The 288358-nt window shown below is 43.5% G+C and overlaps 6 protein-coding genes and 1 long non-coding RNA gene across 8 annotated transcripts; 6 read left to right on the forward strand and 1 right to left on the reverse strand.

Moving 5' to 3' along the window:
• Positions 1-48414: 48414 nt before the first annotated feature.
• dph6 (diphthamine biosynthesis 6) lies at positions 48415-133366 on the forward strand. 2 transcript variants are annotated; one of them, XM_071365696.1, is made up of 15 exons: positions 48415-48582; positions 48931-49022; positions 49176-49360; positions 72584-72657; positions 73530-73648; positions 81291-81352; positions 81611-81705; positions 81797-81890; positions 83982-84123; positions 84372-84494; positions 85718-85847; positions 86170-86356; positions 105160-105405; positions 111106-111502; positions 131965-133366. In XM_071365696.1, the coding sequence occupies exons 1-15, from the start codon at positions 48560-48562 to the stop codon at positions 132081-132083; spliced, it is 2088 nt and encodes a 695-aa protein (XP_071221797.1). In that variant the 5' UTR covers positions 48415-48559; the 3' UTR covers positions 132084-133366. The 2 variants fall into 2 exon arrangements, with proteins under 2 accessions (XP_071221797.1, XP_071221798.1); XM_071365697.1 differs by having other exon boundaries at positions 81797-81884; positions 131965-132221.
• Positions 133367-135188: 1822 nt separating this feature from the next.
• Positions 135189-138888, reverse strand: LOC139553406 (uncharacterized). The gene is made up of 10 exons (XM_071365698.1): positions 138150-138888; positions 137886-138062; positions 137734-137795; positions 137565-137651; positions 137436-137477; positions 137194-137367; positions 137079-137114; positions 136426-136980; positions 136033-136144; positions 135189-135938 (listed from the first exon to the last, which is right to left on the reverse strand). The coding sequence occupies exons 1-7, from the start codon at positions 138250-138252 to the stop codon at positions 137079-137081; spliced, it is 681 nt and encodes a 226-aa protein (XP_071221799.1). The 5' UTR covers positions 138253-138888; the 3' UTR covers positions 135189-135938; positions 136033-136144; positions 136426-136980.
• Positions 138889-139407: 519 nt separating this feature from the next.
• Positions 139408-144726, forward strand: LOC139553407 (zinc finger protein 770-like). Its single transcript, XM_071365699.1, has 2 exons — positions 139408-139596; positions 139980-144726. The coding sequence occupies exon 2, from the start codon at positions 140043-140045 to the stop codon at positions 143517-143519; it is 3477 nt and encodes a 1158-aa protein (XP_071221800.1). The 5' UTR covers positions 139408-139596; positions 139980-140042; the 3' UTR covers positions 143520-144726.
• Positions 144727-144996: 270 nt separating this feature from the next.
• On the forward strand, positions 144997-203172 carry aqr (aquarius intron-binding spliceosomal factor). The gene is made up of 35 exons (XM_071365700.1): positions 144997-145113; positions 145395-145498; positions 145905-145961; positions 146051-146091; positions 146192-146227; positions 146322-146442; positions 146693-146833; positions 147407-147475; positions 147709-147809; positions 148841-148917; positions 150059-150123; positions 151350-151580; positions 152163-152266; positions 155002-155104; positions 156589-156709; positions 157184-157325; positions 157499-157677; positions 160714-160881; positions 166430-166599; positions 167152-167393; positions 167511-167657; positions 168493-168562; positions 170011-170121; positions 171435-171544; positions 175150-175285; positions 176703-176912; positions 179287-179424; positions 179514-179585; positions 180822-181009; positions 182210-182381; positions 188114-188284; positions 195720-195805; positions 199403-199577; positions 200866-200979; positions 202601-203172. Exons 2-35 carry the CDS (start codon positions 145424-145426, stop codon positions 202937-202939), a joined length of 4482 nt encoding a protein of 1493 aa, XP_071221801.1. The 5' UTR covers positions 144997-145113; positions 145395-145423; the 3' UTR covers positions 202940-203172.
• Positions 203173-214156: 10984 nt separating this feature from the next.
• On the forward strand, positions 214157-218439 carry LOC139553409 (actin, alpha cardiac muscle 1). Its single transcript, XM_071365702.1, has 7 exons — positions 214157-214287; positions 215066-215208; positions 215411-215735; positions 215821-215982; positions 216569-216760; positions 217648-217829; positions 218092-218439. Exons 2-7 carry the CDS (start codon positions 215080-215082, stop codon positions 218233-218235), a joined length of 1134 nt encoding a protein of 377 aa, XP_071221803.1. The 5' UTR covers positions 214157-214287; positions 215066-215079; the 3' UTR covers positions 218236-218439.
• A 6574-nt stretch (positions 218440-225013) lies between these two features.
• LOC139553410 (gap junction delta-2 protein-like) lies at positions 225014-228688 on the forward strand. Its single transcript, XM_071365703.1, has 2 exons — positions 225014-225581; positions 226044-228688. The coding sequence occupies exons 1-2, from the start codon at positions 225511-225513 to the stop codon at positions 226888-226890; spliced, it is 918 nt and encodes a 305-aa protein (XP_071221804.1). The 5' UTR covers positions 225014-225510; the 3' UTR covers positions 226891-228688.
• Positions 228689-274400: 45712 nt separating this feature from the next.
• On the forward strand, positions 274401-275510 carry LOC139553077 (uncharacterized). Its single transcript, XR_011670596.1, has 3 exons — positions 274401-274514; positions 274854-274908; positions 274988-275510. It is a non-coding gene; the product is annotated as an uncharacterized lncRNA (long non-coding RNA).
• The last annotated feature ends 12848 nt before the right edge of the window (positions 275511-288358 follow it).

Here is a 288358-nt window from a genome sequence, read left to right on the forward strand (position 1 = left end):
ATGTACGTATAGGACTGCGTTCAGCGAGACGATAGGTATCCCATCCATTGCCCTTGGATCTTCCATCCCTCCACCCCCACACCCTTCCCGACACACCCCAGCCAGGTAGGTGACAGCAGGTGAGCAAAAACCCCTGGATTCCCTGGATCCTCCCCACAGTGGACCCCCATGTCCCCCTCCACGGGCTAGCGATGCTATCTTCTAACTGAGACAAGGGTCAGCACCTGTGATGAAACACCACACTACTGCAAAGGGATGTCAAAATGTGCAAAACCCTCACCTGGGCTCAGCTCTTTTCAGGAATGCATAGAATCCAAATGTAGGTTGAAGAGGAGCGGGTAAAGGACTTACATTAGGGGAACGATGTATCAAGGCCTTTTTAATGTTGAGGCTTCTTAGCCCATTACTAGTGACAGGGGATGTCCTGGACAGTGGTATGAAGGGAAGGTGACAAGTGGATCCTGCGGAGAGAGTAGATGAGACACCTGTGACTGCATGATTCCTTTTGGCTTAATTAGAAGGTTGGAACAGATCGTATCTCTTCACCTATACCGGCTTACTTCTGCACTGGGATTATATATTGACAAATAATTTGATTTGGGACTTTATGTCATCATGTTTGAAAACCTGTGTTTTTTGGATATCGTCACATTGCTCCTTCTTATCAAAACAAACGCAACCACACATATTTTAAGCTCCCTCTCTATCATTTTCTGGGCCTCATTGATTTTTGTCTTTGCCCTGTCCTGTCATGCCCCCCGCAAACAATAACAACTCAGGCCTGCTCTCTTGCTCTAACTTCAACACAGGAAGTGTCCGTCTGTGTGTGCTGCGCCGGGTGTTGGGTGCTGCTGCCCAGCCTTAAATGCCCCCAAACCCCTCTGTCGATAATATCGATGTAATCCACAGGAATTTTTGAGTGATCCTGCTGTCAGAGGAGCCTAATGACAGGCAGCGGAGGGGTGATTGAGCCTGCTCTACACAGGGCCGGCCGGCAGCCAGCCAACCAAGTCAGGCATTGATAAAGTGTCACAGACTTCAGCGCTTTGATTAGCCCTTCGACTAATGCCATGCTAAGCAGAAACATTACTCTGCCCCCGCTAGCTACGGCTAGAGAGAGAGGAGGGCCGGACTGAGCAGGGGAAAAAATATACTCTACAGGGAAATTAACCAATGTGGATGAAATGGTGTACCAAGGAAATTCTTGGATAAATTAACAACGCAATTACATTACATGACACGCAGCAAGATGGATGAGGAAAACTTGGCCGGCATTATGTTCTGTTTTCCAAATTGCAATTTATTTGAGGGCTTTAATGGATGCCGTATTAAAACATCTTGGGCCCCGGTCAGGTTTCATTGTGTGTCACCCAGCCATGATTGATGACCTCCTCTTCCCCGCCCCTCCTCCCCTTCTCAGCTCCATCACCCCCTACTTCCCACACCCGTTACTCCCTCCACATTTGCTGGGAATGTTAAACATTAGCTACATTTATATGGATGCAGGAGTAAGCAATTGATTTTCTTATCACTTAATTTCCCTGCTCGGTGCTGCAATGAGACAATAAATTCTGGCCTACTTGGATCCTGATACCCCCTCTCTCTCACCTCGTGGTACATTTCTATCAATAATGCCATTTGTCTCGAATCTCGGGCCTCTTTCCTCTCTCTTCATCTCCCTCTGATCTTGCACGGCTTTCCATGTGCTTTTGTTCCAGTTTCAATGATAGCTTGGGCCATTTTGGAAATGAAAATATAATCAAAAGTATTTTTATTGCTGTAGCAAATGCATTAGTGTGTAAAGGACATCTGGAAATCATCCCAGCAGAGCTTACACAGTTATGGCAATATCATAGCAACTATTTTACCATTCATAATTACTCACAGGACAGTGAAAAACCACATGCGTTCTGCTTTGAACTGGGAGAAACTGGTTTTAGGACAGCGAGTGAAACCCATGCAGACAAATGAAAGCAAACCCCCATTCATTTTTCTCCCTTTTTCCTCTCCTCCTATCCCACCTTCATTTTCGTTTTCACTGTTGCTGTTGGTTAAGTGCAGTGGAACCTTTTGGGGAGGAAAAGGTTAATAACATTGTGAATAAATCAGCTCTGCAGCACATCCCCTGCATGACATCAGCCCTCCTCCAACCCATGCCATAAACAACGTTGTTTTTTCATGTTTGTTTCAGATATGTGCAAACGGATAAATAATGAATGAGCAGCCCTGACGGGACACATATTTCACTTAGCGGAAACGGCTTTAATGCAGTCGAGCTGGATTAGGCTCGCAATCACCCCATTTTAAGATGCAGCAAGGGGAAAAACATTCAAAGCATGTTGGTTGAACTTTAGGTGTGCTTCCTTCCAATGATACTGACCTAGTTTTGAGATATGCCGTTATCTCTTTACCTGCTTCACTAACTGGAAGGGAATTACTGTAAGGAAGAGGCAGACTTCATCTCATTATTGTCAACATCTATGGAAATCTAGGAAATGTTGTGTCAAGATCATTTGTTTTAATGATACAAAATATTTTCAGAGAATTTAAGGAAATGCTTAACAAATAGAGGGGAATTATCTAAATTAAGGAATTGATTTTGATAATGAATAATTGCTTCCTCAATTTCTTTTTGTTTTATCGTAGCAGCATATCCCTAAGACATTACATTTTGGCCAGACTTTTTTCCTCAGACTACAAAACTGCTTTGCTTATACATTCCTCAACATTTGAATGAATGTAATTATTTGGACTTTTTGGAAAGGATATAGGCAGAAACTACTTCATATGCAGCTCCATGCAGTTCCGTTCCATGCTCTTTGATTTTAGGTATGCCAAAAGTCTGAGACGCAAGTGCAAAATCTTACCCTCATTCCATATTTATTTACATATTCCGAACAGAAGTGTTCTCATGGTGGTTTGAGGGAAGATTCGGCACGACTTTCCGTTTTTCCCAGGTCTCGATGGTTAAATACAAAAAAAAAAATCAGACGTTTTTTTTGGCGGGCGGATGGCTTTTAGAGGGTTTATCTAAACAAAGTTTGGGGTTTGTAAATAGCCGAGGTTATCTGGCCATCGAGCTGGGCCTCCAGATGCCTGCTGAGACAGACCACCTGCTATGGGAATGCCTTCACTGTGAAAGCAACACACTGAACACAGGCAGGCAGGGTGGAAATGGTCAGGCTGCACTCACTGACTGAATTTCCATCTCTCATCTTCCTTCTCTTTCTCCCTCGTTCTCTCTCTAGCGCTCTTTATGTTTAACATGGCCTGACTGAGGATGAGAGGGAGACTTCTCTTTTCCCTCTCCGGAAGACAGATTCCCCTGTTAGGAGAGTTCCACCCCCCATAGTCTTCCCCTACCCCTCACCCCTGGCCCCTGGACAAAACAGCTGGACAGGAATTGACTCTGCTGCTGATCCAGACGATCCGATCATGTTAAAAAATGACAACTCTTTTGAAGTGCCGGGGAGATGGGCTGGAGGTTTGGGCGGGTGTGAGAAAACTTAAACAAAGGTTGTTTAATATGGTGGTTGCCAGTGGTAGATACTGTAGTTTGAGGGGGATTGCCACAAAAATGTTTTGCTTACAATACAAACCCCTTGAAAAACAGCCTGCAGCCCGAAGCATGAAACATAACTCTGTTTTTTAAAGTCTGAACTGAGTGTTTTTGTTTTTTTACATCTCTGCTAGGGTTGACATGAAAGTCATAACAGTGCTAGTCCGTGTGGGTGAGGTTGATTCAAAGGTCTGTTTCTTTCTTAATTGCTATGTACTGTAATATATACTGAACAAAAAACAAAACAATGCAACAATTTCAAAGATTTTACTGAGTTACAGTTCATAGAAGGTAATCAGTCAATTGACAAATGTATTAGGCCCTAATCTATGGATTTGTCATGAAATGTGAATACAGATATGCATCTGTTGGTCACAGACACCTTTAAAAAAAAATGGTCCTCAGGATCTCGTCACGGTATCTCTGTGCATTCAAATTGCCAACGATAAAATGCAATTGTGTTCATTGTCTGTAGCTTATGTCTGCCCATACCATAACCCCACTGCCACCACGGGGCACTCTGTTCACAATGTTGTCATCAGCAAACCGCTCGCCCACACAACGCCATACATGTGGTCTGTGGTTGTGAGGCCGGTTGGACATACCATATTCTCTAAAACAACGTTGAAGACGTCTTATGGTAGAGAAATTAGCATTCAATTATCTGGCAACAGCTCTGGTGGACATTCCTGCAGTCAGCATGCCAATTCCACATTCCTTCAAAACTTGAGACATTTTGTTGTGTGACAACACTGCACATTTTAGAGTGGCATTGTGTTGTGTGACAACACTGCACATTTTAGAGTGACATTGTGTAGTGTTACAACACTGCACATTTTAAAGTGGACTTTAATGGTCCCCAGCACATGGTGCACCAGTGTAAATAAGGTTTTTGAGCAGATGGAACATTTCTGGGATCTTTTATTTCAGCTCATGAAACATGGGACCAACACTTTACATGTTGCGTTTATATTTTTGTTCAGTGTAATATATGTTGTAAATAACAACAAATGAGTTTAAGTAAGTGAGGTTAAGTTATTGATTTAGTTTAACTGGAGTGCTGATAGTGTGTGTGTGTAATGTATATATAGCCTACATATATAACCTCTCTGAATCCTCTCCAGCCCTGCCTGATTGGTTTAAACGGCACTCTTATGATCCTAGGTCACCGTATAGGACTGCTTTGACACTCCTCTTTGATCAATAGGGCCTGGTGCATTGTGGTCGGACAGAACAGACGCCCGTTCCCAGCACTGTTTGAGAGGTCACAATGAGAAGTAGCACAGTGCATCAAACAACCCCAACACCCCCCAACACATCATCTGACATGACACATGTGAGACAACACGGACCACAACAATGGCTGCCTCCCTTTGATGGATTGAATTCCTGAGTGTTTATTTATTATCGGAGAAGCTGCCCAGCCTGTCTATCATTCAGCGTGGCGTGGTTGGGGCTTTGAAGTCGTGGCAGCGTGGTGGTGATGCATCATCTCTCCCAGTGAGATGCAGGGAGGCGGCCATCTTGGCAGCACTTCTTGGGGACAGGCCTCAGACACGACGTTTGATCAGGGAAACTTTCCCCTTGTGTCACGGCTCTGAGCAGCTGCAGTGTGGCCTTCGTTGTGGTACAGTATAGAATCTTGGTATATTGATGATTTACGATGGTATGGAACAGCAATTGACTTGCAATTGGCATCAAAGTAATTGGGGTTGGATCCTTTCAAGCTTGTTGTAGGGGTGCAGGTTATTCAAGGATATTTTTGCTCTGATAACATTGAATGGGAATTATTGTGGACATCATTGAAGCCAAAGGAAGTCGGTTAAGACTGCGTCTCATGGAGACATAACATACCCAGTGTGAGCTACTCCAGGAAGTGAGGTCCTTGATATTCAGGGTCCTTGGGACATCCATACCGCATTGAAGTTGAAATTCAAAATGGTTACGGTAAGGGTTAGGTTAGGATTAAGGTTATGGTTAAGGTTAGGGTTAATGTTAGTGTAGAGACTTCCCAAGGATCCCAGATAACACCGACCCAGGAAGTGACGTTGCATGCTAGCTCAGCGCTGCCCCCTCTGATTAAAAAGTCAAGTTGAAGGCCGACCAGGGTACTGCAGGCTGCCAGTAGCAACTAAATTACACTATACTCTTCTGCGTGCGATTTTAAAATAATTGGTTCTAGGACATAAATCTGGTGTATTAGAAGTAATTATTGGTACCATGATTGTCTTCTAAATTGTATGTATTCAACAATGCCTTTAGTACTGTGGTCGGTAATACAATTCACTGAAATGTTGGTTATTTTTCGTTTTTTAAACAACTAATTGCCACATGTCAGTTCAATTATTTTATTTCCAATTAGTTTTTTGTTTTTGTTTTTGTTTTTTTGTGAGCTCAATGCGCACATTGTGCAGTTTCTCTTGTAGTAGTAGTAGTTTCCAACAGGCCAATATTGTACATAGTTTAGCGCAGAAAACGTGGTAATTAACTGAAATCGACCATAATCCATTGCGCGTCCACTTGACCGGGGGGCAGTCCCTACTACCATCATGGGACTTGTATTCATTGTTTTATTCTGTGTTATTACAGCATTCAACCCACATAATGCATAGTGCATTTAAAATTATCAAAACCAAAAACTGTGATTCATTTTAATAATCAAACAGAACCTGAACCGACCTCAAAAAGCACTAAATCGCTCAGCACTAGGCTTCTAGGCTTTCTGAAGCTTCAATAAGAAGGGGCAGTCATTCTCCCCTGCACAGACCACACATACACACCACCACAGACACACACACACACAGCCAGGCACCAGCCATAGGCCTCATCCCAGCACATTAATTAAAGCTGAAAGGTTACAAAAAGCGGGAGCCAATAACAAGGACACATATTACATTTAAGTTGCCTCTTCTCCTTACACCCTCTCAATAATTCATGTTATCAGAGAGTCTACAAGGAAGTGGGGACTACTCCCAGCCCACCCCAGCCCAGCCCAGCCACAGACAGGGATCGTCTGTCCCCTGTACCCAATCTAAGAAAGAAAGTGTGTGCACCAATACATAGGCTGGCAGCCCAGCCTCATAAATAAATATGATGATTGTTAATGGGGTTTAAGATTACCCGGTCAGTGCTGCGTTCCCCAGACTCCTCCTAGCCCTGACATACGAGTGCATAGGGGCTTCTGTTCCCCGAGGTCCCCGAAAATATGACACCAACAGTAGTCTCTGGGACAACGACAAATCTGCAATATCACAATCTTTCCTTTTCATAATCTTAATCACCATCCTCATCACTATCATCTCTGTCTTCAAAATCATGACCTCCGTCGTCTTCATTTGCAGTACCTGTTAACTTGTTTCAGGAAAGCTTTTACTTTCCAGAGAAGAGTTTGCTGCAGTTCGGAACTATAGTCTTTTTTTCACTCTCTGTATTCCTCAGACGTTCACTAGTATCCAGCTTGCTGTACAGATATTCCTATTTGAAAGGAAGTGTTTACCGATTTCCATCAGTGTTTGCATGTCATTACATAGCAACTGAAGGCTTTCTCTCTAGCACTAGATTGTGTTTATCTTCGGCCTGGAATAGATTTCACTCTGTTTAAGCACTGATAGCCTGTTTCATCTTCTCTGTGAATACACCGCCTTGACTTGGAGTGATATAGGGAAACCGCACATTTACATGCATATTTACATCAAGTCAAGCCAAAATATTGTTTTTGTTACATCATACTTTTTGTTATCATTTTGTGTCAATATGAAACATATTGCTCTTCTCATCCTCTTGTATCAGTTTTGAAATAGTACAACTATTTGGCTGGTAACACAGAGAGCGCCCAGACCATGTTAGGCCATGCAAATGTAAACTGTTCATAGTTCAAGTTTATATGAGTAATAATAAACATCATAAATTCACAGCATCTGGTCTAGAGGAAGAAACTGTTTATTTTTCTAATAGGGAGATTGTATCTAATAGAGAGATTGTATTGCACCCAAAACCTTAGCGATGCTGTAAATACTTGTACTAATTAACTGTAGTGTTGCAGAGTTGATAGTCATCCAAACCTGCTCTTTTTCAATAAGCCACCCTTTAGAACATATGGAAACAATACCAATAGTATTGTCTTTCATATACACTAGATTTCAAGTGGAGCATAAGTTTTTCAAAATGATGTACTGCAAGTTATTATTTATTGAAGTATTCTTTATTCACAAAGTGATTCTTACCATCCTGCAGCTTTTTGGGATCTGGGTCGTTCCACGAAATGGGTGCCTTTTGGATATGCAAACTTTAAGAAATGAACTTTATACTTTCTATACTGTCAACATTCAATTGCATGGAGGATATTTTTAGCCTTAGGACATTAAAATCCTATGAACTAAGAGTAAAACACTGTCTGACAACCCTGCCACAGACACTTATGTAACTGCCTCACTATTTAAAAAGCATAAATCCAAAATGTTCTCATTGATGAAGTATCCCTTGTACAAATAAACTCACATATAGTATCAAACTGATAAAGTTACATTTGGGCATCTAACAAGATTGACGATAACACGGTTGAGGTTTTAGGTGAAGATCAGCCATTACTCATGTGGTGAAGAGCATGGGACCACACGTTGTTGATGAAAGGAGGAATTATACATATGTTCCACACATAATGAAAGTTAAATGAAATTCAAGTTTCCCAAACATTAATTGAGAGAACAGGGTTGACGTGTTGAGGTCGACCACCTCAGTCGAAGATAAATTGACCAAAAAGAGAGAAAATACTTACTACCTTTTCCACCATGCTGTTCTGAAGACACAAACCATGTCACCTGCTGTGAATCATTTAACTTGGTGGAATGGTCCATTATTTTAAAGGGGTAAATAGTTTGCATAACAGGGGTGGCCTTAAAATGAGGGACAGAGTAAATGCATCACTAATCACATGAAATAAATAATCATCTTCAGACATGACTTTGTCAAAGCAGCAAAGTGACTAGGGCTTTACAATGATGGTGAGAACTTGGAGAAATTGGTGGATTAAAAATTGGGGAAAATCTTCCTGCAAGTCACACAGGGTTGACGGAGGTACGTGTCAAAATTCTGCATTTTTTGCGCTTTAGCAAGCCTTTACTCACATAAAAAATCAGATGTATTGAATTCTCCATGTGGTCTATATTAAAGTGCACAGGCTTTTCAAATTCAATATTGGTGCATCATTTCTACTTAAAATATCAAAGGCACCCAATTCGTGGAATGACCCATCTACAGTATATATTTTCTTGGCTAATTGTATGACCACACCTGTGCCTATATGTATGACTGTATGACTGTATGAATATATGACTGTATAAGCATGCTCCTTGACACCATGGCGTGGTGTTGTTTCTCTGGGTGAGCTGGTTGGATTGCATGCCTGTAACTCCCCCTCCAGGACAACTTGCACATGGTCTCCCTGCTCCCTGTTCATTGTTCCCTGCATCACCGGGGCTGGAGCTGGAGCCTGCCTCAGCCTCTCCCCCACTCCCTACTCCCCAGCCTCCAGTCCCCACACAGCCCAGAGCTGAGCTGATAACAAGTGAGCGTGCTCCCGGAATGATGGATGAGCCCTAGCCATAGGCTTGTCAGTAGAGGGTGGTGGGCCATATGGAACTGGCATATGGACCTCATAGTCTAAGATGGGCCGAGAGGAGGGGAGTGACAGCGATATACATTAAAGACACTCCTCTGCTCTTACAAAATGCAAGGTTCATCAGTTTGGTGGGGGAATATTAGTTAGTGAGGCTTCCGAGAGACGCCAGCCAGACAAACACAGCCAGATGGACCTTCTGTTGTGACTTGGGGAGATACTCTGGATTTATTCAATTTGATCTTCTATCTCTAAGCTTTTTGGGTTGCGATAATTGCAAAGAATGGGATAGGCCTGATTTCAAGGCATTGAAATAATGTACTTTTTTTTATTCAAGGTACAACTGAGTGTAACATAGACAAAATTCATTGAAATTTGTGGTTTAACATTTTTGGTGTTAAAAATAGCCTGAAATGATTCTATAGAGAGAAATATGCATGCATTAATTATGCCTTTTGACCTAATCGTGATCATTCTATTTTTACTCCTCTCATTTACGATGTGTGTGTGTATTCAAGTGTTTTAGTGTGTCTGCCTGTGTGTGTGTGTGTGTGTGTGTGTGTGTGTGTGTGTGTGTGTGTGTGTGTGTGTGTGTGTGTGTGTGTGTGTGTGTGTGTGTGTGTGTGTGTGTGTGTGTGTGTGTGTGTGTGTGTGTGTGTGTGTGTGTGTGTGTCTGAGTGCCCTGTGGAGTGTCTGTGGGCCCTGAGGAACTCTGTTTGATTGTTTAAAGCCCCTCTTAATTGGCGCTTTGTCTGTGGGCTCCTAAATGAGCTGGGACACCCACCGAGGAGGTTCCCGTGGAGAGCGCAAGCCCGTTTGACAACCCCCATGGTGGGGCCTGTCCCGTCACCCCTCAAACTGCCAGCCGTGTGACAGCGGCCTGCACGCACTACAAACACCACCCTGCCCAATTAAAACTCAGCTGTCAGAGAGCAGATATTACACTGTCTCGACTTCGGTGTGTGTGTGTGTGTGTGTGTGTGTGTGTGTGTGTGTGTGTGTGTGTGTGTGTGTGTGTGTGTGTGTGTGTGTGTGTGTGTGTGTGTGTGTGTGTGTGTGTGTGTGTGGCTATGCATGCATGTCTGTGTGTATGCAATCGTTAAGGAATGAATGTGCTCCCTTTATCCAGGGCTCACTCTGTGCTTGTTTGTGTATATGTCAATTTCTATGTCACCAGGTGTGCTCGGCCCTCATGTCAATGCATGCTGCAGCATATCCACCCCTAGACAGAGTGTCCCAGCCCTGTATTTTTAAAGCGTGTGTGTGTGTATTCTCTGTGAGTTGGGGTGCCGGCAGACTGGCTGGATTGGGTTACATGCAGAGTGATTTGTAATTCTGAGTAATCACTTAGGACAAGGTCTTACACCATTTTATCTGTTCACGACTGTAGGCCAAAGTCAATACTCATAGGATAGTAATGAGTGGAGGCTAACTGAACCCTTTTATTAAAGCTCAGAGGAGTGAATCTGATGCCGGTCTGCTTCCCTTTGAAAGTATTTTCTCTTTCCTTCTCTCTCTCTTCCCCCCAAACAGACCTGCAGCTCCAGCAGCACTTCCACCTCTCCAACATCCTCCGTTGCTTTGGTTTCCAAGTGGGAGGAGAGAGGAAACAGAGAAGGCTGATTTGCTATAATATCATACAAGACTTTATGGACAAGGTAACATGGTGTATGGTGAATTTCACAGTTTATGTGGGGGGAAAAGTAAGAAGACCCAACTAGCAGTGACGTCACATGCCCCGACATGTTCTTCCCTAAGAATCTGTTGTTGACCTATATTCTTCTGGCAATTTTTGGGGGTATATTCCTGGTATTATATATTGCCATTACTGCTATGCGTCAAACATCGGGTCCAGTACTAATTGAATCTACATGATGATTTAGGTAAAAGTCGTGATTTACAGACATAAACAAGCAGACGTTATTCAATGGGATTATAGTGAAATACCAGAGATGAGACAAAATCCCCAACAGCCAGGTCCAGATGTGTAATCTGAGATTCAGACATGGGGTGTATACTGTTTTTAGTTTCATCCCTGCCACTGGCAAAATACACTTCTTGGAAACTTCTCACCTCCCCATAACCATGTTTCAGCACTGCATAAAAGCTCACCTCCACAATATCAATTCTACTGACTTTTCTTCAACAAAGGGGATCATCTTATGGTATGGTCTAAGTATTGAAGCTTGCATTTCTCTGAGGTGGATATGGTATATGTGGCGAACAACATAACATTGTTGAAAAGGTGAATTAGTCCTGTACCCTTGGGCAAGTGTGTGAAAGAACATGATTTGATTGACATAGATATTCTATGGTGGAAATAAAGTCAAGTATATTCATTATTCAGCTGCTATAATTATTTTATTTGATTAAATCTCTTTTTTATTATTAATTGTGTTCCATTTGATGCCAGATAGTTACCTATTGTGTTGAATTATTGGAAGTGAATACCAGTAAGTACCTACTAGTACTACACAATCTCTCAGTAAATACCATGTGAATACCTATACCTGTACCAGTTCTGGAAATCAAAGCACTGTTCTAACTAACTAATCACTTTGAATACAATGGAACACCAGGATCTCTCTGTGGCAGAAGTCATCTTCCACAGCATGGACTGTACTGTCATAGCAAAATGTCTGCTTTACACTTGAAAGCAGAGAAAGGGACAGTAAGGTCTGCCCTAATAGGCTACAGATGAGGACAGGGACAGTAAGGTCTGCCCTAATAGGCTACAGATGAGGAGAGGGACAGTAATGCCTGCTCTAATAGGCTGCAGATGAGGACAGGGACAGTAAGGTCTGCCCTAATAGGCTACAGATGAGGAGAGGGACAGTAATGCCTGCTCTAATAGGCTGCAGATGAGGACAGGGACAGTAAGGTCTGCCCTAATAGGCTACAGATGAGGAGAGGGACAGTAATGCCTGCTCTAATAGGCTACTGAGCTCAGTGGAAAGGAATAGAGCTGTCCTTTTCCAACTTAAACGAATCAGAGCCCATGAAGATGTGCCCAGAGAGAGATAGAAGGGTTGAATTCAAGTGCACCAGGGGGACCAGTCCAATCAGTTCGGCCCACTTTTAAGACCAGTCCAATCAGTACGGCCCACTTTTAAGACCAGTCCAATCAGTACGGCCCACTTTTAAGACCAGTCCAATCAGCAGATCCTGTCTTCAGAAACAGTCCAATCAGTATGGCCCACCTTTAAGACCAGTCCAATCAGCAGAGCCCACCTTCAGAATCAGTCCAATCAGCAGGGCCCACCTTTAGAAGATTTACCTCCTCTCTGCCCTCATCAGAGCAGAACTGGGAGTCACTCACTCACACAGGTCATGCTGATGTACGGTATACCTCACATGCACTGTACATTCACACACACACACACACACACACACACACACACACACACACACACACACACACACACACACACACACACACACACACACACACACACACACACACACACACACACACACACACACACACACACACACACACACACACACACACACAACACACACACTAATTATGAGAAACCCAGTTACACACCTCCAGACACTCTCCCATATCATCTCATCCTCTACAGAACCCACTAGCCTGCATCTGGAAGCGGGTCCATGAAAAGTGGCTTCTTCCTGATAGCTGGAACCATTTTCCAACCAGTGGAAAAGCTTCTTCTGCCTGCTTCTGCCTGGGACTTGGCCGACCTCCAGGAACACTTTGGCTCTACAGCTGTCTTACAGCATTTAAAGCAGCATATGGTACCCAAGTACCATTGTTTCACCACTAAAGACCCGTCTTTTTCATCAAGGGAGAAAGGCTTTTTAACGTACAATTCACTGGGGAAAAAAGAAAAGTTCTGAAAATGAGGGCTGGATGAAAAGAGTGATATTTTCTTCCACAGGCCATCACTAATGTTAGCAGTGATGCCATTTTGATTCTCAGCCTGTGAGTTTGTGAAACAGCACCATCTGTGTGCTTCCCCCTAATTAGTGTAATAGCCACAAATATTAAGGCAACAGTTTCACATGACAAGCTGTTAGACATGTATGTGTGAAGACTGCTCTGCTCTCTCTCCACTCACTAGAAGTTAACAGGCTGAGAAATACAACTGAGACAATTGCACGTCCATCTATTGTATAGTCAGCATATTTCAAAATAGATCTTGCCGTATTGCTAAAAATGTGCATGATTGACAGATTTGCACAGAATTGTCGACATTTAATGGTATGCTATTCAACATGATAACATTGACATTTTTACATGTGTATATCTGTATCATTTCTATCTTATCACTAAAGAAAGAAATCGGAACAAAATAAAAGCTTTTTGTTGAAAATTATGAGAGCAACAAGCACAATTAAACCTCTCACCTGCTGTGAAACACTACATAATCTCTAGAACAATATCATAACGATTCATCAAAGCCAAGATAAAATATTTCATTTATATGACACAATCATCCTCCTGACCGCCTTACCCCCATTTAAAAAAATTATCTGAACCAAAAACTGACATTAACAAATGGAAGTTAATTTCTTTCCCTCGGAACACATTATAATCAGTCTAAAGGTTAATGTTTCTGCTAATTTATAAATGCTAGATGGCTGTCAGCGCAAGGGGGAAATGGTTTTGAAGGGGCTGACATAGTAAATTAAGCCTGTCAGATAGTGTCTCTGAGCTGGCGGATCAGAGTCTGCCGTACCCTATGATGTCAGACAGCCAGGCAAACAGCCCCAGGGGCCCGAAGCGCTCAGCTCCCTCGCTCTGCTCAATCCCAGACTTGGGGCACCAGGAATTTAGTGGCTCTTGAATGAGAGGAAAGGTAACGGGATGTCTCATCTTTGGAGCTGGAGCTGGATGGTCATTGGTCAAATAGATCTACAGCAGTGATGAGACGTTGGCCAATGGGCTACAGTCAGAGTAAAGGATCATGGTACCGGAGCTGTCTGGTGTGGCGCTGTAGCACGGTGCATTATGCGGGCAGTATGGTTGTTCTCTCTGACATGGTTTTGGCTAGATAGTGTAGCTACAGATGTAAGTGATGCAGCAGGTTATGAGAATTAGGTTAAGGTTAGGAAAAGGGTAAGGTTAGGGTTAGGGTTAGCTACAATGCTACAGTTATCCCAGACGTGACTCGAACATCCAACTTTTGATCTGTAGCTGTACTCCATCTAGCCACAACCCTCAGACATGACTGTCTGTAATTGTGTATGCCTGGGAATGGCTGTCTTGCATTGTCCCTTTCATCAAGCTATATCATAGGGAAAATATGCTCCATTTATTGGCACGCTGGATCCACAGATTAACTGGGTAGTTTAAGGTAATAATTGATGGCATGTGTAGGACAATTTAGGTATGAGAAAGTGGGTTGTGAAATTGGCTGTTTTAGTTACGGTCATACACTCAGTAACTGGTCATAGCTTCTATCTAATGCCAGACGCAACTGTCTGCTTTTTTCCTGGCTACCTTTTGGATTGGATGTCAAAGAATAGCCCAGTATAATTGTGAGGAATAGCCCGGGCAGCACTTGCCAAGTTTGCATCAACTGTTTTTTCCTGAAAATGTCTCCATTCATGGTAAGTGTTACAAAGCCTTGTGGGATGGAAAGAATTACAAACATACAGTAAAGCCTGTAAGCCAATCAGAGACATGGAGGAATTGTTAATGGGGGTAGGGAGGCATAGCGAAGCTCTGACAACCACCGATCTAGTCACGCTGGTGAGATGATGAGGCCAAGAAGCAAGATAAACGCTATTCCAATTCTTGCGCTAGAAAATCCCAAAAATGTGATCCGGGCCAATTTCTCTATCAATGGGAGGAAATGGTAACCGCAAGATTAGAGATCTTCTACTGTAATCTATACAGACCTTTGAAATGTATACGGGCTGCGAGCCAAATACACACACACACACTCACACACAGACACACCGACACACACTCACTTGCGCACACGTGCGCACGCGCACACACACAGAATGACAGGAGGTCTGCCTTGAGAAACACAAGGTAAAAGGGAAGGCCAGTGTTGGCGCCATTTCCATCCATCAGGCATGTGAGGCGGTTGGTTGTAACAAGTGGTTTGTGTTTCTGTTTGTGGTGTGAAATAGTGACATTCAGGGAAGCACTGCTGGGCCCTATCACTCACTCAGACTGGACCACAGAGAGCTAGAGAAGACTGGATGGGAGGATCTCTCTCCTTCGCCTAGAAAGGTCAGAGAAAGAGTGAAAGAGAGAAAGAAGGGGGAGATAGTGAGAGAGCGAGTGTAGCCCCTGTGCAAAACGTTAGAGCTCTTCTCTCCATCAGTGGTCATTATTGGAGCCTGTCAGGAGTCAGTCTAATGGTGCCTCACCTGACAGCCTCCCAGCCAGCTGCCGCCCTGCCCTGCACCAAGCAGCCAGCAGAGGAAGAGGGATGAGGAAGGATGGAGGAAGTGAGGTGGAGGGAGGAGGGAGGAGGGGAGCAGAGGGAGGAGGGGGAGCGCAGCGAGGAAAATGAGGAGCCAGTAAAAAATGCAATCGATAGCAAACTCATCTTACTGTTTTTCAATGAAGTGACAAAGCACCCAATTTATTGGCAAATCGCTGGTTTAAGGGAGAAATATATTCAATAAAATGAAAGCTCTTCTCCCTCCCACCCAATCTCTCTCTGCTTGCGGTGCAAATGTAGCTCTTTTAGGACAAGCCTCGGCTTCTTGTGTCTGACAACAAGCAGGATTATGCAGCTAGCGCCTCATAAAAAAAATTGCAATTATGGTGAAGAGGGCATTGGCGTCTGACTTGTTGGAGGAGGAGTGATTTGTTCGTCCTGTCCAACGCTACTGTTAACATCAATCTCTGCAAAACCCTCCGATAGGTGAAAACCACGCAAGAGGAGAGGAGAGGTTCCGTTGGGATGAGGGTAGATTGGATTACCGCTGTGCTGCTGCTGCTGTAGCTGTGTGAATAATGTCCAAGGTCCCCGGAAGACACCATCAGGAGGGAAAGGTATTCAATTGTCCCATATACGTACATACTGGAACCACTGGTGTTGTTCTCTCTCGTTGAACTATGACAGATGGAGAGGGTTTATTCAGGTGTGCTGAATTGTGCTTCATCATCCCGTGCTTTAGTTTTAAGTTGCGAATGACCAGCTTTTCCCACGTACAAAACATAGCAATTAAATACATGTTGAGCATTACAAGTTAGATTGACAAGCGATGAGACCTAAAACTATGAATTGGGCATTGGTAACCTTTTGCTACCATTAGCAACTGTTTCTGTCATAAGAGACCATCCATTTTAGCCCTGGTACAGCTCAGCTCAGCGCTGGCAGAAAAGGAGGGCTGAGTCTGTTCTACTTAACTGACTTCTTTATTATTAGAGAGAGAGTGAGAGAGCGAGAGGGAGAGAGGTTGTTAGCTCTGTTCCTGGAGCGTGTGTCTGTGTCTTTGAGTTGACATTCCCCTCTCTGTCTCTGTGTCCCTGGGCCGTGATGACCCCATGCTGGGGCTCCGGGGCCCTGCCAGAAGGGCCCGAGGTGCTTTACCAGTGTGACTTATGGCTGCTGTGAGGACACTGGCTCGCACACACACACACATATGCGCACAGGTACACACACACAGGCATAATTAAACACAGACAGACACAATGGCATACACACACAGGCAGAGGCACAAACAGAGTGGTGGGGACAAGAGGAGAAGGGAGGAGGGTGGGTGTATTGCACACCTTCACGCTCTCTGGTAACAACCATAGCTCACTCAGGTTCTGGAGGCAGGTGAAGGACAACCAGAATTGGCTCAGGATGTAACGCTTGTCACAGCAACACCATATACCACAAACAAAGAATGTTGTACCACCTCAAGAAATACACCACAAATAGTGAAAATATTCAAGAAAACCTGCACTCTACAGATATCCAAGTAATGCTCCCAATGCTCGCAATCCTCCCCATACACCCTACACCCTACACACTCACACCAATGCCCCCTGGCCCCATGCTGTGTTGCACTACTGAGACATGGGGAGCGTGACGGTGCTGGGTGCGTGACGGTGCTCTCCCTCCCGGACCTGAGAATTTACTAGGTGACCCTGGGCTTGGTGCTGTTGCTCCCGCTGCCTGCCTGGGTCCTGGGTTCAGCCAGCTGTAAAATGAGGTGCAGGCAGCAGCCTCTCCGCTGGTAATGAGAAGTGGCATCTCGTTCAGGACAACCTCGGGAAAATGGCCTCTATAAATACCTTCTATAAATAAGAGTGTACCTTGGCCCAAGCCCGAGCCTGGGTCTGTGACTGGGTCGTCTCTGGAAAGGTCATCTCTTGCGCCATCACCAGCGTGCTCCGCTCTCTCTCTTTTTCCACTCTTTCAATTTTCTCATTTTTCCTTTCCCTCTCTCTCTCTCTCCCTCTCTCTCTCTCTCCCTCTCTCTCTCTCAGTGCAGGTTCATTTTATAAGGTCTTTCTCCTTTGATGGCGTGGCCGAAACCTTCTCTGTTGACGTCTCTGCCCCTCTGCCTTTCTATCCATCACATGACTCCATCCTTGATCTACGTTATGGTTCACGCCGCTGAGGGCGTATACCTCAGAGAGAGAGAGAAAGGGAGATAGAGAGAGAGGGAGAAGGAGAACTATAAAAGGGGGGGATGAAGGGGGGCAGGTGTTGGGGGCGAGGAAGGTCTGCCCTCTGTTAATGACTTCCCTAAAGGGTTTATGTGTGTCCACTCCATCGTCATGTCTCATTATGTCAACACCCATGTAGCGTGTCACAGTCAGCTCCCACCACAGAGCATAGTGTTAATGTCATACTCCATTGGAGGTCAGGTTCACCTTCGAAATCTTGTACAATAACATTTTTGAAACATTTTAATGTGTACCTATCCTATTATAACGTGAGTGTTTGCATCTGTTGTTGAGGTAGAGCATGGTATTACCAAAAAAAAAAAAAATCGAAAGATTTTGGTCATGTTTCAAACACATTCTAAATCCATCTTACTCATTGGTCCTTGGCTTCCAGCTGAAGTCATCCAACAGTGACATTGTCCAGGCGTGGTACACAGAGCACCAGATCAGAGTCAGGAGACTGAGAGGAGGCCCCCTGTCTGTCTCCAAGACACTTCCCCTGGGCTAGGCTGTCCAGTCCTCCCCCTTTGGTTCCTCAGGTTTTCCAGGCCTCCACGACCCAACCAGAGCCCATCCAGAACAGAGCCCCCTCCCACTCCCTGTAGGTCAGACATTTTAACACAGCTTAATCCCCATCTTAAACTGCCTGTGGCCAACTTAAACTGATTAGCCTTAACCTACCAGCTCTGTCTGACCTGACTCTTGGCCCTGCATCCAAAACCACTTATCAATCAATACCTATATTGATCAAGGCCTCCCATGTCGGACCAAGGGAAAGCATTGGTATTGATTTGACCATGTTAGCCGGGAAGAAATGGTGCCAAATCAGTTTAGACACACCGCATCAGAGGAATATGACAGCACATTTCACAGCATGGTTCCAGTGAGGATTCAATTTGATAAGCGTTAACTGCGGATTTGATATACCAATACAATGAGGTAATCGGCCGGTAATCAAGTCACAAGGTATGCTAATTTAGTCATGCCTGCCCTTTAAATGCAGACAGTACTATGAATCGATCTCTTTGTGAACCTAGCATCAGATCAAATACAGTTAATGGGCATAGCTAGGTTTCTTATGGGTACAGTTGCTGTGTTGAGGGCCCAGCAGGCCATAGCATTTTGGCATGTCCCTCCGTCAACCCACTTAATCAAAAAATGTCTCCAAGTCTCACCATGATTGTAAAGCCCTAGTTCTTTTGTTTCTTTGACAAAGTCATTTCTGAAGATAATTTATGTCATGTGATTTTTTGTGAAGCTTGCATTCAATTGTCACTCCATGTTGAACACAACAAGCTCCATTCCCCCTGATGGCTGATTTAATAACCTGAACCAGATTACAGGCACTGGTTACAGTGAGCAGCTTCCTCTTGAGTGGACAGCTTGATGAAACCAGTCTATATTCAGGTCACCCAGAAAATAGGCCTCTCTGTTAACTTCACATACTAAGCATTGCACACATATTATCCTGATAATTCATGTTAAGACGAATTTGTCAACCCTGTTACGGTCAACTGTGTTATGTTCAACCCTGTTACTTTATTTTTGCACTTAATAAGCAGTTACTATCGTCATTTTTTATTCAACCTCTTGAGATGGGGAAATGTGTTTTTTAAACATATGACAGAATGTTACATTTACATTTTTTTTTTACCAAGCTACACTTCTCAAAAGGCACCAAATTGGTAGAACGACCCAGTAACCGTTGAAGGAGTCTGGAATCAGAGGGTCGGTGTTCCTTTGACAGTGACCCGGAGTTCCTTTGACATTGACCCTGACTGACTGACCCATAGACACCACAGACACGATTGAGGGAGTCTAGGTCTTCAGAGTACCATGGTGGTGGTGGTGCTGCTGCTGTGGTTTGTGTTTCTTCACCCTAGAGAGATGTCTGTTGTTACATCACCACACACACACACACAGACACACACATGCACACACACACACGCTTCATTAGATAGGGCATGGGAAAGGCGTTCTTTCTCTCCTCCCCATAAAATATTGATGCCTTGCGCGAGACCAAACCAAATGAGTGAATAAGTCATGTAGCACTGAGACAACACACAAGAAAGAGCGTGTAGACTGTGGAGAGGAGAGCAGTCTTTTGCACTGTTGAATGTTTCTCGCCTACCACAGAGCTTCAAATGGGTGGAGAGAGAAAGGAGGAATATCATACCAGCTGGAGTGGTGGGCTTCATAAAAGGAAAGGGTTTCAAATGAGAGCACTAGAAATAGAAGTGGTTATTGAATTTAAAGGACATAGGGGTTTGATGACCATTTACAATACATTCAGAATACCACACATTCAGCCTTTGAAAAGGTACGAAATACATTATTTAATGCTTAAGATATGGTTATTCTAAAATAGATGGCCTATGGATATCCCCCTTTCCTGACTAGTGTTATGTATAAATTGGCAAAAGGTGTTGAACAAATTACTCCTAGTGGAGCCCTGCCTTTAAAAACTGGACGACGGCCATTGAAAAGATTGAGCTCCATTCTATGATATGCGCTCTAGCAGACGAGGAAATAGCCACTTCCCCTTGAAGCTCCCTGAGGGTCTCATTTTGCGGACATCGCTTTTTTGGGTCAGCGAGTTAATGCAAAAAAGATGTCCTGCCAAAGTCTCCACATTTATCTGGGTGGGTTTTTTGTGTCAGCCTCAGCGTGTCTAATTCTCCCAGGAACTCCCCTCTGTTGAGGAAGACAAGGCTGACTGGCAAACTCACACATTATCTCTGCAGTGAACCCATTCTAGCCTCCTCTTACAGGGCCCGTCGCCAAGCACAGCGCCATGCAGCACAACGGCAGCCTAGGCACACAGACACGCTGCACAAGCACACACACGCTTGTATGAACACACACACACAATGATCTGCTCATCAAAATCTTGTATTTACTAGTCATAAATCACACTTTTTTGTCATTGGTCAAGCAGCCATGTACATCAAATAAATGTTTATTGACATTTAAGCCACTCAGGTAGTGTTTTTAATAATAACACTAATAATAATTTGGTGGATGCTTGTATTTGTCCTATTTCACACAAGTAGAAGTGTGTATTAATACACGAGTGAATTGGAAATGTGCTTTTGCATAACCCACTCTCCCTGAGGCACCCTCAGAGAGTGGGGTCACGGCCAGGGTCTGCCATTCAACGGCGACCCCGGAGAAATTAGGGTTAAGTGCCTTGCTCAAGGGCACATCGACAGATTTTTCACCTTGTCGGCTTTCAGCTACTGGCCCAACGTTCTAACCGTTAGACTACTTGCCTACCATACTTTTTGAAGTACTTTATATGGTAGATAACTTAAAAAGAACAATTCTGACACAACCACGGTGCCCCAGGCAATGGCTAAGTGTACTTACTAACCGTCCTCCATCCAAGTGGTATATTTTTTTTACCCATTAAGCCTTTTCACCCTGAAGAATTCATAAGGCCGTCAAGTGAAAGAAAGGGTCAAATGTTCCCGTTTACGGGGAACGACTGTAGCACAAAGGGGAGTGTGAGGAGCCATTTTGGGGCTGTCAGAGGGGTTTTGTGCTGCTAAAAGGCTGCTGTGATATGCTCTGACATGGGAGACCTTCCACAGAGCTTTTAAGAGCCGTACGTCGTGGGCACTCTCCCCATCACACTGGACGAGATGGACAAAAACACACCTGTCACCGACTGCTGAGCGCTGCTGCACTTAAGAGGTTTCTGGGGTGTTTTCAGACTGATGCCGGACGTGAGGTGTGAGGTGAGCTGGTGATAGTGTGTTCAGCTCCTTTGTATCTCAACATAAAACGTATCTTTGTGATGATGAAAGGGCATTTCTGAGCTTCGATTATGTTCCATAGCAAGGTTGAGCTCACACTTCAGGTTAGATTCCTGAGTTCAAGGTAAAATGATGAAGAGATGAAAACTTGCTTGAAAAGGTGGGTTAACTTCATGTAACTTCAGTGTCTCACAATGGCACATAACTATTTGAGGATATGTCTGAGGTAAGATCTAAATGTAGGAACAACACAGTTCTTTCCTGTAGCCCTTCTTCACTTTACTTGCCTAGTGATTCAAACAGATTGTCCTTCCTACCATCCAATCCATTCAAAACCTCTCTAAATGTTCCCAATGCCTTTCGGGAAGGTTATGGCACTGAGAAAAAAACTGTCATTAGAGAATAGAGACAGACAATCCTCCATCAGCACACCCTCTCCTTCCCTTCCAGTCCCTTCTCTCCCTGCTACCTTTATTCACTTCCCTATTAACAACTGTTACTGGGCTTCTAATTATGCCCCTCTTGAAAAGTGGCGGGCACGTGTCATCTCCCTCCCAGGGGAGTATGGGTAATTACCAGCATCTATCCAAGGCCGCCCGCCTCCCCTGTTCCTCTATCACCGTGGCGATAATCATGTGGTGCGTCGCCACCAACATCTGTTCCTTCCCTGAGCGATGAGCCAGAAAGGCCTGAGTCTGTCACACTAGCTACTTCCTGTCTGTGTCCTAACCTTTGACCTTTGACAATGCTTCGCTTTGCTAATTTGTTTACTCTTAGAGGTAGGGGGTCTTACAGACATCCCAACAGAATGTAATTAAGTCAGGGTTTAAAAATAAAGGACCTCTACTTGTGTCTGTTAAACACTGTAAGTTTATTTTCCTTTCTTTTCCATCCAACTCTTTCACACATGCAAACCTCTATTTCCTTAGATTTCTTTGCATTTATCATGCAGTGATATTATGCGCTAACATTATATACAGTGGGGAGAACAAGTATTTGATACACTGCCGATTTTGCAGGTTTTCCTACTTACAAAGCATGTAGATGTCTGTCATTTTTATCATAGGTACACTTCAACTGTGAGAGACGGAATCTAAAACAAAAATCCAGAAAATCACATTGTATGATTTTTAAGTAATTAATTAGCATTTTATTGCATGACATAAGTATTTGATACATCAGAAAAGCAGAACTTAATATTTAGTACAGAAACCTTTGTTTGCAATTACAGAGATCATACGTTTCCTGTAGTTCTTGACCAGGTTTGCACACACTGCAGCAGGGATTTTGGCCCACTCCTCCATACAGACCTTCTCCAGATCCTTCAGGTTTCGGGGCTGTCGCTGGGCAATACGGACTTTCAGCTCCCTCCAAAGATTTTCTATTGGGTTCAGGTCTGGAGACTGGCTAGGCCATTCCGGGACCTTGAGATGCTTCTTACGGAGCCACTCCTTAGTTGCCCTGGCTGTGTGTTGCGGGTCGTTGTCATGCTGGAAGACCCAGCCACGACCCATCTTCAATGCTCTTACTGAGGGAAGGAGGTTGTTGGCCAAGATCTCGCGATACATGGCCCCATCCATCCTCCCCTCAATACGGTGCAGTCGTCCTGTCCCCTTTGCAGAAAAGCATCCCCAAAGAATGATGTTTCCACCTCCATGCTTCACGATTGGGATGGTGTTCTTGGGGCTGTACTCATCCTTCTTCTTCCTCCAAACACGGCGAGTGGAGTTTAGACCAAAAAGCTCTATTTTTGTCTCATCAGACCACATGACCTTCTCCCATTCCTCCTCTGGATCATCCAGATGGTCATTGGCAAACTTCAGACGGGCCTGGACATTCGCTGGCTTGAGCAGGGGGACCTTGCGTGCGCTGCAGTATTTTAATCCATGACGGCGTAATGTGTTACTAATGGTTTTCTTTGAGACTGTGGTCCCAGCTCTCTTCAGGTCATTGACCAGGTCCTGCCGTGTAGTTCTGGGCTGATCCCTCACCTTCCTCATGATCATTGATGCCCCACGAGGTGAGATCTTGCATGGAGCCCCAGACCGAGGATGATTGACCGTCATCTTGAACTTCTTCCATTTTCTAATAATTGCGCCAACAGTTGTTGCCTTCTCACCAAGCTGCTTGCCTATTGTCCTGTAGCCCATCCCAGCCTTGTGCAGGTCTACAATTTTATCCCTGATGTCCTTACACAGCTTTCTGGTCTTGGCCATTGTGGAGAGGTTGGAGTCTGTTTGATTGAGTGTGTGGACAGGTGTCTTTTATACAGGTAATGAGTTCAAACAGGTGCAGTTAATACAGGTAATGAGTGGAGAACAGGAGGGCTTCTTAAAGTAAAACTAACAGGTCTGTGAGAGCCGGAATTCTTACTGGTTGGTAGGTGATCAAATACTTATGTCATACAATAAAATGCAAATTAATTACTTAAAAATCATACAATGTGATTTTCTGGATTTTTAGGTTTTAGATTCCGCCTCTCACAGTTGAAGTGTACCTATGATAAAAATGACAGACCTCTACATGCTTTGTAAGTAGGAAAACCTGCAAAATCGGCAGTGTATCAAATACTTGTTCTCCCCACTGTATTTGTTGAATATGAAGTCATCTTCATAGGACTTCAAATACAACCATCTGCTCCCCAAAATCCAAAATGTCTACCCCAACCATGTCCGTTTTGGCACCTATTCTGATGGATAAGTTCAAATGCTTTGATAGAGTTCACATGGAATGAAATGTTTAAAGAGCAGCCTATATCTAAGATCACTGATTTATTTATTCATTTCATATCACTTCCATAAAAACCCCTTTAGAGTTGATGATGCCTTGACTGACAGCTGGCTCAATGCAGAGCTATCGACTTCTGCAAAGTGGTGAAGGGGGAAAGAGCATCCCAATGTTTTCAAAGATAAATAAAAAATGAATAAAAGGAGACGGTAGACAAAAATAACAATATGGGGTTCTGATAAAGAATGCATGAGGCATGCGAGAGAGTTTAATGTCCAAAATCAAGGAATGACATGGGGAGAGAAGATGACCGCTTTACATAGATATGAGCTGAAGCTATTCATATTTGGTCACTGCTATATCCACAGCAGAGTTTATCTGAGTCCACCTTTAGGGCCTCTTCGTCACTCATGGCCTTCTCACTAGCCTATGCGTGGACAAAGGCATTCAGTAAACATCTCTATAATGGAGCATTAATGCACTATTGTCTGTTGAAGCAGTGTGCTGGGAGATTTGGACATAAATCCCCAGTTTGATTGAGACCCTAACTTGCCCTCAACTGATTACGTAGCTAATGTATAGTCTTTGATTCAGCATGATTCTGTACATACAGTGACTTAATACCAGATCTGCCTCCAATAGGAGACTCTAGATCTAACAGTGGCCTTTAGCCTCCTCAACCATTACAACAGAAAATAAAGAACTTGTCGAATTTCATCCATGTATCGTTTCAACCTCCCCTCCCTTCTTTTTACAGTGTGGATCGCAGCTCCGGTCCTCGGGCCAAGTTTTCATGGGAATAGAATAGAATGCAGCGACGGAGTGAGACTCAGAATTAGGGAGTAATCAGGGAACAAATCCTAGGAGACCAGAGGGTCATTTCCCCCCATTTCCACTGATGAGACCCAGCAGCAACTTTTACTTCAACTCTCAAAGTTTTCCCACATAATAAGAAGGACACTTAGCCACTTCTGACCGCACTCACTATGAGAAACAAAGTAGGGATACATACAGTATGGGTATGAAATAGATGGAGGGATACACGTAGGTAAATAAAGATGTATTCCACATGTAAGCTCAGACAAGACGGTAGGAAAAATCAGCAAAGCAGCTTATAATAATGAAGTGCTTTTTGATCAAAGAGGATGGGGGAAAGTGATGTATTTAAGCAGGTCAGAATCTCTCTTTAAAATATGTTTTATTTATGCGCTACTTCTGAAAAGAAAGTCATAGTCAATATTTGGCAGCTGTGACATTAACGAGCAACTTATTAGAAGGGAAAGAGTCATAAATATTCATAAAGATATTAGGGAGGGGTGTTAACGGTAAGCACCTGTCTACTTAACAGTGACAGGGAAGCACTGAGTGACTTTATGAAGACCCCCCCTCCCCTCCTCCTCTTCCCCTAGCCACATGTGTCCTTCCTTACTTAACGTCGCCTCTCCTCGCCACTGACAGCCCCGCTGACAACCCACACTTGAAGAAAAAAAGAACATGTTTTTAGAGATGTCAACTTATGATGGTGAAAGCTCAAGGTTAGGGTTGCTCTCTCGCTTGCTGACTCGCCCGCCTGCTGCCTCCCTCCCTGCCTGCCTGCCTGCTCTCTCCTGGCATGCTGTATGGATTTTGGCCATCAATGCATCCGCATATTGTGAAAATTAATAATGCATTTTCGTATTTTCTGGGCAGAGGAGATGTGGAATGCGGCGATACATCTGTCATGTCGTCTCCTAAATCCAAAAAGTCAAAGGGTTATGCATTTATTTTATTTTGTCAGAGAGAGTTGAGGAGCTGTCGAGGGTATTACTTTGACAGAAAATGTTTTCTTGCAGTATGGCGTATGCATAATTTCATCAGAAGTTTGAAGATGGGGGGTTAATCATAGTTCTGTGTCCTCTGATGTGGAGTAGTCGCTCTTTCAGTCACGTACTACTGTGTGTTTGGGGTGTGTGAAAACAGTGATATGTTTTTTGATCCACAATGTATCATCAACTGTGTGGGCTGTTACTTATTTGGTAGGCTTTTGGACATGGGGGCTACTTTCACGATCAATGTTATTAAACACTATTAAACATCTGTGTCATGGAATATGTACATTATCTTTATAAAATAATGTGCCAAACATTTATCACACAGTCACACTCTATTGATTCACTTAATTGACATGCTGATATCACAATATATCATTAAACCATTGTATTTAAACAGCTTACGGAGGATCTGCCTATTTTACCAATGACCACATTGATATGTATGTTCTCCTGTGTTAAAGGCTGTTTGTTCCCATGCCTCAAAGTCACGCTGGAGTGAGTCCGTCCTTCCCTTCTGCTAGAAGGAGGAGGAAGGGGGCATCTGGGACTTCTCAACCTCACCTCAGCGTTTAGGAATGCTGGGAACTCTACAAGAGCGTCTACCTGTCACACCACAGGACTCCAGGCCCAGACAGACGCCGGACCAAAGGTGCTGCTGTTTACCGACGTGTTCCCTCTCCCTCTCCCTCCCTTTTCTCCTCATCCTTCTCTCGTGTTTCCCTCAACGTGAGCCAGACCCCCTTCTGTTCCTCAACAGTCAGAATTGTAGTGTCATGCCGATCTGGATGGGGTGATGGGAGGAGGAGGGGGAGGGAAAGAGGGTGATGGGGTGATGGAACGGAGGAGGGGGAGGGAAAGAGGGTGATGGGGTGATGGGATAAAGGTGGAGGAGGAGGGAGGGAGGGAGGGAGGGAGGGAGGGAAAGGTGGGGTGAGGCAGCGGAGAGGGTTGTGGTGGGTCAGAGCCCAACAAGCTGTGCTGGGAGGTTGTCCCACCATGGTCCCTTGGCAGGAGGCTCTCTCTCAGCACCAGGTGGTGATGCCCACCCGCCTGCACTGCCAACCTGCCCACCTGCCGCCCCCTCGGCCCTTGCCACGTCTCATGCAGATTTGTTACAAAAACAAGGGAAGGAGGAGAAGAGGAGAGAAGGAGGGGAGGAAGGACAGACAGGGAGATAAACAGCATCCTAACAAGCACCCCCTCCCACACCCCACTCTCACCACACCATCCTTCCCCCCATGTCTTTAAAATGCCTTTCAGAAGTTGGGATGCAGGATTGTGACATTGGGGATGTTTACTAATCGACACCTGGCAGTGGGTTCTCTCCTCTTGAATATGTTGCCTAGAAGCTTGTTTCTTACTGTACTCTACACTGAGTGTACAGAACATTAGGAACACCTGCTCTTTTCATGACATAGACTGATCAGGTGAATCTTGGTGAACTGTCCCTTAAATCCCTTATATGATCCCTTATTGATGTCACTTGTTAAATCCACTTCAATCGGTGTAGATGAAGGGGAGGAGACAGGTTAAAGAAGGATTTTTAAGCTTTGAGACATTTGAGACATGGATTGTGTAAGTCTGCCATTCAGAGGGTGAATGGGCAAGACAAAATATTTAAGTGCCGTTGAACAGGGTATGGTAGTACGTGCCAGGCGCACCGGTTTGAGCGTGTCAAGAACAGCTACATTGCTGGGTTTTTCATGTTCAACAGTTTCCTGTGTGTATCAAGAATGGTCCACCACCCAAAGGACATCCAGCCAACTTGACACAACTGTGAGAAGTATTGGAGTCAACTTGGAACACTTTCGACACCTTGCAGAGTCCATGCCCAACGAATTGAGTCTGTTCTGAGGGCAACATGAGGTGCAACTCAATATTAGGAAGGTGTTCCTAATGTTTCGTACACTCATTGTATATAGAGATGACATAGAGATGTTACAGAAACAGTGCTGGTTGACCATTACCTTAATTCAGGGCTTTCTATGCCAGGCTGCTTTGGTTCATCTAAACTTATCACATCCTCTGTGTTAAGTTCCTTGGCGTCCACATCACCAACAAACTAACATGGTCCAAGCACACCAAGACAGTCGTGAAGAGGGAACGACAAAACCCATTCCCCCTCAGGAGACTGAAAAGATTTGGCATGGGTCCTCAGATCCTCAAAAGGTTCTACAGCTGCACCATCGAGAGCATCCTGACTGGTTGCATCGCTGCCTGGTATGCCAACTGCTCGGCCTCCGACCGCAATGCACTACGAAGGGTAGTGCGTACACCCCAGTACATCACCGGGGCCAAGCTTCCTGCCATCAAGGACCTCTATACCAGGCGGTGTCAGAGGAAGGCCCTAAAAATGGTCAAATACTCCAGCCAACCTAGTTATAGACTGTTCTCTCTACTACCGCATGGCAAGCGGTACCAGAGCGCCAAGTCTAGGTCCAAGAGGCTTCTTAACAGCTTCTACCCCCAAGCCATAAGACTCATAAGACTACCCAGACTAATTGCATTGCTCCCCCCTTTTACGCTGCTGCTACAGTCTGTTATTATTTATGCATAGTCACTTTAATAACTCAACCTACATGTACATATTACCTCAACTAACCGGTGCCCCCGCACATTGACTCTGTACCGGTACCCCCTGTATATAGCCTCGCTATTGTTATTTTACTACTACTCTTTAATTATTTGTTACTTCTATTTCTTTTTTTTGTGGTATTTTCTTAAAACTGCATTGTTGGTTAAGGGCGTATAAGTAAGCATTTCACGGTAAGGTCTACACTTGCTGTATTCGGCGCATGTGACAAATACAATTTGATTTGATTTGATTTATTGGCGTATGTTGTTGTTGTTTCTTCCCCTCTTCCTCTCCTGTCCGCTCTGTTTGTTCTTTTCTATGTTTTCTCCACTTGAAGAGATGCGAGAGAGGCCTCTGCGAGCCACGTGCACTGTCCTGAAAGCCAACCTTCATGTTGGATCAATACGTCTCTACAGAGGGCCAATTGTTAGTTTGCCTTCTTCTGCTCGCAGAACTACTCACTTGCTTAGATGATGAAATGTATCAAGCTAAATGTACTTTAACCCACTGATGTCTTTTAATACACTGCAGAGGTTTTAAGGAAATTCGAAGCAGAACTTCCAACGCAGCAGGGTGTTTATGTAGGGAAGCGCGATACCTACAGTAGTCAGTTGCACAACTGAATGCATTCAAATGAAATGTGTCTTCCGCATTTAACCCAACCCCTCTGAATCAGAGAGGTGTGGGGAGGTTCATTAATCGACATCCACGTCATCGGTGCCCGGGGAGCAGTTGTTGTTGGGGGTTAACTGCCTTGCTCAAGGGAAGAACGGAAGATATTTCCACCTTGCTGGCTCGGGGATTCAAACCAGCAACCTTTTGGTTACTGGCCCAATGTTCTTAACCGCTAGGCTAGTTGCCCACCCGTAGTGTGTATGTGTGAGTCCGCATATTCAGACCATTAACAAATGACAAATGGAAAGGGGACATTGACTGTGCTTGATGACCACTTATTACATCAAGGTTCTCATGAACAGAGAGATTCCATGTTATGCTCTTCTGATCATTATTAAACTCAGAGTTCTCAGTCATTATGCTGTTCCATAAATAAATACACAGGCAAACGTTCCCAATTATCCATGTATACACACAGGGAGGTTTCCTCTTCACTAACAGCTACTTGATACTCCCTGGAAAATGAGTCTGGCTCAAAAGATGGATGGAGCCTCCTTTGGACCGTCGGAGGTCAATGATTTCCCTTCCCATGTCAGAGGAGAAACAAACAGCAGGACACAGGAGGCTATTTCTGCTCTGCGACGCAGCAACGTGTCTGGACTCATGAACTCTGTTGTGAGCTCAAGATCCCTGCCTTCAAGAAAATAAATCCTCCCCTCCTCTCCTCTCCTCTTGCTTGCCTTCACTCCCTCCTCTCTTTCCCTCCCCCTCTCCCCCCTCTCCCCTTACCTTCATTATGCATTTTTTTGTTTATGCTTTGGCGCAACTGTGGCTGCTCCTGATAGTTTGAGGTCAGGCGTGACTGGCTGCGGGTTACTCTAAATAAATACACAGGGACTAGCCAGGAAGGAGCGGGTAGGCTGCGCTTGCCGCCGAATCACCCTTGATTAATCAGATGGCAGATTCGGGGTGACTTTTTGTGTACACTCTCCCCCAACAACGTCCCATCAATCCCCCACCACCCCCTCCATCCCCTTGCTCCCTTGGAAGGAGATGGAATCGGGCCGGGCAGACAGGCAGGCAGAAGGGGCATCATTTCCACACAATACTAGCCCACTACACACACACACACACACACACACACACACACACACACACACACACACACACACACACACACACACACACACACACACACACACACACACATACAGTACATACACTATAGACTTTGACTGGCATTGCACAGGCTGTGCTTTACTATAAGTGATGCTAGATACTAGAACACATGGCCTGTGGTTACACAGAGAAAACTCAGAACACACAAATGCACAGTGCTTGTGGCTGTGTGTTTTTGTGTTTGTGTTGGGAGAGAGTGGTGTGGGGAGGGAGGATGAGAAAGACAGCCTTCCCCTTTATTTGTTATGTAGCCATTACATAATGGTGGGAAGATTTGGTTATTTTACCAAGAAGATTTTGAACCTGAGAGAAAAACGGTGGTCTGATCAAACTGACCAAAGTCTCTTGAATCTTATCCCATAAACCTCACCTAAGAAAATATGTCAGACAGCCTATAGTCTGAATAACAGATGTATTGCATGCCATCACATGTTCAATCATGCAGTCATTTGATTATCTTTGATCATCCTCTCGTCAGCTCAGTGCACTACCCATCTCATCTGTTCTCCCTTCCCTCCCTCCTTCATCCTCCCTCCATCCGTCTATCCCTCCATCCCCCGCCTTGCCCTCTGGCTGCCATCTTTAGGCTGTGTTGGCCTTTCACCTGTCAGCTCCAATCTGGCAGGGGCCACAAAAGCCTCATCTGTACCATGCTGGCCCCTGCCCCTGCCTTCAGCCTCTGGCCCCTTGCCCCTGGCCCCTACGTCTCTGTAGCCCCCAGCATGACTGGACATACCTGTCCTCAGGCAAGATACGACCCCATGTGGCAAGTCTGTCCATTCCAGAGGTTATCAGCTCTGATCGCCGCTATAGACTTCAACCTCAAGACTTCACCTGCTGCCCTGAGGGGCTGGATAGATGGAGGACAAAAGCAAAAGAGAGAAAGAGTGAAGGAGGATAAAAGGAAGGGGCTGATGAGTGAGACAAAGCAAGAGAGGGAATGAGTTGGAAGGGGATGGATAGAGGTATGCCTGGAGGCAGGGATGAGGTGATGAGTAGCCCTCAAAACCAGGCAGGCATGTGGAGACCACCACAGGCACTGTTGAGGGAGAACACAAGGGCTTTCAGGTATGTGTCAAACATGGATCAGCATGCTCACAGTTCTCCAATACCTCTCCACGCTACACAGTGACATGCTTTAGCTGCCCCACATCCTCTGGAAAAGTTCCGGAAGGTAGTGGGGTGTTTTCTGACTGCTGGTTTGACACATTGATTGTTGTTTAATGTGTAAGCTGCGCTTTTTCTTTCTGTCTGTTCGTCTGTCTTTCTTTTTCCGTTCTTTTTCTATCTAAAACATCTTTCTTCCCCTTTCTTTCTGTCATTACTCGCTTCACTTATTGCTTATTAACATACCTGTTAATTAGTGCTGAGTGATTAGTGCTTTTTGAGGTTGGTTCGGTTTCAGTTTAAAAAATGTTTTTTAAATTAAATGCATTATGAAATAATGACATTAGAATGACATTAAAATGATTAGAGCCTTATAATGGAATCTCGAAAGCCAAAAATAGTGAACATTCAATTGCCAAAACACTGAAAATACTCCACTGTCTCTGTCAGGTCCATATAGAACAATAGAAAATGACTATGAAATAATACAATATTTCAGTTATATATAATTTCTTATTCCATCATCTCATCTCTACTCAGGCAGTAGCAGCCAGCCAGCCTGACAACCACCTAACATTATATCTGTTCTCCCCATACTGTCTTTAGTCCTCATATTTAACTAGGCTAGCCTGCCTTAGTATGCTGAAGAGCTGTGACAATAATTGTACTCGTTTTTCAAAGCAGATATATTATTTATTTAACCTTTATTTAACTAGGCAAGTCAATTAAGAACAAATTCTTATTCACAATGGCGGCCTACCCCGACCCCGACGATGCTGGGCATATTGTGCGCCGCCCTATGGGACTCCCAATCACAGCCAGTTGTGATACAGCCTGGAATCAAACCAGGGTCTGTAGTGACACCTCTAGCACTGAAATGCAGTGCCTTAGACCACTGCGCCACTAGGGAGCCCAAGGTATATGTATAAGGTATATGTGCTGTCTCTATCCCTTTCTCTGGTATTTCTGTTGTGTAAACTCCTCTCTCCTGCAGCAACGTATGCTGTCTGTGTGTATCTAACCTAACATAGCAGGCGTAAAAGTGTATCCATCTCTGTCCGAGCCGGAAAAGAACAGCCTCAATGGTTTATGGTCATTGTAATTAATTACTTTGTTTTTGCCGTGAACTAGGTTAAATATTTAATGAAAACTACAACACCCTTCAGCCCAGCGTCCCATATATACTGAACAAAAATATAAATGCAACATGCAACAATTTAAAAGATTTTACTGAGTTACAGTTCATGTAAGGAAATCAGTCAATTCAAATTAATTCATCAAATTAATTCAAATCTATGGATGTTACATGACTGGGAATACAGATATGCATCTGTTGGTCACATATAGCTTCTTTTTTTTAAGTAGGTGCGTGGATCAGAAACCAGTCAGTATCTGGTGTGACTACCATCTGCCTCATACAGCGCAATACATCTCATTTGAATACAGTTGATCAGTCTGTTGATTGTGGATTGTGGAATGTTGTCCTACTCCTCTTTAATGCAAAGTTGATGGATATTGGTGGGAACTGGAACACGCTGTTGTACACGTTGATCCAGAGCATCCCAAACATGCTCAATGGGTGACATGTCTCTTGAGTATGCAGGCCACGGAAGTACTGGGACATTTTCAGCTTCCAGGAATTGTGTACAGATCCTTGCGGCAAGAGGCTGTGCATTATCAAGCTGAAACATGAGGTGATGGTGGCAGATGAATGGCACAACAATGGCCTCAGGATCTCAAATCAAATCAGATCTCGTCACTGTAATCTGTGCATTAAAAATGCCATTGATAAAATGCAAATGTGTTCGTTGTTTGTTGCTTATACCTGTCCATACCATAACCCCACCACCACAATGGGACAATCTGTTCACAACATTGACATCAGCAAACCGCTCGCCCACACGACGCCACACATGCTGTCTGCCATCTGGCCGGTACAGCTGAAACCAGGATTCATCCGTTAAGAGCATACTTCTCCAACGTGCCAGTGGCCATTGAAGGTGAGCATTTGCCCACTGAAGTTGGTTAAGACACCGAACTGAATTCAGGTCAAGACCCTGGTGATGATGATGAGCACGCAGATGAGCTTCCCTGAGACGGTATCTGACAGTCTGTGCAGAAATTCTTCGGTTGTGCAAACCCACAGTTTCACCAGTTGTCCAGATGGATGTTCTCAGACAACACCGGAGAAGAAGCACGATGTTGAGGTCCTGGGCTGGTGTGGTTACACGTGGTCTGCGGTTGTGAGGCCAGTTGGACGTACTGCCAAATTCTCTAAAACTATTTTGGAGGTGGCTTATGGTAGAGAAATGAACATTACATTCTCTGGCAACAGCTCTGGTGGACATTCTTGCAGTCAGCATGCCAATTGCACGCTCCCTCAAAACTTGACATTGTGTGGCATTGTGTTGTGTGACAAAACTGCACATTTTAGTGGCCTTTCATTGTCACCAGCACAAGGTGCACCTGTGAAATTATCATGCTGTTTAATCAGCTTCTTGATATGCCACACCTGTCATGTGGATGGATGGATTGTCTTGGCAAAGGAGAAATGCTCACTAATAGCGATGTAAACAAATTTGTGCACAACATTTGACAGAAATAAGCTTTTTGTGTGTATGGAACATCTTTTATTTCAGCTCATGAAACATTTATATTTTTGTTCAGTGTAGTTCTTGACTTCATTTTTCTGGTGAATGATTTGATTTCTCTCTAGAGAAATTGTGTGTTGGGCTCACAAAAAAACCCTGAACTAAATAGAATTCAAGTAATTGAACCGACGTCAGTCAATTAGTTGTTTAATAACCAAAAAAATACAAAATTTCACTTAATCGCTCCGCACTACTGTTAATTCGCTTTCTGTTTGTTTGTTTAATCACATTCGATTAAACTAAATGTATTTCTATGTGTGTGATATCATTCCTACTCTGACAGATTCCATTTCTGTTACTGGACCCAGGGTGTATAACACAAGTCCATATGCCACCAATTGCTGCAAATTGCCCTGGACGCAGATTATCGGCGTTAAAAAACCTGGCAGAATTTGAAGCGTCATTAATTTTCCTGCCGTTTTGTTTTTGCAATGAGATTGGCTTGGCACGCGGCTGGGCCGGCCTCTCATCGTGGTCTCAGACATCATAATCAGGCCCCCATAATCACACTTCCAGAGGAGGGATGTAATGTGCCTGGGGCCGTGGCCAACAGCTCTCTAATGTGGGCCGCCGCGGGCCGCTAGCCTGCAGACACACGGGCCCCGAGACAGATGGAGACCGCCATTAAACACGGGCAATCACAACACAACACAGCACAACGTGCACACACAGAGCATCGCACTGTACAGGGAGAGAGAGACGGCGAGGGAGAGAGAGAAGGAGTGACACGGGGGAAAAGGGAAAAAGAAAGAAAGAAGAACTAACTTCACTCTGGCTTACACTAGAGTGGTAATAGAATGTTGATGCTGCCAGTTTATGATCCAATTACAAAAGCAATAGACCTGCTTGGGATTGAGGGTTCATGTCTATTTTAGCTCATCCCACCCATTCACACACCCTTCCCTTCTTCTGTAGGCCTATCTCAAATCTGTATTTCCCCTGCCCTGTTGTCAGTGGTGTGGTTCCTCTTCCTCTCTGTGGTCTTGGTAAGGGATTGGGTACATGGGACATAGAGAGGGGCAGTTTATCCTGTGTGGTGTATGTTTAATATAGCTCGGGTCAGTAGGATGGGAGAGTCCCTCAGCAGCACACACCACAGATAAGCTTCAGTCAGAGGGCTCCCACCCTTTCCTTCTGTTTATATCGCAATTGTCCTCTTCCAAGGACCACATTGGCCAGGGATGCTATACATACATTTTGACCTTTCCATTTCCCCTCTCTATCTCTTTTCTTTCCGCTCTGTCTGGGTTTCTGTTTGTAACTCAATCTAAACGGCTTTGTTCGTTTTCTATCCAGCAGTCTGTGGACTGGACAAACTAAGAAGATTATTATATGCTATCTAATAGCAACTCCACTGTAAGCTACAGTATACAGTCGTCGTCCCCCCGTCCCCCTGTCCCCCCCCCTCTCTCTTTCTCTCTCAAACTGTCGTATATCCTCTCTCAGCGTTACAGGTTCCTTCCTGGATTCTGGGAACATGACTACAAGTGTTTCCAGCTTTACTTCCTGAGTGGAGAGACACCAGAAGTGCTCCGGATGGGGAGTAAAACAGACCCCTTCTCTGTCAACAGAGTCTGCAGCACTCTGCTGGCTGTATCACTATAGGGTTAGACAGGGGCTTTATCTCAGCATGATTCATTTATTACATCTGCCTGCCTGCGTCAGAGCAGGAAAGCGACAGGTCGCATGGCAGTAAACAAACAAAGCAGGACAGACACATCACCCTTTGGACAGGACGCTGCGACCGACCAAACTAGACTAAATGAGGCCAGCGATGAGGTGATATAAGAATTCAGCTGAGAGTGTGAGAGTGTCCCTCTTCTAAACCATCAGCACTTTCTAATCAGACTTTCATTTACAAAAATAAAACCTTCAATGTGGTCATAAATCTCTCCTCCGAGCACTCCTGGCTTTTGTGTTGTCCTTTCTCTAATTGTTCGGTGTCCCCTCATCGTAAATCTCTCAAGGAAGAGCCATTAGCTAAAATGGCTGGCTGGGATTCTGGCTGTCAAGGCACTGTTATACAGTGGAGGATGTCCACAAATTCACTCCAGGCACTGCTGTATACAATACAACTGCCAGGTCAAATGATACAATGTCTGGCTTGTCATTACAAAGTTGAAAGTTCAAATTCAGCATTTGGGAAGGATAGCTTCCATTTCCCTTTATTTTAACCACAGAGTTGGATTGAATTGTCACACACTAAGCACATACAGGATACTGAACCACCAAAGTCAACAGAGAGACCAAGCTGCGCTTCAAGTTTCTCAGGAAAGAAGATACTTTTATCATAGGCATCAATTATCCTAACACAGAGGAAAATATTGTCTATGGTAACATCCAGTAGGTAAGTCCGACTCTATAACAGGCCTCCTGAGCCTAGCCCTGACTGTGTGTAGTCTGCTAGCCCAACTCCCTAATGACGAGCAGGCCTTGGCTTACTCACTGTGTTAGTAGAGCCCTGAGTTGTACTGTGTTGTGAGTTTCAACTCGTAGTGCTATAACTGAGTATGACGGCTAGCTCCGGGAAACCTGCGTGCAAAATACTTCTCACAATTGAATATCCTGTCTTAAGTGTTTTAGGGGCTTTTGTGTAAATAGGAATCAGTCAGTACAGCAGTAAACTGATTTCCTGTTACAAGTGCAACGGTTAACTGATGGACATGAAAAGGGACTTTGGCAAAGGAATTCACTATGTCATACACTGGCAGACAAACACGAAAGGCTTGGTTCAAATGCTATTGGATTTCTCCTCCTTCTCGTTGACTAAAATTAGATCATGTTTTCAAACACACCAATTATGGGATGACAGAAGCAAGAGACACGGTCAGGAAGTGAAATATGGTGGATGTTCTCTTAGCAATGTTTCAAACTTTTTCAGAAATTCTAGATGTCCAATAGAATAAAGACTATCCCTTTCATATCTGTTCCATGAAAACATGCTTTTATTGGGGGAGATTTCAAGGAAAAGGTGGTGTTCAAATGGTGTGTTATCGAATGTGTTTGCTCAGTGTTTATGGCTTTAGGGTGAATTATGGCCTAACAAATTCATAGAGCTGACCAGGACCAGACACTTTCTTGTGTCATTATCAGCCATTAACCTGACGAACTGAGGTGAAAATAAATGAAAATAAATATGACAACTGAGTTCATCATTTATTGTCCCTGTATTTGAAGGATGGATCTGAAATGGTGCCTTAAATACTATTTTGTTTTTTCTCTAATCGCCTAGAACAGAGGAAAGACTATGCTTCATCCCTGATCCAAATCTTATCCTGCTGTATCTAGATTTCCCACTCCTCTTATGGGTAGAAGTAATTTCCTATCAACCCTAACCCAGAACCAAACCGGAGAGTAATATCATCATTAATATGACAATTACCAGGATAAAAACCTTCTTTGTGCACTTGGTTTAAGATGGTAATATAAGTGTGGTGAATTTATGATTAATCTACAAACGCTGCCGTAATGTACCTTATTATTACTATGAATCACCTAAGAGCCAGAACCAGAGGTACAAATGACCTTAACCGTTTAATTACGTCTAATTGAATTTCATTTGCTTTAAAGTCATCCTTTCGGTGTCGTCTTTATGACTATGGAAGAGATGTCTGCCAAGGCATGGTGGATCCCCCCAGAGTTAAATACATACAGTGTACAGTGTTCCAGAGTTAATGGGACAGCTAATTGACAGTGAACCATAGGAGGTTAATAATAGACACTTAATTGACTCCTATCAATTTGTTACACTAGGACCATCACTGCCATCACTGCTGGGCCTCGTTCTAACATGGAGAGGAGCCAGTCCCCTTCCCAGCCAATCCAGGACTCTGCTAGAAGAAATATAGTTCATATACAGAAATATTAAATGAAATCACATGACTTCGCTTTTTTACATCCTAAACCATGATTGCTTCAAGATCAGAATTCTATCCACTGGTTGTTCATCTCTGATGCAGCTCACTGTATCCTAGAGCTGTTCCACTCAGGGCACAGCACCATTTGGCCGGCGGCAAGTGCGTGACACATTTCCATACAGCTATCTGCATTTCTCCATCAGCATCCAGGAAGTGAACGTTTATTTTCTCTGAAGCCACGTAAAGGAATAATACACCCCCCTATTAATTTAGAATGGTGATTATGACACGTCAGTTACTGCCCCAGGCCCTCTAGGATCAGTCCAAGCCCCCTTCTAGCCTCTCAGCCCTCCAGACCCCTCCCTGTGTATATATCCATTTCAACTGATCCTGAACAATCACACAGCAGGAACAGACATGTTCCCCTGTGAGGGCCTTCTATATGCAGACGCTTACAGTACAACCAACTGTTGAGGCTGTGGGCTGAGACACTGAAACCAATTACAAACTTTAGAAGCCTGTTTAAAACTCAAATACACTACAAAATGTGCAGCAGCAAAAGAATGATCAAATTAAGATCCTACTTCTGTACATACATACATTTGTCTGAGGAGAGGCCAGACCGACTGGACAAACTGTGTGGTCATCAGACCAACCATAAAGAAAATAAATGCACTTCTCTGAGCGCACAGCCCAAATGCACCAATTAAACACTCAACACTCTGACGCTGCTCACACTCTCTTTCCCCCTTTAATTCATGGTAATTTTATGTTTATGCACATGAGGCTGGTAGCCTCTTAATTTGATCGAATGTAAATAGTGCTCATTGGAATACAGGGATGGCAGAGGGCAATACATCACTTGGATGGCTTCAACAGTTGAGAGTGAGCTGAGAGATGAACTTTACAGGGAGAGATGCAGGCTGGCTGGGAAACGCAAGGTTTTGGAAGGTTGAGGATATTCATCAAAGCAATTATTGAAAGTGTTTTTCGCTGACATCATAGTCCCAGCTCATATATCAGGCAGTGGCGGCGTGTGTATGACTTAGTGACATAGGTTGAGTGGAGGACATTGAGCAGTAAAAATTAGCAGGTTATCCCGGGTGAAAAATGGGGGGCCCTAAGGAGAAAGCATTTGTTATTCTAAAGAACCCCAGTTTCTGAAGTACATTTTCGGATGTTATTGTTTACATTTCAGCATTCTTGATTGTGGATGTGTCCATGTGCACTTTGTAATAGATTTATTTCCATTATGGTACTTAGTGTTTGTTATCATTGTTGCCATTATTGTTGCTTAGCAAATAATATGCTTTCGGGCAACAGGCTGACACAATAGTGGAATAGTATTTACGGTATTTCATATCCTCTTGAAAGATTTTTCCAATGTTAGAGAGAGAGAAAAAGAGAGAGAGATAGGGAGAGTGAGAGTGAGAGAGAGAGAGAGAGAGAGAGAGAGAGAGAGAGAGAGAGAGAGAGAGAGAGAGAGAGAGAGAGAGAGAGAGAGAGAGAGAGAGAGAGAGAGGGAGAGAGAGAGAGAGAGAGAGAGAGAGAGAGAGAGAGAGAGAGAGAGAGAGAGAGAGAGAGAGAGAGAGAGAGAGAGAGAGAGAGAGAGAGAGAGAGTATTGTGCATGTATTGTGAACACGTGAGGTGAGCTGGCATGAGGAGTGTGTGTGCTGCCTGGTCCCCTGTGTGTGCTCTCTTTGTCCTACAGCAGGAAGCAGCGATCAGGAAGCAGCGATCAGGAAGCAGTGAGCAGGAAGCAGCGGATACCAGCCTCTTGCATCAGCCATCTCCGAGAGAGCAGGCTCTTCCTCAAGAGGAGAGGAGAGCGAGAAAGGGGACATGGTATCTGGCATGGCAACACTCTTCTCTCACACACATAAATGCACACACATCCAAATGCATGCACACAAGCATACACACACACACTGTAGGCCGTCATTGTAAATAAGAATTTGTTCTTAACAAACTTTCCTAGTTAAATAAAGGTTAAATTAAATACTGCACAATCCCTATGCTTCCCAATTTTGGTGAGAGATAGAGTGGAGTTTGGACCCCGTATGTACTGAGGTCACGAACCCCTCCACCCCCGTCTCTCTACTCCTCCAGTCCAGCTGGCCCATCTCACAGCTTGCCCTTTGACAGTAATGTTAGGGAATAACAGTGTTCTTTTACATGGGACATCTGTATGCACTGTACTGTACTCTCCAGTACTGTACTGATAATATACACCCCATCTCACCATCTGAATCGAAGATGTCGTAAACAAGCAGAAGGCCCCTCCCTCTTGGGAAGCTCCAGAGAACATCAGAGGACTCCCAGGGTCTCCTACATTTGTCCTGCATGGATCGAATCCTCTGAGGCACACGCCCACTGGGCTGGCTGGGAGTCTGCTGACCCTAGCCTGAACCCGGGATATCAGGGGTTAGCCAAGGGCTAGCAGGCAAGGAGCTGGGATGGGTGTGGTGCTGGAGGTTAGCAGAGAGGAGGGAGATGGAGGAGGTAGAGAGAGGAGGGGAAGGAGGGCTAATAAACACAACAGAGGAAGCTACATCAGGATGTTTCTTTTATAGCCGGCTGGTACTTGAAGGTATCAGACCACTCCTTTTAGCCGGCCAGATGAATCCTGCATAGGGGGAATAGGTGGAAAAGATGAGATCAAGGTTTTTACAAGGTCACGGGGAGGTCAATGATGGGTCATGGCTTTTTGCGATGCTGTGTCTTTGTCGATCCTATCCAGTGTGAGTGGGGCATTGAAGGACTTTACACGAACACACACACACAAACACACACCCCTCCAGACAACCCTTTCCTGCCCCCCCCCCCCCCCCCCCTTCCCCCCTCCAGCACTGTCCGCTCCTGTCTGATTCCTTGTTTAATTTTTATTACAAGCCTCCTACTGGGGCCTGAACTTGTTGCCCCGTCTGAACTGGGGTGACAGCTCTCTAAATCACTGCGTTTTAGTGGAGCTGCCTCCTTTTGTATACACTTTAATCACAGGACTCCAGCAGCCAGGAATATTGGGCGCAGTGTATGGAATTCACCCCATAAAAGCCAGGCAGAGGCCACTGGTGTGCTTCTCATGGCAGAATCGCTGACATAATTACTTTTGTTTCTCCCTGAGACAGACAAGACAGTGGTTGGCGGGGTATCGGCGGGGGCTCTCTCTTTTAACCGGGTTGACAATCAATCGCCTGGGATCAACAGGTTTTAGGCCGTAAACTTGAGGTCATGTCCCGCCAGGCGGACCGTTTCTCATCTGGCGGCGAGGACGGTAATGCGGCAGCAGTGGTCGCAGGAGGCCTTGGCTTTTGTTTGTTATTTATGGTTAGTCACAGGTTTAGAAATGGTTCTGAATGATCAGAGGCCATCTCTCACACAATGCTCACCGGAGCTTTAGAGCGATTGGTTGGTCGGTTAACCCTCTTGGTGCACAGCGTATCTGTGTGAACGTCTTTCTATGAATCTCAAACTCAAGTCACATTTGTATGGTAGCTCCTTCTGAGTCTTCAATAAATATGTACACTGTTAGACCCTATTTAATGCTTTTGGCACATGCAAAGTCAACCAAAAGTCAATGATTCATACTGTAAATCATCAGATGAGCAGTCTAGCTGAACTCGTTCTAAGGCCCTCAACATTCATGGTCCAGACTGAAGCAGCTCTCAGAATACAGTAACACTGATTGCGGATTATAATTTTTTCCATGTGGCTCCTGCGGTTTTCCAGCGCTTACAGTACAGCTAGTCCTGGTTCCCCCTTCTTCATGCCGTCACCCCAGTCCAGGATGTGATTAAATATTAGATCACTAAACTGCGTCCACAGATCAAGCGCTTTCTCCTTGTCTTCCTCCCTCTCCGCAATCTCCTTCTACTCCTCCCTCTCTTCCTATTCCTCCTTCATAGGAGGCGTACTTCTGCCCGGCTGGATATTTATAGTGCCTGTGTTGACATTGGACTCCGTGTTAGAGATATAGCCACGGCTCAAAACCACAAGACAAATGGCAGACCCAGACGGGTTGTGTTCTGGTGGAAAGCTAGTTAGCTTAGCCGAGACTAGGCTAGGGCAGGTGACCTAAGAGAGGGAGAGGATGTATGACCAGGCCACAGTATATTAGGATAAAACAGGTTTTTATTGAATTTGTCAGAATGACTGAGGCACTAAAGAGATATTGGATGTTGACAGCTACTTTGTTTCATCAGTTGGCAGGGAGAGAAACAAAAAATGTGTCTGTTTCACCAATAGAGAATGGGTTCGGTCCTCGGAGTCAGGGAAAATGTTAGAAACTGAACTCCAATATATAACTGCATTATTCACCAGTGAGTCAAACTACATGGCTGATTGAAGTAAAGTGGTCCTCCTAAAGCTTCTAATTCCCTCCAAATCTCATGGAGGAGAGAGTAGGGACAGTCAAATGAGAATGAGTGGGGCTTTAGACAGGCAGCATCCATGGACTGGCCCCCGATGCAGAGCAGGTGCTGGCCCCCGATGCAGAGCAGGTGGTGGCTTTGATTAGGAAGCAGATCGTATAATCTCAGTGTGGGCTCCAAAACAGCTCATACACACACACACACACACACACACACACACACACACACACACACACACACACACACACACACACACACACACACACACACACACACACACACACACACACACACACACACACACACACACACACACACACACACACACCACATCCGAGGCAGTGCCCTGTGACAAGATATCCACACTCAAAGCCCACAGGGCATATACTGGTTGAATCAACATTGTTTCCACTTAATTTCAATGAAATTACAATGAACCAACGTGGAATAGACGTTGAATTGAACACGCACGCACACTGTACACCTCACACACACTCTTCATAGATATGGGGCCCATTCTGACAAGAGTCAAGTTGACTTGGCATTGGGCGGGCTGGGGCAATCCAAGAAAAGCAAAGTGGACCCACGAGAGGGCTGAGGCTTTTGTGTTTGCAGAGTGTCACACTTCATCATGCGGGAAACCCATAACAGGGCCGGGAAGACATTTGAAGCTCGGGAGGGTGTGTGGGGATCACATTTGTGGCTACCTCTGATGTCAGCTCCAATATTCTGATTGCAAGCTATTTCCTGGATTAAGATTGTGTTTGTCGGGCGCAAGTGAAGCCGTTCGCGGTATTGTATATCAGAGAGCAGACATCTTAATTTCGCTATCCCGCTAAGAGATCTGGGGATGATTCATTGGCAGCAAGTAAAGTCCCAAGTGTTATAGTTGTTTAATGTTACATTTCTACAAAAAGAGTGATAGAATTCCTACTATTATTGTGATGCCACAACTTTAGGTTAGTTTGTACTGTGCAATTCATCTTCATTTTTTTTTCTCTTCTGAAGTGGAATGATGAGTTTCTGTATTCTAGGCTGTCTATACTTATGACAGTTACTTATGACAGTGTACACAGAGTAGTAAAGAATAAGAAAAAAGAAAACAAATCAGGAAGTATCATTAGTGTTCCTACCCTGGCTGATAATCAGGACAAGGCCTTTGAGGGTGTCTCTGTAAAACATTAAGGGTCTTGTGTACAAAATTGTGTTTGGCAGCAGTCAGGTGACGGTAGGCACGTAGTAGTGCATGTCGTTTTCCCTGGCTGCCTTATAATTAGCAGAATGGTGTACTTTAATCGACCACATCCACTTGGCTGGCGCTTCACAAGGGGAACAGAACTGCACCCTTAATTTGATTCTGGGATTTTGGAAGGAAAATCAAAGACAATTTAAAATCAGGAAAATATTCATAGAAAATCACATTTGTACTTAGGGATGCTTGGTCGAAACGTTTCTGTGTCTCTTGTGTTGAGAATGTCCACAGCTCATGATTAATGCTTTATAAGATGAAAATTAATGAATTCAACGTATGTGATTGGCTCCCAGAATCCCTATACAATCCCTGTATGGGATAGGGTTCCCTTTGGATATGAATTAACATCAACGTTTGTGCGGCATGGAGGATATTTGAGATTTATGAATGCAAGCCCCACCTAATCATATTCACAACAGCATCATCCCCTTCAAAATGAGTCTGAGGTTTTCCACACCAAAAACAGAGCTGGAGGAGACAAACACTGATAAACACTTCACTCAAACCAATGATTTGAGAGCTTTCAGTGGAGGCAGAAAAAAGGGAGCCTTCAAGAAGGAAGACAATTTTCATCAACCTCACCCGCTCGCATTTACAAAAGCATCGGCTTTTCCGCCAAATAAAATAAAGGTATAAAAGCAGGACATTTTCTGGGGAGGATTTCCAGCAATCTCAATCATTGTTATCCAGCTGAGGGGCCTTTTTAAGCATCGCACTGAGATCAAACACAATTTGGATCACGTTTCCTCACATTTCTAATCAAGGGCGCATTAGCCTAAGACATTAATGAGTCTACTAATCCATTTGGGCCCCTCGTGGTAACAGTTAATTGTCTGTAAAAATGTGTACAAATCCCCATTTTGGTTGTTTACTAACTGATTTGGATGTGGTTTGGCCCTAAAGAGGCATCATTATGTTGATAGTGCATTGGAAAATGAGCCTCTTGATGGAGGAAACATCACAGTGGGGCTGAGTTAAAGATACACAGAGCTGCTTTCAAAATGTCTGTCTATCTCACATTAAACTGTCAAATAAACATCAACAATGTTTTGGAACACTGCCACAATATTCAACCAATGACCCCTTGGTGAATATTAACTAATTTCTATCAAAGTATTCTATAAGAGCTCACAAGCTGTAGAGACACTATGTGAGGGGTATGAGTAGGGCGCGCTGCTGAACTCAATAGGAACTCAAATTGATCCCTGCCAGGTAGGCTAAATGCTGTGATGTTGTTTGGATGGTTTCAACCACTGATATGCCTTAGTGAGGCCTGAGTCTGAGAGAGCAGGGAGTTTAACACGAACAGACCGCCAGGTGTTCTGGTTTTGGACCCTCAGCTTCTCATTGGCCAGGGGGATACACCAGGCTTGATCTGGCAGCTAATCACAAGCCGCTTCTGCTTTGTGTTTGTGGCCTTATGAAGAATTGGAACCCAAATTGAGTTCTGCACAAAGTCAGAATCTAGACTCTGGAATGGCTTGAGTTTAAGCAGAGCACACTTTAGGAAGGTTACTGATACACACTAATGTAAGGGGAAATTGTTATTCAAATATGTGCACCGGGAGAAGAACAGAACCTGACTCTATTCTCTCACTGTGAATGTTTGGAAATAAAGTCTGCCCCCTGAGAAAATATAATCATTTCAAACGCTTTAAGGAGTTCAGTTTCATTGCACAGCTGACCCTCAACATTGTTTGTCATTCCCTTGTATATCCTTTGATATTTCTAATAAGTGTGTTATTTCTGTTTTCTAGTTACGCACATTTTTTTGTCATTAGTCTAGTGATGATATATTATTAAAACAAAATGCTAATTGATTTGGCATCAAAGTATAAATTGAATCCTTGCACTAAGGTACACATATTGTCAACATATTTCACTATTTCTAGCATCTGTGTAGTATAGGGACTGTCTATTGAAAAGAATACAAAGAGAAAGGTGCATTTATGTTCTTGCCCCTCCATGTCCGACCTTGAGTGGCCTGTCCTGGCACTTCATTTATCGGCCCGGGATTTCAGCCTTACTTTCTCATTACACCGAAAGATTTTTGTGTCCTTGTGCAAAAAAAAAAAAGGTTGTGTAATATGTGTAAATCACTTGTCATAATTCACATGCTCTTTTAAGGAAAGGCCAATGGTGCCATTTCCTCCGCCTTGCTTCCATATTTATGCGTCTCATATTCACGTCATTGCCTATGTCTTGGTTGCACGACCCATCAACACTTTTTATCCCCCTCGCACCAACAAAAATGACATAAAACACTCTTTTATGCCTAAAAAACAGAACACACTTCTTTATTAATTTGTCTGGATAATAAACTACTTAATAAACTACAGCTGATAAGTGAGGTAATTTGCATTGGTCAGAGCCAATGGGCATTATTGGGAAATGACCAGAAGGAATGAAGCTGTGTGGTGAAGAAATACCAACACAATTGGAAAATTGGTGCTGATATATTTATGAGTTTACAAAACTGAAGGACAAACAGAGCTATTGGGCAGTGTCCTTTCGGAGAAAGGGCAGCTTTTCAACTGAGAAGGCTAAGAAAATACAGGCGGCAAGTATCATTTTCACATTGTTTATAGTGTATATTGATTACATTTGATCAAAATCTTATTCATTTATCCATTTACTCCTATCTTATTCACAATCAGAAAAAAAGTTGAAAATAAATATTAAATCATTTCCACCATGCATTTGCAGACTGTATTTGCATGCTAAAATCAATTGGAATGATTTTAGTAATGCAATCATTCGCCTTACCACAAGGATGATACTACCAGTGGCCTCTAGCCTACTACTATGTATGTATTTCAGTGTCTGCACCACCAGGCTATACCTACACACTCACAGGGTATGGAAGGATTTCTTTAAGGGTGAAAGGAGCTCATCCTCAGGTCTGAGGCTTTGCTCCGCTTTTAAAAAGCAAAAACAGAACACGAGAAAGGAACATAGCAAAAAGCAGTGAGTTGAGAAGATGTCTTCTTCAATTTTGTACATTCAGACAAAACCAGTTGCATTTGGCCTGCTTAGGGGCAGAAGGTGAGGGAAACACACCCCAGCAGTGCAATTATTCTACTCTGGCACAACAACAGATAGCAAAAAGAGCATCAAAAGGTTTCCTTAAGCCACAGCCTTCCCCCAGGGAAAAAAGCACAACCTGTGTGAATACCATAGCATGGATGTTTGGTTTGGGCTGTCTGTCTCTATGGCTACACGTTTATGGGGCGAGCGGGTGAGGGGTTTTATTTTCTGGACTTGTCTTGGGCTATACCCCTTTCAACCTATATGTGGATTTTTTAAAATAGGCTAATAACTAATAATATAATGACGCAATAAGGCATGACAACCCAGGGATTATTGTGAATAACACGACAGGCCTGTACTAAACATCTAACAAACTCAAAATTAATCATTTACATGAACATTGAAACAAATCATCAAATCAAATGTTATTTGTCACGTACACATGGTTAGTAGATGTTAATGTGAGTGTAGCGAAATGCTTGTGCTTCTAGCTCCGACCGTGCAGTAATATCTAACAAGTAATCTAACAATTCCCCAACAACTACCTGATACACACAAATATAAAGGGGTGAATGAGAATATGTACATGTAAGTATATGGATGAGCAATGGCTGAGCGGCATAGGCAAGGTGCAATAGATGGTATAAAGTACAGTATATACATATGATATGAGTAATGTAGGATATGTAAACATTATTAAAGTGTCATTATTTAGAGTGGCATTGTATAAAGTGACTAGTGATCCATTTATTAAAGTGGCCAGTGATTGGGTCTCAATGTAGGCAGCAGCCTCTCTGAGTTAGTGGTTGCTGTTGAGCAGTCTGATGGCCTTGAGATAGAAGCTGTTCAGTCTCTCAGTCCCAGCTTTGATGCACCTGTACTGACCTCGCCTTCTGGATGGTAGCAGTGTAAACAGGCAGTGGCTCAGGTGGTTGATGATCTTTTTGGCCTTCCTGTGACATCAGGTGCTGTAGGTGTCATGGAGGGCAGGTCGTTTGCCCCCAGTGATGCGTTGTGCAGACCACACCACCCTCTGGAGAGCCTTTTTTTAAATGTTTTACTTTTATTTAACTAGGCAAGTCAGTTAAGAACAAATTCTTATTTTCAATGACGGCCTAGGACCAGTGGGTTAACTGCCTTGTTCAGGGGCAGAAGGACAGATTTTCACCTTGTCAGCTCGGGGATTCAATCTCTGTGTGGGTGAACCATTTCAGTTTGTATGTGATGTGTACGCAGAGGAAGTTATTTTGAGCTTGTGTCAATTTACCAGGAGGGCAATGTATGCCAAACAAAATCCATTGATTTAAAAATTTAACAAACCATACAACTCCATGCACAAGGACTACTTGTAACAATTTACACAGAACATTTTTACAAAAATACATTTATTTGAAGAGCAGTGCAGACGCAAAGTTTGGTAACAGAATGATGGAACCAACAGCACAAACCGTCATACCATCTGCACTGTACTTCAAGGAAATGTATTTTTGTAAAATGTTCTGTGTAAATTGTTAAAAGTAGTCCTTGTGCATAGAGTTGTATGGTTTGTTAAACTTTGAAATCAATGGAAATTTATTGGCATATATATATATATATTTTTTTACATTACGGAGCAAAGTGCTCATTGTAATACATTTTTTATTTTAAATCAGGCACCCCAAAGGACAGCTTCATTCATTAAGGTCCTTTCATCCAGGAAGTGCTTGCTCACATGAGTTTTTGTGTACATGTCGAACGGCTGCTGTGACTGGTTGCTATGCTGTACACATATTCAGAGTAAACGAAACATAGATAACATTATCCGATTATGCATTTAGTAACTGTTTATGTCTACAGAAATATTGCATAAAGAAAATGAAAGTAGTCGCGTTGATAAGGTAAACCTAAATAATTGCTGTCACAGCTCTCCTGTTCTATCTACGTTTTCTAGCTAGCTATCTAAGAAGGATGTGTTGCTTGCTAACTAGATATCTATATCCTGTACTTTGTTATTTCGTTTAAGATGCAGTGTGGGGGAAATAGCATGCATCGTTATTCGTTACAGAAATAAAGGTTCATAACATTCTGAGTACATGCAAGTAAGAGGAACTTGCATTTCAGTATAGAACTAAAGGAAATCACCCTAACATTCGTCTGTTTCTGATCATAGTGACAGTGATACGCTATTTACATAGTTGCACCTTCATGTAGTGAATGCATTAATCCCTCTGACTGTATTGTTGCAGTGGAGGCAAAGACAGCTGTTATAACATGATGCAATGTGTTGCTGCTGGGCACCAGATTGTAGCGCTGGCCAACCTGCGTCCTGCTAACAAGGGTGAGATGTCTACCTGTTTTTCCTCCTGTATGTGTGGGTACTTAAAACAAAATTCAAATATTGGTCAATGTTTGCCCTAAGAGATGTGCCTTGCCAAAGTGGAACAGTAATACTGTAAATGAATGAACTTCTGTTATCCATCCCCTGTGTTAGATGAGTTGGACAGCTACATGTATCAGACGGTGGGGCACCAGGCCATAGACCTGTATGCTGAGGCTATGGATCTGCCCCTGTACAGACGCACCATCCAGGGCTCCAGCCTCGACACTGGGAGAGACTACAGCCAGACAGAGGGAGACGAAGTGGAAGACCTCTACCACCTACTGAGCATGGTTCAGGTAAACCTCAACATGGAGGAGTGAGTGGTGACTTGGGGACAGATAAGAGGAGTTGCATTGCTAGTGTTTTAGCAAGATGAGGCAACAGCAAATTGGTTGGCGAAAGAGACTACACTGGTAGCCTATAAGACCAACCAATTTACTCTGCAATCAGTTCTTAGAAGTAGCCTAGTCTGTTGATATCAAGGACCCCCTTTATAAAATGCCATACAGTCTCATCAGACATACTCGTGACTACACTTCAAGGTTCAGAGAGAGCTACGCTAAGCTACATGACATGTGTCACAGTCTATGAGCCGACTATCAATCTATCATCACTCTCTGGTATATGGAGGTTATCTAACGGTTGTGGTGTGTTATATGGAGGTTATCTAATGGTAGTGGTGTGGTATAGGGAGGTTATCTAATGGTAGTGGTGTGGTATAGGGAGGTTATCTAATGGTAGTGGTGTGGTATAGGGAGGTTATCTAATGGTAGTGGTGTGGTATAGGGAGATAATCTAACGGTAGTGGTGTGGTGTGGTATATGGAGGTTATCTAACGGTGTGGTGTGGTATAGGGAGGTTATCTAATGGTAGTGGTGTGGTATATGGAGGTTATCTAACGGTGTGGTGTGGTATAGGGAGGTTATCTAATGGTAGTGGTGTGGTATAGGGAGGTTATCTAATTGTAGTGGTGTGGTATATGGAGGTTATCTAACGGTGTGGTGTGGTATAGGGAGGTTATCTAATGGTAGTGGTGTGGTATAGGGAGGTTATCTAATGGTAGTGGTGTGGTATAGGGAGGTTATCTAACGGTGTGGTGTGGTATAGGGAGGTTATCTAACGGTAGTGGTGTGGTATAGGGAGGTTATCTAATGGTAGTGGTGTGGTATAGGGAGGTTATCTAATGGTAGTGGTGTGGTATAGAGAGGTTATCTAACGGTGTGGTGTGGTATAGGGAGGTTATCTAATGGTAGTGGTGTGGTATAGGGAGGTTATCTAATGGTAGTGGTGTGGTATGGTATATGGAGGTTATCTAACGGTGTGGTGTGGTATAGGGAGGTTATCTAATGGTAGTGGTGTGGTATATGGAGGTTATCTAACGGTAGTGGTGTGGTATAGGGAGGTTATCTAACGGTGTGGTGTGGTATAGGGAGGTTATCTAATGGTAGTGGTGTGGTATAGGGAGGTTATCTAATGGTAGTGGTGTGGTATAGGGAGGTTATCTAACGGTGTGGTGTGGTATAGGGAGGTTATCTAACAGTGTGGTGTGGTATAGGGAGGTTATCTAATGGTAGTGGTGTGGTATAGGGAGGTTATCTAATGGTAGTGGTGTGGTATAGGGAGGTTATCTAACGGTAGTGATGTGGTATAGGGAGGTTATCTAATGGTAGTGGTGTGGTATAGGGAGGTTATCTAATGGTAGTGGTGTGGTATAGGGAGGTTATCTAATGGTAGTGGTGTGGTATAGGGAGGTTATCTAATGGTAGTGGTGTGGTATAGGGAGGTTATCGAATGGTAGTGATGTGGTATAGGGAGGTTATCTAATGGTAGTGGTGTGGTATAGGGAGGTTATCTAACGGTAGTGGTGTGGTATAGGGAGGTTATCTAATGGTAGTGGTGTGGTATAGGGAGGTTATCTAACGGTAGTGATGTGGTATAGGGAGGTTATCGAATGGTAGTGATGTGGTATAGGGAGGTTATCTAATGGTAGTGGTGTGGTATAGGGAGGTTATCTAATGGTAGTGGTGTGGTATAGGGAGGTTATCTAACAGTAGTGGTGTGGTATAGGGAGGTTATCTAACGGTAGTGGTGTGGTATAGGGAGGTTATCTAATGGTAGTGGTGTGTTATAGGGGGGTTATCTAACGGTTGTGGTGTGGTATAGGGAGGTTATCTAACGGTAGTGGTGTGGTGTGGTATAGGGAGGATATGTAATGGTGTGGTATAGGGAGGTTATCTAACGGTATTGGTGTGGTATAGGGAGGATATCTAATGGTGTGGTATAGGGAGGTTATCTAACGGTATTGGTGTGGTGTGGTATAGGGAGGATATCTAATGGTAGTGTGGTGTGGTATAGGGAGGTTATCTAATGGTAGTGATGTGGTATAGGGAGGTTATCTAATGGTAGTGGTGTGGTATAGGGTGGTTATCTAATGGTAGTGGTGTGGTATAGGGAGGTTATCTAACTGTGTGGTGTGGTATAGGGAGGTTATCTAATGGTAGTGGTGTGGTATAGGGAGGTTATTGAATGGTAGTGGTGTGGTATAGGGAGGTTATCTAATGGTAGTGGTGTGGTATAGGGAGGTTATCTAACGGTAGTGGTGTGGTGTGGTATAGAGAGGTTATCTAACGGTAGTGATGTGGTATAGGGAGGTTATCGAATGGTAGGGATGTGGTATAGGGAGGTTATCTAATGGTAGTGGTGTGGTATAGGGAGGTTATTGAATGGTAGTGGTGTGGTATAGGGAGGTTATCTAATGGTAGTGGTGTGGTATAGGGAGGTTATCTAATGGTAGTGGTGTGGTATAGGGGGATTATCTAACGGTAGTGGTGTGGTGTGGTATAGGGAGGTTATCTAATGGGAATGGTGTGGTATAGGGAGGTTATCTAATGGTAGTGGTGTGGTATAGGGAGGTTATCTAACGGTATTGGTGTGGTGTGGTATAGGGAGGTTATCGAATGGTAGTGATGTGGTATAGGGAGGTTATCTAATGGTAGTGGTGTGGTGTGGTATAGGGAGGTTATCTAACGGTAGTGGTGTGGTATAGGGAGGTTATCTAATGGTAGTGGTGTGGTATAGGGAGGTTATCTAACGGTAGTGGTGTGGTATAGGGCGGTTATCTAATGGTAGTGGTGTGGTATAGGGAGGTTATCTAACGGTGTGGTGTGGTATAGGGAGGTTATCTAACGGTAGTGGTGTGGTGTGGTATAGGGAGGTTATCTAATGGTAGTGGTGTGGTATAGGGAGGTTATCTAATGGTAGTGATGTGGTACAGGGAGGTTATCTAATGGTAGTGGTTTGGTATAGGGAGGTTATCTAATGGTAGTGGTGTGGTATAGGGAGGTTATCTAATGGTAGTGGTGTGGTATAGGGGGATTATCTAATGGTAGTGGTGTGGTATAGGGAGGTTATCTAATGGTAGTGATGTGGTATAGGGAGGTTATCTAACGGTAGTGATGTGGTATAGGGAGGTTATCTAATGGTAGTGGTGTGGTATAGGGAGGTTATTGAATGGTAGTGGTGTGGTATAGGGAGGTTATCTAACGGTAGTGGTGTGGTGTGGTATAGGGAGGTTATCTAATGGTAGTGGTGTGGTATAGAGAGGTTATCTAACGGTAGTGATGTGGTATAGGGAGGTTATCGAATGGTAGTGATGTGGTATAGGGAGGTTATCTAATGGTAGTGGTGTGGTATAGGGAGGTTATCTAACGGTAGTGGTGTGGTATAGGGAGGTTATCTAACGGTGTGGTGTGGTATAGGGAGGTTATCTAACGGTAGTGGTGTGGTGTGGTATAGGGAGGTTATCTAATGGTAGTGGTGTGGTATAGGGAGGTTATCTAACGGTAGTGATGTGGTATAGGGAGGTTATCGAATGGTAGTGATGTGGTATAGGGAGGTTATCTAATGGTAGTGGTGTGGTATAGGGAGGTTATCTAATGGTAGTGGTGTGGTATAGGGAGGTTATCTAACAGTAGTGGTGTGGTATAGGGAGGTTATCTAACGGTAGTGGTGTGGTATAGGGAGGTTATCTAATGGTAGTGGTGTGTTATAGGGGGGTTATCTAACGGTTGTGGTGTGGTATAGGGAGGTTATCTAACGGTAGTGGTGTGGTGTGGTATAGGGAGGATATCTAATGGTGTGGTATAGGGAGGTTATCTAACGGTATTGGTGTGGTATAGGGAGGATATCTAATGGTGTGGTATAGGGAGGTTATCTAACGGTATTGGTGTGGTGTGGTATAGGGAGGATATCTAATGGTAGTGTGGTGTGGTATAGGGAGGTTATCTAATGGTAGTGATGTGGTATAGGGAGGTTATCTAATGGTAGTGGTGTGGTATAGGGAGGTTATCTAATGGTAGTGGTGTGGTATAGGGAGGTTATCTAACTGTGTGGTGTGGTATAGGGGGATTATCTAACGGTAGTGGTGTGGTATAGGGAGGTTATCTAATGGTAGTGGTGTGGTATAGGGAGGTTATCTAACGGTAGTGATGTGGTATAGGGAGGTTATTTAATGGTAGTGGTGTGGTATAGGGAGGTTATTGAATGGTAGTGGTGTGGTATAGGGAGGTTATCTAATGGTAGTGGTGTGGTATAGGGAGGTTATCTAACGGTAGTGGTGTGGTGTGGTATAGAGAGGTTATCTAACGGTAGTGATGTGGTATAGGGAGGTTATCGAATGGTAGTGATGTGGTATAGGGAGGTTATCTAATGGTAGTGGTGTGGTATAGGGAGGTTATCTAATGGTAGTGGTGTGGTATAGGGAGGTTATCTAATGGTAGTGGTGTGGTATAGGGGGATTATCTAACGGTAGTGGTGTGGTGTGGTATAGGGAGGTTATCTAATGGTAATGGTGTGGTATAGGGAGGTTATCTAATGGTAGTGGTGTGGTATAGGGAGGTTATCTAACGGTATTGGTGTGGTGTGGTATAGGGAGGTTATCGAATGGTAGTGATGTTATCGAATGGTAGTGATGTGGTATAGGGAGGTTATATAATGGTAGTGGTGTGGTATAGGGAGGTTATTGAATGGTAGTGGTGTGGTATAGGGAGGTTATCTAACGGTGTGGTGTGGTATAGGGAGGTTATCTAATGGTAGTGGTGTGGTATAGGGAGGTTATCTAATGGTAGTGGTGTGGTATAGTGAGGGTATCTAACGGTAGTGGTGTGGTATAGGGAGGTTATCTAATGGTAGTGGTGTGGTATAGGGAGGTTATCTAACGGTAGTGGTGTGGTATAGGGCGGTTATCTAATGGTAGTGGTGTGGTATAGGGAGGTTATCTAACGGTGTGGTGTGGTATAGGGAGGTTATCTAATGGTAGTGGTGTGGTGTGGTATAGGGAGGTTATCTAACGGTAGTGGTGTGGTATAGGGAGGTTATCTAATGGTAGTGGTGTGGTATAGTGAGGGTATCTAACGGTAGTGGTGTGGTATAGGGAGGTTATCTAATGGTAGTGGTGTGGTATAGGGAGGTTATCTAACGGTGTGGTGTGGTATAGGGAGATTATCTAACGGTAGTGGTGTGGTATAGGGCGGTTATCTAATGGTAGTGGTGTGGTATAGGGAGGTTATTTAACGGTGTGGTGTGGTATAGGGAGGTTATCTAATGGTAGTGGTGTGGTGTGGTATAGGGAGGTTATCTAACGGTAGTGGTGTGGTATAGGGAGGTTATCTAATGGTAGTGGTGTGGTATAGTGAGGGTATCTAACGGTAGTGGTGTGGTATAGGGAGGTTATCTAATGGTAGTGGTGTGGTATAGGGAGGTTATCTAACGGTAGTGGTGTGGTATAGGGCGGTTATCTAATGGTAGTGGTGTGGTATAGGGAGGTTATCTAACGGTGTGGTGTGGTATAGGGAGGTTATCTAACGGTAGTGGTGTGGTGTGGTATAGGGAGGTTATCTAATGGTAGTGGTGTGGTATAGGGAGGTTATCTAATGGTAGTGATGTGGTATAGGGAGGTTATCTAATGGTAGTGGTGTGGTATAGGGAGGTTATCTAATGGTAGTGGTGTGGTATAGGGAGGTTATCTAACGGTGTGGTGTGGTATAGGGAGGTTATCTAACGGTAGTGGTGTGGTATAGGGCGGTTATCTAATGGTAGTGGTGTGGTATAGGGAGGTTATCTAACGGTGTGGTGTGGTATAGGGAGGTTATCTAATGGTAGTGGTGTGGTGTGGTATAGGGAGGTTATCTAACGGTAGTGGTGTGGTATAGGGAGGTTATCTAATGGTAGTGGTGTGGTATAGTGAGGGTATCTAACGGTAGTGGTGTGGTATAGGGAGGTTATCTAATGGTAGTGGTGTGGTATAGGGAGGTTATCTAACGGTAGTGGTGTGGTATAGGGCGGTTATCTAATGGTAGTGGTGTGGTATAGGGAGGTTATCTAACGGTGTGGTGTGGTATAGGGAGGTTATCTAACGGTAGTGGTGTGGTGTGGTATAGGGAGGTTATCTAATGGTAGTGGTGTGGTATAGGGAGGTTATCTAATGGTAGTGATGTGGTATAGGGAGGTTATCTAATGGTAGTGATGTGGTATAGGGAGGTTATCTAATGGTAGTGGTGTGGTATAGGGAGGTTATCTAACGGTGTGGTGTGGCATAGGGAGATTATCTGACGGACGGTAGTCCGTGGTTGCATGTGTGTTTAACACACTCCTGGCAGATAAAGCTTACCTGACAGGAGAAAGCTACCTGGACACACAGTCACTCTTCAGGAGAAAAGCTCTCCCCCTGTCAGCACAAACAGCCTGTCCACATGTGTACTTGATCCAACGTAGCTAACACCTTTTTCTTTTGCCACTCTCACAAGCACAAGAGCAGCATCAAATTTATAGGGGCTTGCTTGCTGGTTTCTGTTTCTCTCTCTCGCTCAGTTTCTCTCTCTCTGTCTCTCTCGCTCAGTCTCTCTGTGTGTCTTTCTCTTGCTCTCTCTCTCTCTCTTTATATACATATATATATATATATATTATTTTGACTATTTTCTACATTGTAGAATAGTAGTGAAGACATCAAAACTATGAAATAACGCTTATGGAATCATGTAGTAACCAAAAATGTTGGTAACCACAAATCTAAATATATTTCATATTTGAGATTCTTCAAAGTAGCCACCCTTTGCACACTCTTGGCATTCTCTCAACCAGCTTCACCTGGAATGGGTTTTCAATATGTCACTTTGTGAGGATAACTGCTCTAAGCCGTTTCCCCCAAAACAATAGAAGTTGGAGAACAGATTGGGAGGGATCTTAGACCATTCCTCCATTCAGAATCCTTCTAGATCCTTAATATCCTTTGTTTTTGCTTATGGACTTCGCTCTTCATTTAAAAAATGTTGATTTTGTGGCCAATTAACCATTTCTTTGTGGATTTTGATGTGTGCTTGGGGTTATTGTCTTGTTGGAAGTTCCACTTGTGACCAATTTTCAACCTCCTGACAGAGGCAACCAGGTTTTTGGCAAAAATATCCTGGTACTGGCCTGGGTAAAGTTCATGATGCCGTTGACCTTAACAAGGGCCCCAGGACCAGTGGAATCAAAATAGCACCATAACATCAAAGATACACCATAGTTTTCAGTAGGTATGGGGGTTATTTTCCATTTATACATTAATTTCGACGTCAAACCCACCACTGGTGTGCTTGACCAAAGAGCTCTAATTTCTCTCTCGCTCTATCTCAGTGTCATTATTCTCACAAGGGGAGGGTGCTAGACAATTGAAAAAAGGGGTGTTAGTAATTTTGACCCCTATCTGTTTGCATTTATTTTATTAATTGTTAAACAAAATCTCTTTCTCTGAGCAATTTTAGAAAATAATATATATATATTTTTTTTTTAAATGAGCGTACAATATTGGTCAGTATTTGCATTATTTATTTTATACAGTCTTTTTTGCTCATCTTTATCAAACAAAGGTGTCAATAATTATGGACCCCACTGTATGTGTCATAGTCTTTCCACCCCTCACCCTACTCTTTCCACCCCTCACCCTACTCTTTACACCCCTCACCCTACTCTTTACACCCCTCACCCTACTCTTTACACCCCTCACCCTACTCTGTCCCTGGTCTGTGATGGCTGGCTCTGGGATTGCTAGGTTTTGCTCATTTCCTATTTCCAGGGCAGGGCTGACGTGACCCCGTCCCTTGTTAGGGCCAAAGGCCAGGCCAACAGGGCCCAGCAGACAGCCAGTCCTCACTGTGTTTACCTCTCTCACAGTTAACCGTGGAGGGCACAGACCTGCAACCTAGAGCCCAACCGATATATTGGTTCACCGATATTATTGGCTGATATTGGCCTTTTACAGGTATATTGGTACCGGATGATAATTCAATAAATTAGATGAAAAAAGGGAATTACATGCTGATCTGAACACTTGTGGTCATTCTCTTTGTGTCATTATTGTCACAAAGTATGAAATCAATATTTGAAGCATAGTTATTGTTCAGTTGCTCTTCTGGATGGCAGTTTATTAGAATTCAGTGTGTAAAATTACACTTTCATTTCCTCGCTGTAAAACAGTATATCGGCAGATACAGTGCCATGAAAAATTATTCTTCACATTCACATTCTTCACATTTTATTGTGTTACAAAGTGGGATTAAAATTGATTTAATTGTAAAAATACACAAAAAGCTTTTATGTCAAAGTGGAAGATTTTGACAAATAAAAAATTCTGAACTAGAATATAGTTGTCGTGTAAGTATTCAGCCCCTTTGTTTATGCAAACATAAATTAGTTCAGGAGTAAAATCTGGCTGAACAAATCACGTAATAAATTACATGTACTCACTGTGTGTGAAATAATACGTGTTGACATGATTTTTGAACATCTGTAAGGTCCCTCAGTCAAGTATTGAATTTCAAGCACAGATTAAACTACAAAGACCAGGGAGCTTTTTGAAAGCCTCATAAAGAAGGTGATTGGTAGATGGGTAACAATAACAAATCCGACATTTGAGTATCTCTTTAAGCATGGTCAAGTTAATAATTACGCTGTGGATTATATATTAAATCACCCAAACACATCAAAGATACAGTCGTCCTTCTGAACTGAGCTGCAGGACAGGAATGAAACTGCGCAGGGATGTTACCATAATGCCATTGGTGATTTTCAAACCAGCTACAGGGTCTGTGATGGTAGAAAACTGAGGATGGATCAACAACATTGTAGTGACTCCACAATAATGACCTACATGACAGAGTGAAAAGAAGAATACAAATATACAGAATTTGCAAGGCGCTGTATATCGGTATCGTTAAGTTTTGTCCTTAAGTAAAGAGCTATACTCACTCTCCATGCAATTTTTCTCAGAAATATGTTTTCTAATTGGGGTGGTTTGTTATCGCACCCTATTATGAGAATTACATTGAGATCAGATACGTTTGTTTAGTTAGTGAATTTTCTGTCTCCAGCCTATATTTGTGAAGTATCTCTCTTGTACTTTTTTATGTCAGTTATGGGTTCTGTGAAAGTACAATCGCTTCCTCTTGAATATCCAGTTGATTCAAAGGTGTGTTTTTTATTCACCTTAGGTTTAGTGCTGAGTTTGTGTTGCAGCGAAGAGGAGTCCGATAATTAGCTGTTAATTTACCCTCACAGGAAATGAGCAGTTTTAGCATAAAAAATGTGTTCTGTTTTGGAAGTGTGATATTTTGAAAGATTCATCCTAGCAGTTTGAATTAATTAGATGTTATTAAAATCTATTTGGCAAATGACACTTGAACATAGATGAAAGCATTTTGTTTTTTAGAAGCTGTGATGAATCTGAGTAAATCTGTTTTTCTTCCTCCCTCTTCTCTTTAAATCCTTGAAGTTCCACAACTCTGCTCATAACATGAGCCAACAGTGCCACCTATGGACCAATCCCATGCGTTGCCTAACCAAACCAAACTCACAACTCCCTTCGGTCTCTCACATGGGATAATTTTCAGTGGAAACATTGTCAATGGGAGAAAAATGCCCAATTATGATATCCCCCCCAATCCCAACAGTGGTGATAATCGCAGAGTGACAATGTGCCCTCTTGCTTAGCCCCCCTGATGCGTGTCTGTGTACGGTCCGCTCTCTGTGAAGTGTGTAACCCGATAGACACGCGAGCCATAACATACCCCGGCCCATCCTGCCATGGCTTTGATCTTTGAACCTGGCCTTTGAGGAGGAAAAATAACTGTCTTCTCAGAGGCAGAGGGGATCTTTCACTCCGTCCTCAGCGTGTGTGTGTGTGCTGATTATAAAGCTGTCTGATGCCCACAGATCTGATGGCTCCTTTTCCCCGGCCCTGCCTAGCATATGTCTCATAAATCAGACCACAGATTGAATGTCAGCATGTCACTCTCTATCTTATATCTCACCGTGAGGGGTTCAGTGTTTTGAGAGGAAATCGTTTTGATGTCAAAATGTCTGTTCAGTTTAGAACTAAACATTTAAAATCCATAACTTGTATAATGCATGGATGATGTTTCCATACCTTTTTCTGGGATATTCTTGTCCAGTAAATGGATGGAGCATAGAGCATTAATAACATACAATCAGGTGAAGTTCTGATTCTTCTCTATTCATTTCTGTAACCAGAGCTGTTGCCCTGGCTTCACCTTCGCCTGTCCTCCTGTCCTGTACATCAATACTGTACATGCTGTGGAGGGCGGTTGGCTTGGCCATGCTGCCGTGATTAAGATCAACAGTGTCATCCACCCCTGGCTGAAACGCCTGCCCCCCCTCCACCCCCACCCCTCCCTGCAGGCCTGGGGAAAGGTTCATATTAGTCATCTCACATCCCTCAAGTTCTTCATCCCCTCTTTTCTGCTCTGACATACTGGCTCTTTATGCCTGGTGACACTGTGCGAGAGGAGAGGAGGAGGAGAGGGAGGGAGGCAGGGAGAGTGTCCCTTGAAGGATAGGTCAGAGGCCCTAGGTTACATAATAGCATGTTTCTATCTTCATCCTCCACACATGGTGCTATAAGCATTAGCTTCTATCTCTAATATCCTGGCTTGTTAAAACTTCCCATACTGCAGTCTGCACGGGAAAGAAGACTATTTTCCCTCAATCCCCTTGCAACTAGATAATTTTTTTGCAATAAAATAAGTATATATATATTTTTTAAATGAAAAGGGTGTTACTCTATCTCAGTTTTTTTTTATGTTAGTTCTCTTGACAGCACATTTACAGCATAATTGGTATCTCTCCACTAGTATGTTAAGGAAACAAAAACGTGAAGAACTTGAATAGAAATAGAAAGATGTCAACTGCAGTTCAATGACCCTGCGACCTCTGAACTAATCAGTGAAAACAAAAGGTTCCAGCTCATTAGGCTGATGGGGAACAATAGACGATATTAATACCTAGGCTTTTCATTATGAACCGTCTAATTAGCAGCAACATTTCTGTCACATTCCTGCCCTGGCTCTGTGGAGGATGGAAATGTTACATTCAGATCTTATTTCCTGCCATGTAATTAATCAGCCTTTTCAGGAACACAATGCTTTCAAACATGGTTATTACTGAGTGATAGCCTATCCCAGGGCGGTGTAGGCTACTTTTTTTTCTTCCCTTTTTATCAAGCCAAATGCTCAAGATGTCACGGAAAAATACTGGAGAGCGCCAGGCTCCAGTCCCCTTTGGCCTTTGTAGATGTTCAAACATTCCCTTCTGTTGGTGCGTGTTAAAACACCACATTTTTTGCGAGATAATCCCTGTGTTAAACACACAGACACACTCCCCATCCCAGCGTCACCCTCCACCCTCCACTCCATTATCGACAGCAGCCGACTGGGCTGGGGCCCTCCGAGATTGGAGAGGGGGAGTCGACCGTACGTCCACAAGTCCAAACATTATTTTTCTCTGTTTTACCCCTCTCTCTCCCTTTCTGTCTCTTCTTTTTCTCTTCATATCTGGATTCTATTGTGTTGTCGTCATAGCCTTTTCAGAAGCCTTTAGAAGCCTGGTGTTGCGTTGCTGCAGGTGCCGTAGTGGAGAGGTCCTGCTGTGAGGTGTAGACGAGAGGAGAGAAGGAGGAGAGGAAAGAAGAATGGAACAGGCAGAAGAGTCTGGTTTTGAACTTGGAGCCCTGTGTTATCGATTAGGGGGCCAAAGTGTTAGGAGTCAGTCGCTACAAAACACAGCGGTGTGTTGTGAGGGTAGAAAATCAAACACACCCCTACACCCTTACCAGTACAGTGGCGTGTTAGGCACATGGGGGCTCAAAGAAAATTGATTTCTTTAAAAAGCTGCTTAATGCATAAATCACGACCGGTGAGGTCACAGAGAGGCTTTATGAGATAGGATCAATAAGAAGACTAATGTGAGCGTCTTGTACCTGTGATGTGGGGCAAAGATGCATTTTTTCCCCTTTCTCAGAGGTATAATTAGCGGTGTGGTAGAAGCATTAACAATGGATAATGCTCTTCAAAAGTTAATTGATATATCCCAATTAGTTTCATGCTTTTTTCAGGACAAGTGTAGGCTGGCTGTGTGTGTAGTCTAGCTTGTCTCATGTTCTTCTAATGAGGCTAGTAGCATTGCCTAGATTCCTGTTAAACTAGAGTACAGCCAGGCACTCACTGCCTCGGTCTCCTTCTAGCTGTGATAGCCCATTGTTATCTTTTCCTTTGGTCTGAGACTGACTGCTGACTGGAACAGTGACAGTCAGTGGGGTGAGATTGTGGGTTGTTTTGCACACGAGGAAGGATAGCATTACCGTTGAGATAATGGCCGTCTGTATTGTTCTCGCCCCTGTGTGGAAGTGGCGGGACAGGATCTATTAGAACCAGGCACATTTCCCTCAGACCCAACCGACATAGCTAACGGAACAGTCAGTCCCACACAAACATTAGATAAAGAGCCTAGCCTGAAGCCTTTGTAATTTGTTTGTATTTTTCTGCTTAATGTACTTTGCTCAATCTTGTTTAGTGATGATGGAAACAGATAGCCTTATCTTGGCTTGCCAAGGGCAGGAGCTGCTAAGGCTGGTTGGGTGAACATTGTTCCAAATGGAGGATTTTCCCCCCTGGCCACAGAGATGGATTGTAGACATAGCTCAGAGTTATTTGCATCAGATTGCTCAGGACTAGGCTAATATTTTCTTTTGGGCACTCTGTTTAAGAGTGGATGTTACACTTACTTTCATGGATAGTGTGTGTGTACACTATGTGAGTCACTCGCACATGGTGTTCTGAGTTGTTTGATTGGTTAAACCACCAGGGAGTCTGAGAGTTGATCATTTTCTGTTGCTTTTTTTGCTGCCCTTTTTACAGTTTTCCTCTGAGATCCACTGATAAAAGAAGAGTTAATCACCCTCGTGAAAAGTAATGTGCCATTAGCATAAATCAGACCCTCATTGCTTCATTATCAGTTCTCAGCCATTTCAACTATTTGACGAGAGATCTGGCTAAATAATAAAAAGTAATTGGAACAGAGACCGTCCGTCTTAAACAACAGCCGTTTCACACAGATACAAAAACACTCAGAGGCTCCTTAGCCCAGAGTGCTCGGAGAGCACCCTGTTGTGAAGAAGTCATTCACCTTTTTATAGCTAGCTGCCTGTCGTCGGTCAGGCCCAAAAGTGTCTGTCTGCCTTTCCCTCCTCCCTCCCTTTTGTCTGACCGACCCGATGGCTGAGGGATAGCTCTTAGTCAGTCAAATCCCACCAACCATCTACCCGAAAATTAAGCAGACTGACTTTTATGTTTTGTTTTGCAAAGCATTCCCTGAAATAAATATTTGTGGCAGCCCCCGTGCCTCCTGCAGCTAAAGCCATAACCAGCAGAAGAAAAACACTGTCTGGAGTCTGGAGTATGTAAAACCTGCATCACAGCCATATTTCCCCCCTCTCTCTCTGAAGAGGGAGGGGGCTGGGAGACTACCACGATGTCTGAGGCCCAGAACGTGAAGGGAGGACGAGTGGTCCCGAGATGTTTGGTTGTATCCTGACTGAGTTTTTCCCCAATTGACAACCTCAGCAGGAAAGCATTTGCATCTTGGAGGGGAGCCGGATGGAGAGGAGCACGTGAAGGCTTGTTGTTGAGTGACACCGGTTGCCATGGTGCGTTAGGATTCCTTATGAACCCTCCTGCAATCTCGCTGGCTGGAAGCTTCCCAGATATCCGTCTTGGTGTCTCAGACAGTCCCACCTCACCTCAGCCAACTGAGAATGTTTCAGTGACAGAGGAAGGATTAAGGTTTGTTTTATGCCCTACGGAAAAGGAGAGTCACGTCAGGCATTTGTTTATCAGGGCATGTTGTCCTGATTCTTTCTGGAGGGATGCAGATGGAGATGCAGGCTGTCTGGAACTGGTTGCAACATATCCTGTGTTGACCTGAAAATTCTAAATTTTGATCTCTTATTCGTGAATTGCAAGGATTCATAAAAAAATAGTTGATAAACCCCTATACCTTTTCCCACAGCTTGCTTCCCAGCGTTTAGTTAGTTTTCCATGCATGTTGATATGGAAACCCTTCTTGGCCCTGTTTGCTGCTGAATCCAAGGCTTTGTGCTTGGTTTGGCTCAGGCTCTCTGCCTGCCTGCCTGCCTGGCTGTCTGACGTCTGGGCCTCTGTTTACGTAACCATATATATTTAAGAGGAAACTCGTGAAACGTTAATCTCTCTACTTTTTAACCCTGATGAAGTTCTACGTTTTCCAGCTGTGCGGTGTGGCATATTTATGCACCGGCCCTATCGGTGAACACAGCTCTGTCACTGTTAATGAATCACAGCACTGCGTGTGTGTGTGTGTGTGCGCGCGCACTGCAGGCTAGAAGACTCAACAGTAACAAGCTGTAATGGCCCCAAAAAAAGCTCTCCCCTGTCTACAAACACCTCAGTGTGAATGTGTTGAAAGTGTTGCGTCTTCTTTTCCTCCAGAATCCAGCCCAGAACAGTCTGGTCATCATTCTGAGGCTGATAGGCGTCACTCATTGTGGTGACAGTGACGAGACAATGGACGATGTCATATCCCTCTATTCAGACCACACCTGGCATTAGAGACCTCTCTGAGGACCATGGTTCCCCTCTTATGAAACTCACTGACTCACTCTGTCCCGCATCATCCCTGGGACTCGTCTGGACCGTGTACAAGGCCGGCTATATGAACATCTAGTTTTTTTTCATCCGTTCTTTTCTTTACTGTTGAGGAATGACGCATGGTGAGTCATGGAGGGAACACAACCGTGAACACAAAGGAAGGGCCTGTCTGTCAACGGCTGCTTCTAACAGCCAGCTTCTCCAATTTACAGAAGGGAACATCTCAGAGTCTGGAACCACTAAAAAGGTTTTAGTTTGAGTATGTTTTACAAAGATATTCACAAAGACAGCATTCCCTATGGACAGCTTTTTAGTTATTATTGTTTTCTTGGCCCACATTTAGGATGATGAACCTCACCACCGTGCATATTGTGGTTGTTAGTATTTGTGCCAATTTTCTTGTTGGTATACCATAATATACACCCAAATCAGGGTCAAGATTTTAGTCTTCCATGCCCATATTGTTTCAAGTTTTAATGTCACATGCACTAGTACAGTAAAATGCATTTCTTGCCAGCTCTAACCTCAACAATGCAGTAATCAATAATGTAATAATAAAAATAACAAGGTAGAACAAAAACACACAATATATAAACATAAGAAATAAGAACATGATAAAGTAAGTAAGCACCGCCAATAAATCCACGATAATTGAGAATTTCAATAAGCATTTTTCTATGGCTGGCCATGCTTTCCACCTGGCCACCCCTACCCTGGTCAACACTGCACCCCCCACAGCAACTTGCCCAAGCCTCCCCCATTTCTCCTTCACCCAAATCCAGATAGCTGATGTTCTGAAAGAGCTGCAAAATCTGGACCCCTACAAATCTGGATCCTCTCTTTCTAAAATGATCAGCCGACATTGTTGCAACCCCTACTACTAGCCTGATCAACCTCTCTTTCATATAGTCTGAGATCCCCAAAGATTGGAAAGCTGCTGCGGTCATCCCCCTCTTCAAAGGGGGAGACACTCTAGACCCAAACTGCTACAGACATATATCTATCCTACCCTGCCTTTCTAAGGTCTTCGAAAGCCAAGTTAACAAACAGATCACCGACCATTTCGAATCCCACCGTACCTTCTCCTCTATGCAATCTGGTTTCCGAGCTGGTCATGGGTGCACCTCAGCCCCACTCAAGGTCCTAAACGATATCATAACCTCCATCGATAAGAGACAATACTGTGCAGCTGTATTCATAGATCTGGCCAAAGCTTTCGACTCTGTCAATCGCCACATTTTTATCGGCAGACTCACCAGCCTTGGTTTCTCAAATGACTGCCTCGCCTGGTTCACCAACTACTTCTCTGACAGAGTTCAGTGTGTCAAATCGGAGGGCTTGTTGTCCGGACCTCTGGCAGTCTCTATGGGGGTGCCACAGGGTTCAATTTTTGGGCCGACTCTTTTCTCTGTATACATCAATGATGTCGCTCTTGCTGCTGGTGATTCTCTGATCCACCTCTACGCAGACGATACCATTCTCTATACTTCTGGCTCTTCTTTGGACACTGTGTTAACTAACCTCCAGACACGCTTCAATGCCATACAACTCTCCTTCCGTGGCCTCCAACTGTTCTTAAATGCAAGTACAACTAAATGCATGCTCTTCAACCAATCGCTACCAGCACCTGCCCGCCCGTCCAGCATCACTACTCGGGACGGTTCTGACTTATGTGGATATGTGGACATCTACAAATACCTAGGTGTCTGGTTAGACTGTAAACTCTCCTTCCAGACTCACATTAAGCATCTCCAATCCAAAATTAAATCTAGAATCGGCTTCCTATTTTGCAAAAAAGCATCATTCACTCATGCTGCCAAACATACCCTCGTAAAACTGACTATCCTACCAATCCTTGACTTCGGCAATTACATTTAACATTTACATTTAAGTCATTTAGCAGACGCTCTTATCCAGAGCGACTTACAAATTGGTGCATTCACCTTATGACATCCAGTGGAACGGCCACTTTACAATAGTGCAATGTCGTTTACAAAATAGCCTCCAACACTCTACTCAGCAAATTGGATGCAGTCTATCACAGTGCCATCCGTTTTGTCACCAAAGCCCCATAAACTACCCACCACTGCGACCTGTATGCTGTCGTTGGCTGGCCCTCGCTTCATATTCATCGCCAAACCCACTGGCTCCAGGCCATCTACAGTATAAGTCTTTGCTAGGTAAAGCCCCGCCTTATCTCAGCTCACTGGTCACCATAGCAGCACCCACCCGTAGCACGCGCTCCAGCAGGTATATTTCACTGGTCACCCCCAAAGCCAATTCCTACTTTGGCCGCCTTTCCTTCCAGTTCTCTGCTGCCAATGACTGGAACGAATTGCAAAAATCACTGAAGCTGGAGACTCATATCTCCCTCACTAACTTTAAGCACCCGCTGTCAGAGCAGCTCACAGATCACTGCACCTGTACATAGCCCATCTGTAAATAGCCCACCCAACTACCTCATTCCCATACTGTTATTATAATATATTTTTTGCTCCTTTGCACCCCAGTATCTCTACTTGCACATTCATCTTCTGCACATATATCACTCCAGTCTGTATCACTCCAGTGTTTAATTGCTAAATTGTCATTATTTCGCCACTGTGACCTATTTATTGCCTTTTCTCCCTTATCTTACCTCATTTGCACACACTGTATATAGACTTTTTTTCTATTGTGGTATTGACTCTACGTTTGTTTATTCCAATTGTAAGTCTGCGTTATTGTTTGTGTCGCACTGCTTTGCTTAATCTTGGCCAGGTCGCAGTTGTAAATGAGAACTTGTTCTCAACTTGCCTACCTGGTTAAATAAAGGTGAAATAAAAATACTATATACAGGGTCAGTTCCAGTGTGTTGGAGCATCAGTGTGCTTAGTGTGTAGGGCCCTGTGACTGCATAGAGATGGTGCAAAAATGAGAATAAAATACAATATTGATTTAGTCGTTTCTGGCCCTGTCCTGAACCATCTGACCTATCCTGTTACAGTCCACTGCTTTACACTCTAACCCAAACTGCCGTTTCTCCTCACCTTCACAACCCAGAGAGCGCTGTAGATAGGTCACCTAGCTAACCTAGCTGGGGTTGTGTTGTGTAGGGAGGGAATGGCAATGATGCTGATAACACAAATAAACAGCATAGCAATTTCCCCCATCCCACTGGAAGGCTCCTGTGACTGTCACATCCATGACCATAGAGGTGTCTGATCACACCCCTAACAAGGCCCCTGGAGGGTTGTCCCAAATTTGATTAAGCACAAATTGCTTGAACCCCACGCTTTACACCCAGACCTCCAGCGCAGCACACATCGTCATAACAGAACAGGGGCCCCCTGTGTTACCCACGTGTAGCGGAGCACGGGAGAACAATCCCATTTCATTAGAACAGGCCCAGAGCAGAGCTGATATAATGGAGCCTGGGCCATTAAAACCATGTTGTGTCCAGTCACTCACTGATGGAACTATGGGGGTGGTCCGTATGACAACAAGGACACGCCGGGGCACGTGATGGTACTGTACTATGTGCCCTTGAGCAAACTGTCATTCAAGACACTTTCATTAATTTATCAGGTCGTCTTCCTGCCTAGTCATGCTATGAGGCTGGGGCAGTAACACTAACGTGCAAGAAGGCACATAAACACCGTGAGCCTGGAGAAAAGACTGACTGTGTAAATACCTGCTTCTGTATGGTATTACAATAATAACTGTTTTCAGCTAATCGTTCAGTGCAAAGGCGAACTTGCTTTATTGAATACCAGATATCTAGTGATTTTATGATAGTTACTATGGTTAATGGCTAATAGTCTGAATCGGAGGACACAGGCCCTTTGGATTAGGCCTAATTTAGAAAAAATCTCTCTGGAGTTTTGAGAATGTCATTAAGACTTCGTTTTGATCATCTACACAATCATTTAATGAGCGTTCTGATGTACTTAATGAATCTGTGAATGTTTAATATTTTATAGCTTCCTAATTGCCCTGTTTTCTATTAATTACTTTGGTCTATTAAATATTAATCCAGATGGAGTGATATGATGGATAACATGAAGTACCCTATTTAAAATGTAAGATGGAAATGGATGGTCTGTTTGATGTTCAGTAAAATACTTCCCTTAAAGAATCAGCTCTCACTTTGTAAGTGGTAAGGCTACATAGTTTCAATCAAGTTCCACACTTTGCTTGTGCATTTTTTCCTTGCATTTATATATAATTGTATTTGCATCAGTGAATCTTAGTAGTAGTAGTAGTGGTAGTAGCAAACTTTATTATCCCAGGGGGAAATTAGTTTTGCAGCACTATTACACTCAAGACACTACAGACAGAATTTGGGATAAAAGTTGGTCTGTCAATATTGATGCAAAACTTGATGAATAAGAATTCAGGAGAAGTGTTGACTCATCAAGCATTTAGTAGAAGAAGTAGATCAACATCGTGCTACATGATAGGCTTGCCTCTGTCTTTCAGATCATATCTCTGTATCTGCTCTTAGACTATAGGCCTAGCTATGCCTATGAATACAATTGAATTACACTCGGATGGTCCAACGTATGTATATATAATTACAATGTATATCACACACGCTGCCTTGAAATAGAGTTTAATGAGTGTATAATTTTTTGGGGTGAAGTATGTCTGGCAGCCTTAATCTTCTGAGCCGTTTAGAATTCAGCCCAGTCCATCCATTTTCATGGGGGATGTTTGGGGGGAGGTTTCCTTTAATGAATTTGACAATTAGTAACAGAAGTTAATGACTATGGGGCCTAGTACCCTGATGGACATGGCTGTGGGCCTGAATGTGCATGTGATCCAAGCCATATATCCTAATTAAATGCCTTTAGTTTCCTGACGACTACAGCTAGACTAGACAGGCTTTTGTTTAGACTGCCCCTGGTGGGGGTCCTTGGGGTCCTTCTGCACACCAACAGTCATGGAGGAGGAACAGAGAGCATTGTGGGAACGGTCTGAGGTAGCAATGACATGGTGTCGTTGTAGCTAGATTTTCGGAATAAGCAGAATACCCATAGCAAAGTCTAATGTCCAATAAGTCATCTTAACTGAATGTGTATTAATTGTATTGGCTATACGTTTTGACAGTTACAATAGGTTTATTGCGTTATAATTCCAATAGTAGGATATCTTTCTGGGAAAATATGTGCTGTAATTTATAGTACCGTTATCGTATATTCTACCCACAGTCCCAATGGTAACACAATCCAAACATCCTTCAGCCAGATATCACTTCAAGTTTTTAGCAAACATATAGTTCATGATCCATCTCACTCTTTTTCAGGTATTATCCAAGTATAAAATATTTAGTTAAATATGGTCAAGCAGCATGAAAACAGAGTATTTGTTTTTATAGTGTCATGAATACATGGAACACTTCTGCAATATCCGTCTCTGTAGATGTATGTATTCACACCCGCCTCACAATTATTCCCTCTGCCTGCTTCGCTTTCCCACAGCGGATGAGAAAGAATGTCTAGAATTTGCTCAATCCAAGTCGTTCAGTTTGTCCAGCGCAACGCTAGCCCCCTCTTATTCCTGGCAGTCTCGACGATAGCTATAATGGCGGCAAAAACAAAACGTCATCCAAAAATAACTCTCTCCAGAGCTTTAAGTCAAGTTATTCTTTGCATACGGTCTAGAGTTAGAGCCGGAGAGTCTACATTTTAAAAAGGGGGTGTGAGAGTTCGCTCTTCTCAATGTCTAGAATGGATTGCTAAAGTGGCTATTATTGCCTTTTTGTGATAATTATATCTGTGACGAAGCTAAGAGCCATGTAGTTAAAAGAAAGCCCACTTCATTGTTACTTGATGATTCAGGCCTCAGAGGGCCCACTTTTAATGTTATGTCTGCCTCTGGCTCCCTGAAGGACAGAGGGGAAAGGAGAGGCATTATACTGTGTTGTTTAATCAGGCCCTGCCAAGTTTACAGCTCAATGACCCAATCACATTGTCAACAGTTAGTTAGACACCCCTCAGAGACTGGCCTGTCCTCTACACACTTTTTCTCTTTCTCCCTCTTTCTCTCTCTCTCTTTCTCTCGTTCCATCTTTCTCTTTCCCTCTCTTCATCTTTCTCTCTCTCTCTCCCAAGCTTCGTTTGTCTCTTCAGGAACTGACATGTTTTTGAGGAAAAGGTTATCATATCATTAGAAAATAGTTAACAGCCCTGCGGCCTACGTAGAGTAATAGGACAATGCCTCCAGCCCTCTTGGCTCTGTGCAGTGCTGCAATGTTATCAGTCTGGAGTAATTATTGTCACAGAACTCTGAATTTCCAGAGATTGAGTTGTATTCTACATTACATTTTACACTGACTATAGTGACTTGCTGTACTGTATGTGTTTGGGCCCATCTCACAGTGCAGTGACACTCAATAGGCAGTAAAGAATCCATCACACACATACCCTAGCCTATCCCTGTACTACCCTAGCCTATCCCTGTACTACCCTAGCCTATCCCTGTACTACCCTATCCCTGTACTATCCTAGCCTATCCCTGTACTACCCTAGCCTATCCCTGTACTACCCTAGCCTGTCCCTGTACTACCCTATCCCTGTACTACCCTAGCCTATCCCTGTACTACCCTAGCCTATCCCTGTACTATCCTAGCCTATCCCTGTACTACCCTAGCCTATCCCTGTACTACCCTAGCCTGTCCCTGTACTACCCTAGCCTATCCATGTACTACCCTATCCCTGTACTACCCTAGCCTGTCCCTGTACTACCCTAGCCTATCCCTGTACTACCCTATCCCTGTACTATCCTAGCCTATCGCTGTTTGCCTGTGTGTGTTTATGTGTGCACCTCTCCCTCCTTGTCCCCTTGTTCTGCCCAGGGACTGCTGTGTGTGTGTGTCTCTCTGTCCCAACACACACAGACAGTATATTCTTTATCTGATTAGCTGACACGTCTGTGTGGAGCTCTGTGCAGTGCGGCAGCTGAGCAGAGCAGCGTCAGGCCCAAGGCAGGGCATGGATTTCATTTTAAAAAGTATCAACGGTTTACACGCCGCTCGCTTTAATCAGCATGTTTATCAGGCAGAGAGAAATTGCAGGAAGGACCACAGGGAGAAGAGGGGGGTTATCTTAAGGACCAGTAGCCTGGGAAATTGATAATGGCTACAAGGTAATTTACTGGCAACTTGTGCATCCCTCCACCGCGCCGCTGCCTAGGCCGGCCCCTCATTCTAATTACAGGCCATGTAATGCACTAATGAAGCTGCGGGGTGTGTGTGTGAGTCTGTGTGTGTGCTCTGTGCCAGTCTGGAGTGATTTCATGAGCTTGAGATTGAATACATCTCTGGGCTATGTGTATGTGGGTGGGTGGGTGGGGAGGCCAGTGCTTGAGATTGAATACGTCGCTGGGCTGTGTGGGTGGGGAGGCCAGTGCAGCCTCCCTCCAGAGTCTGTGTGTGTGGCTGTCTCCCAAGATGAATGTGATGTGAAAAAGTATCTGATTAATATTTGGCAGTGTGACAGACACATTAGCCCTATATGATGTATGTATTTCATATATTAAGTCAACGAGGTGATGCTGTGTTTTGGAGCTTGGTGTTGGTAGATGTGTGGTCTGTGGTGGGATATTAGGGGGCAGCTCTGTTTGCAGTGACAGTCATTCAGGGTTGTCATGAGGACAACATGTCTGGAGGACACTCCCTAACTACTAACTGTTGTTTTCCAGACTGGTCTCCCTGACTCACTCAGTAGCACAGTGAGTCCTTTTGCAAACTGACTAGCATAATAGTAAACTGGGTCAGTTCTGTCTCATGTGATGGGGTCTCACTGAAGAGTGTGTGTGTGTGTGCTCAGTTCTGCCCTATGTAACGGTCTCTGACCTTGCAGTGTGGTCGGACAGTTCCATGTCCAGGTCACACAAAGCTACTGATAAGAAGCAGACTGGCTCTGCTGCTCCTGTGTTAGTGTTGTTGTTCTGATGCTCCGGCTCCAGCCAGGCCCAGCCAGGCCCAGACAGGACGAGGAGTTCACCCCCCTCACTAGGGGATTTGTGCAGGGCCAGGAAAGCCTTGATATGACCATCATGTAAACATCCCCACCTATCTGATGGAGGGAAAGAACACTGTTTTCTCAGAGTGTGTGTGTGTGTGTGTGTGTGTGTGTGTGTGTGTGTGTGTGTGTGTGTGTGTGTGTGTGTGTGTGTGTGTGTGTGTGTGTGTGTGTGTGTGTGTGTGTGTGTGTGTGTGTGTGTGTGTGTGTGTGTGTGTGTGTGTCTGCGCGTGCATCTCTCTCTCCGTACGGGCTCGTGCGTGTGTTCATAGACATCGTTCTCTCATAGTGTCCTCTTTTTTTTTTTCTTCAAGTGATATTTGGATGGTTATGTGACCTTTTGGCCCAATTAGATCATCAGCAGACATCACCATGACTCTGTGACTTGTTAAAATAAACACTCATATGACGGAACAGGAAACCGTTGTGATGTGAGAGTTTAAAGTATATAGCGTTTCCTAAAGGAAGATTTTCCTCCTCCTTCCCTCTCTTCTCTTCACAGGAAAAGGAGGATGTCGAGGCGGTGTCTGTAGGGGCCATTCTTTCAGACTACCAAAGAGTACGAGTGGAAAATGTGTAAGTAGAACAAGTGTGTACACACACACACAAACAAACACACACACACACACACACACACAACTACATGCCTGAGAGACACTGTATTCCAAACAAAGATGATGTACATATGTTTACTCCATGATGTTCAGTCTAGCTGTATTTTTATGGTACAGTTGTATTACCAGAATGGCCAATGGCTTACTTACGTAATGGGAAACAATGTATTGTTATACACGACATCAGAAAGGACATGTCACTTTTTAATCTATACAGTAGGACATTGGATACAGGTGAAAGGGTTTCTATGATAGTACCTTTGGGAGAGGCCTAGTATGGGCCTCTCTCTCGCTCTCCCTCTCTCTGTCACTGTGGTAAGGTACATTCCAGCACAAGCCTCTCTCGTCTTGTGTTCCCAACACAACCACAGAGCTCTCAGCTTATGAACAAATCCTGCTGTCAGTCATGTATTGTTTCAGCCACTCACACACACTCTTTCCCTCACATACACACTCACACACCGCAGGCGTTCTCTGAGACAAAGACATGTACGCCCAAGAGTTTCGGCTCCAGTTACCGGCACACAGCCTATGTGAGTGTGTTGTGTATGCAAGTAAATGTGTGTGTGCGTGAGTGTGACACAGACAGTTATAGTGTAAAGGAGGTGCCATTTTAAGATAATTACCCCTCTTTAATTCCCCCTTTTTCTGCTGAATCTGTTGAACAAAGCCACTAGCACCAGAGACGGCTCAGAGTGTGTTCCATCTGAGCCTTGGTGTGGCAGCCTGCCCGCAAAACTAGTGAAAGTGCCCGACGCACTTTGAAGGTGTTGTGATCCTGGTAATTTTTCATTCTGACCCCTCCCTCCCTCCCTCCCTCACCTGTTCTCCCAGGTGTGTGCGACTGGGTTTGCAGCCCCTGGCCTACCTGTGGCGCCGTGACCAGGCAACCCTGCTCTCCGAGATGATATCGTGTGACCTCCACGCCCTCCTCATCAAAGTGGCCGCCTTCGGTGTGTCTCTCTCCTTTTCTCTTTCTCTCTCTTTCTCTCTCTTTGATCAGGGCAGCGGGTGAGCAGTCTAAAACCGCCCTTCTCTCATTGCCGGCTTAGTGCTCTGCTCTTTTCTCAGTCCAAAAGGTACAGGTTAAGTAGGAGAGTTTGTTAGAGGGGAGTGAGGAGAGTTTGAGATTGAGAGCGGGGAGGGAACGGGAGGTGGAGGGTTTGTGTTACCAAAGAGAGAAAGAGAGAGTAATGTGCAATGTTCCGAATCATCAATCTGTGGTTTTTAGCAGCAATGTTGAGACTTGTGCCAGGGGGCAAAGGCAGCAGAGTGGAAAAGAATATGAATAGAAAGATAAGAAGCAGAAGGGAGGAGGAGTGACGGGGGGGGGTCTTGGCAGTTGAGCAACTGTACAGGTGATTGCACAGCGCATTAATGAAACCTGTCAATAACACCGCGCAGGCGTCCCTATTGTGGTGGGAGGCCAGTGTTGCGTACCTCACAGCTTTTGCATACCTCATAACTTATGGGCCGTGAAGAGTAGATTAGAATCTAGTATATATCTCATTTAAGCTCCGGCACAAAGGGAAAAGGTTAAAGTATCGTCACCTAGGTTTGTCTTCTTGGCCAGTGTGGAGCCTGGGGGATAGAAGGATTGGTTTGCAGAATAAGAGGAGAGAAAAGTGTTCTTTCTTTGTTTTCAGTGTGCTACCTGTATCTACTTGACAGTTGAGTTGGATCCCTTTGATAGTGAAAGTGATAAATTATAATTATGTGGCAAATGGTTATTTTTACTTTGAAACGACTTGTGGTGATAGATCATTATGGAGACACTGTTTACATGCTCTTAAGTGCTTGTTGTCGCCTTCAGGAGCAATCAGTTGAAAGGGGTGCCAGCTAGACTGATGACCTAGTGAACTGAATGTTGTGACATGTGCAGGTTTCTAGATGTCTCTCAACACCATTGAAATGGTCACTGTTGGAATGTAGTTCATCATTTACCTGCATTATTAGTCTTCGTATCTATGACTATTTCTCATTTTTTACGTTTGACTGTTTGAAGTGTTATTAGTCTTTTTTTCCCCTGTTCAAACTTGAATCTTTCACTTTTTAAAGAGAGAGATGATTGCAAGAATCCAATTCTGAGCCTGTTCTAATTTTACTGACAAGATCATTGTGTTCTAGCATCTCCGTAAAGTAAACGTGTTATCATTATGTTCTTTCTCCAAGTGAAGTCCCTTTATCTAGCTTTATCTAACACATGCTTTTGACTTGTGTACTCCACTTGGGTTACTTCTTCTCCCTTTGATGTCAATGATCACACTGTCCTTTCTTCCACCCTGTTTGAACGCAATCAACCGAGAGAATGTTAGAGAGGATAGTAATTATGCTAATGCAGGGCTTTTTAAAACAACGTCATCTTCATTTGGTCGCCGAGACAAAGCCTCTTTGTGTCTGGCCCAGGAATGCTGCTCTGCTGTATATTGCTGCTCTCTGCTATCGCCCCAGCATCGCTAGTCCCTTCAAATGACCGCCCAAAGTCATTCACAGCCAGAGAAAACACCTCACCTTAAAAGCTTAAGTCCCCCAGTGACCAGGCCACCGTACTGCCAAGCTTTCAACCCCTTCTGTTAACACATAGGATACTCCTCTAAAAGAAAAAAGAAAATTCCACACATTCATTTTGTGAGTGTGTGTTTGTTTGTGTGTATTTTGTGTTTTGGCTACAGGTAGAAGGGGAAGATGTTATCGTGGTCCCTGACTCCTCACCTGTCCCGAGGCAGGGGTAATTAGAAATGAGAGAATTTAATGGGGCCGCGAGCGCCTCGGGCCCTTTTAAGGCACCACTCAAATAATTGCAGCTTTGGTTCGAAGCAGGTCTGAGCAGCGAGGTGTGCTGTTTGGGGGGGTATTGGGTGACAGATGGGTGTACCTGAGGGGATGAGGTAGGGGGCGAGGGGGATTTGCCTTCGCAGACCTCAGGAAGAGATAATAACAGCTCTCTCAGGGTTAAAGGTCAAAGCCACATCTGAAATGACAGAGAATGCTGCGATGTTAGAGATGCTTCTGGTTCATCTGGCACTGTCTGCAAGATAGCTTTTTCTTTGTGGGGGATGAAGGGATAGATACTGGGTGGTAGTTTCAGTCTCATATTCCTTCATTGCCTACTTAGAGAGACAGGTGAGAAATGTATGGTAAACCGCATTTCCTACTGCTTTTGCTTTTTGGGGGGAAGGGAAGAGATTTTGAAGGTGACAAATCCCTATTGTCAAAAGACAGCTGTCCAAAAACTGGATGATCCTGTAAATGAATTCTCAGGAAGCGCTTATTTTCATACTGACGTTACTCTAATCCACAGTTGGAGAGAAAAGAGAGAAAGAACAGACAGAAAAAGATTATTGTCACATTTCTGTCTCCTGATATCCTATGTAGTGAAGGCTATTGCATGTCTTAAGATATTGAGCACAGCAGAATATTATAAAGCCAAATAAAAATTTCTCTAAATATGTATTAGATGATCATTAAGTTTTACCTGAGTTGGGTCCTCATTGTTTTCACATACAGCACAACCGCTCTCTTCTTAGCAAGTGATAATTGGCAATTCCAAATGCCAGTATTAAATATTAATGTAATTAGTTAACTGATTGATTAGTGTTGGTGTGTGTGGGTGCACATGCAGGTTCAGCATTCTCTGCAGCAGCTAATTGCTCTGCAGCTTTAGCGATAATTGCCATTTTTGAAATCAAGGTTTCTCCGTCGGAAACCTTTTATCACATTGTGAGCTGAGCTCTACCCTTTGCGCTAGGCCTTCCTTTGTGTTCTGAAAAAATAAAACATGGACTGATTTGCATTCACTGAAGACCATACTGTAGCTACTGTTTAAAACCATGGACTAATTTAGTTATTTCAGAAGGCCTAATGGTTGGTTTAGTTTTTAGACAATTGTCTATTTGAAATGCGATGTTGTCTTGTCTACTGTCAGAAACACCAAACTTCTTTGAAGGCGGAGGAATAGATATGTTTTCTTCTAAAAGTCAAGTCAGCTTCCATTGTCCTTTCAATGGCCGGGGCCAAATTAGCCTTGAAAGACAAGCAGTGCCATAATTTGCTGTTGACATTTGATGTACCACTGACAGTAAAGCATTGTGATGAAAACAATTAAAGCAACTTTAACACAGTGACAGTAAACGCTAAACCGTCAGCCTCAGGTTGCACAGCTTAACCTTGACTCAGGTCACAGACCGCCGTTCCACCCCTCCTTTCCTCCATCACGTTGGGATGGAAAGTTGCTAACAACAGAAAGACAAAAGAAAGTGGAGGATTAGTCATTTAGGCTTGACATGCCAAGTAACAAGACTCCTTTTTTTACCTGTCTATTGGCTCATGTGACCTGACCTTGTGGGGCCAGTTCAGTCATATACATCTCTGTCAACAATGTTATTTTTATTTGTCACATGCGCTGAATACAACCTTACCGTGAAATGTTACTTACATGCCCTTAACCAACAGTGCAGTTCAAGAAGAGTTAAGAAAATATTTACCAAATAAACTAAAGAAGATAGTAACACAATAACATAACAATAACGAGGCTATATACAGGGGGTACTTGTCCCGAGTCAGTGTGCAGGGGTACAGGTTAGGGGTAATTTGTACATGTAGGTAGGGGTAAAGTGACTATGCATAGATAATAAACAGCTCGTAGCAGCAGTGTACAAAACAAATGGGGGGAGTCAATGTAAATAGTCCATTTTGCTGCTAGAATGGATACATCAAGACCAAGAGTCAAGGGCACCTATTGGAGTCAAACAATACAAAAGTAAACATGGAACTCCATTCTGTATCATTGATACCTCCTCTTTATTGTCAGTTAGTGTCTTTTCCCAAAAGTCAGGGACAACATCTGTGTAAACCTTGCAATAAGGTTTTAATTGCCCACAATATCTTTTTATTTAAATGTGTTGGATATAACAGATTCCATCTTTGAGGCGGGTGCTGCTCTATTCACCCTGCCTATTATTCCTCTCAGAGACATTGAATTTCAGATAAGAGCTTGGACGCATTTCACATATAACCTCAATCTTATCATCTTTTGTTTGTGGCAGCATCCCTCCCTTTCTTTCTCTTTCTCTCTCCCCCTGTAAGATGAGGTGATACTGAACAGCTATTGTTTTCACTAAGGTCTTTGAGAGCGTTGTTCAAAGGCTTGACGCGGCTCACCTTCTAGCGGGAGATGCTTATTTCATGCATTTAAAAGCTAACATGTTTCACATCCTGAATCCAATTTTCTCTCCCTTTTCTCTCTGAAGGCAGGGATTAAAGCCAAGCTGTCAGTCGGCAGACATGCCAGATCTTAAGACGACTCGTGGATGGCTGCGATATTCGGCTCTGGCATTGGCAGTATCTAGAATCTCTCTCCCAGGTTTTAATGTAGCATTAGGTGCAATGTAGCAGAGTGCCAAGGACACTGAGCAGAAGAACACAGCTAGTTTAAATTAAGAAGGTAACTCATGCTGTAGGTTTACATGAATCATTTGATGAAGGGTGCTTAGGCTTTTGCCAGTGGGTAAAAAGTATACACAAGGTTTTGCTGTTGAAATAATTGGCTGTGGCTATATAGGTCTAAGAGAGACCCACAAGCAGAGGTCAGTAAAAGAGTGAGAACCCCTTTTCTGTTAACACTGCCTTTTTTTCAAACATTTTGTTTCAAAGATCAGTTTATTATGCATCATTTCAAATGTTTTTGTTGTAGTAGTCTAATAAGCAGGTAGTAATGGATATGATGGTGTCCTTTCCATACAATTTTTTTGTGTACAGCATAACCATCAATACACTTACAGAACACACATTTCTATACAGTATTTGCAAAGTTTTACATGTCATGTAAAGTCTTAAAAATATTACTGACGTGATTGTTCAAATAGGGCAAAACCTCTCTTTTTCCACACTAATTTCAAGCTTTGGCAGAGTAATTTTGTGAACACTGTACCCCTTAAAACGTGTTTCCTCATTACCCCACTCTCTGCTTTGAAAAGTTCACTGAATTTAATTGCGGTTTTATAGGATAATACGGGATAAAAAGCCTTTTAAGGGCCAGCTATTCCTTTTGTCTCCCAGGAAAGCTTCCCTCTCTTAAAGTGCGGCCAACCTGTCTCTGGCGGCAGACAAATGGCAGCTTCTAGTGGGCTTATTTGGGTTTAATGTGGCATAATGAGGTTATGTAATTGGGTTTAGGTCAGGTTGTAAAACAGGTTGAGAGGAGATGGGGATGTGAAGACCATGTAACTGAGTGCAGTGTTAAGATTGCTGGATGAAGCTAACAGTAACAATGTGGTGGGCTGGGCTCACAGTACGTAGCCACTGAGTAACACTCACAAAATGTGTCCAGTATGGATTCAGTTAGGCCTATCTTATGGTTCAGCAAGTAGAATATAAACAGATTTTTGTTGCCATTATTCATTAATTGGGGGAATTTCATGAAGTTGAAACTACTTTTATGTCATTGGAAGATTGGCAACACAAGTCTGAATAGATATATACTGTATGGTATATTATCACTTATTCCTGTCACGCACATCTCTAAGCGCTTGCCACCTCCCTCCCTGTAAATATCAAATCATGTATCATATATTATTTAAGGCTAGGCAAAGTTAATGAACACATTAAAAAAAGCGACATCCCCTCAGCAATTTGAAGCCAATCATTAAAATTTGTTAAAAGGCATGACTAATTAAAAAGGATATTTAAATGGGATTGAATTTTAATGCTTTTTCTCTTATTACCTTTGTGCGGGGTTAAGATGAGAGGGTGACGAGATTAGATATTCTCATACTAATTAAGGCCACAGCTCCCCTGGGTGGAGAACAAGGGCCTGGCTCATTTTCTCCTTCCATCCCTCCTCCTGGTCTTCCCTCGCTCCTTCACATTGCCGGACCATTGGAGGCTTGGGAGGCCTAGTTGAGGCTTAACTTGAAACCCACTTTGGGATGCTGCATGCCCCTCCACAGAGCTACCGTGGAATCTAACCTTGACCTTTTGAGGTTGTCAGGACAGGAAGATAATATAGTTTCTCATGTTATGATTAACTTTTGCCTTCTAATTGCATAGAAACTTGTAAATGAGCAGGATTAAATACATTTGAATAGGATAATGAATGTTCAGAGGTTTTGATAACCAAATATATCAGAACAGAATACTGTGGTGTTTGTTGTGTTGGGACTTATGTCACAATAGCATATCAGTTTGTTATACTGTAGGTAATTACTTGTTTGTTAATGTGTCAGACTATGTATGAAGAGCCACACTGAGAAGACATTGGATATGGGTGAAACTAAGTGAGCCACCAAAAAGCCTCTCAGTCACATGAAGCTGAACATGGCCTTGCTAATCTTGTCTATGGTAGTCTCCATGGCTATAGAATCAGATAGGCTAGCTAGATTGGATTGGCTGAGGCTCTAGCATGAACAGGAAACCACATTAGGATAATTTATATGACGCCTCCTTGGTCATTGTGTTCACCTGGTTTCACCTTTACTCCCATCTGTTGTCTAGCTGTTTGTCTTTGTTGTGTCTGCTGAGTTACATGCTGTCTCATTGGCTGTTTGAGGTAAAGCGCAAGTAGGGTCACCTGGGGTGATACCATAAGTAGCTTGTTTGTTTACTTTGAGGATCAGAGTTGTTTATTCTCAGGAGATATCGTGTGACCTCATCGGCCTCCTCATCAAAGAGCTAAAGGTTGGAAAGGAGGCTTCATCAGGAACAGGTGTCAGAAAAAGTTTGACAGGTGGACGCGGGATTTTGTGTCACGCAGAGAGTAAAACCATAGACACTTAGAGTGGAACACAGGCTGTTAGTGCCCTTAATGCACAAGTACTGCAACTTAATTGACATGCTAAGCCATTAGTACAGCCATGGTGGCTATTACTGGCTAATGTTGGAACGTCTAAGAATTGAGTGACTGCCTGGCTTATACATTCAAAGGTGGGGTCTTTTTGTTCTCTAAACTTTGATCTGAAGTAAAATTAGGACGAAGAAGCTGAAGTAAGAGGTAATGGTGTTCTTGGAATGTGGCACTGGTGGGTACTGGCTGGGTAAACAGACATAGCACTCTTCCTCCTTTCCTCCTGTTTTTCTCTCTGCTGCCCCACACAAAGCTGAGGGCCTGTGAGTCACTTCCATGCACCGTGTAAGGGGAAGGAGAGTGGGAAGGCAAATAAACAGGATATCTCTCTCCCTTTCTCTCCCTCTCTCCCTTTCTCTCCCTCTCAGAGTTTAGGTTATCAAAGGGAACCAGATGAGGGGTGCTTCTCTCTTTTCGCCCCGCTGAGACTGAAAACTGTTACCCTTACCCGGAGAGATCTGTGTACACTACTTGCAAAGTCAAATAAATAGATCCAGTGTGGAGGTTTACGGGTGTGTCTGTGTGACTGCCCGTAAAGCATCAGCGCCTGTCATCTTCAATCACTGTTCTCTGTCCCTGATCAGGCCTCCCTCTCTCCTGTGTGTGTGTGTGTGTGTGTGTGTGTGTGTGTGTGTGTGTGTGTGTGTGTGTGTGTGTGTGTGTGTGTGTGTGTGTGTGTGTGTGTGTGTGTGTGTGTGTGTGTGTGTGTGTGTGTGTGTGTGTGTGTGTGTGTGTGTGTGTGTGTGTGTGCGCAGGGCTGGATCCTGAGAAACACTTGGGGAAACCTCTGGCTGACATGGAGCCCTATCTAACTCAGGTCAGAGCATTACCTCACCAAGCTGGATCTGGCTTTGTTATATACTTATGTCACCCTGAATGAACTCACTAAAGAGTGGCCTGCTTTCAAACTGTTACTGCTTTCTTAGCATCATTGAGTTTAATCTAAAGACTCAATATATGACCAACAGTGATGTTTTGGCTAGTGTTTCAAACATTTAGATTTAGAGTAAAGTGATGGCTTTTAGGCTGGATCTTAAAATGAAATGATTATGAACATATTGTTTTTGTTGGACAGCTTTCTGAGAAGTATGGAGTACATATCTGTGGAGAAGGGGGCGAGTACGAGACATTTACTCTCGATTGTCCTCTGTTCAAGAAGAGACTTGTTATGTAAGTCCAGCATTGAAAGTTGTATCTTTCTTGAAATGAATGTACAGACAAGAAAGTATATACTAATAATAGTTTTTTCATCTTTCTGCAGTGATGCTATGGAGACAGTGATCCACTCTGCAGATGCCTTTGCTCCGGTTGGCTACCTGCACTTCAGTATGATGCACACAGAGGACAAGGTGAATGTAAGTCTTCCTTCTTGCAGAGTTGGGCTATTTTCATGTCAGCGTTTAGTGGTTTCAGTTGAATATGTAAATGCAATTCAATGTTTTACTTTATAATATTAAGGATATTAACATAAATAAATTTGTCTTGCACACCATTGATACAGAAGTCACTCGGTAAACAGAATAAGTAGAATTGAACAGTTCCTAATATTTGCTTTTTTGATACGTGATAAGGAGGGGAAGCACTGTGGGACAGGGGAGAGATCCGCCTCTAGAGGGTCTCCCTCCCATCTCTCCACCGCTCTCTCCTCTAGCCCCACATGGCCTACTTTGACATCTGCAATATTCACTCCTGCCTGAAACTAGGCCTGGCTTAATAAACATGTCTGCTCAAATTAAGGCATTTAGGATTCAGGTAGCTGGTTAAGCAGACACGGTGGGGGGATAGAGGGATGGAGCGGAGTAAAGAATGGTGGAGGTGAGGAAAGGTGGGGGGATAAAGGCATAGGGATAATGCCCTGGCTCCTAGTGTGAGAGAGATTATCTGGATCCCACAGTTTGTGTATTGACTGTATGTACCCATGCAACACATTAGATTGACTCATGTCACTTTTCCCGTTGCAAGATGTTCTCATTGGTTTCCTTCTGGCTGCCTCTGGTCTGGTAGGGTAGAAGAGGACTAAGAAGTGTATGTATCCTTAGATTTGGTCAACCTACGTCGACACAGTTAACTATGATGTCAGATAAGGTTGTGTGTAACACAACAGCCCCTCCGTTTAACAGTATTACAGTGGTCTGGTCTGGTCGCCACTAATTATCTTAGCAGATTGGAGGCTACAACCAGTGACGGGAAACTAAATAAAAGCAACAAGCTTAGTAAACAACAGCATATTTGTCAGTTACTCTATGCATTGTATTTGTAGTAAAGAAAACCATTAAAGAATGGTGAGAGAAAGAACCAACTTGGAACCAAGAGGATGAGAGTTTTATCTAGTATTTGATAGAGGAGCTGTGCTAGCTGCATTCATTTGTGTGTATGTTTGTGTGTGATGGGGTACACGGGGGGGTCACAGGGGTCACACGGGTGGGAGCGGCCCCTAGCAGGCCAGTGCTCCAGGGTATGGTTTTTGTGTGTGTTTGTGTGTGTTATTATGGACAGAAATCATACCCTTCAACCCCAGTGACCCTCCAGCTTCCATCCTCCATACCTACAGCTATGTATTTTCTACCCCCACACACACACACATCCCCACAACCCCCCTGGGTCGCTGTTTGGGGGAAGAGCAGGGAGATTCCCTGGGCCTGGGATTCAGGGGAGAGGAGAACCTGCCCTCATGCTGCAGTCCAAAGCTCTTTCCATCAGGCTGACAGATCAGCCCTGACACCAGCACTAGAGGACTAGAGGAGACGGCACTGGGGCGGGAGGTGGGCAACACAGGGGGTGGGGACATCACGGCCCTCCATCATTTGCCCCTCAGTTTTTCCCTCCCTGTGTAGGCAGCAACCGAGAGGGTTTGCAGTATAATTAATTTGATTATCATATGGCCAAATGCAGCTGACAGCAGGAAGGTGGGGGCGAAGGGGGGGGGGGGGGGGGATTAGTTGTTAAGAACATTGGAAATATGTATTTAAATGTTTTACGCCCTGGTGGAATTTGGCAGGTAATATGTACGCCGTTGAGAATGCTAATGTTTTTATATTTTTTTAAGAAGAGGGTATGGAGGCAAAGTTCTAAATAAACAAATGAATAAAACACCAGTGTGGTGAAATCCAAAGCATGTCAAAGCAAAGCTAGGAGTCAAGAAGAGTGACAGCCGGCATGATTGAATTTACAGTATCAGAAAATGCAACCGCCTGCCGCCCCTCCCTGCTTGGTGTAATTCATGAATATGTTAGCATGTTGTTTCATATTCATTCACCTTGAAGTTATTTGTGGCTAGGCCCTCGTCAGAAACATAGTGACATACATAGCCTAGCCTGTGTAGTGGCGGCTTATTGAAAAAACAAATTGTGCTCTGTTTGGTTGTTTGCGCTGGTTGTGTGTAGTTATGTGATTTTGGGGCTGTGTCTGTTTGGCTTGATGTGTCCCCTGCTGGTGTTTTACTGCAGGGCGCGGTGGCGAGTGCTTTGCCCCTCGGTAGTTGTCCTTGCCAGAGTGTCATTGAAAAGATGACTGAGGAGGCTGATCAAGCTGAAGACATCCAGAAAGAATTTACATCAAATGGCGACCTTAGTTGTCATCGGGGCCGTGGTGAGGCGTGTGTGTGTGTGCGTGCGTGTGCGTGTTCTGTGTCATGTGGCCAGTGTCATTATGCTAGCTCTTTTGAGTGATCACTTGACAAGACCTGTCGTTCTAAGAACATACATTTATGACTGTTTAGGAATTAAATTTTTTGTTACTGTCCATTTCTGAATGAATTATTACTTAGCTGTCGTATACATATGATTTTGCTGTTAAAAATACTCTTCATATCTTCTAAAACATGTCTCTCCCTCCAGACTTCCCGTCCTGCTCACCTAAAAGCTCCAGGGGCTACCAGTGGATCTCAGGCATCACCGGGCTTCACAGCCCAGACCCAGGGATCCAGAGTCAGACCAATACAGCATTCACTCTGCTGCAAGGTGCAGTTCAGTACAGCAAAACAGGGGGGGAAGTATACTGACTGCAAACTAGTTTGTAACTCTGATGCTGCAAACTAGTGCATCACAAGTTCAAAAAACCGACTTGTAAAACGTTCCCAAGGCTACTTGAAAATTCTTTAGGTTCTCAGGAACTCTAGTGATAAGTCACAAACTCAGACTAATGCCCTAACCCTAAATAATCTATGTTCGCTTCGATCAAATAAACATTTAGAACTATTGAGGGAAGAGAAGGTTCAGAACTGCTTTTACTAGAGGTGATATCAGGAATATAGAATATATTAAGTGGTTGGTGCTTGGGATATTGGAGTGGTTGCCAGTACTCTGTAACCCCTTTGCGAGGTTTAACCCTCAAACTAGACAATTGAGAAAAATGAAGGGGGAAAACTCCTTTGTTCCCAGGACACCTTTCTTTCTCCTTGTTGTGTTAGCAAAATGCAATTGAAGAGGTGCGGCAGGTTGGGCCCGAGCAAAAAGCAGGGGAGAGATCAGCTCTTTATTCACAAATGCTCTTTTTAAGTTTGGGAGGCAAAGCGTTAAAGAGGCCCATGTGTAAGCTGCTTTGTCCATCACAGGGATGGAATTGCAAGCGCACCACACGAGGACAGACACTTTAAATGAACCCAGAGCAGAGCACACCCCACTCCTCTTCAAACAGACACTCACTCTCACACACTTACACAGGCACACTGTGTGGGTTAGCTCTTTTTCGCCCCGCAGAACTTTTTCTAAAAGTGCACACTTTAATAGTGCATCTGAATTGGGGGGGGGGGGGGTAGAAAGATGAAAAGCATATTTAATCGTGGTACGCGGCTGAACAGCCTTCACAGCGCAGAGACAATATTAAAGGAGTTAATATTTAATGGAGAACCTCTTTGTATGAGGGCGAAGTGTGTGAAGTACTCTGAGATGCCAGCGTCGGCAAAGGAAAACAAACTTGATGCCAAATCATATTATATGGGGGAGAAAGGCCTTGCTTCAAGCCCCCTGTCTTGCCTTCCCTGTGCTCTTTAAGGGAGCTGAGCTATGTACAATGCATGGGATGAAAAAAAACATGACTCTCAGAACTATGTGAAGGTAAACATAGCTCAATGTGCATTCCAAAGTATCACCACAATCATTTAACAACCTAAACAGTTTGTGTTCTCCCTACAATGACAAATATTTGTGTGTATATCTGTAATCGGTGTCTTTGTCCTGTGTAGGTGAGCTGGAGAGGAGAGGCTGGCAGCTGAAGCATATTGTTCTGGTTCACCTGTATGTGAGGAACATGGAGGACTTCATTTCACTCAACAAAGTCTACACCACCCACTTTGGCATAAACCCTCCTGCCAGGTACCATAATGGACCCGTAGGCTGCCTCTATATTGTCTAGAGAGGTTTCCCCTCCCTGTCTCCTACCTCGTATTAATTTTATTTACACACACCTTTCCTGCGTTCTTAGATCAGTGCAGATGAAGGACAGGGGATAAGGGGAAGAGCATACAGACTATTTAGCACCCTTAGACTGACCCCTCACCTAAAAAGCAGAGACAATCACATATCCTCACTAAATCCTTCACTGTCAGTAAACAGTTGATGAGTATAAAGATCATATCATCGGGCTCTGTTCCTTCATGTCCTCCCCTCATCTTCATCCCTCCCTCCACCTCTCAAGGGTGTGTGTCCAGGCACCTCTACCTGCCGGTCAGCTCCTCCAGATGGACTGTCTGCTCCACGACTGGCCCCCGGTGCCACAGGAGGCCCAGCAGGAGGCTACCTTTCACCACAGAGAGGCTCTTCATGTCCAGAGCCTGTCCCACTGGGCTCCCGCTAACATCGGGCCCTACAGCCAGGCCCTCAGGGTAAGAGACCCCCACGGGAGGGGAGACGGAGGGGAGGGTGGTGGGATGGATGGCTGGGTTGGGTCTTTTAGACTCCAAGGAACTTAGTAGAAACATGGAGAGGGGGTGTGGTGGTTGGGTTGGGGATATATGTGTGTCTCTTTAGATTTATACTGGGGACTAACAAGCATAAAGAGGTGATGGGGGAGACTGATGGCTAAGTGGCTAGATGGGGAAAGACAATCTTGTGTTTCTAGGGGCTTACAAGGAGCAGAGTGGTGCATAGAGAACTCTCAGTGAAAGACAGATCGATAAGAATGGTTGATCATTCCAGGGATCGTTATAACTAGCTACAACTTTGTTGTTTGAGTCTGACGAGGAACTAGAAACAAATACATAGCCTTTGAAATCCGACTAGGATACAAAGCTGTGATTTCACTGAAGTTTGTAGTCTGAGAGTATGTATTTGTCTGCACTTTTGTAAAGTTTGGAGAATGTAGCCTTGTGTATGTGGGTGTGTGTATACGTGTGTCTATCTACATCCGCATTCGTGTGTGAAGTTTGTAGGATGGAAGGGTTTTTCTTATTGTTTAAACACACAGACTCAGCTCAACAGGAGAGAACACAGGAAGTGAGTGTATCCGTGGTTGCGTGGGCGGCTGGTGCTGTCTGTTTACCCACTCTGTACTGGGGATTACACTTGTCAAGTTACTGTCAACAAGGAAAGTGTCCATCTCATCCACAACGACCTTGATCTCCCATCCAAACCTCCGATGAGTAAGAACACGTGTGTATGGATGGATGGTTGAGGTAGAACCGTTGAGTGTTGGGGATAACTTACAGAGTAATGATATCATGCTGTGCACACTGTTGTTGATCTCATAGAAGGTTAAGAAGGTTCAGACATTTTAGGGGATCAATAAAGTTATTATTGACATGAATAATTCAAGCCTCAGATTGTTAAATGAGCCTTGGATAAGCATGTAGTGCAGGATGTGTATTCTTTTATCCTACTCTAATACTACGCTCAGAGCCTACGCTTATACCGTAGACCCTTAGGGACATACAAACTAACAGTTATATGTCGTTTTTAAACAACAGAAGCATTTGTCTCTCTTAATGTGATTATTCCTGATCATTCAAAATGCAAAGCAATTTCCCCAGAAAACAATGAAATCGGATTTGTTTGCAGTGAACTCTGTAGAACGATCCCAAAGACATTAGCTTGTCTCTCAGCCTGCTGACTCTACCTCCATGCTATACTATACTGGTTCAATTAGAACACAAATATATGAACAACATTTATTTTTATTTTTTTTAACCTTTATTTAACTAGGCAAGTCAGTTAAGAACAAATTCTTATTTACAATGACGGCCTACCCCGGCCGAACCCGGACGACGCTGGGCCAATTGTGCGCCGCCCTATGGGACTCCCAATCACGGCCGAATGTGATGCAACATCACTGTGTTTTAGGGGGAGAATTTTACATATTGGTACAATTATGCCCTCGCTATGAGCATGCAGATGTGTTGCCCCACAGCTCACGCCTTAATGAGAATCTGCTGTCGCCATGGTGGCGAATGTTGCCGTGACAATATAGCCTAGCATTGGGGTCGCGGCAACAATATATAGTGCATTCGGAAGTATTCAGACCCCTTGACTTTTTACACATTTTGCTACGTTACAGCCTTATTCTGAAATTGATTAAATAGTTGTGTTCGCCTCATCAATCTACACACAATACCACATAATGACAAAGCAAAACAGTTTTTTAATTTTTACATTTATAAAAAAGGAAAACTTCAATATCACATTTACATAAGTATTCAGACCCTTTACTCAATAATTTGTTGAAGCACCTTTGTCAGCGATTACAGCCTCAAGTCTTCTTGGGAATGATGCTACAAGCTTGGCACACCTGTATATGGGGAGTCTCTGCAGATACTTTCAAACTCTGTCAGGTTGGATGGGGACTGTCACTGCATATCTATTTTCAGGTCTCTCCAGAGATGTTCGATCAGATTCAAGTCTGGGCTCTGGCTGGGCCACTCAAGGAAATTGAGACTTGTCCCAAAGCCACTCCTGCGTTGTCTTGGCTATGTGCTCAGGGTTGTTGTCCTGTTGGAAGGTGAACCTTTTCTCCAGTCTGAGTGCTCTGGAGCAGTTTTTCATTAAGGATCTCTCTGTACTTTGCTTCGTTCATCTTTCCCTCGATCCCGACTAGTCTCCTAGTCCCTCCCGCTGAAAAACATCCCCACAGCATGATGCTGCCACCAACATGCCCCACCATAGGGATGGTGCCAGGTTTCTTCCAGATGTGACGCTTGGCATTCAGGCCAATGAGTTAAATCTTGGTTTCATCAGATCAGAGAATCTTGTTTCTCGTGGTGTGAGAGTCTTTAGGTGCCTTTTGGCAAACTCCAAGCGGGCTGCCATGTGCCTTTTACTGAGGAGTGGCTTCCGTCTGGCCACTTCCATAAAGGCCAGATTGGTGGAGTACTGCAGAGATGGTTGTCCTTCTGGAAGGTTCTCCCATCTCCACATAGGAACTCTGGAGCTCTGTCAGCATGACCATCGGATTATTGGTCACCTCCCATACCATGGCCCTTCTCCTTCGATTGCTCAGTTTTGCCGGGTGGCCAGCTATAGGAAGAGTCTTGGTGGTTCCAACTTCTTCCATTTAAGAATGATGGAGGCCACTGTGTTCTTGGGGACCTTCAATGCTGCAGAAATGTTTTGGTACCCTTTCCAAGATCTGTGCCTCGACACAATCCTGTCTCGGAGCTCTACGGACAATTCCTTCAATCTCATGGCTTGGTTTTTGCTCTGACATGCACTGTCAACTGTGGGACCTTATATAGACAAGTGTGTGCCTTTCCAAATCATGTCCAATCAATTGAATTTACCACAGGTAGACTCCAATTAAGTTGTAGAAACATCTCAAGGATGATCAACTGAAACAGGATGCAGCTGAGCTCAATTTCGAGTCCCATAGCTAAGGGTCTGAACTCTTATGTAAATAAGGTATTTCTGTTTTTATTTTTAATACATTTGCAAAAATGTCTAAAAAACGTTTTTTACTTGTCATTCAAATCAAATCAAACTTTATTTGTCACATGCACCGAATACAGCAAGTGTAGACCTTAACGTGAAATGCTTACTTACAAGCCCTTAACCAACAGTGCAGTTCAAGAAGAGTTGAGGGGTATTGTGTGTAGATTGATGAGAATTATTATTATTTTTTATCCATTTTAGAATAAGGGTGTAACGTAACAAAATGGGGGGAAAGGAAAGTGGTCTGAATACTTTTGAATGCACTTTAGACTGACAGAGGAGATGCAGTCTGAGCCCAAAACAACCTCCCTCAACCCCCCTCTATCCCACTTTAGGAGATAATGAGTGGGATCCTATTAAAGAAAGGGGGAGGGGAAGAACAGCTCAAATTATATTAAATATTCGGTGGTCTTAATTATTTCCCCTGAAGAAGTTGTCAGTTTGATGTAACAGTCACACGGAGAGAAATTATTCAAGTTTAATTTAGGAATGATTGCATTGTCTTGTTTTATGGCAATACGTTGATTGGTGAAATCTATTGTTTGAAGTTCTGTTGTTAAATCTCTTTAACGTGGCTGTTGAGACCCATTGAATAAGGCAGTAAACTGAATATGGCAGTAGGCTGAAATGGCCAGTGTGAGGGTTTGCACTGACAATGACAGTAGGCTGAATATGGCAGAATGCTAAAGTGGCCAGTGTGAGGGACAGCACTGACAATGACAGTAGGCTGAATATGGCAGAACGCTAAAGTGGCCAGTGTGAGGGACAGCACATGGCTCCTGACAGGTCTGGCACACTGGGCATGCTACATCTGACTAGGACTGGGAGCAGGACTGGTGGTAGACCAGAGAGTGTCATGGGAAGAAAAGCTTGACGTGGCGTGTGATAGATGTTGGACCGCTTCGTCTGTCTGTCTGTCTGCTCCACTTTCTCTCTCCCTAATCTCAGACTAACTGTTGATATCATCTGGCAATCTGACAGATCCCTATCTGCCCTACTGATGTACAGAATATGTTAACCTTTATGATGCCGTCGCGGCAGGCCCTTTGGGTGTGTTTTGGTTACCATCGTTAAGGTGAAATCAATCGGGAGGCTCACAAAGAAGGGACAATAATTTAATTTGTGGTTTGTTTATGCGTTTTTTGTGACACCCTTGATTAGTTTCTGCTTGGAGGTCATGTTTAACATATTATTAGCAGTGATATGGGTAATGAGGGTTTTCTTCAGGGGTGACACATTTGATTGTGGTCACTGCTCTGCCTTAAGATACAATACCAGATATCAGAGTTCCTCTTCGAACCAATTTGTTCCTGTTTTGGTATTTTGATGTTTATCAGTGATTTAATGTGAATTCTCTCCAGACTCATGCTTTGTCTACATTATTTGCATAATTGAATTATCAAAAATGCCCCTGTTGTATCACATCAATCATTGGTGTAAAAAAAGAGCAGTTCCAGCTTTAATACAAAATATATAAAAGAAAACGTCTACGGTTTCAGCTTTTGAAACCACCCATGCTATTTACAACAACCATCAAGTTATGCCAGGAAAACTTTCTTAAAAACTGTCATAAAAACAGATATTACTCCATTGTTGAGTCAAGTCACTCAGTATCACTCAGCTTCCACAACCACATTGTCCCATTATCATAATAATAATAGGAAAAAGTCCTATATTCTGTAGCATCCACGTCTTTGTAAAGAGAAACCCATTTGTACTCATAACAGATGATTAAGCTTGCGGGTTGCCAGATGGAGAAAATTGACCCTTCATTAACCAGCGTGCTAGTTAACAGCAGGAGTCCCAAATGGAATTGGAAAGGAAACGGGATACCTAGTCAGTTGCACAACTGAATGCATTCAACCAAATTTTATTCACACCTATTTGATTTAGTGCTGCCCATTCTATTCCCCACAATCACAATCCCATTGGAGCAACATTACAGGCACAAACACAGTAGTGCCAGATTTACTCCTGAGCTGCAGCAGCATCAGTTGAATGGTTGTTAAACATATCCTCTTTCCTGTGTTAAGGTAAATGGAGCACCCCTGGGATATTTGGTGGGGTAATGATATTCACTGATCAAATTGTAGAAGAGCGTTTGGGGAGCTAGCGGGGTTAGCCTCAGGTTGCCAGGCCAACGCTCTGCTCACCGCTCACCCTTCCTTCACTCCCCTAATTGTGAGTGACATTCAATATTGCGGAAGCCTCTCGCGAGCCTGCAATAGGATTTGCATTGGATTTTGAAAATTGTGAAAGTGGACTCGGAAGCATGGAGGGGAAAGTGGATCTGATGTTGGCAATTAGCGTCAAAGGGAGGAGCAGAAACGTGGTGGGCGGTAGAATTTGAATAATCTTCTTAAGGGAGGCTAAATGTGTTAAAACAATGAGCTGAGCTGAGGCTGACCCTCTTGTTGGGGAAGTTCACAGGTCAAGTTAGGCAGAACCTCCCACTTAGGCCCTTCTGTCCTCTCTCTGGTTCTATCTGAAGAGAACATAGGGAGGGATTCCCTCCTCTCATATAAAGATGAAGCACTATATGTGAGGGTTCTCTGATTGATGATTAGGGAGCCAATAGAGCTTCATGGTGAGTTGACTGACTGACTGAGTTTCAGGTTGGGAGAGGGAGAAAAAAGAAAGCTTAGCTTTTGATCAATAGCCAATATTAAGCTAAGTGCTTTGTTTTATGGCAAGTTGTTCTTCCTCTGAATATTTCACAGCCATAAAGAGCTTACTTCCACACCTCATTGTCCCCCCCGCCCTTCTCTTCCATCACCCCTCCCTCCCTCACCCCCCTCACCCCGTCCGCCAGCCAGTGGAGGCAACATGCACCTAAATTACCACAGGAGGGTAATTAGCTACTCTAAAAAGGAGGCGTCTAGCTTCAGGGGGCCAGAAAGATCTATGCAAGTCAGACGTGTGTGTGCGTGTGCGTGCGCGCGTGTGTGTGTACACGCACGCGCGCATGTGTGTGTGTGTGCATGTGTGGGAGGACAGATACACATTATGTACTGATTAATTTGAACGTTTAACTTCATGTTTAATACAACAAAAATAATCCCATAAAAAATGTGCGCTCTTTGCGGAGGCCTCTTTCAGGGCCCCTGACGGCTCTCCCCTTCTCCATAATATACTAAAACACCCGCTTTTACCTCGCCTCCCTGTCATACTTTATGGATTTCTTCATAAACACGGCCTATACTTCATAAATGTCAACATTTTCAAGTCTATTAACATTACTTCTAAAGCGCTTGATAAAAGAGCAGGGCATGGGTGAAATAATGCACCAATAATACGGAGTAGCGCTGGAGGCTAGAACAGTAGGGGCGGCTCTCCAACGAGCGCTGGCAGACAATGCAGGGGATGTTATCAGCTCTAATAAAAGAACAAATGATCACTTCCAACCGAGGAGGAGAAGGGAGGAGGAGGCAAGGGGAAAAGGAGGGGGAGAGAGCGAAACAGTTGTCGAGTAATTGAGCTGATGAAAAATGAGGTTTGCAGCTAGAAGGGTTTGATCAGCCGAGAGATTGAAGATGAGGGTACTTTTCTTTTCGTTCAGTCAGTGGCCACAGTTTCCTTGGAGGATGTTATACATGGATTTGTGTTGGAGCTGGAATTAGTTGACGTACGTCAAAATATGTTTTAGTTTTTTCCCTCAGTTGAATATCTGAGTCCTAGAAATAGTAATACGTTACTCTGTTTTGGAATGTGGTGATTAAAAAACGGCTTTTTGGACTGACAGTTGTGGTGAAAGTCCCAAACGGGTCTAACTTCTTGTCTCGTCTCTGAACATCATCTGTGTACGTCTATACGGACTCACTCAGACCGTACTCATCTTGCCCAAACGTTGGGGTCAACTGTACACAATTGAGCTTGACAAACATACCACTCACTTTCATACCCGCATCGGCCTAATAATGATTCACCTATGACTAGCCATGGTTCTCATAGATGAGTGACAGGACAAGTACACTGTGTTCAAAACAGATAGTTACACACAGTGATGAACACGCATGCTCACACACAAACATTATGGGACACGTAGGCCCCTAGTGAGAGTGACTGAGCATCTGTACGTCTCTGTCCCTCTGTGAGTCACCAGAGTGGGTGAGGTAACTGTCCTGTCCCAGTAGCTGTCCTGTCCCACCACACACTGCACTTGGGGGTCTGGTGGATTTAAGTGGAGAACAACAACAGGGTCTCCACCCCCTCCTTACCCTCGTCTTCCCTAAAACAAGCCCATTTAAGGAGACGGATATTTGCCCTGACACATGGTCTCTGCTCTGGACGTGGTCTCTGTGATGAGGACAGTGGTGGAATCAGAGGGCGGGGGTTGGGCGTCTGTGTATATTTGTGTGCGCATGGATGAGTATGTGTGTGTATGTGTGAGGCAGTGACGTGCGGTGAGGTCGGTGGCTGGGTAAGCACGGGCTATTATCAAAGCCAGATTTACTCACAAATAAACCTTGATGAAGTCTAAGTTCACCATACAACAGCTTCAACAACCAGAGTGACATAGGCTGTTAACAGAAATTTGCACCAAATATAAATACCAATGTAGCCAAGATACGCAAGCGATAGCCTCCGATGACGGCATATTTCATATCATCTGATAAAATGACACACTGCTCATCTCAGCTCAGCCATAGACCGATGTAGCATCCACAGTTACAACTGATAGGTGGCGCTATAAGACCACATTTCATCCGAATCATTTGAAACACAAGCTTAGCCTTTCACAATGGATTTACAATTCTTCCAATGCACAGCGCACACAAACCCACACAAACATAATCATATTATGATCTGAAATATTATTACACACATATAATAAACAAGGTTCTAATTCAATTTCCATATCAACGATCGAAATGACTGAATGCAGTTCAAAATGTCAAAAAAGTGTCTCATCAAAACTAAATTCTAGATCGATAAATCAAAAGCATTCAAAGGCATGTTGTCTATTCTCATGATTAAACAGTAGCCTAACATGAAATTTCTAAATTGCATTTAGCCCTACCTTTACTTTTGAATGAAGTCCATTCGTCTGGTGAACCTCTCGGTGACAGTGTTGTAGAAGTCACAGCAGAACCCAATGGACAGTGCTGTAGAAGTCACAGCAGAGCCCCATGGACAGTGCTGTAGAAGTCACAGCAGAGCCCCATGGACAGTGCTGTAGAAGTCACAGCAGAGCCCCATGGACAGTGCTGTAGAAGTCACAGCAGAGCCCCATGGACAGTGCTGTAGAAGTCACAGCAGAGCCCCATGGACAGTGCTGTAGAAGTCACAGCAGAGCCCCATGGACAGTGCTGTAGAAGTCACAGCAGGCCCACGGTCATGTGGAAGACGCATTCCCAAGGCCTCCTTCGGTTCCATTTTCACACTGACACAAAAAGTAATTCCCATTCCGTCCACAAAGTAAAGTAAATGTCCAAAATGTTTAAAAGTCTGGGTAAAAAGTATAAATTGGTAATGACATTTCAGACAAGTGGACAGTCCAGTACTCACTGTTCGTCTGCCCGACAGCTAAAATTGTTTGAGGTGAAGTATGGTGTCCATTTCTCAGGTTGTTTTTGCTAGCTAGCTTTGAGTTTGTTCAGTTCAAGGGATGCGAGCGCCAAATGATGTAGACACGGCCAAATGTACACAGCTTACCCCAGTCAATACCCAACATGTTAAGGCAATATGCATGTGCAACACGGGAGGTTGGTGGCACCTTAATTGTGTAGAGCGGGTTTGTGGTAATGACTGGAGCAGAATCACTGGAATGGAATCAAATACATCAAACACGTGGTTTACAGGTGTTTGATGCCATTCCATTCTGCTCCGTTCCGGATAAAGATTTGAACGGATTTGAAATGTCTGAAAAGGAACGCATAAAAAACACCCGAATCATTGAGAAAAAAACATTAGATAACAATTTTGTATATTATTTCCATTCTTTATTTGGCTTTTCATAACAGGATCTGATGAGGAGGCGTTTGTACAGGGGGTGGTAGTGGGTAGTAGCAGGGCTGGGTGGGACTGAGATGGGGTCATTATCTATCCCCCCACCATCACACACACACCCCTCCTCTCCCTGCTGTGACCCCATGGAGGCTGAGTGCCAGTGGCAGCAGTCATTTTCAGGAAGAAGAGGCTGTGTTAGGCAGGCTGCACTACCCTAGCCCACTCCAGCCCTGCCTCGGCCACGTGGTTTGGGAGGCTGATATTAGCTAATATTGGCCCAGGACATGGGAAGGACTGGATCTGTCACAGTGCATTGGGCTCTCACTGCGCTGGGCCACTGTCGCCCACCTTTCTCTACCCGTGACACACACAGACACAGACACAGAAACGCCCACACACACACAGGTCTTCATTAATGGGTCCTGCCTTGACAACTGATCCTGATTGGCTATGAACAACTCTTCATGTATTATTGGTGTCTGACTGGCTTGGTTCATGTAAACAAGCCGCGGAAAGGAGGGACAGGATAGCCACCACCATCGCAGGCACACACATATACCACACTCACACACTCACACACACCTACACACTGTATGAACAGAGTCATAGACCTCCACACACATGTGCACACACACACCCTAGCCACATGCCCCAGTGCAGTGACCCTACACACCCAGCCGGTCACTGGAGATCAGAGATGCTTTCTCTTCTGTAGTGGGTGGACTTTCTCCCACTCCCCTGGTATAGTCAGTGAAACCATGTCTAGTGTTTGTTATTGGCTTAGAGAAGTGAACACAATTACTGATCTCCATTTCTATTTACTTATAAACTCCATTGAATTGAATAGAAAGTTCAGTGGATGAATATTAGGGGGGGAAAGGAAAATTAATACACATATTTAACTGTCAGGACTCAGGATGTATGGATGTGATTTGACAGATTCATTTAAGGGCTTTAATGTCTGTAGGAGTGAGTGAATAAGTGACATGCAGACGTGTGTGTGCGTGTGCGCTCGTGCTCGTGCTCACTCCAGTCCTGTCAGCTATGCCCACTCGTCTCTGCAGGGGGAATCAACACACCCAGGCATCACTGAATATAGTTGCTAGTTACCATAGTAATAGAATTGTCATAATCGTGTGTGTGTGCGTGAGTCTGTTTACTCTTAGCTTTGTCACTGTTGATCAGTCTAAAGGAGGACATTAAGGAATAGACCAGCCATGTCACAAAAGATGTTTGATTAACGCCACGTAACAATGTCAAAGTCAGAGATGCATATTAAAACCCTCAATCCATTTTTACCATCCAATCACAAACACTTTGTTCCAAATATTGTTTTTCTTTGGTATGAAATTCCACCAGAATATTGTCCCCTTTTTTAGCATTGTAAAATGGGAGTGGCTCTGTTTTATTGTGTGGTATAAATAGCAGAGTAACAAAGGCATACATAAAAATAAAAACGGCCAAGCTGTCCAGTCCCATCACTGTCTGAGGAATGGGAGATGTATGACCATTCTATTACTATGGTAACTAGCAACTATATTCAGTGATGCCCGGGTGTGTTTATTCCCCCTGCAGAGACGAGTGGGCATAGCTGACAGGACTGGAGTGAGCACACACACACACAGACACAGACACAGACACAGACACAGACACAGACAGACAGACAGACAGACAGACAGACAGACAGACAGACAGACAGACAGACAGACAGACAGACAGACAGACAGACAGACAGACAGACAGACGAAAAATACTCCTTCTGAAGTATAGAGGTGGGTGCCAACATACAGTATAGTAGCGATATGGTTAAAAAATAAACACAAACAAACCTGGCTTAGTGTACATAGTTCCACACAGCACAATGCAGGCAGGCTACTTGAGTAGTACGATCTAGTCTAATAAAGGTTAACAGCCACAACACAGAACAGCCCAGCGCTAGCCTACACACTGTGAATATAGCTAATACACTGTATATAAACACACAGGAAGACAGGACAGCAGACAGAGTTGAATAGAGATGGTGCTGACAGAGAGATAAAGGGATACATCATACATAAACGGAAAGAGCACAGTAGTAGTGTGCCCTAGTAACAAGAGTCATCACCTTGAGGTTAATATACTGCTTAGTGTGTGAGTTCAAGAATGCCACAACTGACTTTACACCGCTGTTTGTTTTATAGACTGTATTTTGGTGGTATTGGTTATTTTTAGACTTTCTATGACTGCGTTGCTGCTATATTTAATTTTATATTTCTACTATATTCAAAGTGACAGTAAGTGCTTCTGGTGGAAAATGATTGTTAGGTCGTCGTCATCATACGACGGTGGATGAGCATCGCAGTTTTGTCTTCATTTATTAAGGTGATTTATTGATGGCTCAGGGAAAAGTTAGCATTTATGTCCCATTTACTTCTGGACACTCACCTTTTCATGAATTTCACATTGAGGTGGTGGGTACGGTACAAAGCCACGGTAACTTTTAACCTGGGTCACACATTTTTCAACAGCCATTGCCATTTAAGTACACTTTACAGAGGTGTTGTGGATGAATTATAGACTATTTCCTGTTTTAAGCAAGCGCTGCGTTACTGTGGACATATAACCATGTTCGTCTTTTTCCAGATGTATTATTGATATGGTTGGATTTATTATGTAAGTATCTGTCAGATACTATGAATGTTAGTGGGCTTTTTGGGCTTTTGGGCTTTTAGGGGGAAAGAGAAAAGTACAAATATAGTATTTAATGTTTTTTTATACAGAAATTGTTTGATTTTAAAGTAGAAACTTCGTAATTCAATGTTTTCTTCTATACATTATCAACAGCTTAAATAAAAAAATAACTAGAATTTTATAGACTAAATAGTATATCTAGTGGATACAGTATCTATTCAATTAAATATTCAGTCAAATGTATACTATAAAGCCAAGAATGATAGAGGAACAAGTTTGACACTTTTTTCCAAATAGGAACCAAAATTGACCTGAACAATTTAATCAGATCCTGAATTTGTAACTGCAAGAAATATTGATTCAACATTTTGAACATAAAAACCATCCAAATTATTTCCAGAAAATGATTTCCTTTCTGACATTCCATTGACCTTAATCCACCTTTCCTTGACTTGTATGGGATTTATTTTTTATCGGTAAAAACATTTTGTTGTTGTCCATAACACATCTGAGAGGAGGTAGAATGTATCTGGCCATACACACTGTATAAAGTGTAGGCCTACATTGAGAATGCTTAGCCGCATTCCCCTACGACCACAGCATTTTCCATGCAGTCATACTGCCATCTCTTGAAAGGAAAGGGAACTACCACAACCAATCCTCACTGGGACATTCTCTCTGCCTCTCTCTGTTTGTCTTTTATTCCTCTTGCCTGTATTTGTATTGATGTCTACTGTACTGCAGGTTGTCCACTCGCTTTAAGCAGAGTTCCTTTAGTGCAACCTTGGTGTGGCTGGACCCTATCTGCTACAGTAAATGATGGCTGGACAAGGCGATGCGGTAGGACTGGCCTCTGCCTCTCCAGACCAGCGCCTTTACCAATGAGACAGCCTCACGTGTCACCACAAGTCACGGGGGAGACAGTGGACATCACTCACTGTGTCACCCCCCCTCGCCCCCCCCCCCCCCACACACACACACACACTAATACACAACAACAACACACACATAAATGACATTCATAGAACTGACTGATATTGACAAAATATGACCATCCAAGTGATTTTCCAGATATAAGATTACATTTGAGTCTTGATTTCAGGTGCGCAGGTTAGGAGTTGACCAATCTAGTCTTTTCTTTGACTGTGAATAAAAGGTAAATAAAGCTTGCATGGGCCACTCTGTAAAAAAACAGAAACATGACTGAAAGAGGTGGTCACAGCTGGAAAGGGAGCATGAACGGGGGTTGAGGGTTGCAGTTTCAACATCATTCAATCAGACAAACATGCCCCTCAGCTGAAACAGCGAAACCCTTCCCATTCTCTCGAATTAGGGAGATTAGCGGGAAAGCGCATAATGCGGGATGATGGAATTTGTCATAATTTGCATTGTCCTGGAATGATCCTGTTTGATAGAGCGACGCATCGAGGAGCTTGTCATGTCCCACGGGCAGGTCATAGAAGAAGCTTGGCAGAAATGATTTTTGAGATATGTGCATCAGTCGTAAAAGCCTCACAACCAATTTGTCAAAAAAATCTGAGGTCGGGACAGTTGAAGGCACCAGGGCATTTTGCTTTAACGCACAAAGAAAACGTGGTCTTCTATCACTTCAGCACGCAACTCTGATGGTCTGGGCTACCACACTCTTCATTAACATGTACCTTTATCCGCTTGACTTTTTATATTTTACAAGATTTGTTTATTTATATTTTATTTATAAAATTATTTGGGTTGAAGTAAATTTAAGATAAAACACAGCAATACGTCAATTCTAATATATTTATTTTTGTCAACCGAAATTGTCAAATTCAAAAATTCTAAATGATTTATTTATTTGCTCCTGTATTGTGGCGTGTGGATGTGTGTGAGGAGGGTGTCTCCCACAATAACACAAAGCAGTCCCTTCTGACCTTGATAATACTCCCCAACGCAGCCTAGGCTACAGACAGACGAGTAATCAGCATAAAGTTGACCAGAGCCGACGTGACAGTGTTACTTCTCCACGCGGGCATCTCTGGAACGGGCATGTCGAGGGCAGACAGGCAGGCAGAATGGAAACGGCATAGTGAAAGCGAGAGAGGGGCCAATGTGACGTTTTGTCTTTATAGTGTCTTTTCACGATTCCTGATTATTTTTCTTTCTCAAATATTTGTTCTGGTAATAACTATTCTATTTTGAACATATGTCCGTAGGTATTTTTGTCTCCATATGCAGTTCTGGACCAGAGAGGATGCTTGAGAGATCCCCCATGTTTGCCTTTCTTTGTGAGTTTCATTCGGGCTATTTATGTCGCCGTTTAAGTAACACTGATGTTGTGTGACAGTTGAGCATACAAGGGTTAGGCTCAAACTAGAGCACAAACTGAAAAAAGGGACATGGAGGATTAATAATATGAAGAAATTTAAAAAAATACAATTTAGTTTTCTTTCAGAAGAAGCCTTAATTAAGAGAGACTAAGATGGTGAACGATACAAGAGAAGGGGAGAAAGGTTTTGGTTCTCCTGAACATGTTATATTTCTATAAATGAGGTGTCAGAAGCCCCAGAATCTCCTCAGGGCGTAGCACAACATGAGCCCATCTCTTATCATTTCTTATTCGGAGACGTGATGCGCTTTGAATGCACTAATGCTGAAAGAGCCCTACAGACTTGAAGCCAGTTGAAGATGGAATCACAGCACACAGACCTGACAAAGTGACATCCACCGTGGAAGGATGAAACAGTTATTCCGTATCAAATCCAAAAAGCAGAAATAATATATGCACTTAAATGCGTGGAATTAACTTCTTCCTTGATCCGCACATTTACAACTATTTGCCAACCTTTAAATATTCAAGAACTAAAAAATACAGGAAAGAGATTAAGAATTGTGTGGCATGAAATAAGCATGTTCCTTTATAGACTATGAGATTGTGAGGTTTAGAAGGGCTATTCGTTCTAATACAGTTTGATAGGTGTTATGACATGCCTTGCTCCAGTGTTCTAGTGATTGAGTCATTCAATATCCCCCCCTGCCTTCAGTCCAAAGTACTACATTCACCCATTTGCTGTGGACCCACTGTTAACAATGCTCCAAAGATTCAGAAGCAAACATAATTCTGTTACCAATTCTTACTCACATTATGCTGCATTTAGTCATACACTGTTTAGCCCTTTCGTTTTGTGTTATGTGTTTCCTTCCTGCGTTAGCCAAAAGTCACAGCATATTAATTTGATTCATTTTGTACATTTGTATTATCATTCCCTTAGTTAAATTACGCACGAGGGCTCAATGGGAGATGTGAATGAACATATCTGATAAGCAGACCATGGAGCTGTTCCCCCTCACCCTGTCCTTGGACCAGGGAGAAAACCTGACTGTTTATCAATACCAGGTCACTTTACCTGCACTGGCCCAGTCTGGTTGGTCTATACCCAGCCCTGCTAATGACACAGAGTCAGACAGTCATTCAGCAGAATTGAGCCCAAAGAGTTACTTTACAACACCAATGTAAATATAGCCTTAGCCTGTTCATGCCTTGGAGGTTTCTAACTAAAACGACAATTAAGAAGGCCTCAGACACGCTAGGCGTGTTACAAGAAGCAGTGAAGGCTTGAGAGCGGATGGATTCATCCATGCAACCGGTGCTAGTGTTCCAGTGTTCCGGCATTTGCATACGTGTTACTGTCTGGATCCTTGGGGCTCAGTGACCTTTTGACACGTCATTGGGTTTATGAAAAATGATGGTGTTTAAGCCATGAAATAAAGGTTGATAAAGCATGAAGCCAAAACACAGATTCAATTAATGCTAAGCAGGCAGCGTGTGCCGCGACTGCCTCAGACGTCTCACAGAGAGGACGTTTGTGTAGCTTGTAGGGAAAATAAGGTCTGAGACACATTTAGTGTTAAGCCAGACTAATAGATTTTGTAACCCTGAGGTACAATATTCAAAACTCGGCTTGCACAATAACTAAATATGCATTTTCAGTAAGTCAGGAAACAATTGAAATATCAGATTGAAAAACATAAGCTGCATTGTACCTTTTACCGTTTAGGGTCAGGATATCTGCAATTGCTGTGAGAGGGAGTGGAGGCTAAGTATACCATTCACCATGAACACGCCTTACTATTGATTTAACTGTGAAATATTTAATATCGCGTGTCCTTTTCTCACTGGGCTATTTACACTCCTAAGGTTACCGTTTGAAAAATACTTGACTTGTTTATAGGAAGTTTAATGTAATATGCTATTGTTTGACCCTTATGAATATTAACAGTCTCATCTCTGGCCTATTAAAAATGCATGTGGCATTGTGCTTGTTGATCACGTTTAGGACGCCCATGCAAATTGGACTGTCTTCCCTGTCAGTGCAGTAGATAAATAATGTAGCTGTGTTGTATATTCAGGGACACACCATTGACAGTCAATTAACAAGTTTGATTGGTGTGTGAACTCATTCTTTTGAACTGTTAATTTTATGTAAATAGTATTCGTTTCCCTTTTTCCTCCACTCTCAGGTTCGCCGTGAAAAGCCGATCCCTCGTTAACCCCCCCCCCCATGTGCCAGTAGTAACCTGAGCTGGAGCTTTAATAATTGATCATCACACACCTGCTTGGTGGAAGCTATGGGGAGTTTGTCTTTAACAGTCAAGGGGGCATGCGCTGGCCTCTTGATATTCAAATCAACAAATGGTAGTCCTCCTTTTTTGGAAGTCAAAATGGGGAGCTCTTTTTATGGCTTGTTACGAGGTCCTCGCCACCCGTCTGACTTTATCAAGGCTCCTCAGATGGAGGAGATATGATGGCCCTTGATGGCTCATAAATGGAATGCCAATGACGATTTGTTGTTGACGTCTCCAACAACTCAGGCTTTTATGTTACGCTGCAGACCAGACGTAGATGTATAGTTCGCGCTTCCACAGATAGTGCTCGCAGGTAAATGATCAGGTGGTTGATCCGACCGTTTGAAAGACAGGAGGCCTCCCTCCTCCATCCCCCTCCCCTCCTCTCCTCCCTTGCGTCCTCTCTCTCATCTCCTCCTCTGTCGTGGTAATTTGGAGCAGCAGAGGCAGATGCTGAAGATTCATCAAAGTTGACAAGTGAACCCAGGAGCTAGGAATCATGGGAAACCCATATGGAAATGGCTGTGGCCATATCCCCCTCTAGCAAAGAGCTTTATGTTGTTCTGTTATTATCAAATCAAATTCTACAAACTGCTGATTTTGTCATGGTGAAGAAAAACCTTTGAGTGTGCTGCAGCAGTATTTTAAAGCGGCATCACACTGCCCTTGAATGTCCAGTAGTAATGTCCACTATGGTGCATTGATGTGTACTGAAAATACAGTGTAACTCAAAACATATGCACCATGTTATCCTGCGTTCATCCCATAGCTTTGCAATGCTTCTTATCTGCATATATTGCTCATTGGAAATTTGATTAAGTAATAAAGGCTACTTTTATGTAAAAGCAATTTCCCCTGTCTCATTGATGTGGACTCGATATCTCAGATAAGCCTAGTAGGTGATTGGATCTGTAACACCTAGAACCTTAGGGTGGTGGGGGTTAGACAATTGGCCTCATTTGCTACTAACAAAGTGAGCAAGGGTACTGACTCAGTGGAGGTGAAGAGGGGGTTGGGGCGAAGTGCTAAGCCTTCAGTAATACCACTGGTCCACACTTGGTAACCCTGGTAATCTGGGGGAGAAATACAATACCCATGTATGTACGTATGGTAATCGGTTAAGGACCCTGCTCTCACGCCATGTATCAATTGATTTTGGTCTCCTTGATCCCTCTGGAGGTCAGCCTCTTCACAGACCCTGAAGGTCTCTGCTTAGACCACCAATTAACACCCTGTCACCAGCGGCTGTTTGCATTGACTAGGAAGTGGCATGGTGGCCACACTTTGATATCCTAATGTAGCAAGGTGATGGGTGTCCAGGGACCTGACCTCTCCACTAGTCTCATTGGTCCCCACGCATCCTTCTGCATTAATCGCATGGATTTCTTTGAGCTTAAATTATTGAGCTTAGGAACTTTGTCGTCTAACAGGCCGTTTATCTGGGAATCTCAGCTTATTATGGCGTGGCTAATTATGCTCATGAATAAGACAACACAGACAGACCCCCGTTTGAACGGATCTGCTCTCACGCATGCTAAGGCACCTGCTTATCTTCCTGGTGGGAAATGTGTATTATTGGTGATATGATACATTGCGAAAAAAGATGGAACTTAGTTGATGCTCTAATCAAACTGACTGATAATTGATGTTCATTTCGGACGTTACACCTCACTGATGTCTGCACTGTGTTATTTTGACAGGACTCAGGTAGAGTTAAGTTAGTTTGATTAGGAAATGAACGGCACTTCTTTGCAGTTAGAACATGTTTTTGTTTGTCAGTTTTCACGTTCAAGTTGTGTCAGGTCTGTGTTTGCAGTTTGCACTCTATAGCTTTACAAAATAGTAAATGTTTCCATTGTAGTCCTCCATGAGGTGTGTATATGTTTGGAAATTAAATAAATAAGTTAGCCTCAATTCTATATCGAACAGCCCAACGTCTTCACCAGCCATTTGTCCGTTTGAGAGAATGACTGCATTTATCATCTTTGACCAGTAGCCAGTTCTGTGGGAGTGTGTAATTGAGTTTCAAGCGATGGATTGAGTTTGAGGAGAGATTTATTCTCTGAAACCAGGAGTGTGTACATAGGCCACATGGCCAAGCAGAAGCACAGCCATTCTATAGGGCAACTGAGAGGGAAAACATGAACCCCTGGAAAGAGCTTTGGTTGACCGCTGCCAGGATGTATGAGACTGATGTCAGGGTCTATAATGTGAATGGAGCTGAACAACCAAACAGTTCCTGTTTAATCACATATATGGCTCAATTCCATTGGAAGAACCAGGGGGAAAAAGAATGAAAGTGAACTAGGGAGAACCAGGAGGAACCAGAATGAAAGTGAACTAGGGAGAACCAGGAGGAACCAGAATGAAAGTGAACTAGGGAGAACCAGGAGGAACCAGAATGAAAGTGAACTAGGGAGAACCAGGAGGAACCAGAATGAAAGTGAACTAGGGAGAACCAGGCACAGGGTTCCATAGTTACACCATGAAATAGGCTAGCATCAGCTTAACTAACGTGTGATTGTGTGGTACCTTTGCCCCTTTACAGGTGGATGAGGCAGTGTTCTGTGCAGGCCAGATCGCCCTGGTGCCTTGTACCATGCAGCTGGTGAGGGCTGGAGCGAGGACCCAGGCCTGCCTGTCCTTCAGCCACATAGAGAAGGTTCTGGAAGCAGTGATCAGCAGCCTTACCCTGGGCCATGTGCTGCAGGCCCACTGCTACGCCACCCGCAGCCAAGACATCCCTGTCATCAGAGCAGTCTGGGACAGCAAGCTGAGGGCCGCACAAGAGAAGGTGAGCTATTTTATCAACTATTTATCCTTTGTATAAATCCTTTGTGTATTTATCCTTTTGTGAATTTGATCAATAGCATAAATAAATGGAATTAACCTCTACTCACACAGAGTAGGCAAAAAAACAGCATCTGTGTGTGCTTCCATCTCCATTTGAATAAAGGAGAAAATGTGATAGACATATTAGACATGCAGCCTTGAATTCTCTATCAGAATTTAATGGGCAAAAAGTGGAATTTCCAAATGAGCCAAAGTCCCACCCTCTCTCCCCCTTCAGAGACCCAGAGCTCTGTTGCTGATATTTACCAGTGAGTGTGCTCATGAAAAGTTGATGATGTGGGAAACACTGGTGTCTTTGATAATATGGAGCTTGGCACAGAAGCAGATGTCTTCCGTTAGAACCTCCCTAATCCTTTATCCCCCCTTTTGGAGTTAGGCTGAACTCTCTGAGCAGCTTATCCCCCTCCAGTCCATGCCCCCGCCCCAAACCCCTCTCCCCTGCTACAGACCCTCTTCCACATGGCTAATAAGGGCACCAGGCTCCCCAGCCAGGCCTGCTCCTCCCGCGGTAATCTGCCAGCCCTGGGGAATAAGGGAGCAGGAGAGAAGGGAAGAGCCCACCTCCAACATGTGTCTCAGACTCTGTGGTGGGAAGTGCAGTGGGGGAACTCACTAAAAGTGCAAATCAGGGACTTTCTAAAATGTGCAGTGGGGACTCACTAAAAGGGCAGAATGGGGACTCGCTCACTTGCAGGACTTGCCTTCATGATGGAGATAGCAGACTAGATACCCTCTTAAAGCTCACACTGAGTGTACAAAACATTAACAACACCTGCTCTTTCCATGACACAGGCTGACCAGGTGTAAGCTATGATCCCTTATTGAGGTCACTTGTTAAATCCACTTGAATCAGGTTAAAGGATTTTTAAGCCTTGAGACAATAGAGACATGGATTGTGTATGTGTGCCATTCAGAGGGTGAATGGGCAAGACAAAACATGTAAGTGCCTTTGAACAGGCTATGGTAGTAGGTGCCAGGCACACCAGTTTGGGTCAAGAACTGCAACGCTGCTGGGTTTTTCACGCTCAACAGTTTCCCGTGTGTATCAAGAATGGTCCACCACCCAAAGGACATCCAACTTGACACAACTATGAGAAGCATTGGAGTGAACATGGGCCAGTATCCCTGTGGAACGTTTTTTGACACCTTGTAGAGTGGGGTGCAACTCAATATTAGGAAAGTGTTAGGAAAGTGTTTGGTACACTCAGTGTATAGGCTCCACAGAAGAGTTTAGTGACAACTTATTGATAGAGTTGGACCCATAACAAAGTGAGGACCCATAACTCTATTGTGAGGAGGGTAATAGGAATTCATGTAAACTGTTCCCTGCCCATAGCTGGCCTCCCCCAACATGAGTAAAATAAACGTATAACACAGGGAATGCTACTAATTAGCATGTAGTTTAGGGACTGTCAGACCATTGACTCACTGAGGTCAAAGCTTAGGGAACTAGTTGGCTACAGCATCAGGGCCAGGTCAATCAGGGCCAGGTCAGATGTGCTCCAAGATGGCCAACATTCAATAAATTGGTGAAAACTAGTCTTTGATGTGTCAAGCGGACTGCTTATTGGCACCTTGAGAGTCCTCTATCTGAACTGGCACTTGAATGAACCCCTCCACAGATTGACAGCTCTGTTAGTTTCCCCCCAAACAGGTTAGTTAACCCTCTCTCAGCCCTTAGACTATTACAGTGGGCTAGCTGGTAAGGGTTACTAACCTCCCACCTCCCCTTTGTGAGGTAGTCTTTGAGTAGCAATAGATGCTGGTAGTTCCCAGCTCCTCCATCCCTCCTCCCCTCCCTCCCTCTCTCTCAGTGCAGGTGAAGAGGGAGGAGAGGAGAGGATCCAGGGGAGAGAGAGAGGCTGTGGCAGGGGCCTGCTTGCGTTTCATCCTGGGCCTGGTGAAATGGCTCTGTCCCTGCGATGGGGATTAGACAAAGCGCCGGTGCTCATTTGAAGTGATTGTAATGAGAATATTTAACACAGGTCAAATACAGATAACACCACTCCTACAGAGACTGGCGAATAACTTATCCTCTCCTTTATTCACTCACACACACACAAGGCTCAGGACTGGCTGAGTGCACCTGCAGTAAATGGGATCTTTATGTTCTTGGTACCTGTATTTTACTGTGTGCTTTTTACCTGGTATTTACTTAGAAGTTCAACTTAGAAATTCCATGGTAAAGTGGTCATTATTAAACTTTTTGTAAGATAATGATTTAAACTAGAAAGGGTAAAGCTCCAGGGCCAGTATTTGGATGTGGATCGTCTTAACCATTGTCTTTGTCAGTAGCTATTGATTCACACTAGAGACACCTGATGAGGTGGCTCAGCACAGAGACCACATTTTGACCCATGCAATTAGCTACATAGGAAACCAATAGACCCCGAATCCACCCCTGACTAAAACCAGGCTCACTTTGAATAAAAGTGTCTTCTCTTGTTAGTTTCAACAACTTGACTCCCAGGTCGCACTCACTTTTACCTGACCAGCTCCTGCAGCCAGTCAAGCAACACTAAAACCCTCTTGCTATTCATTTTCAGAGTGACGAATAATAACGGCCAAAAACATTTATCACGTTTACCTCCGGCGCCGCGCACAAACGTAACCAGCAATCAGAGCTGTGATGAGGTGGGAGACATCAGGCTGCTGAGGCAGAAGGAAACACAGCCGCGTGGCTCCATGTTGATGTTGTGCGTTGATCATTTCTCTAATCAGGTGGACGGGGAAGCTTGCAGGGGTTAATTGGGAGCACGCCGGAGCCCCCTCGCATGTGAAATCCTATTTATGGCGCGTCGAACCGCGAGGTCAGTGTGTGAGTGTGATGAATAAGGAGGTGTGCATACAATACGTCTGTAATTGTTAGCCAGACTTCTCAGTTGGTATGGACAAAAGGACTGGAAAACACTTATTTTGTGTTGATGATCAATTGATTTTCTCCTAGTTATTAGTTAGGCTAAACGTTTGGTATTCATGAATGCACATTATGTGATGTGTGATCGAATGGCAATTTCCATCATAAGAAGTTACACAAGATCACAGTGTGAAGTCAAGTGCCATGCTATGGTCGTTTTCTGTGTTTGTCTGAATCCTGGCTTGAGTGTTCTGTAGTAGTCCCTCTTTATGGTTCCATCAATCTCCATCTAACTCCATGGGTACCCCCACACACCTAAACATATAGGCCCTTATATAATAAGGGTTCCTCTCACTCCCTCTTGTATATCCCCTCTCCTCCCTTTAACCCTGTTCTGCCCCCTCTCTTCAGGAGGGAGCTGTTAGTGTTAGCTAACCTAACGCACCTCCAACACCACAGCAGCAGTAGACAGGCTTTGGTTTATACAAGTGGCCCCAGGGCTACAGCCAGCCAGCCAGCCTGCAGAGGAAACGGAGAGACGAGAGGGGGGATATTGTGAGGACTGGTGGCCCACTGCTACACCAAGCCTGTAGAGGGAACAGAAAGAGAGAAGAGGAGAGGGGGATAATGTGGGCACTGGTGGCCCACGTCTCTCAGGTAGCCACACAGAGGAGAGCCAGGCAGTCCCAGCCACGCGCTGAAGGCCTCCCGCTGGGCAGGAAATGTAGGGGAACTGCCTAAGCGGCTAGGCCCCATCAGCTCCCTGCTGCTTGCCGGCTTTACACCACTTCCTTATTACGGTGTTTACCGTTCGCCTTTCACGCCTCTCTGGTCCCCAGCCCTGCGCCAAGCGTCTGTGAGAGAGAAGGAGCGGGGGAAAGGAAGGAGGGAGATAAAATAAACATGGTGGAAAGCAGGTCACATCCTCCTTCGACAGTGGCTGAGTGAGTTCCAGATTTTCACAGAGTGCGAGAGAGAGAGGGGGGTTGTGCTAGTGAGCCAACTGAATGAAGGGATGAAGTAATGTGATGTATTGCATTATGGAGAAAGCAGCATTAAAGAGCAGGGCTGCCCCAATCACACGTACATACACACCATGCCACACACACAAACTCTACTGCAGGCACTCAGCTCAGTCATATATCACAATGTGTCACCTCTTTATTTTATTGGATTCATTTAATACATTATTTCTAGTCAGGCAGAGGGTGTCAGGTGGGTAGAGTGCTTTCACTCCTGACAGCAGGGAGACACACTACAACAATGAAGTACTGACTACACACACAGACTGAAACATCACCACCAACTGAAACACTGAAATCACAGGGAAGGGAACAAGATTCTCAGAAAGGACCAAATGTACTGCACCAAGCGCTCTCTGTTCATGTAACATTTGGAGAGATAAATAAATAAAGGAATTGATTTAACCACCTCAGACAAGTCTGGGAGGAAAAACAAAGTCTGGAAGTTTAGATCTGTGTGACTGTCTGCATTGATCGGCCAGAGGCTAGAGTACCGTAGCATCGACATCGAGGTTCTCTGTCGTCTCACTGGGTACGGTACCTCAGCACCCTGGGCCAACAGGATGGCCTTTAAGCCTGGTTAAGCAGGGCTCTTCTCCCCCCTGTCCCCCTCACCACCCCATCCCTCCCCCCTCCCAGAGCAATGAGTATTGACAAGTGTAGACCTGGGCCCCTCCAGGAGAATACTTTGCCGTGCGCTATGTGCTAATCTAACATTTATCAAAGCAGAGGACACATATGTATCGTGTCACACCACACAACACCACACAGGCCTGCCGTCCCTGTCACACTATTGTTCCCTGTTGTTGTTATTATTCACCATCACCACTAGCTAGGGCTTCACAGTGAAGAAATGGAGTGAACAAATTTAGGCTCTCCTCTTTAGGCCCCCCCCATCGTCCTTCTCCCCTCTCCAAGGCGAGAGGTTGGCTGTTGATACACAATTAGGCCTTAGCTAAAGTTTAATCTGGAGGTAAGTGGTGCAGGCGTTCATGTAGCCGGCGTGTTGGGTCGCGATGGGTTTGTTTATCGAGGGGGACAAAGAGGCCGCTCGTCTGCTCTTGTCAATGATTTTTTGTGTGAGTGAATTACAAAATAAAGTGTATGTAACCTGTTATTATTCTGCACTTACGAAGTGGGGTGTAAGTGGATGAAAATTGATCCAGCAAATTGAAAAGGGGGTTAAGTGTTTTTGTCCTATCGACTCCAGCCGAAATGACTTGTATAAAACGCTCATTTCTCTCCCATTAGCAGATGAGGGCCGCAGCCAAGTATTATTTGAGGGCTACATTGTGCCGAGAGCTGGCAGAAGACATTTTGTAGCTGATAATTGCCCACTGACACTGTCTGGAGGGGGAAAACAGATTTGAACTCTGCAAATATAATCATTTGAAGCCATCACGGCAGTTTTCTGCTAAATGTGGAAGGGTGATTGGTGAAATGGCCACAGCATGAATCATGATCTCCTTTGAAACGGTGAAAAGGGCTTCTTTGAAAGAAGCTGTCATGTTATCAGATGGACTTATATGTGCTGTTGTTGATGGATAGCTGTGTCGGCATCTATATATATTTGTTTGACAAATGATTATTGTCCATACCCTGGAATATAACCCAGGCTCACCTTTCCATCTCAAATCTTCCTCATGTTCCTCTGACACCCTGCATATCCTTTCTCTCAGGTATTGGATATACAAATAATTATCTTTGTGATAAAATGTGCATTAATTGTCTCAAATATAAAGGGCACCTTTCTATATTGCAGGAGGAATCATTCGGGGAGCAAGAGATTCAGAGTGGACCCTTGGTGGTTACCGTGGTCCCTGCCTTACCCAGGGGAGCGGCTGTGGAACTGCACGTCATTGCTGCCCACGACGACCCCAGACACAGGACTTCCTGTCACATGACTACTGAGGTGGCGTGTGGAACCATAGAATGTCATGCCATGCTGTCCAGCGATAGCCAGTGTGCCACTGTATCCTTGGCACTGATGGTGCCCAGCTCTGCGCCAGCTGTTTTAGGGGTGGAAGGGGAGATACTGGGGGCACTAGTTGCTACCCTACAGAGTGCCATGCAGAAGATTGGTGGTGGCGGGATCTCTCCACTGTGTGCCAGGGTGTTCTACAAGTGTAACAATGCTCTGGCTGGACAGCTTGTAACAGGTAGGTAAACCACACACTCTACACTGCTCCCTCATACACATAGCAATGCATGTTTAAACATTTTCAAATTAAAATTAATTTGAGTTAAATACAATTAAATCTATTTGGTATAAAGGTGATCTTTATGTTACTAAGATCTTAAATTAAGCAACCGAGATTGGGTAACTGTCCGCCTAAAACAGTGGTATTCCCCCAAAAATAGTGGGGAACCCTTTTTTCCCCCTGAAATTTCTGGAGACCCCATTTTTCCACCAATAATTTCTTGTGACCCCACCCCACCTCCAAAACATTTTTATTTTTATTTTTACATCAACAAATAACATAAAATTCATTGCATTTTCATCTAAAAGAAACAAATACATCTACTCAATACAATAAAAAATGACATGTTATCTTTCTCAAAAACCTTTGTCCCATACAATAATCTGTACTCTACATTTTTTGTTACGAATAAAACAATATATATACAGTTCCAGTGAAAAGTTTGGACACCAACTCATTCAAGGGGTTTTCTTTATTTTTATTATTTTCTACATTGTAGAATAATAGTGAAGACATCAAAACTATGAATAACACATTGAATCGTGTAGTAACCAAAAAAGTGTTAAACAAATCAAAATATATTTGATATTTGAGATTCTTCAAAGTAACCACCGTTTGCCTTGATGACAGCTTTGCACAATCTTGGCATTCTCTCAACTAGCTTCACCTGGACTGCTTTTCCAACATTTTTGAAGGAGTTCTCACATATGCTGAGCGCTTGTTGGCTGCTTTTCCTTCACTCTGCGGTCCAACTCATCCCAAATCATCTCAATTGGGTTGAGGTTGGGGTGATTGTGGAGGCCAGGTCATCTGATGCGTCAAGTAGCGCTTACACAGTCTGGAGGTGTGTTGGGTCATTGTCCTGTTGAAAAACAAATGCTAGTCCCACTAAGCGCGAACCAGATGGGATGGCGTAACGCTGCAGAATGCTGTGGTAGCCATACTGGTAAAGTGTGCCATGAATTCTAAATAAATCACAGACTATCACCAGAAAAGCACCATCACACCTCCTCCTCCGTGCTTCACGGTGGGAATCACACATGCGGAGATCATCCGTTCACCTACTCTGCGTCTCACAAAGACACTGTGGTTGGAACAAAAAATCTCAAATTTGGACTCATCAGACCAAAGGACCGATTTCCACCGGTCTAATGTCCATTGCTTGTGTTTCATGGCCCAAGCAAGTATCTTCTTATTACTTGTGTCCTTTAGTCAATCAATCAATCAAATGTATTTATAAAGCCCTTCTTACATCAGCTGATGTCACAAAGTGCTGTACAGAAACCCAGCCTAAAACCCCAAACAGCAAGCAATGCAGGTGTAGAAGCACGGTGGCTAGGAAAAACTCCCTAGAAAGGCCAGAACCTAGGAAGAAACCTAGAGAGGAATCAGGCTATGAGGGGTGGCCAGTCCTCTTCTGGCTGTGCCGGGTGGAGATTATAACAGAACATGGCCAAGATGTTCAAATGTTCATAGATGCCCAGCAGGGTCAAATAATAATAATCACAGTGGTTGTCGAGGGTGCAACAGGTCAGCACCTCAGGAGTAAATGTCAGTTGGCTTTTCATAGCCGATCATTCAGAGTATCTCTACCGCTCCTGCTGTCTCTAGAGAGTTGAAAACAGCAGGTCTGGGAGAGGTAGCACGTCCGGTGAACAGGTCAGGGTTCCATAGCCGCAGGCAGAACAGTTGAAACTGGAGCAGCAGCACGGCCAGGTGGACTGGGGACAGCAAGGAGTCATCAGGCCAGGTAGTCCTGAGGCATGGTCCTAGGGCTCAGGTCCTCCGAAAGAAAGAAAGAAAGAAAGAGAGAAAGAAAAATAGAAAGAGAGAGAGAATTAGAGAGAGCATACTTACATTCACACAGGACACCGGATAAGACAGGAGAAATACTCCAGATATAGCAGACTGACCCTAGCCCCCGACACATAAACTACTGCAGGATAAATACTGGAGGCTGAGACAGGAGGGGTCGGGAGACACTGTGGCCCCGTCCGACAATACCCCCGGACAGGGCCAAACAGGCAGGATATAACCCCACTCACTTTGCCAAAGCACAGCCCCCACACCACTAGAAGGATATCTTCAACCACCAACTTACCATCCTGAGACAAGGCAGAGTATAGCCCACAAAGATCTCTGCCACGGCACAACCCAAGGGGGGGCACCAACCCGGACAGGAAGATCACGTCAGTGACTCAACCCACTCAGGTGACGCACCCCTCCTAGGGACGGCATGGAAGAGCACCAGTAAGCCAGTGACTCAGCCCCTGTAATAGGATTAGAGGCAGAGAATCCCAGTGGAGAGAGGGGAACCGGCCAGGCAGAGACAGCAAGGGCGTTTCGTTGCTCCAGTGCCTTTCCTTTCACCTTCACACTCCTGGGCTAGACTACACTCAATCATAGGACCTACTGAAGAGATGAGTCTTCAATAAAGACTTAAAGGTTGAGACCGAGTCTGTGTCTCTCACATGGTAGTCAGACCATTCCATAAAAATGGAGCTCTATCGGAGAATGCCCTGCCTCCAGCTGTTTGCTTAGAAATTCCAGGGACAGTAAGGAGGCCTGCGTCTTGTGACCGTAGCGTACGTGTAGGTATGTACGGCAGGACCAAATCGGAAAGATATGTAGGAGCAAGCCCATGTAATGCTTTGTAGGTTAGCAGTAAAACCTTGAAATCAGCCCTTGCCTTAACAGGCAGCCAGTGTAGAGAGGCTAGCACTGGAGTAATATGATACATTTTTGGGGTTCTAGTCAAGATTCTAGCAGCCGTGTTTAGCACTAACTGAAGTTTATTTAGTGCTTTATCCGGGTAGCCGGAAAGTAGAGCATTGCAGTAGTCTAGCCTAGAAGTGACAAAAACATGGATGAATTTTTCTGCATAATTTTTGGACAGAAAGTTTCTGATTTTTGCAATGTTACGTAGATGGAAAAAAAGCTGTCCTTGAAACAGTCTTGATATGTTCGTCAAAAGAGAGATTAGGGTCCAGAGTAACGCCGAGGTCCTTCACAGTTTTATTTGAGACGACTGTACAACCATCAAGATTAATTGTCAGATTCAACAGAGGATCTCTTTGTTTCTTGGGACCTAGAACAACCATCTCTGTTTTGTCCGAGTTTAAAAGTAGAACATTTGCCGACATCGACTTCCTTATGTCTGAAACACAGGCTTCCAGGGAGGGCAATTTTGGGGCTTCTCCATGTTTCATCGAAATGACAGCTGTGTCATCCGCATAGCAGTGAAGTTAACATTATGTTTCCGAATGACATCACCAAGAGGTAAAATATATAGTGAAAACAATAGTGGTCCTAAAACGGAGCCTTGAGGAACACCGGAATTTACAGTTGATTTGTCAGAGGATAAACCATCCACAGAGACAAACTGATATCTTTCCGACAGATAAGATCTAAAGCAGGATCTCTGACCTAGATTCCATGCTACCGCTACTTATTAGCAAGCACTCCGCCGCTTCAACTGTCATTGTCCATGTTGGGTCAAATGACATTAAACTCCAGCAGTCAGAGAAATTGAGAGACGATTTTAAAACATTGATAAATACGCTGCTGGAATCTGGGAAGCAGTGTGTTGTTTCCGGTCCATTTCCATCCCCACGCTACACGGATATGGTTTTTAGTCGTATTCACCAATTACACACCTGGCTTAAGGGATACTGCTGCACGATGGGAATTCCTTTTGTGGATAACTTTGCAGCTTTTACAGACCGACCAGGTCTATTTCTTCGGGACAATTTACATCTTAACAGGTATGGCTCCAGCATCCTCTCCACCAACATGTCTCTTACTCTTGCCTCATGTAGAGCCTTTGATACCTGACGTTGTGTATTCTCGGGGGTTGACTTTTGGGATTGTACGCTCCCCTATCAGACTATGTTCAATGCTCCTCTCCCAGTTTCATTAATTAGTTCCTCAATTGCAAATATGGAACAAACTACAGTTAACAACCTTTCTGCAATTCCTAGATTATTGTCCAATCACCGTATTGCGAATACTACTCACATGCAGAGAGGTATTGTTAGTAGTAATCTTGTCCCCATAAAATTGAGCTCTGTCAATAGCTCGAAAATGGTTTATTGCTCATCCAGTGCAGCTTCAGGTGCTACCTTGGATACTCCATCTGATATGAATTCCCGTAGCAATGGTATTGGAATAATTCATTTGAATGCTAGAAGCCTGATCCAAAAGTTGGACTTTATTGAAATTTTGGTCTCACAATCAAATGTTGACGTTCTGATTGTATCTGAATCGTGGCTGTGTGATTCTGTGCCAGATTCAGATGTTCAGTTGATTGGATACAATATTTATAGAACTGATAGAGTTGGTAGAGGTGGTGGTATTGCGATTTATGTTAAATGCTGCTTAAATGTTTCTGTGTCCATATCAACCTCTGTCTCAAAGCAATATGAATGTCTAGTTTTAAACGTGGTACTTGGTAATAATGCTCATTTAACTCTAGCAGGGGTATATCGCCCCCCCTCAGCTCCTCCTTGTACTCTATGCAAATTATCTGATATACTGTCTAATTATGCAAACTCTGAATTACTGATTTTGGGAGATTTTAACCTGGATTGGCTCTCACCAGTATCCGATAAATTAAAAGGCATTTGTACTGAGCTAAATCTAACTCAGCTGATAACTAAACCAACCCGTCCCAACTTTAAGAACCCAGTAAAATCCACTCTACTAGACATTATTCTAACAAATACCCCCCATAAATACACAGCCAGTGGGGTTTTTGCAAATGATATCAGTGACCACTGCCCTATTGCTTGTATTAGAGATACCAGGCTGAAACACTCTGATCCCTGTATAATCTCTAAGAGAAATTATAAACATTTCTCACAGCAAGCTTTTATCCTTGACTTATATCACTCTGAGCTTTTATCCACTTGCTGCTTTCTGGACCCGGTTTTAGCCCTTGCTTTTTTCTCTTCTATTGTTACCTCTATGTCTGATAAACATGCCCCGCTTAAGAATCACAGAGTAAGAAACCGAACCAGTTCTTGGTTCTCTCCTGAATTGTCAGGTCTTTTCCTGCAAAAGAATCGGGCCTGGGCCTTGGCGAGGAAAACAGGTACTCCAGCTGATTGGCTGTTTTTTAGGCAATTGAGAAATAAATGTACTGCAGCTGTCAAAAAGGCAAAATCAAATTACTTCCTTAATGCTATGACAGATTCTGCAGGAGATCCTGCAAAATTCTGGAAAACCGTTAATTCACTGAAACGGGGGAATTCTGCTGTTTCTCTTCCTAAGCAAATTACCTCAGACTTCTGTATTCTAACTGAAAAAAATGATATTTGTGATGCTTTTAATAAGCATTTCATCTCTGCTGGTTTTTTATTTGAAAGGAAAAGTGGACTTTGTGGTACTGGCCAGTTAGTTGATTTTTCGTCTTGCTTTTCAACCGTTACTCTGAAAAATGGTAACCCTGTTTTTAGTTTCCAGAAAATAACTGAAGCAGAGGTTCTAATTGCCCTGTGTGCCATTGATACTAAGAAATCCTTAGGCGCTGACAATTTAGACCCGTACTTACTTAAGTGTGCTGCACCTATTTTTGCTGGTTCAGTAACACACATTTTTAATCTAACATTAAGCACAGGAAATATCCCTAAGGTGTGGAAAGCAGCTTTTGTTCTGCCATTACATAAGGGAGGTGACGGTAGTGATTTGGATAACTATCGACCCATCTCTAGGCTCCCTTGTCTGGTAAAGATTCTAGAATCTATAGTCAACAAACAGTTACAGTCTTTTCTTTCTGCTAACAGTATTCTTAGTACCAATCAATCTGGTTTTAGATCTAAACACAGTACCACATCGGCCACTATGCTTGTTGTAAATGATATTGCAAATGCCTTAGACGATAGAAAGCACTGTGCTGCGTTGTTTGTAGATTTGTCAAAAGCTTTTGACACTGTAGACCATGCTATCCTTTTGAGTAAGCTGTCATCTATAGGACTGGGCACTGATGCCTGCCGATGGTTTTATGACTATCTTAATGATAGAACTCAAGCCGTCATGGTCGATGGGGTCAAGTCTGACCCCTTACAGTTACTTAAAGGGGTCCCTCAGGGTTCAATAATTGGCCCACTATTGTTCTCACTTTATATAAACAACATTGGTGATGATGTCAGATATTGTAAATTCCATTTATATGCAGATGACACAGTGATGTACTCTATTGCTCCAACAGCGGACCAAGCTTTAATGCAGTTGGAGTCTGATTTTAGGATACTACAGGGGTCTCTTTTACAGCTTAAACTTGTTTTAAACGCTAAGAAAACAAATGTCATGTTTTTTTCTAGGTCTAAACTCTCAGTTAGAAACACGTTTGTAATCACTAGCTTGGATGGTACTCAAATCAATAAGGTCTCTGCATATAAATACTTAGGGGTATGGTTAGATGATAGGCTTTCTTTTAAAAAACATGTTACTGAATTGGGAAAAAAGCTCAAATTCAAGATAGGATTCCTTTACAGAAACAGGGCTTGTCTGTCCTCTGTAAATAGGAAAATAAATTGTGCAGGCTACTTTTATGTCCGTTTTAGATTATGGTGATATTATCTATATGCATGCATCGGCAAACACATTAAAACCACTGGATGCTATTTACCATTGTGCACTCAGGTTTATCACGGGTGATAGTTACAGAACTCATCACTGTATCCTATATCAACATGTGGGTTGGGTCTCTCTATCTGTGAGGCGAGAGCAACATGCTCTCTTGTTTATTTATAAAGCACTTCTTTTAAAACTACCTCCATATATATCATCATTAATTTCCACAAGATGTACTAATTTTAAAACCAGATCACAGATGTGGATTACATTAGAGACTCCTGCGGTCTCCACAGAGTTGGGTAGGACTGCCTTCAGTTCCTTTGCACCTTATTCATGGAACAAACTGCAGATCCAACTTAAGTTAGACACTCTGGTGTCCCTTGCCCATTTTAAAATGCTTATGGAGGATCAATATGATGTTGTCTGTGATTGTTTCTGTTGAATTGTGTATGTTTTGAAATGTTCTTGTCTGTATGTCTAAAACTGTACATGTCAACATGTTTACACAGGGCACAGCCGTAAAAGAGATCCAGGTCTCAGTCTGTTTTCCCTGTTAAAATAAAGATACAAAAAAAAAAAAGAACTTGTCCGTGTAGACCAATTTGGGTTTCCAATCTCTCCAAAAGAAGGTGGTGATCGATGGTATCAAAAGCAGCACTAAGGTCTAGGAGCACGAGGACAGATGCAGAGCCTCGGTCTTTGATGCAGAGCCTCGGTCTTTAGCAGTGGTTTCTTTGGAGCAATTTGACCATGAAAGCCTGATTCATGCAGTCTCCTTTGAACAGTTGATGTTGAGATGTGTCTGTTACTTGAACTCTGTGAAGCATTTATTTGGGCTGCAATCTGAGGCTGGTACAGTGGGGGAAAAAAGTATTTAGTCAGCCACCAATTGTGCAAGTTCTCCCACTTAAAAAGATGAGAGAGGCCTGTATTTTTACACTTCAACTATGACAGACAAAATGAGAGAAAAAAAATTCAGAAAATCACATTGTAGGATTTTTTATGAATTTATTTGCAAATTATGGTGGAAAATAAGTATTTGGTCAATAACAAAAGTTTATCTCAATACTTTGTTATATACCCTTTGTTGGCAATGACAGAGGTCAAACGTTTTCTGTAAGTCTTCACAAGGTTTTCACACACTGTTGCTGGTATTTTGGCCCATTCCTCCATGCAGATCTCCTCTAGAGCAGTGATGTTTTGGGGCTGTTGCTGGGCAACATGGACTTTCAACTCCCTCCAAAGATTTTCTATGGGGTTGAGATCTGGAGACTGGCTAGGCCACTCCAGGACCTTGAAATGCTTCTTACGAAGCCACTCCTTCGTTGCCCGGGCGGTGTGTTTGGGATCATTGTCATGCTGAAAGACCCAGCCACGTTTCATCTTCAATGCCCTTGCTGATGGAAGGAGGTTTTCACTCAAAATCTCACGATACATGGCCCCATTCATTCTGTCCTTTACACGGATCAGTCGTCCTGGTCCCTTTGCAGAAAAACAGCCCCAAAGCATGATGTTTCCACCCCCATGCTTCACAGTAGGTATGGTGTTCTTTGGATGCAACTCAGCATTCTTTGTCCTCCAAACACGACGAGTTGAGTTTTTACCAAAAAGTTCTATTTTGGTTTCATCTGACCATATGACATTCTCCCAATCTTCTTCTGGATCATCCAAATGCTCTCTAGCAAACTTCAGACGGGCCTGGACATGTACTGGCTTAAGCAGGGGGACACGTCTGGCACTGCAGGATTTGAGTCCCTGGTGGTGTAGTGTGTTACTGATGGTAGGCTTTGTTACTTTGGTCCCAGCTCTCTGCAGGTCATTCACTAGGTCCTCCGGTGTGGTTCTGGGATTTTTGCTCACCGTTCTTGTGATCATTTTGACCCCACGGGGTGAGATCTTGCGTGGAGCCCCAGATCGAGGGAGATTATCAGTGGTCTTGTATGTCTTCCATTTCCTAATAATTGTTCCCACAGTTGATTTCTTCAAACCAAGCTGCTTACCTATTGCAGATTCAGTCTTCCCAGCCTGGTGCAGGTCTACAATTCTGTTTCTGGTGGCCTTTGACAGCTCTTTGGTCTTGGCCATAGTGGAGTTTGGAGTGTGACTGTTTGAGGTTGTGGACAGGTGTCTTTTATACTGATAACAAGTTCAAACAGGTGCCATTAATACGGGTAACGAGTGGAGGACAGAGGAGCCTCTTAAAGAAGAAGTTACAGGTCTGTGAGAGCCAGAAATCTTGCTTGTTTGTAGGTGACCAAATACTTATTTTCCACCATAATTTGCAAATAAATTAATAAAAAATCCTACAATGTGATTTTCTGGAATTTTTTTTCTCATTTTGTCTGTCATAGTTGAAGTGTAAAAATACAGGCCTCTCTCATCTTTTTAAGTGGGAGAACTTGCACAATTGGTGGCTGACTAAATACTTTTTGCCCCACTGTAACTCTAATGAACTCATCCTCTGCAGCAGAGGTAACTCCGGGTCCTCCTTTTCTGTGGCGGTCCTCATGAGAACCAGTTTCATCATAGCGCTTGGTGGTTTTTGCGACTGCACTTGAAGAAACTTTCAAATTCTTTAAATGTTCCGTATTGACTGAACTCTATGTCCTAAAGTAATGATGGACTGTCAATTCTCTTTGCTTATTTGAGCTGTTCTTGCCATAATATGGACTTGGTCCTTTGCCAAATAGGGCTATCTTCTGTATACCACCCCTACCTTGTCACAACACAACTGATTGGCTCAAACGCATTAAGAAGGAAAGAAATTCCACTAATACATTTTTAACAATGTGCACCTGTTAATTGAAATGCATTCCAGGTAACCAATTGAGAGAATGCCAAGAGTGTGCAAAGCTGTCATCAAGGCAAAGGGTGGCTACTTTGAAGAATCTCAAATATATTTTGATTTGTTTAACACTTTTTTGGTCACTATATGATTCCACATGTGTTATTTAATAGTTTTGATGTCTTCACTATTATTCTACAATGTAGAAAAAAGTACAAATAAAGAAAAACCTTTGAATGAGTAGGTTTGTCCAAACTTTTGACTGGTTGGCGACCCCACTGCAGACCCCGACTTTGAATATCACTGCCCTAAAGAATGTTTGGGGTGACATTGTTAAAGATATTTCCATACATAAAGTTGTGAGAACAACGGTCTAGTAGAAACCAGTCTCTGGAGGGAAGCTCATCTTCCTTTGTGTTTAATTATTGGGAGTCATTTGCTCTCTGTTGTAAAGAACAGCACTGGGGCTGGCAGCATCCTCTGTCATCATTATACTGTTATGCCACCATCTTACTCTCTCAGGATTCTGGTTCCTCATCAAGACAAATATGGAATGGTATTTATTTTCCCCTGCGAGACTCGTTTTGTCTTTAGAAAAGGTCCAACCAACACATTCATCAACCAGACACAGTTGAATCCACTCCAGACCCCACACTTTTACAGTCATTTCTCGACCTTGACATGTTTTACTGGGGAGTATGAAATTATAAAGTGATGAATAGGAATAAACATAGTCGACAACAATATGTCTGGACATAAACATGGGTGTTTGTTTTGTCACATAATTATATGATGACAATTCATGAAAGGTCGTCAGTTCTTGTTCTGAACATCTCAGGAGAGTTTGAAATCTACTCCATTCACACAAAGTAGGGCTGAAATGAAAGGATGCTCTGACATTTTAGTACTGCAATCGTGTTTGATGTGAATATGGGCATATAATACAATGTTGTGTTTTAAAATTGCTGAATTTTAATGACGTTGTTGGATCTCAAATATGTAAAAAAACACAACTTTTGGTATTTTATTGGTTTATACTGTTTCACCAGAGCAGTTAGAACAGAAAAATAAGTGTATTTTTTAAAACTTTTCACACAGACTTAAAAATTGTATTTTTAAAAGTCCACAGCTTACCCCTCATTTCATATTTCTATGCTATGTGCTCAGACACTTTCCCTTAAGCCAGTTATTGACTCATCATTGAACTGGAATCTGTTACCTTTCCTCAGCACGCACAGCCCCAGCCATGGCCTGGGAGAGGGCCTGTGGCCAGGCAGCCTTCATGGTTCACAGCCCAGCTCCGCGCCTAATGCTTTGCAAAAGTCAAAGAAGGAAAAGTAGCACCTCTGGCGCCAGCCGTCACAGCCACAAAGTGCCACTGTTGTAGCGCAGTGCAACGCCGCTGAAAAATGTGACCCACCCCGAGTCACTATCGTTGCGCTTCACGGCTGATAGACAGACATATGCTCCGGATGAAACCTTTTACATGTTGTCTGAAGATGTTACTTACGTTACAGAGACTCAACAACCCCACATATGGCCTAGTTGTGTCAGATGATTTGCACTTCTAATGAAGTGATTTGTCTACTATTTAACAATATTCTTATAAAAACATTTCAAAAGACATATTAGTATGTTTTTGTTGTTTTCTATAAATAATGAGTAAAAATACTGTTATAGATCCACTGAAATGTTGAAAGAAAGGCATCAATTGTTTCATAAAAAATCTATTTACAGTGCATTCGGAAAGTATTCAGACCCCTTGACTTTTCCACATTTTATTACGTTACAGCCTTATTCTAAAATGTATTTTATCATTTGTTTTACCCTCCTCAATCTACACACAATACCCCATAATGACGAAGCAAAAACGGGTTTTTAGAAATGTTTGCAAATGTATTTAAAAAAAAAAAACTAAAATATTACACTAACATAAGTATTCAGACCCTTCACTCAGTACTTTGTTGAAGCAGTGATTACAGCCTCGAGTATTCTTGGGTATGATGCTACAAGCTTGGCACACCTGTATTTGGGCAGTTTTTCCCATTCTTCTCTGCAGATCCTCTCAAGCTATGTCAGGTTGGATGGAGCTTTGCAGCACAGCTATTTTCAGGTCTCTCCAGAGATGTTCGATCGGGTTCAAGTCCGGGCTCTGGCTGGGCCACTCAAGGACATTCAGAGACTTGTCCCGAAGCCAGTCCTGCATTGTCTTGGATGTGTGCGTTGTTGTCCTGTTGGAAGGTGAACCTTCGCACCAGTCTGACATCCTGAGCTTTCTGGAGCAGGTTTTCATCAAGGATCTCTCTGTACTTTGCCCCGTTCATCTTTCCCTCGATCTTGACTAGTCTCCCAGTCCCTGCCACTGAAAAACAACCCCACAGCATGATGCTGCCACCACCATGCTTCACCATAGGGATGGTCCCAGGTTTCCTCCAGACGTGACGCTTGACATTCAGGCTAAAGAGTTCAATCTTGGTTTCATGAGACCAGAGAATCTTGTTTCTCATGGTCTGAGAGTCTTCAGTTGCCTTTTGGCAAACTCCAAGCGGGCTGTCATGTGCCTTTTACTGAGGAGTGGCTTACGTCTGGCCACTCTACCATAAAGGCCTGATTGGTGGAGTGCTGCATAGATGGTTGTCCTTCTGGAAGGTTCTCCCATCTCCACAGAGGAACTTTGGAGCTCTGTCAGAGTGACCATCGGTTTCTTGGTCACCTCCCTAACCAAGGCTCGTCTCACACGATGGCCTAGTTTGGCCTGGCGTCCAGCTCTAGAAAGAGTCTTGGTGGTTCCAAATATATATATATACAGTACCAGTCAAACGTTTGGACACACCTACTCATTCAAGGGTTTTGCTTTATGGCCCAAGCATGGCCCAAGCAAGTCTCTTCTTCTTATTGGTGTCCTTTAGGCGTGGTTTCTTTGGAGCAATTTGACCATGAAGGCCTGATTCACGCAGTCTCCTTTGAACAGTTGATGTTGAGATGTGTCTGTTACTTGAACTCTGTGAAGCAATTATTTGGGCTGCAATCTGAGGTGCAGTTAACTCTAATGGACTTATCCTCTGCAGCAGAGGTAACTCTGGGTCCTCCTTTCCTGTGGCGGTCCTCATGAGAGCCAGTTTCATCATAGCGCTTGATGGTTTTACAACTGCTCAAATTTTCCTCATTGGCTGACCTTCATGTCTTAAAGTAATGATGGACTGTCGATTCTCTTTGCTTATTTTAGCTGTTCTTGCCATAATATGGACTTGGTCTTTTACCAAATAGGGCTATCTTCCGTATACCACCTCTACCTTGTCACAACACAACTGATTGGCTCAAACGCATTTAGAAGGAAAGAAATTCCACAAATTAATTTTTAACAATGTGCACCTGTTAATTGAAATGCATTCCAGGTAACCAATTGAGAGAATGCCAAGAGTGTGCAAAGCTGTCATCAAGGCAAAGGGTGGCAACTTTGAAGAATCTCAAATATATATATATATATATATTTTATATGTATATATGTATACACACACACACACACACACTACCGTTCAAAAGTTTGGGGTCAATTAGAAATGTCCTTGTTTTTGAAAGATAAGCACAGCTGATTATTTATGGGATATCTACATAGGCGTACAGAGGCCCATTATCAACAACTATCACTCCTGTGTTCCAATGGCACGTTGTGTTAGCTAATCCAAGTTTATCATTTTAAATGGTTAATTGATCATTAAATCAAATTAAATTGTATTAGTCACATGCGCTGAATACAACAGACCTTACAGTGAAACTTACGAGACCCTAACCAACAATGCAGTTAAAAAATATATGGATAATAATAAGAAATAAAATTAACAAGTAATTAAAGAGCAGCAGTAAAATAACAATAGCGAGACTATATACAGGGGGTTACTGGTACAGAGTCAATGTGCGGGAGCACAGGTTAGTTGAGGTAATATGTACATGTAGGTAGAGTTGTTAAAGTGACTATGCATAGATGATAGCAACAGAGAGTAGCAGCGGTGTAAAGGGGGTGCAATGCAAGTATTCTGGGAAGCCATTTGATTAGGTGTTCAGGAGTGTTATGGCTTGGGGGTAGAAGTTATTTAGAAGCGTCTTGGACCTAAACTTGGCACTCCGGTACCGCTTGCCGTCCGATAGCAGAGAGAACAGTCTATGACTAGGGTGGTTGGAGTCTTTGACAATTTTTAGGGCCTTCCTCTGACACCGCCTGGTATAGAGGTCCTGGATGGCAGGAAGCTTGGCCCCAGTGATGTACTGGGCCGTTCCCACTACCCTCTGTAGTGCCTTGCGGTCGAAGGCCGAGCAGTTGCCATACCAAGCAGTGATGCAACCAGTCAGGATGCTCTCGATGGTGCAGCTGTGGAACCTTTTGAGGATCTGAGGACCCAAATCTTTTCAGTCTCCTGAGGGGGGATAGGTTTTGTCGTGTCCTCTTCACTACTGCCTTGGTGTGCTTGGACCATGTTAGTTTGTTGGTGATGTGGACACCAAGGAACTTGAAGCTCTCAACCTGCTCCACTACAGCCCAGTCGATGAGAATGGGGGCATGTTCGGTCCTGTTTTTCCTGTAGTCCACAATAATCATCTTTGTCTTGATCACGTTGAGGGAAAGGTTGTTGTCCTTGCACCACATGGCCAGGTCTCTGACCTCTTCCCTATAGGCTGTCTCGTCATTGTTGGTGATCAGGCCTACCACTGCTGTGTCATCGGCAAACTTAATGATGGTGTTGGAGTTGTGCCTGGCCGTGCAGTCATGAATGAACAGGGAGTACAGGAGGGGACAGAGCACACACCTTTGAGGGGCCCCTGTGTTGAGGATCAGTGTGGCAGATGTGTTGTTACCTACCCTTACCACCTGGGGGCAGCCCGTTAGGAAGTCCAGGAATTCTGTTGCAGGGGGAGGTGTGCAGGGGGAGGTGTTTGGTCCCAGGGTCCTTAGCTTATTGATGAGCTTTGAGGGCACTATGGTGTTGAACGCTGAGCTGTAGTCAAGGAATAGTATTCTCACATAGGTGTTCATTTTGTCCAGGTGGGAAAGGTCAGTGTGCAACAGAGATTGCATCATCTGTGGATCTGTTGTGGCGGTATGCAAATTGAAGTGGGTCTAGGGTTTCTGGGATAATGGTGTTGATGTGAGCCATGACCAGCCTTTCAAAGCACTTCATTAGAAAACCCTTGTGCAATTATGTTAGCACAGCTGAAAACTGTTGCCCCGGTGCACAACCTAGCAAGAGGACAGGTAAATTAGAGTGTCTAGTTTGAGAAACAGACGCCTCACAAGTCCTCAACTGGCAGCTTCCTTAAATAGTACCCGCAAAACACCAGTCTCAACGTCAACAGTGAAGAGGTGACTCCGGTATGCTGGCCTTCTAGGCACAGTTGCAAAGAAAAAGCCATATCTCAGACTGGCCAATAAAAAGAAAAGATTAAAAAGAACACAGACACTGGACAGAGGAAGATTGGAAAAAGTGTTATGAACAGACAAATCTAAGTTTGAGGTGTTCGGATCACAAAGAAGAACATTCATGAGAAGCAGAAAAAAATGAAAAGATGCTGGAGGAGTGCTTGATGCCATCTGTCAAGCATGGTGGAGGCAATGTGATGGTCTGGGGGTGCTTTGGTGGTGGTAAAGTGGGAGATTTGTACAGGGTAAAATGGATCTTGAAGAAGGAAGGCTATCACTCCATTTTACAACGCCATGCCATACCCTGTGGACGGCACTTAATTGGAGCCAATTTCCTACAACAGGACGATGACCCAAAGCACAGCTCCAAACAATGCAAGTACTATTTAGGGAAGAAGCAGCCAGCTGGTATTCTGTCTATGATGGAGTGGCCAGCACAGTTACCAGATCTCAACCCTATTGAGGTGTTGTGGGAGCAGCTTGACTGTATGGTACGTAAGAAGTGCCCATCAAGCCAATCCAACTTGTGGGAGGTGCTTCAGGAAGCATGGGGTGAAATCTCTTCAGATTACCTCAACAAATTGACAACTAGAATGCCAAAGGTTTGCAAGGCTGTAATTGCTGCAAATGGAGGATTCTTTGATGAAGCAAAGTTTGAAGGACACAGTTATTATTTCAATTAAAAATCATTATTTATAACCTTGTCAACGTCTTGACTATATTTCTTATTAATTTTGCAACTCATTTAATGTATGTTTTCATGGAAAACAAGGACATTTCTAAGTGACCCCAAACTTGTGTGTGTGTGTGTGTGTGTGTGTGTGTGTGTGTGTGTGTGTGTGTGTGTGTGTGTGTGTGTGTGTGTGTGTGTGTGTGTGTGTGTGTGTGTGTGTGTGTGTGTGTGTGTGTGTGTGTGTGTGTGTGTGTGTGTGTGTGTGTGTGTGTGTGTGTATATATATATATATGACAAAATGACACACCGGAAATGGCCACTGACTGGATGGCACTGACTGGATGGCACTGACTGGATGGCACTGTAGACTAGCGCCTCGGTTTAGCGGGATGTCTCCCTTCCCCATAGAGAGGAGCCTGGCTGCACCCGCTGTGCTTGGCCTCTCGGCCACATTGTTCACTCACCTCGGCCTAAATGAACAATTTTCATGAGCCAATGCCTGCTAATTATGTTCTCGTTTAGCGGTTAATTTGAACCAGTTTGGAAGCCAGTGTAGCACAACTAAAAACCATGGACGCAGCTCTGGGCTCTCTCTCCCCTGCTTAAAAGCCCCATAAGCCCAGCAGGCATTGGCAATTTCACACAAAATGCCCCTCTTTCTATCCTGTTCTCTCTCTCGCTGTGCCCGGCCACAACAGTACTCTAATCTCCCTGCTACCCAGTCATGTATATATTTACGTATTGATTGATTAAAATGAAAAACAAAAAGGTAATGCTAATACTAAATATTTTTGGTATTAATGATGGGCAAACGATACATTTCAAAATGTGGAGATTTAACAGGCGCATGCAGGCTGGGTTTTTTACCCCCTGTGTTGGATGTGAAGCAGAATAATGGCTGGTTCCCTTGGGTAGATGGTTTAGTTCCATCCCATTGCTAATGTGATTGCTTTTAGGATCCTGCTTAATGGCCTCTGTCCCCTGCACCTCGCAACCAGGCTCCCCACTTCTCTGAGTGGGGGAACGAGTGTGTGTGTCGAGTGTGGGGAGGGTTCTTTCAACTACACACATACTACACACATGTAGTGTACACACACATAGACGGATGGTCACTCCATTTTCACCTTCACCCCTCTCCTTGGTCCCAGGCACACAAAGGCCCTGTCTGCCTCAAAGCTCAAAGACTTAAAAGGCCTTGTTTCAGAGGTGTGATGAAGGCTTTGTCTCTTCTCCCCTAATGTTACCATTACTCTCTGTGATCTCCCTGCCTCTCTCTGTTGTCTCCACTTGATCTTCAGAGGGTCCTACATCCCAGAGTGAAGCCTTACGCTCAGATAACAACCATATTTAGCCTTTTCATAAAATAGGAAAAAGGCTGTGTGTTCAGTGTGGGCATTTTAAGCCGTCGCACATATTAGCTAATTAGCCTGTACGGGTTCTTTGTGTGTGTGTCTGGCGTGCTGCGTTCTGCTCTAATGAAAGACAATGAGGCTTATTAAATGGCACTGAACAGTGCTGGTAACCTTTCTGTCCTGATTTCTCTCCACAAGTTCATCATGGTGACAGAACTTCTCTGCTCTTACACTGAGGCTTGCTATTGAAACTGGGTATAGTTCACTATAGATGAGTCTCTAGATTGTAACTCCATTGAATTAAATGTAAATTCAGTGTGAATGTAACCACAGATTGACAGTTGGTGACACAGGTTTTTGAAGCTTTGATATAGTCATTTAGCAGTTATTTTTATCCTAAGTGACAAAATGGCATGCTCTAAACTCAACATATGTGGCTCACGCGGGAATCAAACCCACGACTAGGGCTGTTGCGGTGACCGTATTACCGCCACACCGGCGGTCACGAGTCATGAAGGCAGTCAAATTCCACGTGACCATTTAGTCACGGTAATTAGGCTTCTCCAAGCTCTGATGATCCTGCTGGTCATTAGTAGCCTACCAAACTTGCTAACTGCCTGGTACTCAGCACTCTATTGTCCCTCTAATCACTCTGACATCAATGCAAATGTATTTGAAAATCTAATCAAACACTTAATGAGAGCCCATGAGCTCATGTTGCGCAACATTTCTATAGGCTATTCAATTGCACGAGAAAACCGAGTGATGGGCTCTACTAAAAATAGCAGGATCAGCTTTCTATAGGCTAGGCCTCCTATATTTGTTTCTCAACTTTCCTAATATTAAGCACATTGCTTATATTTACAACAGGAGTATAGCCTACCTGGCTGGCATGAAAATAAACCGCGGGGAAAAGCGTCCTCCATTCACTATTTAAGTGCATAGATTACATGTATTTTTTCCCACTGACCCTGTTTCAATACAGGTGCATGATAATGGTCCATTCTAAATCAAAACAAATGTCACACATATTATTTAGTACATGTAAAGGCAAGATTAAGTCAAGAATAGTCTGATGGGTGACAATATTAGCATATCACTTGTGAATTACTATGTTACCACTTGTGCATGATGCCCAGCATAAGACACAATACCTTTTTTTTTTGCGACTCTGTTCGAATCATAGTCGCACACCTCATGTAGCCTAGCCCATAGGCCTATATGTTTTGATAAGGTTTGTATCACTAAAGTGGCCAAATAACTTCTTAAAATGAAGCACATTAATCCCCTTTACAAGGGGTGTAGATCCTAACTGGCATACATAAGCAGCGCGTGAGTTTCAAGTTTGGGGAAGTTCATTTTCACCATAAATGTTCCTTTTATAATAAAAGCATTACATGAATAATTGCATTTGCGGTCACTTTTGATAATGGTGTTTTCCTCTAATGGAACATTTGCGCTTATAGTCTCCTAGCATGTGCACATTGCTGCGCTTATAATGTGAAGGAATAGCCTAATATGTTATCAACATTTTACGTTGTAATCTGTTGTGTAATTTTTTTTATTTTATGCTAGTGGTTGTATTATTTAGGATCTATCGCATCCCACAACTGTCCCAGGCTATGTTTGGAATATTTATTTCTCGCACAGAATAGAATAGGTCGACCTTTGTACTATGGGGGATAGTAGATTGACATAGGCTAGTGCTTTTGCTGTTCGTTAGGCCTACTCATATTGTTGGCTGACAAAGTAAATGTGGACAGTTCTTCCAATATCTTCAATATGCACCTCGGAATTGGATAAGGATGCGCACAGTTGCGTCCCCGATGTGTCTGTCTTCACTTGTAGCCTGTAAGAAAGCACTCAGGGAGAAGCACACAACGGCCACTGGCCGCAAAAGGCTTGGATTTTTTAGCGTGCATTATGGCCACACAAAGAGGATGCCGCCATGAAATTCTAGGCATTTTCAAGTGATTGTGAAATTGTGAATGAGTGACTGATGTAGTGTGTACAGCCTTCGCAAAAAAACAAAGCAGAGCTCATGCCTTTCAATAAACTTTTTTCAAATCATCATTAGTCGCATCATGCAGCCTTACAATGTATTAAAAATCAAAACATATAGCCCAACGCTTGTAGAACAACTAAAGTTAAATTAATAACTCTATTTTAAGCATATAGCAATACCTATTTCTTTGTTAAGCGCTCATCACAATAGCCGCATGTGCGCACTCCCCCAAATAATTTGGAGAAAATATCCTTTCTATTTTATTAAGCTTTGTTCAATTGTATTCTTCATACTATAAAACAATGCCACGGAATTCTAAGAAAATCTTGTCTGCTATATGAACTTGTGTAGCCCACAGCCATTTGGCATAGCCAGATCAGGACCTAACATAAAGACAACTCAGAGTATGCTATTCTGTTCTTATGATATATACTACATTTTATTTACATCATGTTTCTTTAGACCTGTCTAAAATAAATAAGGGATTTATTGTGATGGTGTAGGCTATATTAGATGGATTTATTAGACTTTTTAAAATGTAGAGGTTCCAAAGGTCTGCATCAGTGGCTTGTAGGCTATGCGTGGAAGCCAGGAGATGCTACCTATGGAACTAACAAGCCCATGAAAGCCATCCATTCGAGGCCAGGGGAACAAAAGTGACTATTAGGGGCTGAGGAGCAGGAGAGGACATGGTGGCCACATCATCCCAGTGGGCCACTGCTAAATGGACAGGCTGTCAGCAAGGAGACAGCCAAAGACACTCTCACATGTCCACTGCCTGTCTGTCTGTAAGACACACACACACACACACACACACACACACTAACCCTCTCGAACAATCTCTCAGCTCCGCTCAAGCTGAGAGCCAACCGTCCCAACACAGCTTCCTTACATCCCAACACGACAGGGGTGCAGGATCTATTCCACTAGATCCCCCCACAACAAGCTGCTGCTCATTTGTCCATTGGTTTAAGTGTGTGTTGGGGAGGTAGGTTAGGGGTTCGGGATGTAGTTGGGTGTAGGAAGGATTGTGTGTGTGTGTGTGTGTGTGTGTGTGTGTGTGTGTGTGTGTGTGTGTGTGTGTGTGTGTGTGTGTGTGTGTGTGTGTGTGTGTGTGTGTGTGTGTGTGTGTGTGTGTGTGTGTGTGTGTGTGTGTGTGTGTGTGTGTGTGTGTGTGTGTGTTAGAATGCCTGTGTGTGTATTCTGTGTGTCTTGGGCAGGGGTTGTGTGGGTTCAGTAGCTTACAGTCCAGCCCTTGCGGACCATATGTCTGCACTGCAGGGAGTTGAATGGGGGGCTATACAATCTGCCGGGGATTTGAGAATGTCAATATTCTGTGAATGGGCCTGTGTTCCCTGGTTGAAGGGTTAAGTGCAGCCTCGGTCCCGGGGCAGCCCCACCGGGACGGACATCTTAGGGCCTCGTGCCTGATCCTAAGATCCTGAGGTACAAGCAGATTTACAGCTTTTCAATGGGGAAGTCAGATGATATTAACAACTTTTTTCTCTCTTCACATCTCTCTCTCTTTCCCCTCTCCTACTCCCCCGCCTTTCTCTCCCTCCCTTATCCCCCCCCCTCTCTCACCCCCTACTTCACCGCCTCTATCTCTCTCCCAGGACTTGAGGAATGTTTGAGGACCACTCTAGGCCAGGCCAGCCCATCTGTGGCCTTTGCTCCAGTCCTAGACTTGCCTGACTCTGCTGTCCTCCACCTGTCCTGCTGGCTCAGTCTGTAGAGAGTGAGACCTATCTGGACAAGAGAAACCACTCTCCCCATCCACAGCACGGAACTACAACTTTAGAGGAATGCTAAAGGAGGGACCATGATCCACCCAGAGAAGAAGAGGGACTTGGATGTTCATAGAGACCACTTATATTACAGACTACATTTGGACACACACCAACCCTTTGCTTGATGGCCTTAGTATTTGTTATTGATGTGTGGTGTGTGAATGTGCTGATGTAGTATGTTTCTGTACATATATGTATAATTGCGTACATATGAGTATAGAGGCTTACTTAAGACACTAGGCTAGTAATCTACTGTATCCTTCAAACAAGGCTTCCAGCAGCTGTCACTCTGAAACAGAGAGCATTTATGAGACAGATCTAATGTACAGTACAGGACAGTACAGCCCAAATGCCACAGCACCAGAGAGCTGCAGTCAGTGTATCCCAGACCACGAGCTAAGAGCTACTATATATCCCTGGATCTTCTACTGTTATCAATAGATTCACACTTAGCAAGCTAACACCCCTAATAAAATCCTAGGCTGTAGAAAAGCTATACATTGATTTGTTTTTAGGGTGTTATGCGTTGTTTGTGTCTGCCTGGTGTTTGGCACGGCCAGAGACGTGTTATTACAATAGGCAATCAGAACCAAGCACCTGAAAAGATTAAGCCTCTTTATGTTGCCCATTGATTCTAACACAGTCTGGTTTATAGGAGAGGGTCGTTCCCCTAGCCTACACACAGCTGCAGGGCTGGCGTCCACACAAAGAGAGCGGAAGAGTGTGTGTGCGTTCTCTATATATAGTGCGTGTGTTTGTGCGTGCGGGGTGTGAAGAAAACAACACCATTAACTATTGCTCCTGGAACATTTATTTTCTCAAAGATTATGAACCGTATTGACGAGCTCAATTGGAATGCATCTTTAATCAGGCTCTATTCTCTCCGTTGTGCTGGGGATGGAGGGAGCAGAGTGGGCTATTGATCTCAACCATCTATCTGTTGTTTTCATTGCTCTTATCAAAAATTGAACAACAGAGGCAACCAACAGCGCCTGTAGATTTTATTGAAGGTTCAAAAAACAGACAAGCAATTATCTATGAGGCTGAGCAAAATAACGCACCACTATAATACATGTTGAGATGAACCGTGTAGGTTTAGTCTACCTAAAGGAAACGCAAGGGCACAAATATGGAATATAACTTGAGAGGAGAAATCATGTATAAAACAGCAGCACCAATGTGTATAATAAATTCCTTATTAAAATGCTGAACACATGTTGGAAGTTTAGACTCTGCTCTTTGTCTTTGTTGAACTGTGAGTCCAAAGCATTCCTTTGCCTTATTGAAATACCAAGCAGATCTCTGGGTAGACACCCCGAGGTAGGAATCTTGTGGTCGGTACAATCCTACATCCTGTTTTACACACTCTTTAATCTGAATGTGGTAGGCCTACGGGGATAATGTCAGCATTTTAGAATGAGTCAACAATGCCCCAGCCATAACATTTGGTGCCAAACACAGACAGACAACCACTTGTCGATCACCACAGAAAGCAATTATTTCCCAGACATGCAGACAGACACAAGCAGAGACATCAAGCATGTTGTCACACCCCTGGACATGGGCTAACACATACAGTAAGGCTACTGTACAGACTGTGTTGTCTGTCTAGACTAACTGCTCAATGTTATCACCTCTGCCCCATCAGAAAACGAATCAAGACAGGGTGACATTTTTATTTTTCCTTGTATTCTTTGTGTGTTAAAAAAAAATCTACATTGTCTACTTAAGAAACCGGCAGCCAGCTCACACACAAGCTAGTAGTTGTCGTGGCTAACATTGTCCTTTGTGTGCAGTGTACCAGCCTGCGGCCCATGTCATTGTGGCCAGGCACATGGACTTTGACTGTGTGTTAGCTTCTTCAGGCTACTCGGGCTGGTTTCGCAGCTCCCTTCCCCCTGGCAGTTGTCTACAGTGGGGGAAACCTTGTCAGGATATCTCTGGGGCTTCAGACACTGGCCACAAATCCACAGTGATTTATATGATTATCATGTTTTGGATATTTTTGAAAGTGTTCTTATTTGTGTTTCTTGATTCACAATTGTGAATACCAGCAACCATCATGAGACATGTATCACTGACATGTACTCCTTTATACAGCTTGACGATGAAGCAGTTTATCGAGTGGTGTGTGCATCCCTCTTGTGGCTGATTTTATGAACTGCAGCCAAATAAGCTGCTCAGTTGAGCTTCCTGGTGGCCTACTTTAGTTCCATGAACAGTTTGTTTGTTCTATTTATTTGTGTATTTTTGCATCTCTAAGTATTTAGTCAAGCACCTAATCCAAGGGTGACTGAGCTCAGGGGCCTGTTGCACAAAACTAGGATAAGGGATTAAGCCAGGATATCTTGGTGATCCTGGCTCAATTGATCCGTAATCCGGTTGCACTAAAGATGGATAGGGGGCAGGAGGATATGTTATGGTATAAATTACCATGGAGATTTATTCTGTGGAGCTAGCCTGCTCCAGACCAGGCTAAATTCCAGGATCTATTTAATCTCATCCCTAATGTCAGTCAGCAGTCACCACAAATGGAAACCAATAGTTATTTCACTGCTCACTATACATTGTTATCACATATAACTAGACCCACTGTTATTATTTAAACGTTTGTGATCATTAATTTCAATGATTTTGGATAAAAAATGATTTTTAGATGATGTTGCTATCATTAGATAATTTACAGTTTCCCATAGACTATAAGGCTATATATAAAATGATAGAATATTAGGGCCACAGAGGGGAAAAAAACACAAGTCATAATATTGTAACCAGTTGTTTTAAAGGAGGACAGTTGTTAAAATGACAGATGTGGGGCATTTCGTGAAATTGTACTTCAGTATGGTTTCATAAACAAAGACATGCTGATGTGCCAGAATATTAAGTATCACATTGTCATAAGTATCAAAACTGTAAAAACAATATGTAGCTTTTCTGCAGAAAGAACCAGCCTCATAAATTTATGACTTTATCCTTTTTCTTCAGTGTGGCCCTAGTACTCTGTCATATAAACAAATACACATTCCATATGAATATAAAAACACAATGTGTAACATTATGTTCCTTTATTGAATAAGGACAAAACAAAGCAGGTAAACCATCAGCTCCTTTCGAAACTGAAGTCAGTGACTCTACAAGATGGAAAGCACAGAATCCAAGCATATTATACAAAATGATACATACACATTCAAAGGTCTGTATATAACACACCCTGCATGTCTGCACACTAAAATAAATGCAGGACAAATCCATACACATCAACTGAACAGACAAATGAATGGATGCAGTAGCCTCCCTGCAGCCTTGTATTACACACAGTATACCGCACAAACATCATAAGAGGCCAAATTCGTCAAAAAACGAACCCAAAAAAACCCAAATTCCTCTGCCACCGCAGGACATATTTAACCAAAATTGAAAGCACACATACTAACTAAAATAATTCAACACATATTGGTCCCTCAGCAGCCGACCACTGTCGTCATCAGGGAAGATTGCCGGATTGTCCCAGTCCATGGCTGGTGGCACTCTGGGGGCCCTCTCCTTCCTCAGGCAGGCCACATTGTGGAGGACAGCACAAGCCACAGTAATATCACATGCCCTAACAGGGCTGACCCTTAATTTGTGAAGGCAGTGAAAGCGTGCCTTCAGGAGGCCAAAGGTCATTTCAACTCTGGCCCTGGTCCTGGCATGGGCATGGTTGTAGGCCTGCTGTGCTTCCTGGGGGTCTGTGAAAGGTGTCAGGAGAAAAGGCTGGCAGCCATACCCCCTGTCTCCCAGCAACACACCAGAGAATTCACCTGTCAACACAAAATCTCATCATTACTACCTCATAAACACAGTGATATTCTTGACACAGCCATGATGGTTATAAATAGGGGTTGTGTGGCTTACCTTGTGATAGGCACTGATAGATTTCAGAGGCCCGAAAGATTCTGGAGTCATGGACTGAGCCAGGCCATTTTGCCACAACATTGCTGATCACACAGTCAGCATTGCAGACCATCTGAAATCATAAGATGAGGAATATTACACCAATCAATGCACATCACTGGCAATGCAGAGTGTTCGTCAATGGACAATATCAAAAAGTTATGTTCACCTGAACATTAATGCTGTGAAAGGATTTCCTATTCACAAAATCGGCCTCATGGGCACCTGAGGGGGCTTTTATCCTTATGTGTGTGCAGTCCACTGCACCAATGACATTGGGGAAACCTGTCACACAAAGTAATGAGTATCCTACTATGTGTTAACAGTTGTCCTGTAATTTGTAGATCCTCTTACCTGCAATCCTATAGAACTCCTCTTTGATGTCACAGAGTCTTCTGTGGCCAGGGAAGGAGATGAAGACATCTGCTAATGCTTTGATAGCCAGACACACACTCCTTATTGTGCGGCAAATTGTGGCCTTGTTCAGCTGTTCTGCATCCCCCACTGAGTACAGGAAGGCTCCACTAGCAAAAAAGCGCAAGGCCACACAAACCATTTGCTCCACACTCAGTGCATGGCTCCGTGCAGTGCGGTGCTTAATCCTGGGACCCAGTAGTCTGCATAGATACCTGATGCCATCTGCAGAAAACCTGTATCTTTCATATAGATGGTCATCAGGGAAGGCCAGTGGGTCCAACCGGTCCCTGAAGACCCTTTCTCGCCTGAAGGCTCTCCTCAGCACAAGTGCTTCTTCATCCACCACATCTCGCACGAATGGGCATGCCATTGTCAGAGCAGAAAGGAACACACAATTTTGGGCCTTCATATAGGCTAGTGGCCACACCTGGTGCTGGGGGGGTGGGCAAAAGAGGGCGATGCCTTATAACGATGACTTGGTTGTACTGATTGCTGGGAAAATAAAAAAAACCTTAGAAAGATGCCACCGTCCTGTGTGCTCACAATAAGAGCTCATATGTCATGGCTCACTTGACTTTACGAGAATATACCTAATTTTTATTTTGAGCTGTGTCATCTTCTTGGAGCTGGGGGAGGAAAGAAAAATAATGATTAATACATTTGTGTTACAGTTAGCATACAGTGTACATTGAAGGCATATCTCACCTCCCTCTCAAGTTTTTTTATTTCAAGGTCCAGTTTCCTAATTGTCCTCTTTTTTATTTCGGACTCCAGTGCAAGATTTTCCATATTTTTCTTCTTGTACTGAATGTCTATGTCTGCCAGTTCTATTTGGCGCCGGAGGTGGTTGCCATACAACTTTCTGATAGCTTGTGAGCTCTGTGAACACAATACAATTAGCGCAGCTGGAATTTGGCAGGATGTGGTGTCCTTTTATTAATACGCACTATGTTGCCAGGCTGGTTTTCCCACTGTATAGCATCTGGGTCCTGTAAAAGAAATTAGATTTTTTGATTTTGATGAGGACTCCTCACCATTGTAGAGTAAATAGTACTTTCACAGTCTTAACATGATACCTCATGCCTTCTGGAATCCAGAGAGATGGTCTCCTCCTCATCATCGTCTCCATCATGTGCTGTTGCTGCTGCACTGGGGCCTTCACCCTATCACATTTAATCGGATTCATATTGAAGCTAGTAGACAAGACATGCCAGGCCTACAGTATGCCTTTGATGGAGTACTCACTGGATCAGCATCGTCTGGTGCTTGTGCTGGTGGCTCTAACAGGAACACAGTGCTGCCAGACACTGCAAGGCAATAGGTAAACCAAAGTCAGACAGTCCAAATTGATTCAATATGAATGTGGTTGTATCCCATGTAGAGATGGAAGGACATACCTTGAATGAAGCGGGTGGCATCTTGGGAGGAACCTATGCTCGTCTCTTTCCCCCCAGGGATCCCCTCTAAGACGGGCCTGCCTTTATTTAGCTCCAAGGCCATGTCCTCTGCTGGGGTAAGGTCAGCCTTTGGTGACCCACCACCCGTGCCTTGTCTGTGGGTATTCTTTTTCACTGCTAAAACAGTACAGACAATGTGTGAGCAGGCACCTTCTGGGTACAATATATGCTTGTGCTTTGTTAAATATTAGTCAGGGACCATACCATTCTGCAGAATGTTCTTGTATTTGATTTTGACCTGCTGCCATGTCCGTTTTGGCCCGTTCATGTTTAATCTACACACACACACACACACACACACACACATTTAATGGAGTCACACTGCAAAAAATTACTTGCTATTTTTGTCTTGTTTTCAGTAAAAATATCAAAAAATTTATCATAGCTTTATACAGTGTGATGGAGTTACTTTACACAATTTCACTCATATCTGCAGTGCATTTCAATTAAAAATTTAACCGTTTCATAATTACAGTACAACTGCATTTTTGGAGATGTGAATTAAATATTTGAATTGTAATTGTGATGTTTCAGCGGAGCGGTGAGTGTGTAATTGTGCACTACTTACGCATTCAGGCGGTCTGCAATACTTTGCCACGCTTTTTCTCTTTGCTTTATCACTGTGGCGGTGTTGCCTTTCTTCTTAATTATATCTTTTACCTCCTCGTATGCCTCCATGAGGATTTGTGCTTCCGACGGGGAAAAGTACGCGGCTCTAGTTGCCATGGTAAATCAGTTAATCTGTGATCTGTGGCGGGGTCTATTTGAGTGAGCCGTGAGCGCGCACCTATCCAGGATTGGTTTCACCTGGCTTAATGAATCCGTGTCTGCTCATCCTGGCTTGGTCTTTGTGCAACCAATTAAGCCTGGACGCACATGTTTTGGCTTCATTGAGCTCAGCTGAGTCATTTATCCCGGATGTCTTAATTCTACTTTTGTGCAACAGGCCCCAGGCAGTAAACAGTAAGCTTCCAGACATCTTCAAAACTAGAAAGCCACTCGGGTTAATTGGTTAATCTTGAATTAAACTACAAGATGTGGGACATCGAATTAGAGGCTGAGGTAAACATATACTTCTATAGTTGGATTTCCAGTACCCTTTCCCCTTTTTTAAACTTTTTTTTATTTTTATCTCTGACTGATTGTAGACAGGTGTGTCTATGACTGATCGTGCCAGTATACAGTGTCTAGGTCAATTCAATGAGTCCGGGGCAGATTTGGATTGTGGATAGAATCTTAATCTGCAGTAAAAAATAAATCTAGAGATGAGGCTGTGTAATTAGTTTGTGTCTCCATTGGTGTGCTAAACCAACCACAATCCTATTACAAATAACTCGTTCAAAGTGTGGTAGTGGATTTCTGCGAAGTTTTTGGTTTGTTACTATCACCTCGGATAGTTAAATAAAGGTTAGATAAAATAAACGTAATAGATACTGCCACTAAAGTAGACGTCCACCCGAAGTGACGGTAGTGTGGGAACCTAAAATATGTCTTGCTGTTTCCGTCCGAGCATAATTGACAGACGGACACAGTTAATTTTGAACGCTATTGTCGCTTAAACTCAATTTATCGTCGTTTTCTGGATCACAAAGCATACATGTTTCTTGTGTTTCTCATTCTGGAGAACAACAGTCAACCGGACTTGTGCTTGGTGAGTCTTTTATGCATTTATCATGGTGGAACTGGTAGGCTAAATGAAACATTAGGTAAGATTAGCTAACTATCATTTTCAGTGTGTCATTCTGGATTGAATCAAGCTTTCCGTAATATGTTACTACATCTCAAGTTAGGCCTATTTTATGTTAAATAGGAGTTTTAATGATCAGGTGACATATTTTATTACAACAGCATGATGAAAGCTGTGAATAATTAATGGTTTTGCCTTCCCGGGTAGACAAGTTTTTGTTGTTGTTAGGTTGAAAAATGCAGTTGATTTGAGATTGATTCAATACATTCTGTGTTATTGAATAGCCTATTCTATGCGTATACACCCATATCAACATTGTATTTAAGCTGTTTTTATGTTTTTCCTAGATTGTTCAATGAAGGAGAATCATAAAGCATTTGTGGAACATAGGAAAGAAGAAGGCAACAACAATGCATCAGTGCTCCGGTTGTCAGAAGGGTTTCCCGAGTGGCTCTAAACTCCAGAGACACTATCTCATACACACAGGCCAGAAGCCATTTATCTGTTTGGTTTGTGGAAAAGCCTTTAGACAATCTGTACATTTAAAGAAGCACTCTGAGACTCACACAGGGAATTACCGCAATTGGAGTCCACCCACAGACAGTTTGCCACATCCCATATCAGTACCTACAAACCTTGATCCATCTCGTAAGAAATCAGGACATTATTTGACTACCGATACCCCACTGTTGCCTACAGTCTCTTTTCAAAGAGATGGGACCATGCAGAGGACATTACTAGAGATGTACACTACAGCCACAGAGATCAAACCGCAACCTGAACTAATCCCACCTGCTGATAATGGTTGCTTTATCAGCCAACAAAGCACTCTACCAAGTGGACATTATTTCACAAATGTAATACTGCAAGATAACATGATCGGCTCTGATGGAATGGAGAACAGTGTGTGGTACACAGACAATGTCCACACATGTACAGTCTGCCTAATGTGTTTTAGTTCGTCTCACCAGCTTGAGAGGCACTTACCAGTTCACAGTCATCCAAAACCATTTGAGTGTAGCATTTGTGGGAAGGCCTTCAGACTAAGGGTACATTTGAAAATGCACTCTCAAATACATGAACGTAGACCTACTGGGTTTAAGACTATCCCCATGCTAGGGTCTCAGCAGAGCTCTTCTAGAGGTAGAATGAGGGTGAACCACGAATGTCCAACCTGTTCAAAAACGTTCTGTTCTCCATCCAAACTAAAGCGTCATTTTCTTACTCACACTGGCCAGAAGCCCTTTTCCTGTGAGGACTGCGGGAAAACATTCAGGCAGGTGTCACACCTGAAAACCCACCTATATGCCTCACATAATATATCAAATTCCCAAAGTGGGCATACCAAACAAAAACGAATAGATGCTAGAAACAAAAATAAAGAGATCGAGCTACAGTGTGAAATAAGTGTCAGTGCTCCACAGCACCTGGACAAGTTGGAAGCAAAGTCTCCTCTTCCTGTCAAAGTGGAGCCGAATACCAGTGGTACCAGTCACTTTCAGTGTAGCATTTGCTCGAAGACATTCAGAAGTTCAATTAGACGCAGGCAGCATTACATGATGCATAAAGAAGTAAGACCCTTTCAGTGCCGTGTCTGTGGCAGAGCCTTCCATCTTTCAACCCATTTAAAGAGGCACCAATTCAGCCATAAGAACTTAGATGAATCTCAGAACACAAGTCAGGTGGATGATCACAGGGATGCTGTGTCGAAGACAGAACATGCATACCAGAATTCAGACAAAGGGATGACTACTCCAGGGACTAATGATTCGAAAGTATTTGAGCTTGATATTATTGTTAAACCAGAGCACTGGAAGCTGAATTTCAAAGTTGATAAAGACTTTCCAGTTTCCACTCTGCAGGACTCAACTGCAACATCTTACCTGGAGACACCGGTATCTGGTCAAACCAACAGCCAATGTAAGAAGATCAGCCAGAAAACAATGAATCAGCCACTGAACCATCAATGTCTAGCATGCCTTAAAAGTTTCCCTTCTCCATCCAAACTGCAGCGGCATATGTTGACCCATACTGGTCAGAGACCGTTTGGGTGCTACACATGTGGGAAGAGGTTTCGCCAGCCAACACATTTAAGGATCCACTCCCGCACTCATCTGTGGTCCAGAAATGGCAAGCAAAGATATGCTCAGCGTTCTAGACCTCCATCACGTCGTATGACTGAGTACAGAGGGTCTCCAGTGGGTGTCCAATTTCAGGAAAAGCTTCCCGAAAAGCTCAATTTTGATAGGAACTTTCACCTTAACTCCCCTACAAAGAGTCAGTCAGGTCAAGGCAGTGCTTTTACATGTGGACACAATGAATGCAATAGTAAAGTGCTGTTTCAGTGTTCAACATCCTCGCTATCCAAGCTTCGGCTCCCTCTCCAAATGCCACCAGAAACAACACTGAATCAAAGTGGCCACTTACAATTGAAAAATCAGGCAAAACCTTCAGCAGGAAAAGTTCACAATGACCCTTTCCTGAGTATAGGTCCTGAATTGGCTGTAAAAGGTGCTGATGCCACCCCTGTGGGGAATACAAGCCATACCCAACACCAGTGTTTGCTGTGTTTCAAATATTTCCCATGTGCCTCTAAACTACAAAGACACAACCTTGTACACACTGGCTTGAGACCTTTCCGATGCCTGGCATGTGGAAAAACATTCAGACAGGCCACACACCTCAATGTCCACGAGCGAACTCACAACAAGTGGAGACCCTTCAGGCCTGCCTCTCGACAGGGAAATAGAATGAAAGTAAGAAGGCAGCAACAACATCAGTACTCTAAAGTCTGTGTTCAAGTTCCTGTGGCGAGTTCTATGAAAACAACAGAGCTGTTACATTTGAATGGTGTGAATGACTGGAGACCATTCCAGGACAATTTTGAGGATAATAATCAAGCAGAGGCACAACAGAACAACAACATAGTCAACACTTCTAAACAATCCATACAAAACAAGTTGCACAAGCGCAACAACTCCAGGCCTATAAACAAAGTGATCTGTGTTAAAAGAAAAGCACACCTGTGCACAATTTGCCAGAAGGGCTTTGACACTCCAAGCAAACTATCCAGACACTTTCTCATACACACTGGCATAAGACCATTCAAATGCAGTTTCTGCACTAAAACTTTCAGACAGCCTTGCCACTTGAGAAGCCATGAACAACAAACACATGAGAATAGAACATGTAGTGATGTCCAGGAAAACAGCAGGTTTTGGGACCATGAAACTCTTGCCTCTGCTCAAGGAAAGACACTGAGAGACATGCCACAGTCCTACAAAGACAGTTCTGATCACTGCTCAGTCACTGATGAGGGGTTAGAACATTCTTCACAGACAAGAGACCCAAGCTTTGTGGCAAAACAAGACATACCAGATGATAGTATGGAATCTGGGAGTAGACAAAGTGAGGACTATTGGTGCACTGAGTGTCACAGTCACTTCTTGTCCCCATCTGAGCTTGCTACTCATCTAAATGTTCATGTCCAAAGCAATGAGATTGCAGGTCAGACTTCATTGCAACCGGAAATGGGGGGACACATGGATGTTCAAACCAATCGAGTCATAGCAGATGCAGACAGCCATAATGTTATCCAAAATGAGAGGCTTGATCATTACTGGTGTGAAACAATTCACACGCCATTTCAGTCTTTTGAAATGGAAAGGGATCTTCAGGTCCATAAATGTGTCTCAAGAAATCTAATTGAGTTTACTCAGTCAAGCCCATATCAGTGTGCAATTTGCTTCAAGGATTTCAAGACTCCCTCCAAACTCCAGAGACATTATGTCACCCACACAGGAGAGAGGCCATTCCAGTGTAAAGTGTGTGAGAAGACTTTCACACAAGCGTCTCATCTAAAAACACACCAACGCACACACAAGTAAGACATGGCCTTAACAGATACATTTATATTTTAGTCTTTTAGCAGACACTTTTATCTGGAGCGATTTAGAATAGTGCATACATTTTCGTATTAGATCGTTGTTTTTATTTACCTATATCTAATATGATTTATTTATCTCTATCTTTTCTCACTTTAGTTTTGTATGCCCACAACACTGTTCAGAAAGATTAAAATTACAATTTGATTGATTTGAATAAAATGTGCATTTTATTGTCATTTGTTGATTCCAGAGTTTAAAATGAAATTATTGTCATGTGAAGCCAAGGCATTTATGGTAAAAACAATTTGCGTATTATTTATTGGTTAAGAGTTATTTTTTAATCATCTGCATAATTGACATTTATTTTATTGTTTTATTTAACCTTTATTTAACTAGGCAAGTCAGTTAAGAACAAATTCTTATTTACAATGACGGCCTACCAAAAGGCAAAAGGCCTCCTGCGGGGACGGGGGCTGGGATTAAAAATAAAAATATAGGACAAAACACACATCACGACAAGAGAGACAACACAACACTACATAAAGACAGACCTAAGACAACAACATAGCATGGCAGCAACACATGACAACACAGCATGGTAGCAACACAACATGGCACAGCACAACAACATGGTAGCAGCACAAAACAGGGTACAAACATTATTGGGCACAGACAACAGCACAAAGGGCAAGAAGGTAGAGACAACAATACATCACGCAAAGCAGCCTCAACTGTCAGTAAGGGTGTCCATGAATGAGTCTTTGAATGAAGAGATTGAGATAAAACTGTACAGTTTGAGTGTTTGTTGCAGCTCGTTCCAGTCGCTAGCTGCAGCGAACTGAAAAGACAAGCGACCCAAGGATGTGTGTGCTTTTGGGACCTTTAACAGAATGTGACTGGCAGAACGGGTGTTGTATGTGGAGGATGAGGGCTGCAGTAGATATCTCAGATAGGGGGGAGTGAGGCCTAAGAGGGTTTTATAAATTAGCATCAACCAGTGGGTCTTGCGACAGGTATACAGAGATGACCAGTTTACAGAGGAGTATAGAGTGCAGTAATGTGTCCTATAAGGAGCATTGGTGGCAAATCTGATGGCCAAATGGTAAAACCATACTTTGCTGTTTTGATCAAAGTTTGTGTGACATGTTTAAAACAAATACATGTCTATACTATATAAATGTCTATCTCTTGAGATTTTATATTGTCCGTTGAATTATGCAAAATGGTACTTCATAGTTCATCATAATAGCACGTTAATGATTCAGGTAACCTATCTTCATAGACTACTATGTTCTCTCATATCACTATATAGTCTAAAATATTGTTTAGCCATAATAACAACTCTATAATGATAATCTCAGATATTATAGAAATAACCCCAAACTTGATCGATTTTCCATATGGGTACGCCCAAAGATTTTGGAATATACTGACTAAATATACTGGCACTGCTTGCTGTGTAGGAACTGTTATGTTATACATCCCTTGTTTCACTAGGAATCTAAACATAGCGAACCGGAAATGTGTCGCACATAAATCGTTTTGCTTGTGTACATGCGTAGCGGGAATCACACAGATGTTTTGAAATACCAAGGTTGGTTTCTACAATTATTTGACTTTATATATAAACAAGCAATGTTTTATTATCAACAAATGTTTGCCACCATAGCCAGCTATTTGAATATAACGGATACTAGCTAGCTAGTGTCAGCTACTCCTACTCTGTAACGTTAGCATTAGCTAGCTAGTTCGCTGTACTGTAAAGTCAACTTAGCTAGCTCGTCCAAATTTAGCTAGCATACTAGTGTTATAAATTACAAATGTCATTGGAATAAGTAGTTTGCTATGTTATTTTATAGTTACGTTTTTCCTCAGGAAAGTAAGATAGCGAGTTGAACCCCGACATGGAGAATCAAACCCATGCTAAGAAAGCATCTGCGCCCTCTGTGTCCCAAATCAACGCAGAATATGTCACACAGGTAACTATATACGCAAATACTGTTTTAGTGCTTTGAGTTTCTGTTTAATAGGTGTCTCAATTACACTTGTGCTAAAATAACTACCATCTCTGCTTATGCTGGACATCACGTTGGTAGTTACTGCTACTTTACACTGTTAACATCCTTAACTGTCGGGATTGGGAAACTGGGATGTGAGTTTTTTTAACTTGTTTTTTTATGTCACTGATTATTTGTTTCAACTTCAGTTCGTTTCAACTGGTCGTTCAGAACAGTACCGCTTCTGTTTGATTGAACATTGCACACCGTTTTTTCCCCCAAACTAAACACAGCCCTGGTTGCCATCTTTTTGAATTGGAGGGGAAGGGTTTTCGAGGAGGGGGTGTACTGTGGATTGCTGTTATAATAACGCTCTTTCTTCTCTAAGTTGTCTAACAGATACTGGGCTCCCCATGCCAAGAATAAACTACCATTTGACCCAAAGGTGAGCCTCCTACTGACAAACTTGAGTTATGAATATAGTGGAGGAGATGGTCTTCTTGCTCTAACAAACTATAATTGTCACCCACTCAGGTTTTGGAGGATGTCTATGAGAGAGAGATTCTCAAGTCCAAGTGAGTGAAATCAACTCTTGAATAGCATCAGTATTTTGTAATGTTAACTTGTCTTACTACAAGTAGAATAAATCCTCCATGTCTGCTATTTTATCTTCAGGTTCGCCATTAGGAAGATCATGTTGTTGGAGTTCAGGTGGGTTTTTGACCTTTTTTTAATGTGGCCTCAATACATTATCATCAGTCATTTAATGTTTTTAATATGCTGTTATTTGTGTCCTGCCTCTCAGTCAGTACCTAGAGAACTACCTGTGGGTGAACTATAATCCTGAGGTCTCCAGTAATGCCTACCTCATGTCCATCTGCTGCATAGTCAATGAGAAGTTCAGAGAGAACGTCCCTGCCTGGGAGGTAAGAATGGATTCAGTGGCCTGTCAAACAGAAATGTTGATCCTTTGGTTCACGTAACAAATTGTTATCTGTGTTAGCATGTTGAACAACACTCGCTGTTATGTTGTGAATATGAGTGTTGCGGTCAGCTGTACAGGGACAGCCCCAGCGTTACAGCTACTTAGGGAAAATGTCTCCAGCAACCATGGATCAATGTCCTCTAATATCAATGCATGTCTTCTTTATCCCTTGGTTTATTATCTTTATCCAGGTGTTTAAGAAGGAGCCCAGCCACTTCCCGTACTTCTTTAAGTGTGTGATGGAGGCCGTGCTGGCTGGAGAGGAGGCTGGCCTGACTCTGAAGGAGCAGACTGTACTGTTGGTCTTCCTTGACCACTGCTTCAACAGCCTGGTATGTCATACACCAACCAATGTCTACCTCTCTGGAAATGTGGAATTAGTTATTGGCTGAATCAACCACATAATATAAGTTGAGTAATGCATTGTTTTATTGCGAAAGTATGTTAGTAACAACCATAGAATGAAGAGTCCCTTCTGCCCTTATTCACTCCCCTTTCCCCGGCCTGATGACAATGGATAGGTGGAAGCAACAAAGCTAGATGGAGCTACTGCTTACGCCTATCCAGTAGTCTCAGGGCCATGAAGATGAGCTAACAAAAGGTTAACTTCCTGGAGGTGGTTTTAATAAAAGTAGTTTGGTGCAGGTTCCACTAGGTGGCAGTATTACACTTCAAATTGTGTACTCGGGTGTCGCCCTAGCACATCTGTGTTCTCCACTCCCTTCTCAAACCCATGGGTAGCCATTGCACCAGTCTCACTCTGAAAATCAATTTTCATCCCCTCTGCTGCTCCTGAACTCAATGCGATGATTCTAATCAGTTTGGTGCATTGCCATTAGTCTACCAATGTACAAATATCCTTATATCCCTCTCCGACCCCCTCCCATTCTCTCTCTCTCTCTCAGGAGGTGGATTTGATTAGAGAGCAGGTGCAGCAGCTCATCTCACTGCCCATGTGGATGTGTATCTTACCTGTAAGAACTCTTCCCCTTATCTCAAGTGCTCTTATGTCCTTAGAACTGTCACCCTGTTAGATATATGTATTATGTTTAAAATTGTGACAATATTTTACACATTTACAAATTGTGATTGATTAAGTGGAATAGGGTTGAAGAGCCAAAAACAACTTTCCTAGTGCAAATGTTTAGTTTGACTATTTTTATAGCATCCTTAAGATTGATTAATGAACACACTTTCATTTTTACAGTCTAGACTGCAACACGAGCTGAAGAAAGTTCCCAAGCTCCAAAAGTTCTGGAATCTGATCAAGAAGAATTTTGACAAGCTGGAAGGCAAAGCATCAGAGCAGTAAGACATTCTCCCTTTGCCGGTATCTGGACCAGTAGAAATAGACCTTCTGCCTGTATCCGGACCAGTAGACATAGACCTTCTGCCTGTGTCTGGACCAGTAGACATAGACCTTCTGCCTGTGTCTGGACCAGTAGACATAGACCTTCTGCCTGTGTCCGGACCAGTAGACATAGACCTTCTGCCTGTGTCCGGACCAGTAGACATAGACCTTCTGCCTGTGTCTGGACCAGTAGACATAGACCTTCTGCCTGTGTCTGGACCAGTAGACGTAGACCTTCTGCCTGTGTCTGGACCAGTAGACATAGACCTTCTGCCTGTGTCTGGACCAGTAGACATAGACCTTCTGCCTGTGTCTGGACCAGTAGACGTAGACCTTCTGCCTGTGTCTGGACCAGTAGACGTAGACCTTCTGCCTGTGTCTGGACCAGTAGACGTAGACCTTCTGCCTGTGTCTGGACCAGTAGACGTAGACCTTCTGCCTGTGTCTGGACCAGTAGACGTAGACCTTCTGCCTGTGTCTGGACCAGTAGACGTAGACCTTCTGCCTGTGTCTGGACCAGTAGACGTAGACCTTCTGCCTGTGTCTGGACCAGTAGACGTAGACCTTCTGCCTGTGTCTGGACCAGTAGACGTAGACCTTCTGCCTGTGTCTGGACCAGTAGACGTAGACCTTCTGCCTGTGTCTGGACCAGTAGACGTAGACCTTCTGCCTGTGTCTGGACCAGTAGACGTAGACCTTCTGCCTGTGTCTGGACCAGTAGACGTAGACCTTCTGCCTGTGTCTGGACCAGTAGACGTAGACCTTCTGCCTGTGTCCGGACCAGTAGACGTAGACCTTCTGCCTGTGTCCGGACCAGTAGACGTAGACCTTCTGCCTGTGTCTGGACCAGTAGACGTAGACCTTCTGCCTGTGTCCGGACCAGTAGACATAGACCTTCTGCCTGTCTGGACCAGTAGACATAGTCCCATCAAAGGCACAGTGTTGTGATGTGTGTCGCTAATTATTATTTCCCTGCCTTTATTTCCAGAGCTAAGATGGAGAGGACGTTCCTCTCTGCTCTCATTAAGAAGTTTCTTGGTGTTCTGGTGTCCATTTCCCCAGCAGGTAACATTTAGCAACACAGTTATGATTTATGAGCAAAGCGCTGTTTCATTATTCCCCACAAGCAGCAGGACACCGCAGGGGGGGGGGGGGGGGTTACTAAGAAGAGATTCTCAAGGCTAAAAATGGTCCTCATACAGAAAAAGTTGTCACACCCTGTTGTGCAAATTTATTTAAAAGGTTAGCAGAGGTACAAATCTTACTCTGGCGGCAGGCAGCCCAGCGGTTAAGAGCCTTGGGCCAGTAACCGAAAGGTCGCTGGTTCGAATCACATAGCCGGCAAGGTGGAGGGAAAAATCTGCCGTTCTGAGGCCGGGGTACAGTTGTTGCTCAAGGACAAGGCAGTTAACCCCTGACAACAACTTCTCCCCGGGCGCCGATGAAGTGGATGTCGCTTAAAGCAGCCCCGCCCCACCTCTGATTCAAAGAGGTTAGGTTAAAACACATTTTGTTTGAATGCATTCAGTTATGCAATGACTAGGTATCCCCTTCCCTACCAGTGGCAGACGAGGCAGACGAGGACAGCCCAGGCAGGGGCTACTTGCTAGCCTTTATCCTTGTATATGATTAGCCATAGATCTTTGATAGTCTTTATCTATGCGCAGGCCTCATCTCTCTGTGACCGTCTCAGCTGTCGCCTTCTCTCAGCTCAGACCTCATTACCGGTGTGAGACCCCCTTCTTCAACCCTCTATCTGTCCCAAAGTTCATCCTTTCCTTCCGACTTGACCCCCACTTTGAAAGAGCAGTCCTGTCCAGATGCTCCCGCTCCTCACAGCCTCCATGGTGATGTAATGCAGGGTGACCAGACTCCTCCCAGCCAACCTGAATGCTCAGAATAGCATCTTTCCCAACATGCAGCTGGGTGAAGGTGGTCATGCTGGGACCCAGACTCTAATCGTCCCCGTCAGAGTCCTGGTCCACAGCACGGACACACACGCCTCCCCTAATGAGGGCTTCTCTCCCAGTGTGCTACAGTGCCTGAGGAAGACACACACACCGCGTTCTCCGTGCACGCCCGGGCCACTTCCTGGCACTACCTCTCACACACATCACCCCCCCCATTCCCTCCTGAGTGATAGCAGAGTGTATGGTCATGTATTTTATTACCTGATCTGAATGTCTCTCTGTGTTGTCTCTCTCAGGCCCTGTACCCATGGAGAAGGTGCACTACTGCGAGAGGTTCATCGAGCTCATGATTGACCTGGAGGTAAGAAACACCATTTATAAGGGACGTAATGGTCTTGTTGTGTAGTTATGAGGGGTACCAGGCAGCCATTTCATATAGGATCAACAGAATATCTGCAATCACTGAGCATGCAAAGACACTGAGTTCGCTGTACCTACCTATACAGCTATTTCGGTCTTGATCTGTGTTGAGTATGGAACTCTGTCCCTGAATGACTGGTTTTTGATGACTGAGAAAATAAATGTTATTTCTAGCATAGAGGTGTAAGGTCACAATGTAGCACGCTTTTTTATCATCTCTACTCTGGCTTTATGATAACATGTAGCGAGGTGTCACAGTCAAGGCTGTCCCTTCCCTCTCCAGGCTGCAAGGTGACGGTGCTCCTGTTTCCACACAGGGAGGATAGGATGAATTGAGTTCTATTCCATCTGATGACAGGCTATACTTTTTTCCCCTGGCACCGGCAAGTCAAGCTGCCTCCGGAGAAATCCTTTCCCTCTCAGCAGTATCATTTTACAAAGGGGTGGCTGAAATCTCATACTTGCCTCTCTGGGATGATATGATGATGCCCTGTGAATCTCTGTATGGAAAAAGAGACTACATTTTACACTTCTGCTAGGCTGAGCTGTCTATCTGTCATGGCTGGTTGGGGATCAAAGATGGCTGCCGTAGATAACGCTTGCCTGTGTTGTGAGAGGGTAGTATACTTTGCAGCACCTGCCTTCTGTATAGAGGGGAATTCAATGGAATAAATGAAGGTTCTGTTGTTGCCATTTTCCGTAAATGTTTCTGTATAAATATTGTCATTGTTTTTCTCCTTTCCTCTTTTTTGGAAATGTGAACTCTCTAACCCCCATCAAAATGAGTCCAAAACAACCTTCTCAAATAGACCCTTTATTATTAGGGCCCTATTTATACTCTGGGACTCAATGGTGGGAACTCTGTTTGGTAGATGGATTGATCTGAATGACCCCAGTGACTGAGTCAATCCATACATGGACTAATCCTGATTGTGATGTTGCACCGTCTCCTTGTTATCAGCTACAGGCCTGGGCTGCATATTAATAGTAGGCTGGATTTTAGAACACCCTCGATGTGTTAACATTCTGACTGAGGCCCCTTTCTTTTTCTAGGTGTATGTGTGAAAAATCAAGAATTATTGAGGCTCTGGTCTTGTATAAAGGCTGCTGTTTCAGCATTGTTTTACCAGGATGTGTAATGTGTGGTTCCATTCTGTCTGTGTTCAGGCCCTGCTGCCCACCAGGCGCTGGTTCAACACGGTGCTGGACGACTCCCACCTTGTGGTGAGCTGCCACCTGTCCAGTCTCATGCAGAGAGAGAAGGAGGGTCACCTTTTCTGCCAGTTACTGGACATGCTGAAGTTCTACACAGGCTTTGAGATCAACGACCAGACGGGCAACGCCCTGACGGAGAAGGAGATGACCACGCTCCATTACGACAGAATCACTTCACTGCAGGTACACACATACAACACCATGCTGGCCTCCATTTTGTTTGCTTACCTTACCTGTCTAGTTAAGAATGTGTTGTGTTTTAAAATAGTTTATTTGATAGGGATTGTTGTTAACATCAGTGGCACATTTTAAGAGTTGAAAGTAGAGCGCGAGAGTTGTGTGCACCTGGGCGACGTGACCGGTGCTGTGAGTAAAACATGTACCAATATGAATCCTTCATGATTTAGTGACAGCTTCCAGATGTCTTTGACAAGAAATAATATCAAGTCACATTTCAGTCCCAGAGAGAATTCTCCATAGATTTCAGTGTTTAACATGTTTCATGATTATTATTATTATTATTTTTACCTCAACTTGATATGATCAAATGCATCTTTTGGAGAAATACAGGTTGGTTCATCTGTTCTTAGCTTGGCTCTCCATCTGTCCATCTCTCTCTTTCCCCTACTCTCTAGCCCCACATAGATGCTGGATTAATAAATGAGGGAAATCTGTAAGGTGCCTGCCTGACATCACACTGGCTCTGAGGTGTTTGGGGAGGGTGGTGTTTGCACCTGCTTTTAATGTTTGTGTGTTGTCTTTCAGAGGGCCGCCTTTGCCCATTTCCCAGAGCTGCAGGACTTTGCCCTGTCCAATGTGGCAGCAGTGGACACACGGGAATCCCTTACAAAACAGTTTGGTCATCTCAGGTAAAGTGTGTCTGTGTGATAGACGGGTGGGAGAAGAATCAATTGTTAGTGTGTGTGCGCTTCCTATCCTTGTCTCCTTTCTGGTCCTAGATGGTGCTTGATATAGTTTGATATAGGTAACACTGGGTCTCAGCAAGCCAGGCAGTGAAATATAAGCTGTTTTTGTGTGTGGAGGAAAATAACATCCATAAACATCTTAACCTTTTATATCTTCACGCTACCCTGATGACAAACGTTGAGTTGTCACTGTTGTAATGCTAGCATCCCTAACGCTGCCCCCCCCCCCCCCGACAGTGAATGTTAGTCAGCCTGTGAGTCCTTGAATGTGCAGTAGAGTGGTACCAGCCAGAGGGAGAGAGAGAGGCTCGCCTCATTAATTGAATCGATCTGCAGGGGCTGGAGAATAAACTCTTTGAACAGCTGTGTTTGTCAGATCATGTTAGGGAGTGGCCTCGCCAAAAAGCATTCCCCCTTTGATGGGGCCTTGTTAGTGTGTGTGTGTGTTTGTGGGACGGCGGCAGGTAGCGTAGTGGTAACAAAAGGTCACTGGTTCGAATCCCCGAGCCAGCAAGGTGTACAAAAATCTGCTGTTCTGCCCTTGAGCGAGGCAGTTAACCCTAACAACTGTTCCCCGGGCGCCAATGACGTGGATGTCTGATTCAGAGGGGTTGGGTTAAATGCGGAAGATGCATTTAGTTGTACAACTGACTAGGTATCCCCTTTCCTATCCTTGTCTCCTTTCCTCCTGGTCCTAGGTGCTGCTGAGTTTGAGTTAGTTAACACTGGGTCTCAGCAAGCCAGGCAGTGAAGTATCAGAGTTGTTGTGTGAATTTATCCCAGAAGAGAGAGAAGCTCAAGCTGTCGTTTCTCCTGTGGATTGTTGTTCTCATGAATAAAGCCAGGCTCTGCATTGTTATCCAGTCACCCCACTGGCTTCAAAGCAGCTCTGGAAACTCCAAATATGCCCATCACTTTTAACAAGGCACTTTTTACCCAGAAAGCTGGCATTAAAAACAAGGTTATTTCAGCTGTGCTACCCACAAGATACACTGCCACTCGTCCACTATTCCACTATTCCCACTATTATTTTTTTGATCTGTTAAGTACCCAAAACACACAGACTGGGGTTTTTTCCCTTTCAGTTTTAAAGGCCCAGTGTGGTAATAAGATTATTTTCCTGTGTTTTATATATATTTCTGCACTATGAGTTTGGAATAATACTGTGAAATTGTAAAAATTATGATAATGCCCTTTGTGGTGTAAGAGCTTTCAGCCTGTTTTGGTACAATGGAGTTTTGGCCTGCCTTGTGAAATCACCAGGTGGTGAATTAGTTAATAGACCAATAAAAAAAGAGTTCCAAACCTCTCTGCCAATAACGTCTAGTTTTTATTAAAGTCCCCGGCCACTATGAGCGCCGCCTCTGGATGAGCATTTTCTTGTTTGCTTTTGGCCTTATACAGCTAGTTGAGTGCGGTCTTAGTGCCAGCATCGGTTTGTGGTTGTAGATAGACGACTACGAATAATATAGATGAAAACTTTCTTGGTAAATAGTGTGGTCCACAGCTTATGAGATACTCTACCGTCAGGCAAGCAAAACCTCGAGACTTCCTTAATATTAGATTTGGTTAATTACAAATAGACACAGACCACCACCCTTGTCTTACAGGAGGAAGCTGTTCATTCTTGCAGATGTACGGAAAACCCATCCAGCTGTATGTTATCCATGTCATCGTTCAGCCACGACTCGGTGAAACACAAGATATTATACGATGGCAGAATCATTATGCACAAAATAAGTTAGAAATAATGTGAAAAAAACACACAATAGCACAATTGGTTAGGGGCCCGTAAAACGGCATCCATCTCCTCCGGCGCCGTTTTCCCCTCCCCACTCAGACCACTCTGAGTCCCAGCAGAATTCTTGCTTCAGAAATGGCTCTTTGCTAAGAATCTGTTTTTGTTTCTTTTTTACCCTTTTTAAAATGAAAACAATTACAGTAAGGTACTTAATTGTTTTTAGAAATTATTTGATATTGAGATAATTGCTGCATTCATCTCCTTAACAACTCAAAGCAGCTAGTTTAGCTTTGTCATGAAGTACAGTACAGCAGCGTGACCCATACCAGTCCCTAGACAGACCAACTGCATGGCCAGCAAAACCCACGGATCCGTGTGGTTAAACCATGGCATCATCACGAGCCTGACAACACTTCTGCTCACAATGACACGTGTCCCGGTCTGTCTGTACAGGATTCAGTCACAGTGTCTCTCTTTATACCAACCCCTGCCTGTGTCATGGCACATGCTGAGGCAGCCTCTGCCTCTTGGATTTTAATAATCGCATCGACCCGGCCCCTGAACACGCCATGCTGACAGAGCAGGACTGCAGTGGCCGCCTCTTAGCAGAGCAGAGTTGAGGAAAACACGAGGACTAGCATACATTACATGGCAATTCTAACAAGCACAGATTTAAGAAACAGCCCGTGTGTTGGGAAAATGTGGCACTTCATATTGTAAAATGAAGGGTAGCGACCCGGACGCTGGAATAGGGGAGTTTTCCTCAGAAAAATAGAATAATCGGCACAGTGTAAATATTCTCCTGAATGTGCATTTCTACCCCTGGGTCTTCTTATATACGACTGTTTAAATCATGATGCTCAAAGGAAATAAATATTTATTGGAAGTTTGTAATGTCAAATATGCTGAAGTAGTTTTTCTTTTTTCCTCCATGCAGTTCCAACACTCTCCACAGGGTGGCCTCGTATCTATGCCTCTTACCAGAGCTGGCAGAGGGACAGGACACCACCTATGAGAAGGAGGTCCTCCTGGAGCTGCTGGTAGGTGCTGCTACGAAACAGGGAGACGTTGTCCCTAACCACTGATTAAGGATCAGATATTTGTGTCATCGTCCTAATGCTTTAAGTTAGGAATGGGAAAGGGTTATCTGATCCTAGATCTGTTGTTAGGGGTGATGGGAAGTGAACGATAATGAGACGCCCCCCCAAGGTGCTTGGCTAAACCGCAGCAATGTCAGGGTATGGTCATTTTCAGAACAATAATCGCCTGGGGAGCGTAGCGGCATAACGGGTATTTGTGGCTCTAATTTAAAAGCCACTAATTTATGCTTTTTTTTACCTTGGAATACAGTATGCAACCCCCAGCAATGTTTCTCTTATCCTAGGAAAAGACAGCAGTGGATCTGATTGCTCTCCACACACACACCTTTAGTCCCTCTTAAAAACAGGCATCCAGTGTGTTGAAAACAAGTCTCATCCCCCATAACCCTCCGTCACCAAGCGACCAGCCACTGACCTGCTCTGTCCTTACTACTGTAATTACCCACTTCAAGTCTTCTCTAGGCCTCCTCTCCCCACTACTGAAGAGAAGCTTTTCCATAATTAGCTGATTAGATTGTTTCCCAGAACCAATGTCAGGGGACTCATTTGGCCCCAGGTTGCCCTGGGCAACCGAAAATCTCCAAAGATTCCAGTTAGGTATTATGTGTCTGTCAGAGGCTCTGGGCGCTGTACGGTAGGGAGCAGAGCAGCTCACACACACTGCAGAGAGTCTGCAATTAAACCTGGGGAAGGAGAGGATGAGCTGACTGGAGTTATGCAGTGTTCAGCCTCTAGCTATCACTGTTCAGATTTTTTGTATTTAATTTCCCCAAGACAATAACCAACCACTCTTGAAATCTGAACAGAATATTGTTTTTCCTTTAATATGGACTGAATTCCTAGGGGAAGTTGGGAACTTGAGTTTTCCTGGTTTGCAGTGAATTTGATCCAACATTATGATATTTGTTATTTTTTGCATAGTTGTAAAATTGTCAGAGGTATTTGAACTGGATGTTACTCTCCATCGGGGCATAGGGTCTAGAGCTCTATGGCCCTCTCTGCCAGTCGCTGATGGACATGAGTATGACAAAGCCCTGGGTTGGATAGTGCCTGGCAGAGAACACAGCAGTGTAACAGGATTAGCGTAGCATGGCGGTTATTGACTGACTGATCACATATGGGAACACAGGGATTATATAGGCTTCTGTATCATGTTTGGAACACAACCATAATTTAGGCCACAACATTAAGGCCTTTAAAACACATGGATGAATGAGGGGTTTGTCGTGACAGGCGGACGGCGACTGGTGTGACGCAATAGGTCTGACCCGATTTAATTTGACCAAACATTGTTTTTAATACCACTGTCTGATCTAGTGAGTAAGGGGGGGAGGATACGTGTTGCAAGGGCAGTCGCTACCAGAGTAGACCAATGGCTCGTTCATCCAATTTCTTTCTCTCTCCCTTCTCACACATTCTTTCAGGTGTCTCGTCATGAGAGGAGAATCTCCCAGATTGAGCAACTTAATCAAATGCCTCTTTATCCAACGGAGAAGATTATCTGGGATGAGAACATCGTCCCCACTGAGTACTATTCTGGCGAAGGTCTGTGTCTTTCTACGGTATCTCCTCGCAAACTCATCACACACACACACACCGCTGTTATCCCACACCTCAGGGGCACCTTAGCTGGCATCCTCTTAATGGGCAATCCTCTTTAGGCTGGCTGGAGCACCTTCACCAGCTAAGATGCCTACAGCCCCGTAAAGCCATTGAAATCCATGAGCCTATCGGCATTTTATAAGGCTGTTTTAGCTTGCCAAGAGATTACAGGTGTAAAACTAGCTGTATAGTCGACTCTGCAAATGTATAGTCGACTCTGTCACTGTTCTAGCTAAGGGATTGTCCCTGTCAAGTGGGTTCAGAATTGTTCCTGGTCAGGGAAAACACAGGGCCCTATTTATGTTACTCTGAAATAGATGTGTAGGTAATAGGTCTATACCAATGACATGAATCCAATTCTGAGCATTTGTTCCCAAATCTGTTTCATCTTTGCGTGTGTGTGTGTGTGTGTTCCAGGTTGTCTGGCTCTGCCGAAGCTGAACCTGCAGTTCCTGACGCTCCATGACTACCTGCTGAGAAACTTCAACTTGTTCCGTCTGGAGTCCACCTACGAGATCAGACAGGATGTGGAGGACGTGGTGACTCGCATGAAACCATGGTGAGCAGAGAACACACACACACTTATAACTGATGGAAAAATAAGGTTGCCACATTTCTGTTTCTTTCAAATGTATAATTTTGTATCACTCATATATTATAACTCAATTTCTATTACATTCAGGCAGTCAGAGTATGGTGGTGTTTAGGGGCTGACCTGTTGTCTTCCTATAGGCAGTCAGAGTATGGTGGTGTGGTGTTTGGGGGCTGGGCCAGGATGGCTCAGACCATCACAGCCTTCTCCATTGTGGAGGTGGCCAAGCCCAACATCGGCGAGAACTGGCCCGCCCGCGTCCGAGCGGACATCACTGTCAATCTCAACGTACGAGACCACATCAAACATGAGTGGGAAGGTACTTGGCTCTCTTCTCCTACCTCTCCTTTCTCTATCCCTTCTCTCTCGTTCTCCCCCTCTTATCTTACTTTCAGCATTCCGTCTATACCAGGTATTCCCAAACTGGGGCACACGCAATGCTGTCGGGGATACGTTAAATAAAAATGTCATTCACATTAAAATAAATGTAAAAAATACATTTATATTTTCCAACAGGGCTATACATTTGGGTGAGGTTTTTTTCTTCTCTCACCTAAGTAGCCTCGGTTCACTGCCCAAAATAAAATTAAACCATCTAGTGTTCAGTGAAATAACAAACAATGTCAAATACAGGTAGCTTAGTCAAATAATTAACATGCAATCACATTAACTCTCCCGCAGGAATTCCACTAACGGTCCGTATGTAGCCAAACGTAGCTGCTGCTCATTCCGTTTGCTCTAAAATGTATAATTGGCTTAAAAAAGTAAGGCCCGCGTCCATAGAGACGCATACCAGCTCAAATGGTAGTACTGCTACTAGCAGCAGTACTACACCTGCACCTGTCGACGACACAAGTTGTTCTGCATCCACGAGCACATCCAATGCTAGCATCAGTAATTCTACATTTGTTGTTAGCCCAGCTAGTATGGGCAATGACAGTTGTGAATCTGATGCAGCAGAAGACATACTGCCCCCTTACCCGGGAAAGCACCTAACAACAGACAGTGACTTTGGACCATCGAAGAGGCGCAAATATGATAACTACATTGATTTGGGGTTCACTTATATTGGGAGTAGTGCCTTTCCTCAGCCACTGTAAGTACTTTTGCACATATAACAATCTCACAACTCGATGAAACCTTCAGTCTTGCGCAGACATTTAGAAATGCGGAATTAAGACTTTCTAGTAGTAAGATGTATAAAATCAAGAGATACCGGGCCTCCTGGGTGGCGCAGTGGTCTAGGGCACTGCATCGCAGCGCTAGCTGTGCCACCAGGGACTCTGGGTTCGTGCCCAGGCTCTGTCGCAGCCGGCCGTGCCCGGGAGGCCTAGCGTCGTCCGGGTTAGGGAGGGTTTGGCCGGTAGGGATAACCTTGTCTCATCGCGCACCAGCGACTGGGGCCGGGCGCGGTGCGCGCTAACCAAGGTCGCCTGGTGCACGGTGTTTCCTCCGAAATGGTGCAAAAGCCATGACAGAGAGACATAGTGGAGTGGTAACGCACGTGGAAGCGGTTGCTCCCGACGCCACTTGGGTACACTGCAGCATCCACCGAGAGGCTCTTGCTGCCAAGGGAATGCCTGACAGCTTGAAAGACGTTTTGGACACTACAGTGAAAATGGTTAACTTTGTTAAAGCAAGGCCCCTGAACTCTCGTGTATTTTCTGCACTATGCAATGATATGGGCAACGACCATGTAACACTTTTACAACATACAGAAGTTCGCTGGTTATCATGGGGCAAAGTTTTGACACTTCTTTTATTGAGAGACTAGCTTATAGTTTTCTTTACTGACCATCATTTTCACTTGTCTGACCGCTTGCATGATGATGAGTTTCTCATACGACTGGCTTATCTGGGTGATGGTTTTTCTCGTCTGAATGATCTGAATCTTGGATTAGGGGACTCCAACTATATTCAATGTGCAAAATTGAGGCTATGATTAAGAAGTTGGAGCTCTTCTGTGTCCTTGTTAATGCAGACAACACACAAGTCTTTCCATCATTGTAGGATTTTTTTGTGTGCAAATGAACTCAAGCTACCGGACAATGTCAAATGTGATATAGTGAAGCACCTGAGTGAGTTGGGTGCGCAATTACGCAGGTACTTCCCCGCAACGGATGACATAAACAACTGGATTTGTTATCCCTTTCATGCCCTTCCTCCAGTCAACTTACTGATATCTGAAGAGAGCCTGATCGAAATTGCAACAAGCGGTTCTGTGAAAATTTAATTTATTCAGAAGCCACTACCAGATTTATGGATTGGGCTGCGCTCAGAGTATCCTGCCTTGGCAAATCGCGCTGTTAAGACACTGATGCCCTTTGCAACCACGTACCTATGTGAGAGCGGATTCTCGGCCCTCACTAGCATGAAAACTAAGTGAGTTCACCATTTACGATGAACAAATAAGGTTTTATATGCAAGATGGTTAAATAAAGAGCAAAATTGTTATTATTATTGTTTGTGCCCTGGTCCTATAAGAGCTCTTTGTCACTTCTCATGAGCCGGGTTGTGAAACTCACACTCATTCTTATGTTTAATAAATGTATTGTATAGCGTGTGTGTGTGGCAGTCTTACAACGATGGCAAAAAACACAATTTGAGAGTGCGCTGACCCTGGTGCTAGAGGGACTATAAAAAGTTTAGGAACCACTGCTCTATACCATCTATTTTTCGGTCTCCTTTCTTTTATACTCCTTTTCTCATCCACTGTCTCCCTCCCTCTTTCTTTATGTCCTCCATAAAGTATTTTCATCCAGACCTCTATATCCGATCCTGCTGTGCCTTGACCTGTGACCTCTAGCCTTGTCTGCCTGTAGACATGTTTCTTACCAGCCCTGACCACTTGGCTTCAGTGTTCTATTTCCTTATCTTCTTCCCCCAACGGGTGCAGCAGGGCTACTGTAGATAATGTTAACAGGGTGGTGTTGGTGTTTCCCTGGTATTGTGGTGGAAACCAGTAAGACTAGCTCTTATCGTCGGCTAATGGGGATCCTAATTAATCAAATCAAGATGAATTGTTTTACCATGAACATATCAAACCATACGACATTGCTGACTGTAGCTAGCACGAGAGGTTGTTCTGTCAAATAGGAATGTTTTGAAAGATGAAATGTATGATGTGGAAATTGTGCTGGTCAATATGTGAATTGATTCATTTAAAATCAATCTGTAGTTTTATTAAAGGGTTTTCTGCTCTCCACCCACAGCTAGCAAACCTCAGCGCTCAATGTCATCTCAATATCCCCCTCTCCTCCTCCCTCTTGTATAATTACAACTTCATGTTTTAAAGATCAGCCGAGCGCTGACGGGGCGTTCTCCCTCTCCTTTTTCTTTTTTTCACCTTTCCCAGGGCTGCGTAAGCACGATGTTTGCTTTCTGGTCACGGTGCGGCCCAACCTGCCCTACGGCACGCGCTTTGACCGCCGCCAGCCCTTTGTGGAGCAGACAGGCCTGGCTTACGTGAGGGGCTGCGAGGTGCAGGGCATGCTGGACGACAAAGGCCGTGTCATCGAGGAAGGTAGGCTGGCGCGCACACACACACAGATGTGCATACATGCACTTCCCACTGCCACAGGCACACGCATCCTGCCCATACACACTAACACATACTCATGTCACACGCCCTTCCCATCATCCTCCTCCGACCCCCTAACTTCCAGCCCATGAAGTCTAGTGGGGTTGTCATGGTGACACTCAACCAGAGAACTGACCTGTTCGCATTAACATTCCATTAACCTTAGGGCAACCCATCGCACCTGAACGCTTCTCAATGTTTTATTTATTCAATTTTATTAATGTAGTAAAGAACATGTTATACAGTGCATTTGGGAAAGTATTCAGTCCCCTTCACTTTTTCCACATCTTGTTACGGGTACAGCCTTATTCTAAAATGTATTAAATTAATAGTTTTCCTCATCAATCTACACACAATACCCCAATATCCCTCTTTGGTATGAGACTTGAAATTTCCATCGATCATACATGAGTTTTCTACAACTTGATTGGAGTCCACCTGTGGTAAATTAAATTGCTTGGACATGATTTGGAAAGGCACACACTTGTCTATATAAGGTCCCACAGTTGACAGTGCATGTCAGAGCAAAAACCAAGCCATGAGGTCAAAGGAATTGTCCCAAGAGCTCCGAGACAGGATTGTGTCAAGGCACAGATCTGTGGAAGGGTACCAAAACAATTCTGCAGCATTGAAGGTCCCCAAGAACACAGTGGCCTTCATCATTCTTAAATGGGAGAAGTTTGGAACCGCCAAGATTCTTCCTAGAACTGGCCGACCGGTCAAACTGAGCAATCGGGGGAGAAGGGCCTTGGACAGGGAGGTGACTAAGAACCCGATGGCAACTCTGACAGAGTTCCTCTGTGGAGATGGGGGATCCTTCCAAAAGGATAACAATCTCTGCAGCACTCCACCAATCAGGCCTTTATGGTAGAGTGGACAGACGGAAGCCTCTCCTCAGTAAAAGAAACATGACAGCCCACTTGGTTTGCCAAAAGACACCTAAAACCTCTTAGACCTTAAGAAACAAGATTCTCTGGTCTGATGAAACCGAGATTTAACTCATTGGCCTGAATGCCAAGCGTCACATCTGGAGGAAACCTGGCACCATCTCTACAGTGAAGCACGGTGGTGGCAGCATCATGATGTGGGGATGTTTTTCAGCGGCAGGGACTGGGAGACTAGTCAGGATCGAGGGAAAGATACACGGAGCAAAGTACAGAGATCCTTGATGAAAACCTGCTCCAGAGCGCTCAGGACCTGAGACTGGGGCGAAGGTTCACCTTTCCTACAGGAAAACGACCCTAAGCACACACCCAAGACAACGCAGGAGTGGCTTCGGGACAAGTCTCAATGTCCTTGTGTGGCCCAGCCACAGCCCAGACTTGAACCTGATCGAACATCTCTGGAGAGACCTGAAAATAGCTGTGCAGCGACGCTCCACATCCAACCTGATAGCGCTTGAGAGGATCTGCGGAGAAGAATGGGACAAACTCCCCAAATACAGGTGTGCCAGGTGTGCTAATCGCTGCCAAAGGTTCTTAAACAAAGTACTGAGTAAAGGGTCTGAATACTTATGTGATATTTCAGTATATATATTTTATTTGCAAAATGTCAATCTGTTTTTTGCTTTTTCATTATGGGGTGTTGTGTGTAGATTGAGGGGGGGGAAAGGGGGTCTGAATACTTTCCAAATGCACTGTATGAAAGGCTTTTCTAGACTCCAACATGACATCCATAGTCTCCAATCCATCCTATTGAAGCTGTGACTGGGCCTGCCATGGCTTTTCTTTCCGCTAATGTTTGGCTATGAAAAGAGACATTCAGGCATATTACCCTGATCTAAGGTCAGTTTTGCATTACCCCTCCTAATGATTAAGGTTATGATTGGGGAAGTGTACTCTGGTCCTAGGGCTTAGCCTACTACAGGCAACTTCTACCTAGAGCCTTCCTCTTCCACCAGCAGCATTCAAAGCGGGCTATTGGAGTGTATGTCAGGTTAACCTCTAGAAATGGTATCCTAAGTGTTCCTCCTTTCCCCTGTCTGAACATGTGTCCGTGCGCCACTACCAAAGTACTATGTACCTTCTTTGATCCTCTCCATATTCCCACTGTATTAAAAATGTAGAGAGAGGTGCTAACTGGGCTGGTGTATCTATGTAACAAGCCTAGCGCTGTTTAAACTTTCAGATGCCCACAGGGCCGAGCCAGGGACAGACATGTCACATGTATCACTGGGCACTTTGTGAAAAGTGCCGCTATCATTTGTATTTATTTATTTATCCTCCATTTATTCAGCAACCCAATAGAGATTTAAAAGCTTTTATAGAAGGGGGCTTTTTTGCCTGGTTTACATTGCCATACGCTGTAAAAGTCAGCAAGTGGAAAGAGCTCAAAGATACAAACACCTAAATCTGATTTTTGGCAACTTTTCCCTACTGGCTGCCTGCCTGCCTAGTTCTTCAGACACCAATCTCCAGCTGTCCTCAGCCCTTTATTCCAGTGTGTAAGTGTCCTCCTTCCAGCCACTCATTCGTCAATCGCACCACACTACTTTTAGTAGAGGGGATTTAAAGAAGATGCATGGGACAGGGGCCACCGGCTTGAGTTTCACTACCAGGGCTCAGGACTATGGCACCACCAATACTCCCATTTTTAAATGTTTGTGAAAGGTGAGACACACACACACACAGGCGCGTCAGTGGCTCCCTATGGGAATAAGTCTAAAGCCTCCAGCCTGTGTGTGAGAGGCATGAGAATGTAATGTGTGTCGGTGCTGAGGTAGGAGATGAGTGGCATGAGAATGTAATGTGGGGGTGGATAGTGAGGTGGGAGATTAGTGGCCTGGACTAGGATTTGAAAGCTTAGCTCTCTTGGGGACCAGGGAACAGGCCCTTGTATTCATGAAATGGTAGGCAGATGATGACCACTAAAATATATTTTTGGGGGTCTGGCCAGTGTAACTAATGCTTCTCTGATTTCAAGATCTTTCTCTCATCTCTCTCGCTGTGTGTCCTTGTGTTGTTACATAAGTGATGAACATGGCCAGGCTCATATACCACTGCCGTACATAATTAGCCATGCATTGGCTAATAGACTGTTTGAGAATTAATTGGGTTATCAGTAAAACTCAAAATGCAATTTTGGGGTTAGTTGAGTTGCATGCAACGATGTATATTAAAAACCTTGGATTGCTGATGCTATGTATTGGCTTGGCTAGTGAGAGGCTTTGAAGCCACCGATCGGCCATATTGGCACTCCCCAGAAGGAGTAGTCCTCCATAGGAATGAATGGTATTCTACAGTATTTACATTTTAATCTTTCAAGGACAAAATTATATGTATTTAATTATGTTTTTGTTGTGGGGATAGTAACATTAGAATGTTACGTAAAACTATACTTTAAGGACAATGTTTTCATGCTTTTTTTTATGTTTAGCTCACATAATATACAGTTGAAGTCGTAAGTTTACATACTCTTAAGCTGGAGTCATTTAGAACTCGTTTTTTCAACCACTCCACAAATTTCTTGTTAAACTATAGTTTTGAGAAGTCGGTTAGGACATCTACTTTGTGCGTGACACAAGTCATTTTTCCAACAATTGTTTACAGACAAATTATTTCACTTATAATTCACTGTATCACAATTCCAGTGGGTCAGAAGTTTACATACACTAAGTTGACTGTGCCTTTTAAACAGCTTGGAAAATTCCAGAAAATGATGTCATGGCTTTAGAAGCTTCTGATAGGCTAATTGACATCATTTGAGTCAATTGGAGGTGTACCTGTGGATGTATTTCAAGACCTACCTTCAAACTCAGTGCCTCTTTGCTTGACATCATGGGAAAATCAAAAGACATCAGGCAAGACCTCAGAAAAAAAAATTGTAGACCTCCAAGTCTGGTTCATCCTTGGGAGAAATTTCCAAACGCCTGAAGGTACCACGTTCATCTGTACAAACAATAGTACGCAAGTAAAACACCATGGGACCACGTAATCGTCACACCGCTCAGAAAGGAGACACGTTCTGTCTCCTGGAGATGAACGTACTTTGGTGCGAAAAGCGCAAATCAATCCCAGAACAACAGCAAAGGACCTTGTGAAGATGCTGGAGGAAACGGGTACGGATATATCTATATCCACAGTAAAACGAGTCCTATATCGACATAACCTGAAAAGCCGCTCATCAAGGAAGAAGCCACTGCTCCAAAACTGCCATTAAAAAAAGCCAGACTACGGTTTGCAACTACACATGGGGACAAAGATCGTACTTTTTGGAGAAATGTCCTCTGGTCTGATGAAACAAAAACAGAACTGTTTGTCCATAATGACCGTCGTTATGTTTGGAGGAAGAAGGGGGAGGCTTGCAAGCCAAAGAACACCATCCCAACCGGGAAGCACGGGGATGACAGCATCATGTTGTGGGGGTGCTTTGCTGCAGGAGGAACTGGTGCACTTCAGAAAATAGATGGCATCATGAGGTAGGAAAATTATGTGGATATATTGAAGCAACATCTCAAAACATCAGTCAGGAAGTTAAAGCTTGGTCGCAAATGGGTCTTCCAAATGGACAATGACCCCAAGCATACTTCCAAAGTTGTGGCAAAATGGCTTAAGTACAACAAAGTCAAGGTATTGGAGTGGCCATCACAAAGCCCTGACCTCAATCTCATAGAAAATTTGTGGGCAGAACTGAAAAAGTGCGTGCGAGCAAGGATGCCTACAAACCTGACTCAGTTACACCAGCTCTGTCAGGAGGAATGGGCCAAAATTCACCCGTCTTATTGTGGGAAGCTTGTGGAAGGCTACCCAAAACGTTTGACCCAAGTTAAACAATTTAAAGGCAATGATACCAAATAGTAATTGAGTGTATGTAAACCTCTGTTCCACCGGGAATGTGATGAAAGAAATAAAAGCTGAAATAAATCATTCTCTCTCCTATTATTCTGACATTTCACATTCATAAAATAAAGTGGTGATCCTAACTGACCTAAGACAGGGCATTTTTACAAGGATTAAATGTCAGGAATTGTGAAAAACTGAATTTAAATGTATTTGGGTAAGGTGTATGTAAACTTCCGACTACAACTGTATATTTAAAGTATGCATTAGGTGTCTGTAATAGAATAAACGTGGTAAAAATGAATGTAGACATTAATAAATGCATTTCTATAGCTTCCCCAAAATTATTTTTTACAACGGTGGGGAAGTGCCAAGATGGTGTGGTGGTTTCAAAACAGCACCCCCTGTCACTCATTGTGTGTGTGTGTGTGTGTACAGTATATAAATCAATGGTTGCATGTCACAAGATCACATACCAGTTTCTGCCTTGCATGCCTGTTTTTTTTTTTCTAAAGTGAATTAATACTATAAACATTAACTTTAAATATTAAACTGTTTATAATCCTATTATATATTTTATTTAAATATGTTCTTTCTACTATCCTATTCCTGCTGGAAATGCACAGGTAAACGTTTTACCTTTGTGCAAATACGTATTAATTCAATCTTGACCATAATGTACTACAATGTGTTGTCCCTATTCTATTCCCCAGGCCCTGACCCCAAGCCCAAACTGAGAGGAGACACCAGGACGTTCAGAGTGTGGCTGGACCCTAACCAGTACCAGCAGGATATGACCAGCAGTATTCAGAACGCCACTGAGGACCCCTACGAGTCCTTCAACATCATCATGAGACGCAAGCCCAAAGAGAACAACTTCAAGGTGAGTAGGGGGGACTGTATTACTGCTCATTACACATGACCCAGACCACCTTTGTTATTTAAACTCCCTCTCTCAATATCCCTCCATCCCTTCTTTCCTTTTTTCATAGTACCTCTCACCTTCCATCCATTTATTGCTTCCTCCCTCTTTCCCTTCCCATCTTTTTATTTGAGCATTGCCGCCAGGCCTTGATCTCTTCTTCTCCACCCTACCCCTGGGTGATCAATCACTGAGACTGGTGCGGCTGGGTCTTGGAGCTGGAAGCCTGAGAGTGATCCAGGATTACCTCCAGCTCAAGGCCTCTGATTCCCCCCCAATGACCCCAGACAGAGGCCCTCAAGGGTGTGTGACCTTTCACTGCACGCCCCCCTCCCCCCCATCTCTCGGTGTCCGTCTCTGGAGGCATGTCTGTAGTATGATGCACATTCTGTTAATTCAGGTTGCACTACTGGAGGAGGCTGCTGCTGGCAGAGAAGGCCAAGAGAGCCAGGAGTTATCTTGGCAATTCAAATGTAGCCGTTAACTATCTTGGTGTGTTGTTTTCTCCCCCAGGCTGTCTTGGAGACGATCAGGAACCTGATGAACACTGAGTGTGTGGTCCCAGAATGGCTCCATGACATCATCCTGGGCTATGGTGACCCGGGCTCTGCCCACTACTCCAAGATGCCCAATCAGATCTCCTCCCTGGACTTCAATGACACCTTCCTGTCGATTGACCACCTGAGGTCCTGTTTCCCTGGTTACACTGTCAAGGTCGCCGAGGACAACCCTGAGCTGCAGATACCCCCTTTCAGGTCAGAGGTCAAGGGTCAGGGAGTAGGGTTGTGGTCATTGTCTTCCTGGGGTGTTGTCTTTTTGATGTGGTCCAACCTCAACATATCTTTGAACCTTCTGCTCTTTCCCCACCCTAGAATCAAGTTCCCTGTGCAGAACAAGGTAGACAAAGGCAAGAAGAGGAAGGCAGACTCTGAGGAGAAAAAGGAGGAAGAAAAAACGCTTCTAGTGGAGCCTCACGTCACGCCCAACCGGGGACCCTACCCCTACAACCAGCCCAAACGGTGAGGGTCGAAGGTTAAAGTTCATGTTCCCAGGTCAACCAAAAGAGTTCAGGAGTCCCTGCAGGGTTGGCACCGCACAGAGGTCAAGTCCTTGTCCTCTCTCTAGCCAGTCAAGTCTCATCTTGCTCCACTATGTCCACAGGGCTCCTAGATAAAGCACCCACCTTTTTGTTTAGCCTATGCTCAGGGCCTGCGTGTTTCCGCCCCTAATGTGCCTGCCTGCTCCAAATTTAGCTTCCCCCAAAGGCCTGACTAGTTTATGCTTGAGGGCGCTTACTGAGCAAACATTTCCCCCTAGAGCAAAAACAACCCCTGCTCTGTAAAATGCAACGCTCTAAAATGTTTACAATTCTGTCAGGGACGTTTTATACTGATTCCTATTTATTCGGGTTGGTGTGTTTTGATTTGCTATGTTAGCGTGAGTTCTGGGGATTTGCGCTGTTGGCTGTGTAGTGTTTTGGTGGTTCTGTTTGGTGAGGTAATTTCCTGACTTTTTAGCCCTGTAGCGAACTAGATCAAAACAAACTGTCAAATTTGGTTGTTGATGTCTTAATTATATCAATCTTAATCATAACTGAGCAGAAATTAATTGGCTTTTTAGTTAATGAAATTATCATTCATCTGATCTGATGGTAACTTTGCTTCTTCAGTTGCACTTTGATATTCAAATCCTGTTAGTCACAGAAGCTCCTCTGGGTCCCTTGACTGAAACGTCTTTCATGAGGGTTTCAAACACTTCATCACAGAGCTAGTTGAAAACAGCTTTCGTTTAGCTTCTCTGAACATTTTCCTTAAAACCTTCTTAACCATGAGTTATAACTTTGTGTTTGAACAGAAATACCATCCAGTTTACACCAACTCAGATTGAGGCCATCCGCGCTGGGATGCAGCCTGGACTGACCATGGTAAGAACATTTTACGGACTTAAGTATACCTCTTGTCTGCTACATTTTTACACTAATACAATAAACTGACCTCATACTGTTCATAGGAATCATTGCTTTTCATACTTTAATATATTTTCAAGATTAAACATCTTGTAGGAATTGACTACTCCTATCTCCTATCTATAAACCAAGGCAATGGACAGACGGCATTAAAAGTTTGAGAAACAATTAAAGTCTCCCGTCCATTGGTTTGTGAGTTAAACTGCCTTTCAATCACTCATAGCCCAGGGTGTGATGTTGGCTACTTAGGCAGGCCGGCCATACCAGTGAGCTGTGATATGACAGGTGTAATATTGGCCCTGTCTGCTTGAAGAGCTGAGAATTTGTGACCTCTCTTCCTGACGCAGGGGACTCCCCAGCCACTAGTAAATAAGGTGCAGATCAGTCAGACCTTGCCAGTGAAATACTTCCCTGAAAGCCCATCCGCTAAATTATCTTAAATGGTGCCGATGAAGAACACACACACACAGCCTCTCAGAAATGCACATACACACTCTACTACCCACTCTGGTGTTTCTGGTAACGGCACACACACACACACTACCGCCTTGCATTGATGAAGCTCATTCCTGGCCTGGTGATTGGTAGCTGGCTGAGGGGTCGGTCTGTTGAGTGAATATGGCAGTCGTAAAACAAGTCGGCACACACACACCTCTCACTGGCATGTCGCGACCATCGTTAGCAGCCAAGAAAGCCTCCCAGTCCTATGCTTCTCCAATCATCTGTTGGATCAGTGTAGGAGCCATGTTTAACCCTGGGTTAAAGTTTTGACTTTGTTTTGGGGTGTCCAGTCTGTAAAGTGGACTGGCTTTTATGTGAGTGCCTTAAAAGGACTTACCTGAGGTAAGACGGTGGCTAAATGTTTTTATGAATATACCGTCAAGTAAAATCCATTCCCAGTTGTAGCTTCGGCTAGTCTGTGAGCACCTTTCGTCCTGGGAAAGCCCTGATCAAAATGGAGGAGTTTGTTGATGATCCTTTCCAACTGGTGTCGTGGTGTTTATATGTTTGAGGACGGTGATAGTTCTAGACTAGACTCAATGATCTCTAAAGCCTTAACTAGATACAAAGAAGGTCAAGGAGCCGATGGAAAGAGCTTCATGTGCTCTAGTTTTATGTGTTCTCTGTGTTTGTGTCCTTGCCTGTGAGTGCAGGGAGGATGACCTTGCATGCCAAGCACTTATCACCTTAGCCCTACTCACACACGCCGGTCCTGTCTGATCCACTGAGGGGGAAACTGTGTGTGTGTTCTGACAGGCAAAGGGCCGCCTTGTCAGAACCACTGTGCTCTCCGATGGCAGAGGCATTTTCTGTTAGCTAACCAACCTTCTCCTTTTTCTCCTTCATGCACTTTCTCTCACTGCCTCATGTTCTCTCTCTATATCCCTCCTCCCTCTCTCTTTTAGGTGGTGGGTCCTCCAGGTACAGGAAAGACGGATGTGGCCGTCCAGATCATCTCCAACCTCTACCACAACTTCCCTGAGCAGAGAACCCTCATAGTCACACACTCCAACCAGGTAGGAAACGCCTCCAAAATGACTCAATTCACATATACTGTATATACAGTGCATTCGGAAAGTATTCAGGCCCCTTGACTTTTTCCACATTTTGTTACGTTACAGCCTTATTCAAAAATGTATTAAAAAAAAAAGTTATCAATCTACACACTACCCCATAATGACAAAGCGAAAACAGGTTTCTCTGGTCTGATGAAACCAAGATTGAATTCTTTGGTCTGAATGCCAAGCGTCACGTCTGGAGGAAACCTAGCACCATCCCTATGGTGAAGCATGGTGGTGGTAGCATCATGCTGTGAGGATGTTTTTCAGCGGCAGGGACTGGGAGACTAGTTAGGATCGAGAGAAAGATGAACGGAGCAAAGTACAGAGAGATCCTTGATGAACTGCTCCGGAGCGCTCAGGACCTGAGACTGGGGCGAAGGTTCACCTTCCAGCAGGACAATGACTCTAAGCACACAGCCAAGACAACACAGGAGTGGTTTTGGGACAAGTCTCAATGTCCTTGAGTGACCCAGCCAGAGCCCGGACTTGAACCCAATCAAACATTTCTGGAGAGACCTGAAAATAGCTGTGCAGTGACACTCCCCATCCAACCTGACAGAGCTTGAGAGGATCTGCAAAGAAGAATGGGAGAAACTCCCCAAATACAGGCGTGCCAAGCTTGTAGCGTCATACCCAAGAAGACTCAAGGCTGTAATCGCTGCCAAAGGTGCTTCAACAAAGTACTGAGTAAAGGGTCTGAATACTTACGTAAATGTGATTATTTCTGTTTTTTATAAATGTGCTCCGTTTCATAACCTGTTTTTGCTTAGTCATTATTGGGTATTGTGTGTAGATTGATGGGGGGGACAACTAAATACATTTTGGAATAAGGCTGTAACGTAACAAATTGGGAAAAGTGAAGGGGACTGAATACTTTCCCAATGCACTGCTGCATGTAGCAGAAGCTTTTATCCAAAGCAACTTATGGATAACACACAGGCCCCTATATTCATAGATATGGCCCTTATAGTCACAAGTATTGCATGTTGGAAGCTTTTTATGAAAAGGATCTTCACCTCTTGACTGATCATATTTTAGGAAGCAAAGTTGCTGCAGGAGGAATTCACCAATCCTCCCCAAAATGGTGCCATTAATCACTGAGAAATCCCAACCTAAAGTCACGGAGGAAAAATTAAAAGGCTCCCCTGTGCCCCAGTCTCCTCGCCTCAGTATTTAATCAAAAAGCCCTGTCCCCTTTCTGTTCACCCTGCAACACTGTAAGAGGTGTGTGTGCGCAGGCATTCACCTCTGTTCTGTGTGTGTTCCAGGCTCTGAACCAGCTGTTTGAGAAGATCATGGCTCTGGACATAGACGAGCGTCACCTCCTGCGTATGGGCCATGGAGAGGAGGCTCTGGAAACCGAGAAGGACTTCAGCAGGTGAAAGAATGCCACGTGGTGCTACACACACACACACGTCTCCCCCTCTCTCACACGCCCAACTACACACATGTTCCTAGCTGACCTCACACACAAATCTACACATACACAAATCTACACATGCATACATCTATCTGAGCACACAACCAGCTACACACATGCAGTACACATACATACAGTGACAAGTATACCCCATATACTCCCACTCATAATTAGTCCAAGTCAGACAGAGCCACTCGATACCCCCCAATACACTCCAGCCTGGTCATGGCTTTATCTTAATTAGGGCTTACTGCACTCACACTTGCTCGCTGTCTCCCCTATTTCCACCAACCATTCCATCCTGAGTGCTCTCAACATTTGGGCCTTGTACAGGGTCTCACTGGCCCATTTGGGACTCATTTGGCATGAAAAGTGGTGTTTTTAGAGTTTTATTTGGAGGACCGATTGGCTACCAAAACTGGTTGGGTCTTCAAGACCTTGCTAGGCTGTGGATTTGAGGCCTCGGTGGTCCCTCGTTGACGCAGACCCCTGGTGCATGCACACAGATGCCGGGAGCAGATTGTCTCACCGGTAGGAAACACGCTAGAATTCTCAGGGCAGCCGCAGTAGTTCACCCACCCACGCAATTGGGGGAATTCTTTGTGTGGCTATGTGTCTCATTCAATGCCTTGAGGTACTGTGACTCAGAGACCTAACCACACAGACATTGACTAGCGGGAGGGAGATGGGGAAGCCAGCAAACTGAAACCATTTACAACATACCTGAGACTGAGTGGGGGAGGGAGGAAGAGCGGAAGGGAGAGACCCAAAACCTTCATATGAACCACCTAAAAAGGCTTTGTTTATTATTGTCAGTCTGCTTTAAAGACCAAAATAGAAATGTTGGTCTAAAGTAGTTCCAACCTAATTTAATATTCAGTGCTCGTGCGGCGACCATTTTGACTAGCTTTGATCTTGCTGTCAGACGGACTAACTAGTTCATTGAGACCAAGTATAAACCTCCATGAGGATGAATAGCCTCAGGCCTTGTATCAGAGCAGGAGCCTTATGGAGTCTGCCGGTTAGGCTACTACATCTTTAGCCAATGGAAACGATGTGTGCTCAAAGAATGTCAGTGGATACCACAACAAATAGGTCTAGTGATACGAAATATACATGGATAGGGTCAGCTGTGTTGATTAAATTGGCAGACATTGCTCTAAACCTAGAGATTCTGGCCTTACCTAGCCTTGGCTCACTAAAGTCTTAGCCCGGGATTCAATCCGATCGCGGGTCAAAGGCATTGCGGCTTTTAAAGGCAATGATTCCGCATTCGCAAAGATCCCATTTACAGTAAACGCTGCGTATGTCGGCTCAATCGGAAAAGCCGCAATGCCTATAACCCGAGATCGTATTGAATTGCGACCTTAGTATTAGGAGTTCATGTACGGTCCTCTTCTGTTTTAAAACTGAATGGTTTTCTCCTGTTTCCTGCCAACTGAACACAGCTCCTTGTTGCATAAAGCAGAGATGAGGAGTGGATGTGACAGCTCTCTCTCTGGAGGTGCACCATTGCATTATGCAGATCAGCTAAAGCTAGCTACAGCACCAGGACGAGAGGCAGATTAAGCTGCTGCTAAGAACATGCACACTGACTCCACATTCACTCCTTCCATCCTTCCGGTCCAATGACGAGGAAGGAGTAAGCTGGGGAAACTAATTAACACTACTGTATGGGATGAACAATGAACAGGCATAGAGGCCTTCTCTGTTCTCACTGCTCAACCAATGGTAGTTTACAGTGACATTAATATACAATACTTTGCCTTTAATCAAAAATGTCAAATGCTATAAATACAGTTTCCCTTCTCTCAGTTAAGTTTTAATAAGATATTGAAATAGTGGTTGGTCAGAGAACACGGGTGTAAGTTGAAAGCTCTTCATGACTAAATGGGTCAGTTTGCGTTTTCTCTCTTTCTCGGTCTCTCCTGGGATGGCAGCGCAGAAGGCTGCTTTTGTTCGGAGGGAAACAAGGTCGCCACTTTTATTTTATCGTCAGCCGGTGTAATTCTGTTTGAATCCTCTGCTGTGAAGCTTAGTGGGATATCTATTTATAGGTCCCTACCTCAACTATCTCACACACAGCACTGTGTCTGGGTGACCTCTGACATGGCATGTCCCAGTGCCACGTACTAATACTAATTGGCTTTCTGGTTTGTTGTGGCGGGACACCTGACTAGACAAGATGACAAGTTTTTACTGTGATTTAATCTTTTCCGTTTGTTCAAAATAACTTTTTTCTTTATTTATTCAGTAGTAGTCAATTGTGGAAAATAATATATTTGATCAGTGGTACACATTATTAGTGACAAAGGAAATTTGGACCAGCTAGCTATTAGTTTTGTGCAATTATTTCCCATCGCCTCAGCAACCAACACTTAATACCCAGCGTTGAGTAGGGGTGTAAAGTACTTAAGTATTTTTGGTACCTGCACTTTACTATTTATATTTTTGACAAATTTTACTTCACTACATTCCTAAAGAAATCATGTACTTTTTACTCCATTTTCCCTGACAATCAAAAAGCACTCGTTACATTTGAATGCTTAGCAGGACAGGAACATTTGTCAAATTCATACACTTGTCAAGAGAACACGTGGTTGTCTCTACTGCCTCTGGCGGACTCACTAAACACATTCATCTTTTGTAAATAATGTCTAAGTGTTGGAATATGCCCCTGGCTATCCATACATTTTAAAAACAAGAAAATGCTGCCGTCTGCTTTGCCCCTTTACCCATAGCTACATGTACATATTACCTCAATGACCTAGACTAACCTGTTCCCCAGCACATTGACTCGGTATCTGTATATACTGTAACCTCGTTATTTTATTGTGGTACTTTATTTAGTAAATATTTTCTTAACTCTATTTTTCTTAACCACCTTGGTTAAGGGTTTGAAAGGATTTTTAAAGCATTTATACTTTTACTTTTGAGACATAAGTATATTTGAGCAATTACATTTCCTTTTGATACTTCAGTAAAAGTATTTGGTTTTAAATATACTTAAGTATTTTACTGGTTGAATTTCACTTTTACTTGAGTAATTTTCTATTAAGGTATCTATACTTTTACTGAAGTATGACAATTGGGTACTTTTTCCACCACTGCCATTGAGTTAGTTTTCGTATACTTTTGCTTATCCACTTGAAGCCTGCTGCCTTGTTGCTTGCAGCTGATTCTCACGTGTAGGATGAACATTTTAGCGGTTTAAAACGCTATCCCTAGGTTGTGGTGTCAAAGGTTTAGGCTTCAGATCTCAACATGAACATTTCCCCTCAGAATGGCGTGATATAATCCTCGGCTCTGAAAGGGCAGGCAATGTGTAGGGGAGGTTGGGACTGTTATCAGCACTATGAGAATAGGGTGTTCTGATTGTATAGGGTTGTTCATGTTACTAGGTGTAATCAACGTCACAAACAACATAATTTTCCATCTCGAGGTTTAAAAAATAAATAAAAATAAAAAACATTTTAAAAAAGACGCTAGTAAGTCCCAATAACGTAACACGGTTGAGGTTTTCATAGAATGAAAAGACTGATGTAATGTGGAATGTTGTTCAGGTATGGGCGTGTGAACTACGTTCTGGCCAGGAGGCTGGAGCTGCTCAGAGAGGTGGGTCGTCTGCAGGAGAGTCTGGATGTCCCTGGAGACGTGTCCTACACCTGTGAGACCGCCGGACACTTCTACCTCTACCAGGTCAGTACAGGAGGGATGTGTGGGTTCTGGGTGCGTGCGTATATGGATGTGAACGTGTGTGTGTATGCACCTTTCCAGTACAGGGAGGACATATGCATTTCCAGATGAATCAATAATTCCTGATATCCCCACCTGCAAAAATGAAGAATAAAATGCATCTTTAAAATCAAAATTCAAGGGGATAAAGTCTGCTTATCCATGTTGCGCTTGAACATCCCAGTTCAATAAGTGTCCGTATCTATTTTCCTTTCACTTCATATCTGCCTTCGACAGCGAATACCAAAATATTATACCAACCCCTCAGTTATTATAGTCAATCCTCAGTTTATTTCTGTCACCTAAATACTGCATACTGGCTCCAGGATGCATCAGAACAGCCCAGAATAGACAACAGAGCCTTTTTAAACAGAGATGACTACCCAAGGCAACTGTCAACTTAAGAAAACCTGATATAGCTCATACAATAGCCTAAATCAAGAAGAGTTCTCACTGAGGCATGCTGTCAGTAAGATGTAACTGGGAGCACGGGAGGCTGGTGAGGGAGACGGTGGTTTAATAGCAGATACCACAGTCATTGTGTCAGGCTCAGTATTGTAGTGGGGTTTATGGAACCTATGGTGTATGCCAGACCCCTCACTCATCACATTGAAATCCTCCACGCCAGTCAGGGGGCTCTTCTCTGATTCCTATTGTCATCAAGCTTTTTATTGTCTTTGGACAGACGCAAGCAGAACAGACACCAGCTATCTACACGACTTCATGGACAACTCATCAAAAATATCTCCCATAACATTGTCATAAAGGTTTCTAAATGGTTACACGTCTCTGTGTATAGGCCAGGGCACTCCTGTCAGATAAAGTGTTCTCTGTTCCTCCTCATCTGCCCTGTCACCTTACCACTCAGAGACCCTGTAAGGGATTGGACATCAGGAAGTAATGAGCATGAGGAGATGTTCCTGATGGAGAATATCAGGGGTGGATAATGGTCTCTGTTAATCGTTATGGTCTATTAAAGCAGATGGCCAAGCTACAGCCCAATTTGTAATACTGATTAAATTGCAAGTTGTCCCACAGTTCCCGAAGGCTGTGTTGTTTGTTTTCCTTTGTTTCAAAGTATCACTATATATCACGGTTCCTGTGACACTGAAGGGAAAAATAAAATTTATATTTTATTCTGTTCTGTTCTTTTCCCATTCTATTTTCACTAAAATGTGTGATGACTGTGTTTGCGTCCATGTCTGACTGCGTGCCTTTTTGTATGTGATGCAACGAGTGTGTTTGAATGAAGAAGCATGCGTGCTCTGTGAATGGGACTCAACTGTGTGTATCTGTATGCATGTGTGCGGCATACCAAAAAGAGCAAGACCTGTAACATCCAGGAGGGGTCTGTCTGGTGTCCTCCCTCTCCCTGCTGTAGGTGATGTCTCGCTGGGAAGAGTACATGAGCAAGGTCCGGTCTAAGCAGGGCTGTCCGGTGGAGGCCGAGGCCGTGGCAGCACACTTCCCCTTCCATAAGTACTTCTCCAACGCCCCCCAGCCTGTGTTCTACGGTCGCTCCTACGAAGAAGACATGGACATTGCAGAGGGCTGCTACCGACACATCAAGAAGATCTTTACCCAGCTGGAGGTAGGGCAGGCCACACACACACATCACGTAGAGGCGCACACACTCACGTCACATGTTTATCTAGATGAAGGCACATGCTCAACACACCAAGAAGCTCCTCACTCTGTCACAGGTCAACATGTCACACACACACAAGCTCTTGAACACACACATCTTCACCCCAGTCAGTGGTAGGTGTGTATCACACACACACCATGTCAGCAGATTGGCTGTTCCTCATGGGTCATTAGCCAGCTGTGTGTGTGTGTGTGGGCAGGTGGGAGCTGGAACACATTCACTGAACACATGATTGTGTTTACCCCACTGGCTCCATAACAGGTCTGCCTGGGCTCACTGGTGATTGGTCCGATTCTGATCCTCTCTCTCTATGGACATCCTACTCTTTAAGGAAGTAGCATTGCAGGCACAGTTACATCACATTGAATCAGATTTCAACAGCTGTTTCTGTTGTGATATTAGGAGTTTGTAATATGATGCGGTTGAATAGATGCTGCAATTCTTTTCTTTTCCATATTCACCACCATCTTTAACTCCACGTATCTCTCTCTCTCTCTCGGCCTCCCTTTTTCTCCCTCCTCTCCCTCTCCTCACTCTCTGTTTGAGTGTGTTCTGTGAGATGTGTTGGCATTACATGATGACATGTCACCCTGCTACTCCTCCTCCCCCGTTGGCAGTGACACAGGACCCACTGCATGTCTCCCTAGATGCAGCTGGAAGATTACAGGCCCCTGCATTCACTCTCCATTCCCTACACACACACACACACTGAAATCGGACTTCTGTGTACACATACAAACATGCACACCGCTTTGCCATGCAGCTCAGATACAGCCCCTCCTGGTTGCGCCCAGACTTTTTATATAGAGATAACATTAGAGATTTATGGGAGCAACGCGAAGGCCTCGCAGAAGCAATAAAGAAGTTATTCACTGGAGGTAATATCCTAACATGTATGTGTGGCCTTGATTTTTATATGGCTTCCCTCGTATCACTGGCCCCATCACATCAGACGGGAGAACCTCACTATGTTCACTCAGCCTCACGCATGATGCTGCTGCTGCAGAGATATCGGTCTGTCTCCCTACTCAGACGTTAGAATCTCCCTCTAGAATCACAGGAGAATGAAAGTGCTCTGTTGCCTGGCTGCCTACCAGGAGTGTTTTAACGATGTTTGTGTATTATGAGGTGCCATCCCAGCAGACGATGCCAACACACACACACAACCAGAACACAGTGTACAGCCATCTACCGCTTGGGTTTCTCTACATCCAGCCTCATGCTGTTTATCCTCTTTCTTCCTCTCTCCTTTCATTCCGCGAATCCTCCCAGGGAGGGAGGAAGAAAGACGGCTTCATTTCACCCTTCAACCGCTGAGGAACCACGGGGGGTTAAAAATAGCCCTCATTAATATTACATGTTTTGGTCGCGTTTAATATTATTGTAAAAATAGTAACTTATCAAATATTTATCTCTCCCAGTTCCCTCTGAGGCTCCACCTCAGCCCCCTAGCCCCTTGACCGCAAATGTGGCCGTCTCAAAATAACCACACTAGCCTACTAGCCCACTCTCATCCTCAGCAGTATAGAGCTATGATATCTCTGCCTGGTCTCTCTCAATTTAAGCGACTCCCTTTCGGTCTCTTTTAGGAAAACACCCCCAATCTTCCTTTTCCCATTCAGAAGAGCCCTGTAATGGAATCTGTTCTGAAGTGCTCGGCTGCTCACTAAGCTTCTATTGAACAGTAACCCATATCCTTAAAATGCTCCCCCTGCCTGCTCCTGAGGATAGAAAGGACTGACAAGGAGTTTGCTGAAAATGAGGATATCTGGTTTTGAGATCTCAAGGATTTCCTAAAAGCATAGCAAGGTCACGTGCAATTACTCTTACATTTCATTCCTTGTTTTGGTATTTTTTTCAATGGAATCTCTAAGAATCCTATTTTTAGGTAATGGAATGTGACTTTTTATAATTTATATAATATATAATTTAAAATAAATGTACGGCCTTGCATGACCTCCCTGTTGTAGATGACAGCATTTCACATATATCTGGACACACAATTGATTATGGTCCTCTATTTTGGCACCAAAGCATTTTTTCCGACATAGATGTTTTGTGTTTATTGAGAGCATTGAGTTAAACCTCCATCCACGGGGATGTGATCGAAGTGTTATATTACCCTTCATTTTTTTTTTTACATCCAAGGATAATTGTATTCCATTGTGTCATCTAATGATAAACATCTGCTCACGGTGGTACAGCCCTTTGAACCAGTCATCACTACCTGACAATGCTGACGATTTAACCTTTAACCCTAACCCCAGCCCTATGAACCACCTTCTTACTAGTGTGTGTGTGTGTATGTGTCCATCAGGAGTTCCGGGCCTTTGAGCTGCTGAGGAGTGGACTGGACCGTTCCAAGTACCTGCTGGTGAAGGAGGCTAAGATCATCGCTATGACCTGCACCCACGCTGCTCTCAAACGCCATGACCTGGTAGAGCTGGGCTTCAAGGTCAGACAAACACTACACACCCTACGATCACACACACAACTCGGGTCAGAGGCAACTCGTCACTTACACAAATGTTCTTGTGTTTTCAGTATGACAACATCCTGATGGAGGAAGCAGCTCAGATCCTGGAGATAGAGACCTTCATCCCTCTCCTGCTGCAGGTAAATTACTACAGCCAGACCCCAAAATCCCACCGGTGCTAAACCCCAATGTTCAGCTCTAAAGACCTTTTTTAGGTCTATACTTCCCCTTCTCGAGAAGAGAACTCCTTGTCACTCAGGATGAATGGGTCCATCCACTGTTAATGGGGTCATCATGCCGGGCCCTAGTAGCTTCAGGTAGCAGATGGCACTAGGGTCTGTTTACAGAGGAGACCATTAAGCCACATCAACCTGGCCAACGACCTCTTAGTCTCTCGCTCCAACCAACGCAAACATCCAAACCCATCATGCCTGCTGTTCAAATCAAATTTTATTTGTCACATACACATGGTTAGCAGATGTTAATGCGAGTGTAGTGAAATGCTTGTGCTTCTAGTTCCGACAATGCAGTAACAACCAACAAGTAATCTAACCTAACAATTCCACAACTACTACCTTATACACACAAGTGTAAAGGGATAAAGAATATGTACATAAAGATATATGAATGAGTGATGGTACAGAACGGCATAGGCAAGATGCAGTAGATGGTATAGAGTACAGTCTATACATATGAGATGAGTAATGTAGGGTATGTAAACATATAAAAGTGGAATTGTTTAAAGTGGCTAGTGATACATGTATTACATAAAGATGGCAAGATGCAGTAGATGATATAGGGTACAGTATATACATATATATATGAGATGAGTAATGTAGGTTATGTAAACATTATATTAAGTGGCATTGTTTAAAGTGGCTAGTGATACATTTTTACATAATTTCCATCAATTCCCATTATTAAAGTGGCTGGAGTGGCTGTTGTAGCATCGCAGGCGGTAACGAGAATCCACATCCCCCACCTTTCATTTTCCTTCCATTGGGTCCCTATCGGTGATTGAATCAGGCTCGACTTATGAGCCTTGGTAATATCAGGTTTGTCTGGGGTCAAGCCCTCATTACTCTCCCTCCTAATCAGCAGAAGCATAGTAAACGCATCAGTGAGGCTCCACTCTGTCTCCATCCTACCTCTCCTCTCCTGCATTTCCAGTATTATATACCAGCCAGATAGATGCCGCACAAAGTTCACCACTCAGTTAACAGGCAGAGAGAGGAGAATGGAGAGAAGGAAAGGTGAAGAACAGATGTGTAATGAGATGCAGGGCTGGTGATGGGCGTTTTTGAAATGCACAATGTTTTCCCTAAGAACACTTTGTGGAGAAGAACTGACCTTGTATCTTTCCTCTCCCACTCCAGAACCCAGAGGACGGTTACAGCAGGCTGAAGCGTTGGATCATGATAGGAGACCACCACCAGCTGCCCCCCGTCATTAAGAACATGGCCTTCCAGAAGTACTCCAACATGGAGCAGTCCCTGTTCACCCGCTTCGTACGCCTAGGGGTGCCCACCGTTGACCTGGACGCTCAGGGACGTGCCCGCGCCAGGTGGGTTAGGCACACTGGGGACAGGGAATATGGTTAAAACAGAAATGCTGAATACGTTACATATTATTTTAATCTAATCAAACATAAACAAGTCTGAACATGCAAAAAGTCATTTGAAGTTTTCATCATCAAACATTTTCATCAAACATTTTTGGTTTAGTGTGTGTGTGTGCCATCTCTTAATCCTCTTAAACGTAAGACGAGACAAAAATAACTAGTCTGTTAGCCAGGAGGGTTTAATTGGTTATGTCCGTGATCCAATAGGTTCTAAGTAGCCGCTGATACACGTGAATGGCTCCCTGGCTAATTGGCTTGGCTAATCAGTAGTAGTGCCCTCAGTATGTACTGTATACTAACATGGATGCTAAGCTAGAGTGGTGAATAGTGAATCTCTCTTTATAGGTGCTACACACAGGGTTTGTTTTACATTTTTGCATTATAATTTCAGAAAATGTTGATCATATATCTGGCGCTAAAAGGGAAATGATAGTATTTCACATTATTACTTACCTGCCAGTATTGTGATTGGCTGTGATATTCGCCTTTCTGCTGGGAAAGCTGTTTTGAATTTGTGGCTGGGTTATCTAATGGACATCGCTAATTTCCTGGTTGCGAAAATTCTACACTGTCGCTCAATTTCAGGTAATGTGAGAAAACAAACACGGAATAGTGTACGGAATCACTGTACCATCTAAATCACAAACAAATATATTTTCAACAACAATGTAGCTTTTACAGCTGTTTGAAGCTGCTTCAAACAGCTGTAAAACAATATTTTTTTTGTTCAAAATATATTTGTTTGTGATTTAGATGGTACAGTGATTCCGTACACTATTCCGTGCTTGTTTTCTCACAAACTGAAATGGAGCGAACATTGCATTTTTGCAGCTAGGAAATTACTGAGCGGTTTCCACTAGATAACCCAGCCACAAAGTCAGAACAGCTTTCCCAGTTTGACAACCGATTCCGCTCTGGCAGGAGAAATCCAAAGGCCAATATCACGGCCAGTCACAACACTGGCGGGTAAGTAATACTGTGAAACACTATCATTCCACTATCAGTGGCAGATAAATTCTGGCCATTTTCTGAAATTACAATGTAAACATTCTACAAAATCCTGTGTAGCAGCTTTTCAATACTAACGTGTCATTCTCTAACCATATGAATGAATGTTAACATGGTACTCCATCTCTCCTCCAGTCTGTGTAACCTGTATAACTGGCGCTATAAGCAGCTGGGGAACCTGCCCCACGTACAGCTCTTGCCCCAGTTCCAGGCCCCCAACCCTGGCCTGACCTTCGACTTCCAGCTAGTCAACGTGGAGGACTTCAACGGAGTGGGAGAGTCCGAGCCCAACCCTTACTTCTACCAGGTTAATAATGCACATTTATACAGGAACAAGCACTTTGCGTACACCCACACACACACTTCACATATACGCACACTCACCACAGTAGTGTTTATTGTTCAAGGATTCATTCATTTTAAACCTTAATGGATTCAGAACAAGTCCAGATGATATGTTCATTACCCGGGCTAGCTCACCGTTAACACTGGAGCCACTCAGGACAGGCTAATGACTCTGTCCTCCAGACTAGCAGTTAGTCTTTCCTTAGAAAGTGGCTTAGGCTGGTGTCTGTGTGTCTCTGTGTGTGTCTGTGTCTGTCTCTCTGTCTCTCTGTTTCTGTCTGTGTCTCTGTCTCTGTGTCTCTCTGTTTCTGTCTCTGTCTCTCTCTGTGTGTCTCTCTGTGTCTCTATCTGTCTGTGTGTCTCTGTCTGTGTATCTGTCTGTCTGTGCGTCTCTGTTTTTCTGTGTGTCTGTCTCTATGTCTGTTGTGTCTGTGTGTTTCTGTGTCTCTGTGTGTCTTTGTTTGTGTGTCTCTGTCTCTGTGTGTCTCTGTTTGTGTGTCTCTGTCTCTGTTTGTGTGTCTCTGTCTCTGTTTGTGTGTCTCTGTCTCTGTTTGTGTGTCTCTGTTTGTGTGTCTCTGTCTCTGTTTGTGTGTCTCTGTCTCTGTTTGTGTGTCTCTGTCTCTGTTTGTGTGTCTCTGTCTCTGTTTGTGTGTCTCTGTCTCTGTTTGTGTCTCTGTTTGTGTCTGTTTCTGTGTGTCTCTGTGTGTGTGTGTCTCCGTCTCAGGGTTTCCGTTAGGAAAATGTGGCGCCGGACATTTGACTGGCAGCATTTTGATTTACCGGAACCATATGCATTGGGTGCGTAATCTGATTAGGGCTTCCACCCACAGTGCTCAGAATGACAAATCAGGTTTAGATTATGGTGATACATTTGAACAGAACATGCAGCGCCGTGCGTCGTCCTTATGGAGTTCTGATGCGCACTTTGAAGTAGGGTTGGGCGGTAGCCAGATGTTCATGCTGCTATACCGTTTCTGTGCCATACCGTTTCTGTGCCATACCTGGGTATAAAAAGGGGGGCTATTTCTGGGGGGACGCACAAAACAATTTAGGCAACAGAGATCTTGACCCAGGAGAGGGTTGAATGTCTCTGCTGTAACCAAGAAGCAAGTTAGCAAAACCAATGTATAGCTGGAGCTCTGAGCTGGATATCATTTATTTGACATCTTATATTTCTTATAGTTATACTTAACCTGTATCCCGCAGACCCTGCACAGTTTCTGGTATCAATGGTATATCAGCCAATAATAGTTTGAAGATGTTAGAATAACTGTCCACATTTCCTTTTCCTTAGCCAGAAAGATGAGTAAATAACAGCAAAATTACTAGCTTATCAATCTACTTTCCCCCATAGTAGAGAAGTTGACCTATTCTATTGGTCAGCTTGTCCGTGTGAGAAAGAAATGGCCTGTTCCAAACCGACTCTGGGACAGTTGTGGGACGATAGATCCCAAATTCATACAACCAAAAAAAACTTAAAAGCAATGAGGCTGATGCAACAGATCAGAACGTTTAGGTTAAAATGTTGATAAACGATTATTTCTTCACATTATAAGCGCACCAACGCACACAAGCAGTAGGCTAGGCACAAATGTTCATTCCCTAATGCCATGAGCAGGAAAACACTTTGTCAAAATGGCACCTCCGATGTTAGTGGTTTCATGTGACTGATTAGAAAATAGCAGTTAGAAATCTAGGAAGAGGAGAGATATAAAGATGTAGTCTTACGCTACTGGACAATGACAATGTTGATTTGAAAACCAATAGAACATGAGAGAAATAAGCTTCTGGTTTCAATGGTATATGGAGGTCTTTATTAAAGAATTGCCTCCACGTTTCTATGGTCGGAATCAGATTTTGCCGAGGCTACTTTGAAGCGAGGTAAGACTTGCCTCATAATATGAAGGTAAACGTTCCGGTTTTAAGAGCTGAAGTATATGTTTTTGAAATGCATACTCCTTCCAGGTCATTGCAAAGTGGTGTGTGACGCGCTGAAGTGTGTTTACCGTTGCCTATGTACTTAAATGGCGAATGGGAAGCACGCTTCAATTACCAGTTGCGAAATTAAATAGTAGCTCTTTTTAATCGTGGCCATCAAAACTGTTTTTAACACGTGATTGCTTTTTAAAATTGTTGCGCAATAATTTCCCTTGTAAAAGCTTGTTTCACTCCAGCAGCAACGAACAAGCTGATTGAGTAGCTGTAGCAGCAGCTATATGACAGAGCTGTATCTGTATACTGTGCACGTGATACACTAGGCAATTTAATTATGCAAATGAACCTGTAGACCGATCAGCATGACCGGTCAAATGTTTTTCCTCAACTGGTATTTCCGGCAACGAATAGGCTAAAAAGCATTATTTCACAATGGGATTTTTTCATTCTCCCGGACAAGTGGCCTGCGGCAATTAGATTTATCGTTTTTTCATATTTGGGGGGGGGGGCTGAAAACCGGCTGTTACTGGCTAACGGAAACCCTGGTATGCGTGTGTGTGCTGAATCTGCCCATTGTTGGTTAAATGAGGAGCATGTGTCTCTCGGTCTGTACATCAGATCACATGAGCTCCTCTCTGTTTTCCTATTGCCACTTTCAGGCGCTTCAAGGAAATGTACCACATCTCATAAATACTCACCCCCCCTTAAGCACTCTTGTCCCGAGGCCAGAGGGGTAGTGGCCCCCACCACATATACACACACATCAAGAGATTAGAGGGGTGAGTTGGACTCTGGAGAGGCAATAGTGTCAAAGTGTGGTGAATGCCCGTCACAGCTGTTCAAACAGCCCCCTCCCCCCATCACACTCTCCAGCTCAAGGCACTCCATTGGGCACTAGCAACAGGAGACCTAGCCAACAGATCTATCCCCCTGTCTCTTTGGCATGGCTCATTTGCTAAAGTACATTTTACGTTAATACTGCAACCCCTCAAGATCATTGTGAGTGCCCCTGCACTGTACACACACTTGCAATGGGCCATAAAATGAAAATGTTTCCCCTTATTAATCCACATCTCATATAGTTGTAAAATGAGACACAAGGTATGGTTGTGATGTACACTAGACCAGTGATTCCCAACCTTTTTTGGTTACTGTACCCCGAATCACATTTTGTTCTGTCCTGAAAACTCACAAAGTACCCTGGTGGATTTGACCAGTAGGCCAATGGTCTAATGAGCCTTCTCATGTACCCCAGATTGGGAACCACTGGACTATACTGTATATGGTTTTAGCCTCACTTCATTATTCAATAGATCACTGATGGGAGCTAGAGGAGATTGAAGTCACTGGTCATTGGAAAAGGTTAACATTAGATGGATTACTTTAGCATGTCTGTGTATTTACCAGTCCATTACATTCTCAGTATCTTTCCCTCAGCCCTGATTCTACAGTAGTTCAACTGAGAACTTTTAACTCTAATTTTCCTAAATGCTAGAACCGCTAAGGCAGTAATTTTGACTGCTCATGAATGAAAAAACATATGAATCTGCCATTTTTAAAGTCATGCCTCCCTCACGGGCTTTTCCTAAATAAGTCTATATACCGTAACATGCTGCTGCTGTTAAAATCTTAATGTCACTAACGGAACGAGTTATAACCAGTTTTATGGTGGCATGTCTTTTTTTAATGGGTTTTCCCCTTATTGCTCATCTTCCTGACAGTTGGGTCTGCTCCGCTCCTTCTCCCGACAGTGTAATGGGCCGTGCCCAGTTGATAATCACCCACATAATTGCCTCAACTGAACCTAAACTATACCAAAACTAATTTCTCACACACAAGAACCAATGAAATGACGTAAAGTATGATGAGTGAAGGGAAGCGAACAATGCAAAATTATGTAATCACCAATTGTCATGAAGAACAGAGTGGACCATTGTATTGGTATATCTGACTTTTTTTTATCTTTCCACCAAATCCAAGCAGTTTTATCAGTCTACTTGGAGTACACAGTGAGAGCTTGCCATTGTAAATTACGCCTGAAGACCAAGATGGATGGATGCACATGCTGCGTTTGCTCTGCTATAAGATCTGAATGAGAACTCTACATTTCTGATTGTTCTCCTGATTCTGAGCCTCAGCCTGAATAACCTACACCTCCGATGCACCCTGAGCAAGTGCCCCGTGCCACTACCAAATGAAACGGTGAGACAGGAGAGAGGAAAGGACTGCACCGTTTTTAGATGGAACAAGCCAGTGACAATGCTACGGGACAATTTATCAGCACAAAATGTCATCAGTGAGACAGCAGGCCCTTCATCTCAAGCAGAACACATCAGCCATGCCCTCACCAGCTTTCATTGTTTATGTGACATGGGCATGTTACAGCGTTCAGAGACTTTACTGTGGCTAAGCAAGGAGACCCTGTCTGTTGATGAGCTGGGAAGCATTCATTTCCATCCTGTACCGTGGAGCATTCGGTGGGAAGAGCGTGTATATGGAGAGCTTCTGGTCAGACATGTATGGGATACTTTTCTTTGGAGGAACCATGTCACAGGGTCGCTTCAGAGATCATGCGTTACCTCCATTTTGATGACAAAGAAACAGACAAATTCGCCACAGTACCTGACTTATAAATAGACTATTTTTGACTGCTGTCATATTGACACTTATTTATTACAATGCCACTATTGCGTTTGTGCTGATTTTCACTTTATCAAGCACACTTGGTGCTTAAAAAGATGTTTAGACTACTGCTGTTTTCATCGATTTACCGCGCGTCTTGCTGACCGTGCCTTAGCCCTTCATAAACACAACCACATTTTTTGGGGAGCGATAGCATATATGAAATGTATTAATTACACTGTTATAATGTTGCAGTCAGAATGACTGCTCATTAGCTTGAAGGGGTGGGGCCCTCGAGGCCCAGTGGTTTTAGTGTTAAGGGGTAGAGGAGTGTGCCACAGCCACATATTCTTTCCTTCCCATCTTCCTTGCTCTCAGGCACATGCCAGTCCTGGGCCGTTACACTCAAACTGAGGCGATGGGCAGAGGCAGCTGTTGCCATGGTTACTGCGATATCTGGAGTTTGGGCACATTAGATCATATTTGTATTAAGCAGTGACATGAGACAGACGGGCACAACTACTGGATACGCCACACGCAAGCACACACACACACAGATGTCTCCTCTGATGGGTGGATATGTGTGCCTTACTGCATGTCTGTATCCTAGGGAGTGTCTCTGGGCTTCAAACTGGGGCCCAGAGTATTTCCTGGTCAGATCACATAGTCAGGAAAATCTCCTGGCCTTAGTCATATTAATGGGGTCCATCCAGGTCAGAGGGAACAGAAACAGAGGTACGTTGTTTTGATGAGATTCCATGGCTAGCTGTCTAGCAGAGGCCCAGGCTGGGGAGGGGGAGAGATGCCTCTCAAACCCCACTGTGTGTCACACCAACCACCGCTTGGGCACAGATTTAATATACACACACAATGGTTTACATTACCCTAAAGGACGGATGCTCTCTGGGTACTAAAAGAATTCGACTTTACTGTGGAAATAAATTTGTATTACGAACATGAACACTTTTGTAATCATCTCACTTTCTCCCCTATGTAATATAGGCCCATTAAAACGAGTAGGGGGAAAACATTCTCATACGCTAGGAAATTGGTTTTTGTATTTGTAATAGTATTTTGTTTAATTTCCTCTGTGTGCAAAACGTGTTATCTAACCTGCCCTCCCCTCCCTCCCTCTAGAATCTGGGTGAGGCAGAGTACTGTGTCGCTCTGTTCATGTACATGCGTCTGTTGGGTTACCCTGCCGACAGGATCAGCATCCTCACCACCTACAATGGACAGAAACACCTCATCAGAGACGTCATCAACCAGCGCTGTGCTGGGAACCCCTTCTTTGGACAGCCCAACAAGGTAAGGTCTCATATACACACACACACCAGAGCAGCATTTTATTTTACTGGACATTTGAGAAATGTACTGGACCCATATGTATTGGGTGCGTAACCTGAGTAGGGCTTTTACCCACAGTGCTCAGAATGACAGAAATCACATGTAGATGATGGTAATTCATCTTAACAGAACATGCAACTCAGAGGAAGCTTTGAAGATGTTAGAATAACTGTCCACATTTACTTTTCCTCAGACAAGATGAGGAACAAATAACATCACTAGCTTGTCAATCTACTTTCCCCCATAGTAGAGAAGTTTACCTATTCTATTGGTCAGCTTGTTGAGAAAGAAATTCCAAACAGACTCTGGGACAGTTGTGGGACGATAGATCCCAAATTCATACAATACATTTGGGGGAAAAACACATTAAAAATGAATGAGGCTGATGCAACGGATCAGAACATTAACTTAAAATGTTGATAAACTATTTCTTCACATAAGCTAAGCAATGTGCACAAGGAAGTAGACCACGCGCAAATGTAAGTTCAATAATGCTATTAGCGGGAGAACACCGTTGTCAAAAGTGCACTGCACATGCCAGCGGTTTCATGTGACAGAGATTAAATGATCCCTTATCAATGTTGAAAGATGGGAGATCTAAAGATGCAGCAACTAGCATGGGTTGCTAATATGAATGGGATTGTTCCTTTGGCTACTGAACAATGAAACAAAGTTGTTTTGAAAGCAATAGAACATGAGAGAAATAGGCTACTTTTTTCAATGGCATATGGAAGTCTTTAAAGAGTAATTGCCTCCACATTTATAGAAACTGATTTTGACTAGGCTACTTTGAAGCACGGTACGACATAATATTAAGTAAAATATTCCGATTTCACACAATTAGGTATGTTTTCAAAATGCGTACCGCCTCCAGCTCATTGCAAAGTCGTGTGACGTGCTGATGCATGCCTACTGTTGCCTATGCACTTGAATGGGAAACGCGGTATTTTTTATCGTGGCCATCAAAACAATTTTTGCACGCGATTGCATTTAGAATTGTTGCTTAATGATTGAGCTTCTAAAAGCACGTTTCACTCCAGCAGCAACAGAAGCTGTAGCAGCAGCAGCTCTCACGCTGTCTGACAGATTTTCCTCTAACTAGGCTCTGTATCTGTATTCTGTGCGTGTGCGATGAATAAGAATCATAACGACTACCGAAAATACACAGCAATTTAATTCCACAAAATTATGTAAATGTACCTATAGACTGATGAGCATATGCTGTATTTACATCGACTGGTATTTTCATCAATTCATAGGCTAAAAAGCATTATTTTGCAATGGGATTGCCAATTTGCCTATTTTATTTATCAACTTGAGAAAAAGATCGGCCAAAAACGGCTTTTACCGGCTAACGGAAACCCGGACACACACACCAAACCATGTAAATACACCGAAACCCATTCTTTGGACAGCCCATGAGGGTAAGGCAACACAGATTTGGACACATACAGTGCATTCGGAAAGTATTCATACCTCTTGACCTCTACATTTTTTGTTACGTTACAGCCTTATTCTAAAATGGATCAAATAAAAAAACAATCCTTATCGATCTGCACACACTACCCCATAATGACAAAGCGAAAACAGGTTTTTCTATTATTTTTCCAAGTGTATTAAAAAAAAATACACCTTATTTACATAAGTATTCAAACCCTTTGCTTTGGGACTCAAAATTGAGCACAGGTGTGTCCTGTTTCCATTGATCATCCTTGATGTTTCTACAACTTCATTGGAGTCTACCTGTGGTAAATTTTATTGATTGGACATGATTTGGAAAGGCACACACCTGTCTATGTAAGGTCCCACAGTGCAAAAACCAAGCCATGATGTCAGAGCAAAAACCAAGCCATGATGTTTAAGGAATTGTTTGTAGAGCTCCAATACAGGATTGTGTCAAGGCACAGATCTGGGGAAGGGTAGCAAAACATTTCTGAAGGTCCCCAAGAACACAGTGGCCTCCATCATGCTTAAAATGGAAGAAGTTTGGAACCACCAAGACTCTTCCTAGAGCTGGCCGCCCAGCCAAACTGAGCAATCGAGGGAGAAGCGCCTTGGTCAGGGAGGTGACCAAGAACCCGATGGTCACTCTGACAGAGCTCCAGAGTACCACTGTGGAGGGGGGCCTTCCAGAAGGACAACCATCTCTGCAGCACTCCACCAATCAGGCCTTTATGGTAGAGTGGCCAACAGAAGCCCCTCAGTATAAGGCACACGACAGCCCACTTGGGGTTTGCCAAAAGGCACCTAAAGGACTCTCAGACCATGAGAAACAAGATTCTCTGGTCTGATGAAACCAAGATTGAACTCTTTGGCCTGAATGCTGAGTGTCACGTCTGGAAGAAACCTGGCACCATCCCTACAGTGAAGCATGGTGGTGGCAGCATCATGATGTGGGGATGTTTTTCAACGGCAGGGACTGGGAGACTAGTCAGGATCAAGGGAAAGCTGAACGGAGCAAAGTACAGAAAGATCCTTGACGATAACCTGCTCCAGAGCGCTCAGACCGGGGCGAAGGTTCTCCTTCCAACAGGACAACGACCCTAAGCACACAGCCAAGACAACGCAGATTATTATTTATTTTTTAAGTCAAGGGGTCTGAATACTTTCCGAATGCACTGTACATGACTCTAAGCATGATGGGATGTTAATTTCATAATGAACTTTGGAACCACACCTGTGTGCATGCACCTGCTTTCAATATACTTCATCCCTAATTTAATCAAGTGTTTCCTTTATTTAGTCAGTTAACTGAAACTGCCACTGATTAGCCAGATGGTGTTCCAACCGGGGCTGAAGCCGTCCCTTGTTAGAGGTGAATGATGAAAATCTGCAGTGTTGTGCTACGCACCTCAAGGCCCTGGGTTTGAATAGCTCTATATTCCACTGTGGACCACAGTACAGTGAGTCTTAGGAACTGTTCACATACATATGCATCGGTAGCAAGTTTAACATATCTCAAATTTTTAGCATACTATGCATTTTTAAGGACTTGTTGTAGTTACTGGGGAAATGTTAAAGTGCTCTCTTTAAATACTTTATTTAAAAAATATATATACATTTAACTAGGTGAGTGTTGAGAACAAATTATTTACAGTGACGAATAGATATTTTTATAAACACTAAAGCCGTTTCCTGTGTTTAACCTACTACTTTAACTGGGTGACGGGGTCATTTGATTAATGCACAAACTCTAAATCCAGTTTGATTAATGCAAACTCGATTTAGAGCGATCGCGCTCATATACACATCCATAGGTGGGTCAGGGCTAATTTAGATTGACATTGATAGAACCCGTAACAAAAGCGATAAGGTTAATCAGTCCACCTAGTTATTCACTACGACGCTGTGGAGGGAGGGATGAAGGGAGAGGGAGAATGACGGGGAGGGATGTTAGGAGCCTGCACTGAAATCAATCTCCCCTTCTCTCCCGGTGGGTTAATTTTCTGAAAGCAGTGGTAGGGCGCTGCTACACACAGGGACACTCATACAGATGGACTCAGAGTTTGGACGACGGAGTCATAAAGATGGTTATAATTCTCTACCATTGCCACCTCTGTGTGGGTCGCTGACCTCTCACTACCCCCAGCATAGCCCTGGGAACCCACTCAACCAAGTGAAAGATGGAACAATTAGGCATGGGCAATTCCCCGGAAACAGTTTCACGGAGACTCAGATTTTTCGCTTTAAAATGTATGTCAAACAAAAAACATTGGTTGCTAAATTAATCAACCATACAACTATATGTACAAGAACTACTTTTAACAATTTCCACAGAACATTTTACATCAAAAAAACATCTACTTGAAGAACAGTGCAAAGTTTAACAATGCCGGATTGTGCTGTTGGTGTCATCATTCTATTACCAACATTTGCATCTTCACTGTTCAAGTAAAAAATACATCATGTTCTGTGGAAATTGTTCAAAGTTGTCCTTGTACGTATGAGTCTGTGTCACTCTGTTACTGTGGAATTTCCTGCTTACGGTCTTCAGTAGTTACCTACAGGCACATGAACAAAAGGGAAGAAGGGGAGAGCAGAGCGAGACCAGAGATACAACAATGAATATTTGAATCAGGTGACCATCTGCTGAGATTCAGTATGATAGTAATGAGAAAGAGAGCTAGTGTTTTTTTTCTTTCTGGTCGGGTGTCTTCTGTCAGGGATTCTAGTGCGTGTGTGTGTGTGTGTGTGTACACACTAGAACAGATCCCACTACCCTTGGATGTGTGCCTGGCTGCTTGCCATGAAGTCATGACCTCTGCAATTCCCTCCCTGGAAGATTTCACATAAATAACTTAACACAATGCAAAAGCCCTGGGGAAATCTATCTAGCCCCCTCTCTCTCTCTCTCTCCCAGAGCTAAAAATAAAAGGTTTCAGCCGTTGCTCTGCGCTGGAAAATATGGTGAAGCATTTTGGCTGAAATTGCACAGCATATTTTCCCCCTTCAGTTTCCACTAGGCTATGCCATTGGGTGGGTGGGTGTTGTGGGGTAACAGTAGGCCGGTACGTGGGTGGGAGGTCCTGAGAGCGACTGACCATAGTGTCTGAACAGACATATCTCGAAGTCTCACGCTGTGGTAAAAGTGACATTGTTGCTTCTGGTGCTGCACCTGTTCTTTATAGCAACAGGGAGATCTAAATACATTTTGGTCCACTTCCTGGTTTTTCTACCTCCCTCTCTCCCTGGCCTTCCTTTCTCCCATAAGGGGACTCGGGGGGGTTTGGCTTATGGGACTCCCAAGTCAATGAATAGTGCATTAGACCAAAAGAAAAGGCTACGATAGGATGATTTATTTAATGCTGTTTCTGTTCTGGAGCTCTATGGCTCTTCTCTTCCCTCTGGCGTATTGATCCACTCAGGAGAATGGAAGAAACCAGTCTCTTGCTACTGGGATACCCATCTAGCATTCTTCACCACCTAGACCCTTCGTCAACATGAATGGTTCACTGGTAAGGTCTTGAACTGTCTGCAATGCGCAAAGCGTAGGTTGATGAATGAGGGGTTTGATTGAGACAGCCTGGGTCTAGCTATATAAACTGAAGTCGTCATTAACTACTTTATTGAACAGCTCAACCTATTAGATACTGTATGCAACACTATTGCGTAAGGCTGACAATAAAGCCTCCCAAAATCAGCTTGTTTCCTCACTGCAAGGAAAAGGAATTCTTTGAAATGTGCTTCTTATAAGGACAGGATTGCCGGGGATAAAGCAACTCGCCTGACACGCGATTCCTCGGCTTCAGAAATCCCGGCTATTTCCCTCCTTTAACAGCCATAAATTGTGTGTGTGTTGTCACCCTGAGTCTGTGAGGGCCAGGTAAGCAGCCTGGGTACTGTAGGTAAACACCCTGGGCTGGGCCCCTCTAAACCGTATTACACCCCCCTGCCTCTCCATGTGGCCCAGCATGATTACAGCAGGAACAACACACAGCATTCCCGCCTCCGTAAGAAGATCCGCTGCTCTCTGGATTTTTAGGGTGGGAGCTCAGCTCACACTCTCGCTCGTAAACATCGGAACTAAATCCGGCCATCCTCAACACACACATGCACTCATTCACTAATCTACTGCAGAACACACCAGCCACCGCAGCGCTAGCACTTTGCAGGTTGTTTCCTGTTTTAATGTCACATGCACAGGTACAGTAAAATGCCTTTCTTGCCAGCTCTAACCTCAACAATGCAGTAATCAATAATGTAATACTAAAAATAACAAGGTAGAACAAAAACGCACAATATATAAACATAAGAAATAAGAACATGATAAAGTAAGTAAGCATACTATATACAGGGTCAGTTCCAGTACCATATTTACAATGTGCAGTGGGGGTACTGGATCGATAGAGGTAGATATGTATGGGGTAAGGTGACTAGGCATCAGGATATATGATAAACAGGGTAGCAGCAGTGTATATGATGAGTGAGTGTGTAGAGTCAGTATGTGTGTATGAGGAAATGGAGTGAGTGTTTGTATGTGTGTTGGAGTATCAGTGTGCTTAGTGTGTAGGGCCCTGTGACCGTGCATAGAGACATAAAATAGAAAGGTCAACTCAGTCTGTGTAGCTATTTAGTGGTCTTATGGGGCATGGGGATGAAAGCTGTTCAGGAGCCTGTTAGTGTCAGACTTGATGCACCGGTACCGCTTGCCATGTGGAAGCAGAGAGAGAACAGTCCATGGCTTGGGTGGTTGGAGTCTTTAATGATTTTCCGGTTTCTTCCTTTCACACCACCTGAAAAATAGAGGTCTTTCCTAGCAAGGAGCTTGGCCCAGTGATGTACTGGGCTGTCCACACCACCCTCTGTAGCACCATGCGATCGAGGGCGGTGCTATTGCCATACCAAGGTGTGATGCAGCCAGTCAAGATTCTCTTAATGGTGCAGCTGTGGAACTTTTTGAGGATTTAAGGGCCCATGCCAAACCTTTTCAACCTCCTGAGGGGGAAAAAGTACTGTTGCGCCTCCTTCACGATTGTGTACATGTTTGGACCACTAAGTGATTTGGACACCAAGGAACTTGAGGCTACCGGCCCGCTCCACTGCAGCCCCGCTGATGTGGATTGGGGCATGCCCCCCCCCCCTGTTTCCTGTGGTCTCCTTAGTCTTACTGACGTTGAGGGAGAGGTTGTTGTTCCGGTCCCACACTGCCAGGTCACTGACCTCCTCCCTGTAGGCTGTCTCATCGTCGCCGGTGATTAGGCCTACCACTTTCATGTCGTCAGCAAACTTGATCATGGCGTTGGAGTCGTGTGTGACCACGCAGTCGTGGCTGTACAGAGAGTACAGGAGGGGACTAGGCACACACCCCTGTGGGGCCCCCGTGTTGAGGGTCAGCGTGGTGGAGGTGATGTTGCCTACCCACACCACCTGGGGTTGGCCCGTCAGGAATTCCAGGTTGCAGGTGTTCAGTCCCAGGGTCCTGAGCTTGGTGACGAGCTTGGAGTTGAATGCTGAGCTGTAGTCTATGAACAGCATTCTCACATAGGCATTCCTCTTATCTAGGTGAGTGAGGGCAGTGTGGAGTGCAATTGAGATTGTCGCCTATGGATCTGCTGGGGCGGTATGCAAATTGGACTGGGTCTAGTGTGTCTGGGATGATGGAGTTGATGTGTGCCGTAACCAGCCTTTCAAAGCGCTTCATGATCACAGATGTGAGTGCTACAGGGCGGTAGTCATTGTGGCATGAAGCCTTAGAGTTCTTGGGAACAGGAATGATGGTGGACATCTTAACGTGGGGATTACAGACTGAGACAAGTGGAGGTTGAAAATTACTGTGGATATACCTGTCAGCTGTTCTGAGAACGCACCCTGGAATACCATCGGGCCCACGGCCTTGCGGGTATTGGCCTGATTTAAAGACGTGTGTTAAATAATGGATGTGTGTGTTCCTCTTTAGGTGACGACGGTGGACAGGTTTCAGGGTCAGCAGAATGACTACATCATCCTGTCACTGGTCCGCACCAGAGCTGTGGGACATCTGAGGTAGGCACTTTACCACACAACACACACTTTAACACATGCAGAAATCCACCACACCAGTCACTTTACCCCCCAGAGGAGCTTATTTCTTTATTTTATTTTTTAAATAGGTCTTTTTAAAGAGTCTCTTGGTATGAATAAATGTGGAGTTTTCTAAAAGTTGGTTAGGTCTTTGCAGACTTATTTCTCATGTCACGCACAGGGTGGATGAAGTCAGCTTTTGAGGAGGTAAAAAAAGGAGAGCGTGCAGCCGCACTAACCATTTTTTGTTAAGTTCAGCTGCAGCATTGTGTAAAGATGATTGGGGTGAGAGTATCGAACAAAGAGCAGCTTTACCATCAAAGGCTTTTTGTAAAACAGCCTATTACAGGTTCAGAGAGCCCTGTTGGTAACCACTCGCCTGTGTTAAGTTGTCTTTTTCTGCTCTTTATCTCGAACTCTTTCTTTCTTACCATCTTTGTCAGTCTCCCTGTCTCTATCCCTCTCTTACTCTTTCGCTTCCCTTTTCACGTCTACTTTTACTCTTGTTCTCTTACTGTTTCTCTCCATCCCTCTCTTTCTTTCTCTCTCCATCCCTCTCTTTCTTTCTCTCTCCATCCCTCTTTTTCTCTCCTTTCTTTCTCTCTCCATCCCTCTTTTTCTCTCCTTTCTTTCTCATTCCATCCCTTTCTTTCTCTCCTTTATTTCTCATTCCATCCCTCTCTTTCTCTTCTTTCTTTCTCTTTCTCTTCTTTCTTTCTCTTTCTCTTCTTCCTTTCTCTTTCTCTCCCTCTCTTTCTCTCCTTCCTTTCTCTCCATCTCTTTCTCTCCCTCTCTCTCTCCTTCCTTTCTCTCCCTCTCTTTCTCTCCTTCCTTTCTCTCCCTCTCTTTCTCTCCTTCCTTTCTCTCCCTCTTTCTCTCCTTCCTTTTTCTCTCCCTCTCTCTCCTTCCTTTTTCTCTCCCTCTCTTTCTCTCCTTCCTTTCTCTCCTTCCTTTTTCTCTCCTTCCTTTCTCTCCTTCCTCTTTCTCTCCTTCCTTTCTCTCCCTCTCTTTCTCTCCTTCCTTTCTCTCCCTCTCTTTCTCTCCTTCCTTTCTCTCCCTCTCTTTCTCTCCTTCCTTTCTCTCCCTCTCTTTCTCTCCCTTCCTTTCTCTCCCTCTCTTTCTCTCTCCCTTCCTTTCTCTCCCTCTCTTTCTCTCTCCCTCTCTTTCTCTCTCCCTCTCTTTCTCTCTCCCTCTCTTTCTCTCTCCCTCTCTTTCTCTCTCCTTCCTTTTTCTCCTTTTTCTCTGAATTGATATCTAGTGAAAAGACCTTTCATTTCCAGGCTGCTGTGAGATACCGACGAGCCCCTCTTCCTTAATACGCTGCATATTAAACACCAGGCAAAACACTGCCACAGTATTTTAGTTCTCTGTACCAGGCCACGCGTACACATACTCTCCCTCTGCTTGTGATATATAGTGGTGGGTGTGCTGGTGTAATGTGTTTTTATGGATGAAGGCCTACCCCATTGGAGCCGCGACACGGCCGACCGAAATTGAAGTCTCCAAATGGAGCTTTGGCTGGATGAATAAGCCATCCTCTCTTTTGAAGCCTCTTCTAGTTTAGCAGCAAGTGTATAAATCCAGTGCCAAAAAAACACTTAAACTCCCTTTTCTCTGTGTGTCTGATAAAGGAGTAGATTGATGGGCTGGTGATGAAGTGGTGCGTGTGGGCCAGGGAGAGTCGCCAGTTTGTCATGTTGTCGGCACCCAGGCATGCACTCCTCTCGCCTATCTCCCATTTAATCTTGTCTCACACAGGAGATTACACACTTCTGCCTAATTCCCATTTCATTCTCTGTCTCTTTATATGTTGAGTGGGTTTTAAAACACCTCTATTATGACCTAGAGTTATCTACTGAAGGGGAGAGGAAATGCTGTATTGTAACTGCAAGACATGAGCGTTTCATCAATGCGACATAGCAAGTGTTCTTTTTGAATGGCTGTCTACTTTATACTATGATAGACATTAAACCACTGTTGAACATGGCCCTATGAATTCTCAAACGACCACTTCAATTACAACATTGCCTACTTGTCTGTTTTGAGTATAGAAATACATCAAGCTAGAGAGGATCTCTGTGACTGATTGTGCTAACTTAATTCATATATTGGTGGCCTTTCTGAATGGGTGGGAAAGCAGTGATTCATGGGAAATTCCCCCTGCTGTCTCTCCCACGCTGCGGTATTGCCTCGCTTCACTCTGCTCATAGCAGCCCGCTGCCATGCAACTGACCGTATGACAAGCTGACCCCTCGATCTGACAGTCTAGGAGAAGCCCTCCCACTGAGAGACACACTGGGACACATACATAGACAGACGCACTTTGACAGGATCACACGCACGCATGTACTGGGACACACACACACACACACCGGGTCAGACGCAGACACACTCTGACAGGCGCACAACAGCACACATGTGCAGGTATACACAAATGTTCACAGAAACGCACACACACCAGAGAGTAGACATGCAGGGAGACCGACACACCTCGACAGGCACAGACACTCACTGCCCCTCTACGTGGCTGCTTATGTCAAGGAACCACCCAGGTGGGCGTCCTACCCTGCTTCTGATTGGCTCCTCTCTTGTCAGGCTCTTTGCTGATTGGAGCGCTGCTCTTGTGGTTTGTTTCTGTGGCAGTGATGTGTTTTTAGGTAGCTTTTCCATGGTCCACATTCTTCACTTGTTGTTGCCTTGTTAATTAAAGAGATTACTATACACACACACACTAGTACGCTCACACACACGCCGACACACAGTTTAACACAGCACACCATACAAACACACAAGTGTAGAGTCATCTCGTGGTCTACTTGTGTTCATTCCACGTCTTGTCTGCGTATGAATGTACGTTTTGTGTGTAGCGCTTTTGCACACAGAGACAAAGGTTTTCACCAGAGCTCCTTGAATAAGCCAGAGCAATCTTCTTCCTTCCCACGCAAAAGCCTTCACCTCGGCCCATGTTGACAGGATCCGCATTGAGCTGGAGAAGGTATTACAGTCAGCTGTTATACAGTCATTAGATTTTTCTACCTGTAACTTGGACTGGAACTACCTGCCTTTGTCTTGGTTGAACTACTGCCTCGCTAAGGTCTGACTACAATAGATAAACCTGCTGTTGTAACATAATGGTTAACCAGCAGCCCATTGTGAACAGTTGGTTCCCTGCTTTTACCCATATAGTCCAGAAGTTGAAATTAGAATGAAATATTGTGCTGCTAATGTGCGCTGTCTTATCATGGCTGCTTAGATAAATGAGGCATGTATCTATCCCATAATGTCACTGGCTCCTCCCTGGGGACCAGGACTAGCAGAGTATAGCAGCCTGTAAATAATATTTTATTAAACACGCCACTACGGCACGGCTGTATTACAGCCAGGGAAACGGAGAAGATTCCAGACTCCCCTCTCCCTCCTGCTAATCCTTTAATTCCACGGTCTGGAAAGAAAGTAGCCTATCTCCTCGCCCCTCTGCCCAGGCTGTGTAGATAGTGTATAAGCTTGTGATTTATAGGCTAAATGCGCTAAGTGGTCTAAAATGTAATTTCTCTCTCGCCCCCCTCCCTCTCTCCACAGGGATGTGAGACGGTTGGTAGTAGCCATGTCCAGGTCCAGACTTGGCCTCTACATCTTTGGACGGGTCAGTCTGTTCCAGAACTGCTTTGAACTGACTCCTGCCTTCAACCAGCTCACTGCCAGACCCATGAAGCTCCACATCAGACCCAATGAATACTACACACAGGGACAGCCTGTGAGTACACACACTTGCACAATCACACACAGAGACAAACGAATACACCCATGCAAGCTTGAATATGTGTTGTATGACATGCACACTATCAGGCACATGCACAACTACACGCAAAACACTTTGACTCAAACACTTTCTCTCACAGACATTTCTATGCCGTACCCTTTCCAGCTCCTGCATAGTACATGCCCCTTCATCCCCACTGCAGCCTAATCCTGCCTGTCTGAATTCCCCCTCTCGTTCTATCCAGCCTCTTACCCACCGGCCCAGTCAGTTAACACCATTCAGGTAAAGGTGGACTGTGACAGACAGGGGGGAACAGTCTGTTATTAACCCCCAAAGGTCACCAGATAGCCAGTCTACCCCAACCCATACCCCCTCCAGGATATTGCTAGACGGCTACCCCAACCCATACCCCCTCCAGGATATTGCTAGACGGCTACCCCAACCCATACCCCCTCCAGGATATTGCCTAGACGGCTACCCCAACCCATACCCCCTCCAGGATATTGCTAGATGGCGTACACACACTGACACAAGAGCTCCAGTTCCCGGGGGGACAGTTCTTCTAGGGGCGCACATGTGCCCCCCTTGACCTATCAGAAAGAGTCCAGTCCCGGAGGCTCCACTTTCTCCTCAGAACCAATGATTTGGAATCTTTCCCATCCCTCTCCGAGCCTTACTCATTATGGACAATATAATAACACTTATCTGGGACCTGTTGTAAAGCACATAGAGAAATCATGTAATATTCAGTTTGTCTATGCTTAGTTGCCCTTGATAGCATGAGATAGTGAAACGTGATTTGGCTAATGTATAGTTATTGTAATGCTGTGGGTGAGTTGCACTTAACTGTTTCCCCTTAACTTGCAGAAAAATCATTTTAAGGGGAAACAGTTAAGCTCAGCTCACCCACAGACTACTGCGCGCCCACTGGTTGAATCAATGTGGAATAGACGTTGAATTGACATCTGTGCCTAGTGGGCATTCGTATTTTGCAATGCGGTAGCTCTCTGCTCCCACCACACACACACACAGCCCAGTGGACCGCTGCAATGCCAGCGTAGTACTTATGTTTAGGGGGCATTAATGCAGCTGAGAGAATATTCAACTCACCCACCAGGCTCTCTTCCTATTTGCATATTCCCTTTCTCTGCCTCTCACTCCCTCTTGGTATCTCACTCTCACACTGTAGGCACATTAATAGTAAGTGGTCTAAACTAATCGATTTGAAGAGGACTGAAGGGAGAAATGAATAAACGGTAAACCATCTCTCTCCCTCCTCCAGAGAGAGCCTCGTTCGTCCCAGCCCGACCAGGTGATCAAGAACATGCCGGAGATGGCCAACCTGGTCTACAACATGTACATACACATGATCCAGAGCACCCAGCAGTACAGACAGGTAACTACTGACCTCACTGCACCCAGCAGTACAGACAGTTAACTACTGACCTCACTGCACCCAGCAGTACAGACATGTAACTACTGACCTCACTGCACCCAGCAGTACAGACAGTTAACTACTGACCTCACTGCACCCAGCAGTACAGACAGGTAACTACTGACCTCACTGCACCCAGCAGTACAGACAGGTAACTGGTGACCTCACTGCACCCAGCAGTACAGACAGGTAACTACTGACCTCACTGCACCCAGCAGTACAGACATGTAACTACTGAACTCACTGCACCCAGCAGTACAGACAGGTAACTGGTGACCTCACTGCACCCAGCAGTACAGACAGGTAACTACTGACCTCACTGCACCCAGCAGTACAGACAGACATGTGACTACTGACCTCACTGCACCCAGCAGTACAGACAGGTAACGGGTGACCTCACTGCACCCGGCAGTACAGACAGACGGGTAACGGGTGACCTCACTGCACCCGGCAGTACAGACAGGCGGGTAACGGGTGACCTCACTGCACCCGGCAGTACAGACAGGCGGGTAACGGGTGACCTCACTGCACCCGGCAGTACAGACAGGCGGGTAACGGGTGACCTCACTGCACCCGGCAGTACAGACAGGCGGGTAACGGGTGACCTCACTGCACCCGGCAGTACAGACAGGCGGGTAACGGGTGACCTCACTGCACCCGGCAGTACAGACAGGCGGGTAACGGGTGACCTCACTGCACCCGGCAGTACAGACAGACGGGTAACTACCATAGTACACCATACACCAGCAATTGGAAAGACTAGGCTAGCTCCCCTAGCACAGACTGAGTGCAGGATAATAGTCCAGCAGTGAAAGATGCACCTAGCTTCTCCAATATCACCTATCAGTTTATTTACCCACACCTGAGACCGGTAAATACTGGTTCTCACAAACACACCTGTTCCAATACAACCTCTTACAGTAATTCATCCAGGTCTTAAGTATCATTATCCCTCATCTGTTTTTAGGGTCTGTATTTTGTAGAACTTTAATGCAGTGGTGGAAATAGGTCAGATGTAAGAGAATTGTTTTAGTTCTACATGCCGAGCCTTAACAGGCCACGAGCCTAACATTTTAGATGAGGGAACCAGAATGAGTTTTAATTAAAAGAGCAGTGCATTCTTTTGTTTGACACCGTGGGGAGTGGAGGATAAATGAGGGGGAGGGGTGATAACGGGTGACGCTAAGCTACCCCACCCCTCTCTCATCCCCCGCCTAAAGTGGCAGGGCTGCAGTGGAGAGCGAACTTTTGTTTTCCAAATATAACAGGGAGACATGTGCCCCTCCCTAACCTGTCCCTAAGGCATGTGCACAGATTATGTCCTCAACCAGAGAGCGCAAGGGAAGGAAGGAATGAGGGCAAAAGCGATGGAGACAGGAGGAAAGAGAGAAGGGGGGGGATGAGACGAGCAGTGATTAGAAATTGTTTCCTTTGTACAGCATGGAAAATCTGTTAGCGTCTTGTCTACGAGACATTTTGTCATGAATTCAAGATATGAACATTTTAATAAATGTAGGAATGATATGGTGTCACCCACATTTCTCACCTTCCTCTCTTTCCCTGTGTTCTCTTCCATACCCAGCAACAGCAGAAGCTCCTGCCTCCCCCCCGGCAGACCCAGGCAGAGGAGGACCAAGCCGAGCCCCCAGTTGAAGTGGAGAACAAGGAAGAGCCCCCAGTTGAAGTGGAGAACAAGGAAGAGACCCCAGTTGAAGTGGAGAACCAGGAAGAGACCCCAGTTGAAGTGGAGAACAAGGAAGAGACCCCGATGGAGCAGGAGCCCTCAGGGGAGACCGGCACAGAGAAGACCCCACAGGAGACACCAGAGAAGGTGCAAGAGGAGCACCCCAAAATGCCAGAGCACCCTGGCCGAGATAGCGACAGTGATGGAGAGGAGAGTGATGAAGCGGAAGCACCTTAGTGGGGCCTCTCTGTGGGCCTCTGCACTGCTTTATCTGGCCATAGATGGGGCCAGAACTGGACTGTCCCTTAGAAAAGAGGTTGGAGCTAAAAATGATTATCCTGTTTTAGATTTTTTTTTCTACTGAAGCCGTGAACATGTCTTGAAGCCTTGAGGATAATGTTTAATTCGATTTTCCGAAATGGTCTGTTTTGTAATCGATACTTTTTTAGTAAAATACTTCTCAATGTGAATGCAGTATTGAGTTTTTAATTTTCTACATACATTTGCAGACACACTCCCAGACACCCAGCCATCCCATTTCAAATCTCCCTATCATGTTACTCTTCCAGTCTACACACTCCCGTTCTGCCCTGCCCTCAGACAACGTCACTGTCATCTGTCAATCTGATTGGCTCGCCCAATAGCGTTGGGACAAGCTGCCGCTAAGCTGGATTTATAGGTCAGTCACCGTGCACATGAAGCCATGGGGGGAGAGAAGCCGGTACATCAGACATAGTGTATCACTCACAACTCCGCTCAAATCATCAGTGTCCATATCCGTATTTGGAAACAAATGGACACAGTTCACTGAGATTTTGGTGGTGGATTAGAGCCTACCCTGCCCTAAATCCCATTTCTGGCCTCATTGGTCCTGGTAGTGTGAAGAGGCCACAACCTGCAGGCTCGCAACACAGACTGGGAATGTAGGCGTTATCATGCACCAGAGGTTAACTAGCTGTTACATACGTCAGGCTAGCCTGTAACCCTCCCCAAGCTACACCCCCACTGTCTGAGAGGAGAGATCGCATCCATAGTGTCACAGCCCTGATCAAAACTGTTACAATAGCTGCTCATGTCACAGTACGGTAGTGGTGGTTCAACAGACCTGAACGAAGCCAAGCTAGAGAACACGTATTGCTTAGATTCAGGGAAATGGTTATCACTGAGAGCATTGTATGTAACACGATTATACAGTTTTGTTTCAGTGTACAGGTGTCATCTTCAAAGGCTGTTTAGACATTCAAAAAATGTAATTTTTTGATTTCAAAGCCTCTGCGACATGAAAGCAAATGTACTCTAGTCAGCCTAGAATAGATATCTCTTATGTGTCAGTAAAACACTGAGTGTACAAAACATTAGGAACACCTGCTCTTTCCATGACATAGCTTTCACCTGGTCAGTCTATCATCCCTTATTGATCTCTTGTTAAATCTACTTCAATCAGTGTATATGAAGAGGAGGAGACCGGTTAAAGAAGGGTTTTTAAGCCTTGAGACATGGATTGTGTATGTGTGCCATTCAGAAGGTGAATGGGCAAGACAGAAAATGTGTGCCTTTTGAACAGGTTATGGTGCCAGGTTTGAGTGTGTCAAGAACTGCAACGCTGCTTGGTCTTTCACGTTCAACAGTTTCCCGTGTGTATCAAGAATGGTCCACCACCCAAAGGACATCCAGCCAACATGACACAAATGTGGGAAGCATTAGAGTCAACAAGAGCCAGCATCCCTGTGGAACGCTTTTGACACCTTATAGTCCATGTCCCGATTTAATGAGGCTGTTCTGAGGGCAAAAGGGGTGCTCAATATTAGGAAGGTGTTCCTAATGTTTTGTACACAGTTTAAATCATAATCCATAAACAATTACAGGGTTAATTAATTCAATTATTTGTCTGATAAATATCCCTTTACATCTAGACTTGTCCCATAAATCCCCACATTCTTCTCTGCGTTGGTTCTGCATGTGCAGTGCAACAAACTTTTTAAAACTTACAACAACCATGATTTTTTTTTTATTGAGCAACCGGTCCATGAAAGCACACATTGTGTCATAGCCTCCCTCTAGAAAACAAATTACCAATTATCTTTATCTCGAGCTGTCCTCCCTGGCATTCAGTTTCCCCTAGCAGAGCCTACCTTGTTGCAGTAAATTAGCGTTAACTGGGAGGAAGAGGCCACTCATACAGACTGACTTTACTTGGCTTTGGCAGCTCCAAGCAGGAACTAAACTGAGACAGGGGGATATCCATTCCACAGGCAAGGAGGAAAAAGAGGCTCGCACTTTCTCAAAGAACTGTCAAACTTCCCACATCTGAAGGTGAACATGTCTTTTATACTCACTCCACAGGTACTCTCCACAATATGACTTTACATAGCTCTACTTCGCATAGCTTAATGGCTTTTTACTTGTTAACCGTTAACTGCCATTGGTTGATGTGTCACTATCACTAACTGCATGCAGTATAACAGTACTATATGCATTTGTCTGTGTGCAGAGGAAGTACTGTGACTGTACTTCTCTACGTCTTTTAAGGGTCTTTGTAGAAGGTGAATTTAAAAGACGAAAAGGTATGACGGTAAACTGTTAGATCTGATTTGATGCTGTGATTTCTGTACTTTTCTGTTCTCAGGATGTTTTTCTTCAGGCATGGTTAAATGTTTTCATATTGCTTCAAAATATCAAAGCAACTTTTTATTGCTCATTCTATCCTAAATTGTTGAAATAGTCAACGAATCCTGGGAAAAGTGGTGTTTTTGGAATGCTAATATTGTCTCATGTTTTTAATACACTGTGAAGGGCATTCCCTGAAGCACGAGACAACCTCGAGATTAACCAGTGCAGCTGATCTCATCACACGGTCTGTCTTGCTAAAACAGGATATTACACAGAACAGACAAGGAAGTGGGGAGGAAAGTGTACAATACCTCATAAAACTGAAACAGCCTTACTAATCGATCTGATCGTTGGCTTTTGAACAAGTCAGTCTGACAGTTCCTACTTCAGCTACTGAGCTCTTGGAAGATTTTCCTTTTAGATACGACCACAGATTGAATACAATGTAAGTTTATCATTTTTGCGTCTGCAGTTAAAGACCAATGAGTGTTATATACACGGACTGCACATGAATCCTTAGTGCTTGCTGTCCACTGCCACTTTGAGCAGTGTCAGGTCCACTAAATCTTCTGTAGGGTAGGCGTAGACTCCCTGTTGACCCCAGCGGGTAGGGAGCGTGGTGATAGCGGGGAGTGTCAAGTACATCCACATCAACTGGCCCGGCGCATTCAATCTGATCATCTCCAATTACAGATGGGAGTGTCAGAGTTTATATCCTCTGATTGAATCACCATAGATAGGACCCGATACACTGGGCATCTGATCTGAAGTCTGGGAGCCATTGATATTTGTATGGGCGATGTATAGATGGGATTATGCAAATCTAATCTTCTGAAGGGATATTAATCGTCTCTGATCACATGGGGAGTGGAACAGCTCTGGCAATATAAACATTACTGTTTCCCTATTCTTTTTGATGAGAAATCAATACAATAGACACAAGATTGGCTAACAATTTCTTTATTCTGTCAACTCTGCAAATTCCATCTGTGTGTGATGCAGGTTGCCTATTGTTTGTATTCATGATTGATTTGTTAACGGAATGAGAAATGTAAATCTTTTCCCCCTTCTCCTCTTCTCTTTCTCCCAGACTAGGATGGCCAGTTGCGGGTCGTGTTTCTGGAGCATTGTGTGGCTGGTGATTTTACTGATCATAGGCTGGCCCCTCAGTATCTTACTCGGGGGGCTCTATGGCCTCATCACCCCCCTGACCACCTGCGTGGGCCTGGACCGCCTGTCAGACCTGCTCCTGGACGGGGCCAACCTGGGTCGGACCTGTGCCCAGAACATGAAACACGGCAAGGCAGTGTGCTGAGACTGGTCCTGACTGCTGGTTCCTGTCCTGTCACCGTGGAAACAAACAAACGTTTCCTGCACAGAGGAAGAGTCACTGTTACTGTTCATGCCAAAGGCCATTGTGTTATTGTTCGTCTTGTCACGTTATTGAGGTGGTAATATAAGTTCAAAGCCAAAACACAAGGAAAACTTCACTTCCCAAACTTTTAACAAAATGATTATGCTCGCTCTATAAAAGTGTTATTAACAGTGGATGTTCTTTTTTTGTTTGGGTTTGTCTTTCTACAACTTGAAATACAGATACTTTGTATTCATAGCCTGAATTTGCTGATTTTAATTCATGATGACATCCTGCACAGGGCAGATAAGAATGTTCTACAGCTTAACTTTAACAATAGAGAAGTTATACAATTATTTTGAACTTACATAGTGTTTCTTGATCAAATTGTCATTAGACCGAAAATAAAATGTCTGCCTGCCTCTAATATTGTACATAGGAATATCTCTGCATTGTTAATCCTCAAACATTTTCAGACTGAAGTGGAAGATTTAAATTGCACTTTTACAAGTTTACAAGCTCTCTATTTCTCCACAGAGAAATGAGGTAGTACATTGTGGAATTCCGACTACTGGTCCACTTCTCTTACCTTAGGTTTAACTACCTCTTACCGTAGGGTTAACTACAAACTTTAAAATGAAGTTTCAGTTCTCTCTGTTAGACTATACACTAAGCCTTGTCTCACGACTTATAAATCCTCCTCTAACCTGTCCCCTCCCCTTCATCTACACTGATTGAAGGTGATTTAATAAGTGGCATCAATAAGGGATCATAGCTTTCACCTGGTCAGTCTAGTTCATGGAAAGCGCAGGTGTTCTTAATGTTTTGTACGCTCAGTGTACATGAGAAGATAATGTAGAGATGGCCATATGCAGTAATTGGAGGTTTATGCCAAATAAGGATATTGCCAACTCATCAGCGCTTCTTTGCTTATAGGGAAGGTTTTGGTGTGAACTTGTTAGATGAGAACAGATGGAAATCTGGATGAAGTCATGTAACATATTTTGATGCACTGTGAATGTCAGATACTCTAGGCTCTCCCTCAATAAAGTGCTGAGATTTATGGATCTATCAGCAATCATAAAAGTTCAACTTCGACCCTTAACGTGAAATGCAGAAATGGCAGAATTCAGTAACTGGGGATAAGATGTAAGAATAAGCATTACCTCTCTAAACTATGATAGGTTGCCATTTTTAATTGCGTATTGGCGTATTCAAATTCTCAGGACGGATTACCTTATATCACCTTTCAATGATCTTTATTTTTTCTCAAACTGTGTGATTTGGATCTGTCCTTATAGCACAGACGAAGTTCCTTCTCTCAGTGATAAATTCAGCATCACCTTGACTTTTGCTTAAAAAAGCTCATTCTGGCACCATAGTTCAGCAAGCCATTGAAAGGTCCACCAGAGATGGCGTCCTTTCATCTCTTCGTACTCTCATGCAATTGGGACATGGAAGAGATGAAACTTGAAAACTAGCTCCAGTTCAAAGGAAACGCACAGAGAACACAAGGTCAGAGGGGAGAAAGAGAGTGGAACATTCCAACTTTTCAAGCACATCTATCAGGAAGTTCACTTTTGCGAAACCTGCGTCATGCTTAAACCATTCATCATGGACAATTCTCCCTTCAAGAATAAAAGCAAGAGTAAATGCACACTGAAGGATGATGCATTTAAATGAATTGCAGAGCTATGAAAGTCCAATTGAAACAGTGAGTTATGCTGGCATGAGTAATACAAATTCTTGGTAGATTCCTCCTCAAAAAATATCCCAGGTTCCAATACTTTAAAATCCCTAATAGGATTTATCCAAAACACTCCTGCTGAGTGTAGCCTTTGCCATTACCAAAACCAGGGGAGCTATATGCATTTGTAGATTGAACTATTCAAATGTAATTCATGAAAATTTTTATTTTTTTCCAAAGCACTATTTAAACTCATTTTCTCGCTCTCACTTTTGACTAATACACATTGTGACAATAATTCTCTCATGCTTTTTATATGGGGAGTTCTAATCTTTGCAATAATTCCTTTGAAAAAAGATGGATGCTTCCCAAAATCTTAGTGAAATATTTATGTGAGTGCCATATGAGACCTAGTTGGGTTGATTTTTTTCTCCCAAAAGTCCTGGGGGCAGAAAACAACTTGCCAAAAACCGCCTGATTTTAAGTTTGTATTTTTTCCATCTCCCAGAAGTCTTGGCAGGGGATGAGCCTTGGTTGGCTGGAGCAGCCTAGGCATGGAAGCCAAGCTGACAGCGTCGTGCTGAGGCTACATGTGAGAGGAAGCGAGAGAGAAGGAGGCGGGGTAGAGAGCAAAGGAGAGAGAAAGATAGGGAAGGGGAAGACTGAGAGAGAGGAGATGGAAGAGAAAAAGGAGGGAGGGAGAGAGAAGCTGAGAGAAAGATAAAGGAGAGAGAGGGAAGAGATTCGGCTGGGCTGGTGAATATTTTTTTGGGGGGTGTGAGATTGGGGATGGAAAAAGACCGGCGTGCCTCGCTGGGAGGAAACCTGGGTGGCTCAGAGAAAGGATATATGTGGCTCAGCATCCAATTAACCCCATACCGCTTTGTAATTTCACCCTCTCACACACACACAAATACAGGGATACTCCTGTACTGTTAACTCAGGGTATGTCAAAGTTGGCCACCTTTCAAAGGGAGAGGAGAGTGGTATGCTAACCTGTGTCGGTGCAGTACACCAACAAGAGCTCACAAACTCATCGCAAATGGGGTTTGCTTGTGCTGATGGTTGTCTTTATACTGTAGTAATGTATCTTGTGAACTTGTGTGTTATTAATGTGTAATAATTAAGCATTAAGGCATGAGGGGGCCTTATACCACAGCTAAGGGCTCTTATGCACAACGCAATGCGGAGTGCCTGGATACAACCTTTAGCCGTGGTATATTGGCCATATACCACAAACCCCAGAGTTACAGCATTAAATTAGAGCTGTAAAAATACATGTTTTGTCATACCCGTGGCATACCACAGCTGTCAGCAAATCAGCATTCAGGACTTGAGTCCTGCCTCGAGCCCTGAATGCTGATTGGCTGACAGCCATGGTATATCAGACCGTATACCATGGGAATGACAAAATATTTATTTTTACTGCTATAATTACGTTGGTAACCAGTTTATAATAGCAGTAAGGCACCTCTGGGGTTTGTGATATATGACCAATATACCACGGCTAAGGGCTGTGTCCAAGCACTCTGCATTGTGTCGTGCTTACACCTGCATTGCTTGTTGTTTTGGGTTTTAGGCTGGGATTCTGTACAGCACTTTGAGATATCAGCTGATGTACGAAGGGCTATATAAATAAATTTGATTTGATTTTGAAGTCGGAAGTTTACCGATATAGCCCTTGTATTTGGCTTAGCCAAATACATTTAAACTCAGTTTTTCTTTTGTCCATTTGGAAGACCCATTTGCGACCAAGCTTTAACTTCCTGACTGATGTTTTGAGATGTTGCTTCAATATATCCACATAATTTTCCTACCTCATGATGCCATCTATTTTGTGAAGTGTACCAGTCCCTCCTGCAGCAAAGCCCCCCCACAACATGATGCGGCCACCCCCGTGCTTCACCGTTGGGATTGTGTTCTTCGGCTTGCAAGCTTCCCTCTTTTTCTTCCAAACATAACGATGGTCATTATGGCCAAACAGTTATATTTTTGTTTCATCAGACCAGAGGACATTTCTCCAAAAAGTACGATCTTTGTCCCCATGCACAGTTGCAAACCGTAGTCTGGCTTTTTATGGAGGTTTTGGAGCAGTGGCTTCTTCCATGCTGAGCGGCCTTTCAGGTTATGTCGATATAGGAACCGTACCTGTTTCCTCCAGCATCTTCACAAGGTCCTTTGCTGTTGTTCTGGGATTGATTTGCACTTTTCGCACCAATGTACGTTCATCTCTAGGAGACAGAATGCATCTCATTCCTGAGCGGTATGACGGCTGTGTGGTCCCATGGTGTTTATACTTGCATACTATTGTTTGTACAGATAAATGTGGTACCTTCAGGCGTTTGGAAATTGCTCCCAAGGATTAACCAGACTTGTGGAGGTCTCCAATTTTTTTTCTGAGGTCTTGGCTGATTTCTTTTGATTTTCCAATGATGTCAAGCAAAGAGGCACTGAGTTTGAAGGTAGACCTTGAAATACATCCACAGGTACACCTCCAATTGACTCAAATGATGTCAACTAGCCTATCAGAAGCTTCTAAAGCCATGATATCATTTTCTGACATTTTCCAAGCTATTTAAAGGGACAGTCAACTTAGTGTATGTAAACTTCTGACCCACTGGAATTGTGATACAGTGAATTATAAGTGAAATAATCTGTCTGTAAACAATTGTTGGAAAATGATTTGTATCATGCACAAAATAGATGTCCTAACTGACTTGTCAAAACTATAGTTTGTTAACAAGAAATTTGTGGAGTGTTTGAAAAACGAGTTTTATTGACTCCAACGTAAGTGTATGTAAACATCCGACTTCAACTGTATACCCGGAGGTTTGAGCCCTGAATGCTGATTGGCTGAAAGCTGTGGTGTATCAGACCGTGTACCACAGGTATGACCATTTTTTATTTATTTTTTCTAATTACTTTGGTAACCAGTTTATAATAGCATTAAGGCACCTCGGTGGTTTGTGGTATATGGCCAATATACCACCACTAAGGGCTGTAATCAGGCACTCTATGTTGCGTTGTGCATAAGAATAGCCCTTAGCCATGGTATATTAGCCATATACCACACCTCCTCGGGCCTTATTTATTAACTATAATACGTGCAGAACATACATTATGTAAGCATTAACTGTATGTAAACTATAGGTTTAATTAAAGATGGTGAATGTTTACAAAGTATGAAGCACAACAAGCTGTGAGCTTTGAACACGCTTTCTGGAAATTAGTTCAGAATTATACAATACATTCTTGGTCTTATTCTCGATGAGCTTTTCCTTGTCAACCTGCTTTTCTCTTACTTGATGAATATGGATGCTGTTGTAGGCATGCCAGTTCTTTCATATTTAATAAATAGGCTTGTTTTGGTGGACTGCACTTGGGGTGAGGATCTGTTCATCTTTCTATCTATCCAAGATCATAACATCAAAACAAAATGTTATTTATTCATTTTATACAACTATTACCTTGGTAACAAAAGCTCCTCAATTACTTATTCTGTTCAGTGCTCCGCTTATCTACGCTTTAAAACACATTCGTTGATTTCATTTCCACATGTGAAAATGTGTTGGAATCATCCAGTGTGTGTTGATCATAGCAGCCCTAAGGACATGGTGCACCCAGTACCTTCTCCAGGTTAGAAGGCCTGAAGCAACAACATGTTCAAGACAATCCAGTTGCTTCTCAGTTCAGAGTTGTGTGGGAAAGGACTAAATGCTTTCAAGGCATATGTATTGAACCAGTTTTGATTAACTGTTAAAAACTGAAACACTGTGAGTTGCATTTTATGAAACCAATCTTGCTCAATCTATTGTGAAAGCACATTTAAAGCATTACGCAAAAGGTGTCCTTCGGAGGTGTGAATTGGGGCCTTTACATTTGTTTATTATTATAGTAATTCCCAATGGAAATCAAATCGACTCACTTTTGCTCTACAGTTTTGCCCCTATGATTGTGGTTTGAGTCCTAAAAAAAATCTTGTTTCTCCTTCAGGGTGTGCGATTAAGGAGATGGCACAGGAAGTATGATAGTGTCATGTTTATTTAGCCTCAATGACTACTGCTAATGTGGAAATCTCAGTATGTGAATATTTGAGCAGCTTCCAAAGTGTCTCTGCCCCTCACTCTGGCACTGCCATCCTCCCGACATGTTGTGTGTTATCATACCCTTCTCCACTCAGAAATGATTTTTCAGACTAGGATAATAATTCAGTTTAGCCAAACTGAACAGGGGTACATATGTTAATAGCAAGACAACAATGTTTGAAAACAGCGGCAGAATGATGAGGAAAGCAGGCCTAGGCTAGCATTCATTATGTAATGTAAAAACAAAGAGTAACAACAAGAGGGCTATGGCTTGGGGTAGGGTGACAGCAGCATATGATTCATGGCTAGTTGTGTCCTTTGGTGTTTCTTCCTTGTGGTTGACCCCTCCAATGCTCTCAGCCAGTGTTTTTTTAGACCGACTTGTTCTTTCTCTGTTTCAAGAGCACAGGCAGTGTCATCTGAAATCTGTAATGTCTTGTCCTTTTAACAAAATATGAAATAATAGCACAACACACACAAACTGGTAGTCATGAAAGGAACGTGTATTTCTTCTATTCTGATGTGCAATTTGAATTTGTCAATTCAAAGGCATCCCAAACTTATTTGCTACCATTAAATATAAATACATTATTGAAATTGCAGACGGAATGAGTACAGAATTATGCAAATGCTAGTTCATGTTGGCATATAGCCATTATATCACAGCTATCAATAATAATCGAAATGCCTATTTTAGAAATGATTTACTCAATAACAATAAATAATGCATTATGGTTATTGCAATGGTTATTGATTTATGCAAATCCAATCACCCAAATGTATGAGTTCCACAATTGAAATATCAATTTCTTCTTGGAAACAGACATTAATTAGACAGGCCATGTAGGCCTATACAAAGAAAACAGGTTCCATTTTGTGCTGTTGCTTCACACTGCCTCAATGACTGACCTCTCCCTCTGCTTAAAGAGAATCCAGAACGGTGGGGTTTGGAATTTCTATTCTTAATAATGGAAAACAGCTGCTGTAGCCAGCTGTGTGGCACAAGTGGCCTCCCCATATGCTGCTCCACTGTTTCATCCCATCTTAATGTCTATTGTCTGGGAATTGTTACTACTGTAACCTATAACAAGCGTCTTGGCATGTTCCATAGGCCTCTGTAAATTCGATGTGCAAGCGAACTCGTAGCCTATCCATGTTCCACCTGGAATTAAACGTGTTATCATTATAATCAATCAACCAATCAATTAATCAATGCTAGAATCTGCTTAATTTCCCCCAGAATAGGATCAATAGAACAATGTTCTGGGAACTTGCAGCATCAAGATGTCAACTAAGATGTTTTTTTAACAATAAGGAATCAATGACTTCACAGTCTTCAATTGACAGGCTGTTTATTTCAGTCCTTGTACTTTAACCTGGTATTTGACATCTGTTGGAAACAGAGTTGTGAGTAGCCCAGTGGAGGCTGGTGGGAGGAGCTATAGGAGGTCAGGCTCATTGTAATGGCTGGAATGGAATACATGGAACAGAGTCAAACATGTGGTATCCATATGTTTGATACTGTTCGATTCATTCCATTCCAGCCTTTACAATTAGCCTTTCCTCCTATAGCTCATCTCACTAGCCTCCTCTGCTGTAGCCTATTGTCCGGCTGACCCGCATGGTCTAGCTGCCCTCATCTTCCTCCCTACATGGGCATCGGGCAAGGGTGCCGCGCGCGGTACTCCCCTCTCCTCACCGTTCCATTAATGGGCACGCGCTTGTCAATGGTGCGAGGGCTACCAAATAAGGAGAACGTAGCGCACGCTGTCAGAGTATAAATTGGCGCGTCCTCACAGCTCCTTGACCCTGGTTTTACCCTCAAGGTCCAGCGCACGGTGCTGATCTGGTGAGTAGCGCTAGTTTCATCAGCTCTTCCTCTTGAGTCAAGAGTGAGAAATTACAAGTGTTTTGGAATTACCTCGGAGGACTACAATTATGCTAACCCGACGGGAAAGATTCTGAATGGAATGCTCTCGTCCGCAGCTAACCAACTGGCATCCCCTAACTGGAACTGCGTCAAAGATACAGATTTTTCACCATACACTAATTCTACGTTTTTCGACTGCATACATTTTTATTTTTCAATGCCCATTTGTTATTGTCCCGCGTTTGACATGTGGTTATTGTATACAGACCATGGATAATAGATGGGGACATGGTGTGCCAAGTAGCAAATTAGGATGTAGTAGTAGGCTACTAAATTACCACAATGTGAGCTGCATTAACAAGTAAAAATAACTCCAAATTGGTTGGCATGAAGCATTTGTACAAAAAGTCACTAACCATTAACCTTCTGAATTACAACCACACAAATACTTGCTAAACTAGGGTCCTCTATAAAATGGATTGACTGAAAAGTAAATCATGTAAAATCAGTATATGATAGTTGCAGCATAGTTGCATCCACCCCTTATTTCAACTGATGTGATTCAACTAACAAACCTGCAGTAAACATTGTTCTAAAATATAATGCCCATATATAGCCTAGTATTAATACACTCATTTCAGTTTGCCGTATATGCATAATTCCTAGCTCAGTTGATTGGAGCATGGTGCATTGATTGTGCCACATAGTCCAAGCTTAAAATCGTGTGCAAAATGACCATATTATTTTACCGTTACAGTCAAAGCTGACACCATGTGCGACGACGAGGAGACTACCGCTTTGGTGTGCGACAACGGCTCTGGCCTGGTGAAGGCTGGCTTCGCAGGAGATGATGCACCGCGCGCTGTCTTCCCATCCATCGTGGGTCGCCCACGTCACCAGGTAGAGTACTTCACCTAAAGCTGCTGTGTGAAAACCAAATAAATAGAGTCAATAAAAAGTGGGTAGGTTATTATTGTCTGTTAAATCACAACATCACGTTGGAACCTTAGAGAGCCATGTGTAAATTCCACTCAGAGGCCATTTGATGGGCTGTCATACTCATACGCCACATTGATTCAGACCTATCCTTGCGTTTTCTCAGGGCGTCATGGTCGGTATGGGTCAGAAAGATTCCTACGTTGGTGACGAGGCCCAGAGCAAGAGGGGTATCCTGACTCTGAAGTACCCCATTGAGCACGGCATCATCACCAACTGGGACGACATGGAGAAGATCTGGCATCACACCTTCTACAACGAGTTGCGTGTGGCACCTGAGGAGCACCCCACTCTGCTGACAGAGGCTCCCCTCAACCCCAAAGCCAACAGGGAGAAGATGACCCAGATCATGTTTGAGACCTTCAACGTCCCCGCCATGTACGTGGCCATCCAGGCTGTGCTGTCCCTTTACGCATCTGGACGTACCACAGGTATGATGGATCGATAAGTTATCTTCAGCCATGACCACTTGAAAGGTCTTGTTCAATGCTAACATGTATCACCACACTTTTTCAGGTATTGTCCTGGACTCTGGTGATGGCGTGACCCACAACGTGCCCATCTATGAGGGTTATGCTCTGCCCCATGCCATCATGCGTCTGGATCTGGCTGGTCGCGACCTCACAGACTACCTCATGAAGATCCTGACCGAGCGTGGCTACTCTTTCGTAACTACTGGTACGCACCGGACATGGGCAATATTAACCGCATGAGGAATGACAAAAAGCATGATATTTGGCAAAAATGATATGCCATTGGGGCCTCCCGAGTGGTGCAATGGTCTGTACCACTAGAGATTCTGGGTTAGAGTCCAGGATCTGTCGCAGCCGGCCGCGACCAGGAGACCCATGGGGCGACGCACAATTGATCCAGCGTCGTCCAGGTTAGGGGAGGATTTGGCCGGCAGGGAAGTCCTTGTTGCATCGCACACTAGCGACTCCTGTGGCGGGCCGGGCTCGGTGCCCGCTGACACGGTTGCCAGGTGTATGGGATTTCCTCCGATACATTGGTGCGGCAGGCTTCCGGGTTAAGTGGGCATTGTGTCAAGAAGCAGTGCGGCTTGGTTGGGCTCTCGACCTTCGCCTCTCCCGAGTCCGTACGGGAGTTGCAGCGATGAGACAGTACTGCAACTACCAGTTGGATACCACAAAATTGGGGAGAAAAAGGGGTACATTTCTTTGTAAAACAAAACCATAAAAGTAAAATGATATGCCACAAATATATTTTTCAGTAACAATCAAATGCATCACTTGAAACCCAACAGCTGAGCGTGAGATAGTTCGTGACATCAAGGAGAAGCTGTGCTACGTGGCTCTAGACTTCGAGAATGAGATGGCCACCGCTGCCTCCTCCTCCTCCCTGGAGAAGAGCTACGAGTTGCCTGACGGACAGGTCATCACCATCGGTAACGAGAGGTTCCGTTGCCCCGAGACTCTCTTCCAGCCCTCTTTCATTGGTGCGTATTACTGATCTCTCCAGCCGTTGATATATTGCACACGGTTATCTTGAGATAATTGAGTAGTTGAGATAATCATTGTGTAGTAACGTATACAACTGCTGTGGATTAGTTTAGACTTCGTTAAAGTCATCTATGTGACGTAGGGTAACAGAGCATATGCCTGCGGGTATTTTCACAAAGCAGAATCAATGAATTATCCTGATATCCAGATAGGCTTAACTAAACCCATATTCAGTTTGAGCTTTCATTCAAATTTGTATTATATTTATTCAAAGGCCTTTCCATGTGTTAGCTGGTTCAGCTGACTAACTTATTGATGCTGCTTTTGAAATACAACCCCAGCATGTGAAGCATGAGCTGTGAATGCTTGTTGAAATACCTACCATAACAAGAGCTTGCAGCTGGTGCTGAGAAGCTGTCCATTTCAGTACCTATTCACAGCCAACGCACTAGAGGTCAACTGCCCAACTACTGTATTTTCACAGTTGAAGGTCATAACAAGTGTAGCCTATTTCTCCAGAGAGGGCTGGCTCAGATGGAAAGATAACATCATTGAGGCATCACTACAGACCCGGATTCGATCCCAGGCTGTGTCACAGCCGGCCGTGACCGGGAGACCCATGAGGCGGTGCACAATTGACCCAGCATCGTTTGGGTTAGGGGAGGGTTTGGCTGGCTGAGATATCCTTGTCCCATCACGCTCTAGTGACTCCTTGTGGCGGGCCTGGTGCCTGCAAGCTGACTTTGGTTGCCAGCTGGACGGCGTTTCCTCTGACACATTGGTGCAGCTGGCTTACTGGCTCTCGACCTTCGCCTCTCCCAAGTCCGTAGAGGAATTGCAGCGATGGACAAGACTGATAACATCATTGTCCTTTGGTAAACAGGTATGGAATCTGCTGGCATTCACGAAACTACCTACAACAGCATCATGAAGTGTGACATCGACATCCGTAAGGACCTGTATGCCAACAACGTTCTGTCTGGTGGTACCACCATGTACCCTGGTATTGCTGACCGTATGCAGAAGGAGATCACAGCTTTGGCCCCCAGCACCATGAAGATTAAGGTAATGTTGATTTAGACATGCTGTTTTAGGATTGTTCTTTATTTTCAATGTTCTATTGCAATGTATTTCCTAAACGGTTTAGTGCTATGGGGCACAAAACTTTTAAACCCAAAAATGTAACAAAAGTCAGCTATTTTCCTGCCCATTTGAGAGAATGGTCTATTATGTAGATTTTATGCACATAAGAACAGAAAATGTTTTTCACTTTATAAAACACCTTGCTATTAGGCCACTAACCAATGGCATTATCACTTGTTTGTAGATCATCGCTCCCCCTGAGAGGAAGTACTCTGTGTGGATCGGCGGATCCATCCTGGCCTCCCTCTCCACCTTCCAGCAGATGTGGATCAGCAAGCAGGAATATGACGAGGCTGGCCCCTCCATCGTCCACCGGAAGTGCTTCTAATCCCCATGGCCCCTCCTCCACCTTCTCCTCCACCCCACAGTTACCTCTGCTCCGTCTGCGCTCAACTTAACTTACAGCCCAGGCTCAGGCCCAGGCAGCCTTTCGTATATTGTCGTCATTGACCAGTTTGTTTACACTCAAGTGCAATTTACATGTGGATATGTATAGGTTTATAAATAAACGAGACCCGGGACTTGCAACACACCTTTTTGTGTCTCATTATGGCTTGCGATAGATACACTTCAGTTATACCCTATAAGGATAGCCTATATGTTTTAGAGGTCACTTATAAATCATGTAGGGAGAGCATGTTCCCTAATCACAATCGCTTATTGCTTAAACCTATAGGCCTATATGACTCTTCAATGACAAAGGTGTCAGGAATGGCACTGTAAAATACCTTGTTCTGTACAGGTGAGCCAATGGGAGCATGCATGCAAAACAAAAGCATCAAAGAAAAGACAGAAATTGACACCGCATAAATTAAGGACTTGGATTGGTGTGCTTTTGCCTTGTGTTTCATGGGCGTTGTGACTTGTGTATTGGTATACAGCGTTTGCATTCCTGATGACCTCAAAGCCACCTATGTCTCTATTATTCAAGATCATGTGCTGAGCTTCCCCCTCCCATCTCCCTCTCACTCACACACACACACACACACACACACACACACACACACACACACACACACACACACACACACACACACACACACACACACACACACACACACACACACACACACACACACACACACACACACACACACACACACACACACACACACGCCTTCTCTTCTATCACATCACGTGGTGATTCATTGGAAGGTTATAAAACATTTCACGTTATGAAAGATTACAGCAGGGAGAGTTAAGGCATCTGATGATCCATTAAACATGCCTGTTCATTGAATAAAAACAGTCACATGATCCCTCACACTAATCCATGCACCTTAGATCAGGTAATAGATTCTATCTGCAAAGGTACATTCTATGTATAAATATCGGTTCTCTTCCACAGCAAGGGTCAAAATCTCAATATTTTACAGAGCATTCATGAGGCATTTTAGTAGCCTCATTAAACAATTAACTTATTAGGCATAGGCCTATCCTGCATTGTAATGTATGACATTTGGGGGGAAATAAGATTAATATTTGTATTTTATATTTTCAAATATTTATGTGAATATACAGGACAATAAAGGCTACTCAATTTCAAATTATTATTAGGCCTACCACTTCTTTGAAATAATCTTAGATATCATTGACAAATATTTGTGTGGTTGCATCTAAAAATAGTCTAATGTTAAGTCATGTGTACACGCTCCCTGCTCTGTAGTTGAATTGATCATATCTAAGGGTGAAACAGGCCTGTTTTGATGCCTTTTTATACCCCCACACACAGGCAGGCAACCTCATAAAGCTATTAGCAACTCGGATGGCACTTTCACTTAGTCACAGTGTATCCACAGCAATATCTTTGCCCTGTGATGGAAACAATAGCTTTCCCAGTGGGCAAAACCTGGTTGAAAAGACGTCAGTATGACGTCTTATTCTGGTCGCAAGGTGGTTGAAAAATCACATTTTTTTCATACGTCTTTTTACTGACCAGAATATTACGTATTTTTCTGAACATCATACGACCAGTTGGTCATAATTGTGACCTCTATCTGACAAGCTGATCATAATTCTGAGCACTATATTATGTGCTATATTATGTAGCCTACTGGTCACAGTTAAGACCTCATCATAACCTGGTAATGACCACCTGACTACAGTTTATTACCTACTGTAAAAAGTATTGCAGAGGATAAAGTTGGATATTGAAAATATGGTTCATTACATTTCTATTTGTTTCCATAGTCACCAATAGACTATAGATAGATCAAGCAATGGCAAAAACAAATTGTCACAGCTGTTGAATGAAGTAGACCAAGGTGCAGCGTAGTGAGCGTACATATTACTTTATTATTATGACGCCGACAAAAACAATAAACAATCCAAAACAAACCGTGAAGCTTAGGCTAAGTGCCACAAACAAAGTCAACTTCCCACCAAAACAGGTGGGAAAAAGGGCTACCTAAGTATGGTTCTCAATCAGAGACAACGATAGACAGCTGTCCCTGATTGAGAACCCTACCCGGCCAAAACATAGAAATACAAATAATAGGACATAGAATACCCACCCCAAATCACACCCTGACCAAACCAAATAGAGACATATAAAGGACCTCTAAGGTCAGGGAGTGACACAAATCTACATCACAATTGTTGCACACACATCACAATTGACTATCTGCAAATAGTCATTGTTTCATAATTCACCCACAGACATTACATATATAGAAAGACTGGGACACAGTTTATATAAAGTCAGATTGTTTTATTTTATTAATGATTAATAAGAGTGGTGTGATGGGTCAGATCTGCAGTGAAGAGAATCAGCGAATTACAACTTTATAAATATGAGATAAACATTTTTGTTAAGGATATTTGTGAAGAAACTTTGTGAACTCAGCTGGCTAAAGGTATTTTCAAAGAATTTCCATGGTACTAGTTGAGGAAGTTTGTGACAGTTATAGCGTAGATGTCTTCAAAAAGGAGCAACTTGCTCATATGCACACAGTACCAGTCAAAAGTTTGAACACACCTACTCATTCACCTTTCTCTTTGCTTATTTGAGCTGTTCTTGCCATAATATGGACTTGGTCTTTTACCAAATAGGGCTATCTTCTGTAATCCACCCCTACCTTCTTGTCACAACACAACTTATTGTCTCAAATGCATTAAAAAGGAAAGAAATTCCACAAATTAACTTTTAACAAGGCACACCTGTTAATTGAAATGCATTCGAGGTGACTACGTCATGAAGCTGGTTGAGAAAATGCCAAGCGTGTGCAAAGCTGTCATCAAGGCAAAGGGTGACTACTTTGAAGAATCTCAAATATAAAATATATTTTGATTTGTTTAAACACTTTTTTGGTTACTACATGATTCCATATGCGTTATTTCATAGTTTTGATGTCTCACTCTTATTCTACAATGTTGAAAATAGTAAAAATAAAGAAAAACCCTTGAATGAGTAGGTGTTCTAAAACTTTTGACTGGTACTGTACTTTGTGTCCTCCTCCAACACAGCGGTCAGGGGCATATTTGAGGACTTTCCGGAGGGCCCGCAACACATCAACCTCCTGAGTGTTCTGGCTTTTCATGACCGTAAGCATAAAAAGAGAAGAAAATTAATTAACGATTGGCATAATGTGAATATGCAGGACACGACAGAACAGTAATGCACAGTAAAATATCTTTAACAGCCAGAATCTACAAAAATTGTCTCATTGTCTATGTCAAATGTCAAAGCTGCTCACATTTACATTCCAACTACAAAAGAGCACATGCGAGTGGTAGCAAAGGCATGTTTGCTCCTCTCTCTCTTCATAATATTATTGAAGTGGGACAATAATTCATTGGTCATCAATTTGAACATTTTTAAGAGGATATTAAATTAGACAGTAGTTGGATAATGACAATTTTTAACTCATGTCTAAATGGTAAAGTTTTGCTTAATCCTAATCCATGTTGTAATATTCAAAAGTTTTGTATAAACACACCGCTCTATAATCCGTAGGACATTGTTCGGGACAAAGAATCCCCTAAGAAAGGTAAATGCAAAAATGTAATTATGTGTAAAGAGGCATTAAAAAGAAGGAAAAAAATGTAATTCCTGTAACAAACATTAGAAATGGAAATGGCAAATCTCTTCCTCTTCTCTGCAACCTAAAGGGGTTCATCGGCTGCAGCTGAGCACGTGTGTGAGTTTGATTGTGTGACAGGGAGAATGAGCAAGAGAGAAGTGGGAGAAACGTTACACGACTCACCAAGGGAGCTGTCTGTTGAATCAGGACACAAGGGGTTTGCACCAACAACAAAAAAAGTTAAGTTAAAATAGAATATTATTTGCTTTACAAACTTACTGTATATTATTAGAAGCAGTGCTATTTTAATTTGATCTACTTACACTACACTCTTAGTGTAGTTCCAAAGCGGTTCTTCGGCTGTCCCCATAAGATAACCATTTTTGGTTCCATATAGAACCCTCTGTAGAAAGTTTTACCTGGAATCAAAAAGGGTTCTATATTTGACCAAAATGGGTTCTTCAAAGGGTAATCCTATGGGGACAGCCAATGAACTGGTTTACGTTCTAGATAGCACCTTTTTCTCCCTAAGAGTGTATGATCAGCCATTATGGACAGCTGAATAGCATGTCTCTTGGGGAATCTAGTCTCAGTGAGACCTGATGCAGAGAAAAAACGAATGATCATCAGCATAACTAGTACAAACCTAGCTCTTACAAAGCTGGCTAGTAGGAATCAAAACACATTGAAGATCAGAGTATGAAACAGAAAAAATAAACATTTTGCACATAAAACTTGACTATGGATTTGAGGAGTTATGGTTCTGCGCTTTCCTTTCCCTGGGATGTGGCAGAATAGGTCACTGGTAACTGAGTGGGTGGCCAAGCACTGCTGTAGAGGCCATGCATCAGGACATTTACATGTTTCCAGTACTCTAAAGACCGAGACGAATCCTCATTGACCATTGACCAGGTCTTCACTAAGTTAGACTTAGCCTAGCAAGTACATTGACTATGTTGCCCCTCAGCAATCTGGCAGTCAGGCAGACATACGGAGAGAGATAGAGAGATCAATAGCAAAACATAGGCTATTTACATTTCTTAGTCAACCAGCTGGATAACTTATGTACTCCTTCCCTTTGTTCCCTCCTCCATCCTGCCATCCAAGCTAGAAGATTCCTGCAAAAAAAGAGAATCATGAATTGAAAAAGGCAGTTGAGAGTTGTAAAGTTAGAATGGGTGAGGGGGAGCAGGGATAGGCTAAATGTATCATATGGTCAAATCCCAAATACACACAATACAAGGATCCCTGATGAATGGAGAAAAATGTAATATCCATATTGGGGGGTACAAGTTTCAAGAGTTAGGCTAGCTCATAATGTCTCTCCCACACACACACAGAGCGAGACAGAGAGAACACACATACACACATGTATTGTCATTAACTAAAATGATATCAAAATGTCAAAGCTTTTGCTAGCTACAACAGGTAAAAATGTAAACTTACCATGACAATGGAAGATTAGCCAGAGAGCTAACATTAACATTAGCCAGCTAGCTAGCTACCAAAACCTTCCTTGACATTCTTCTCCCCAACAAACCACTGCTTGACTTACAAAAATAAAACATGAATGAAGGAGAACAGGGACTACCACTTAGCAGTCAAATCTTTTTTGTTGTTCTCCAGCACTGTTGTTGTGTAGCCTAGCGGGCTCTTTGTCCCAATGTGCCATATGCAAGTTAGTGCCTGCGTGCAGAGATCTATTGCTGCTTGAGGCACAGATTCCAATCCAAGTTTTAGCTGGAACTGTTATGCCTACCTCCTTATTTAGCTACTGAAATGTTAATAAAATGACTGCAGGCATTATGTTAATTACTTAAAAGCTTTAAGGGAAAAAATATAAATGTAATTTTCTCAGGGTAAAATAAAATAAATACATTAAAAGGGTCAAATTCAGGTGCAACAATTGTTGTAAATCCTAGTGGATTGTAGTAGGATATTGAAATAAAATAGACTTACGTTTTATTTGTTAAATTCTGAAAAGAAATGTAGTTAGTCATTATAGAAGATTAAAATTGCATTCAGTGGAACAGAAGAAAATGTGCAACACAATAAGCAGTGCAATTAACATCAACAAAATAGTATTATTAGAAGCCAACACACACAGCACACACTAGATATCATTCATTAAATAACCATTATTTCAATTTGAGCTTTTAATGACCAAGCAAATTCTATGAATTGGAGGTGACATATCACAATTCTTAGTTTTTTTAAATTGGTATTTCATCACCTGCAGAATAAAAACCTTGCCCTAATCCTGAAAAAAATTAATCTGGTTGGATAAACTGAAGAGGACTCGGACTGAGTACCATTAGTCGTAGCCCATAGTAATATGATTCTGCAAGGCTCTGGAAAATATGAATCCCCCGAGTCCAAGTCCATGCTGAGTCCCTAGAATCTCAAACAGAATAGGCCCATGCCCAGAGTGTTGACTGGGTACAGTATGCCAACCAGACCATAACCCACTTGGGTGAGTGCTGCCAGCTGTTGTTTGCCAAGTATGCAAAGCTGAATCATGCAAACCCTGCTGAAAAAGAGCATTACCCAAATGTTGTATAATTGTAATGGTTCTAGTGTCTTATATGCAATGGGTGCATGACCCACAAACACTATGCAAATGTTTATATAGATGGGTGTCTATTAATTGAGTGGAATTTAGATAACTGGTCAGTAGTTCAATTTCAACCAAAAACAGATATCAACCAAAACAAGACATATTTTAATGATTTCTGGTTGTGATCTGGTTATAAGAAGTCCCGACCAGATTTCAACCAGTAAAAGACGTCTTTATCACGTTTTATGCCCACTGGGTTACTAGGAGCACTGAGACTGTCACGATTACAGTAAAAAAAAAAAAAAAAGCAACAGGTAGGCCTATCTGCCTTAAAAGTGGCTCCGAAAAAGTGGCTCCGAATATCTGGGCACCATGTCTTGACCTGCGGTTTTAGGACACGGCGCATTCACAACTCTACCCCTGTCACACTGAGCGCGCGCAACCGGACACAATTCGATCTGGCTCAGTAATTTTGATGTGTTATAAACTAGAAACACACAAGGTGCATTGAGGTTATCACCAATCATGTTATCACAGATTAATCTTGCGCGCTGTCCCTGGGTTCCATTCGTCGAATATTGAAAATGAGAAATCCTGGTATTTTGGCGGCGTTCCACCAACCTGTCTGCGCGTGACGTAGGGAGGGGACTACTTAAAGGCGGATTAATGCTGGCAAGACATTAAATCCAACCACCCTCCATCCAGACACAATGCGCGACCCATCAACCTGATCTGAAGATCGAAAATAGGAGGGCTTATAGTAATCAGCCCTTCAGCTCCACAAGACAACGAGGAAGTGTGGCAGCGTCGTACCAGCGCTTGGGCAGAAGCACAGACCAATATTGCACAGCGCTGGAGAGAGGAGGGCGGAACAGCTACGGGCTTGTGATCAATGCATTTGCCAGATAACCTCGGAACCTCTGGAGAGTGATAACGACCAAAAACCCGGGGAAATATTTTCCACATATTCGGCAGGAGTTCGTACAGAGTGCCGTGGGCTCTCGCCTCCTCCGGATGAACAATAATGGGGGAATGGACCATACTAGAGAGGCTCCTGGAGGCTGCTGTCCAGCAGCACTCTACTATGATAGGAAGGTAAGAGCAAAATGTCAACTGGATTTGCAATAACTAGATATGCATGTTTTAATGGCTGTTGTTGGGGCTAGATAGGTGGCTGTGCAATGCACTAACTGAGAAGCAGAGACTGGGCGCTATTCCCTGTTACGCTCACTTTACCAAACAAACGCTTGCAAAACATTTCAAAACACAATACAGATGAATATCAATGAGTGAATACTTCAGAGTACACAGAAATATATAACAATGGCACACTGACATAAATTATAAAAGCATAATACACATAGCATCCGAACCAAACCCCGTGCTAAGAGCGAGCAGAGCGTGATCCCAGCAAAGAGCGTTCGTTTCAGCACTGGACAGCTCTCAAACACGCGCCTGTTTAGAGACACTGTACTCAATCTCCAGCCATTTTCACAGAATTAACATAATTTACTGACTCTATACTCATACATTGTTTGTTTGTTTGTTTGTTTTTAGGATCCTACTAACTGTGGTGGTGATCTTCCGGATTCTAATCGTAGCAATAGTTGGAGAGACAGTCTATGATGACGAGCAAACCATGTTTGTTTGTAATACCTTACAACCGGGCTGCAACCAGGCTTGCTACGACAAGGCATTCCCAATTTCACACATTAGATTTTGGGTTTTCCAGATCATAATGGTTTGCACCCCGAGTCTTTGTTTTATCACATACTCGGTGCATCAGTCGGCGAAACAAAAGGAGCGACGGTACTCCACCGTCTTTCTGACCCTGGATAAGGATCAAGATTCAATGAAACGAGACGACAGCAAAAAGATTAAAAACACCATTGTGAATGGAGTACTTCAGAACACAGAGAACTCCACCAAGGAAGCCGAGCCCGACTGTTTGGAAGTCAAAGATATCCCCAATTCCGCCATGAGAACTACTGGGAAGTCTAAAAAGAGTCGGCAAGAGGGTATCTCGAGATTTTACATAATTCAAGTGGTTTTCAGAAACGCGCTGGAAATAGGGTTTTTAGTGGGTCAATATTTCTTGTACGGATTCAATGTCCCATCGGTGTACGAGTGTGATCGTTACCCCTGCATAAAAGATGTAGAGTGTTATGTTTCCAGACCAACAGAGAAGACCGTGTTTCTAGTCTTCATGTTCGCGGTCAGTGGCTTTTGTGTGTTGCTGAATCTGGCAGAACTCAATCATTTGGGGTGGAAGAAAATCAAAACGGCGGTGCGAGGAGTTCAGGCGAGGCGGAAGTCCATTTATGAAATCAGAAATAAGGACTTGCCTAGAATGAGTGTGCCTAATTTCGGTCGCACTCAATCCAGTGACTCTGCTTATGTGTAGCACATGGAGAGAGTTCCCGATGGGACAATGTGCGATGTGTAAAGATTGAACCAAGATGAACACTGGATGATGACAGCTCCCAACGCCACATCCGTTTCATGACTTAAAAGCGTGGGCCGATGTTTTATTTGTTTATCTTTTAAGGACTCCAATGGCAAGCGTGGATTACACGTTTGTTAATTTATTTATTACATTGCACTGATGCAACTTTTTAGTAACGTTTATACTATGTAAAGCGCTAAATAGAGATAATGTCGACGTGTTCACGCATTTACTCTTTGTGGGCTGATCTACTGTACTTGAAGAGAGTAGGGTAAATTAAAATTGCACTAAGAGGTGAACACCCGGGAGCCAAACCTAACCCGATGCGTGACAGTGTTTAAAAAAAGAAATTCAACCGATTGTTGACACCAATCTATTTAAGCGACACAATACACCGGGTGACTATATGTTCGAGGGGAAATATTCTCCAGATTTATATAGGCATATGCCTAAATATATAAATACATTTTGACTATGGATCGACCTAGTTGAAATACATTAGCATCATTCATATTTTTGTTGCCTGTGTTCGCACCACTGACCTTAACGTATGTAATCATTCCATTGCTATATAGCTGACTTGCAAAACAGTATCTGGTGGATTTGCTGCAAACGCTAACGTCTGTGACTTCCTTAATTTATAATACACCAAAGCGCCCACTGCTTTCATTTGTGAAAAGTGTTTTCTTGCTTTCGTGTAATTAAGTGCCATACTTGTACATAGACATATATATATGTATACATAGAAATAAATAAATATATAATATTATTCATCATGAAAGCTAATTCCCTGCTTGAATTATGCTAAATGCCGCCCTATTTGTTGCTTTAACTTGTTGTGATTTAAATGGATATATTACATTTTTCTCTATCTCCCTTTCTATTTGGCCAGTGACTGGGAAATAAATAAAGTGCTAGTCTTTTTTATATACTGGAAGAAAACGTTTCTCCACAATCATAATTGATCTCAACTCAAAATAGCACAAATTGACCTTTTTAACAAACTAAGAATGGGCAATAAGTATCTGCTCAGGTGCTAGGGTTTTTCACAGAATGGTTTTCCATGTAACCAAAATGAACCAGAAAAAAAACACCCTTTTCTGTCGAAAAATAAAAGTGGGATTCATGTATACCAGAAACGTGTGAGGTGCAATACTTTTCTGTCTGAAAGCTGAACTGGAATGTTAGAAGGATCCTATAGCTGCCCTGTCTAACAATGGCTTGGTTCAGTGAAAATGGCAATGTTTGCCACACACACAAGCCTATGTCGTTCCATCCCATGAGAAAACCCCTATGAGCTCTTCCTTTGATGTTGTCAGTGTCTGTTAACATGTGGGTGTGCTGTAATGCATTTCAATGGGGATGATGCTTCCATGACAAACATCAATACTGCATGTCCCATAACAGTGACCAGACGCAGCCGTAATGTGAAATGCATTCTAACATCCATGTACTGTCCCTTCCCAGTCATAGCTGACATGACCATGACTGTTCACATGGCTGCTATACTGTTACTGACTTTATGACCTTGACCAGGAAGCTATTGGACAGACACACCGTACAGAACAGGGATGATTAAAACCTGATCTTCATTGATAGAGGACTTTTTTGTCCACCCCTTCTTCCCTCTTTTCAAGGAAGTGAGCAAAGGAGCAGCTCTGGCTGAAGGGAAGGTCATGTGAGCCTCATGAAGGTCACAAAGAAAAAGAGAAAGTGCTGAACTGTACGCCCACACTCCAGAGAGAGAGAGAGTGAGGGGGGAGAGAAAAATAGAGAGAGAGAGGGAGGGGGGAGAGAAAAAGAGAGAGAGGAGGATTCCAGGCTGACCATCCAGGATGATCTGAGGGATGGTAGGATGCAAGACTCTGCCTCTGCCAGGATGACTTGGCAAAGCCCAGAGAAATGGAAGAGTAGCGCACACTGACACATCCATCTCAAACTCAGCAGGGATGTGAAAATTGTCTGTAACTCAAGAACTGGAAAAAAAACAGAGGAAAAGAGCAGTTTGCCTACTTGGCCTCTCTCCTCCATCTCTCTCTATTTGTCTCTCCCTTCCCTATCTCTGAAAATGTTTACTGACCAAATGACTGTACAGGCCATCCTGTCCAGTTCCACTCAGTTGTTTTCAACGCTTGTAAATCTCTGTTGAGATTGAGAATTCCCAGTTATACAAGGCTGTTGTGTAAGGGATCCTATAAACAAAGACTATATTTTCACTGTATATTACTGTATATTTACTGTACATTTACTAAAGGGCCACTTGCTCTGATGCTGTGCTTGTGGTTTCCCTGCAATATTCATCCTGGTAATTTCACGGCTACTTCTAAATGCCCAAATTATTGGGTTATGTATGAATGCAATTATGCATGCTGTGTTGCATTTTCCATGTGAGCGTTGGGAGGCTTGGTTTAATATTACATTGTACCTGTGCTGCTCTTCATTTCCTTTGTGCTCAGCTCGCTAGAGCCAGGCTAAAAAGGAAGAGGGCTTTTGACCAGAGAGATAGCTGGAGATAGCGACAGATGTAAGCGACTCTCCCAGTTCTATGCCATTTATCTTGTGCTCGCTTCAGCCCCCACTCTTGACAACAGTAGATACATCTGAGCAAGGACTGCAGCTATTTCAAGGATCCAAGACAAATGCTCAGGAAAACCACACATTTCAGCTGATTGCAGGCGCTTAAATATACAGGGAGGGAATTTTAGAGGACCATTTTAGCCCTTAATCTCTCAGTCTTTGTTTAGAAAAACACCTCTGAATTAGAGAGAATCATCTCCCTGAGACTGTTATGGTCTGGGAGAGAGGAGAGGTGGTCAGTGCCCTGTCTTCATAAAATATCAAGCTCATTTTATTACCATCCATTACTGCTTCAGTGTAATTTCATCCTTCCTGTTCAACACTTTAATAAGGCTTTGCCGATAAAAAAAATGCACTGGTTACCATAAAAAAAATCAATACTCTTTTTCTCAACAACAAACCAAGCCTCCAACCCTTGACGTTTTTTATTTAATGCGCTGGTTCCGTGTATGTACTGTAAGCAGAATGACTTTGAAAGACATACTGTGAATTAAATCAATTTTCTCACCAAGAGGAGAATACATTTGCTCAGGGTGTGCTGTCATTTCTTTCTCTTCTGTTCTGACTCTCCTTGCTATCCTTCTTTTCTCCACAGGAGGAGTTCATCTTTAAGACAGCCATGTAGAAAAAACTCAGAGCTGGTTCTTTTTCAAACGCTGAGTCTTTATTTTCTCTACTTGCTGTCTAGAAATATGAAGTCGTGCTACATCCAAAGAGGATTTTATGTGGAAGAAGATCCAAACAACGTCAACATTGTATGACACGGGCTCACAACTGAAATTCTGCAGAAGCACTCTTACACCTTATCATCAGCACAGCTGTAAATTCTTCTATATACTATAAAAGTGGGAAAGCCAAATAAATACTACACACTTTATTTCTATGAATATTGTGTGTGCGTATGTCTTGCACATTTGAAAGGGTGAGAGGGTCACCTGGGGTGACGGTCCAAGACCATCACATTTAATAATAAGGAATTATATTTTAGTCAATTCATTAATTACTGTGGCTTATAATTGACTAATGTATTCATGCATTATGCATTAATAAGCCTAATACTAAAGAAATCATTCCTCCTTGACCCTGGTTTAATCCAATGACAGTTTAGTTCCAGGTCATAGATCGTTGGCAAGACCACTGTTAGACAGACGGTGGTTTACAAAGTGGGATACCAGCAGTGTATTATTTCTGGTTGGTGAGCAAGTCCCATGAGAGAAAACGATTTGTCAGATATATTTGATGCACTGTGCAACCATAGTGAGGGACATTGCATCAAGTGCCTTGTCAACATACAGTACATCAATACAGATACAGTATACTGTATTCATTGGTCTGGGCTTTGATAGGAATACATCAAATGTCATTTAATTTGGCACATGCACCGAATACAACTGGTGTAGACTTTACCATGACATGCTTGCTTACAAGCCCTTCCAAATGATGCAGAGTTCAAAAATATTAAAATAGTAACACAAGAGGAATAAAATAAAATAGACAAGAATGGGGCTATATACAGGGAGTACTAGTACCAGATCAATGTGGAGCTATATACAGGGAGTACCAGTACCAGATCAATGTGGAGCTATATACAGGGAGTACCAGTACTAGATCAATGTGAGGCCATATACAGGGAGTACCAGTACCAGATCAATGTGGAGCTATATACAGGGAGTACCAGTACCAGATCAATGTGGAGCTATATACAGGGAGTACCAGTACCAGATCAATGTGGAGCTATATACAGGGAGTACAAGATCAATGTGGAGCTATATACAGGGAGTACCAGTACCAGATCAATGTGGAGCTATATACAGGGAGTACCAGTACCAGATCAATGTGGAGCTATATACAGGGAGTACCAGATCAATGTGGAGCTATATACAGGGTGTACCAGTACCAGATCAATGTGGAGCTATATACAGGGAGTACAAGTACCAGATCAATGTGGAGCTATATACAGGGTGTACCAGTACCAGATCAATGTGGAGCTATATACAGGGAGTACCAGTACCAGATCAATGTGAGGCCATATACAGGGAGTACCAGTACCAGATCAATGTGGAGCTATATACAGGGAGTACCAGTACCAGATCAATGTGAGGCTATATACAGGGAGTACCAGTACCAGATCAATGTGAGGCTATATACGGGGAGTATCAGTACCAGATCAATGTGAGGCTATAAACAGGGAGTACCAGTACCAGATCAATGTGAGGCTATATATAGGGAGTACCAGTACCAGATCAATGTGAGGCTATATACAGGGAGTACCAGTACCAGATCAATGTGGAGCTACATACAGGGAGTACCAGTACCAGATCAATGTGGAGCTATATAGAGGGAGTACCAGTACCAGATCAATGTGAGGCTATATACAGGGAGTACCAGTACCAGAGCAATGTGGAGCTATATACAGGGAGTACAAGTACCAGATCAATGTGCAGAGGTATGAGGTATTTGAGGTAGATATGTATATGAAGGCAGGGTAAAGTGACTAGGCATCAGGATAGGTAATAATAAGAGTAAAATAAAGAACAGAGTTACAGCAGCAAACGATGAGTGTAAAAATGTGTGTGATGAGTGTGCGCGTGCGCGCGTGTCTAATGTGCACGTGTGTTTGCTTGTGTTGTGTCAGTATGCGTGTGTGTGTGTGTTGTGTGCGTGTTGTGTGTGTGTGTGTATGTATGTAGTGCATGTGAATGTGTGTGGGTTTTGTGTAGGAGTGTCAATGTAAGTGTGTGTGAGTGAGTGTGTATATGGTGTGTATTTATAGTCTAGTGAGTGTGTGTAGGGTCAGTGCAGATAGTCCAGGTACCATTAATTGGCTATTTAGCAGTCTTATGGCTTGGGGGAAGAAGCTGTCTCGGAGGCTGTTGGTCCGAGAGCTGATGGTCTGGTATTGATTGCCGGACGGTAGCAGAGTGAATAGTATATGGCAATTTCTCTGGCCTTCCTCTGACACTGCCTGATATAGACGTCCTGGATGGCAGGGAGCTCAGCCCCAGTGATGTACTGGGCTGTTCGCACCACCCTCTGTAGCGATTTGCGGTCAAGGGCAGATGCTTTGAGAACGTGCCCTGGTATTCTGTCAGATTGTTAACCTGTTAACCTGTTTAAACAATTGTTAACCTGTTTAAATGTTTTGTTCACATCGGCCACAGAGAGCAAGATCACACAGTCATCTGGAAAAACAGGGTCTTTCACACAAATCCTCGAAGCCAGCATAAAAGGCATTTTGCTCATTTGGGAGTTCTGCATTGCGGGGCAACTCATGGCTGTTTCCGTTTGTAATCCGTTACAAAGGGAAAACCTTTGCCCTGCCCCATACAACGAGCATCAGAGCCGGTGTAATAGGATTCCACCTTCCTCCTATATTGTCCTTTTGCATGTTCGATGTCTCATCGGAGATTGTAGCGGGCTTTCCAGTATGCGTCCTTGTCCTGTTCGTTGTAAGCGGTAGCTCTAGCTTTTAGCCCAGTGCGAATATTGCCTGTTATCCATGGTTTTTGGTTGGGATACATTCTTATACTAACTGTGGGGATGACATCTCTATGCACCTATTGATGAAGCCCGTGACTTTTTTGCTATTGGATGAATCCCAGAACATATCCCAGTTTGCACTATCAAAACAGTCTTGTAGCCTTCATCTGACCACTTCCGAGTTGAGCGCATCACTGGTACTTCCTGTCTGAGCTTTTGTTTGTTAACAGGAAGCAGGAGAATGGAGTCATGGTAAGATTTGCCGAAGGGAGGACGAGGAAGGGCCATATATACATATCTGTGGGTAGAATTAAAGCGGTCTAGAGTTTTGGAGCCCCTAGTGGCACAAGAGACGTGTTGGTGGTAGTAAGGCAGGATGATTTCAAGGCTCTCCGATCTTCATCAATGCCAAAGAAGAATGTAATAAACCTGGCAGTAGATAAGGTTAGTTTCCTGGCCAATTGGTTGACAAGAGAAGGACCAAGCTGGCAGCTGTGATGAACGTGGTTGGGCTGTAACTTCTTTATTTATGAGCCTCCATGGCAGCCTGTGACCTTACATCAGACAGAAAAACACTCTTTCCTCTGTTAAGAGGTTGGGCAAGGTTGAACAAAACAGTCTGAAATAATCCTGAGACTGACACAAAAATCTAAACTGACTGAGAAAATCATATGCACTTAAAAAAAAATTATTCATGTGCACTTTGCTGGTAAGGACTAAACAACAGCAATTCCTACCGACCGGAAAAATAGCCCGACTATCCCCTCTGCCCCAAGAACCATGTCTACCCATTTTCTCTCCTCTTAACAATCTAAACGGAGAAGACTTGCTTCAGGATAGTATAGAACTTTAAGATTACTGCATGAAAGGGGGAAAGCAAACAGAAGAAATCACCGAAAGCGGGTTTTTTGAGCCATTAGCTATGAAATTAGCTTGGTTACCATAGCACATATGCAACCACATGGCATAGGGAGAAATGGCATCTATTGAAACAAAAATAGAGGTCATTTTGTTTTCAGTGGAAGACGATGCAGATATACATTTACAATATGACAAGTTAGTTTGGCTCCTGGTCTGCCTCAGGAGAATCAAGATGATGTTCCCCTGCTCTGCTCATCACTGGTCCGTGGAGTAAACGTTTCATGTGAGGGGATATGTTTAACACCATGCAGGCGATCGGGGCCAGTGTGATCTAAGTGCAGCCAGGCTATCCTCAGACAACTTCCTCCTACCTAATGAAACCTTCCAAGTATGGAGACAGATGAAGGGACATGGTGGCGGGACATGTGACAGCCAGGCCCCATACAGAGGGATTTGGTTTAGTGAGCCATGCCACAGCTACAGTAACAATCAGCGCTAACAGGACAGAAGCCCGCAAGGTGCTGCCAGATTCATTCCTGATTCCAGTTTTTAATATCACTTTTGGATCATGAACATTGTGTGGATTATGATTAGATTTGCCACCCTAAGGTTGGTTCACTGTGGGACAGGCTGTTCCTTCACCAGGCAGACCAACATTACAACCCCAAATCCTCAAAATGATCAGATAACATTGTCATTGCAGGTTATATTCCAGTGAATCAAGAGTAATTCACATTATATTATTCTCCAGCAATGTCCTCAATTCTCAGTGAACTAATACACGCTACACTGAGTAGTACACAGCATGCACATGCCAGCCTGTGCTGTTATACTGCAATACACCAACTTTGCCTCAGAGAGCAGTTAGTCATTTATACAGAGCGGGCAGCATTAGGCTAGCCCACACTGCGGTAAAGCATACCCTTTAACGGTTTCCCTTTTGTGCCATCTTTCATTTTGGGCCCTGGAATCCCCGTCCATGCTGACTCCCCTCCTGCTGCTTGTACCAACTCCCTCCGCCCCTCTCCTCTCCCGTTTGTCCCTGGTGGTAGGTAAAGCAGACACCCCTCGCTGCATAGCCGATCGACCATGATAAATGTTTAAGTTACGCACCATTTGGCAGCCAATAAAAATCAGTGGCGACCAATACTTAATCAGCTACAAAGGTGCTCCCTGTCTAACAGGATAAGAGAGAGAGAGAGAGAGAGAGAGAGAGAGAGAGAGAGAGAGAGAGAGAGAGAGAGAGAGAGAGAGAGAGAGAGAGAGAGAGAGAGAGAGAGAGAGAGAGAGAGAGAGAGAGAGAGAGAGAGAGAGAGAGAGAGAGAGAGAGGAGAGAGAGAGAGATGGAGAGAGAGATGTATAGAGTGAATGCTAAGGATCTAATCGCCAGCCAAGACCGCCAACACGCTACAGATTTCCCTAACACCACCCTTATAAGGAGGCACTTGTCTCACTCAAGCGTGGCGGGACTTCCATTTCTACTCCACCAATTCAGGAAGTGTTTTGGGAAAAGGTTGCTAAAACCCCTGGCCTTATCACAGGGCGACATGGGGTGGAAAAGGTACTGTACACATTATAGCTATCATTTACATGGAGGATAAAATATCATTATGTGGAATGTACCTGCTATGCTGCTTAACCCACTCAGTGAGTTGGTCTAGTTCACTTCCATTTACCCCTGGACTCTGTTTGAACCTGATAGCTGTCTCCTCTATCTCGGTTTTCCCTCTGCAGTTATCTCTCTCGCTCCCTCGTTCTCCCTCCCTTGCTCTCTCTCTCTTTGATGTGACACTCCTTTGGTGTGAATCAAGCGCCGTCTCGTGGAGCCCTATAACACAGTGATGAAATCACATTTTTCAGAGAGAGGGCTTTGATTGCCAGCTACAACATGTGTTATAATCTCACCGTGTTGAGCATTGGAAATCCAACCCAGCAGCAAACAGCTACTCCATACCATCCAGAATATATTTGGTAGTCATAGAAAACATACATGTATGACATTTTTCCTTTCATTCACAGGAGATCATTATCACTGAGAATGAAAAGGTAAATGGTCCCTGTTAAGTGCTCTAGTGTGTATGTTTCCTCTTCAATATGCCACATAATATGGTCAGATTGAAATTCTGCCATGTACCAGAATAGGAATACTGTGTATGTTGTATAAAAAACAAAACAGATTAGATGTTTTGCAAACTCTAAAATGCATTCAGTATTATGATTTATAACATTAGAATCTTTTTGAAGCACAGCCAGATGATGCAGATGGTTGCATTATCTGTAAAAGTGGCCTGTGGGCAAAGACCTCAGATACTCTTACAACACACAGTGTGACTACTACATTCTCCCTAGATGAATTAACACAGACACCCACAGATCCATCCCTCCGTTCCCTGTGTCTCAGTAGTCTTGCCTTGTTGAGAGACTGTGTTGTAGAACCTTATGCTGAGGTCGGAGAGGAGGCGTTAATTAATCCTCTGTTAGCGTCAGTGCATCACACACACACACACACACACACACACACACACACACACACACACACACACACACACACACACACACACACACACACACACACACACACACACACACACACACACACACACACACACACACACACACACACACACACACACACACACACAGTCTGACAAAAGATGCCTTAATGCAGTAAGCCTCTTGAAATTTGCATGGAATTCCAGTTGATCAGAAAAGATTCACATTAATCCGCCTAAGTGTCCAACGTGGTCTCAGAAAATTCCATATTATTCTGTACGTAAATCCGAGACACCTCATTTAGTATGATATGTTACATTTCGTATGGTATGTAGTAATTTGTGGATGTCCATCATCCATTTCGTATGATTTGTTACAAATTGTAATTTGTTAAATATGTTCCGAATTTGCAAACGTATAATATGTTCCGAATTTGCTAAACGTGTGATATGCTACGAATTCCAATTTGTTGTGGCCAACATTAGCTAGTTGGCTAGGAGGCTAATGTTTACTCTAGGGGTGAAGGTTAGGGGTTAAGGTTAGGGTTAAGGTTGGGAGTTAAGTGAAAGGGTGAAGGGAAGGGTTAGCTAAAAGGGTTAAGGTTAGGGGAAGGGTTAGCTAACATGCTAAGTAGTAGCAAAGTAGCTAAAAAGTAGTAAGTAGTTGCTAATTAGCTAAAATGCTGAAGTTGTCCATGATGAAATTTGAACACGGAACTGTTGGGCTGCTAGACGTTCACGTTACGACCAACCACCCTCCTTTCGTTTTTGCCATAAGTAACCTTCTAACTTATGTAACCATACCAAACATTATATATCATACAAATTTGAGTGTCCTGGATTTCCGTTTACTATATTACTTCTAGTCTATGAGACCAGTCTGAAGTGTCGTCCAATGTCCTCAGGCTCTAAGTTTCTGGCAGTGTACATTTGTGAGGAGGCAGGCAAACGTATCACACAGACACACACAGACAGAGACACACACACACACACACACACACACACACACACACACACACACACACACACACACACACACACACACACACACACACACACACACACACACACACACACACACACACACACACACACACACACACACACACACACACACACACACACACACACAGAAACACACACACATACACACACACTAGCCGACATGGGGGAGTGTTGCTTGTACTTCCCGATGCTGTTTTCTTCTCTGTCATATGACATAACATTAACTCTGTTTGGACCCCCATGATGTGCTGGTTGATTCAGCTGTCACACACTGACATCAGCTCTTATGACTGTACAGTAGAATATTCTCTTGACAGAGGCACCAAGTATACTGTCATTTGAGGAACTCTAGGGGTTGGCGGTCACACACAGTGCATCGCGGGAGAGGGGACAGCCTATGGGAGGAGGAGGAGCAGGAGGGAGGGTGCGCCCAGCCCAGGTGAATGCTCCTGATGTGGTAAAACCCTTTAAGAAACGGCTTAATGGTATTCAGCTGGGATCAATACAGCAACCAGGCAACCAGTGACCAACAGAACAGATGGCCTGTACCTGCTGAATTGCCACTTCTTCAGACAACACCTGATTTATATTCAGTCCCAAATAGCAGGCCCCCAAATTGCAGCCCACAATGTTAATCAATCAGAATGTATTTTTAGCACGTGCCAGGGTTAAAATCAATAACAATATTAAGCGTGCTGGCCCTCGCCCATTTAAACTGTCACACAGCTTCAACAAAAATAATGCCAAAAATAAGGTCACAATATATTGAGAATAAACAGTAGAATTATTATGGGCATCATGGCTATCATCCTTTCAACACCTTGACAGTCCCTGAACCTCAGTTCATCCAGCAGTGTTATTGAAAATGCGCTTGTGCAGTTTTAGATTCATGGTCACATGACGCCAGGGAACAGCTGCAGTCTTCTCCTAGCCAGCCAAAACAGACTGGGGGATGTCCTCTGCTCTGCACAGCAGCCATGGTGGTGCTGTGTTGACTCGTGTGTGTGTGTGTGTGTGTGTGTGTGTGTGTGTGTGTGTGTGTGTGTGTGTGTGTGTGTGTGTGTGTGTGTGTGTGTGTGTGTGTGTGTGTGTGTGTGTGTGTGTGTGTGTGTGTGTGTGTGTGTGTGTGTGTGTGTGTGTGTGTGTGTGTGTGTGTGTGTGTGTGTGTGTGTGTCTCTGCTTTCATGTGCAAGATGTGATTTGTAATAATTTGCTACAAACACAACCAAAAATGAAAATGCAGGGATGATTGAGGTGTAAAAATATTTCTTTGCTCTGTCCGTGTGAGAGAATTATGTCAATTTCTCTCTGACACTGATATACATGCACATTTACCAATATCTGCTCAAGGTCTTCAAGCGAACGAATCCAAGTTCTATTACGTTAATTTACACATCACATCGAGGTAATGAATGTCGTATATATATATATGTTGTATAGTAAATAACATCAATATTGCTCATAATGTTCATCCAACCACAAGATGAAAGGAATACAATATTCCACTGTATATCATCATGAATACAACCGAGGGTCTGTCTGATCGAATGATGAGGTACATTTCTATTTCCTCCATACATATAGGGTTGATATGTAGCATGTTATGAAGAAAGGAGCTGCTTATGGACATCAGTCCTGCTTTATGATCCAGCAGGTCATTACTGGGAGTGACCGACCTGGGCCTCTTTCATTTCTCTAGAAGTCATACAGTCACACAGTACTCCTTCAGTACATCATTCATCTCCTATGGGGTCTTGGGAAGCCAATCACGATGCCTGTACGGTCTTAGGAGAAAATTGGAAAGAACATTTACCCAGGACAGACTGGGACCTTGGAGAACCCACAGCAGCTGCCTTCCAATCCCAGCCCTGCATCTGTGCACGGTCCCCCATGTTCCCTTCCACATGGGTCTAGGAGGAAAATAGAACACAACCTTTCGGTTGTTCATACCAACCATATGCTCACTCATAACTAACCACCCACTACCCCGTCATCCCAACCCTGAATTAACGAGCATGGCTATATAGCTGCTTTCAGGGAGGCCATCTCCATCTCTACTTACGGCCACGGCACATTGGCACACGGAACAGTATAAGGGCCCATCATCTCCTTCCCCTCCCATCGGATTCCATTTAGACGTGTGATTCATGGGCCAATCAAATCACAAGCAGCCCTCTATCCCAGATCCCACAACCGTAAGACGTAGTATCATGCACGTGAAATTGATGCGGGATGCATTTAAGAGGCAGGGGCTATCAATTGTACCCTGTTGCGAATATGTGTTATTGTGCCGCTAAATGGGGGAGGGTGATAGGAATGGTGTGCTTGCGCGGGTAGGTTCCCCTTCAGATTTATCCATCAACGCTGCCGCGATCTTTGATTGACTGCGCGAGAGGGAACGTTTTAATTATGTTTTCTTTTTTTACAAACGATTAATCCTAGCCCACTCGGGGATCCCCTCGGGAGAGATCACACATCTGGACTGCGCCATCATCACTGCTCTGACTCATCTCTCTCTCTTTACCCATCTTTCTCTCCTATTCTCTCTCTCCCCCTCCCTCCCAGATAACCTATTCACACAGTTTCATAAATGCAGCTCCAAGCTCCAGTCTATGCACTCTGTTTCTTCATTAACATGCTATAAAACCCAAATGGATTCAAACATGTGCAAATGGATGCAATGTTGGAACATGTTGCCATTTTAATTCTTAGGGATTTCCATAATGTTTAATGCTTTACGTACATGCCAATTATGTTTGTAATTTATTTTTCTGGATTGCTATAAAAAATAACATACTATGGCTGTGGCTAGAAATTAGGAAATGAATCAACTTGGTGAATATTTTCATCATGTAGTTGAAGATTTGACATTGAAGAGTAATCTGATACCATTGCCAGAAAGATAGAAAATCTCCAATCACAAAATTCTGCACTGCAATGCACTGTTCCATGTGCATACATGACTGAAATAGAGTGTGACATTTCTGCTCAAACATTCATAACGGTATCTGCATTACATCACATATACCCTACTCTGGTCTGGGCGTTATGAATAAAAGAGAACAAGAGGGAAACAAAGAAAAGATTGAGGAAAATAAGTGAGTTAGAGAGAGAGAGGGGGAATAAAAGACAGAAGAGAATGAGAGTGGGTGGAGACAGGCGATGGTAGACAGAGGGGGAGAGAGAAAGAGGGAACAAGCCTAGACAGAGCAGAGCGCGAGAGCGCAAGCAGAGAGGAAGAGAGAGCGCAGAGAGAAAGAGAGAGAAAGCACACCACATGTGAATCTGTCTCCAGACATCTCTCTCAGACAGACGTGACTTCATCCACCAGACCCTCTCTTTGAGAGATGATGACCTCACCCAGTATACAGTGTACTGTACTATTTTACACAGACCTACAAAGTGGCCTTATTCACTGTGCTCCCTGCAACCTGCAGCAGTCTTACAAGCTGTTTCTTGCCTTGGATAAATCATGCAGTGTTTACTACTGCAGGAAGAAAGTAGAAACTTGCATCCCAAAAACGTTTGCTGATGTCCCAATGCATTATTAAACGTACTCAGCAAAGTACTAGGTTTAGCCTGCTGATTTCCATCTTCCGGAGCACTGCATGGATTTCATTATTTTTATGCTGTAAATGTTGGTATATTTCACATTTGAAGTGTTATTTACATTCCTCTTATGTCTTACTAAAAACCCAGTAAGTATTTAGTTTCATGTGACTTGTGTACAGCGCATTCGGAAAGTATTTAGACCCCTTGACTTTTTTCAAATTTTGTTACGTTACAGCCTTATTCTAAAATGGATTACATCGTTTTTCCCCCTCATCCATCTACACAAAATACCCCATAATGACAAAGCAAAACAGGTTTTTATAAATTTTAGCAAATGTATAATAAATTTAAAACTGAAAAACCACATTTACATAAGTATTCAGACCCTTTACTCAGTACGGTGTTGAAGCACCTTTGGCAGATTTTACAGCCTCGAGTCTTCTTGGGTATAATACTACACGGTTGGCACACCTGTATTTGGTGAGTTTCTCCCATTCTTCTCTGCAGATCCTCTCAAGCTCTGCAGGTTGGATGGGGAGCGTCGCTGCACAGCTATTTTCAGATCTCTCCAGAGATGTTTGATCGGGTTCAAGTCCGGGCTGTGGCTGGGACACTCAAGGACATTTAGAGACTTGTCCCGAAGCCACTCCTACGCTGTCTTTGCTGTGTGCTTAGGGTTGTTGTCTTGTTGGAAGGTGAACCTTCACCCCAGTCTGAGGTCCTGAGTGCTCTGGAGCAGGGTGTCATCAAGGATCTCTCTGTACTTTTCTCTGTTCATCTTTCCCTCGATCCTGACTAGTCTCCAAGTCCCTGCCACTGAAAAACATCCCCACAGCATGATGCTGCCACCACCATGCTTCACCGTATGGATGGTGCCAGGTTTCTTCCAAACGTGACGCTTGGCACTCAGGCCAAAGAGTTCAATCTTGGTTTCATCAGATCAGAGAATCTTGTTGGTCTGAAAGTCTTTAGGTGCCTTTTGGCAAACTCCAAGCGGGCTGCTATGTGCCTTTTACTTAGGAGTGGCTTCCGTCTGGCCACTTTACCATAAAGGCTTGATTGGTGGAGTCCTGCAGAGATGGCTGTCCTTCTGGAAGGTTCTCCCATCTCCACAGAGGAACTGTGGAGCTCTGTCAGAGTGACCATCGGGTTCTTGGTCATCTCCCCGACCAAGGCCCTTCTCCCCCGATTGCTCAGTTTGGCTGGGCGGCCATCTCTGGGAAGAGTCTTGGTGGTTCTAAACTTCTTCCATTTAAGAATAATGGAGGCCACTGTGTTCTTGGGGACATCCAATGCTGCAAAAACAATTGGTACCCTTCCCCAGATCTGTGCCTCGACATAATTCTGTCTCGGAGCTCTACGGACAATTCCTTCGACCTCATGGCTTGGTTTTTGCTCTGACATGCACTGTCAACCTTGGGACCTTATATAGACAGGTGTGTGCTTTCCAAATCATGTCCAATCAATTGAATTTACCACAGGTGGACTCCAATCAAGTTCTAGAAACATCTCAATGATGATCAATGGGAACAGGATGCACCTGAGCAAAATGTTGAGTCTAATAGCAAAGGGTGTGAATACTTATGTAAATAAGGTAAATAAGGTATTTTTTTGCAAACATTTCTAATAACCTATTTTTGCTTTGTCATTATGTTGTATTGTGTGTAGGTTGATGAGGAAACACTTGTATTTAATCCATTTTAGAATAAGGCTGTAACGTAACAAAATGTGGAAAAAGTCAAGGGGTCTGAATACTTTCCGAATGCACTGTATGTGTTAAGGACTTGGCCCTGTCTGTGCCCCGACTCCTCCTTTTTGCCATTCCCATCACCTCAAAATGTCTCTTCACCTCAGAGGCTCCCTTTGCTGACACAGTTTGGATGAGTCTGTTTGGTGACCCCTCCATGGCTCCTTCCAGGCCCCTCCGGCCTCCACAGCAACATACCTCCTGCCAGGCAAAGTACCACTCACTGTCACTCTCCTCTCTGTCACCACCATGAAAGTAAACCCAAAGGACTGACCACTACAATCAACAGACTTGACTTTCCGAGTCAGTCCCATTTCATAAGTCTACTGTATCTGTTTTGTCAAGTGCGGAGAAACAAAAAAGAGAAGAGGGAAGAGCAGGAGAGTGTGAACTTGACGACGGGTAAAGTCTTATCCTTTGTTGAGGTATTGAAAGACACCTGAAAGATGAGGCCTATCTCCGGGGAGTGTGAGGCAGGGTGTTACGTCTTAAACGACTCCCCGGAACCATTCTCACACTGTCTGGGGCCCATGGCAGTTGATTCATAGATGCCTTTAATTAAACACTCAAGGGAAACACTACTCAGTCGTTCCTCTCTCAGTATCCTCCATTACACTTGCAATAGCACTCCCTAACACAGCTAACCCCATGGAACATTTTAGTTGATTTTTATCTTGCTCCCAAAAGTTTATCAGTCGAAAGTGTAGAAATAACATTGTTTTGCAATGTCCATATCATATACACAGTGAAGGTGCAGTTGTGATATCCTTATGTGCTTTACAACCTAGTGAAAAGCATTGTACAATATACGGTATGCAATTAATATTTGATAAGCAATATGAAAGCAATCTGGCATTCATCACATCTCTGTATACTGTACTCATAGACATTCCTCCTTAGTCCGCCATAGAGAGTATCAGTCCTATCTTGTGCTTACACCTAGCATATTTACAAATACAGATCTGAGCAGGAGAAAAGCAGTGCATAAAACTGAACTGTGTTTCAACTGGGTTTCATTCCAATACACAGTGAGCTGGTTTCATTTCTGTAGCTGGCTGCAGTCCCAGGGAAAGGGCTTGGGTGTGACAGGAAATGGGGACTGTGATGGGGGATCCGATGGCCCCATTCATCACACCACCACCAACCGCCATGTTAGCTGACTCAAGATTGAGTGACTGGGCCATGACGGAGCCACTGTGACATTCGTCTGGTGAGGTGGCACGCTCGCCAACGGTATCGTCGACGACGGGGTGAGACCAGACCTGCAAAAATACCAGCCTGGCGCCGCCGCCTTTCACAGTTCTGGATAGGCCCTCTCACGTCGCTTTGATTACTTGTGTCTTCATCAAAGCCTGAGCTCAGCTGTGGCCAGTTTGTTTTTCTTCTTCTCCTTCTTGTTGTTTCGTGACAGCTATCTCCTCACTCCCTCCTGCCAGGGGGCATTCAACAGAGACACGAGTCTGAGCCCTAACTGTTTAATCCATGTTTCAGTTGCGTTGCAAGGGGGACAGCATTGAAAAACAGCTGATAATACAGTAATAGGCTGTTCATGAGAATGTTATTCATGCTTCATCATTTAAGTCTCTGTGTACTCTCAAAGGATTGGGTCTAACATAATCATGATAACACAATGTTTTTCTAATTTATTAGACAAGGGGATTCAAATGACTTGCATTGATTAGAGATTTATTTGATGCCCATCCCCTGTCCAAAAATCTGTTTATAGTCTCAATATTTTCTAAACATGTGTGTGTGTGTGTGTGTGTGTGTGTGTGTGTGTGTGTGTGTGTGTGTGTGTGTGTGTGTGTGTGTGTGTGTGTGTGTGTGTGTGTGTGTGTGCCTGCATGTGTGTGTGCCTGCATGTGTGCAAGGTTGGGTAGGTTACTTCATAAATGTAATCCATTACAGTTACTAGTTACCTGCCCAAAATTGTAATCAGTAACATAACTTTCGATTAGCCAAACTCAGTAACTCATCTGATTACTTTCAATTACATTTGGATTACATTCCCCTTAAGAGGCATTAGAAGAAGACAAAAATGATCTATCAAACACATTTGGTGTGTCATCATACGGCTCTCTGACTTGGTTAGACTCGCTCAGACTCGCTCAATTTAAACTAGCTCCTTTTTTCAATGCTGAATTGAATGTCATTGAGAAAACAGAAAGGTGTAATATGTTTTTTGCAAACATTCTTTCTAAATGTAAAAGCAATCCAAGAAGTAATCATGTAGCTTTTCAAAAGTATCTGTAATCTGAATTACAATATTTTAGCTGGTAACGTAAATGATTACAGCTACAGTTTTTTGTAATCAAATCACTCCTCAACCCTCTGTGTGTGTGTGTTTGTGTGTGTGTAGGTGTATGTGTGGACCTGTGGAAGATTAAAGCGGGACGGATGGAACAGGAGTCTTTAGAACCATGCAGGCTCTAAGCTGGCTCTTTCCATTAGCAAACATGGATTTGGGGAAATCTGTACTGTTTCTTCTCCACCCCTCTTTCAGGAGCCCAGATTAGTCAAAATAGTAAATGTGTACATTCTGGCCTGCACCCCACCATACAAACATGATTGGAGTCACCTCACTGACATTAGCACTGAGAAATAGCTTCTTTGGTTCTGGATTCCCACAGAACTTCATTTCTGCAGTGTCCTGCCGTTTCCTTTTTATCCTTATCCGCTGGATATATCTGCTCTAATGCGAAAAACCAATTCACCCTCACGCTCCACTCTCCAACATTACCATAGAAATAAAGGTAAAACAATATGATCAAGACTTGGTTCGGAATAAATCTAAATAGCACATTGAGTGATTTCTAAATCGTAAAAAAGTGTCCATAACAAATTAGTTCAATACGGATTCAATTAAATGGTCCTTATAAATAATTCAGTTTTATTTCAGAGACATCGAGAACCACATTTGAAGACATATCTGGAGGGAAATGAAACGCCCATAAATCAATGCTTATATCTTTATATCAGTATTTCAATACATTCCCTGAAGGGCTTTGAATATATAGGAAATTAGAGGGATTCTGATAAACTATCAGCTCTAAGAACCCAATGTCCAACATAAAAAATGCACACATATTATTTTAGAATGATTTGAGTTGAGTAGGTTTTTGGATTGATAAAAACAAGAGGATTGAAAGTTACCATCATTTCTCCCCCTACTTATTGGTGTTTAGAAACAATGATGATGGTGTTGCGAAACGCTGATTTTGGTTTCATTATTGTGGCAACATACCTGTGAAAGAAGCAGTCAAGATTCTCCCATTATCGCCACAGACAGCTTCATACTTGAGTGTGATTAGTGGCTTGGAAGGATGTAACAGTGTTGGTATTACTTTAATTACTGTGTTATTTTGTAACAGTTGCAGACTGGGACAAACATTCCGCCCTGATATTTTAGCCACAGCCCACATCACCACACAGTGTGTGTCTTTCTCTGTTTTGTTTCCTACCTCCAGGAGTTAGTCACCTTCAAAACTTTTTCAGCACCAACTTTCCGTTTTTTACGATCCATGATCTTGACTGATAACAGAGCGGGTCACTTTGTTGAAGCGTGTTTGACTTTGAATGTGAATTTGCGCAACCTCAGCTCAGCCAATCAGAAAACCGGTCCGGCACATCTCGGTAGGGGGGCCAGCCGTTGACCACTGATCAGTCAAATGCTTATAAAATGTTATTATGACAACAGAGAAATTGCGCAAAAATCATGAAAACGATTTTACCAGGCCCATGGCCGCCGGCCGTGTCCCTTTCAAAAATATATATAAACAAAAATATAATACAAAAAGTAATACAATAATATATATACTGTATATATACACTACATGACCAAAAGTATGTAGACACGTCGAACATCTCATTCCAAAATCATGGGTATTAATATATGCTGCTATAACAGCCTGTTCTGGGAAGGCTTTTCACTAGATTGTTGGAACATTGCTGCGGGGACTTGCTTCCATTCAGCCACAAGAGCATTAGTGAGGACGGGCTCTGATGTTGGGCGATTAGGCCTGGCTCACAATGGGGTTGGGGTTCGATGGGGTTGAGGTCAGGGCTCTTTGCAGGCCAGTCAAGTTCTTACACACTGATCTTGACAAACCATTTCTGTACAGACCTCACTTTATGCACAGGGGCATTGTCATTCTGAAACAGGAAAGGGCCTTCCTCAAACTGTTGCCACAAAGTTGTCAGTACAAAATCGTCTAGAATGTCATTGTATGCTGTAGCGTTAAGATTTCCCTTCACTGGAACTAAGGGTCCTAGCCCGAACCATGAAAAACAGCCCCAGACCATTATTCCTCCTCCACCAAAATTTACAGTTGGCATTATGCATTGGGGCAGGTAGCTTTCTCCTGGCATCCGTCAAACCCAGATTAGTCCGTCGGCCTGCCAGATGGTAAAGCACGATTCATCAGTCCAGAGAATGCGTTTCCACTGCCCCATAGTCCAATGCCAGCAAGCTTTACATCACTCCAGCCTCCACTTGGCATTGCGCATGGTGATCTTAGGCTTCTGTGCGGCTGCTCGGCCATGGAAACCCATTTCATATAGCTCCCAACAAACAGTTCTTATCCTGATGTTGCACACCAGAGGCAGTTTGGAACTCGGTAGTGAGTGTTGCAACCGAGGACAGGCGATTTTTACGCGCTACGCGCTTCAGCACTTGGCGGTCCCGTTCTGTGAGCTTGTGTGGCCTACCATTTCGTGGCTGAGCAGTTATTGCTCCTAGATGTTTCCACTTCACAATAAGAGCACTTTACAGTTGACCGGGGAAGCTCTAGCAGGTCAGAAATGTGACGAACTGACTTGTTGGAAAGGTGGCATCTTATGATGGTGCCACGTTGAAAGTCACTGAGCTCTTCAGTAAGGCCATTCTACCGCCAATGTTTGTCTATGGAGATTGCATGGCGGTGTGCTCGATTGAATACACCTGTCAGCAACGGGTGTGGCTGAAATAGCCGAATCCACTCATTTGAAGGGGTGTCCACATACTTTTGTATCTATATATACTGTATATATGCACAGTACCAGTCAAAGGTTTGGACACACCTACTCATTCAAGGGTTTTATTTTTACTATTTGCCTTGATGACAGCTTTGTACACTCTTCCTTCAGACGAGTCCCGTGACACTTGTGGGGGTTGTAGAGCAAAACGGAGAGCACCATCGTGTTCGGGAGAGTCTTTCCTTTCCAGTAGGGTCATATTAGTTTGTAGCCCAAACGGTTCGGACGCTACAGACAGAAGTTGGCACATCAGCATTACCGACTTCGGACACTACAGACGTTTTTGTGAGAACAATGATTTTTGGGATGTCTCATTTTCGGACAAACCCCGCTGTAGCTCAGCCACCTTCCACCGCAGATGCAGAAGGCCGACATAGACGGATGCGGTGGATTGAGACGCAGCCCATACTGATATCTCTAGCTTAAACTGACGGATTTCGATGGGATTATTTTTTATCATGTTACTTGGATTGACGCATTGGTGCGTCAATAGACTCTTTTAGGGTTATTTTTGGACAAAGGGAGTGCGTCCCCCATTTCCAAACATGATGAACTATTTATAATGCACCTACTGTATGCAACTATACCAATGTCTATAAGACCACAGATCTACTTCAACACTTACGAGCCCAACTGAAATAACAACAGATATTATTCCATGATCACAGTCTATAAACACAAATTGCGATGCACAACCACAAACTCATCTGCACTACTGATCCAAGACCATTCTTGGGGCTCCTACTCCCCATCCCACTGGTAGAGCCCAGTGTAACCACAGATCTCAGAACAGGCAGCTATCGCTAATCGTCCCCACCTACAACCACCAATAACCAATAATCATGAAGTGGCACTGAATGCGTCAGTTATCTCTCTCAATGTTACAAATAGGGAGCTACCTAAGTGTTGGAGGCAGTGTGGACAAATAGGGAGCTACCTACGTGTTGGAGGCAGTGTGGACAAATAGGGAGCTACCTAAGTGTTGGAGGCAGTGTGGACAAATAGGGAGCTACCTAAGTGTTGGAGGCAGTGTGGACAAATAGGGAGCTACCTAAGTGTTGGAGGCAGTGTGGACAAATAGGGAGCTACCTAAGTGTTGGAGGCAGTGTGGACAAATAGGGAGCTACCTAAGTGTTGGAGGCAGTGTGGACAAATAGGGAGCTACCTAAGTGTTGGAGGCAGTGTGGACAAATAGGGAGCTACCTAAGTGTTGGAGGCAGTGTGGACAAATAGGGAGCTACCTAAGTGTTGGGGGCAGTGTGGACAAATAGGGAGCTACCTACGTGTTGGAGGCAGTGTGGACAAATAGGGAGCAACCTAAGTGTTGGAGGCAGTGTGGACAAATAGGGAGCTACCTAAGTGTTGGAGGCAGTGTGGACAAATAGGGAGCTACCTAAGTGTTGGAGGCAGTGTGGACAAATAGGGAGCTACCTAAGTGTTGGAGGCAGTGTGGACAAATAGGTATTGTTCCTGTGGATACACTCCAATCCTCTCCACTTACATTAATAGATTGTCTGTTAGCAGCAGCAAGGAAATGTGTAACAAAATTGCACCCTCAAAAGATATGTGATTAGGTCAATGCGGGGAACTTGCTGACATGGAGAGAATTACATAAATCTTGCAACATAGACAGCACAGGTATGACGGTGTCTGGTCAGAGTTCCTGACATATCGTACTGGTCTTATTCTGTACATTTTATTTTCTTCTTCTATTTTTCTGTGGCTTTATCCAAATTGTATTCTTATTCAGACTATTTGCTCTTTACAGCCAAAACATGTGAATGTAATTACGCTCCTTGGTAAAAACAGCAAATATATGTTGTGTTGTATGGTACATGTTCTTTATGTGCTCCTGAATAAAAAATTATGGGAAGAAAAATAGGGAGCTACAGCATCCTCAAAGACAGGAAGATGTCATGGTAACAAATCGTATTGCGGCACAATGATTTACAGTACAATGTAGTCCCCTCTCCATGCTTGACGGCTTCTTCCCTTACTGTAGAACTGGGAGTGTACAGACTAAACCAAGATAAAATGCTAACATATGCAAACTGCCGGTTACAATTTGTTAAAAGTAAGTAGCCATGCACAAGCCTTGACTTGTGCAAACCGGAACAGTTTATAGGAGCAGGAACTTATTTCCTGTTTTTGTAGCGTGAGGCATAGGGTTTCAAAATTCCAGTATCTTTCCCAAGATTGCCTGGTTTTCCAGAAATACAGGTTGGATGATTCTGGATTTCCCTGCCTATTCACTCACAATTAAGGAGCTGAAGTTGTTGGTAGGCCTACTGTATCTATTTATTACATTTTTATTTAACTGGGCAAGTCAGTTAAGAACAAATTCTTATTTACAATGGCGGCCTACCCCGGGCCAAACCCTAACCCGGACGACGCTGGGCCAATTGTGCGAAGCCCTATGGGACTCCCAATCACGGATGGTTGTGATTCAGCCTGGAATCAAACTATGGTCTGTAGTGACGCCTCTAGCACTGAGATGCAGTGCCTTAGAACGCTGCACCACTCGGGAACACATACATCTGCGATAATCATCTTAGCGAGACAGTTAGCTTTCATACAGCACATTGGTTTGCCATGACACTAGTCTCCTAAACTGGGGCAGATTATCATTCTCAATACAAACTAATACAATAGATGGACTCGCCACAGATGCTGTAATTAAAAGAGAGCAGCAAAACAATGTTGGATTGAACCCAAATACATTTGATCTCCTCTCTTCGGTTGTGGTAGAGCTTAACTCCACTGGAAACAAAAGGAAAACTAGCATATTGTTTCACAATGCGATTATCGCTGTCCCTCTCCCAAACTCCAGTATTAGGCAATGCTACACATGGATGTGCTGTACCAAAGGCATATGCCATGGTTTGTCATATTGTAAATTGATAAATCAATTAAAATATAGGTCATGTTAAATAACAGAGGAGTGCTAAACTCTGTGCCAATTGAAAACCAATGGAGGAAGGTGGATTCTGCTTATATTGTCTTGAAGAATAGTGGTCCCCTGGTGTTTCTCTGGTCTCTCACTCACTGCTCTTCTGGACATGGTGGGTGGGTGGGGTATTGCTAGTGAGGACACTGCAGTGTGTATGTCTGCGCACAGGCTGAGACCCGCACTGTGAACGGCTGCTCCCTTGCCAGTCAGCCAGGCAGGGGGCAGAGAGAGACAGAGGGGGGAGGGAGTGATGAGGACAATGGGGGGAAAGGGGGAGAGGGAGACACCCCTTTGTCTCAATCCTGAGCTGTAAAATCTCACTCTGTATCTCTCTACGTCTCACTCTCCTCCTATACATTCCTCTCCCAGGCCTTGTGCCTGCTATTCCCCTGACAGCTCACTCTGTATCTCTCTACGTCTCACTCTCCTCCTATACTTTCCTCTCCCAGGCCTTGTGCCTGCTATTCCCCTGGGCTTGTGTCTCTGTAAACACAGTTCACAACTCTCTCTCTCTCTCACACACACACACACACACACACACACACACACACACACACACACACACACACACACACACACACACACACACACACACACACACACACACACACACACACACACACACACACACACACACACACACACACACACACACACACACACACACACACACACACACACACACACACACACAGAGGAAGGCCAGAGAACAATATAGTCCTTCCCAGGATGACTTCTCTCAATGTTGTTATACTTGAGTGGAATGGCTAGACAGACACCGCAGCTATACCGAAGCTTAACCTAATGTGTATACCTAACGTTGACAGGGATCACATGTTATTATTTCATCATCCTCTGTGAAGGCTTGGAAAGCAGAGATAGCATGTTCTATTTCATGTCTAACACAGACTTTACTCTTCCCTCTCGATCTACCAGCTACTGTATGCATTTATGACTTTTTTTTAGGAAACTAGGCGTATGTCGCGTGTCACTACTTCACAGGCCAGCATTTGAACATAAACATTTATTTTTTATCAAAAGGCGTTTTTTGGCAGAAATGCCTTCTGGGACAAGTGAACTTTCATGTGCCTTAATAACAAACGTGTATTCCATCCATAAATACAAATCAAATTGTTAAATTACGAGCCTAGTTCGGTAAGCCGTGGAAAAACACAGGAACCTTCCCACTAGCCATGATTGGCTGAGATAATGTATGGGCTGGACATCCCGGGAGATGAGTTTGGATTGGTCTGCCATGTAACGCGCTTCTGTCTATGACATGAGCTGTCCAGTATGTGTTGACATTCCTTTCTACCGCAGCGTTTTTGAAAGATATAACGTTAGCCATCAAGAACTACAGAAGTTTTGCTACTTTTCGCAATGCCCTGAATTTAGCAGGCGCTATCGACAGATCAGTAGGAAAAAGTGATGGGCTACTTTCTGCACACGCCAAGGTCAGTGTGAACTGGAGTGACTTGACACAAAGCTGGCCAAACAAGATGTAGCTACAAACAAAACGTAGTTAAATGGTTCCAGCCTGTCGTGAAGAGTTCATCCATGTATATGTATAAGAATCTAGCTACATTTTCCAGATATAAGTTTCTAATTTTGTAAGCAAGTCATTTTTATTGCAAGTTAAAGCATACTGTTAGTTAGCTCGCAAACGTTAGCTTGCTGGCTCACTAGCTAACGTTACGTGTATGATCTGTGTAGTAATATTATTTGAATCAGAAATCCATTTGCATTGCTAGTTATAGCCTAATGTTATCTAGTTAACATTGAACCTAGTTTGTTAGCTTTAGCTACCTGCAGATTCATTCTACAGATATGACAATGTTTGTATTGGTAGTAGTATGAGTTGGGGTTATACCGGTTCATTGTTTAGCTAACCACTTACCTAGCTAGCTACATGTCTAAACAAAAGACTCCACTTCGTCCGGATTATTACATGACCCATCAAATTAGGCAGGTGTGTCTGGGGGTGATTACGGCAATCGATTGTATTTCATGAACATATGTACATGTCTAGACAATAGTGATCCATCCACTTAGCTAGACGTGGGTGAGAGGTGGTTATAGTATCTCCTTCACATGATCCATCAATTTAGACAAGTGGGTTGGGTAAGCGTCATCTAATAACGATAAAATATTAATACAATTTTCTGTTTGATATTGCTTCTATACAAGTACTATCACTGTACCGTTTACATCTTCTGTATCCTGTGCATGTGACAAATCAACTTTTGGATTTCATTTGATATAGCGTGTGTTTACCACGGCCTCACATGTGAATCCTTAAAGAGATGGGTGGGACTAAAGTTAAGAGGGTGTGAATGATGCTGAATGGGTGTAGACAAAGAAAAGCTCTCCAGTAGGTGTACCAAAACATTCGTGGTCCATTTTCTCAAAAGTGTGGTTCCAAGTTAATCAACTTTCAAAGCATAATTACTTTCCCATTGTTCCTCAACAGTGTATGACATACCATGTGTCTACTTTTATCCAATGTAAAAAAAAACTTTAAAAAAACAAATTTTGCTACATAAGACCAAATCAAGGCGGTCGGTCACATTTGACAGACAGCATTATTCTGATATTGATATTTAAGTGAACAATTTTTTCTCCATTTATTGATAAATCATGCCATTTAGGATGCAGGTGGAGGGGTTCATCTAGTGTATCTCTATATACAGTACATGCTCCTCACTGTAGTGAGATGACAACCATCTCTATGCCCCTATGGCCTAACTGCCTAACTCTTACAAATCTTCTGAGTCCTTCACTATGCGTCTGCCCTCAGACTCCCTAACCATCTCCTCTCCTTTCCTCCCTGTGTGTATAATATCCATCTTGATTATGGCGAGGCCGTGCACCGGACAACATTCCGTGTGTCTGCTCTGTGCTGCAGCTTGTAAAGGCCTGGTTATTGATTGAACATGGCTCTGTTTAGGCTGGCGTACCCTCATTTTGCCCTGCTCTAAAATCATGGCCCATTTCTTCTAACCCTATTATTATGACTATTGAAGCCTGGCTGAGCAGCACTGACGGATGGCACTTTGTTTTAGCCTGACTATTGCTGACGCACATAATAGTCCTAGCACCTCAACCCCAGCACCCACTGAGACACACAGGCTACAGAAATCATCTGCGTTTATGAGCGATGACAGTTTTATTAATTAGGATGACAATGTTGGCGATAATAAAGAGATTGAACATAACTGTCTAAGTAATTGGGGAGTGTGGGAAGGGGTGTGTGTGTGTGTGTGGAAATTCAATGGGAATTCAATGTGTGTGTATGTGCCCGGGTGTGTGTGCCTGCGTGTGTGTGTGTCAGTGGAGGCTGGTGACCTAAACTTAGGACATTTATTTTCAACATAATAGTTTCTAATTCAATAATATAGTACAAAGTCATAGTTTATACACCTATCTCTATTGAGAGGTGGCTGTCCCAAACCCTGATTTTTATAATATTTTTGTGCAGTTCCTGTGTTTTATATACAGTGTATTCAGAAAGTAGATTCAGACCCCTTGACTTCTTCCACATTGTAACGTACAGCCTTATTCTAAAATGTATTCAATTGTTTTCCCCCCTCATCAATCTACACACAATACCCCATAATGACAAGGAAAAAACAGGTTAATAGACATTTTTGCAAATTTATTAAAATAAAACAATTGGAAATATCACATTTACATAAGTATTCAGACCCTTTACCTAGTACTTTGTTGAACCACCGTTGGCAGTGATTACAGCCTCGAGTCTTCTTCGGTATGATGCTACAAACTTGTACACACCTGTATTTGGGGAGTTTCTCCCATTCTTTTCTGCAGATCCTCTCAAGATCTGTCAAATAGCGTCACAGCTATTTTCAGGTCTCTCCAGAGATGTTTGATCGGGTTCAAGTTCGGGCTCTGGTTGGGCAACTCAAGGACAGACGTATCCCAAAGCCACTCCTGCGTTGTCTTGGCTGTGTGCTTAGGGTCATTGTCCTGTTGGAAGATGAACCTTCACCCCAGTCTGAGGTCCTGAGCGCTCTGGAGCAGGTTTTCATCAAGGATCTCTCTGTACTTTTCTCTGTTCATCTTTCCCGCTGAAAAAAATCCCCACAATATGAAGCTGCCACCACCATGCTTCACCACATGGATGGTGCTAGGTTTCCTCCAGATGTGATGCTTGGCATTCAGGCCAAAGAGTTCAATCTTGGCTTCATCAGACAAGAGAATCTTGTTTCTCATGGTCTGAGAGTCCTTTGGGCGCCTTTTGGCAAACTCCAAGCGGGCTGTCATGTGCATTTTACCGAGGAGTGGCTTCCGTCTGGCTACTCTACCATAAAGCCCTAATTGGTGGGGTGCTGCAAAGATGGTTTTGGCTCATGGATATTACCTTTGGTTTGCCCAAAATAAGTCAAAATTGTCCAAACCGAAACGGTCACAAACTAAACAATTGACACCATAGAGATACAGAGGTCTCATTTACATTTACATTTACATTTAAGTCATTTAGCAGACGCTCTTATCCAGAGCGACTTACAAATTGGTGCATTCACCTTATGATATCCAGTGGAACAACCACTTACAATAGTGCATCTAACTCTTTTAAGGGGGGGGGGGGGGGGTAGAAGGATTACTTTATCCTATCCTAGGTATTCCTTAAAGAGGTGGGGTTTCAGGTGTCTCCGGAAGGTGGTGATTGTCTCATCTTTGTATCTGTGCCATTATGACGTTGTGACAGCACTATTGAGGCCATTTTAAAGTTACATGTGTCATGCTCTACGAACAGAGATACAGAAGGCCATTATGTGGGCAGTGGACAGGTGCACACTTCAGGAAAAAAGGGTAGTGAATTAATATGCATAGCCAGCAAGGGGGCTCCTACCTTCCAAGATTCAAAACATTAACATCTATTTGGCTAAAACACTACTATGCTCTACTCTACAGTACTATACTGTGCTCTGCTGTACTGTGCTCTACTATACTGTACTGTACTGTACCCTACTCTACTGTCCTGTACTTTACTGTGCTCTACTGTACTGTGCTCTACTGTACTCCACTATACTGTACCATACTCTCTTGTCCTGGACCAATGACATGGTATACATCTTGGTCTTGGCTCCTGGATATTACCTTAGTCTTTGGTTTTACCCAATTTGAAGAAGACAATGCACTTTGATCATTGGCTGATCACTCCCAACTAGGGTTGTGGCGGTCAAATTTCGTCAGCCGGTGATTGTCAAGCAAATAACTGTCGGTCTCACTGTAATTGACTTTTAATTAACATAAACACATTTAGCATCTCCTTCTACTGATGCAGATCTTTGGAACATCTACATTTTAAAAAGTCTAATAAATCCATGTAATATAGCCTACACCTTCACAATAAATCCATTATTTATTTTAGACAGGTCTACAAAAGCATGATGTGAAGAAAATGTAGTCTATTTCAGAAGAACAGAATAGCATACTCTGAGTTGTCCTTATGTTAGGTCCTGATCTGGCTATGCCAAATGGCTGTGGGCTGTACTAGTTCATTTAGCAGACAAGAGTTGCTTAGAAGTATTTTATATTATGTTATAGTATGAAGAATACAATTGAACAAAGCTGAATAAAATATAAATACTTTCTCAAAATGAGTTGAGGGAGTGCGCACATACGGCTGTTCTGTGTTGAGCGCTTAACAAAGAAATATGTATTCCTATATGCTTAATTTAGATTTATTAATTTAACTTTAGTTGTTCTACAAACATTGGACTATATGTTTAGATTTTCAATACATTGTAAGGCTGCATGATGTGACTCTAATGATGATTTGAAAAAAGTAGCTTGAAAGGCATGAGCTCTGCTTTGTTTTTTGCACAGGCTGTACACACTTCATTAGTCTCTCATTCACAATTTCACGGCGGCATCCCCTTTGTGGCCGTAATGCACCCTAAAAAAATCCATGACTTTTACAGCCAGTGGCCTTTGTGCAAATGGTTCGGAGTGCTGCATAGTGCCTTAGTGCTGCGGGCTCAGAAGCACCTCTCACTCACAAGGCTCTCCATCATGTGATCAGGTCTTTGTCACGGGCTACAAGTGAAGACAGAAACATTGGGGACGCAACTACGCGCGTCCTTATCCAATTCCGAGGTGCAATTGGCCAATATTGAAATAACTGTCCACATTTACTTTTCGTCAGCCAACAAGATGAGTAGATCTAACAAACAGCAAAAGCATTAGCCTATGTCAATCTACTATCCCCCATAGTAAAAAAGTCAACCTATTCTATTCTGTGCGAGAAATAAATATTGCAAACATAATCTGGGACAGTTGTGGGATGCAATAGATCCCAAATGAATACAACAATTAGCATAAAAAAAAACGTTTTTACGCAATGTGGCTGACGCAACAGATCAGAACATTTAGTTTAAAATGTTAATAAACTATTAGGCTATTTCTTCTCATTATAAGCGCAGCAATGTGCACATGGTAGTAGGCTATAAGCAGGAATGTTCCATTAGAGGAAAACACCATTATCAAAAGTGACCACAAATGCAATTATTCATGTAATGCTTTTATTATTAAGGAGCATCTTTATGGTGAAAATTATCTTCCTCAAACATTAAACTCACGCGCTGCTTATGTATGCCAGTTAGGCTCTAAACCCATTGTAAAGCAGACTAATGTGCTAAATTGTAAGAAGTTATTTGGTCACTTTAGTTACAGATACAAACCTTATCAAAACATATAGGCCTATACCAAGGCTACATGAGGTGTGTGTCTATGATTCGAAAAAGTCACAAAAAAGGCAGTTTCTTATGCTGTGCATCATACACAACTGATAATATATAATTCACAAGTGATAGGCTAATATTGTCACCCATCAGACTTTTATTGATTTAATCTTGTTGTTACATATAATAAATAATATACACTATCAGTCAAAAGTTTGGACCCACCTACCCATTCAAGGGTTTTTATTTATTTGTACTATTTTCTACATTGTAGAATAATAGTGAAGTCATCAAAACTATGAAATAACACATACGGAATCGTGTAGTAACCAAAAAAGTGTTAAACAAATCAAAATATATTTTATATTTGAGATTCTTCAAATAGCCACCCTTTTCCTTGATGACAGCTTTGCACACTCTTGGCATTCTCTCAACCAGCTTCATGAGGTAGTCGTCTGGAATGCATTTCAATTAACAGGTGTGCCTTGCTAAAAGTTCATCTGTGGAATGTCTTTCCTTCTTAATGCGTTTGAGCCAATCAGTTGTGTTGGGGACAAGGTAGGGGGGCTATACAGAAGATAGCCCTATTTGGTAAAATACCAAGTCCATATTATGGCAAGAACAGCTCAAATAAGCAAAGAGAAACGACAGTCCATCATTACTTTAAGACATGAAGGTCAGTCAATCCGGACAATTTCAAGAACTTTGAAAGTCTCTTCAAGTGCAGTCGCAAGTACCATCAGGCGCTATGATGAAACTGACTTTCATGAGGACCACCAGAGGAATGGAAGACCCAGAGTTACCTCTGCTGCAGAGGATAAGTTCATTAGAGTCACCAGACTCAGAAATTGCAGCCCAAATAAATGCTTCATGGAGTTCAAGTAGCAGACACATCTCAACATCAACTGTTCAGAGGAGACTGTGTGAATCAGGCCTTCATGGTCGAATTGCTGCAAAGAAACCAATACTAAAGGACACCAATAAGAAGAAGAGACTTGCTTGGGCCAAAAAACACAAGCAATGGACATTAGATCAGTGGAAATTTGGTCTGGAGTTCAAATTGGACATTTTTGGATCCAACCGCCTGTGTCTTTGTGAGGCACAGTGTGGGTGAACGGATGATCTCTGCATGTGTATTTCCCACCGTAAAGCATGGAGGAGGTGTTATGGTGTGGGGGTGCATTGCTGGTGACACTGTCTGATTTATTTAGAATTCAAGGCACACTTAACCAGCATGGCTACCACAGCATTCTGCAGCGATACGCCATCCTATCTGGTTTGGGCTTAGTGGTACTATAATTTGTTTTTCAACAGGACAATGACCCAACACACCACCAGGCTGTGTAAGGGCTATTTGACCAAGGAGGAGAGTGATGGAGTGCTGCATCAGATGACCTAGCCTCCATAATCCCCTGACCTCAACCAAATTGAGATGGTTTGGGATGAGTCGGACTGCAGAGTGAAGGAAAAGCAGCCAACAAGTGCTCAGCATATGAGGGAACTCCTTCAAGACTGTTGGAAAAGTATTCCAGGTGAAGCTGGTTGAAAGAAGCTGTTAAGAAGCCTTTTGGACCTAGACTTGGTGCTCCGGTACCGCTTGCTGTGCGGTAGCAGAAAGAACAGTCTATGACTAGGGTGGCTGGAGTCTTTGACAATTTTTAGGACCTTCCTCTGACACCGCCTGGTTCAGAGGTCCTGTCTCATCATTTTCGGTGATCAGGCCTACCACTGTTTCGTCGTCGGCAAACTTAATGATGGCATCGTCGTGCTTGGCCATGCAGTCATGGATGAACAGTGAGTACAGGAGGGGACTAAGTCCAGGATCCAGTTGCAGAGGAAGGTGTTCAGTCCCAGGATCCTTAGCTTGGTGATAAGCTTTGAGGGCACTAGGGTGTTGAACGCTAAGCTGTAGTCAATGAATAGCATTCTCACGTATGTGTTCCTTTTGTCCAGGTGGGAAAGGGCAGTGTGGAGTGCAAAAGAGATTGCATCATCTGTCGATCTGTTGGTGCGGTATGCAAATTGGAGTGGGTCTAGGGTTTCTGGGATAATGGTGTTGATGTGAGCCATGACCAGCCTTTCAAAGCACTTCATGGCTACAGACGTGTACTACGGGTTGGTAGTCATTTAGGCAGGTTACCTTGGTGTTCTTTGGCACAGGGACTATGGTGTTCTGCTTGAAACATGTTGGTATTACAGCCTTGGTCAGGGAGAGGTTGAAAATGTCAGTGAAGACACTGGCACTGCATCATAGCTGCGCTTCCCTTTGTAGTCCGTAATAGTTTGCAAGCCCTGACACATCCGACGAGCGTCAGAACCAGTATAGTAGGATTCAATTTTAGTACTGTATTGACGCTTTGCCTGTTTGATGGTCTGTCGGAGGGCATAGCGGAATTTCTTATAAGTGTCCGGGTTAGAGTTCCACTACTTGAAAGCTGTAGATCTACCCTTTAGCTTAGCGTGGATGTTGCCTGTAATCCATAGCTTCTGGTTGGGGTATGTACGTACGGTCACTGTGGGGACTATGTCATCGATTCACTTATTGATGAAGCCAGTGACTGATGTGGTGGACTCCTCAATGCCATCGGAAGAATCCCAGAACATATTCCAGTCTGTGCTAGCAAAACAGTCCTGAAGCTTAGCATCTGCGTCATCTGACCACTTCCGTATTGAACAAGTCACTGGTACTTCCTGCTTTAGTTTTTGCTTGTAAGCAAGAAGCAGGAGGATAGAGTTATGGTCAGATTTGCCAAATGGAGGGTGAGAGGAGAGCTTTGTACACGTCTCTGTGTGTGGAGTAAAGGTGGTCTAGAGTTTTTTCCCTCTGGTTGCACATGTAACATGCTGGTAGAAATGAGGTAAAATAGAGTTAAGTTTCTCTGCATTAAACTTCCCAGGAGCGCCGCATCTGGATGATTATTTTCTTGTTTCGATCGATAGATAGATAGATAGATAGATAGATAGATAGATAGATAGATATATAGGGAGTGCCTAGGCGTCAGTAACTGACTAATGTGATTAGTTTTATTCTGTGGGTGAACTGGAGAGCAGGAGGAGACCTGAACATCTCCCAGTCAGCACTGCTTAGCGCTGATGAGCTCATTATTATTTGGTGCAAGACGTTCAGTCTGGACCATCAGCTTCAGATAGCTACCCTGTGTGTGTGTATGCATGTGAATGCGTGGGACACACATGCTAGTTTGTTACGTGTAGGCTACTTGTGCGTTGGATGGTTCATATGTGTATTGGATTATACAGTTGAAGTCGGAAGTTTACGTACACTTAGGTTGGAGTCATTAAAACTCGTTTTTCAACCACTCCACAAATTTCTTGTTAACAAACTATAGTTTTGGCAGGTCAGTTAGGACATCTACTTTGTGCATGACACAAGTCATTTTCCCAACAATTGTTTACAGACTGATTATGTCACTTATAATTCACTGTATCACAATTCCAGTGGGTCAGAAGTTTACATACACTAAGTTAACTGTGCCTTTAAACAGCTTGGAGAAATTATGTCATGGCTTTAGAAGCTTCTGATAGGCTAATTGACATAATTTGAGTCAATTGGAGGTGTACCTGTTGATGTATTTCAAGGCCTAACTTCAAACTCAGTGCTTCTTTGCTTGACATCATGGGAAAATCAAAAGAAATCAATCAAGACCTCAGAAAAAAGATTGTAGACCTCCACAAGTCTGGTTCATCCTTGGGAGCAATTTCCAAACGCCTGAAGGTACCACGTTCATCTGTACAAACAATAGTACGCAAGTATAAACACCATGGGACAACGCAGCCGTCACACCGTTCAGGAAGGAGACGCGTTCTGTCTCCTAGAGATTAACGTATTTTGGTCAGAAAAGTGCAAATTAATCCCAGAACAACAGCAAAGGACCTTGTGAAGATGCTGGAGGAAACAGGTATAAAAGTATCTATATCCACAGAAAGCTAGTCCTTTATCGACATAACCTGGAAGGCCGCTCATCAAGGAAGAAGCCACAGACTACGGTTTGCAACTGCACATGGGGACGAAGATTGTACTTTTTGGAGAAATATCCTCTGGTCTGATGAAACAAAAATAGAACTGTTTGGCCATAATGACCATTGTTATGTTTGGAGGAGAAAGGGGGAGGCTGCAAGCTGAAGAACACCATCCCAACCGTGAAACACGGGGGTGGCAGCATCAAGTTGTGGGGTGCTTTGCTGCAGGAGGGGCTGGTGCACTTCACAAAACAGATGGCATCATGAAGAAAATAAAATGATGTGGATATATTGAAGCCACATTTCAAGACATCAGTCAGGAAGTTAAAGCTTGGTCGGAAATGGGTCTTCCAAATGGACAATGACCTCAAGCATATTTCCAAAGTTGTGGCAAAATGGCTTAAGGACAACAAAGTCAAGGTATTGGAGTGGCCATCACAAAGCCCTGACCTCAATCCCATAGAAAATTTGTGGGCAGAACTGAAAAAGCATGTGCGAGCAAGGAGGCCTACAAACCTGACTCAGTTACACCAGCTCTGTCAGGAGGAATGGGCCAAAATTCATCCAACTTATTGTGGGAAGCTTGTGGAAGGCTACCCGAAACATTTGACCCAAGTTAAACAATTTAAAGGCAATGCTACAAAATACTAATTGAATGTATGTAAACTTCTGACCCACTGGGAATGTGATGAAAGAAATAAAAGCTGAAATAGTCCATTCCCTCTACTATTATTCTGACATTTCACATTCTTAAAATAAAGTGGTGATCCTAACTGACCTAAAACTGGGAATTTTTACTAGGATTAAATGTCAGGAATTGTGAAAAACTGATCTGACTTCAACTGTATGTGTGTCTAAATGTTTAGGCCACAGAAAGCCAGCAGGTCTCGGGATTCTCCACATACAGCCATATCTTTCCCTTCCTATACAGCTGTAGTGTAGCTTTAGCAGTCAGTGCCTGTCTGCCTGTTAGCCTGCCTGCACTAAACCCAACATATTAAGGGGATTGGAGTGTCTAAAGATGGCCATGCTCTCCCCAGTCTTTCATCAGCTTGTAGCCTGTCTGCACACTGATGGAGAGAGATGGAAGATAGTGAGAAAGGGGAGAGAGGGAAGCTGGTGAGAGAGAGGGAGAGAGAGCTTCAGGGCCCTCAGCATGGTTCCTGGTGGTATGCGGGATAATGAACTTACAGACTTTGTAATCAGAGGCTTGACACTTCGATTCGGCTGGACTGTCAGCATTTTCTGCCACCGCCTCGCAGCAGAAAGAGGCCTAATCGCTATCTATCCGCCTCAAACTGACTTTAAAGGCTCTCTCCTCAAGTTAAATCCTACATTTGTCAGCCTAATGGCAAAATGTCTAAGGAGTTTAAATTCACGCTTCTCTGAGATGTAGCAGGGAACATGTATAGCTGCTGCCACAGAGGGAGTTGACTCATACTCTACATAACCTACTGTCCTGTAGGAGGAATCAGCTCACATTTTGCTAGTTAGAGAGCCCTGGTGAGATTATGTAATTTGTGAGCAATTATACACTCTGGTAGTCAATGTGCTTATACACTGTTTTCATCAGATGTTACCCATAAACTTCATCCTCTTATAGAGACTTGATTGAGAACCCCCCCCCTCCATTCCATCCAATTAGAATCCTGGATGTGACCTCTGTTCCGGAACCTTCTATCTAGATCCTAGAACTTTCCATAGCCCCTTTATAGAAGGACACCATGCACCATTCCACCCCTTCATCCAGAGATGCTGTTTTCCTGACTCTACATACTGGAGCCAGCAGCTCACTGCAGAGCAGAGGGAGGGAACCACACATTAATTATTAAAACAGAAAGAATGTCATGCTTTTTTTGCAAGGTCAGCGCACAACCAGTGAGAAAGGTTGAGGTACTGTGCAAGTGGGGGAGGGAGAGGAATGAGGGAGGGAGAGGAGGAGGGGGGTGGGGGTGGGGGGGTGGCGGTGTGTTGTCTTGGTGATGGGATAGACATTGATCACGATCATGGATGAAGTCGCAAATAAGACAAAGGCGGGGTGTCATACTGAGATGTATATTACAGAACTAGGATCCACCTGGTTTATGAGAGCAGTACTGGGGGGAAAAGGTGTGGATAGACAGAGGCAAGCCAGGACAGCGTGTCTTTGTGCATTATATATTTGAGTATGTATGGCATAAATGCTTCCCTGTGTATAGCATCTCAGAGAATCCTTGAGAATACATGTGTGTGAATGAAAGTGAGATTGTCAATGTGTGCATGCATGTAAAATAAGGTGAAACAGATAACGTGTGTGTAGGGCGGTTGCGGTGACCATATTACCGCCACGCCAGCAGTCAAGAGTCATGACCTTTGAGTCACGGTAACCTCCTCTTATGCACTCTGGACATGCATTAGTAGTAGCCTACCCAACTTGCTAATGATCATCAGGTTCTAATGGCCTGGTACTCAGGGCTCTATTGTACCTCTAACCACTCGGATATAAATACAAATGCAATCGAAAATCACATCAGACACTTAGCATCAAAACGGTACGTGCTTTTAAAACTCACCTCACTGTGATTCATCAATTTGAAGAAAAAGTTCAACATTAGGTTGAAACTGAGTGGAAAACATGGTCATTGTGGATGTTGTTTCAAAGCCTTACACAACAAAATGGACTCCGCTTTCTAAGGTGATGATTAATTTGAAACTACATATGCATATTAGAGCTTATCCAGTAGAATGGCCTTACTGAAGAGCTCAGTGACTTTCCATGTGGCACCGTCATAGAATGCCACCTTTTCAACAAGTCAGTTTGTCAAATTTCTGCCCAGCTAGAGCTAGAGCTGCTCTGGGCAACTGTAAGTGCTGTTATTGTGAAGTGGAATTGTATAGGAGCAATCACCTGTCCTTGGTTGCAACACTACAAAGTTCCAAACTGTCTCTGGAAGGAACTTCGACCCCTTGACTTCTTCCACGTTTTGTTATGTTACAGCCTTATTCTAACATGGATTGTATTGTCCCTCCCCCTCATCAATCTACACAAAATACCCCATAATGACAAAGCAAAAACAGGTTTAACATTTTTTTCAAATGTATACATTTTATTGGGGGAAATATCACATTTACATAAGTATTCAGACCCTTTGTTGAAGCACCTTTCGCAGCAATTATACAGCCTTGAATCTTCTTAGGTATAACACTACAAGGTTAGCACACCTTTATTTGGGGAGTTTCTCCCATTCTTCTCTGCAGATCCTCTCAAGTTCTGTCAGGTTGGATGAGAGCGTCCCTGAACAGCTATTTTCCGGTATCTCCAGAGATATTTGATTGGGTTCAAGTCCGGGCTGGCTGGGCCACTCAAGGAAATTCAGAGACTTGTCCCGAAGCCACTCCTATGTTGTCTTGGCTGTGTGCCTAGGGTCTTGTCCTGTTGGAAGGTGAACCTTCGCCCCAGTCTGAGGTCCTGAGGGCTCTGGAGCAGGTTTTCATCAAGGATCTCTGTACTTTGCTCCGTTCATCTTTCCCTTGATCCTGACTAGCCTCCCGGTCCCTGCCGTTGAAAACATTTTACATTTACATTTAAGTCATTTAGCAGACGCTCTTATCCAGAGCGACTTACAAATTGGTGCATTCACCTTATGATATCCAGTGGAACAACCACTTTACAATAGTGCATCTAACTCTTTTAAGGGGGGGGGGGTTAGAAGGATTACTTTATCCTATCCTAGGTATTCCTTAAAGAGGTGGGGTTTCAGGTGTCTCCGGAAGGTGGTGATTGACTCCGCTGACCTGGCGTCGTGAGGGAGTTTGTTCCACCATTGGGGTGCCAGAGCAGCGAACAGTTTTGACTGGGCTGAGCGGGAACTGTACTTCCTCAGAGGTAGGGAGGCGAGCAGGCCAGAGGTGGATGAACGCAGTGCCCTTGTTTGGGTGTAGGGCCTGATCAGAGCCTGAAGGTACGGAGGTGCCGTTCCCCTCACAGCTCCGTAGGCAAGCACCATGGTCTTGTAGCGGATGCGAGCTTCAACTGGAAGCCAGTGGAGAGAGCGGAGGAGCGGGGTGACGTGAGAGAACTTGGGAAAGTTGAACACCAACACCACCAACATCCCTACATGCCACTAGCATGCTTCACCATAAGGATGGTGCCAGGTTTCCTGCAGATGTGACACTTGGCATTAGGGCCAAAGAGTTCAATCTTGGTTTCATCAGACCATAAAATCTTGTTTCTCATGGTCTGAGAGTCCTTAAGGTGACTTATGGCAAACTCCAAGCAGGCTGTCATGTGCCTTTTACTGAGGAGTGGCTTCCGTCTGGCCACTTTACCATAAAGGCCTGATTGGTGGAGTGCGGCAGAGATGGTTGTCCTTCTGGAAGGTTCTCCTATCTCCACAGAGGGACTATCGGGTTCTTGGTCACCTCCCTGACCAAGGCCCTTCTCCCCCGATTGCTCAGTTTGGCTGGGCGGCCAGCTCTAGGAAGAGTCTTGGTGGTTCCAAACTTCTTCCATTTAAGAATAATGGAGGCCACTGTGTTCTTGGGGACCTTCAATGCTGCAGAAATGTTTTGGTACCCTCTGTGCCTCGACACAATTCTGTGTCGGATCTCTACGGACAATTCCTTCGACCTCATGACTTGGTTTTTGCTCTGACATGCACTGTCAACTGTGGTACCTTGTGTAGACAGGTGTGTGCCTTTCAAAATCATGTCCAATCAATTGAATTTACCACAGGTGGACTCCAATCAAGTTGTAGAAACATCTCAAGGATGATCAATGGAAACAGGATGCACCTGAGCAAAATTTCGAGTCTCATAGCAAAGGGGCTAAATACTTATGCAAATAAGGTATTTATGTTTCTTATTTTTAATAAATTAGCTACAATTTCTTAAAAACATGTTTTCGCTTTGTCATTATAGGCTATTGTGGGTAGATTGATGAGGAAAAATTATTATTTAATCAATTTTAGAATAAGGCTGTAATGCAAGAACACGTGGAAAAAGTCAAGGGGTCTGAATACTTTCATGAAAAACATGCAAAAAATACTGATTCAACATATCTTTGGTACATAATTGGTCTAACTTAAATTAAACTAATTCAGATTTAGCATACAATTATAGTGCATTTGTTTTAGATTTTGAATAACATAGTAATAGGTTAATTTTCATAATTAATAGACTGCCACATTGCATTTAGCTACAGAATATCTCACCACTGTGAGTTTGTATCTCCTCTCCTCTCTCATTCATTTCTTTCTCCAGCGCGCGGAGAGAGGGGCTGTCAACAGTTTAATGAAATATGTTTACTTGTGAAAACATGTTACTATCGATGTTCCCGAACCGATTTCAATGGGTTTCCCAAATCAAGCACTGGGTAGCTGCAGGAACGGGGTTGGAGACGCCATGGCATACAGAGTTTGGGCAGAGTATTACCTGTGTCTCAGCGAAATTACCGGAGCAGCCTACCCAACATGAGTGAAAAACGTATGGCGGGAAAGTGGCCTCTATTCGCTATTCCAGTGCATATGGATGACATGTCTTTGTTGTATTGCCCTGGTTCTTGCGCATCTGATAATGGAACATTCTAAATCAAAACGAATTTTACATATTAGTAAAGACAACATTAAACTGAAGATGTGTGACAATATAATCACTTGATTAGAGAACAGGCTGTGCAGCCTGAGGCAAGGAACAGAGCGCAAGCATTTTTTTGCGACTTTCTCAAATCATCAATAGCCTATAGTCGCATCATGCAGCCCATATATATCATATTTTAATTTCTAAGACATTCTAAGGTTTGTATCATTTACAACTAAAGTTGCCAAATAACTCTTAATCTAGTTTATCGGACCTGTTTCAAATTATAACTTTTACGGTCAACATAGCCACTTCATATGCGCACACTCACTCCAGAATAGGAAACATATTCATTAGATTTGATTTTGTTCAATTATATTCTTACTATAAAATCCTATAATATAAAATAAATGCACAGGATTTATAAGCAAATCTTGTCTGCTAAATGAAGAAGCCTACAGCCTATGGCATGGCGCATGGCCAAATATAGTAGGCCAACTCACATTCTGTTAATCTGAAATACATTTTCTTCATAACATAATGTTTCTTTAGACCTGGCTAAAATAAATAAAGAATTTATTATGATGGTGCATGTTCAATTGATTCATTCTACTTTTTTAAATGTTCCAAAAGCATGCATTAGAGGCTTGTATGCAGCTTGAATGAGTGGAGCCTGGAGATGCTAAACATGTTTATGTTCATTAACAGTCTTTTGCATGACAATAACCATCTGACAAAATGCCATGACCGCCACAGCCCTACCTGTGTGTTTGTGTGTGTGTGTTTGTCCATGTGTGTATGCCTGTATGTGTGTCTGCATGTGTGTGTGTGAGTTCCAGTGAGATGTAACTGCTGTCACTTTGGTCATGGAGCAGCAGTCAGTCATCCAGGGGGGATTAACCCATGCCAGGGCTTTGCTGCTATTTTAGGCTCTGGGGAGAGACCATGCAGCCTGCCTGAACAACCTTGTGGAAGACACACACCATAGTCACACACACACATGCACACACACACAAGTTTGCAAGATCAACTGAAGATGCCCATTCCAAAATGACTAATTGGCCTCAGGCATTTCTTTACTGTAATTCCATGCCCAATTCGATTTCGATAGCCTAATTGACTGGAATTTAAATTAATGTGACCCTTTCTTTGAAATTAGTCATGTCTGAGACATTTGATTACTATAGCTAGACGGTGGCACCCGTCCATGTGCCCACTTACATCATCAATGGGCAGCTTGAGTCACCAGTGAGTGGCTCTTGACACAATGAAAGAACTGGTCGGTTGAGAGCGCAAGCGAGCAGGGTGGACACACTCACAGCACACTTCACGTTGCCAGGGAGGCTGTGTGTGTGTGTGTGTGTGTGTGTGTGTGTGTGTGTGTGTGTGTGTGTGTGTGTGTGTGTGTGTGTGTGTGTGTGTGTGTGTGTGTGTGTGTGTGTGTGTGTGTGTGTGTGTGTGTGTGTGTGTGTATATATATACACAGTCGTGCATGTGATGTGTGGCCAGTGGCAGGGAACATGTTTAGCTGCTGCCACAAAGGAGGGAGTTGACTCATACTCTACATAACCTACTGTTCTGTAGGAGGAAACAGCTCACATTTAGCTAGTTAAAGAGCCCCGGTAAGATGATGGAATTTTGTGAGCAATAATACACTCTGGTAATCAATGTGCTTATACTCAGTCTTTATTGGGTGCCAGGCTGTGAGACGACAGGGTATGGTACACGTAGGTTTAACTAAAGCCTCTGAAGTGCTCTGCTCTCCTCTCCTCTGTCAATGAGGTCCATTCAGACTGCAGATGGCTGCCTGTGTGTGCGAGACAAGAGACCAACCACTGCGTTCTCTGGAAACAGCTTAATTCACATGCAGGGCTTTGATTCAACCCGGGGTTGCTTTATGGTTGGCCTTGTGCTAAAAATAGCTCACTTGCCCTGGTGATACAAACATAGAGATAGATAGAGAATGAATCATGGATATAACCAGTTTTCACAGGAACATTGACATTGAGGGCTCCCACTATTTTAAAGCAGTCAACTGGGTGGGGATTCCTTTGAGTTGGGAGAAATCAACCAATGAAGAAGATAATATGTATATGAACTTGCTTGTTTACCCAACCGTGGGACAGAGTATGTTTGTTCCCACACTCTGGACTCTCTATTGGTTACACAAACTCTTGGCCTCCCATCCTATTCTAACCACCTATCGCCAGCTTTGTATCATCTTACCTGATGAAATTGCTGTACAATATGATCTTGTTGCCATCTGATGCACATTCAAATATCATTAAAAAAACAACACTGCAGAGCTCGCCCTGTCCTCTGCTGTGCCTTGATTGTATTACTGCTGATGATATCTGGAAATGTGCATGTACACACTGGCCTATCTACTGTTGCTAGCCCCCAATTCTGACTTGTGCTCTGATATGTTAACCTTTCTTGTTATAACCTTTTTCGGCAAGACAGATCTTCCAAAGGAGGTGGAGTGGCAATCTTTACCATGGACCACCTTCAGTGCTCGGTTTTCTCCAAGTCTGTCCCCAAACAATTTGACTGGCTAGTTTTAAGCATTCAACTTTCAAATAGCCCAGAATGTTGCTGGGTGCTATCGTCCTCCATCAGCACCGGCCTGTACCCTACCTGCCCTAAGCGCTCTCCTGGCCCCTTACACTAAATCTGAATTTGTCCTGCTAGGTGACCTAAACTGGGATATGCTTAAATCACCTGACCAAGTTTTAAAGCAATGGGACTCCCTGAATCTTTCTCAGATTATTACAAATCCCACAAGGTATGACTCCAAAAACCCAGAAAAGGCTACTCTCCTTGATGTTATCCTCTTAAATAATCCTGATAGGTATCTGTCTGGTGTTTTCTATCATGACCTTAGTGGTCATTGTTTTACAGCCTGTGTTCATAATGCCTGCTCAGTGAAACGACCTGTCCTTATTTGTCATAGACGCTTACTAAAAAACTTTAATGAGAAAGCCTTCCTTCATGACTTGGCCTCTGTAAATTGGTATAGAATCAACTTAATCCCCTCTGTCGAAGACACTTGGAGTTTCTTTTTTGATATTTTCAGTGCTATTGTTAACAAACACCCCCCATAAAGAAAATTAGAATTAAAAACAGGTTCAACCCCTGGTTCGACTGTGATCTGGCAGAGTTACTCCGCCTCAAGAATTCCATTTGGCGAAAGGCTCGGCACAAGCATACTCAGGCTGGCTCTCGTTCAGGCAAATGAGAAATAAGTCCACTCAGACTATCCTTGTTACTGACAAGGAGCACATGGCTGAGCTCTTTATTCACCATTTAATTAAGTCAGGATTCCTCAGCAATCTATACCCATAATGACAAAGCGAAAATAGGTTTTTACATAAGTATTCAGACCCTTTGCTATGAGACTCGAAAATGAGCTCAGGTGCATCCTGTTTCCATTGATCAACTCTGAGATGTTTCTACAACTGCCTTTGGGGCAGTGGAGTGATGAATCACGCTTCACCATCTGGCAGTCCGATGGAGGAATCCAGGTTTGGCGGATGCCAGGAGAACGCTGCCTACCCAAATGCATAGTGCCAACTGTTAAGTTTGGTGGAGACGCGCTAGTGGAACTAACCTTCCACGGAGTTGCACTATTTTCCAGAGAACACATACAGCCCCGAGTTGATTATCCCTTGCTTACCATGGCTATAATTTAACACATTTAATGCTAGAAATGTGTTAATTTGCAGGTAGAAACGTGTTCAACATGCACTGAAGTAGCTAGAAAGTTTACTAGATAGCGACAGGTAACCATACAAATAGACTTGCTAGTTTAGCTAACTATCAGTCTTTGCGTACTATTATGAAAATCGAATTCAACAATGCCAATAATGTTTTAAAATCGACTTTTGCTTTCAAAAGCAGCTCAAACATAGAACATGTAAGAATTAACTATTGTCCCACTCCTCTTCAATGGCTGTGCGAAGATGCTGGATATTGCTGGAACACGCTGTCCTATACGTCAAAACAGAGCATCCCAAACATGCTCAATGGGTGACATGTCTGGTGAGTATGCAGGACATGGAAGAACTGGGACATTTTCAGCTTCCAGGAATTGTGTACAGATCCTTGCGACATGGGGCCGTGCATTATCATGCTGAAAGATGAGGTGATGGCGGCTGATGAATGGCACGACAAGGGGCCTCAGGATCTCGTCACAGTATCGCTGTGCATTCAAATTGCTGTAGACAAAATGGAATTGTGTTTGTTGTCTGCCACCATGGGGCACTTTGTTCACAACGCTGACATCAGCAAATCACGCGCCCACACGACGCCATACATGTGGTCTGCGGTTGTGAGGCCGGTTGAACCTGCTGCTAAATGATCTAAAACAACATCTGAGGCGGCTTATGCTAGAAAAATTAGCATTCAATTATTGGGCAACAGCTCTGATGCACATTCCTGCAGAGAGCATGCCAAATGCACGATCCCTCAAAACACAGATTGTGTGACAAAAGTGCACATTTTAGAGTGGGCTTTTATTGTCCCCAGGACAAGGTGCATGATCATGCTGTTTAATCAGCTTTTTGATATGCCACACCTGTCAGGTCGATGGATTATCTTGGCAAAGGAGAAATGCTCACAAACAGGGACATAAACACATGTGTGCACAACATTTTAGAGAAATAAGGGTTTTGTGCATATGGAACATTTCTGGGATCTTTTAGTTCAGCTCATGGGACCAACACTTTACATTTTGCATTTATGTTTTTTTTCCAGCACAGTTGGCTAGCTAGCAGCAAGCAAGGGATAAGAACGTTGCCACTGAGCATGGCAACGGAACATAAAGAACAAACAACTGGGTCGCGTCTCCAGAAACCAAAAGATGAGAAAGTATGAATTTGCTTATAAAAATGAAAATATCAATGAAAAAAAAGTATTTATACCGGTAAATGTGTGCCTCCATATTGTTTTCTTCGCAAACTATGGTATAAGCGGGATAAACGCTTCCGTTCTGTACATTACCTTGGAAAAACTCCGCAAAAGGACCCGGCATCGCCTTGTCCAGTTGTATCATCCATTATTTCCAAGGTAATGTACAGAACGGAGGCATTTTCCCCTTACTTATTTTGCAACTTTAGTTGTGAATGATACAAACCTTAGAATGTCTTAGAAATTAAAACATATACGGGCTGCATGATGCAACTATAGTCTATTGATGATTAGAGAAAGTCACAAAAAAAGCTTGGGCTCTCTGTTGCTTTCCTCAGGCTGCACATGCTGTTTTCTCATCAAGTGACCATATTTTCACCCATCAGACTCTTCTAAATGTAATCTTGCCTTTACTAATATGTAACATTTGTTAAGATTTAGAATGGCACATTATCAAATGGGCAGGAACAGGAACAGGGGGAAATAAACACACCATCCTTATGCACTCAAATAATGGAGGCCACGGTTCGCTTTCAATCATGCAGTGTATGCTACTCCTGAGGAGCACGCAGCCTCTCGCTGCGCCACAGGTGATATTTCGCCCAAACTCTGTATGCCATGGTCTCTACAACCCTATAAATCTGTTCAGGAACATCGATAGTAACATGTTATCACAACTAGACATATTTCAGTAAACTGTTGACATCCCCTCTCTCTGCGCACTCTAGAAAGGAACGAAGGAGAGAAGGGAGGAGATGGAAATGCAAGGTGGTGATATATTCTGTTGCCAAAGGTAATGTGTCAGCCTATTAATTAGGAAAATATAAATAAAAATGCCCTATTACTAGGCAATTCAAAACCAAATACGAACTCAATATAATTGTAGGCAAACTCTGTAAGCCGCCCTGCACAATCAACAGCATCGCCTAGACCTATTTGTTCTCTCCCAGACTCATGGACAGAAGGTTTGGAACATAGCATAAGGTAACCAGTCCATCCAGTATGCATAATATTACAGTCCACACTCAAAGGTGATTACTAGAATTTGCTTCATTTTGGAGTATAGGCTAGACCAATTATGTAGAAAAATACATCTTAAATCTGTTTTTGTATGTTTTTCTGCCGTGCGTAATATGCGGTAGGCTATGTATTGTATAACATCACAATCATTATTTTAATTGAGGTTTAATTTCAGGCTTGGGTCATATATAGGCCGATGCATATGCATAAGCTCTAATAAGCCTATGGATGTTTTGAATTAATCATCACCTTACAAAGTGTCGTCAATTTCATTGTGTTAGGCTTTGAACCAACATCCACAACGACCATGTTTTCCACTTAGTTTCAACCTGTTGTTGAACTCTCTTCAAATTGATCAATCACAGTGAGGTGAGTTTTAAAAGCACATACTGTTTTGATAAGTGTTTGATGTGATTTTCAAAAGCATTTGTATTGATGTCAGAGTGGTTAGAGGGACAATAGAGCTCGAGTACCAGGCCATTAACGACCTGATGATCGTTAGAGAGTTGGGTACTGCCCAACGCATGTCCAGAGCGCATAAGAGATTACCGTGACTCAAGTCACGTGGAATTTTACTGTGGTCATTAGAAATGACTGCCAGTGTGGCAGTAATACGTTCACCACAACAGCCCTAATAGTCACACAGGTTGATTTCTGTCAATTCAGAATAGATACTGTACCATATGAAGCTATCATAGCTATTGTAGCCTGATAGCATATCTAAGAACATTTCAACAATAGTTTTCAAGAAAAACAAAAGCTTAAGTTTACCAGCATGGCTGTTGAAAGAAAGCTCAACAAGGTTGAAGTCATTCATTCAACTCCAAATGAAGTTCTCTTTGTCATTTACTCAAGGCTCGTCTCCACCGTAGACGTGACCGTCTTTATTTACTAATCGTCCACAACGTGGCCAAAGCACAGCCTGCTCAATAATAGATAGGAAACAGCCACATGACTCACAAAAAGGGCCAATGCAATATACATGCAATCATAGCCGCTGCTCCAAACCACCTAGATACTGAAGGGGGAGGGAAAACAATTACCCCATCCAACAATGGATTACAAGTAGAGGTTAGGACAAGAGATGAACCTTCTCCACGGTTCTCATTTCAGCCTGCCCCCATCCCTTTGAGGTGAGTTAATCTAGCAAATTTCCGCTGTACAAGACTGTGGTTGCTTAGTCCTCCTTTTTTTAACCTTCTGTCCGCAGGGCTCCTTCTGTTTCCTGACTTTACACTGTACTTGATGCAGACCACTTTCAATGCAATTTCCACTCAGAAACAAAGGAAAGACATACACTACTGGTCAAAAGTTTGAGAACACCTACTCATTCAAGGGGTTTTCATTTTTACATAGTAGAATAATAGTGAAGACATCACAACTATGAAATAACACATATGGAATCATGTATTAAGCAAAAAAGTGTTAAACAAATCAAAATATATTTTATATTCGAGATTCTTCAAATAGCGATTCATAAAAGATACACAGCATAAAAAACCTTACGCAGGTTCTAAAGAAGCCCATTTGTAACTTACACACCTGTGATCTATAAATCTCAAATTAACTTAAAATTGACGGCACCTGAACGTACTTTACAATCAGCAAATTCCCATTATAGAACGCTAGCACAAATGAGGGTTTAGTCAGGAATAGCCATGGACCAAAAGAGAAAAGCAAACTTTTTGGAAGACGAGATCACGGTGATGGTAGAGGAGATTGAAGACAGGCAACAGGTATTACTTATGGACTAAATAGTGGGTTGACAAAGCCAAACAGGTAGCTTGGGGCAGCAAGATAGAACTGTGGCTGACGTGAGAAAAAAAAATGGTCTGACCTTAAACTGCAAGGGGGGAAAAAATAGCCCTACATAACCTCAGCATTAAGGCAACGGGAGAGGGGCCTGGCACGCCGGAGCTCTCCCAAACGAACCAGCGCGTCGGGGCAATCAATGGGGAAAGCGCATCCACTGGCACATGCACTGACGGCGACAGTGAATGTTTAAAAAAAAGGTGATTTTCTTCTATTTAGCTTTACTTTTCATATGGTTAAATCCCAACTTTAATATCGTTTAGCAGCAACATCGGGAATGGTGAAGTCGGAGTGCGAAACCCTCACGGCTGCATCACGGTAAGTAATTAAGAGAATGTGAAACTGTTGTCAGTAACTTAATATACATGACATGCACTGATTTATTTTATTCACATAGAAACAGGGGAAGCTGCGTTGCAGCCCGTGCGCCGGGTGAGGGTGCCCCCTCCACCAAGGGAAGCTGCGTTGCAGCCCGTGCGCCGGGTGAGGGTGCCCCCTCCACCAAGGGAAGCTGCGTTGCAGCCCGTGCGCCCTCCACCCAGGGATAAAGTGCGCGAGGCTCCCACATCAGCAGGTGCCAGGAGTGAGGGGGAAGGTTTGGCCACAGGTGTTGAGGGTCCGTCTGCGTCCGTGCGCCTGGATGAAGTCCGTGAGGACCCGTTTCCCAAGCATCGCAGACCCGCAGGTGCCAGGAATGAGGGGGAATGTTTGGCCACAGGTGTCGAGCATCCATCCACGTCTGCGTCCACGTCTACAGTTCGTGTGTTGACCGCCTCAGTCCTGCAAACTCAGAATGAGTTGAACACATTGGTTGGGCAGATTGTGACTGAACTCGGAAGAATACTCAGGGTTTTGATTCATTTACATAATGCAATTGTTGAACGTTTTCCACAACATGAATAAAAAACCTATGCTTTGTATATTGTCTGGCATTCTGTTTCTTACCACCAATCTCTGTAGGAGCTGCCGCCTCACTGCATCAGCCTGGGGCAGGCGGTGGGTTAGGAGGCTGTTGGGGGTCCATTCTAATCTCCGCATCCATTTCAATACCATGCCTCAGGGCTAGGTTGTGGAGCACACCACATGCCAGTATTATGCGTGTCACCTTTGATTGGGGAGGAAAACCATTCATTCTTAACAGGCCAACATTTTATATTTAGGTTTGAAATTGCACACCCCAATGTTCTTGTCAAACTTGCACTACAGTTACTGAAAGGTCCCCTTAATCTGTTCACATTTTGTTGCAATGCTAGTGGAAACGATAGGAATCAGCTGATTCCATTCCTTTACACTAGCATTGCTACGAAATGAACAAGCTTCAAGGGGACATCTCAGTAACCGTAGGGCCAAATTAAAAACTGTTTTCAGCTATTTGGCCAGAACCTTTGGGTGTGCAATTTCAATAAAATGCTAAATATAAAATGTTGGTATATGTTGCTTTAAGATGACCCATTGTAAAACTACAGTTAAGTTTTGTATTTTTATTAAATTAAGTTACCTTCTCTGGCTTGTAGAGGGTGTTTTCCACCTGATGCATCAAGGCAACGTGGCCCTTCAGCAGTCCGATGGTGCGCTCCACAACTGACCTTGTTCTGCTGTGTGCCAAATTGTAGCGCGTTTCCTCTGCTGTTCAGGGATCGGCAAAGGGAGTGAGACGCCCCGTTTTCAGTGGATAGCCGCGGTCACCTAATAGGGTAAAACCGTTGTGTTACATTATTTTGCACGGTTAATAGGCTATTATTGTCATGCTCTGATCTGTTTCACCTGTCCTTGTGCTTGTCTCTACCCCCCTCCAGTCTGCATTTGGGTCTTACCTAAAATGTGATAATTATACACGGGGAAAAAAAGAACTCAGAGAAGCCATCCACCGCCACTCTCACCAGCTTCTAGACGCAGGCCTACTCTGCTGTGGCGCAGAATGAATGAGTCGTGCGTAGACCCTGGCCAATAGGAACCTACATTGAGTAGTTGCATACGGGCATCGCAGATGATCTGAACATTCAATGAATGGAAATTCTTTCTGTTAACATATACATGTTCATCTACAGATGGTGCGCATAAGACAATATGCGTGCAGTCAACTGCACCTATGACCCCTGGGAAATGAATATCTCATGGACAATACATGTAGAATCGCCTCGATCACTTGTGGCAGGATGCGGCTGAATGATGGCTGTTATATACCCGACCTGTCACTCATTTCCCTCTGGAATATCCCAGTAGTGAGGAATCCCAGAGTGGACAGTACTTGGACAGATATGGGAATGGCATGATTACAGCGTGTCTTCCTTTCCAGATTAGGTACTAAATCCGCGCACAAATCTAACAGAACATTTCTTGGGAGACGATATCGATTTATAAGCCATGGATCATCATGCGCAAAAAAGTCATTCCGGTCTCTGAAAACTCTCTCCCTTCTAAAAGCACGGTTTTCAATGTCTTCCAAAAACGCAAGAATAGCCATGGTTACTTTTTTCTAATTTGACACACTTTTTTCTAATTTGAACATTACATCCTGTTTTTAATTCAAAACACCTTGCGTCTGGCAATTAATTCCTCACACCTTTAATTGATCATTCCTAACAAATTGTTCATAAAGCTGACGCATATGCGCCCCAAACTGCAATACCCTTACATAACCAGCAGGAAAATCCCTTACGTCAAGTCTAGACTTTGCGTAGAGATAAGGTAATTTCCACGTCAAAGTAAGGTTTTATAAATAACTACTTATACGTGGTTTTCTGCGTAAGTCATACTTAAGATCAAAATTGATCATAAGTCCGTTTTATAAATGAGGACCCAGGTCACCTGAGGCAGCACTCCATCCCTCTCCTTCTTGGTCAAATAGCCCTTACACAGCCTGGAGGTGTGTGTTGGGTCATTGTCCTGTTGAAAAACAAATGATAGTCCCACTAAGCCAAAACCAGATGGGATGGCATATCGCTGCAGAATGTTGTGGTAGCCATACTGGTTAAGTGTGCCTTGAATTCTAAATAAATCACAGACAGTGTCACGAGCAAAGCACCCCCACTCCATAACATATTCTCCCCAATGCTCTACAGTGGGAAATACACATGCGGAGATCATCCGTTCACCCACACCGCGGTTGGAACGGCGGTTGGAATCAAATATCTCCAATTTGGACTCATCAGACCAAAGGACCACTTTCCACCGGTCTAATGTCCATTGCTTGTGTTTCTTGGCCCAAGCAAGTCTCTTCTTCTTATTGGTGTCCTACAGTAATGGTTTCTTTTCAGCAATTCGACCATGAAGGCCTGATTCACACAGTCTCCTCTGAACTTTTGATGTTGAGATGCGTCTGTTACTTGAACTCTGTGAAGCATTTATTTGGGCTGCAATTTCTGAGGCCATTCTTGCCATCATATTCACTTGGTCTTTTACCAAATAGAGCTATCTTCTGTATACCCCCTACCTTGTCACAACACAACTGAATGGCTCAAACGCATTAAGAAGGAAATCAATTCCACAAAGGTACTTTTAACAAGGCACACCAGTTAATTGAAATGCATTCCAGACGACTACCTCATGAAGCTGGATGAGAGAATGCCAAGAGTGTGTAAAGCTGTCATCAAGGAAAAGGGTGGCTATTTGAAGAATCTCAAATATAAAATAGATTTTGATTTGTTTAAAAAATGTTGGGTTACTACATGATTCCATATGTGTTATTTCATAGTTTTGATGTCTTCACTATTATTCTACAACGTAGAAAATAGTAGAAATAAAGGAAAACCCTTGAGCAGGTGTTCTAAAACTTTTGATCGGTAGTGTACATATATTCATCTTGATGCTACAGGCCGGTTCCCTTCCGTAAAGTTGCAATTCTCATGCACACATTTGCATTTCATTTTGTTTCAAGGGAGTTGGAAACAGATTGGAAACAGAAGTGTTTTGCATGTATGTGTGTGAAAGAGACAGGATAGCCCATTCTGTCTTTGAGGGGCTTCGCTACAGAAATTAACCAGTTTGTGATTGATCAGTGACTGTCTGTGCTTCTGACGGCCCAATGACAATGTGACAAACACCCTGACAGACGGAGAGCTTGAAAGCCCTTGTAACACAAACACCCAGATAGCCACATACTGTAGGCACAGCAGCACAACAAACCCAGAGACTCTCTAGCACTCATTCAATCACATTACCAAATAATAAATGTACCTCATCTTATGAATAATTAGACAGTCTTCAGACTTGGGTTAATTTACTTAATTAGATTTTTTTTTTTTAAGTATCAATATCTATAGGTAATAGGCCAAAATAAAGGAAACACCAACATAATGTGTATTTTTAGGGTGTTGAGCCGCCACCACCAGCATGGCCTGGGAGCTTGTCACTGGCTGGCTTGTCATCTGAGAAGCTAGTTGGAGGGATGGAGGGAGGAAGTCAGGACGACAAGACAAGACACATGCACCAGTGTGTCGGAATGGGACACCGCACCAGGTGCTCCCTTTACAGTTCCTTTTTATTCTCAATTAAACACTAACAATGTCATGAACAACAAACATTGAGGACATACAGTTGAAGTCGAAAGTTTACATACACCTTAGCCAAATACATTTAAACTCAGTTTTTCACAATTCCTGAAATTTAATCCTAGTAAATATTCCATGTCTGTGTGAAATGTGAAATGTCAGAATAATAGTAGAGAGAATGATTTATTTCAGATTTTATTTATTTAATCACATTCCCAGTGGGTCAGAAGTTTACATACACTCAATTCATATTTGGTAGCATTGCCTTTAAATTGTTTAACTTGGGTCAAACGTTTCAGGTAGCCTTCCACAAGCTTCCCACAAGAAGTTGGGTGAATTTAGGCCCATTCCTCCTGACAGAGCTGGTGTAACTGAGTCAGGTTTGTAGGCCTCCTTGCTCGCACACGCTTTTCAGTTCTGCCCACACATTTTCTATGGGATTGAGGTCAGGGCTTTGTGATGGCCACTCCAATACCTTGACTTTGTTGTCCTTAAGCCATTTTACTACAACTTTGGAAATATGCTTGGGGTCATTGTCCATTTGGAAGATCCATTTGCGACCAAGTTTTAACTTCCTGACTGATGTCTTGAGATGTTGCTTCAATATATCCACATAATTTTCCTCCCTCATGATGCCATCTATTTTGTGAAGTGCACCAGTCCCTCCTGCAGCATCCCCACAACATGATGCTGCCACCCCTGTGCTTCACGATTGGGATGGTGTTCTTCGGCTTGCAAGCTTACCCCCTTTTCCTCCAAACATAACGATGGTCATTGCGAACAAACAGTTCTATTTTTGTTTCATCAGACCAGAGGACATTTCTCCAAAAAGTATGATCTTTGTCCCCATGTGCAGTTGCAAACCACAGTCTGGCTTTTTTTAATGGGGGTTTTCGAGCAGTGGCTCATTCCTTGCTGTGTGGCCTTTCAGGTTATATCGATATAGGACTCGTTTTACCGTGGATATAGATACTTCTGTACCTGTTTCCTCCAGCATCTTCACAAGAACCTTTGCTGTTGTTCTGGGAATGATTTTCACTTTTCGCACCAAAATACATTAATCTCTAGGAGACAGAACGTGTCTCCTTCCTGAGCGGTATGACAGCTGCGTGGTCCCATGGTGTTTATACTTGCGTACTATTGTTTGTACAGATGAATGTGGTACCTTCAGGCATTTGGAAATTGCTCCCAAGGATGAACCAGACTTGTGAAGGTCTACAAACTTTTTTCTGAGGTCTTGGCTGATGTCTTTTGATTTTCCCATGATGTGGGAGAGGCACCGAGTTTGAAGGTAGGCCTTGAAATACATCCACAGGTACACCTCCAATTGACTCAAATGATGTCAATTAGCCTATGAGAAGCTTCTAAAGCCATTACATAATTTCCCCAAGCTGTTTAAAGGCACAGTCAACTTAGTGTATGTTAACTTCTGACCCACTGGAATTGTGATACAGTGAATTATAAGTTAAATAATCTGTCTGTAAACAATTGTTGGAAAAATGACTTGTGTCATGCACAAAGTAGATGTCTTAACCGAATTGCCAAAACTATAGTTTGTTAACAAGAAATTTGTGGAGAGGTTGAAAAACTAGTTTTAATGACTCCAACCTAAGTGTATTTTAACTTCCGACTTATGTTAAGAGTCTTCTCTCTCAAGAAAATTATATTTACGAAGGCAACTGTGATAGCGAGAGAAAACGCTATCCCCTTTGTGTGAATTTGCGCTCTTTAAATGTATTTTGTAATGGCAGTGTTATTAGTGCTTAATGTATGCTGAGCAGTATGTCCTAAGTGTGATCGTATCGCAAATTACATTTTTGTTAAATTCTGCTATGTATAATTAGTATAATTTTAACAACCATCTAACTCAAGGCTTACATTTTTATTACATTTTATATTCATTATATAATTTTTGGGAGATTTTTTCTCTCCTCAGAAAGGATGAAGCATCTCTCTGGTTCAATTAGTATTCTGTAGAGGTCCCAAAAAAAGAGGAGTACTGTGGCATTTGAAATTGCCTTCACTTCCTCAGTGTGTCCTCATTAAATGTACATACATAATCTGATTCCCACCATTGATTTCCTTATTATCACTTACATGGAAATCACATCTGCACCCTGCTGGGGTCTCTGTTCTGTTTTTGCAGGCCTTCTTCTGTTCTCTAATTTGAGAGGGGACTTTTAAATGATTGCAGTCAGACTATCGCAATGGTACGCTGCATTTGATAATGTAGCTGCATGTAAAAAGAATGACAGAGTGCCTAGCAATTTATTCTACATAGCTAAAACACAGGTATTCCTACATTCTACCTTGCTGTAAAAAGATTACCTTCAGTCCATTTACCTAAATACCTATGTTACACAAACACAGATATTAGATAAATACCACCTCCATATTTGTATAACAAAATATAACATTTTCTGAGACAAAAAGCACCAGCATCCTGCTTTGCCGCAGTATCTAATAATCTGCTAATACAACACTGTGGGTTATCGGCCTCTGATCTCAGGTGATTTGGGGCCGGTCCAGCCACACTGTAAACGCTGCACCATTTGTTGCCCTAATTAAGAATTCATTGGGCACTAACGATGAGTTCTGAACCTCATTTCCTGCTCCTTCTCCCCTAGTGTAGTAATTCAGCCCAGAGTGATGGGGCTGCCCTGGCAGGAGATAGCAGGGAGGAGTGGGGGAGAAATGGGGGAGTTGGCCAGGCTCCAGACCCAACACCAGCCTCAGTACTGAAAAAATTATGCAGAGTAAGGTCGGTCCCAGCACAGAGCCAGGGGGGACGCCTCTGGCCCAGATAAAAACACAAGCCACTGTCCGCAGCCTGTTATCTACTGTACTTTTTACAGCCTCTCTCCTCTGGGAGGACAGTGGACTGGAGCTAGCAGAGCTTTCCCCCAGCGGCACACACACACGCCCACAGTTCCCAAACGCTGATCCTGACATTATTCTCCCGACAGTAGGTACTGTACTTCCCAAGGAGTGCTGGCTGGGAGAGCACCTGTCCCTTGCGCAGCACAGAGGTATTACCTATCGCTTGAGACGGCAAAAACCGCAAAGAAACCCCTGGCATAGAAATTTCCTACAGACAGTACAATGTCAACTTATTTATATTGCCCAGGCGACCTGTCACCGGAGGCCAGTCTGCACTGGATGTGCATGGCTAAATATACGTGGGACAGGTTGCTGGTTCATGCAATGCTACAACAATGACAGATCACACAATGACGGATGGGAAAAGACACAAAGGTCAGCACTGCTTCATTTAGAAGAGGCTGCCATCCATTACATCACCTTGGCTTAGGGAGATGCAGACAGACAGATAAAATTGACCTTATACAAGGTGTACAAAACACAACAAACAAACTCGCAGCAGGTCAGATATCTGTGTTCGAGGCTGTCGCTAAGCACTAATGTGAAGAGCTTGTGCCGTCCTCATTCTGTTGAACACACTGGCTGACTGACCGCTGGGGGACACAGCCGTTCCCCTCTCCGGACTTTAAGTGAAAAATGGATCCCATGTGGGCGTGAGTGACACGTGCATTTATCTTGTCCCTGTTTGCAGATCAGCACACACACGTCAGCGGGACAGTGTATCTCCCTGAGAACTTGCTCACTGTTCCTCACACACACGCATAAACACACATAGATGCACACACAAACGCATGCACGTACGCCGGGACATACGAACACACACACCCCCGTTGATGTCACAGTGGAGTAACACTGGGTGACTGGTCTGTCCGTATTCTGCTCAGACACTCATCACACTTGGGGGGGGGTTGACGTGGGTTAGTCTCTTGTGGTCTTTAAAAGCAGACTGTACATCTCAATCCTCACTGGTTCTTATTATCAAAGCCTCTGCACTCATAGTCCCCTTTATCAGCAAAGGGTGGGATGCAGTATATTGAAATGTGGGAACAAAATAATGAAGACTGAGGTCCATTTTCCAGTATAACATTACCCCTTAGTGAGTAAGAAGGCACAGAACTTCCAATTACATTCCAGTAGTTAGAGTTGGTTGGGATATTTAACTCCGACGTTCTGACGGAGAGACAGAGCCTGAAAGTAAGAAAACCCAGATGGTGATGTAGCTGACCCTGGATAACATGGTGTTCCTACATAGAGACAGACAAAGACAGAGACAATGCCTCCAGAACCCATGAGGCATTGTTAGATCTGGGTTCATGAACAGGCTCAGGGCAGAAAACTGACACACAAGGAGCAGTCTGGATGTCACAAAGTGGCATTGTACAACACTGTACAGAGGAACTCTGTCTCTTCATCTTTCTCTTTGCCTCATGTCTAATTCCCTATTATGTAATATAATCAAGATAGGAAAATGCTTGAGAAACAGGAACCAAGGAAGAAGACATCCCGACAACAACGCACGTGTATGCTTGAATCCCTGTTGATAAGTAAATGGTCTTATCCTCTCAACTGCCACAGGAGTAGCGTGGCCAAGCATGTGTACTGGCAGAGTCAAGACAATAGTCAGTCACCAACAAGCATTGGCAAACAGGTGCCCGTCTCTCTCATGATGGAAATGTATATTTATGGACGAAGTAATAGTTTAACGGGCCAGTGGATTTGTGATGACTGAGAGTCAGGTTCAAGAGCAGGCTTACAGTAACAGGATTGAGGGAGTTTGCCATCTGAAGAAGGGAGAGTAAAGTGGATTACTATGCAAATTATTTGTGATCTGTTTTACTCTATAGGTTTATACCCGGGGTGTGTGGCCTGTCACGTCTCACATTTGACTCCTACTGATGTACCGTTGCCACTGTTATGCAACTCACAGCACAGTACGATACATCACCGGCACAGGATGTGAGCACATGCAAGGGCAACTAATGGTTACGGTTTTGTTGTCCAAACACCAGGGCTGGGATTCAATCTAATCCATCTTTGGTTGACAATACAGCATTTAAAGGTAATTTAGTATTGAGCCAACATCTGCAGCGTTTACCTTGAATGTAACATTGCCTTTAAAAGCTGCATTGTCAGCAGCGTTATAACGATTGAATCCCGGCCTCAATAGGCTGGCCTCAATAGGCTGGCCTTGAGTCTCCTCAGAAGAGGAGGACCATCCTCCTCAGTGAATAAAAACTATTTAAATAGTGAAACATTAAAACAAGTTATCCTTTTTAGATAAAACTATGCAAAATATATTCATGTCACCAAATAATTGATTAAAACACACTTTTTCAATTAAGGTCTACAGTAGCCTCAACAGTACTCTGTAGGGTAACACCATGGTGTAGCCAGAGGACAGCTCATTTCTGTCCTCCTCTGGGTACATTGACTTCATTACAAAACCTAGGTGGCTCATGGTTCTCACCCCCTTCCATAGACTTACACAGTAATTATGACAACTTCAGGAGGGTGCCCTCCAACCTATGAGAGCTCTTGCAGCATGAACTGACATGTCCACCCAATCAAAGGATCAGAGAATTAATCTAGTACTGAAAGCATAAGTTACAGTTAGCTAGCACTGCAGTATATAAAATGTGGTGAGTAGTTGACTCAGTGACAGAAAGACAATAGTTGAACAGTTTTGAACAAATTAATTTATTCAAAAATGAAAGAAAAGCAAGAGAGAGAGCTAGCTATATTCCTGTATTTAAAAAAAAAACTTTCACTTAAAAGATACATTATGTAGAAATCCCTCCTCCATTTCATTCTTAATAACATTCTAATAGTTTGCTTAATTTCAGTTTGTGACAAAACACGCAAGTATAGTGTAAAGAATCATTGTACCATCTAAACCGCTGTGAAATATATTTTCCATAACCAAAAATGTTGCCTTTTCAGCTGTTTGAAGCTGGTGTACAAAACTGAAAGTAAAAGACGCAAAAACTAGACATAAGAATGGGAAGCATATACATTGTGCACATAACAGATCTACCGCTTCTTAGACTTGCTATCAATGATAATGACAGATCTATCTATGTGAATTTGGTCAGGTCACCCAAATACAAATGCAGCTAGCTAGTTCAGCCTACTCAAACAGCCTGCTCAAACAGAGAGGGATGCTATGCTATGCTAGCTTGCTGGCTGGCTATCTAACACTGCAACTCGTCCAAGTCAAAGTAAGCATTTGGTTTTATGAATTTATTGCCACTGGGCCCCACCGATGTAACTACTAAACTGCTTGCTGAACACTGTACTGCATGATTGTAGAGGGCTTATTAACTCATTAGTTCTAGTAGCTATGTTGACTATGACGTTAGCTAATAAGCTGACAACAACGTAGGCTGTGTGTAGTGGTTAGCAGTAATGGTATGAAGTTTGAGGTAGCGTCAGGTAGCCTAGAGGTTAAGAGCGTTAGGCCAGTAACTGAAAGGATGCTGGTTCGAATCGCAGAGCCGACTAGGTGAAACATCTGCCGATGTGCCTTTGAGCAAGGCACTTAACACTAATTGCTCCTGTAAGTCGCTCTGGATAAGAGTGTTTGCTAAATAGTAAAATATTTTTTTTTGGGCTTGGAAAGTTTTTTTCGCCTGGTCACAGAATAGCGCGTAGATGCAAGAAGGAATTACACAATGAGCAAAGAGATCATACTGTTTATATGTGGCTGCTATGAAAGTGAACTGTTTGGGGGTGTATTCATTCTGCCAATTCTGTTAAAACGTTTCTTAAACAGAAGTGAAAGGAACTAAACGGGGATGAACATACCTGAATTGGACCAATAGAAACTCTCGTTTGCAACTGTTTGGACTAGATCAGCTAGATGCAGGCAAGAGTGTGTAAGACGGTATTGAATGTCACTTTGTCACCTTGAATACTCAAATTTCTCTCGACCTGTGCACCTATGCTGTAAACTTTAATTCGTAGGCTAGGTTGTAGCAACCTCATGATGGGTATAGGGTAAATTTGAGTATCATGTAGTAGCCTAAACCTTTCGATGTTACATTGAGCTGGGTGAATGGAATATGAATGACAGTCATCCAATATTTATATTACCGCATAAGGCCGCACTCATAAAAATAAATTGCGTCCCCTAATCTTAAATGTCACCGACTGCCACTGGTCTTCACTCATTCATGTCTAGACATACATACTATGAAGTCATATTACATGTACTGCATATATACATGTAAAGCAGAATATATGCACTTCATGATTTGTAATATGAACTTAATATTCAGTTCACATGAATAAGTATCCTCTACATTGTTTTAGCTTTTGCCTCATCCAAAAGAAGCTTCGGCCTGCTTTTGCACTGTACATCATTCAGGAGTGAGTCACCATTGGCCAATATCCACTGAAGTGTCTCCAATTCCCTGGGTCTAGAGGTGGTGAATCAGAGAGTATGATATCCTTGGCCATCCCTTCCACTGTGGCAGGATAGATAATTAATGCTAGAGCCAACATCCAGGTGGCCCCACTCTCTCTCACTGTTTTTCACAGGGACTGGGAGACTGCTGGGGGCAAAAGGCTGAGGGGGAAAAGATGTCCACACTGATGAAGATAATCAGCTATTACTGCTTCTGGGCCTCACTGAGAAAATACGGCTCCGTTTTTCTTTTCTTTTCTTCCTCCTCTCCGCAGTCTTGTGGCATTGCATCGGGGTGCTCCATGATGTGATGTCCCTTTAAGTGCATTTAAGTGTCTGTTTTGACTATGCAGAGAGGCAGAGGGGAGTATTAAAAGAGCGTCACTGAGCCCTGTGTTGGAACAGATCACAATAACATGTATAATGCATGTCGATTCAGCATATTCAGGCTAGATAATGGGGCATAAACTGAGGCTGCTACTTAGGGAAACCCAATCACATGGAAGCAGCCTTAAGAGATTACAGTCAGTGTGTCGTGTCTAAAAAGGCTAACAACGCAAACTTGCACTGATTCGAGCAAAAGCATAACATTTTCATCTGAGCAATTCCACGGAAAACAGTAACTCAAAGTATCAAGGATGGTTGGCCATTACAATACACAGAATGAGCATACCTTTTTGGGCATAAGCAAAATAAATAATTCCACTTCGTACGATATACATTTTACCAAAATAGGTACGACAGTAGCATATCTTATCTAGCTAGCCAAGTAACAGCAGTTAAGTAGGCTGCATTACAATAACTACCCTTATATCTACGTGAGAACATTTACAATTAAGGTTACTTGTATTGTAATTGCTGGGATAATGCAGAAAACTCTGGAATAGATGTTGAATTTGACTTATTGCCTAAATGTTCCCCTCCCCACAAGTTTCCCCATTGACGATCTGTCTGCCTGGTACTGGTACTGTATGACCGGGTTGGTATAGCATAGCGCTTGCAATGCCAGGATTGTGGGTTTGATTCCTGGGGCCACCCATATGTAAAAATGGATGCAAGAATGACTCAGTCGCTTTGGATAAAAGCGTCTGCTAAATGGCATATATTATTATTATAATTATATTATTACAGTAAAGGTACACATAGTACTTTAAATAATTTTCTCCACGTCAACAATTACCCTGTGCTTACAGTAAATATATTTAATAGCCTACAACCTAGAGGATGAGCTTCAACCCCAGCAGTCAGAAAGCTCACTGATGTTTTAACTTGGCATAATGGAAGGTCAGCTTGAGAATGATTCTCCCTCGTTTGCCCAAAGATACTGTGACATGGGTGTCTGAGGAATTGGGTGGGTGGGCGTGTCAGCTCCCAGGCTGCTTAAACAGCACAGTGTGATTACCCTGTCAGTCTGGCAGTATTAAGGCCATCACTCCAATCCCCCACACATCCATCACGGGCCTGGGCCTGGATTTACGACACTGGCCCCAGCCTGGTAGGGAAATGCTCGGGTTCAGGCCAGCGACGGACCCCTACGCTGGCTGATTTATGGCCCTTGGTGCTATTTGGCCTAAGATTCATGCTCCCTTCCCTGGGACTCTTCAATACCTGGGCCTGATGAAAATCTGCAATCAATAAGCAAATAGCAACTAAAAGAGCGAGGCCGGGTCTTAAATTTATTGATGTGCGGTCGGTAAGTTGTGCAGTGTGGAGGTCTTGGTCTGGGTGTTCCATTAATCCTAGTGCTGGACACAGGCCTCCTCTTGTCAGAGTTGCAGACTGACCGACCGTGGTATAGCAGCTCCACCACCCAATAACAACTAATCCTGCACTAAATTTAACACCTCTATGGCATGATCAGCTGTCAATCATTCTGAAATCTCATGAATGCCTCAAAGTCCCACCCCCACAACTTAAAAATCATTTTAAAACAGCACCGATGTAGCAACTAGTGAGATTGGTCTGAGGTAAATGTTTGCCACATACGCAGTAT

The sequence above is a fragment of the Salvelinus alpinus genome, chromosome 25 (genome assembly GCF_045679555.1).
Source record: "Salvelinus alpinus chromosome 25, SLU_Salpinus.1, whole genome shotgun sequence".
Taxonomy (NCBI): domain Eukaryota; kingdom Metazoa; phylum Chordata; class Actinopteri; order Salmoniformes; family Salmonidae; genus Salvelinus; species Salvelinus alpinus.

Coding starts and splice junctions, on each gene's coding strand:
- LOC139553409 (XM_071365702.1), top strand. CDS start 215,080: ATGTGCGACGACGAGGAGACTACCGCTTTGGTGTGCGACAACGGCTCT. Junction 215,983..216,568: donor CTACTCTTTCGTAACTACTG/GTACGCACCGGA, acceptor GAAACCCAACAG/CTGAGCGTGAGATAGTTCGT. Junction 216,761..217,647: donor CTTCCAGCCCTCTTTCATTG/GTGCGTATTACT, acceptor TTTGGTAAACAG/GTATGGAATCTGCTGGCATT.
- dph6 (XM_071365696.1), top strand. CDS start 48,560: ATGAAAGTAGTCGCGTTGATAAG. Junction 105,406..111,105: donor TGAGGGCCGCACAAGAGAAG/GTGAGCTATTTT, acceptor TCTATATTGCAG/GAGGAATCATTCGGGGAGCA. Junction 111,503..131,964: donor GGCTGGACAGCTTGTAACAG/GTAGGTAAACCA, acceptor TCTCTCTCCCAG/GACTTGAGGAATGTTTGAGG.
- LOC139553406 (XM_071365698.1), bottom strand. CDS start 138,252: ATGTGTGTGTGTGTGTGTGTGTGTGTGTGTAGATTAAACATGAACGGG. Junction 137,796..137,885: donor TGCCACCCGCTTCATTCAAG/GTATGTCCTTCC, acceptor ATTGCCTTGCAG/TGTCTGGCAGCACTGTGTTC. Junction 137,652..137,733: donor CACCAGACGATGCTGATCCA/GTGAGTACTCCA, acceptor TAAATGTGATAG/GGTGAAGGCCCCAGTGCAGC.
- aqr (XM_071365700.1), top strand. CDS start 145,424: ATGGAGAATCAAACCCATGCTAAGAAAGCATCTGCGCCCTCTGTGTCC. Junction 176,913..179,286: donor AGATCTTTACCCAGCTGGAG/GTAGGGCAGGCC, acceptor TGTGTCCATCAG/GAGTTCCGGGCCTTTGAGCT. Junction 199,578..200,865: donor ACTACACACAGGGACAGCCT/GTGAGTACACAC, acceptor TCCCTCCTCCAG/AGAGAGCCTCGTTCGTCCCA.
- LOC139553410 (XM_071365703.1), top strand. CDS start 225,511: ATGGGGGAATGGACCATACTAGAGAGGCTCCTGGAGGCTGCTGTCCAG. Junction 225,582..226,043: donor CACTCTACTATGATAGGAAG/GTAAGAGCAAAA, acceptor GTTTGTTTTTAG/GATCCTACTAACTGTGGTGG.
- LOC139553407 (XM_071365699.1), top strand. CDS start 140,043: ATGCATCAGTGCTCCGGTTGTCAGAAGGGTTTCCCGAGTGGCTCTAAA.